This window comes from Lepus europaeus, chromosome 2, assembly GCF_033115175.1.
Source record: "Lepus europaeus isolate LE1 chromosome 2, mLepTim1.pri, whole genome shotgun sequence".
NCBI classification, from domain to species: Eukaryota; Metazoa; Chordata; class Mammalia; order Lagomorpha; family Leporidae; genus Lepus; species Lepus europaeus.
The window spans coordinates 174839923-175123321 of record NC_084828.1 but is presented as its reverse complement, the minus strand read 5'-3'; the positions used below and the strand labels follow the sequence as shown (position 1 = coordinate 175123321).

The 283399-nt window shown below is 50.0% G+C and overlaps 1 protein-coding gene across 1 annotated transcript; it reads left to right on the top strand.

Annotated features, from left to right (window-relative positions):
• Positions 1–118054: 118054 nt before the first annotated feature.
• SCN11A (sodium voltage-gated channel alpha subunit 11) lies at positions 118055–234660 on the top strand. The gene is made up of 26 exons (XM_062182747.1): positions 118055–118330; positions 121616–121734; positions 122844–122945; positions 148426–148554; positions 149785–149879; positions 154443–154619; positions 155346–155412; positions 162512–162653; positions 163181–163378; positions 164179–164352; positions 169670–169799; positions 171402–171640; positions 175244–175414; positions 184195–184566; positions 186134–186547; positions 205017–205118; positions 205695–205809; positions 208308–208462; positions 211301–211474; positions 216186–216287; positions 216781–217050; positions 217621–217674; positions 221083–221224; positions 226045–226145; positions 230656–230926; positions 233642–234660. The coding sequence occupies exons 1-26, from the start codon at positions 118055–118057 to the stop codon at positions 234658–234660; spliced, it is 5310 nt and encodes a 1769-aa protein (XP_062038731.1).
• Positions 234661–283399: the final 48739 nt, after the last annotated feature.

Genomic DNA, 283399 nt, shown 5'->3' with positions numbered 1-283399 from the left:
TGTGGGAGCTGGGGCCTGGCAGTCGTCTAAACTTTGACGAAACCGAAAGGCGCTGTGTTTAAAGAGGGTTCCGACCCTTTGCCCACCTCTAGTGCTGTCAGCGGAGGTGGGTGGAATAGAGCGAGGGTTCGTCTTGTAGAAAGAATTCAAGCGCGAGACAGGAGTGGTCAGCAAGGTGTGATGACGCAGGGCATCCGGATGGAAGTGAGAGAATGCCCAGCCGCTCAGCCTGGAGCGAGCAAGTGCACGTAGCCTAGTGGACAGAGCGCACCCGCAGGCCGGGCGGGGTCTCAGCGGAGACAGGGACTGAGGGGCACCCGCAGGCCGGGCGGGGGTCTCAGCTGGGGACTGAGGGGCCCCTGCAGGCCGGGCGGGGTCTCTCGGAGGGCTGGGGGCTGAGGGGCCCCCGCAGGCCGGGCGGGGTCTCTCGGAGGGCTGGGGGCAGAGGGGCCCCCGCAGGCCGGGCGGGGTCTCTCGGAGGGCTGGGGGCTGAGGGGCCCCCGCAGGCCGGGCGGGGTCTCTCGGAGGGCTGGGGGCAGAGGGGCCCCCGCAGGCCGGCGGGGTCTCAGCGGAGGGCTGGGGGCTGAGGGGCCCCCGCAGGCCGGGCGGGGTCTCAGCGGAGACAGGGGGGCCGAGGGGCACTCGCAGGCCGGGCCGGGTCTCCGCGGAGACAGGGGGGCTGAGGGGCACCCGCAGGCCGGCGGGGTCTCAGCGGAGACAGGGGCTGAGGGGCCCCCGCAGGCCGGGCGGCCAGACTGAGACCTGTGAGGGAACAGGCCCAGCTCTTCAGCTGCCTTTCCCTCCCCCCCTCCTCCTGGACAGTGCTTACCCGCGGTGCCATAGGTAAAACTCCAGGGGCTCTATTGCCCCGTTGTTGGACTGGGCAATCCACTGTCTATGAGCAGAGATTCTCCTAGGATGCCTGCCTTGGGCAAGGCTGTGAAAGTCTTATCACCCAATGTTACCAGACAGGGTAGCCCCTTGGCACTGGGCAGAGAGGAATCTCCTGGGGGGCTTTTCGGGGGGGGGCGGATGGCTGGGGCCACCTATCAAGTTATTGGAGGCGCCGGGGCTGTGACGCAGCGGGTTAATGCCCTGGCCTAAAGTGCGGGCATCCCAGCTGCTCCACTTCTGATCCAGCTCTCTGCTGTGGCCTGGGAAAGCAGTAGAAGATGGCCCAAGTCCTTGGGCCCCTGCACCCACATGGGAGACCCGGAAGAAGCTCCTGGCTCCTGGCTTCGAATCAGCGCAGCTCCGGCCATTGCGGCCAGTTGGGGAGTGAACCATCAGGTGGAAGACCTCTCTCTCTCTCTCTGCCTCTCCTCTTTCTGTAACTCTTTCAAATAGAAAAATAAATCTTAAAAAAAAAAGTTATCGGAGGCCGGCGCCATGGCTCAACAGGCTAATCCTCTGCCTAGCGGTGCCGGCACACCACGTTCTAGTCCCGATCGGGGCGCCAGATTCTGTCCCGGTTGCCCCTCTTCCAGGCCAGCTCTCTGCTATGGCCCGGGAGTGCAGTGGAGGATGGCCCAAGTGCTTGGGCCCTGCACCAGCATGGGAGACCAGGAGAAGCACCTGACTCCTGGCTTCGGATCAGCGCGGTGCGCCGGGGCTGCAGTACACCAGCCACAGTGGCCATTGGAGGGTGAACCAATGGCAAAAGGAAGACCTTTCTCTCTGTCTCTCTCTGTCTACTCTGCCTGTCAAAAATTAAAAAAAAAAAAAAAAAGAAGTTATCGGGGTATGGGTAGGACTTTGTAAAGTAAAATATTGGGCAGCTGTATTCCTCGCTACAGGTACTTTGTTTTCCTTAGGCCCCGTGTATACAAATCTGGGCTGATTTCTAACTTCCCACCCAACTCCCTCTGGTTTGGCCACCATTCTTTTTCATCTTTACAGATGCTTACTGTGGAAGAGGTGCAGTGGGCTCGAAGTGTAGAACATTTCTAATTAGCCAGTAGGTAGATAGAAGGGAATTGTCCCCACTCCTGTTTTAAGGGCTGATGAGAGAACTGTCACAAACACTAAGGAAATTATTGGTAGCCCTGTGGGGTAGATAGAGCTCCAATAAATGGAGCTCTGTGGTCTTTACGTTTGCAATTTCCCTGTTAAAGGTTGTCTTTTTTTTTTTTTTTTTTTTTTTTTTTTTTTTTTTACAGGCAGAGTTAGAGAGAGACAGAGAGAAAGGTCTTCCTTTTCCATTGGTTCACCCCCCAAGTGGCTGCTATGGCCGGCGCGCTGCACCAATCCGAAGCTGGGAGCCAGGTGCTTCCTCTTGGTCTCCCTTGCGGGTGCAGGGACCAAGGACCTGGGCCATCCTCCACTGCACTCCCGGGCCACAGCAGAGAGCTGGACTGGAAGAGGAGCAACCGGGACAGAATCCGGCGCCCCAACCAGGACTAGAACCCAGGGTGCCGGCACCGCAAGTGGAGGATTAGCCTAGTGAGCCATGGCGCTGGCCGGGTTGTCTTTTCTTACCCTGCGCCTCCACTGCTGTCAAACAACCAAGTTTTGCATATGTCACAGAAGGAAAACGGGCATAGCCTTGGCCAACGACAAGCTTACATATTATTCCCCAGGTGTGAACTGTCCCCAGCACTAGGTAACTTCCTTCTGTGACACCACATATCTGGTGATGCAGGCCAAGTTCAGTAGCGCCTCCCACCACCACCCTCTCTTGCTTTCAAGCCAAATTAATCCTCCTCCTCACTCCTCCTTTGCTCCCTCCCTCTCCTCCTTTCTTTCCTCACTCTTTTTATGTTTAAATGTTTCTTTTTTAAGTATTTAAAGGGCAGAGACACAGAGCTCTCCCACCCATTGCCCAGGTGCCTGGAACAGCTAGAGCTATGTCAGGCCAAAGCCAGGACTGGAACTCAGTGCAAGTCTCCCATGTGGGTGGCAGGGCCCCGAGCACTTGAGCCACCTTTGCTGCTTCCCAGGCTGCACATCAGCAGGAAGCTGGGTATGGAGTGGAGCTGGGACTGACACCCAGGCACCTCGATATGGAATGAGGGTGTCCCAAGGGCATCTTGCCTGCTGTGCCCAATGCCTGCTGCTCTCCCCTCCCTCCCTCTTCCCCTTTCTCTCTCTCTCATCTAGGAAGCACTTATCTAGCTACATTTAAGGCAATGCACTTTATTCAACGTTGAGGAGCTTGTGACTCCTGCTCTCAAGCCTTGATACGCTAGAAGAGACGCCTACACCTACATCACTGGGATGCAGCCTCGTGTAGGACCCGTCTGTACGTCGTGCACCTGACGGGATCAGGGCCATGAGCAAATGCACAGGAGGGACAGCAGTGGAGGGCCGACAGACGTCCCACTGCCTTTTTCAGTGTGGTTGACGGATGCTCCCAGAACTTGACTGTGGGTGAGAAATTCAGAAGAGGCTGGTAGAGACACCAGTGTCTGGGGATGTGTCTCTGTGGTTGTTTTCTCCTCTGTGAGGCTGGTCTCTTCCTCTTTGATTCCCTGGCTCTGAAACCAACAGCTTCCCCTCTTAACTCTGCCCTGCAGTCCTTGTCCTGGAACCTGCTATCACCACCCCTCACCAACACCCAGCCCGCCCTCTGCAGCACCGAAGGCGTCTCCCCCCCACCTTCCCATGTGTTTGGACCATTCCCATCCGTAAAGCAAAAACAGACCTTCATTTGCCCTTGCTAGCTGTAAAAGTGGAATGAGGACAAGGACTCGGACCGTGCCCAGGCCTTCCAGCGTGTCTTTAAAGGCTCTTAATGCTGTCTGACCATGAGCAGTCCCGTCTGGATCCCCTCAAGTGGTGCAGTGTGAAGGTAGCATCTGTCCCCCCAGTAAGACCCGCTGCGCTCCAGCGTTCTGTGAGCTCCAGAGCTGGGCCCAGGCCCATTGTCCTTGGGTTCTTTTCTGCTGAGCTCTTTGTTCCAAGTTCCATTCTGCTACCTAGGCTGGAAATTCCGCTCGTGCTCAGCTCAGAGGAATGCAGCTCAGAGGCCACAGAGCTCCCAGGAGATGGGTGGCTCGAATCCTCCTCATTTGTGGTTTCCTCGCTAACATCTCAGAGGCAGACTCTGCCCGCCCTTCTCCAACTGGGGAGCAGCCACCCACTCCCCTCTGGGAGGACTCTCCTGACTTGGTCTCTGAGCTTCAGCAGCCCAATCCCTTGTTTGATCCGCTGTGATACTTGATGCCTTCCTGGTATTATGACCCACCATTGTCCAGGAAGGAGAGACTTGAACTTGTGCTCACACAGATGTGCCCTGCTGTGAGACAGAGATGATTCAGTGGGCCCCACCCTGCCCTGGCTGCAGGCAGCTGTTAGCGCCCAGCATACACTCACAAATCAACCCACGGATGACTAATCTGGCTCCCTGGAATTGCTTATATTGGGAAAATTGTGCCCTCACTGGGGAGGAAGGAGCATTCCAGCTACCAGACTGACACCAGCTATTAATGACTACGCTGGTATGTAGATGCATGCCTCGGCCTCCCACGCGTTGCTGCTGGATTTTATTTCTCCAGACGGAAAAGCCCCCTCTGACACAGACTGCACTGTGAACCAGTTTACCAGTTTAGCTCTGTGGCAAATTCACCAAGGAAAAGCTTATCCGGGTGGCCTTTTGGGGAACCAAACAAATGACTGGCATGAAGCAAGACGTTCTGAGTCAATCATTTTGACCACAGAGTGCAAGAGGTATAATTATGTTGGTAGGGTGTCCTGTCCCTAGCCCAGCTCTGCTCCTGACCCTACTCCGTGGCCCAATAAGTAGACGTGAACTGGTCCGGCATTTTCTGCGTCTGACTCAGAGCCCTCCCAGGCCTTGCTACCGGGTCAGTAGGTCAATGGGACTGTCGTCCTCCTGGGCTGAGGAAAACAGGGAGCTCTTCCCCGTGCCTGTCAAAGGCAAGCGCTTCTCTGTGTGTCCGGCATCCCCCTGCTTGCTCCACATCAAGTGCTGCTTTCTGAGTCAGACGTGGGTGGCGGTCAAGTTCTGATTCCCCGTGGAGGCCAGTTAACTTAGCTGTATCTCAGGGCTTTCTTCTAGGAAGTGTGGATGAGAAGAGGCCTACCTCTAGAGCTATGAGGATAAAATGAGGGAAGGAATTTTTTTTTTTTTTTTTTTTTTTTGGACAGGCAGAGTTAGAGAGAGACAGAGAGAAAGGTCTTCTTCCATTGGTTCACCCCCCAAAATGGCTGCTACGGCCGGCGCTGCACCCATCCGAAGGCAGGAGCCAGGTGCTTCTCCTGGTCTCCCATGCGGGTGCAGGGCCCAAGGACCTGGGCCATCCTCCACTGCCCTCCTGGGCCACAGCAGAGAGCTGGCCTGGGAGAGGAGCAACTGGGACAGAATCCGGCGCCCCGACCAGGACTAGAACCCAGGGTGCCGGCACCACAGGCGGAGGATTAGCCAAGTGAGCCGCAGCATCAGCTGAGGGAAGGAATTTAACATCAATGCCTGACAGACTGGAAACCCAATTCCTGTTCAGTGAATGTTGGCAATGGTGATGATAGAGATGTGTCTCCTGACCTGTAACGCTAAGGCTGTTTCGGTGATTCTCCTTTATCCTGTCATTCATTCACTACTGAATCAATACCTTCTACAGAAATACTGCACAGTGGAGCATCAGTAAATGTTGGTGGGGCCAGTGCTGCGGCACAGTGAGCTAGGCTGCTGTCTGTGATGCCAGAATTCCATATGGACACCAGCTGAATCCGAGAAATGCTCCATACCTGATCCAGCTCCCTGCTGATGAGCCTGGGAAAGCAGCAGATACGCCACCCATATGGGAAACCTATATGGAGCGGTGGGCTTCAGCCTGGACCTGCCCTGGCTGTTGTGGCCATTTAGGGAGTGAACTAGCAGACGGAAGATCTGTCTGTCTGTCTCTTTCTGTCACTCTCCCCTTCAAATAAATATTTTAAAAAATTTGTTGACCATTAAAAAAAAAAGCAAGGCCGGTGCCGTGGCTTAACAGGCTAATCCTCCACCTTGCGGCGCCTGCACACCGGGTTCTAGTCCCGGTTGGGGCGCCGGATTCTATCCCGGTTGCCCCTCTTCCAGGCCAGCTCTCTGCTATGGCCTGGGAGTGCAGTGGAGGATGGCCCAAGTGCTTGGGCCCTGCACCCGCATGGGAGACCAGGAGAAGCACCTGGCTCCTGCCTTCGCATCAGCATGGTGCGCCGGCCGGAGCAGCCATTGGAGGGTGAACCAACGGCAAAAAGGAAGACCTTTCTCTCTGTCTCTCTCATTATCCACTCTGCCTGTCAAAAAAATAATAATAATAATAAATAAATAAATAAATAAATAAAAAGCAAATGGGCAAGCATACGCTGTAGTTAGGATGCTGCTCGTTCCTCCTTGCATTTCACTAGGGTCATGGACTGGGGCCGGCCTGTCCTGCACCATCTAAATTCATTCTTGAAACTCACAGGGTGCTTTCAACCTCTCTGAAGACTTGGTGGACTATAGATTTGTTTTAAAATATATTTACTGTTTTGAGCATTGTTTTTATTTTTTTTAAAGATTTATTTATTTATTTGAAAGTCAGAGTTACACAGAGCATTGTGTTTTAAATAATCTACCTCCTCTTTTAAAGCCTTAAAAGAAGCCAAATGGGAAAACAGGTGAGATTGGGATAAGGAGAGAGGAGGCTGGTACTAAAAATGTGCATCTTAGGGCTATGGAGGGTTGCTTTGGGGAGTGGGGAACTGAGTTTCTTTGGGTTTTCCCTGAATGATGTCACCAGAAAATTCCTGTTTCAAACATTGACGATGACGATAATGTCTTCAGGGCCAAGGCCAGATTGTTGTCCCAGGTCCTCACAACCTGGTGAACTTGAGCAGCATAAATAATCCTATCTCCTTGTATCTAGAAAGTGCCATGCTCCTGCAGAGCACCCTCACTTTCCCAACTTTGGATCTTTGTACAAAGTATTCCCTCTTCCAAGAATGTCTTACCAAAATGTATCCATCTGTAGAAAACCTGTCACCTTCTACCCCTTCCCAGGTGCCCACCATTGGGATTAAACTCTGTATCTTGCACGTGCACCTAGGTCTTTGCACCTCTCAAATATGCATGCTAGCTACATATGTCACCTTGGCCCCTGTCTTCTGGCTGTAAATCTTTGGGAGGGGGGAGCCTGGGTCAGTATTAATAAATCCCCAATAAGCCTATGTGGGTTCTTGAATTCTGAAAACCGGCATAAATGAACAAGGCAGCATGATACGTTTTAAGCTTTTTATTCAGCAAGAGAAATGCATAGGAGAGTGAGGGCGTTAGTCTAAGGAGAGGGAAAGTCTGGAATTAGGTTGGAGTTCATTGCAAGCAGAAAGCAGGCCAAACGCCACGTGCAGCGGGCGTTTTGAGCAGCTGTCCACAGCTTATTATGGGCAGCGAAGCAGAGGCGGGGAGCAATTTTGGGGTGCTCCTTGCCTTTTAAAAGGGGGGGTGTTTAATTAACCTGATTGGCCAGTGGACACACAGGTGTGGTCAGGTCACATGAGGTCACACAGGGGCATGGTGAAGGCATGGTCTTCCAGCTCACAAACCTGATCAATTATATCCTGTATGCCTGCCTACATCATAGGGACTTGATCAGCTCCTTCTCACACAGACCCTGAAAGTGGGGCCCTCCAGAACTCCCCAGGAGGAAGGAGGATCAGTGGCTTAGCAGTCATCATGGCCGGAGTCTTCCCCAGTGTCCTCACTTGTCCTCCTGAGCCAGCTGTGGCCTCCTAGAACTACAGTTCCTTAGTTGTCCTGGACTGTGGGACCTTCCCCAAGTGGGGCCCAGCAAAAGCCCTGGGGTGAGCATGCAGAAGTCAGCCTGCTGGCCTGCCCCAAATCACAGGCTGACCCATACCCCACCCTCAGGCACCTCCTGGTCCCAAAGGGAACTGCTCTTTTATCATTCCCTCCCCTTCGTGCCCTGGTGAGAATCCATTTCCCCACCCTCTATCCCATTAATCACTAGGTCTGACAACTGCCCTCTGAATGAGTGTCTTTCCCATATCAAAAAATCTGATTGGTGTTTAAATCCATTCAGTGACTGTCCTCAGGACACAGGCTAAAATTCTTAACAGGATTTACAAAGCCCAGACCTCTTAGATAAGAGGATTTACAATCTTTTCAAAATGGACAAGAATCCTGAGACGATCTTGATTTTCCTGGCTATCCAAGCTATTTCAGGTTGATGAGGTCGTCACTAAATTGTTAAAAAGTGACTTGCATGGCCCCTCAGTTCCCAGGGAAATGTGTTTCTCTACCGTGGCTCTACCCTGCCCTGGGACAGCAGGCCAGGACCTGCTTAGGTGAGTTGATACCAAGGTTCATCACAGCGTGAGGGCTGGAGGGCCATCAGTGAGTGGGGGAAGGGATGGTGTGGATGAGATTGCTGGTCTTACCAAAAAACCTCAAGAACAGCTCATGCCCTCCCTGGAAGCTCTGCTTTATCTTGACATGACTCAGCTGGTTCATTTCTGAATTCCTTTTAATGGGCAAAAAGATTTGGAAGGAATGTAAGTATAAAAATAAATAAATAAGGGTATGATATGTAAACTTTATTTGGAAGAAGTATGTGGCCATTTAAAAGGAAGGTTTTGGTGGCCAGTATTGTGGCACAGGGGGTTACACTGCAGCTTGCAACACCAGAATTCCAGTTCAAGTCCCAGCTGCTTTGCTTCTGATATAGCTCCTTGCTTAATGTGCCTGGGAAAGCGGCAGAAAGGTGCTTGGGTCCCTGCCACCCATGTGGGAAACACAAATGGAGTTCTAGGCACCAGGTTTCAGCCTGGATCAGCTCCAGCCATTTGAGGAGTGAATCAGTGGATGGAAGATTTCTCCCTCTCTCCCTCTCTCTTCCCCCCACCCCTTTCTTTCTTCCTGTCCCTCCCTCTCTCTCTGGCCCTCTGACATTCAAACAGATGAATCTTCCAGAGAAAGGCTTTAGATGTTTGGTGGCAATACGAAACACCACACGCAATGTCCTGTTTGGAGGCACGCAGATACCAGTGGAACCAAGAAAAGTGGTACAAGGTGATGACAAGAACACAGATTTTCTACCCGCGTGCAGAAGACTAGAGGTCCAGTTTCCATTTCCCCAACCCAGGTGCCACGTGATCACCTGCAACTTCTTGGCCTTCTCTGAACTTCGGATAATAGAGGTGGATGTTTGGTCTGGCTATGAAGACACCCACATCCCATGTTCAGGTGCCTGGGTTCAAATCCCAACTCTGCTTCTGGTTCTAGCTTCCTAAACATGCAGACCTTGGGATGCAGTGATGGTGGCTTGGGGAATGGGGGCCTTGCCACCCACATGGAAGTTCTAGACTAAACTCCTAGTTCCTGTCTCTTGACTTCGGCCCTAGACAGGTGACACTGTATTAGATAAGAGAATGAATATAGGGGTGGGCATTGTGGTGCAGTGTGCACAACTTACAGATACTCTACTTCCAATCCAGCTTCTGGCTAATGGATCCTAGGAGACAACAGAGGATGGTTCAATCAGTTGGGCCCCTGTGGCTGGATGAAGTTCCAGGATCCTGGCTTTGGCTTAGCTCAGCTGTGGCTATTGTGGGCATTTGGGGAGTGAACCAGCAGATGGAAGACCTCTCTCTCTCTCTCTCTCTCTCTCTCTCTCCAGCTCTACCTTTCAAGTAAATTAAAATTTAAAAATTTTTAGGCTGGCGCCGTGGCTTAACAGGCTAATCCTCCGCCTAGTGGCGCCGGCACACCAGGTTCTAGTCCCGGTCGGGGTGCCGGATTCTGTCCCGGTTGCCCCTCTTCCAGGCCAGCTCTCTGCTATGGCCCAGGAGGGCAGTGGAGGATGGCCCAAGTGCTTGGGCCCTGCACCCACATGGGAGACCAGGAGAAGCACCTGGCTCCTGCCTTCGGATCAGCGAAATGCGCCAGCCGCAGCGGCCATTGGAGGGTGAAGCAACAGCAAAAAGGAAGACCTTTCTCTCTGTCTCTCTCATTATCCACTCTGCCTGTCAAAAAAAAAAAAAAATTAAAAATTTTTAGAGACAATGCTTTATAAAAGTGCCAGGCAGAAATCAGATTGGAAATTTAATAAATATTTCATTTCTACTTCTCTAAGTTGTGTGTGTATGTGCATGGACCTGTGTGTAGTCGTTTTATTATTTTGTAACAAAGCTTGAAGGAAACACTTGATGAGATTAAAGACTTAAGTTTCAAAATGGTTTCAATTATGGCTATATAACTGACCTGAAACTTAGGGGCATAGGACAGTACCCATTTCATTATATCCAATAAAATGGCAAGTCAGGAACCCGGGCAAATCTCAGTCATGAGGTTCTCCTCCATGTGGCTTTGACTGAGCCACCAGCAGTACTTCCCTGGTGACCGGGCTGGGGTGGACCATCAAGGTAAAGATGTCTGAAGACTTGGCTTGGCTGCGTCCATAGGTGTGAGAGCCTGCCTGTGGCTTCCGCAGTGCGGCAGCCTCAAGGTAGTAGGACTCTGACATGTCGGTTCCACACTTCTGGGCCCATGTCCACTGCTCTAGATGAGAGCACACACAGGTGGAGAGATGTCTTTTTTTTTTTTTTTTTTTTTTGTAAAACTCTGAAGAATTTAAAAATGAAAGAATATATTTTATTTTCTTTTTAAAATATTTATTTATTACTTTTAAAGGTTGAGTTATAGGGGAAGAGGTAGAGCCACAGAGAGAAATTCTCCATCCTTTGGTTCATTCCCAAATGGCTACCACAGCCAGAGTATGTCAGGCTGAAGTCGGGACCCTGGAACTCCATCTGGGTCCCCCACATGGGTGGCAGAGACCCAAGCAACCAGACCATAATCTACTAACTTTCCATGTGTGTTAGCAGGAAGCTGCATGTGAAGTATAGCAGCCGGGATTCAAATTGGCACTCGGCTATGGGATGCCAGTGTTGTAAGAGGTGACCCAACTCTGCTCCACAATGCTAGCCCCAGTATTTTAATTTGATAAATGGTATAATCTAAAAATATGATACATGTGCCATATTTTATGGTAAAAACATTAAAAGCTTTCCCACTGAAATAAACAGTGATAGTAGGAAGTCCATGGTCAGCTGTACAAACATCTTATTAGCTATGTAAACTGAAAAATAAATAAGGAGATAAAAAATGGAAAAGAAAGCATAAAGCTACCATTATAATATCATGTGACTTAAAAGTTTAAGAGAATTGATTGATATAAACATAGGAACAAACAAGTTAGGTCAAGTTTTATAGATGAAATAATACCTTCTTCAGACAATATAGTCTGAAAATGTGACAGAAAAAGCAATTTGTCTTTATCATAGCAACAAGGCCTATTAAAAGCCCAGGGATCACTAAGAACTATTGGCCTGGGGATGTTAGGAAAATGGCACAGTTTTATCTATGGCACGATCTACACCCTAACACCATCCTAGGCTCTAGCCCTCACCACCATTGCTGGAAGCCAGGTGGCCACAAGGCTGAACCTAATGGGATTCGCTGCTCCTGCTTCCCTGCCTGCCCTCCGGCAAAGTTCTCAAAGGCCCTGCTCCTGAACACGTGGCTCTCTTCTCTCCTGCTCTCTGCTCTCTCCGCTCTCTCTTCTTTCCTCTCCTCTCTAGCCTCTCTCTCGTCTCACTCTCTCCTCGCTAGCTCCTCTCCTCTCTGTCTCTCTCTCTCTCTCACACACACTCTCCTTCTCTCTTTTTCCTTCTTCGTCCCTTCCCTCTGGCCTGCTGGGCTTTCTCCAGTAAACCCTCTCCCTTACTGCAGTGTCTGGTGTGTTTTGTGACTATCTTAGAGGGGCTGTCACTGTGGCGTAGAAGGTTAAGTCTCTGCCTGCAGTGCTGGCATCTCATATAGGCACTGGTTTGAGTCTCAGCTGCTCCACTTCCCACTCAGCTCCCTGCTAATGCCCCTGGGAAAGCAGCAAAAGATGACCCAAGTACTTGTGTCGCTCCACCCATGTGGGAGACCCAGAGGAAACTCCTGGCTCCTGGCTTCAAGTTGGCCCAGCTCTGGCCATTGAGGCCATTTGGGGAGTGAACCAGTGGATGGAAGAGTCTCTCTCTGTCTCTGTCTCCTCTCTCTGTAGAGAAACGCCACCCTATTAAGTGGATGTTGACTGAAAACGTGGCTAAGAAGGGGAGCATGAGGTAGAGAACCATGACTCTAAAATCTCCCACATTTACTTAACTTTTCCAAGTCTCTAATCCCTCATCTGTGAAACTGTAACAATCCAACAGACTGAGGGCCATAACTCCATAGGAGCTGATTTGTGTACACAGCAGTCACTCAACAGATTCCTGTTCCTCCTTGGTCTTTTTTTAAAGGTAGACAATCTGCATCTTTTTAAAAAATGCACATATTTATTTATTTGAGAGGGAGGAGAAAGAGAGAACAAACTGCGAGGACTGCATACTCCCACTCCCTAAATGTTTGCAAAGGCCAGAGCTGGGCAAGGCTGGAGCTGGGGGCCATGGGTACAACTACCTGAGCCATCGTCACCTGCTGCCTCCCAGGGTCCACATTTACAGGAAATTGGAGTTGGGAGCAGAGCCAACTCGAACCCAGGCACTTTGGTATGGGGCATGACTCCCAGTTAGCATCTTAAGTACTAGGTCAAACTCCCACCTCTTCTTTGGTCTCTCTCTTTCTCTCTCTCTTTTAAGATATATTTATTTTCAAAATCAGAATTGCAGAGAGAGAGAAAGATCTTCCATTCACTGGTTCACTCCCCATATAGCTGTAATGGCCAGCACTGGACCAGGCCCAAACTCAAAGCCAGGAGCTTCATTCAGGTCTCCTCCATGGGTGCAGGGGCCCAAACACTTGGGTCATCTTCCGTTGCTTTTCCCAGGCCATTAGCAGGGAGCTGAATCAGAAATGGAGCAGCCGGGGCACAAACCACCATTGATATGAGATGCAGCTTTCCCTGCTCTGTACAACACCAGCCCCTCCTCTTTGATCTTTGAAAGCTGGACCCCAGGAATCCATTCAGGCAGAGTCTTTATAGGGCCTGCTCAAGTTACTGTGATAGGCCTTGGAGGAACAGAGATCATAAGAGGAAAGACCCAGTTACAACCTCAAGTAGAGGTCACGAAACCCATATACACAGCAAATGACAAAAGTTTGATACAGTTTAATGATTTTTTTTCAGGCTTATTTATTTGAAAGGCAGGGCAATAATGAGGAGAGGGGGAGAGAGAGAGAGAGATTTTTCATCTGCTAGTTCACTCCCCCAAATGGCTGCAAAGGCCAGATCTGTACCAGGTTGAAGCCCGGAGCCAGGAACCCCCTCCACATGGATGGCAGGGACCCAATACTTGGGCCATCTTCCACTTCTTTCCTAGGTGCATTAGCAGGAAGTTGGACCAGAAGCAGAGCAGAACTCAAACCAGTGCTCTGATATGGGATGCAGCTGTCACACGTGACAGGTTCACCCACTGTGCCACAATGCCAGCCTTGGTCTTAATTGGTTTTATTTTGATTCTAGGATGGGATAACATTTGCTCCCATAAAGTAGGATAAGATGGATGAGCTCAGAAAAGAATGTTAGTTTTGTTTTGTTTTTTTTTTTTAAAAAAAAGCTCCCTAAGTCTGTTATCAACAGTTGGGATTTGTTTTTATTTATTTATTTATTTTATTTTTTGACAGGCAGAGTTAGACAGTGAGAGAGAGAGACAGAGAGAAAGGTTTTCCTTTTTGCCATTGGTTCACCCCCCAAATGGCTGCTATGGCCAGCGCTGCGCTGATCCAAAGCCAGGAGCCAGGTGCTTCTCCCGGTTTCCCATGCGGGTGCAGGGCCCAAGGACTTGGGCCATCCTCCACTGCCTTCCTGGGCCATAGCAGAGAGCTGGCCTGGAAGAGGGGCAACTGGGATAGAATCCGGCGCCCTAACCGGTGTACGGTGCTGCAAGGATTAGAGAATGTTAGTTTTATAGACAAAGGAGAAGAATGTAGAAACAAAGGAACAAAAAGCGGGTTGGTCATTTCAAAGTTATTCTCTTTGTAAGGCAAATACAGGAGACAATAGAAACAAACTAATTTGTTAGTGTTGGGTTCCTTTAGGTTAGCTTTTGGCCTAAGGAGTAAAGTAATGGGAATTTCACTATCTGGCCCACTGGAACTTGGCTGCTGCCTCACTAGTCCTGAAGGTCAGGTCCATGGCTCACTTCAAGCTTGGTGACCAGGAACTCTAGTGTGACTGACTCCATTTTGATTTTTAGCTTGGTCTGTTGGGGCCTAGTACAGGAGCTTAGTCCAAAGCAATGTTCCCCTGCAATTTATATTTCCACACACATAATTGTGAGTTGACTTGTTCTTTCAATAAGCACTTGTCGAGCACTAGAAAAGTAAGACATGGCGCCCACTCTGAAGCCCAGGAGCTGGCTCCGGAGACAGGTCCACAAATAACTGTTAGGTAGGGAGTCAGAAACGAGCTTATGTGTGTGTGTCAGGGCCTAAGGAACTGACATCTACAGCGGTCCAGCATCCACATCTCAAAGTCATCCTGATAACCTTCCAGGTGCAGCCCCGTATCTGCACTGCAAAGTCCTGCCCAGATCCTGATGACCTTCCAGGGGCCCTGCCCCTTCTACCTGGCCTGATAAACATCCTTCCTCTAAGGCGGGGTGACGCCAGCCAGGCTTCCCCAGTCTGATAACTTCAGGGGGAAGAACTCAGAAAGGAATTTTTCGTATTTACACCCAACAAGTCCTTTGTTTGGGAGAAGGAGAGGGGGAGAGAAAAGGAGGGAAGGCAAGACCCACCCCCTTAAAAGCCCCAGCCTAAATGTGAACTGTGCCCTCTCTCCCAGGTTCTGTCTGGAGAGGTGCCCGTCCCTTACTACGGATGTCCCTACCCTAATAAACCTTGCTATGCTGCTTCCCACTGCTCTGTCTCTCACCTGAATTCTTTCTTGCATGAAGACAAGGACCCTTTGCTTCTCCGGTAACATAACCACGCAAACACTCCAGGGCCAGTGCAGAGGTTAACAGTGCCAGGCAGCCTCTATCGACGGTTTAGCCGTGTCACAGCCAGTCTTCAACTCTGCTCAAGGTTTTTGTCATTATCCTGGCCATTTTACAGACGAGGCAAAGGAGACTTTGCTAATTTAACTTTTTTTTTTTTTTTTTGGACAGGCAGAGTGGATAGTGAGACAGAGACAGAGAGAAAGGTCCTCCTTTTTGCTGTTGGTTCACCCTCCAATGGCCGCCGCAGCCGGCGCACTGTGCTGATCCGAAGCCAGGAGCCAGGTGCCTCTCCCGGTCTCCCATGTGGGTGCAGGGCCCAAGGACCTGGGCCATCCTCCACTGCCTTCCCGGGCCACAGCAGAGAGCTGGCCTGGAAGAGGAGCAACTGGGACAGAATCCGGTGCCCTGACCGGGACTAGAACCCAGTGTGCCGGCGCCGCAAGGCGGAGGATTAGCCTGTTAAGCCACGGCGCCAGCCAAGACTTTGCTAATTTATTCACTTAAAACAGTTGAGCTGGGATTTGAACCCAGCCCTTCCTGTCTTCAAAAGCCAGGGACTCAAACCAGTGCCCACATGGGATGTCAGTGCCCCAGGCAGAGGTTAGTCCACTCTGCCACAGAGCCATTCTTACACTCAGGAAACACAGCCTGGCCAGACCCTTTGACTTTGTAGAAGGAGCCTCCCCACCCCCATCAGATTATTACGTAAAACCTATCACTTTAGAAACGTTAACGAGATGTGCACAGGCCATTTGGCAACCCCTCTTCCTTAGCTACTGCGGACTGAGGGGTGGTGCAATGAGCAGCTAAAACTGGCGCAGAAGGAAGAGCAGAGAGCCCGGCCGAGGCCTTAGCTGTTTAGCCCCTTCCCTGTTTTTACAAAGAAGCCTGAGAAGCTTCTGAGCTGTGTGCAACTGTTTGTTTTTATTTTGTGTTTTGGTTTCCTGGGGAATTTTGGGTTGGGCCTAGCAGCTGGTTGTTGTGCTTCAGATTGCCTAACTGAAAAAGAAAAATAAAATAAATGATTTTTATTTATGTATTTTCGTTGTATTTGAAAGGCGGAGAAACAGAGACACACAGAGAGAAATAGAGAGACAGGGAGAGGTCTTCCACCTGCTGAGTCACTCCTCAAATGCTGGGGCAGGGCCAGGCCAAAGCCAGGAGCCCAGAGCTCCATGTGTCCCAGGTGGGTGACAGGAACTCGTCCCTGAGCCATCTGCTGCTGCCTTCCGAGATGTGCTTAGCAGGAAAATGGATTGGGAGCAGAGCAAGCACTCTGATACGGGACTGGGCACCCTAGGCAGTGGCTTAAGTCATGGTGCCTCTAATTGAAAACTCTTATACAGGTTGATCAGCCCTAATCCAAAAACCCACCCCTAAATGCTCCAAAGTCTGAAACTTTTTAAGCCCTGACAAGATGCCACAGTGGGAAGTTATTCACTTGACTTCAAAATTCAGATGCACTAAAAATAGTCCGTAACATTTGTTTAGGCTCTGTGTGTTGGGTATCAAGAAGCATGGACAAAGCGTGGACGAATGTCAGGTTTACATTCTGGTCCCACCCCTGAGAAGCATCATTTTGTGTATACATAGTGATATAGGTCTATTTCCAAACACACACACACACACACAATTCCAATTCTGAAACACTTCTGGCTCTGAGCGTCTTGGATAAGAGCTGTTCAACCTATACGACCCAGACCTTTTCAATGGTTAGATGCTTGTTCCAGGGGGGCAGCCTCTTGTAGGCGTTCTATGTGTGTGTGTGTGTATGAGAAAGTTCTTCCTTTGGACTTCCTCAAGAATTAACAGCATATCTTCTGGCCTGTCATTGCCTCTGTGTGGGCCACTGACTCAACTCAGAAACTTGGCTAGGGGGATGGAGTTGAGGCACAACAGGTCAAGCTGCACTTGGGACACTGACATCCCATGTGGGTGCCTGGTTTGAATCCAGTCCAATTCTGAATCAGCTCCCTGCCAATGCACCTGGGAAAGCAGAAAAAAATGACCCAAATGCATGGGGCCCTGCCATCCATGTGGGAGACCCAGATGGTGTCCCTGGCTCTTAGCTTCAGCTTGGCCCAACCCTGACTAATGTAGCCATCTGGGGAATGAACCGAGATGTAGATCTCTTTCTCTCTCCTTAACTCTTTTTTTTAGATTCATTTGTTTATTTGAAAGTCAGCACCCATATGGATGTCAGTGTTGCAGCTAGTGGCTTTACCCACCATGCCACAACACAGGCCCCATCTCTGCCTTTCAAATAAATAAAACAAATCTTAAAAAAATTGACTGAATACCTCAAATATTGTGTTTATTAGCAGACCATGTTAGAAGACAACATTAGCCTATGTTGTGTCTGAATCTCCATGCATTGTGAAGATAGGTGACACTGTGGAAGAAATACTGCCATCAGTGGAGTGAGGTAAGAATGCTTTATTTGCAGGGTGATCTTGGTCAAGTTACCTCTCTGTGTCTCAGTTCCCACATCCAGAAAGTGTAGCTAGAAATATTTGCCTTGCAGGGGATTTGTGAAGATTCAAGGAGAAGGTGGCTGTAGAAGGCCCTGACACCTGCTTGTGCTTGAACAAAGAGGGAGAATGAAGGCATAAAAGCCAAGGAGATACAGACTTGAATCCTGACCCTACCACTTCCAACATCGCCGAGAGTGCAGCTAAGACTGTAGGTCAGGCTCTGCATAGGATCTGTTAAAACCCTTGCAGCAATTCAGCATGGATGCAGGTTTGATTGTTACTGTCCTCACTTGAAACATCAGGAAACCAAGGCACAGAGCTACACACCTTCTCCAAAGCTTCACCTGTAAGTGGTAAAACCAGGACAGCTGAATCCAGAGCCTGTACCTCCTACGTACGTGTTTAGGATAAGCCCTGTAATGCTACTGGTCCTCAGTTTCTACAGCTATAAAATGGGGACATTTCTGTGAGGGTCAGGAATAACATTTGAGGGTGCTTCAAAACATTTCTGGAGTCCGGCGCCGCGGCTCAATAGGCTAATCCTCCACCTTGCGGCACCTGCACACCGGGTTCTAGTCCCAGTCGGGGCGCCGGATTCTATCCCGGTTGCCCCTCTTCCAGGCCAGCTCTCTGCTATGGCCCAGGAGGGCAGTGGAGGATGGCCCAAGTCCTTGGGCCCTGCACCCGCATGGGAGACCAGGAGAAGCACCTGGCTCCTGCCATCGGATCAGCGAGATGCGCCGGCCGCAGCAGGCCATTGGAGGGTGAACCAACGGCAAAAGAAGGCCTTTCTCTCTGTCTTTCTCTCTCTCACTGTCCACTCTGCCTGTCAAAAAAAAAAATTCTGGAAAAAATGGAATTCAAAGTCAAGTTTTTTTTGGTACAAAAAAGTTTTGAAATCCATGCACAGTTTTCTTGCAATATACATTTTCCATGAACTGTTTGAAGCACGTGTCTGCAAATGACCGTCATGGCAGTGCCCGGTATTTCAGGGATATTAACTATTTTTATTAAATGCTCTATTATGGGTTGAATTGTGTCTCCCCCAAAGGTGCTAAAGTCCCAACCCCAGTACTTGTGAACATGACCTTATTTGGAAATGGGATCTTCACGGATGATCAGGTTAAGATGAGGACATCAGGGTGGGAAATTTGGATACAGAAACGGACATGTACACAAGAATGCCTGTGATGACGTGGGAAGGGATTCTGGGGTGATGCATCATCAGGCCCAGGTCCACAGAGATGGTCTTCAACACTTTAGCAGCCAGGAGAGAGGCCTGGATTCTACCCCGAAGCCCTCAGAAGGAACCAATCCTGCTGACTTCAGACCTCCACAGTGTAGATTACTTTGGTTATTTTCAGCCACGCATTTGTGGTACTTGTCATGGCAGCCCTCAGTACGTGCTAACTCTATCCTAATCTACTTGGCGGGTGTCTCTGGGTGTGCACGGTGGCCTGGGCATGCGGAATGCCCTGCACACAGCCTGACTCTCCATAGATGGTGTGAGGTTAGCAAGGCAGTATGAGGTGGGGCCGTGCTCAGCTTGTCAGGGCCCAGCCTACCTCCTGCGCTCCCCCATGGATTGCGTTCCTAGCTCTCAAGCTCCCCAGTGCAGGGAAGAAGGTTTTCAGAAAAAGGGGCCCTCCCAGGTCAATGACTCGTACTCAGGGGTGAAATCCCAGACACCTTGGGCCTCGTGTGCCTCCCAGACTCTGGCAGGAGTGGTGCCTGCAGCCTGTGCACTGTCTCTGCCAGCAGGGAGCCCTCCCTGAAGAGAAGGCGGCTTCTGCAGCCCAGGTGAGCACCTGGGGCCTCCTGGGAAATCAGGGAGGCCTCGGAGGGCAGCTGCAACCTGAGAGCTGCCAGGACTCAGGAGCCCAAGGGATTTGTGGTTACCGCTTGGAAAACAATTAGAGTGGGACTGACTCACCCCAGCAGCCAGGGTGGCCCAACAGAGCTCCCCAGGGACCCCAGCAGCAAAGCTCCCTCAGGGTGATTTCCAGGAAAGGAAAAGCAAGCCCCAAACAGATCAGCACAGCTGTTGGAGACAGGGTGGACAATGCGCTCTGTTGTTTCTGTTGCCTGTCGGGGTCTAACAAACCCATCCAGGGTATCTGATGTTCTCTAACAAATCACCCCACCCAGTGTAATGCATGGCTGTTCTCTCGTGTGGTTTCTGTGGGTCAGGACTCCAGGGTCAGCTTAGGTGAGCCGTTCTGGCTCAGGTCCTCTCCAGTGGCAGCTGGGCTTCCGCGGGCGCTGCAGGGAACACACGTGTGGAGGGGTTGCTTCCACAGTGGCCTCCTCACCCTGCTGCTGGGAGGAGGCCTCAGTTCATTGCTTGCTGCTGTCCAGATGCTTCCGTCTTCAGTCCATGGGCCAGAGTGACGCCCAGGACTGAGGGGGGTCTTCAGATGTGAGATTTCGGTGCTAAAACCAGGAAAGTGCCGGGCAGCCCCGGGGCAAGTTGGTCAGCCTGTGTGTGCCTCTCCACGGGGCTTCTCCCAGGGTGGAGCCTGATCTCAGAGAGTGGCCAAGACAGAAACCTCAGGTCTTGTACAGACTAATCTTGGCAGTAACACACCATGCACCCAGCACTCTCGCTGTTTTCTGCTGGTCTCGGGCTAGACTGGTACAAAGTGTGGGCGGATGACGCTGGGCTGTATTAAGAGATGAGGATGCCTGGGCTGTTGCGGAGGCTCCCACGTTGCCACAGAACTTGGGCTTCACACAACCACCAGGTTAGCATCTCTCATACCTGTGGGTGAGCAGTCTCAGCAGGGTGATTCTTCTGCTCCTCCCGATGCTGGCTAGAGCCGTACTCTCTGTGCTCAGAGGGGCTGGCACCCCTGGCTCAGAGCTGCTGTTGGTGCAGCTGTGGGCTGGAAGCTCAGCTGAGGCTGTCAGCAGGAGAGGCGTGGTTCTCATCCATGTGGCCTTTCTATGTGGAAAGGGATGGCTTCTGAGAGCTGGTGCTGCAAGAGGAAGAAAACAGAGGCCTGGCATCAAAAGTCCTTGAACATCGCATTCTCTTACCAAAGCACAGTCACAGACCAGCCCAGATGTAAGGAGGAGCCATATATTTATGTGTGTGAGTGTGTGTGTGTGTCTATATACCAGTACACAGGAGGTACTGGTATAAAACCCCTACAGGCAAAGGTATATGCCAGGCACTCTCAAATTCCTGGACCCATAACCCCAGCTTTATTTTTTCATTTTAATACAAAAATAAAAATTACACAAGAAACTGATGCTCATTATAGAAAAATTAGAAAATACAGTGAAGCTCAAGAAAAAGCTGTCATGCCCATATTCGGAGATAATCACCATATAGTTTCAGTACACACACCCCAGAATTTTTTCTATGCAAAAATAATCATTTTGATTTTCTGAAACAGAATGATTCTGCCCACACTGTATAGTGTGAGCCGTGAGGAGTGGAGAGGATAAAAATGTCCTCTCAATGGAGATCTCAGTGTGTCCACGATCATAGCCATTCCTGGTTTGTTTGTTTGTTTGTTTGTTTTAAGATTTATTTATTTATTTATTTGAGAGGCAGAGTTACAGACAGAGAGAGGGAAAGACAGAGAGAAAGGTCTTCCATATACTGGTTCACTCCCCAGATAGCCACAGCAGCCAGAACTGGGTCAATTTGAAGCCAGGAGCTTCTTCTGGCTCTCCCAGATGGGTGCAGGGGCCCAAGCCTGCACCATCTTCCACTGCTTTCCACCTGGGCCATCTTCCACTGCTTTCCAGACCACTAGCAGGGAGCTGGATCAGAAGTGGAGCAGCAGGGACTTAATTCAGTGCCCATATGGGCTGCTGGTGCTCCAGGTATAGGCTTAGCCTACTATGCCACAGCGCCAGCCCCAGCCATTCCTGTTTCTGGAGCACTGTGTGAAGGGCCATATGTGTCTCACTTAAACCTCCTATCAAGCTGACAAGGAAGGCATTATCTTCATTTGGTGGGCAGGGAAGCTGAGATGACAGGAGGTTGAGCTGTCCAAAGACTTAGAGCTAGCATTGAGTCCCACATCAGTGCTGGGAGCCACTTGCTCCCTATGGGAACACTTGCTCTTAGGACACGCCCTCCCCAAGCCCAGCTGCCGAGATGGGGAAAGCCCAGGCCCAAGAGGCCAGGTGCAGACATTTCAGCCAACAGCCCCGTGGAGCTGACAGCTGAGCACCAGTATCAATTACCGGCCCCGGGAATGCGTCAGGTTGGAACCTTCAGCCCCTTGATGACTGCAGCCACAGCTGACATCTGACGGAGCTCAGCAGAGTGAAGTCGGTCCTGAGTGGTGAGCACTGGTGAGACCGTGGCTATTTTAAGTCGCTGAGTTTTGGCAGATTTGTGACACAGCAGTGGGCAACCAAAACAGGAGGGAGCTGCTTAACCTGGGACCAGTTCCTCCTGGGGCAGTGGCTGAGTCAGGGACCCCCCAGATCCTTGCTGGGCTCCGCGCACGAGGGTGGGTCGCATGTGAGTTTTCTTGTGCCCTTCTCCAGCTGGGGAAAAATTCCCTGAGTCACAAGACTGGGAGGACAAACTCTGTGTGAATGAGCTAGCAGGAATCTGGGCAAGAGTCCCAGAGTAAATCATGTTGATTCGCAGCCCAGAGGAGGCCTTGCCCGGTGCTGTTCAAACTCACGTAAACAGTGCTTTCCAGCCGATTTGCTACTTTCAAATTTTTCCAATTTCAAAAAAGTAACTCTAATAACATCACTTTAAAGCAAACAACGGGCATTTAGCTTCCTGCTGATGTAGACCCTGGGGGGAGTGGTGATGGCTCAAGTAAGTGCCACCCTCGAGGGAGACCTGGACTATGACCCCTGCTTCTGGCTCTGGTCCAGCCCCCTCCCTCTTGTGGGTGTTTGGGGAGTGAACTAGTGGATGAGAACTTTGTCTCTCTGTCTCTCCAATAAATAAAAGCAAGAGCCACACTTGGAAATAAGCTAGACACTGCACAGTTCCTGAGGGCATAAGTAGGCTCTTGTCCTTGGGGAATGGTGACACAGTCCCGGGACACAGAGTGGTGACAAGATGACCTCGAGGGAATCCCCTGTGGCACCTGGGCCCCAAACTATATTTCATTTTGGTTTCTCTTTAAAGTCTCAATTTCATGGGAAAAGTTTTCATTTGTGTCATGTATGGATTTCTTTAGTTCGTGGATTTGCTTCTGATGACTTCTAAGTAATCCTACGATCAACCTTTTTTGAATTCTGTTTCTTCAATCTCTTCCTCTTCACATTCTAGTACTGAAGTGGGGGCGTCATGTTGTCTTCCTTCTTGTTTCTTGGATTGCTGTGTTTAATTAGGCATTTGTGGAGACACTTGTTGGTTTATTTATTTATCTTTCCCTGTGATGGCTTTTATGTTTGGACTGTGCCTGTGTGGCTGAGCAGGGTGTCTGCTCTCTCAGTGAACACTCAGAGGAGAGATTTGTCCAGCTCTGGTGGCGTCGTCTCATGCTCACCTCCTCTCCTCCAAGGAGACCGGTGCACAGGCGCTAGCCCCGGTGGGTACAATCTTCACCTGCACTGCCACAAGAGCCACACAATGGATCCGTGCCGTCCTCAGTGTGAGCATGGATCCTGCAGCAGTGACCGTCACCAGGGAACCAGGGAGCCCTGAGCGTGTGGAGACACCCATAGTGACTGCTCAAAGTCCCAGCCACACCCTGCACCCTCCCACACAACCACAGTGTTTTCACAGTCCCGGCACACAAGCCTCCCACCATCACAAGCACCCAGCCCCCTGTCAATGCTCCCAGCCAGAATCGGCTTCTCCTCTCTGCTGGGTGCTGGGTGCAAGGACACGAGCAGACACAGCTGTTATGTATGTCCAAAATGGTGCTGCCCTCTCGGCTAGTTACAGGATGCTGGTGCTGGGCGGTTGGGGAGAGAGAAACATGCCCCCTTTTTCTTCTCTGGGTTGGCGTGGGCACTGCCTCCCACGGCTGCAAGCCAGACTCCCCAGAGGCTCTCCCTGCAGCTCTATCGCCAGTGGCTTGGGCTGCTGCAGTCTGGTCTCCCCTCACTGCAAAGCTGGTGCAGAGTCTCAGCTGCTGGGCCCTGAGTTGTACGCGTCTACACCTTCCACGTAGGTCCACAGTGTCCCTCTAATGTGCATACAGTTTCCTCTGCCGTTTTCTCCCTGACTCTTTTTTTTTTTTTTTTTGACAGGCAGAGTGGATAGTGAGAGAGACAGAGAGAAAGGTCTTCCTTTTTGCCGTTGGTTCACCCTCCAATGGCCGATGCGGCCGGCTCCTCGCGCCGATCCGAAGCCAGGAGCCAGGTGCCTCTCCTGGTCTCCCATGCGGGTGCAGGGCCCAAAGACTTGGGCCATCCTCCACTGCCTTCCCGGGCCATAGCAGAGAGCTGGCCTGGAAGAGGGGCAACCGGGATAGAATCCAGCGCCCCAACCGGGACTAGAACCCGGTGTGCCAGTGCCGCAAGGTGGAGGATTAGCCTGTTAAGCCACGGCGCCGGCCTCTCCCTGACTCTTGCCTGAGACTGCAGTCTCTGTCCGCCAACCTCATGGACCCCGAACTAAAATCCAGCTCCTCCCTCCCCAAGGCAGAGAAGGAAGCTGGAGAGCTCAGGACCTCCTCCAGCCTCACTCTCAGTCCTCTCTGGCCCAGTAGCTCTAATGTCAGAGCACTGAAAGAATCCGGGAGGATACAGAAACTGCGGATTCCAGAGTCCCTCCCGAGACGATTCCACGTCTAGGGCGGGGCATCTTCACTTCAGCAGGAGCTGTGAATGGGCCCCTGCAACCTCAGCCTCCCTAAAAGTGTGAAGAGAGGACCGGCAGGAATCTTCTCCAAGCCATACCCCTGGGACCAGATGGGCCTGGAACTGGACAGAGTCCAGGGAAGGATCTTACAACCCATCTAGAGCGAGTAGATTTGTTTTTAAAGGTTTGTTTGTTTGTTTGAAAGGCAGAGTGACAGAGAGGAGAGTGAAAGAGATCTTCCTACAGCAAGTGGGTTTTAAACTGAGCTCCCTACAGGGCTGCGGTAAAGTTCTGTCACCTCCACCCCACCAGTTTCTTCTTTTTAATGCTAATTTATTTTCATCTACTGGAAAGGCAGAGCAACAGAAGAGAAACAGAGAGATCCTCCATCCACTGGTTCACTAAGTGGATGGGCCGGGCCGAAGCCAGGAGGCAGGAACTCCATCCTGATCTCTCAGATGGGTGGCAGGAGCCCAGGCTCTTGAACCGTCATCCCCAGCAGTTACTGTGGTGGATTTCCAAGAAAGCATTAGAAGAAAAGACTCGATTACTAAATGCTCCCCTGTACGGTTTTTTAAACTCATACTGGCAAGGATGAGAGAAATTGGACTCCCTTACATCACGGGTGGGGATGTAACACAGGGCAACCACTGGCTTACAGTGCGGCCGCTCCTCCTGGGTGGAACATAGAACGTTACCATCCGACCAGCATGTACTCAAGAGAACAGATGGCAGAAGTTCCAACAAGAACTTGTAGGCAAAAACTTACAATGTTCGCAGCAGCAGCACCACTCGCAGTAGCCAAGAGACAGAAATCCCTCCTACACCCATCAACTGATGACTTAGTAAACAAATGTGCTATCTTCCAAGAGCAGAGTATATTTAGCCAGGTCTTCAACATGGACAAGCCTGGAAAACATGGTAGTGAGCGAAGGACATCAGACAGAGAGGTCGCGTTTCTGTCAATCCATTTGTATGACATGTCCAGAACAGGCAGACCCAGAGAGACAGACTGCCACGAGGGGTTGCCGCGGCCGGGGCGGGAGTGATGGGGGAGTGGCTGCATAATGGATATGGGGCTTCTTTTTGGAACGATGCCATGCCCTGGAACTGGAGGAGATGGTTGTACTCGTTGAGAATATATTAAACTTCAGTTATGGCAAATTTTAAAATTTAAACTTAAAAAAACAACTAAATTGTATTTGAGAGGCAGATGGACATGGAGAGTGCTCGCACCTGCCGATTTACTCAAATGCTCCCAACAGCCAGCAGGGGCTGAGCCAAGGCTGAACCTGGGAGCTGGGGATGCAACCCGGGAATCCCATCTGGGTGGCGGGAGCCCAATGACTTGAGCCGTTGCTGCTGCTTTCCTTCTATAGCAGGAAGCTGGAGTCGGGAGGTAGAGCTGGGTATTGAACCCACGTACTCTGATGTGGGGTTTGGGCAACTCCTTTTAAATTATTTGTTTATTTGAGAGGAAGACAGACAGGGAGAGGACCTGCATGCACTGGTTCACCCCCCAAATGCCTAAAATGGCTAGGGCAGGGGCTGGGGGACTGAAGCTGGGAGCCAGAAACTCAATCCGGGTCTCCCACGTGGGTGGAGGGACCCAACCACTTGAGCCCTCACCGCTGCCTCCTACAGCCTGCCTTAGCAGGAGCCACCGCAGAGCTGAAACCCGGAGCTCCAGTGTGGGACACAGGGGCCTAACTGGCAACTTAACCACTCAGGCCGAACACCCACCTCGGTCATGGTAAATTGTAATTGTATTTTTACCACAAGAAAAATCCCAACACACAGATTTAGAACAACCACTTCATTTTTTACTAAGAAGGAAGTTGAAGTCAGAAAGAGGAAACAACCTGGACAGATCACTCAGTGGCGGCCAGGGCCACTGACCCCGCACCCCCCAGAGCGGGCTGCCTCCCGTCCTCAAACGAGGCCTGAGCCACATGCCCCCCACCCCCAGCCCACAGTGCACCTCCCCTCTCTTCTGCATGGCCAGTGATTGCTCCCTTCAAGGATGATGAACGAAAGGCAAACCCCCATCTAGTGTCTTCCCACAGCTGCAGCCGCCTGGCGGGGGGGTAAGGGTGGGACGATGGGCTCCTCGCGTGGTGGCCATTGCTCAGGTTCCCAGACCGAAACAGAACTCAGCGGCGGAGAGGTGAGAAAGCAGCCAGCTCTGCCTATGTGCGTGCAGGGCTGCCTCGCGATGGGGACGGGAAGGCAACCGCCCCGAGTCCTGACGGTGACCTGCTCCTCTCAGCCTGGGAAGGCCACCGACGCCGGACTTGGAGGTAGCGGGATGAATCCAGACACTGAGGAACACCGTGTGGTGTGTGGTGCAGCCGTTACAGGACCCTCACCTCCCAGAGCAGCTCCCAGTTCCAGCCTCCTGCTGAAGCACCCCCTGAGGGGCAGCAGGAGACGGCTCAAGTGCTTGAGCCCGTGTCACCCACGTAGGAGCCCAGGATGGAGCTCCTGACTCCTGGCTTCAGCCTGGCCCAGCCCCAGCTGCTGTGGGTTTCTGGGGAGTGAACCAGCAAGTAGGAGCTTGCTGTCTGTCTCTGTTTCTCGGCCTTTCAAATAAGTGAGAATTAAAAATCAGCCAGCGGTGGTGCAGTTTCTAAGTTGGGAAGGAAAGAGCTTCCACGGGCAGCAGTGGTGAGCGTTTCCACGGGCAGCAGTGGTGAGGGCCCACGCTGCTTTCACTGGAGCAGCCTGGCCCAGCCGGGAAGGGCATCCTAGGGCGATGCGTGTAGGAAATGCTGCAGACGGTCCCGCACGGCACAGTGCTCTGAGAAGCGCTGCAGAAGGCCGCCTGCTCTGGTGCTGTTTAAGCCAGTGCTCCCGAAGTCTTTTGACCCCAGAAGTCCTTTCTCCCCTCCTACCCCATTCACACCCCGGGAAAGCCACCTTTCTGAGAATACTCTTGGGAAATGCCGCCCTGATGCCCTGGGGAGGTTGGTTCCGGCCGCCGGGCCCTGCAGCGAGCAGTGCCGGGTTAGTCTGTTAGGGCGCACGAGATGGAATCTGCTGCGATCACCCAGCGAACACAACCCTTGATTGTGCTTGGGCTCCTTCCCACACTGTCAGCCTGTGAGTCTCCCCAGGGCAACAAAGGCGACGCTGACCTTTCCCGAGCACGCTCCGCTGGGAGCGCTTCTCTGCCACCTGTGCGAGCCTTCCTCCACTCGTCCCACAAACCACGGCACCGCCACCCGAGCGCAGAGGTAAAGGGGCCCCTCTGGCGAGCTCAGACCCAGGCTGCTCGCTGCAGGGCTCCACACCTGCGCGCTCTGTGCTGCTCCACCGCCCTGATTCCACTTCTGTTCTTGGGAAATGGCTTGAGGAGCTGTTCCGGGTCTGAATGCAGAGGCTGTCCGCGCCCCCACACCACCGGTCTGAGTCTCCTCTCTGCTCTGCGGGGCGTGGAGGCCAAGGGCAGCACTGCCCCGTCTTGCTGGCCGCTCCTGGAGAGCCAGAAACTGTCCCAGGAGCCCTCCCCACCCCCACCTCCAGCGGGTTAGGACGGTCCGGGCTTGGGCTGTCCGCTACTGCTGGGCCCAGGGCAGCCTTCCCCCAGCAAGGGAGAAAAGCAGCAGCTTTGTGCAGGCCGCCAGGTGCTTCCTGGCACATATGCCTGCGCACGTGCGTCTGCTGCGGCGGGTGAGGCCGGGCTTCAGAGCCACTCTGAGTCGCGGGGCCCAGGGCTGCCTGGGGCCTGTGCCCGGATCCGGTCTGCCTTCCTGCGCAGGCGGTGTGGTTGGCCCCTGTTTGTCACCTCCAGGTCTCAGCGTCCTAACAGGCTCGCCTCTTAGGAAGATGTGTGCGCCTGAGCTTGGCCCTCCAGGGCCCTCGGGTGACTGTGCTCATCTTTTTACTCCTCTGCCACCACCAGCCCCCAGCCCTTGGCCCAGGAAGACAGTGGCAGACACCGGGAGCAGGGCCGCCCCAGGCAGGCCGCCCCTAGACCTGCAGGCCCCGCGCCCACAGGTGCCGGGTGGGTTGAAGGCTGGCCTCTGCATCAGCTGAGGACTGCTGGGCACGGAGTGCTGGGCTGGGTGGTGGTTGGGTGGCAGTCACTGCTGGGCAGCTCCTCACACACGCTCTCTCTCCCCATGTTTTCCTGGCCATGCCCGTGTTGTAACTCTGACGTGTTCTATTTCTTTTCATGTGTGTGCATTTTTTTTCTTTTTTTCCTTTTCTAATTGACAGGCAGAGTGGATAGTGAGAGAGAGAGAGACAGAGAGAAAGGTCTTCCTTTGCCGTTGGTTCACCCTCCAATGGCCACGGTGGCCGGCGCGTTGTGCTGATCCGAAGCCAGGAGCCAGGTGCTTCTCCTGGTCTCCCACGTGGGTGCAGGGCCCAAGCAGAGAGCTGGCCTAAAGAGGGGCAACCGGGATAGAATCCGGCGCCCCAACCGGGACTAGAACCCGGTGTGCCGGTGCCGCAGGCGAAGGATTAGCCTATTGAGCTGCGGCGCCGGCCGCCATGCCCATTTTGTGACTCTGACGTGTTCTATTTATCAGACAGAGGTCTCCCACATGGGTGGCAGAGACCCAAGCACGTGGGCCATCACCTGCTGCCTCCCGGGATTCGCATTAGCAGGAAACTGGAATTTGGAGCTGAACTGGGTCTCTGATATGGGGTTCAAGTGTCCCAAGTGCTGTCTTAACTGCTGTGCCAAATGCCCACTCCTCTCTGACAGTGTTATATAATTTTTTAAAAAGATATTTATTTATTTATTTGAAAGAGTTACACACAGAGAGAGGGAGAGGTCTTCTATCTGCTGGTTCACTTGTCAAATGGCCACAACAGTTGGAGCTGGGCCGATCTGAAGCCAGGAGCCAGGAGCTTCTTCTGTGTCTCCAATGTGGGTACAGGGGCCCAAGGACTTGGGCCATCTTCTACTGCTTTCCCAGGCCGTAGCAGAGAGCTGGATCGGAAGTGGAGCAGCCAGGACTTGAACCAGTGCCCACATGGGATGGCAGCACTGCAGGTGGCAGCTTTACCCGCGACACTACAGTGCCGGCCCCGATGTGTAGAGAAGTAAACAGCGGTAAGTCTGGAACAAAGAAAGGAGGAGAAGGTCCCCTCCATGCATTTCACGCAACAGAATTTCTTAAGTCCCTGTGAAGCCCTGGATTTTCTCTTAGGAGAATAAGGTGGTGTCTGTCTGTCTCTCCTGGAGCTCAGGTAGTGTCTGTCTGTCTCTCCTGGAGCTCACCGCCAGTGGTCAAAATGGGGGAGGGGGGACAGACATTGGGCACAGCAGTTAAGATGCTGCTTGAGGGGTCAGCGCTGTGGCGCAGTGGGTAAAGCCACCACCTGTGGCACTGGCATTCCACATGGGCACCAGTTCAAGTCCCAGCTACTCCATTTCGGATCCAGCTCTCTGCTATGGCCTGGGAAAGCAGTAGAAGATGGCCCAAGTGCTTGGGCCCCTGCATCTATGTGGGAGTTCTGGAAGAAGCTCCTGGTTTCTGGCTTCAGATCGACACAGCTCCGGTTGTTGCAGCCACTGGGGAGTGAACCAGCGGATGGAAGACCTCTCTTTCTCCCTCTCTGGTCTACCTCTCTGTAACTGTGACTTTCAAATAAATACATAAATCTTTTAAAAAAGAAAATGATATGAGAACACTTGGAGCTCAGTATGATAGAGGCGTCAGAATATTGACTAGGCACAGTGTAATCTAATTAGCCACATGTCTGTGTTAGATATTTAGGTTGTTTATATATTTTTTCAATTCATATCCTGGCTGCTCCTCTTCTGATCCAGCTCTCTGCTTATGGTCTGGAAAGCAGTAGAAGATGGCCCAAGTCCTTGTGCCCCTGCACCCACATGGGAGACCCAGAGGAAGCTCCTGGCTCCTGGCTTCCAATCAGCCCAGCTCCAGCTGCTGTGGCCATTTGGGGAGTGAATAAGCAGATGGAAGACCTCTCTCTCTGTCTCTGTCTTTCCCTCTCTCTGACCATAATTCTGCCTCTCAAATAAATAAATAAATAATTTTTGAAAAAATACATTTATTTATTTGAAATTCAGAGTGACAGAGAGAAGGGTGAGACAGAGAGAGAGAGAGAGAGAGAGAGAGAGAGAGAGAATCTTCCATCCACTACTTAACTTCCCAAATAGCAACTTCCAGGGTCTCCCACATGGGTGACAGGGACTCAAGCACTTGGCCCATCTTCTACTGTTTCCCAGGCACGTTAGCAGGGAGCTGGGTCAGAAATGGAGTAGTGGGAACTCAAACTGGCACTCGTATGGGATGCTTCGCCTGCTGCACCGCAGTGCCGGCCCCTGTTTATATTTTTCTTTATTACAGATAAGATCACAATGAACCTTTGCATGCATGTGCCTTTCTCTCTGCCTTGGATTGTTTTCTATCTCTCCCTGAAGATTTGACTTTGGATTTCTAGAGTCCAGTAATGCCGCACGTTGTATTGTCCAGGGACTGCCACAGCTGTAGCTCCCACCCTGTACGACCTTGCCACCGTTCATGAAAAGGGACACACGTTCCTCCTCTTGATTCTGACTGATTCCTCTGGTAGAATACAGTGCATCTGTTGCCTGGCTGTCTTGGGATGCCTGTTCAGCAGGTAAAGTGTTCAACTACCTTGAGACCACCGTGCTGGAGAGGCCACGGACACCTGCTCCCGATCGCAGCACAGTGGAGCTGCCAGCAGGAGCCAGCAGCGCCCGGCAGCCGGGTGAGTGAGCCGTCTGGGACTCACGCACATCCAGTGAAGCCCTCGGATTGCTCCCACCGCAGCCACTGGGCCCCCAGGAGGCCTTCCAGCTGAAGCCCTGCTCGGGAGGAGCAGAAACAAGGTTCCCTCTATGTCCTTCATTCACAGACTCCAGGGCGTCCTAAAATGACCGCTACACAGCAGTAACAACTGAAATACAAAGATTTTCATGATTCTTGGTACATTTTTAGAAATTGCTTTCCATTGTCACCGGCCATGTCTGAACGTACCCCTTTCCATCACACACTTGACTGGCTTTGAGCAGTCTCACTTCAGAAGGGATCCTCTGGGGTTGCACCTTTGGCTTAGCAGCTAAGCCACCACTCAGGACCCAAGTCGGAGTGCCTGGGTGTGAGTCCTGGTTCTACGCCTGATTCCAGCTTCCTGTTGAGAATCGGCAGGTGAGACTCAAGAACCTGGGTTCCTACCACCCACGTGGGAGACGCCTCCTGGCTTCAGCTGGCCGAGTTCCAGCTCTTACGGGCTTTGGGGAGTGAATCAGCAGATGGGACATGTCTTCATGTCTGTATGTTTCTCTGCTTCCCAAAACAAGTAAATATTTTAACAAATGCCCACTGGATGGCATGTCTTCATATCTTTCCATGGACTTCACCCTCTGAAGGAGGCACAAAAGCCGAATGATGCCTTTGTATCTTTGGGCGCCTGGAAAATCCAGTCTTCTTGGGAGATATTTTTCTCCTGGAGGGATCTGATTTCTCTTAGATTTGAAACATAGCTGGTACTGATGGGTTATGTGACCTTGGACCTCTGGGTCTCAGTCTTCCCATCTGTAGAATAGGAAGCCAGTCTTCTAGTTTTCTTTCTTCTTCCTTCTCCTCTTTCCTCTTTCTTTCTCCCTCAGCTTATTTTCCAATTTTCTCATAAACCTCAGCCCTTGTCTATTAATCTTCCCTTGCAAGATTCTTAGAATTTGGCCACACATCCTCCCTACAGTGGCTCAAGACGCAGTGGTGTTTTTCTCAGTAGCAGAGACCAGGAGAGAAGGCAGCCGTTGATTGACTGTCAGCCGGGCGTTCCGTGCTCCGAGTGAGGAAAAGGGCAGTTTCCACGGTGACTGAGACTGGGGTGTGTGGATAAGATGAGGCCTGCAGTTAGGAGCTGCCAAGCTGGCAAACCTCACAGGCTTCCCGCGCCCCATGCGGTGCACACACCTCGCCAAGCTCTCCAACCACCGACTTGTGGCCCAGCGCTCCGACGATGCTTAGTGACCAGTGCAGCTATAAATCGGACATGAACAAGGTGGAGGGAAGTTAACCTGTGGGTTCAGTTCTGTTTCGACCGCACAGGGCTGTGGTTCTGCAGGGGACCTGCGGTGGGCGTTTTGTTCTTGCCTGACACGCCCTCGTGTGTGTACCTCACCAGCAGGGTAATGCTGGCTGTTTGGTAGGTAGCATTCACACACATCCTCATTTGAGTCCGGTGAGGCAGGCATCACTGTGAGGCTCAGGGGAACAAGTGACACCCAGACTGTGGGGGTGGGGGTGGAGCAAGGGGGATGAGATGACAGCGGTGGGGGCAGACTGCATATCTGAGACAATGCTATGTGATCTCCCCTCTTACAAAATCTTACTTTTCTGGTATAAAGGGTTAGAAATAATCAGTTCGTTGGGCCCGGTGCTGTTACACAGGGGGTTAAAGCCCTGGCCTGAAGCGCCAGCATCCCATATGGGTGCCGGTTCTAGTCCCAGCTCCTCTTCCGATTCAGCTCTCTGCTATGGCCTGGGAAAGCAGCAGAAGATGGCCCAAGTCCTTGGGCCCCTGTACCCATGTGGGAGACCTGGAAGAAGGTCCTGGCTCCTGGCTTCGGATCAGCTCAGCTCCAGCCATTGCAGCCATCTGGGACGTGAACCAGCAGATGGAAGACCTCTCCCTCTGTCTCTGCCTCTCTCTGTAGCTCTTTCAAATAAGTAAAATAAATCTAAAAAAAAAAAGAAAAAGAAAAAAGAAAAGAAAAGAAATAATCAGTTCTTCTCCTGTCCTAGCATCCCGATCTTTCCTGTATTACTTTGCATCATAAGTGGGCAGGGCCAGATCTAGCAAATAAAAATATAGGACACCCAGTTAAATTCAAGCTTAAGGTAAACGTTGAGTACTCTTTTTGGTATAAGTATGGCCCAAGGTATATTTTACCTGGTAATTCTAATTAAAAGTGCTTGGTATTAAATTTTTTCCCTAAAAAATATGGGGTTCCTTATAGAAATTATTTTTTAACTTTTTAAAAGAATATTTATTTATTTGAAAGGCAGAGTTAGAAGGAGAGATGTCTTCCATCCTCTGGCTCACTCTCCAAGTGCCCACAGTGACTGGCAGTGGGCCAGGCTGAAGCCAGGAGCCAGGTGCTCCACCCAGGTCTCCCACGTGGGTGGCAGGGGCAGTCATCTGCTGCCTTCCCAAATGCTTTGGCAGGGAGTTGGATGGGAAACGGAGCTGCCAGGACTCGAACCTGTGCGCATGTGGGATGCCAGCATCACAGGTACGTGCATGTGAGATGCCAGCGTCACAGGTACATGCATGTGGGATGCCAGCGTCACAGGTACATGCATGTGGGATGCCAGGGTCGCAGGTGGTGGCTTAGCCCATGGTGATTAGCAAACAGAAGAAAATACAACTTCTTGATTTTACTAGCAGATAACGATCTTGTGACTATTTTGGGTACCTGTGACGGCTTTTTCTCCCATGCATGTATTTATGTGCATAAATTCCCTTTTAAAAGAGAAGATGCGTTTCCTGCTACTTCTGGGTCTTCGCGCGCTCTGGCTGTGGCACCCTGAGAGGTTACACACGAGGGAGCGCACAGTGTCTTGCCGATCCCTGAGTCACACCCAGAGACTGTTTCCATGCCTTTCCCCTCCCAGGACCCTTTTATTTAAGGCATACAAACTTCATGGATTTCATCAATACGACTTTAGAACATAGTGGTTCTGCGCACCCACACGCCACCTTTCTTCCTCCCCCTCTCCTCTTCCCACTGCAGCCTTCTCATCACACAGCCTGCAGTGACTCCCTGAGTCTCTGCACATTCCTGAATAACTCTCTGGCCGTGGAATTTCTAGGTCAAAGAGCAAAATTTTAAAGTTTTTTTTCTTTTCAACTTTTATTTAATAAATATAAATTTACAAAGTACAACTTTTCAATTATAGCAGCTTTTTCCCCCATAACCTCCCTCCCACCCGCAGCCATCCCCTCTCCCACACCCTCTCCCATCCCATTCTTAATCATGATTCATTTTCAATTATCTTTATGTACAAAAGATCAACTTAGTATATACTAAGTAAAGATTTCAACAGACTGCACCCACAAAGACACACAAAGTATAGAGTACTGTTTGGGTAGTAGTTTTATCGTTAATTCCCATAGTACAACACATTAAGGGCAGAGGTGCTACATGGGGAGCAGGTGCACAGTGACTCCTGTTGTTGATTTAACAATTGACACACTTATTTATAACGTCAGTAATCACCCGAGGCTCTTGTCATGACTGCCAAGGCTATGGCAGCCTCTCGAGTTCACCAACTCCGATCTTGTTTAGACAAGGCCATACTCAAAGTGGAAGTTTTCTCCCCCCTTCAGAGAAAGGTTCCTCCTTCTTTGATGGCCCGTTCCTTCCGCTAGGATCTCACTCACAGAGATCTTTCATTAAGGTCATTTTTTTTTTTTTTTTTTTTTTTTTTTTGCCACAGTGTCTTGGCTTTCCGTGCCTCAGAAACTCTCATGGGCTTTTTAGCCAGATCCGAATGCCTTAAGAGCTGATTCTGAGGCCAGAGTGCTGTTTAGGACATCTGCCATTCTATGAGTCTGCTGTGTATCCTGCTTCCCATGTTGGATCATTCTCTCCTTTTTAATGCTATCAATTATTTGCAGACACTGGTCTTATTATTATTATTATTATTATTATTTTTTTGGACAGGCAGAGTGGATAGTGAGAGAGAGAGAGACAGAGAGAAAGGTCTTCCTTTCTGCTGCTGGTTCACCTTCCAATGGCCGCTGCAGCCAGCGCATCGCGCTGATCCAAAGCCAGGAGCCAGGTGCTTCTCCTGGTCTCCCATGGGGTGCAGGGCCCAAGGACTTGGGCCATCCTCCATTGCCTTCCCGGGCCACAGCAGAGAGCTGGCCTGGAAGAGGGGCAACCGGGATAGAATCCGGTGCCTCAACCGGGACTAGAACCCGGTGTGCCAGCGCCGCAAGGCAGAGGATTAGCCTGTTAAGCCACGGCGCCGGCCTTTATTTTTTTTTTTCCAAAACAAGCATCTGTTTGTAAGAGGTGCACACTTTTTTTTTTTTTTAAAGATTTATTTATTTATTTATTCGAAAGTCAGAGTTACACAGAGAGAGGAGAGGCAGAGAGAGAGAGAGAGAGAGAGAGAGAAAGGTCTTCCATCTGGCCGGCGCCGCGGCTCAATAGGCTAATCCTCCGCCTGCGGCACCGGCACACCGGGTTCTAGTCCCAGTCGGGGCGCCAGATTCTGTCCCGGTTACCCCTTTTCCAGGCCAGCTCTCTGCTGTGGCCGGGGAGTGTGGTGGAGGATGCCCAAGTGCTTAGGCCCTGCACCTGCATGGGAGACCTGGAGAGGCACCTGGCTCCTGGCTTCAGATCAGCGTGGTGCACCAGCCACAGCACGCCGGCTGCGGCAGACATTGGAGGGTGAACCAACGACAAAGGAAGACCTTTCTCTCTGTCTCTCTCTCTCTCACTGTCCACTCTGCCTGTCAAAAAAAAAAAAAAAAAAGGTCTTCCATCTGATGGTTCACTCCCCAATTGGCCCCAATGGCCGGAACTGCGCCGATCCAAAGCCAGGAGCTTCCTCCGGGCCTCCCACGCAGGTGCAGGGACCCAAGATCAGAAGTGGAGCAGCTGGGACTTGAACCGGCACCCATGTGGGATGCCGGCACTTCAGGCCAGGCTGTTAACCTGGTGTGCCACAGCACCGCCCCCAAGTTTTTCTTATATATTGTCAAATTATCTTGCAGAAAAGTTGTGTCAATTTATAATCTCATCAACATATGAAATTGCCCGTTTCCTTTTTTTGTACCTTGTTAATGCTGGGAATTATTTAAAAAAAAGAAAAAAAGTCTGGGAGCTGGCAAGCATTGTGGCACAGAAGGTTAAGCTGTCTCTTAGAATACTGGCATCCCATTTCTGAGTGCTGCTTTGAATCCCAGCTGTTCTGCTTCCAATCCAGCGCCTTGCTAATGAGCCTGGGAAATCAGCGGATTATGGTCCAAGTACTTGGGTCCCCTGACACCCATGTGGGAGATATGGAAGAAGCTACTGGCTCCTGACTTTGGCTTCTTCCCGTTCCAGCTTTTGTGGCCATTTGGGAAGTGAACCAGAGGAGGGAAGATCTCTCTGTGTTTTTCCCTCCTCCTCTCTGTTGCATTGCCTTTCAAATAAATAAATGCATCATTTTTTTTAAAGGCGGAGTTACAGAAAGGTGGGGGGTGAGGTGGGGAGAGAGAGAGAGAGGTCTTCCATATGCTGGTTCACTCCCCAAATGGCTGCCAATAGCTGAGACTGGGCCAGGCCAAAGCCAGGAACTAGGAGCTTCTCTTGGTCTCCCACATGGGGGCAGCGGCCCAAGCTCTTGGGCCATCTCCCACTGCTTTCCAAGGCCATAGCAGGGAGCTGGATTGGAAGTGGAGCAGCCAGAACTCTACACAGTGCCCATATCGGATGCTGGAGCTGTAGGGGGCAGGTTAACCCATTCATTATACCACAGAGCCAGCCCCAAATCTTTTTTTTTTTTTTTAAGAAGAATTTGGCTAATAAATGAAGACAATGAAAGATGGAATTAGAAGGAGAACATAATGCCTACCTGTTGTGCTCTGGCGCAAACTTTGACTTTGGATTAAATCAAGCTTTCAGCTCCAAACACCAATGGACGGAGAGAGAGAGAGAGAGTGTTAAACTCCACCGGGAGATGAGTCAGCAAAATACAGACTATGAGAACTCCACAGAGCAAATGACTGTTTTCATAAACAACAACAAAACAGGAAAAAAATGGAGGGGAAACCTATAGGTTGAAAGATACCTAAAAGACATAGTGACCAGTCACAGTGTGTGGAATGTATTTGGATACTTATTTTTTTTTAAAGCTATTGAGAGAATATGAAACAATTCTAAATTTGAATATTGACTTGATATACAATTATATTACTAAATAATCACATTTTAGGTATGATAATAGTTATAGTTTATTTTATTTCTTTAAAATATTTATTTAATTTATTTGAAAGGCAGAGTTACAGAGAGAGAGGGAGAGAGACACAGAGAGAGGGCTCTCCCATCCTCTGGAACATTCCCTAGATGGCTGCAATGGCCAGGGCTGGGCCAAGCCAAAGCAGGAGCTTCTTCTGGATCTCCCACTTGGGTGCAGGGGCCCAAGCCCTTGGGTCATCTGCAGTTGAATTAGCTGGGAGCTGGATCAGAAGCAGAGTGGCGGGAGTCTAATTGGTGTTCCCATGTGGGATGTGGGCGGCCCAAGCGGCAGTTTACCCCACTGCATCACAGTGCCCACCTCGCAGTTTTGGGGGCATTTGGCAGTGTCAGGAGATGTTTGTCACTGTCAAAACTGGGGGAAAAGGTGTTATGACGTCTGGTGGGTAGCAGCCAGGGATGTCTCGCGTGAAACAGAATGATTTGATCCATGTCAGCAGTGTGGAGGTGCAGACAGTGTTTGAATGGGTGTTAATGGGTGAAATGGTGCAGTCGGTGGGGCTTGCTCAGACTCGCGTGTGACGGGGACACAGATGGCGGCGTGGATGGACCGGCCTTGTTGCTGGTCGCTGATTGGGCTGGGGAAGGATCTGGGCCTTTGCTATGTCTATTTCCTCCCAGACATGTTTGGAATTCTCTCTAACAGCAATTTGGAAACGGCCCGTGAGATGAATTGCCATCTCTGGAGCCTTCTTGAGGGGCCTTCCTTGAGAGTCTCCGGGGACTCTGACCCTTGTCTGGTTCCATTCGTAGGGAGATTGTGAAGTCGGCAAAGCTGACTCTGAGCGTCCTCCGGTCTCTTCCCACCCTGCCCCCAGGGAGGGAAGAGTGTGCAGGTTGAGCTTCCCAGTCAATTCCCTCACCTGCAAGCAGCAACAAAAAGTGAATTTTGCTTACCAGGAGCTCCTAGGAGACTCAAAATTACATCTCGTCCAGAGCATTACCAAAATTGTGACCTGAGTCTCAGTTTGAACTGGAGTCTTTAATTTCAGTTTAACGTGAGCCTCATGGAATTAGCTGGGAAGTAATCCCTTCTCTTCGGTAGAAGAACTTGTTACGGTCCGTATCGTTTCTTCCTTATACATCTGGTAGACTTCACATGTGAAGTCACCGGGATCTAGGTTTTTCTTTGTGGAAAAGTTTTAAACTATGGATTCAATTTCTTTAATATATGGGGATATTCAGAGTCTTATTTCTTCTCGAGTAACATTTCATAGTTTGTGTCTTAGAAGAACTTTTTCCATTTCAGCTAAGTTGTCAAATTTAGTAGCATAAAGTTGCTCATACCTGAATTCAAGATTCAAGTCTTTTTTTTCTTAAATAAGAGCTAGCATTTATTTTCTTTCCCCTTCCTTTCTTCTTTCTTCCTTCCACCTTTCCTTCCTTCCTTCCTTCCTTCCTTCCTTCCTTCCTTCCTTCCTTCCTTCCTTTGAACGACTTCAGCCATCTTCTGCTGCTTTCCCAGGTGCATAAGCAGGGTGCTGGATTGGAAGTGCAGCAGCTGGGACTAGAACCAGCACCCATATGAGATGCTGGCACAGCAGACAGCGGCTTTACCTGCTGTACCACAATGCTGGTTTGAAATTCGCGTCTTTTTAGATGATAAAAATTCAATGGGAGGATATAATTCCTTGTTCACATGGGAAAAAATTTGAAGTCTTTGCGTTTATACATCCTTGTAGAATTATTTGTTATAGCGAATGGGAGTGGCAGGAGACTCAGGGGAGGTGACGGGAGAGAGTCAGATGGGAATTGCTTGGTCACTATGAAAAGAACAGGCAGAAGAGATGGTTACATTGAGGTTCTTGTGTATTTTGGGTTAGCTTCAGAGAATAAAAAAATTTGGGGGGTCCTGCACTGTGGTATAGTAAGCTAAGGCTTGGCCTGTGATGCCAACATCCCATATAGGCACCAAGTTGAGTCTCAGCTGCTCCTCTTCTGATCCAACACTCTGCTTATGGCCTGGGAAAGCGGTGGAAGTGCTTGGGCCCCTCTACCCACGTGGGAGACTCGGACGAAGCTTCTGGCTCCTGGCTTCGGATTGGCCCAGCTTTGGCTTTGTGGCCATCTGGCGAAGAAACCAGCAGATGGAAGACCATTCTCTCTGTCTCTCCCTCTCACTGTAACTCTACCTCTCAAAGAAATAAAAATGAAATCTTTAAAACAAAGTTTTGATCAGGTTGTTGATCTCTAATTCTGGATTCTTTCCAGACTATTCGTTACTCTTCCTGCCACTCCACTGGCATGCAGCCCCCGTGATGTCACCACGCCTGTTCACCCCCAGGTGCTGGGATTTTCACAACCTTGATTGCCTCAGGTAATTGTCTGCTTTCTAGGAGGGGTCTGGGGCCAGTCTGAAACAGAGGGAAAACCATAGCTTTTGGAGCAAGGCAGGCTAAATTCAGTGTTTGGCTTTGTCACTCACTGGCTGTGAACTTAGGGCAAGTTCTGAAAATTCTCTGGTCTCTACTTTCCTCATAAAAAAAACTGGGAGTGTGAGATCTGCTTCAAAATGCTCTTGGGGTGTTTGAACAAGATATGTATTGAAAGGCAAAGTTACAGACAGCGAGAGATTGATCGATCTTCCATCCACTAGTTCACTCCCCAGTTGGCCACCACAGCTAGGGCTGGGCCAGGCCAGGCCTACGCCAGGAGCTTGGAGCTTCTTCTGGGTCTCCCTCATGGATGCAGGGGCCCAGGGACTTGGGCCATCTCTTGCTGCTTTCCCAGAGGCATTAACAGGGAAATGGATCAGAAGTGGAGTAGCCAGGGCTCGAACCGATGCCCATATGGGATGCTGGTGCTGCAGGCTGTGGCTTAACCTGCTGTACCACAGTGCTGGTCCCACAATTTAGGTTTTAACCAGCCCTGTAGGTGATTCTGAGGCCTGGCCAGGTCTGAAAGCATATTCTTTAGCACATGGTAGAAGCTCAGAAATGACCCTATTTATATTTTCTATCTGTTCTTCTAGGTTATTCTAGGTTCTCTCCCTAATCAAACTCTTCAAGAGTCAGGACAGGCTTACCCACCCTCTCTTCTCCCCCTCACCCCCCTCCTTTCTTTTTCCAAAGTTCCTGGTGAGTGTTGACATTCAGAATACAAACCCAGAGAAAGTTAACTACATTTCCATGTGCCAAATAAGGACAGGACTGCCTGTGGCATTCCAGGACTTTATTTATTCATTTGACTCATAAAGTGCTCAGGCTCAGTGGGGTGTCAGAGTTCTGAGTGTGCCTGGAGGGAAAACTGGAGTGAGTGCTGGCCCTGGGGTGGTGTCTCCCTCCCACTGCCTGCTGGGTGCCTTCTCTGCCCCAATAAACATAAAAGCCCGAGCAACTTCACAGGCCATTTAGTCCTGATTGAGGACGAGAGGCAATAAAACCTCATCGGTTCTCAGCACCTGGAGTAAGAGGGCATGCGGGTCACTCAGTACATGAGAATGTAAGTTGTGTCAGAACCGTTTTATTCTAAAAATATGATCTTATTTGCATAGTGCTGCATCATTTAAGAAGCGTCTAAAGCCAGGTATTTTAAAGCAACCTTACAGAACTGTTGCGAGAAGTGAATACAATTCCTAGGAACTGTGCAACCTTTATTAAGCACCCTACAAATAATATTACCCAGTTATTACTAACAGTAGTAGTAGACGTTAGGTAAATATTTATTGGATGAATGGCTAATTGGATGAGCGATTGGTTGAATGAATGAGCAAACTATCAATCTTTTCATCACAGAGGTTTTTCTCTCAGTGCGAAAGCAAACTTCATGGAAAATTGTTCATTCAGTAGTAAGGGGATCCCATGATACCTGTCAACACAGTTGAATAACAACAACAACAACAACGACGACAACAAGATTTATGCATAACAGCCCCAAACTGAACACCACCCATGTCACTATCGGGAGCCTGTAGCATGTTCATCCTATGGGATACCATTAAGCAGTACAAAAGAGTGAACTATTGATATGTGAAATGGCTCGGATGAATCTCAAATTCATTATGCTCAAATTCATTATGCCAGACACGTGGGGGTGCATGCGATATGACTTCATTCACGTAACATTCCAGAAAAGGCAAACCTCCCCCATAGCTAGGAAGCACAGTGGAGGTTACCTGAGCAGGAATGGGGGTTAGGATGAGCTACAACGGCCCTGTGAGAACCTTCCAAGGGGTGGAAAAGTGCCCCGTCTTGATGGTGGTTCCAACAAGAGCGTACGCGTTTGTTCAAACTCACAACAAGATACACGTTGTGAATGGTGGATTTTATTGTCTGTTGATGATGCCTCAGTAAAGTTGACTTAAAAAAAAAACCGAAAAACCAAGAGAGCAACCGTGTGTCCTACCAAGGCCAGGAGGCTTGTGGTGTCACCGTGGACAGCAGGTGCAGAGGGAGGTGGCGTGAAGGCTGCAGGACCTGCATAGCTGGGCTGCGCTGGCAGGAGGCCCCTGGCTGCACATCCAGCCTCCTTCACCAGGGCTCATCACCTGAGAAGGGACAGCAGTGGGAGGGACAGTGTGGCCTGAGATGAACTCGTTGCTATAAGCAGAGCAGATATGGTTGTTCCCAGGCCCTCTCCTGTTTTGTTCTTAAATAAATGTTAACCTCTTACTTCAGCACTAAACCTGGCATGTTTCCAAAATGCGTTTGAAGTCAGTGCTCCAAGCCCCACAGGGGATCCCACTGATTCTTCACAAGTTGTGCCACGTTGGAAGCTATCGTTCAAATCATTTTCCGACACAGACAATCACAGGTGGTCTGTGTGGCCATCATCCCCCTGTGGAGATTCCCTCCCGAGAGGATCTGGGCCAGCATCACACCTGGGGATGTGAGAACAGGCCTGTAGAAGGGCTGCTTCTGTCCCCTGGGCTGCCTCCCGGGCAGCCCCCTGAACTCCCTCCCCCTGCTGAAACAGTGGCTTCCCCACTGCTAACATCCTAACAGCCCACAATAGTCATTTGCTAGCTTGCTGCATAGTAATGTGCCAGCCCATAATAGTTGTCTGCTAAAAATCTGCTGAGCTGTCTTTACAAGGTTCCTGATGACACCAGGCAGAACTGGCCACGGCCAAATTTGTGACTGGAGCCTGTGCAGAGAACTGAGGTGCCTCCTGGTTCATGACGATGCTAAATGACACACAGTGACAGTTCCACAGCCAGCTTTGAACACGCGAGGTGTTGTGTTGAGGTGCACTTTCCCTACCCCTTTTGATGAGAGCAGGCCAGTGGCTAGTAAGTAAAGAGGAGCTGAGAATGCCAGCACTTTTGTGCTACAGCCCTGCACCAACCAAATCCCACCCACCCAAGCAGGCTCGGCACACCCATGCCCCTTCAGGCACCTGAGTCCCACTTCCCATCATGCACGAGTCACTGTGATGATCACGTGTGTGCTGCCGCCCCATGTGGAGAAGCCATGACACTTTCAAGGCCTCCACCCCCCAAAAAAAGGGACTAAAACTCTGCCCAAACTCCACTTCATTGGAATATTTAATTAGCGCAGCCTTGGTGGGGGCAGCAGCTCTTCCTTCCTCTGGAGGGAGGTTGCCTGCACTCACGGCTGAGTGTGCACTGTCCCTTTAAGTAAATCCCGCTTCCCTCTGCACCTTTGTGCCTCCTGCCAGAGGACAGAAGAGTCTGGATGGAGCCCTGGGGACACTGCCCACCGCACTTTTCTCTGCAGCTGTCCTGTTCTGTCACCCCGTTTACCCCAGCGCTGTGAATTCTCCAACCCCTTCCTGAAGGGGCGGACAGGCTTGGGTTTTCATCGATTTTGCTCCATCTCCTAGCAGACCTGCAGTAACAAATAATCTCTTTCTCAGGAGATGAATTCACTGTCTTTATAACACAGCAGTGTGTGCACAAGTGCACAGGCCTGTTGTGTGACAATATATCCATCCAGGCATCTTCTCAGCACCTCACCCACTCAGCTGCAGACTCAAAGCATAGTCATGTAACGCATTCAGAATGTAGGAAAACACTCAAAACATAAAAATTACCACCAGTACTGATAACCATTGATTAGCAGTTTGGTCTGTGTTGTTTTCAGGGAGTTACTTCCCCCATTCATTTAAAATAAAAATGTGATCTTACTGGACAAATTGTTTTGTTATCTGCTCTTTGACCATTTAATCATTTATTTGGAACATTTCCTGGTAATACTGCATAATCTCAACCACCCTTCTATTAGTCAACTACTAACAGAAGTAACTGCCTAACAAGTAACCTCAAAACCTAGGATTAAACAGTAAACACGCAGCTGGTTGTGGCTCAGTCCAGTTGTCTTCATTGTACTCCCAGGATCAGCAAGCAAGTTCTAGAATGATCTTTTGGTGATGAGACAAGCAAATGGGGACACCTGACTGGCACACTTCAAACCCCTACTGCCTTTACATCCGCTGACACCTGCTGGCCAGAACAATCACCACAGTGAGCCCGAGGTCAAGGGACAAAGAAGCAGACTCCACTACTGTGCAAGTGTCGCAGTCGGACAGCAAGGCTGTGCACATAGCAGAGGGTTAAAACTCGGGCCAGTGGCGCTGTGGCGAAGTGGGCAAAGCCACCACCTGCAGGGCAGGCATCCCATGTGGGCGCCAGTTCAAGTCCCAGCCGCTCCACTTCCAATCCAGCTCTCTGCTATGGCCTGGGAAAGCAGAAGAAGATGGACCAAGTCCTGGCTTTGGATTGGCTCAGCTCCAGCCATTGTGGCCATGCCATTTGGGGAGTGAACCCGTGGATGGAAGACCTTTCTCTCTCTCTCTCTGCCTCTCTGTAACTTTGTCTTTCAAATTAATTAATTAAAAAGAAAACTTGGTCCAAGAACAAAACCTATAACACAGCTCATTTGAATGCTAGACCCACACGGATGTTTATAAATTTATTTACTTAGCACTCACACGATGCTATGTTGCAGCTACTGTTGTAAGTGCTTTATGAATACTAAATTCTCAGTACAGTCCCAAGAAGTAAGTATTATTATTTAAACATTTTTATTTATTTATTAGAGAAGCAGAGAGGTAGACACATACATACAAGGGGGCGGAGAGAGAGCGAGAGCGAGAGAGAGAAACAGCCAGGGCCCCAAGGCCTTGCTAGTCAGGGTTTTGCAGGAGGACAGAAGCACTTGCAGGAGGGTATGTGCGGTCAAGCATCTCTTCACGGCAGGGCTGTGTACTGGGAACTGTGTCACCAGGGGATTTTGCAGTTGTGGGATTGCCACAGAGGGTACTCACACAAACCAAGACCTGCAGCCTACACACTTGGGTTTTGGGTTTTGGGTTCAGCGTGTTGCCCCTAGGCTACAACCCTGCGCAACGTGTGCCTGAGTAGACACTGCGGGCAACCAGGACACACTGGAAGCACTTGTGCATGGACATGCCGAAAGGGCACCACACAAATATGGTCAGAAGATAGAAGACGGCGCCCCTGCGCAGGGAACCTGCCGTGCGTGGAGCTTGCAGGGCTGGGGTTGCTCCGTGTGAGCCAGTGAGTGCGTGAGTGAGTGGTAAGGGCATGAGGCCAGGACACTGGTATGCCCTGCTGTGCACTTTGTAGGCACTGTACACTGAGGCGACCCCAAATTCATAAAATGTTTTTCTTTTATACATAATAAATGAAGCTTAGCTCACTGTCACTTTTTTACTTCATAAACTTTTTTAGAAGATTTATTTATTTATTTGAGAGGCAGAGTAACAGAGAGGCAGAAGCAGGGAGAGAGAGACAGAGCAGGGAGAGAGAGACAGAGAGAGAGGTCTTCCATCTGCTGGTTTGCTCCCCAAATGGTTGCAATGGCCAGAGCTGAGCTGATCGGAAGCCAGGAGCTTCTTCTAGGTCTCCCACATGGGTGCAGGGGCCCAAGGGCATGGGCCATCCTCTACTGCTTTCCCTGGCCACAGCAGAGAGCTGGATTGGAAATGGAGCAGCTGGGACTCGAACCGGCTCCCATATGGGATGCCAGCACTGCAGGCGGTGGCTTTACCAGCTACGCCACAGTGCTGGCCCCTACTTAATAAACGTTTACTTTTTCTTTTTCACCTTGGGACTCTTTGTAGTGTCACACTGAGCTCAAAACATGAGCACATTATTGTATAACTGTACAAAAATATTTCAGTCTTTACTTGTTCTGTAAGGTTTTCCCTAATGTTTAATTTTTTTACACTTTAAACTTTTTGCTAAAAATGAAGACAGAAACACACACATTAGCCTGGGCCTCACAGAGTTGGTGTCATCAATGTCAGTGGCTTCTCCCCCCTGGAGCAGCGACAGGCATGGGGCTGTCGTCTCCTGTGACGCCAAGGCCTCCTGCTGACCACCCCTGAAGCACCTGCTGAGGGGTCTGCACTCTCTGGGATAATGATGGGAAGTACAGTGTAGTAAATGCCATGGTTGATTGTCACCTATCGTGCACCGAACAAAATTGTCTGTGTTACACTTTCTGTGCCTGGCTGCCCACGGGTTTCTCAGCACCAGCATCACCACAAACATGTGAGTGATGTGTTGCAGTCTGATGACATTGCCTGTGTCACTGGGTGGTAGGAGTTTTTCAGCTCCAATACAGTCTTAAGGGAGCACCATGGTGAGTATAGTCTGTTGCTCAACACAGCGTTGCTAGGCAGAGTGGGATTGGTAGGGAGAGAGCCGAGAAGAGGTTTGTCAGGAAGGCTGGCTTACACGGCCATGGAGTCTACAGAGCCCCTCGGTGGGCCGTCTGCAGGCTGGAGAACGGAGGGAGCTGGTCCAAGGCTGTGGCTGTGGCCTGACAACCTGGAGCCAGGGCCTCGGTGCAACTCCTGGAGTCCACAAGCGAGGGAACCTGAGTTCTAGTGTCCGGAGGCAGGAGGAGAAAGGCATCCGGCTCCAGAACAGGCCGGCTAGCTCCTCTGCTCCTCTTTCACCTGATTAGGTGGTGCCTGCCCACAACGGAGAGGGCAGGTCTCCACACACCACTGGCTCAAGTGCTGATCTCCCCTGGAAACGCCCTCACAGGCACACATGCTTCCCCAGCTGTCCCCGGATCCCCTAATCTCATTGACAGCTGAAACTGCCCCTCACACCACTGTTGGCCCAGCTGGCTATGGTCCGGGTGAGGTGCTTCACTGGGGACCAAAATGGTTGCCAGGTCCTATCCCTGCAGGAGGGGAGGCAGTCCTCAGGGAAAGGGGGAGGGGGCCGTGCTAACTCGTTCACAGGGTGCACAATGAGGAACCAATGGAGGCTTTCAGTTTTAAACTCGTTCAAGCAATCTGGCAACGTGTGAGATGAAGCCAAGCAAATGCCACAGGTCCGAATCGAAACCCTAAACCCTCGAGAACCACACAGGAAAGCACTGGGAACAAGTGGGGAGGATGAAGTTACAGATCCTTGTGGGATTTCTATAATCAGTTTAAGCAAGAGGATGGAGGGAGGATCCGTTCATGGGTCAGGCAGAGCCCCCAAAGCAGTGGGGAAGCTGGGAGTGGGACAAGGACGGGAGACGGGTCTGTACTCTCTGATGTGGGACAAGGACAGGAGAGGGGTCTGCACTCTCTGATGTGGCCCCTGGCAGGAGACGGGTCTGCACTCTCTGATGTGGGACAAGGACAGGAGAGGGGTCTGCACTCTCTGATGTGGGACGCTGTGGCCCCTGGCAGGACAGGGGTCTGCACTCTCTGATGTGGGACGCTGTGGCCCTGGCAGGAGAGGGGTCTGTACTCTCTGATGTGGGACGCTGTGGCCCCTGGCAGGAGAGGGGTCTGCACTCTCTGATGTGGGACGCTGTGGCCCCTGGCAGGAGAGGGGTCTGTACTCTCTGATGTGGGACGCTGTGGCCCTGGCAGGAGAGGGGTCTGCACTCTCTGATGTGAGACAAGGACAGGAGGGGGGTCTGCACTCTCTGATGTGGGACGCTGTGGCCCTGGCAGGAGAGGGGTCTGCACTCTCTGATGTGGGACAAGGACAGGAGAGGGGTCTGCACTCTCTGATGTGGGACAAGGACAGGAGACGGGTCTGTACTCTCTGATGTGGGACAAGGACAGGAGAGGGGTCTGTACTCTCTGATGTGGGACAAGGACAGGAGAGGGGTCTGCACTCTCTGATGTGGGACAAGGACAGGAGAGGGGTCTGTACTCTCTGATGTGGGACAAGGACAGGAGAGGGGTCTGCACTCTCTGATGTGGGACAAGGACAGGAGGGGGGTCTGCACTCTCTGATGTGGGACGCTGTGGCCCCTGGCAGGAGAGGGGTCTGCACTCTCTGATGTGGGACGCTGTGGCCCTGGCAGGAGAGGGGTCTGCACTCTCTGATGTGGGACAAGGACAGGAGGGGGGTCTGCACTCTCTGATGTGGGACAAGGACAAGAGAGGGGTCTGCACTCTCTGATGTGGGACAAGGACAGGAGGGGGGTCTGCACTCTCTGATGTGGGACAAGGACAGGAGAGGGGTCTGTACTCTCTGATGTGGGACAAGGACAGGAGGGGGGTCTGCACTCTCTGATGTGGGACGCTGTGGCCCCTGGCAGGAGAGGGGTCTGCACTCTCTGATGTGGGACAAGGACAGGAGAGGGGTCTGCACTCTCTGATGTGGGACAAGGACAGGAGGGGGGTCTGCACTCTCTGATGTGAGACAAGGACAGGAGGGGGGTCTGCACTCTCTGATGTGGGACGCTGTGGCCCCTGGCAGGACAGGGGTCTGCACTCTCTGATGTGGGACGCTGTGGCCCTGGCAGGAGAGGGGTCTGCACTCTCTGATGTGGGACAAGGACAGGAGAGGGGTCTGCACTCTCTGATGTGGCCCCTGGCAGGACAGGGGTCTGCAGTGCCAGTGTCTGGGGGCCTCTGTGGTCACTGCTCACCCCCTGGCCTCATACTGGTGCCTATTGTAATCAGGTGGAAATAACTGGGCGGCTTTCCCTAAGGAGGAGAATTCCATTCCTCTTGGAGCCAAAATTTCCCAGAGGCCTTTAGGACTGCTGGAATTTCTGCTATGAAAATCAAGGATCCTGGTGATTTGAGGGCAGCATGACTGTTACTAACACAAGACTTTTTAAAAAAATAATTATTTATTTAAAAGACAGAGTTACAGAGAGAGGTAGAGCCAGAGAGAGAGAGGTCTTCCATTCCGCTGGTTCACTCCCCAGATGACTGCAATGGCCAGAGATGAGCTGATCTGAAGCCAGGAGCCAGGAGCCAGGAGCTTCTTCCGGGTCTCCCACGCAGGTGCAGGGCCCTAAGGACTTGGGCCATCTTCTACTGCTTTCCCAGGCCATAGCAGAGAGCTGGAAGGGAAGAGGGGCAGCCAGAACTCAAACCGGTGCCTGTATGGGATGCTGGCACTGCAGGCTGGGGCTTTAATCCACTGCGCCACAGCGCTGGCCCCCACAAGACATTTTTTGAACAAAAACTTAGAAAGCCTCATAAAATATGATTAAAGTGCACCAAAGTATATCAGTTAAAGACTAGATCACCATCAAGAGGGAAGCTGTGGTGATGAGCCCAGCCTTGTTTTCGGTGTTTCTTCTGCAGGTGACCTCACACCCGGCTCCTGGAGGGATTGCCGACGGCTAAGCTGGGACAGCTGGTAAGAAGAATGGTCCCTCCTGAGTGGGTCTCCAGGTGTGCTCGGGGGAGCTGGGGGGGGGCACTTCCCCAAGGCTGCTTAAATCAAAACTCTGCTCACGCAGCACCAGGGTGCTGTCTGCCCTTCTCACTGTGTGTGTGTCTGCGCTGATGGTACCAAGGCAGTGGTCAGCGCTGCCTGAATGAAGACAGCGGCCCCAACCATCCTGTGCTTCCGCTGGTCGCTGCAGTCTCCCATCATGCACTTGCAGTAGAAGAAATGTCAGTTTCACTAAGAATATCCTCCATGAGCAGAAAATATTATTGATGTACTCAAACTACTACCCTTGAGTACCTATGTTTAGATTTTCTATTTTTAAAGAGAGATTTATTTATTCGAAGGGCAGAGTGACAATGAGAAGGAGAGAGAGAGAGAGAAAGAGAGAGAGACTCCATTTGCTCATTCACTCCCCAAATGTCTGCAACACCCAGGGCCGAGCTATGCTAAAACCAGGAGACAGGCACCTCCTCTGGGCCTCCCCTGTGGGTGCTAGGACTCAATCAATCACTTGGATTGTCATCCCTGCCTTCCTGGGCACATTAGCAGGAAGGTGGACTGGAAGCAAAGGAGCTGAGGCTCCCAAGTGGAGGCTTAGCTTGCTGCTCCCCAATGCCTGCCCTCTACGTTTGTAGAAGATGGAGCACACCCAGAGCGCTGCAGTGGCACCCTGAAGACCCTGATGGCTGCCTTGGGGGCAAGAACAGATGCGATTGAGTTGTGAACTGAACAGAGTGGACACTTTTCCAAGGAACACCAGTCCTGCCTGGAAGAATGACTGACAGACCGTCACTATTCAGGCTTGGGTGTTGGACACTTTCCTGGACAGTGAGCTGTCATCTTAACAAAACAAAAAGGCAGTGTTGTCACCAGTGATGATGCTGAAGCTTTCAAGTAAAAGGATTTTTGCAAACTTGTATCTCCCGTGATGGACTCTCTGCCTCCCCAACACTTGAAGGAGTTGCAAGTAGTAACCCTAACAAATGTGATTTTTGAAAATATTGTGTAACAAAATGTGTCGACAATGGAAAGATCTGCATGACTCAGCTGTGATTTTCCAAATGACCAATGGATGAGGCTGCAAAAGCACGTATGAGTCAAAGATCCATAACATAATGGGAGGTGGAAGATACGGTTTCAGATTTCACACTGTAAAACTAACCTGTGTGAAACTATCACTTCTGGATATAGACGCACTATCAAAGGATATCCCCAATTATCTGGAAAAGACTGGTAAAATGTTCTTTTAGCAACGACGTGTCTGTGTGACGCTGGGGTTTTTTTTTTCATGTAGGTAAACCAAAACCATTTACGTCACATCTTGAGTGCAGAAGCAAATGTGAGAACCTAGGCTGACTTCCATTTTAAGCCAGGCATTAAGATTTGCAAAAATGCAGATTTTTTTGTTTTGGAAAATACATTTTTCATAAAAAATTTGTTACAGGTTAACATATAATCACTTAGTATCCTTATTCTCAAATAATAAATATCCTAATTTTTTTCAGTTTTAATTTCTAATGCAGTAAATGTTAGTGGATATAGATATATACTACATAAATATAACTTTTGGGTCCTCTGTACTTTGCTTTTTTAAATATTTATTTATTTATTTATTTGAAAGCGTTACAGCGGGAAAGGGAGAGACAGAGAAATCTTCCATCTGCTCATTCATTCCTCAGGCCTGGGCCAAGCCGAAGCCAGGAACCAGGAGCTTCGTCCAGGTCTTTCACGGGAGTGCAGGGGCCCAAGCACTTGGGCCATCTTCTACTGCTTTCTCAGGCCACAGCAGAGAGCTGGCTCGGAAGTGGAGCAACTAGGACACAAACTGGTGGCCATTTGGGATCGCAGGAAGTGGCTTTACCCACTGTGCCACAATGCCGGCCCTTCCCCTGTACTTGCTAAGAGTATAAAAGGGGGTGGGTGTTGTGGCACAGCAGCTTGGTCTGCCACTCGGGGTGCCTGCAACCCATATGTGAGTGCCAGTTCCAGTTGCTCCATTTCTTTTCTTTTCTTTTCTTTTTTTCTTTTCTTTTCTTTCTTTTTTTTTTTTTTTTTTTTTTTGACAGGCAGAGTGGATAGTGAGAGAGAGAGACAGAGAGAAAGGTCTTCCTTTTGCCATTGGTTCACCCTCCAATGGCCGCTGCGGCCGGCGCATCATGCTGATCCAAAGCCAGGAGTCAGGTGCTTCTCCTGGTCTCCCATGCAGGTGTATGGCCCAAGGACTTGGACCATGCTCCACTGCCTTCCTGGGCCATAGCAGAGAGCTGGCCTGGAAGAGGGGCAACCGGGATAGAATCTGGTGCCCCAACCGGGACTAGAACCCGGTGTGCCGGCGCCGCAAGGCAGAGGATTAGCCTGTTAAGCCACAGCGCAGGCCAGTTGCCCCATTTCTGACCCACCTTCCACTAATGTACCTGGGAAAGCAGCAGAACGTGGCTCAAGTACTTGGTCTCCTGTCCCCCATGTGGGAGACTCAAATGGAGTTCTAGGCTTCAGCTTGGCCTTTGTGGTCATTTGGGGAGTGAAACAGCAGATGGAAGAACTCTCTCTTGTTATGTAACTCTGCATTTCAAGTGAATAAAATAAATTTTACATTTTTTTAAAAAAAGAGCATAAATGGCCAGTGTGGGTGAGTGTATGGCTGACACTAAGAGAAGTTTATTTCCCGTTCGTGTAACAGTGGGAGGTGGAAAGGCCGCTGGGAATCTGCCCCCACCCCTCTGGCACTCGGCTTCTCCCGTGATGTAGTTCCGCAAACTCCCTGGATCTGGTGGTCTGTGCTTCAGTCCCTGGGAAGGAAAGGTCGTGGAGGAGGGCCTTTAGGAGGGTTTTCCAGAGCAGGCCTGGAAGTGGGGCCTGAAGCTCTGTTGCTGGACCTCAGCCATGTGGCCGTTCTTAATTCCAAAGGAGATAGGAAGGAAAATAGAGTGTGGATGTGTGCCCAGGGAGAGGAGGAGCAGATTTGGGGTGAAGGCTAGTGGAGCTGTCCCTTCTTGTCCTCGGGGGCTGTATTCCAAGGCCCCTGTGGATGCCTGAAACCTGTGCCTGTGGATGGTACTGAACCTTCTCGAAACTCTGTTTTGGCTGGCGCCGCGGCTCACTAGGCTAATCCTCCACCTTGCGGCGCCGGCACCCCGGGTTCTAGTCCCGGTCGGGGCACCGATCCTGTCCCGGTTGCCCCTCTTCCAGGCCAGCTCTCTGCTGTGGCCTGGGAGTGCAGTGGAGGATGGCCCAAGTGCTTGGGCCCTGCACCCCATGGGAGACCAGGAGAAGCACCTGGCTCCTGCCATCGGATCAGCGCGGTGCGCCGGCCGCAGCGGCCATTGGAGGGTGAACCAATGGCAAAAGGAAGACCTTTCTCTCTGTCTCTCTCTCACTGTCCACTCTGCCTGTCAAAAAAAAAAAAAAAAAAAAAAGAAACTCTGTTTTTTCCTATACCCACATAGATAAGTTTAACATATAAATTAGGCATGACAAGAGATTGTCAACAATAACCAACAATGAAGTAGAACAGTTATAACAAGATGCTGCAGTAAAAGGTCACGAACTCAACATACTGAGTTACCAGCAGCTTTAAAACATAATTCAAATACAATGTAATAGAAACTATCACTGCAAGGTGTGTGTAGTACTGGCAGATATTGTACAGGTGTACAGGTGTGGTCGGTGTGAGTGCACGTGTGTGAATGTGAGCACTGCACTGTGCTACAGAATTTATTTTTTTATTTTTTAAAGCAATACCTTTTTTAAAAAAAAAGATTTATTTTTTTATTTATTTGAAAGTCAGAATTACACAGAGAGAGAGAGGCAGAGAGAGAGAGAGAGAGAGAGAGAAGTCTTCCATCCACTGGTTCACTCCCCAGATGACTGCAACAGCTGGAACTGCACCAATCCGAAGCCAGGAGCTCCTTCTGGGTCTCCCACATGGGTGCAGCGGCCCAAGCACTTGGGCCATCTTCTACTGCTATCCCAGGCCACAGCAGAGAGCTGGGCAGGAAGTGGAGCAGCCGGATCTTGAACTGGCACCCATGTGGAATGCCGGCACTTCAGGCCAGGGTGTTAACCCACTGCGCCACAGCGCCAGCCCCTACAAAATTTATTTTTACTATGGATCACCACTGAGAATGTCTGACAGATATTGAGGGAGCAGTTAAGAGGACCCTGGACTTGGTGAGTGTTCAGGTCCTGGCTGACTCACTTTCCAGGGGTAGAGTTAGTGGTCAGGCTACTCAGCTCTCTGGGAAAGGGAGACTGTGATGAAACTGACCCAGGGCCGATCTGCCATTAGTCCCAGGACTCACCTAGGCACAGTAACTAGAGCCCTTGATATTTTTAGGGAGGCTAAAAAACCGTTTGGATTCCTTTTAAAATCATAAGGGGAAAAAAGGAATCTTTAACATGGAAGAAAATGTATTGACTTTTTCTCACATCATTAAAAAAAATAAATTTTATAAGACCCACGAAAACCTGTGTTGGTGGGAGGGGCCCACGGAGGCAAAATTGTCGAAAGGAAAGGCACAATGGAGCCACCCTAGGGAGTACACAGTTCATTTCTGACACTTGACACCTTTCCTGTCCACTGCACCAAGAGGAAGCTAAGTGAGAGGTGGAGGCCATGTTTTCAGGTTCAATTGAATTCAATTAAATTGCACATTTACTTAAAAATGCATGGTCAGTTTTGCTATGAAATACGGCTAAGACATGGAATATTTCTGGATTGCTTGTTTGTGTGTAATTGTTAAAAAAAAAAGCTTAGCAGTTTGCTTCTCAACCATCAGCAAGGAGTTCTCAGAGTCGCAGGGTGAATCTGCTTCCTGGTTACCATAGAGACTGCGGGTCGTTTGGTTGGGTTCCTCAGCTTTCTCGTGTTTAGTAATGACCCACTACTCAAAAGGAAGAAGAAATCCTGACCGTCGTTTCCCAGTAGAGTCAAGTGTGGCTGATTTTATTCTATTCCAATTTCTTAAAAATGTAAGTACATTACTTATAGTTAAAATTACATTTATAAAGAAAAATTGTTGTGACAACAAACTGAATTCCCATTTGTAAGGCTGAAGTCCATCAATTTCATCACAACAGTTCTATCCTTCAGCCACAGAAAAGTGGCTGGAAATTAACATGCAGAATTTAATCTGGAGCTCAGAATGGAATTCGGGCTGGTTCCAGATAATGTGAAAATCATGTCAAAATTTGCTTTAATTTGATTAGAGAAATGAAAGATGTGGTTAGCAGGGTTGGTTAATTGTCAGTAAAATGGTGAGAAATGATGTAGGGGCTATGTAAAGCCTAGCACAGCAAACCCCCAAATGCACACACAGCGTGAGCACTGTGAGAGCAGTGCCTTCTGTTGCTGGCATCACCTGGGTCCACACACTTGCAGGGTAGTAGCTAAAATAGATGTCAAATAAATGATTAGAATGAGGAGACATTCACATGTGTTATTATAAAGACTACCATTCTCAAACAAGGGCATACTCTTCGCAAGTGCTTTGCGTTATGAGAACCCAGAGACTCCTAAGTTAACATACTAAGACCTATGAGATTATAAGCTCAAACAACAGAATGAACTGAAGAAGACTGCAGAGCTAAAGAAAAATTAGTGCTGGGGCCGGTGTCCTGGCACAGCAGGTGAAGCTGCCTCCTGTGATCCCGGCAACCCATTTAAATACTGGTTCGAGTTCTTGCTCCTCTGCGTCCAATCCAGCTCCCTTCTAATGTGCCTGGGAAGGCAGTAGAAGATGGCCCAAGTGCTTGGGCCACTGCACCCGTGTGGGAGGCCTGGGAGAAGCTGCTGGCTCCTGGCTTCAGTCTGGCCCAGCCTTGGCTGTTGCGGCCATTCGGGAAGTGAACCAGTGGATGGAAGACCTTTCTGTCTGTAACTCTGACTTTCCATCTGGAGTGGCGTTACTTACAGTGGCAGACTCAGCAGTGGCGCACCTTACAATCCACGACGTCTTAGGTTTCATGAACATAGTATACGCCAGGGCTCAGATGCTCCTCAACCCGTGATGTGGTCACGTCCCGATGTATCCAACATCACTTGAAAATACGGCTAAGCGAAAAACGCACCTGACCTATGGAGCATCCGGCTCAGCAGCACCGGGCACTGGGCGTATCTGCTGCTTCTCTTGGGACCATGTGGCTGACTGGGGGTGGGGGTTCACGGCAGCTTCTTGGTGTCCCAGTGGTGTTGGGCCAGATGCTGCCAGCCTAGGGAAAGATCCAAATTTGAAGTGCATTGCTTTTGCACCATCCTGGAGTGGGCATCCTCTGTGCTTGGGCTGGGCTCAGCTGAGAGCAGCAGGCAGGCCTGTGGAGTTTGGACAACACTGCCACCTGCAGGTCCCTCTTGGGATCTGGAATTAGCCCCCTCGTGACTTCTGATGATTGGAGGTCTCAGTGCACAAGGGCAGTGTAGGGATATTGACATCAATGCACAGCTCACTTTGTGGGGATGAACTGTCCTGTCAGGGCTGGTGTCTGAGGGACTCAAGTGGAATGTGCCCAAAGCACCAGGACACCGAGATGACAAAGGCCAAGGGCTGTGCTGTAATTCTTACACCAACACTTGGGTTCTGTGTCATGGGCAGTGACAGTCCAGTTTGATAAAGAGTAAAGCAAATGAAGCCAAGAAGAATTGCATATACATGCAAATATGGGGAAATAAGGAACATAATTATATAAATAAACAAACACATATACACTTAAATATAAAATTTGAAATTTATTATTACAAACACATAGCAAAATCTGCCATGCTGGTGTGCTCCATAGGAAAAAAGCATTGCATTTATAGAAACTCCCATGTAAATACGAAAGTGTGTATTTATATATACAGAAATAGGGATAACAGTTAACAGTAGGCAGAACTATTTAGCAGGCTGTAAGCACATGCGTGTGTAAATACCGAAATATGTACACACAAATGAAGAATTCTGAAGAAAGCATGTTATGTTGCCCACACAAATCTGCCTTTTATCCGGGTCTCGCACATGGGCATCAGGGGCCCAAACACTTGGGCCATTTTCCCAGGCCAATAGCAGGGAGCTGGATCGGAAGTGGAGCAGCTGGGATGTGAACCGGTGCCATGTGGGATGCCGGCGTCACAGGTGGTGCCTTTACCTGCTGCACCACAGTGCTGGCCCCACAAATAAATTCCTAAAGGGAGTTCTGCATTCATGCCATCTACTGGATTGAGAGATCAGAGAGTCCCAAGGTGATATGGGAGTAGCAGCCAGGGAGTTAGATGGTGGTGAGCTGAGCTTTCTATCAGCCCTGCATTGTAACTCTATCCCCTTACCTGTCAATTTTTTTTTAAAAATTACTTTATTTATGTGAAAGACAGAGTTATAGAGAGAGGTAGAGCCAGAGAGAGAGAGAGAGAGAGAATGAGAGAGGTCTTCTGTCTGCTGGTTCACTCCCCAAATGACCGAAATGGCCAGAGCTGAGCTGACCTGAAGCCAGGAGCCAGGAGCTTCTTCTGGGTCTCCACGCAGGTGCAGGGGCCCAAGAACTTGGACCATCTTCTGCTGCTTTCCCAGGCCAGAGCAGAGAGCTGGATTGGAAGTGGAGCAGCCGGGACTTGAACCAGCACCCCTGTGGGATGCCGGTGCTACAGGCTGGGCTTTAACTTGGCCCCACCTGTCAACCTAATACCCTCTTTCCTGTGATACACCTGTGTCTTATCTGGGGCCAGGAAAGAGGAGACACCAAGATGGCCACATGGAAGGTAAATCCACATGGAGGCAGCCTGGAGCTCCCAGAAAACTTCCCACACACTAAACCCAACCCAGCGACCCCCCCAGTTTGTACATTCAACTGGGGCACCACCCTGTAGCTCCTAAGAGACTGATAATGTGGGGAGGGCCCTTCTTCTCTCTCGACCACGTTTGGGGTCCTCTGGCCTCCTCCCACTCTCTCTCCAGAGGCACCTCTGTGGCCCACTCGTGAGGGGTGGCCCACACACTCTGGGTGGCACAGTGTTCATGCCTCTGCTTTGAATTCTTATCTCTGTGGGGACAAGGGCCTGGAATGGAGATGGGGCTACAAGGACTGTCACAAAGAGGGTACCTCAGTGGCAGCCTCTGGAGCTGCCCTAACACTGTAGTATCCTTTTAGGGAAACCCCAGAGAACACGAGCTTCCTGAGGGCGCTTTCTCTCTCTGTGAGAGCATGTTCTTGGTCCCAAGAGCAACCGAACACTCTTAGATATCGGAGAGAATGTGTGCGTAAATGTGTACCCACCAACATGCAACCCTGTGAATTTGCATACATTTACATAAAAGAAATATTGCTGCATATTCAGATATATGCATTCAGATGTATGTGTTGGTGTGCCTATATATATAGAAATATCACTCACAAACTCCATCTGTACGTATAGAAACAGGGAGAGGAATGGAGGGAAGGGAAAACTCGCCTTTTGTTTTCTCCATGAAGCTCAACGGATTGTCCAAACCCCTTAGACTGTTCCTGTGAAGTGTGGAAATGGCCACGGACCCTGCAGTGCCTTGGGCGCCCTAGAAGAATTGGACCTGCAGACCCCACACACAAGTCTCAGCCTGATGGCCATTCTTTCCTTAGGAGAGCCCCTGAGATGGGAAGCAGACCAGAGAGTGTGCACATTGCCCATGTCTGAGGGTGCCTCAGTGGCCCAGGCTGCCAGGGGTATGGGATTGCAGCAACGCAGCGCCCTTAGGTGGAGCGGTTTTACTGGTATCTCTAGGCATGGCACGCCTGGCTGAGGGGACCTGTCTGCTCCTGCGGGTCGTATGGGGGTGGGGCCCCCTGTGGGCCCAGGTGGGTCTGTCGTGCTGTGCCCATTAGCAGGGTGGGCGCCTGTCCGTGTGGGAGCTTCTGCAGGAGGGTCAGCCCGAATCAGTGTAACAGGGAGGGCGCCTGTCAGCATCTGTGAGCTGCCTGAGTGACATCACAGGGCCTCGGGGGGTTAATGACTCAGTTGCTTCCTGAGGCTGAGAGTGGGCAGGTAGGCTGAGCCTCTGAAACGGGGCCGGTCAGCTGCTTCTTGGGGTCACCATGTTGCTTTCCAAGGGCCTTCGTGGTCAAGGCACTCAGGAAAGGCTGCTCAGCTACTTCCCTGGATCAGAAGGAGTGAGCAGGGCCACGCATGCCTTCGCTGGGCCTCCACGGGCCGAGCTGCTCTGTGCTGGCTGTCTGGTTTCTTCCTGGACCAGCGGTGGGTGAGCACAGGTGCTTGGCTGCCTCTGGGCCTTTTGGGTGGTTCACAGGGCTGGGCCAGCAAAGCTTCTGGGAGAACCCGCCTTATAGGCCCCGGCTGGACAGGGCCTAAAGGCTGCTCTGTACGGGGAGTGCTTGTGTGGGGGAGAGCACAACGCAGGCCGGGTTCCTTCCTGGGAGCGTGCAGCGAATGGCCATCTGCCAGCTCTCCAGACGGCTCAGGGCCTGTGAAGGCCGCAGGGTTCTCCCACAGTAAACACCTCAGACGTCTGGCACTGAGGGAGGAATGCTGGGGCCTCCTGCGTACCCCTCCCCCACGGAGGGAACACCCTCTTGGTTGGGGTGTTGATCTTGAGACGTAGGACCACGGCTGTGCGCTCAGTTCCCATGAGGCCATCACGAATCTCCTTGCGGGGCAACGTCTCCTCCTGCGCTCACTTTCGCGCTCTCTCCCGCAGTGGGGCAGTCCTTCTCCATCCTGTGATGCCCGAGGTTGGAGGACGGGTGGCGGAGCCAGTCTCTCGGCCGCCTGGTTAGTTACGGTTCCAGAGGCTCGGTCCATGGGCAGGGGCTGTGGGGCTCTGCTCTCACTGGGTGTCAGGGTGGGGGGCCTAGTGCTGGGCCTGGGCCCCATTCCCTCTCCATGCCCCCACGGGAGCTGCCGCTCTACCACTGGGCATCACCTCCTTCCTCCCTTCCTGCCTGATTCAGCGCATCTCCGTGTTCCTGGTCTAAAACCAGGTACTGCGTCCGTTCCTCTGCCTCCCCAGGTCTTGTTAAAGCTCTAACTGCTCAGATCGGTGTCTCTGGAGGAGGCGGGTGGTGGACGAGCTCACTCAGTCACCGTCTTCCTCTGCCTCCTTTGTCTTTCTTTTCCTGATGTGTCATGTGTGCTTTCCACGTGCCTTAACTTTTGTACAATCTTTAGTCTCTGCGCAGGCTGTGCACCTGTGGATGGACTTCTCAGTCCACGAGTTGCAGAATGTGGATCCAGACAGAGCTAGAGGAGGCGTGAGCGTCTCACCTGAAGTGGATGACAGAGGCGGTACCTGCTGGAGCCCTGGGTTGGCTTCTTCGGAGAGCGGCAGACTGGGGGAGTGCGTCTTTGAGTGTACGAAGGCTGGTTTTGAAGTGTGAGCCTGGGAGCAATGGTTGCATTGGTTTCAGGAAGTTAAAGGCATAGCTTTGCATTTGACTTTTTTTTTTTTGACAGGCAGAGTGGATAGTGAGAGAGAGAGAGAGACAGAGAGACAGAGAGAAAGGTCTTCCTTTTTGCCGTTGGTTCACCCTCCAATGGCCGCTGTGGCCAGCACATCTCGCTGATCCGAAGCCAGGTGCTTCTCCTGGTCTCCCATGCGGGTGCAGGGCCCAAGGACCTGGGCCATCCTCCACTGCCTTCCCGGGCCATAACAGAGAGCTGGCCTGGAAGAGGGGCAACCGGGATAGAATCCGGCGCCCCAATCGGGACTAGAACCCGGTGTGCCGGCGCCGCAAGGTGGAGGATTAGCCTGTTGAGCCACAGCGCCGGCTGCGTTTGACATTTCTGTGGTTTCATTCCTCCGTCTATCATCCGGAAGTTCTTCCTGTTTGGAGCAATCCGCCATGTGCGTCTTGGTTGTACGAGCACTGCTTCCATGACAGAGAGTGAGGTCAGCTGCTCGCTCTGGCTGGCTTCCTGAGAGAGAGAGAGAGAGAGAGAGAGAGAGAGAGAGAGAGAGAGGCTTCCTTAGAGAGCCTGTGTGTGTGTGTGGCCTCAGCTTGATCAGTCGCATAACATCGCGACTTCACCCTCGCGAGAGACGCTGAGCTGGAATCATTGAGCTATTGCTTCCCAATTCCTGATCTGTAAAACCTGCTGAGATAATTCATGTTTGTTATTGTCTTCGGTCTCTGCGTTGTTGGGTAGTTTGCTATTCAGCCACAGAGTATAACACACATTCCCTTCCTCGTGGGGACGAGAACCATCCCAGCACCTTCACGACTCTCCCAAAGATGTCCTCTTCCGTGATTCTCTGCCATCTCTCCTGAAACGTCTTGGAGTCTCTCGCTCATGGAATCCCTGTAACGTGTCTCGGCACTTCCTGTTCCCAGTCCTTAAGATCTCTGCTGAGGCGCCTAGACGACATGAAGAGGGGTTTGTTTCTAACCCTTTGGCTTTTAGCTAACACATAAAAGTTGTACTGATTTCTAGGGTTCCATGTAATTTTTTTTTTAACATTTATTTATTTTACTTGAAAGTCAGAGTTACAGAGAGAGGAGAGGCAGAGAGAGAGAGAGAGAGAGAGAGAGAGAGAGGTCTTCCATCCGCTGGTTCGCTCCCCAAATGGCCACAATGGCCGGAGCTGTGCTGATCTGAAGCCAGGAGCCAGGAGCTTCTTCCGGGTCTCCCACGAGGGTGCAGGGGCCCAAGGACTTGGGCCATCTTCTACTGCTATCCCAGGCCAAAGCAGAGAGCTGGATGGGAAGTGGAGCAGTCGGGTCTCGAACCAGCGCCCATATGGGATGCTGGCGCTTCAGGCCAGGGTGTTAACCCGCTACGCAACAGTGCCGGCCCCTCCCTGTAATGTTCTGATACATGTGCACCTGTGCAAGGTCCCACCTGAGAAGTCTAACACCTTCTCTCTCCTGACTCCCAATCCCATCTCTACCTCCATTGTCGGCACTGTCAGGTTCCCCATCAGCACCCGCGACATGTGCCGTGAGGAGCATGAGGGGACTTCGGAAAGTCTGGGGGGGAAAATGGAATTAAAAGAAAAGTTTGGGAGCCAGCTCTGTGGCATAACAAATAAAGCTGCCACTTGCAGCTCCAGAATCCCATCTGGGTGCCAGTTCAAGTCCTGGCTGCTCCTCTTCTGACCCAGCTCTCTGCTGTTGCCTGGGGAAGCAGTGGAAGATGGCCTGGAAGAAGCTCCTGGCTCCTGGCTTCAATCTGGCCCAGCCCCAGCCATTGCACCCATTTAGGGAGTGAATCAGCAGATGGAAGATCTCTCTCTCTCTCTCTTTCAAATAAATGAAATTAACCTATGAAAAACAGTAAAAGGTAAGTTGGGGGCAGGCACTGTGGCAGCAGGTTAGGCCACCACTTGGGACACCTGCATCCCTTCTTGGAGTGACAGTGTGAATGCCAGCTCCCTCCTAATGACCTGGGAAGCAGCAGGCAATGGCCCAAGAATGTGGGTCCCTGCCACCAGTGTGGGAAATCAGGATGGAGTTCCTGGCTCCTGGCTTTGGCTTGGCCCAGCTCCAGGTGGTAGCCATTTGGGGAGTAAACAGCAAACAGAAGACCTCTCTTCTCTCTCATTCTATTTTTCAAATCAATGTTTAAAAACATGTTTATTTTGGTGCAGAAAAATTTGAAATCAGGCACAGTTTTTCATAGTATACATTTCCTCGAACTTTTTGAAGATCCCTTGTATTCTCAAGTCAGCCTTAAACACCTGGAGTCATCCACGTGCGTCGTCCAAATCCCAGGCCGGCCGTCTGTCCACGGTTGTCCTCTTCCCGCAGTACTTCCGGGGCCGTCTGTCCACGGTTGTCCTCTTCCCGCAGTACTTCCGGGGCCGTCTGTCCACGGTTGTCCTTCTCCCGCAGTACTTCCGGGGCCGTCTGTCCACGGTTGTCCTTTTCCCGCAGTACTTCCGGGGCCGTCTGTCCACGGTTGTCCTTCTCCCGCAGTACTTCCGGGGCCGTCTGTCCACGGTTGTCCTTCTCCCGCAGTACTTCCGGGGCACGTGGAGTCCTGTTCTCTCGGGGGCTCCAGACTTCATTTCAGCGTTTCTGTGCAGTACCGTGCAGACACAGGAAAGGCGGAAGCTCCAGAAGGCTTTTGCTTCCCAAAGCACCACATTCGTTCCTGTCAAATCCTGCCCTGGGGGCGGTCCTCCCCTCTGCCAGTCACTGGAGTAAGTTAATTAACTTCTCTTGTCTTCAGTTCCTACATCTCTGAAAGGAGGATAAAAATGATCCCCACCTACTGTGTAGCTTCAGGCATGAGAGAATCCTGGCACAGTGCCTGCTGTGTAGACATAGTCAATATATCCGAGGTGTTATTTTAAGTAATACCTTGCCCAAGAATCATTGCCAACGTTCTGATTTCCTAGGGTGGATTGTCATAGGTTTTATGCAACATAATTTCTTTCTTTCTTTTTTAAAAGATTTATTTATTTATTTGAAATAGTTACAGAGAGAGGGGGAGAGACAGAGAGAGAGATATCTTCCATCTGCTGGTTCACTCTGCAGGCAATGGAGTTTCTACCAGCTTGAAACGTCCTGTCTGTGGTTCTTGCCTCCTCTCTCACCCTCACAGCCTGGAAAATGGCTTTTGAGGCCGCAAGGCCATTTTGTAGGTTTTCCTGATGCTTCGGTACATAAGTTTGGCCCAGTGTTCCATCCACGAGTTGAACAAAGGAAGGTGTTCAGGAGCCGTACCTAGGTCTTCCGTGTGGCTCACTGGAGGGGGAGATGCAGGTGTGTTCATGTTCTCGTTTGCTTGCATTTTATTTTAAATGAGCATTTACTATATTTTGGAAACTTGTTTTAAAACGTGAAACCGTGTAGAGAATTGGTTTGTAGCCATCATTGTGTGCTAGTAATTAACACACGGCTTTGGTATTTAAGCGATGAATTTTAGAGAGAATAGCAGTTTCAGACTCATTTGGGTAATGCAGAAATGCGGAATAAATCTAATGCAAATCATGTACATCCGTCAGATCCATGGGGAAGCTGAGAGACTGCGTGATTTCTTTATAACCTTTTGATGGTCTGCAGCTTGGAAACAACGTGTTACAATACACAACAGACTACCAGATCACGACTCAGAAATTAAGCTTGTATAAATGAAAACAGCGGCACAGAATGTCTAAGTTGTGTGTATTTTTTGTCTTGTCGGATCTCAGTTTAAAGTACAGTCTTTAAGATTTCCTTGCCAACGCGTAAAAATCCACGGTACTGAGTGACTCATGGGACAATTCATGGATTTCTGAACACTCGGCAGAAAGTAGCCTTTATCACTGTGTCCTTTTCTGTCTATATTTTTACATGCCAATATTGAAAACATAAACCGGTCCATTCCCTGGTCCCCAAATGCTTGGACCGCCTCTCACTTTCCCACTAGAGGGCAGTAGAGAGCCATGCAGGCTTCCCAAGTTTGTAACTCCGGGACCAGCCAGCCCTTTCAATGCCCAACATTCTTCACTGATAAGAAACCAACAGTGCAGCTCCCTCCCTAAAAATATCATAATTTATGATGAAGATGAGGCAAGCATTTCTGCTTTTCTGAGTATTTGCTAAGAGGGTAAAATACAAAGGTATCAAAGCCGCATCACAGATGTGCTGTTGGTACAGCAGCTGAGCTGAGCTGGCCGAGGCTTCCTGGGTCGCAGTCCAGAGCGCCGTGGGTGTGCGTTTTACTCCACAGAGTCTGATGTCGCACATTAGATGGCGTATTCGGTTCTTGACATTAAACACAGATTTGAGCTCCCAGCCAGCCAACACGATGGAAAAATTCAGCCTCCCCCGGGCCACGCTGATCCAACACAAGTTCATTCAGACGCCAGGGGCTGTAAGCCAGGAGACACAGGGAATCCTCGGGCTCCGGGCTGCCGTGCCCAGTGACTCAAGAATGTGGTCCCTCGCAAGTGGCCAGGCCACTGGTCTTTTCTTTCTGTGGGATGGAGGGTTTTTTTTCTTTTTTGGTAATGGCTGGGAACCTCAGTGCTAAGGTCCCGCCTCCCTGAGTGCTCTGGCCCTCAGCTGCCAGATTCTGTGACCCAGCTGGTCTTCCCCGCCCGCAGAGCCGCTGCTGGTTTCCGCCATCCCTCCCTCTGACCTCCAGAGAGAATCGATTTGTCCCCGGCTTGTCTCTGCGGTGAGCGTGGGCTTTCACTGATGGCTGGGCCGGAGGTGGTCTCCAAGCGGCTTGGCCTCACAACGGTGACACAAACCACTCCGCACGCCAGCAAGCGCTGCACTGGTGGCCGCGGGCAGAAAGGAAGGAGAGGACGGGGACCTCACAGCAAAGACAAAATGCGCCCTCGGTCTCAACAGATTGCTCTGCCCGGAGCTGGCACTGAGGCAGTCCTTCTTCTTAGCACCTTGAAATCACGTTTGAACTCAGAGCTGTGAGTCCGGAAATCTTCCCTGCTAATTTGGTGTACCGAATGCCTGCAGAAACCTGGGATTATCAACGCTGTGGGAGGGGCCGTTTCCATGGTGACTGCCCAGCGCACCCTTTTGCTTGCACTTCAGCTAGCTCGCACCGTGGCTGAGCTGCCGTGAATGAGAAGGTAGCCAGGTCCAGTCACATCCGGAAGACGGGAGGAGACATGAGGGGCGCAGGGCGGGAGCCCCACTGAATTGTCCTAGCTGCGTCTTGGGCCACCTCTTTGTGACTGCCCCTGCCACACACATTTCCTTCAAAATACAGAGTGCTTCCAAGTTCATTCTGAAAAGATCAAATGTGCAGTACAAAAAAAAGTCTATGGAAATGACCAGGCGTTTCTTTTTTTAAATAGTTTTTTAAAAGATTTTTTTAAATTTCAAAGTCAGAGTTGGGGGGGGGGAGAGAGACAGAGAGACACACACACACACACACACACAGAGAGAGAGAGAGAGAGAAAGAGAGATATCTTCCATCTGCTGGTTCACTCTCCAAGTGGCCACAGCAGCTGGGATGGGCCCGGCTGTAGCCAGGAGCCAGGAGCTTCTTCCAGGTCTCCCACATGGGTGGCAAGGACTCAAGCACTTGGGCCATCCTCAGCAGCTTTTCCCAAGCCATCAGCAGGGAGCTGGATCTGAAGTGGAACAGCCAGGACAAGCAGTAGCACCCATGTGGGATGCCGGCGCTGCTGGCGGTTTTACCGGCTATGCCACAGCACCAGCATGGACGGGCATTTCACACAAAGATAAAATAAATGACTTAGATGGCATAAAATATGCTTAACCTCATCCACAATAAAGAAGATGCATATTTGTGGAAATAGGAGTTTTCACCTGCAGATTAGAAAAGACCCACAGTTTGACAAGGTGCTGTGTTCAGATGAAGTGGCTGTGAGTGGGAGAGGAAATTGCTGTCATCTCTGGAGTGACTGAGCGGTTCCTTTTCTGGAAACTCATCCTACAGGTGTACTTGCCGTTGGCTGGAAAAGACAGAGGAAAGCAGGTTTTAGTGCAGCGCTGTTGGAGCCAGTGACTGGGGCAGATTGAACGGGGTTTTGAAACAGCCCCAGGAGTGCCTGCAGGCAAGCATTGACCTGCCAAACACAGGCGGCTATACAACCCTACAGAGTGTAGGGCAAAGGAAATGTGCACTTCACAGCTGATTCCGGGTCGTTTGCAAGGCCCCAGGACCCTAACAGCCCCAGAGCATGCAAGGGAGATGAAAAGACTTCTTTGGGGAGAGGGGGCAATCTGTGGTGTGAACTTCTCTCCCGAGGGACGTGCCCACTGGTTCCCAAAGCAATGAGGTGGATCTCCAGTGAGACCAGCCAAGAGCTGGGCTGTAGCCTTCCCAAGTCTGGAGAGGGAGAGGTGGACTCAGGAGTGCTGGGGCAGACTGTACTCCCAGAAGCTTTTGCTGTAGGGGTTTGGGGAGGCTTTTCTCCAGACTCGATGGAGGGAGATCCAGGTTGGAGCTGCATCGAATGCCCTTATGAGGAGAGGGGTCCTCAACTCCCGGAGGCTGTGGGGGGACGTCACGGTGAGGCAGCTGGAGGCATGCCGCTAGATCAGGGAGTGGGGACACCCAGTGGGGTCCTAGGAGATGGACTGCTACGTGGAATCACCTGGCAGCCCAGAGTTCAAAGCCTCTGTGCTGCCCCTCCTCACTCCCCCCGCCCTGCCTCCACTGCTGCTGGGGTCCACAGCCCAGAGGCAGACAGCAGCGGTTTCGGGCATCCCGAGGCAGTGGGAGTTTTCAGGGACTGAACGTGCCAAGACCGAATGTCTGCCTGACCTAAATTTGCCCAAGAAACTGACCTGTGGCACGGTGACAACGTGGTCCCTTCTCTCCCACCCACGGCTTAGCCGAAGCTTTCTTCCCATTTGAGAGAGAAAGCGTGGTTCCGCATCTCACCGAAGTCCACGAACAGTCCGTCCTCTGGCGAGTCGGGTGGATTGATAGCAGTGAAGGGAAATCTATGTGAGTGGGGGCGCTCTTTATGGCTGGCACTGGTTTTGCGAGAGGAGGTGAAGGGACAGACTTTACTGAGGCGAGGAGTCCACGAGCCGGGGCAAGCAGGAGAGAGGCTCGGGCGCCCCTTGTCCCCACCCTCCCGTGGAGGGGTGCACAGGGCCAGGGCTGCTATGCGCAGCTCTGCTCTCTGTTCTGGCACAGTGCCCACGGCCAGGCCGGACTTTCAGGAAAGCCAGCTGTCCTCCCCTGGCAGGCACCACAGAGGCGTCTGGGTGACCAAGACCCTCTCTAGGACCTAACACTGGTCAGGATCTTCTGAGCCCTAGAGGCCCTGACTTTGGACTGTGTCCTTGGCCAGCCTATTCCGTTTTCTGGCAAGAATCCTGCCGAGTCAGTGTAGCCCAAATCTCCCACTGCCAGAACATGACCACCCCCAATATCTGCTTGGACACCCAACCCCCACCTCGGAGATCTGCTCAGCCAGCCCAGAAGCGCTCTGATCGCTGATGCTTCCGTTTAGTAATTTTCCATCTCAAATCCCCACCCAGCTCCATGGCCCTAAGTCCCCAAGTGTCCTTTCCATACTCAGCAGGGAGTTCAAGCCCACCTTTACCAGCTGTGTGGTCAGAGGGGTCTCCCCGTTACATTAGCCCTCTCTCCCGATCACTGGGGTCCTTCCCTGCTCCTCCCCAGCAACCATCCTTTAGAAATCAGCCTTTTGGGCCAGCACCGTGGCTCAACAGGCTAATCCTCTGCCTAGCGGCGCCGGCACACCGGGTTCTAGTCCCGGTCGGGGCGCCGGATTCTGTCCCGGTAGCTCCTCTTCCAGCCCAGCTCTCTGCTGTGGCCCAGGAGTGCAGTGGAGGATGGCCCAAGTCCTTGGGCCCTGCACCCCATGGGAGACCAGGAGAAGCACCTGGCTCCTGGCTTCGGATCGGCGCGAGGAGCCGGCCGCAGCGGCCATTGGAGGGTGAACCAACGGCAAAAAGGAAGACCTTTCTCTCTGTCTCTCTCTCTCTCACTATCCACTCTGCCTGTCAAAAATAAAAAAAAAAAAAAAAAAAAAAAAAAGAAATCAGCCTTTTGTTGCTAACCCTGGGTTTGTTTCCACGATCCCAGGATGGTGCCATGTCCTTCCTGGGTTGATTACAATATGAAACGAGAGTGGAGACTGCCGCTTCCTGGACGTGAACCGCACAGGCACGCACATGTCTGGATTAGGCTGTGTGTCTCCAGAGGCAGACCCTGGGGCGAGGTCTTGGTGGACGTGACAGAGGGAGAGCAGGGCCAGTGACACTGGAGAGGAACAGACCCCTGGACGACGCACGCTGGGGGCTCCTCCCGTGGGTGACTCAAGCCCAGCTGGGGGGCTCCGAGGAGCAGGGAGGGTGCACCTTGGAGTCCACCTTGGTTTTCTCCTGGCCCTTGGTGTTGGGACACACAGGGTCTGGAGGGGAGCTGTTGGGGTATTTTTCCTGCAGCTGCAGGCAAACCTGGGGCAGAGGCACAGGGATGTGGAGTTGCAGACGAATAGTGTCTGCTTCAGAATGGAATCTTTTTTTTTTGAAATTCAATTTTGTGTGCACAAATAAAGTTTTATTGGAACACAGCACACTCATTTATTTACACGTTGATTATGGCTGCTTTGGCACAAAACAACAGAGCTGAGTAATTGTAAGAGAGACCGTGTGTCCTGCAACCTGAAAGTATTTGCCAGCTGATGCTTTTTTTCCTTTTTTTTTTTTTTTTTTAAAGATTTACTGATTTATTTGAAAGAGTTACACAGAGAGGAGAGGCAGAGAGACAGAGAGAGAGAGAGAGAGAGGCCTTCCATCCGATGCTTCACTCCCCAGTTGGCCTCAATGGCCGGAGCTGCGCTGATCCGAAGCCGGAAGCCAGGAGCTTCTTCTGAGTCTCCCACACAGGTGCAGGGGCCCAAGGACTTGGGCCATCTTCTACTGCTTTCCCAGGTCATGGCAGAGAGCTGGAGTGGAAGTGGAGGAGCTGGGTCTCAAACCGGAGCCCATATGGGATGCCAGCGCTTCAGGCCAGGGTGTTAACCTGCTGTGTCACAGTGCTGGCCTCAACCAGCTGATCCTTTTTAGAAGATGTTATTTAAGGAATACAAATTTCATGTATGCAGATTTAGGGGCAGAGTGATAATCCCACCTTCCTCTTCCTCCCTCTCCTATTCCCACTCCTGATTTCTACAAAGATCTATTTCCAATACCGAATCTTACACCCACTGAAAACACTCTTTTCTAATCCTTCAAGCACTGATTGAACATACAAGTTGCCACAGAGGCATCTGTAAGTTCTTCCCAAACAGAAATTGGAACTCACATGTGTGCAATGTTTATTAACTAGGTCCCAAATGCTCTGGGTATATTGTCTCTCAGAGAGGCCATCGGTGGTAGGTCTTATTGCCTCCGTTCTACAAATGGAGAGAATGAGCCTTAGGTTACATAGTCCACCCAAGGCCACACAGCCTCCCTCAGGACCCCCAGACAAAGGTAGAAGAGGGTTTATTTATTTATGTGAAAGCCAGAGTTACACACAGAGAGAAGGAGAGGCAGAGAGAGAGAGAGAGGTCTTCCATCCCCCTGGTTCACCCCTGTTGGCTGAAATGGGCAGAGCTGTGCCCATCTGAAGCCAGGAGCCAGGTGCTTCCTCCCGGCCTCCCATGTGGATGCATTGGCCCCAGGACTTGGATCATCCTCCGCTGCTTTCCCAGGCCACAGCAGAGAGCTGGATTGGAAGAGGAGCAGCCGGGACTCGAACCGGCGCCCATATAGGATGCCAGCACTGCAGGCGGTGGCTGTAGTCGCTACGCCACAGTGCCAGCCCCACCCAGTGCAGGGGTTTAAATCCCAGGTTCTGAGCAGTCAAGCTGTCAGCCAGCATGGGGTGTATTCCCCCAGTGTTTAATCCCGAGGTGGGAAATCTAGAACTTACTTAATAATAATAGTGTAAATGACCTAGTGTTTGGGGATTAAAACTATTTCCTCTAGAAGACAATGAAAGCAATGATAAGAAGCACCCTATGCAGCAAAATCTGTGGGTTATGGTTAAAGCTGTGGTGAAAAACATCATTATAAATAAGAAATAATGCCATTGTGTGAATCAAGACTTTCACTCAAAGGTTAAGAAAAGAACAACAAAATTGAGATTAATGATTCATAAAAATGACAGCAGAGAGGTCTTCCGCTGGAGGCCGAGGCAGAATAATGGAAACCGGATTGACCCTTCTGCCTAGAACAATTAAAAATCAGACACAAGGCCTGAAACCGCAGGGTTCAAGATCCTCGAGGCAGCAACAAAAGCGTGATCACCAACAGGAGACACAGCAGGTGAGCCTTGCCTTGAGTGAGTTTCCAGGCCTCAGTGCGGGAAGGGGACCCGGCAGACTCCTGGAGTTGAGGAGAATGAGCCGAGAGTCTGAAGGAGGAGCCAATAGCTGGGGGTCTCAGGATAGACTGCCCAACAGGCAAGGACCTCCTCACTGAGAAACCCAGAGATCTGCCCGGGGGCTCCTAGAGCATCTGGTTGGTCGCAGGTGTGTGCAGACGCAACTCGAAACCAGGGCCAGAGGCTTCCTAAGCGTTAGAAGTGACAGTGCCCAGTGCTCACCTGGGGCCAGCAGTGGTGCCTGTTCCACCGCCGCTCTGGGAAACCTCAAGATACCAGGAAATGCTGTCCCCAGGATGAGCACCAGGGAGGCTTCACCTAACAAATCCTCAAAGCAAGTCCTAGAGGGAACACAACGATGTTCCAGGAAAAAAGCTCAAAGAACATATAAAAATATAAAATTAAAAAAATTATATTATACAAATATAAAAGTATCCACACCTGGCACTGGCACTGTAGTGAAGTAGGTTAAAGCCCTGGCCTGCTGTGCTGGCATCCCATATGGGCACTGGTTCAAGTCCCGGCTGCTCCACTTCTGATCCAGCTCCCTGCTCATGTGCCTGGGAAAGCAGCGCATAAATAAAGAGGATGGCCCACACCCTTGGGCCCCTGCACTCACATGGGAGACCCGGAAGAAGCTCCTGGCTTCTGAATTCAGAGCAATTCAGCTCTGGCCATTATGGCCATTTGGAGTGAACTAGCGGATGGAAGACCTCTCTCTCTGCCTCTCTATCTCTATCTCTGTCTGTAACTCTGTCTTTCAAATAAATAAAATAAATCTTAAAAAGAAAATCCACACCTAACAAAATTAGTTTCATTATGTCTGCCACCCAATAAACAGTTGCCAGGTGTGCAAGGCAAAACAAAAACACAAACACAAAAATAAAAACAAAAAAGAAAAACAACTGCTTCTGTGGGGAGACAGATCATTCACCTGAGACCACTCAGAACCAGCAGATACTAGAGTTAATAGACAAAAACATTAAAACAGTTATTGTAACTATATGTACATGTTCAAATAGTTAAGGACCAGGGGGTTAACCAGCAAGGTTAAACAACAGCCTCCCGTATTGGAAGACTGGTTCAAGTCCCGACTGCTCCACTTCAGATCCAGCTCCCTGCCAATGTGCCTGGGAAGGCAGCAGAGGATGGCCCAAGTGCTTGGGCCCCTGCATCCACATGGGAGATCTGGATGGAGTTCCAGGCTCCTGGCTTCACCCTGGACCAGACCTGGATGTTGGGGCCATTTGGGGAATGGACCAGAGGATGGAAGCTCTCTTTCTCTATGTCTCTCTGCCTTCCAAATAAATAAATAAATCTTAAGCCAACCAGACTCAAGTAGAATTTTCAGAGATGAAAACTGTAACATGATGAATGGTGGGACAACTTCAGTTGGTACAGTTGGAGTTAACACAGAAGAAGAAACAGAGGGGGAGACGGAGGAGATGTTTGAAAATGCAATGGTTGAAAATTTCCTAAATTTCATGGAAATTACAAATACACAGAACCAAGAAATCCCACAAATACCCAAGCACACGAAATGTTGAAGAACATTTAATGAGTAAATTTTGCCTTAATGTTGAAGAAAATAACATTAACCCACATCTTAATTGCTGAAAGTCCATGATAAAGAGAAAATTGCAAGAGAAAACAGCCTGCTACACACTGAGGAGTGAAGACAACAGTGCCGTCAGCCGTATGGCAGGGGCTCCATTAAACTGGGGGCATGTCCGTTCCACAGGGCAGAGGGAACTACGTCTGGAATCGCAGATTCACTGGGGCACCTCTTCTATAAAGAGTTTACTTATTTATTTTCATTGTATTTGAAAGGCAGGGAGAGAGAGAGAAAGATCTTCCATGTGCTGGTCACTCCTCAAACACCCACAACAACTAGGGCTGGCCCACAACTCAGCCCAGATGCCCTTGGGTGGCGGGGACCCATGTGCTTGGGCTTCCATTTGCTGCCCCCCGGGGTGTGCATTAGCAGGAAATGGGAATTAGAGTGCTCAAAGCAATAGGAGATGCAGGTGTCCCAGGTGCCGAGTTCCTAATGCCCACTCCACTGGAGCTCCCTTGCTGTGCTCAGCAGGAAAGATCGGTGTATTGGGGCAGTAACGGCAGCCTCACAGGGCGATTAGGGCCTGAAACCCATTCAGGATGAAGGCTTGGGTGACCCCGCTGGGTAAAGGGCCCTGCTAGTCAAGTTTCTGGTTGGAGGCGTATGTATCTTAATCTTAATCTTTACTCCAGTGCACAAGTGAGAGGAGGACTTATTTAAAGGGAGAGAGTGTGTGCATTTACATTCACACTTGAGTGTAGGCCACCCCACAGGGCAAGATACCAGTCATATGTGGGCCCAAGCGCTGCCTATGAGGAGAGAGGGGGAGGAGGCCAGAGAAGGATCCCTAAGGCACTGTCACAAAGCCAAGAGCAAAAGGAGTGCTACCCCCATGTGACCAGTCTTTTATGAGATCGGGCATGGTGCCCTAACAGAATACACAAACAAGCTGTGGTGCTTAGTGTGTGCAAGGCTTTCTGGGAGTTTCATGGAATTGAACTTTGACACGGCCATCATGTGTCTCCTTGGTCCCAGATGAGAAGCAGTGCATCATGGGAAAGTGAGCTTACTGGACTGACAGGCAAGGGGTGGAGCTATGCAGCTTCCAGCCTTGTCTGTTCCTATCTAACTCCCTGCCTCATTCCCCCATATCATGGGAAGGATGTGATAAGTGGCAGCGACAGTCCTGCCATCAGACGCAAAGTTAAGAACTGAGGCTGCTGGTGATGTATTTAACGCATTGGCCCCAGGGCTCCCCTGCCTTGGTTTTTCCATGGTTTTGTATCAAGGGTTGTGGGGGTGCTCAACTTCAATTCCATGACAAGCAGGTATGAGGAAACACAACCAGATCTGATGGTGTTGACTACTCTTGGCGAATCCGGACTTGACGTGGGTGACATGGCAGGCGGTGTGGGGTGCCAGCTGCACAGAGTTTAGGGTGAGAGCATCTTCATTGATGGAGTGCATCTCCCACCTGACGTTTGTGTTTGGTAGAGGAGTGGCGCTGTCTTGTGGATGGAAGGATGAGAATGAGCACCGAGTACCCAAAAGAGCAAGCTTTGTGATCCCGGGCTTGCGTGTGCTTCCCTACCCTGCTCTGATCGCCTGGAGTTTGCCTACTGCAGGCCACGTCTTGCGTGTGCCTTTCCCTACCCTGCTCTGATCGCCTGGAGTTTGCCTACTGCAGGCCACGTCTTGCGTGTGCCTTTCCCTACCCTGCTCTGATCGCCTGGAGTTTGCCTACTGCAGGCCACGTCCTGTGTGTGCCTTTCCCTACCCTGCTCTGATCGCCTGGAGTTTGCCTACTGCAGGCCACGTCTTGTGTGTGCCTTTCCCTACCCTGCTCTGATCGCCTGGAGTTTGCCTACTGCAGGCCACGTCTTGCGTGTGCTTCCCTACCCTGCTCTGATCGCCTGGAGTTTGCCTACTGCAGGCCACGTCCTGTGTGTGCCTTTCCCTACCCTGCTCTGATCGCCTGGAGTTTGCCTACTGCAGGCCACGTCTTCCAAGCTCTGACGTCAGCTGGCTTCTGGCTGGGTTTAGCCAAAGGGAGGCCCCACTGTGAGACTGAAGAAGGAGAGGAAGAAACCATGAGATTGCTTCCTTCTCCACTCTGCCCCAGCATCCTTGCTGGCAGGGGCCGGGTCACCTCCCAAGCTTCAGCTGCGGCACACACACATTTTATTTCTGTGAAAGTTGTGCGCACTGAGCCTTTGAAATGTGTCTTTGGACCTCTTCATTTATTATACCCGCCAAGGAAAAGGGCAGAAAGACGCTCACAATGGCGCAATCTGCCAAGGTGGCCATCTCTAATGGTGGCTTTACTTCATTTTTCTGTGTTTTTAAAAAAGCAGAACAGTACGCCTCCCCCACCCTGTTAATACTCTCTGATGAATGTGCAAACTGTCACCTAGTATTTATTTTCAGGAACCCCTAATTGCAGCTAATCAAGCAGTTCTCTTGCATCTGTAGGCACTCGTTGCAGGTACATTTTTAGCTGTCCTCACTGAAGGAACATAATTGCAGGAGAAACCACAGAAATGAACACAAGAAAAAGCAAAAGACGAGCGTTGTCACATATTGCTCAAGCATCAAGAGTTTTTTCTGCCCACAAAGGAGCAAGAGAAGAAAACAGCTTTAGAATTTGTGAAGCAGGAAAACCCCCCACAAAGAGCTCAAATAAAAACACCATGGCGTTGGCATGCTAAAGAACCAGCCCAGTGCGGAATTCTGTATTATTTAATCTGTGAATATCAAAGGCCAAATGAAATACTGTTTTCTCTCCCAGGATGTTTCCATTTCTATTTTAAGGACTAAATAGTTTCCTTGTCTTGCTTAGTCTGACCTGCCTCTGCCACTCAGAATACGCTGAACATACGCTGGTCTTTCAACTTAATTATAATCTCTGTGACCACCGAGCGCGCGTCTCCTTGAACAAAACTGAGACCGAGTGTCTCGGTGGGGGGCGTTAAATGGCAGAGCTGGAACCACAAGGCACTGTCTTGGCCGCTGTCACTGCTTCCTCTGAGTGCCAGTGGTTTCAGACAAACCACGGTTTCTCCCCGGACCCCACGCACCCCTATCCAAGGAGCCTGCTTTCTTCCCTGTCCCCTGCCCGCTGCTGCACAGTACATGACAGTCTTCCATGGCTCACGTGAAGATTTAAAACCCAAATTTACTATGGTGCTGGCCTCTAAGTCAAAACACGAGGCTGATATCTCTATGAACAAATCCGTTCTGTTTTCCAGATCCTATTCTTTTTCCACAGTGGGTGGAGGGGGGAGAAATGTGCAAGATATGAAAATGTCTTGGCCATCTACACGTTGATCCTAAACAAATTAGGTCGGGGCTGGCGCCGTGGTACAGCAGGTTAAGCTGCTTTGTGCATTGCTGATGTCCCATAGCAGAGGGCAGTTCCAGTCTGGGCAGCTCCACTCCGATCCATCTCCCTGCTAATGCCCCTGGGAAGGCCGCAGAGGTGCTCCGGAGTGCCTGGGCCCCTGCCACCCACCTGGGAGACCGGATGAAGCTCCAGGTTCCCGGCTTCAGCCTGGCCCAGCCCTGGCTGTTACGGCTGTTTAGGGTGTGAACCAGTGGATGCAAGATTCATTCTCTCTCTTTTTCTCTCTGTGTCACTCTGCTTTTCAAATATAAATAAATAATCTTAAAAACTCCAAATTGGGTCATATATATATGTATACGTATACACACATATACATATGATCGGGGAAAGATAACTTGGAAAATCTGTGTTTTAGAAACTCCTTGTTCGGCCAGTGCTGTGGCTTAACAGGCTAATCCTTCACCTTGCGGCGCCGGCACCCCAGGTTCTAGTCCCGGTTGGGGCGCCGGATTTCTGTCCCGGTTGCCCCTTTTCCAGGCCAGCTCTCTGCTGTGGCCCGGGAGTGCAGTGGAGGATGGCCCAAGTGCTTGGGCCCTGCACCCGCATGGGAGACCAGGAGAAGCACCTGGCTCCTGGCTTCGGATCAGCGAGATGCGCCGGCCGCAGCAGCCATTGGAGGGTGAACCAACGGCAAAAAGGAAGACCTTTCTCTCTGTCTCTCTCTCTCACTGTCCACTCTACCTGTCAAAAAAAAAAAAAAAAAGAAACTCCTTGTTCGTTTTCACTGATTCACTCTTTCCTTTGAGTAGGATGTTCTTATCATGCCCCAGGCACGGTGACAGCCTCCAGGGGGCGCTGGTTCTCACCCTCCAGGAGTTTTTGTGGTAAAGAGGTCTTCCAGGCGGACGACAAGGAAAAAAATGCCGAGGCTTCTATTTGTATTATTTTTTTCAGCAAGATAATTAGAATCTAATCGTTCTGCAGGGCTTATTAAGGAAATGCCAGCCCCTTTGTCTCTATTTCCCCTCTTAAACAAAAACTCTTTCTTTAAAAAAGATTTATTTGTTTGAAAGGCAGACTTACGGGGTGGGAGTGTGAAGGAGGAAGACAGAGAGAGATCTTCCATCACTCCCCAAATGGCTGCAATGGCCAAGGCTAGCCCGGGCTGCAGCCAGGAGCTTCTTCCCGGTCTCCCACGTGGGTGCAGGGCCCAGGCACTCAAGCCGTCCTCCACTGCCTTTCCAGGCCACAGCAGGGAGCTGCACTGGAACTGGAACAGAGATTCTAGCGTCATGGAAGTCCTGGCGGCTTAACTTGCTATGCCGCAATGCCCGCCCAAACAATTGTCTTGAGACAAGAGATGTCTGAAATAGTAGGAATGGATTGAGCCATCCCAGGTGCTAGCCAGAAGCAAAGGACAAACCTTGGGACACGTTCCCATAGGCCCCAGCAGCAAGGTTAGGACATAGTTAGGAAAATGAATCTAAGAAGGCGGCTGCTTTACCATGAAAATTTGCGGGAGGACAAAGCACAAATGACAAGCACTGAAGCTGCACTGGCTACAGATAAGAGAGGTGGGCTAACAGGGAGCAGGGCCCGTTTCCAGATAGGAGGGTCCCGGGAGAAGCCTTTATTGCTTCTAGATTGGCTGGGGCTGTAAGCAGACCCTGTGGCGCCTGGCGCTCAACCTTCTGGGAGCGCTGGCACACGGGCTTCCGCGTCACATCGCAGAGCATGGAGCAAGTGTTCTTGTTTGTTCGCCACCGTTTGGTTGGCTTGGCCTGAAGCTGTTAGAGGAATAGGTTCTTGTCCTCATGTATCGCTTCTCAGCCTTTTGGCTAAGATCAAGTGTGGTTCTTGTCCTCATCGCCCCTCCCCCTCCCATCAGCAGTTTTGGAACTGAATTTACGGCATCTCAAAGTTTCTCCTTCATCACCCCCATTCCAGAGCCAGCACTTCCACCTTGCTTAGCTGGCTTTTGAAATTTCCGTTCCTACCTCTAAATGATGTGCTTCTACGTCTTCTTTTGTGGAACTAGTTAAATTATCTATTGACATTCCACCATTGGGATGCAGATTTTGCTCACTCTCTGTTTTTAAAGATTTATTTTAGGGGCTGGTGCTGTGGCATCGTGGGTAAAGCCACTGCCTGCAATGCCAGCATCCCATATGGGCACCAGTTAGAATCCCAGGTGCTCCACTCTGATCCAGCTCTCTGCTATGGTCTGGGAAGGCAGTGGAGGATGGCCCAAGTGCTTGGGGCCCTGCACCCACGTGGGAGACCCAGAAGAAGCTCCTGGCTTCAGATCAGTGTAGTTCTGGCCGTTGCGGCTGTTTGGGGAGTGAACCAGTGGATGGAAGACCTCTCTCTCTCTCTCTCTCTCTGCCTCTTTGCCTCTTTGTAACTTTATCTTTCAAATAAATATGAATGGTAGAGGGACAGAGAGAGGGGGAGAGAGGGACAGGGAGGGGGGGAGGGGAGGGGAAGGGGAGGGGGAAGGGAGAGGGAGAGAGGTCTTCTGTCCACTGGTTCACTCCCAAATGGTCACAGCAGCCAGGGTTGGGCTAGGCTGAAGCCAGGAGCCAAGAACTTCATCCTGATCTCCCGCATGGCAGCAGGGACCCAGCTGATTGGTCCATCATCTGCTGCTTTCCCAGGCCCGTTATCAGGAAGCTGGATTGGAAGTGGGGCAGCCAGGACTCAAACTGGGACTTTGCACGTGATCCGGTGTGGTACACGTTGGCCCGGTGTGGTACACATTGGCCGTAAGAGCTTTGCTTTCTTTTGTCAACATTCCTTTAACCCTGGCCCTGCCCAGTCTCTAATATAGTTATGCCACCGTTTTGATTAGACAAATTTAGTTTACACTAATTTGACTATGCAAATGCTCTCCTCCACTGAGCCATGTAGAATGACTTTTCCTAGTCCACTCGGTAGCTGCTCTGGAGGTCGTCAGGGTTGTCTGTCTGCTACGGTGTGCTAACACCAGTTGAAGACCAGGTCTCCATCAGGGGCCTCGGTTAGTGACTGTCAAACTGGAAGCTTCCTTCCGGCTCTTTTTTTGGCGTTGCCTCAGTGCACATAGAAACAAGCCGAAGCTGGTGCATCTGAAGTCCGTTCCACATGCAGTCAGTATAAAAATGACGCTTCTTCGTAACGCTCTGGAAATCACTTACGGCCGGCACTGACCTCTGTCCACACCACCTGGGCTCAGCAGTCAGCGTAGCTGGGCTGTCTTCCACGGTGCAAGCCTGGGCATTCCTGGGCGAGTGAACGGCATGATTTCTGAGGACAGAAAGATTTATTAGTGAGCCTTAAAGATACTAAACCTATTCCATGCTAATATTTTTGTGAAACATCATTTTCTACAAGAACACATGCAATAAAAATAGTATTGTTTTACACATTTTCAAATCTCTTTAATGCTCGGCTTATTTAGAACCCAGTTGCTTCTCATATCTGCCTCTGTGGTCAGTCCGTTGTAGTACCACATCATAACCTCTAGAAAACTCCACGGTAAATAAAATAGTATCTGCTGTGACTATGTAAATAGTTTTGATGTTGTAAATGCCTGACAGGGTCATAGAGAATTTCTGGTCTAATACACCTAAATGCATCAAGTGTTCTACTCATTTATCATTTAAACGGGAAGTGCTCCAGTCTGGACAGTTTCCCTCTGCATCTGGTGTGCAGCAGTTATCCGGGGATCTCCCTTCCCCAGTGTCCAAAGAGTTCTCTTCAGTTCTCCACTGTGTTATGTACTCTGCCTCCTGCTTGTAGCCCAAGGCTTCCTTCTCCTTTTTTTTTTTCCTCAAGATTTATTTTATTTATTTGAAACTCAAGAGTTACAGAAAGAGAGAAAGAGAGCTCTTTCATTCACTCCCCTAAAATGGTTCAGCAATGTCTAGGGCTGGGCCAGGCAGAAGTCAGGAGCCAGGAGCTTCATCCAGGTCTCCCACATGGGTGCAAGGGCCCGAGAACTTGGGCCATCTTCTACTGCTTTCCCAGGCTATAGCACTGAGCTGGATTGGAAATGGAGCAGCTGGGACTTGAAACGGCGCCCATATGGGAAGCAGGCACTGCAGGTGGTGGCTTTACCCGCTGTGCCACAGCGCCGGCCCCTGTATTGTGTATCTTGAAGTACCTTTCAAGGTATACAATTTTATATATATATATATATTTATATATATATTATATATAATTTAAATTTATTGAATTTATGTGTGGAAATATGTTTTCCATGTACTTGCATATCTGAATTTATTCTACTTCCACACATGATTGAAAGTTTGGCTGGATTTATGATAATAAATCATAGATTACTTTTATCATTATTTTTCATGTATTTCTCCATTGTCTTTTAGTTTTCTATGTTGCTGTTAAGAAGTCAGAAGCTGGGGCCGGCGCTGTGGCATAGCGGGTAAAGCTGCCTACAGTGCTGGCATCCCATATGGGTGCTGGTTCTAGTCCAGGCTGCTCCACTTCCAATCCAGCTCTCTGCTCTGGTCTGGCAAAAAGGAGAAGATGGCCCAAGTGCTTGGGCCCCTGCACCTGTGTGGGAGACCTGGAAGAAACTCCTGGCTTCCTTATGGGCCCATCTCTGGCCCTTGCAGCCATTTGGGGAGTGAACTAGCTAATGGAAGATTGCTCTCTCTCTGGCTCTGCCTCTCTGTAACTCTGCCTTTGAAATAAATAAATAAATCTTTTAAAAAATTATATATAAAAAAGAATCGGAAGCCATAGTGGTTCCCGATCCTGTGATTTTCCTCTCAATGAAATTTTATTTTTAATTTTTAAAAAAGATTTATTTATTTTATTTGAAAGGTAGAGCAAGAGCAAGACAGCAAGGGAATGAGAATGAGAGAGAGAGAGAGAGAGATCAACTGGTTCATTCCCCAAATGTCTGCAGTAGCCACGGCTGGGCCAGGTCAAAGCCTGGAGCCAGGAGCTCCATCTGAGTATTGCACATGGGTGGCAGGAGCCAAAGCACTCGGGCATCTTCCACTGCCTTCCCAGGTACATTAGCAGGAAGCTGGATCAGAGCAGAGCAGCTGGCATTGAAAGGGATGCAGCTTTAGTTCTCTGTGGCCATCAACTGAATTCTGACCTCAGCTCCCGGGCTAATGCAGACTGCCGGCTGAAGTGCTGTCACACACGAATGCCCTCCACTTTTGATGCCAGCTGTAAATATGGAGTACCCACATTTCTGTGCAGTTGGGCTGCAGCTCTAGGTCCCTCACAACTCAGCTTCAGGAATCTGCCATGGTGGCTCATGGAGCTTGGGGAAACACGTTCCTTACATTTTCTAGTTTATCATTGTACTGGTTAGCTTTTGTAATGGCAATGAAATCCCGAGACAAGCCACTTACAAAGAAAAAGGGGCTTCCTTGGCTCCTAGTTTTGGAGGTTCAAGGACCTGATGCCTGTGAAGGCTTTGTTTGGTGAGGTCCTTGTGGCAGATGGTGGGTGTGGGGTGGCGGAGTGTGTGTTGGAGCGAGTGGCCACGTCCAGCACCAGCAGGTGGAGAGAGGGAAAGAGAGAGCTGACCCCTTTTATAACGAATCTCCAGTGAGAACTCAGGGTCCTTTTAGGGGGTCACGGCCTTTCATGACCCAGGGACTTCCCACCAGGCCCCACTTAAATGAAGCACGGCGTGGGGACCAAGGCTCCAGTGTGTGAACTCTTGGGAACATCGGAGCCATACCCAAACCACAGCAACTACAATGAACACCAAGGGGCAGACGCGTGAAGAGTGCCTGGGACAAGATCTGGGGGAGTCCAGAGCAGCAGCTGCCATCCTCAGAGTTGGGGTGCAGCCCTCCTGGCACACGGCCATGTTCACCAGCCTCAGGGTTCTCTGGAGCCCCGTAATTCAGGGGTTTGTAGAGGTTCCAGCCTGTAGCTGTGGCTTCACCTCCAGCCTCTGTCTCCTCCCTTGACGTCCTAACTGGGTCTTTTTGGTAACCAGACCCCATCCCATGGCCTTCGTCATCTCAGTAATGAACAGAGACTCTGTTATGTGGTGATTCCAGGGATGGACACCCAGTACATAGTTCTCACTGTGTCACCATGTCACAAGCACGTTCTCTTTGCTGTCTGTGTTCTGAAATTTCTCAGAGAGACACCTTGCTCTGACTTGAGGGCAGGCACCATGCCTTTCTCTCCTTTGTGTCCCTAGGGAGAGACTGCATGCTCAGAGCTCCGGCAGGAGGGCAGCCCTGAGGCCTCTGCCTTAGCTCACTCCGTCCCTTGTCCCGGAGCTCAGTGGGCTGCTGCAGGAAGCCTGGGCCCGCAGCTGCTCCTCTCCAGTGCCTAGGATCGGGACTGGACGAATGTCCCTAACGTGGAGGCAGGCTCTGGTCTGTCTCTCTCAGCCCAAGGTGTCCTTCCCCATCCTTCAGGGTTAGCCACTCATCGAAAGGAGTTCCCTGGATCGAGGGCTTGGCACAACCGGCCCTAGAGGTTGTCATCATCAGACTCAACAAGTCGTTTGCTTCTCCAACAGGTAAAACCCCGTTGGTTGGTCTTGTCTGTCTGGAGGGTCTTCTTTAGGGGGTTCCAGGCTTGGGCACGGAAATTCTGGGTCTAGGACAGAAGGTCACCTGTGTGCGACCCCCGAGACTTGCTCATGGTGGCTCATTTGGCCACCATGGATAGTCCCTAAAGGGCACAGCATCCCTGACCAATCACAGGAAGCTCATGAGCACCACTGACGCACCAGGAACTTGAACACAAGCTGATCGTGCACCTCTCAGCCCCAGTGTCAATCTCTAAGAGCCTTCACCCCTGACTCCTCGGGGAGCCCGAGAATCCAGCAACAGCTGCCCGGTTCCTGGCTCTGTGCAATGAATGCCTGCCTTCCTCCACCGCCCGAGTGTCAGCGCTTGGCTTTCTCTGCGTGGGGTGAGCAGACACAGGCTGAGGGTTCTAGGGCAGGGCCTCCAGCCACAGGGTGAGAGCAAGACTGAGCCCTGCCATTGCTCTGAGCTGCTCTCTCTGTGTTCCCCAGAAGACGCTGTGCCCCAACTCAAAGCCAGCAGCTGGAGAAAATCTCCAAGCACCAGAGCCCTGAAGGCAGCAGCGCTCGCCCTCCCCTGCTCCCCGGGGAGTGTCTGAGCTCATCCAGTAAAACTTTAATGCCTAGAAGTCAATTAGAGGGGAGAACTCTCCTGTAAACAAGAGGCAATGCTTTCACTGGAAAGGTGCACGCTGGGGAGGCAGAGGCTGCCGGGTGAGGTCTGGAGAGCGGGTGGCTTGGGCTGGGAAAGCAGTCGCACACAGGCTGTACCCACCAGGGCCAAGGCGAGGGGAGGGCGGGACAAGGACAGTGACTGGGGGTTAGGGCACAGGCTGTGGGTGGCCTTCGTGAGTGGCCTTAGACTGGATGCACTGGGGTGTCCCCAGAGCGTAAGATGGACATTGCTCCCTGGCTCCGATTCCGTAGAGGAACTGAAGTTCAGAGAAGTCAAACGTGGAGTGGAGTGGAAGCCCTGGGCTGCCCGGCCCTTTCAGGAAGAGACCTGGTTGCAGGAGGAGTGTGGATGAGGAGGGGGAGCCTCGCTTTCTCCGAGCATCGCCCCCAGGGTCTCCCCTGGCGCAGGAAGCTGCTACAGGAGGTCCTGTGGAGTTTTACACTGAACACCGGTGGACAGAAGCACACTGGTGTGCGTCTGCTGCAGCTACCAATGCTGCAACGCGGACGTTCTGTCCTGGAGGAATCCTCTTCCAGTGCTCGCAGTCAGAGGGTCAGGAGCTCGGGCGAGGCAGCAGTGGGCAGTGGCTGGCCTCTGCCCATCAAAAAGCAGTGTCGGGACCAGCACCGTGGCGCAGTGGGTAAAGCCGCGCCTGCAGTGCCAGCATCCCATACAGGCACCGGTTTGAGGCCCAGCTGCTCCACTTCCCATCCAGCTCTCTGCTACGGCCTGGGAAAGCAGTAAAAGGTGGCCAAGCCCTTGGGCCCCTGAACCCACATGGGAGACCCAGAAGAAGCTCCTGGCTCCTGGCTTCAGATTGGCCCAGCTCTGACCATTGGAGCCATTTGGGGAGTGAATCACCGGATGGAAGACCTCTCTCTCTCTCTCTCTCTCTGCCTCTGTGTCTCTGTAACTCTGTTTTTCAAATAATAAGTTAATAAATCTAAAGTAAAAGCAATGACTGGGGCTTCAGTTGGGGAAACTGATGGGCAGGGCCTGGAATCCTCTGAAGTCCCCACTGGCTGGATGCCCAAGGTTGCCCATCACATGGCAGCAGTGATGTCAGCTGTGGGCTCGATGCTCGGCTGGGGCGGTTGAGCAGGGCACCCAGTGTGGCTTCTCCCACACGGCAGTGTCAGGTGTTTGGGGTGCTCGTGTGCCTTCTCCAGAGTAAGCATCCAGGAGAACTAGTGTCACTCCACTCTATTTTTAAAACATTTTGTTTACTGGAGAAACAGAAAGAGAGGGGCAGAGAGAGAGAGAGAGAGAGAGAGAGAGAGAGAGTTCTCCCCGACTTGCTCACTCCCAATTGCCTGCAGTTGCTGGGTTGGTGCCAAGCTGGGACCAAACCTGGGAGATGAGCACGCAGTCCAAGCCTCCCATGTGGGTGGCAGGAACCCAGTGATCCGAGCCATCACTGCTGCACCCCAGGGTCTGCACTAGCAGGAAGCTGGAGCCAGAGTCTGGCGCCAGGCACTCTCACGTGGGATGCGTGCGTCCTAGCTAGTATCTTAACCACTAGGCCAAGTGTCCACTCGCCCTACTCTATTGGTCCAAGTAGGCACAAGCCTGCCCAGACTTATGGGAGGGACCCAGACACCTAGCTCTCGGTGGTGCCAAAGAACACGTGGCCGTTGCTTTGAAAGCCCGTCGCATGCCCTTGCTCCCCTCTGAAGTCATTATCTTCCAGCTACCTTAGGAAGTGTGGGAGTCAGATGGTTCTGGAATTCTGTCTTGGCTTTGCCAATGGCTAGCTGAGTGACCTTGGACAACTCATCCAAATTTCTTCTTTTTTTTTTAAGATTTATTTTGATTATTTGAAAGACAGAGTTACAGAGAGAGGTAGAGACAGAGAGAGAAAGAGAGATCTTCTATGTGCTGGTTTACTTCCAAATGGCTGCAACGGCCAGAGCTGCACCGATCTGAAGCCAGGAGCCAGGAGCTTCTTCTGGGTCTCCCACACGGGTGCAGGGGCCCAAGGACTTGGGCCATCTTCTACTGCTTTCTTAGGCCACAGCAGAGAGCTGGATCAGAAGTGGAGCAGCTGGGACTTGAACTAGCTCCCGTATGGGATGCTGGCACTGCAGGGTGGCAGCTTTACCCTACTGTGCCACAGTGTCAGCCCCTACTCATCCAAATTTCTATTTTATCATTTATGGAATCAGAGTAGTAATAAAAGTAAATTTTCAGATCTCTCTTATCACTTATAAGATATAGTAAGATGTAGCTTTTATAAACCTTCAAACAGGGGCTGGTGCTGTGGCATAGTGGGTAAAGCTGCCACCCTGCAGTGCCAGCATCCCGTACAGGAGCTAGTTCAAGTCCCAGCTGCTCCACTTCTGATCCAGCTCTCTGCTGTGGCCTGGGAAAGTAATGCAAGATGGCCCAAGTCCTTGGGCCCCTGCCCCCACATGGGAGACCTTCCATCCATTGGTTCACTCCCCAAATGGCTACAGCAGCCAGAGCAGGGCCAATCCAAAGCCAAGAGCTTCTTCTAGGTCTCCCATGTGGCTTTGGTGCCAGGAGCTGTTTCTCTCTCTCTCCCCATCCCTCTCTTTGCCTCTGTAACTATGCCTTTCAAATAGATAAATAAATCTTAGAAAAGAAAGAACCTCAAGGTGCTGCTGCATCCATACAGGCTCATCCTGAAAACAAAACAAAACACAACAGCAAAAACAAACAAACAAACGGAGGCACTGGAACATTCCAAAACCCAGGCAGAACTCTGGTGGGGCAGAAGCCTGGTGATGACTGGGAGGACGGGGAGCAGGCTTTCTGAAACAATGGTGCGGACTGAGGAGGTGTGGAGAGACTGGGGTGTGTGAGGACTGTCTGGGAAGGTGACCCAGGAGGGCAGGTACGAGTCGTGGGCTGCCATGGGTGCCGCAGCCAAGGAAGAGAACTGTAGCAAGAGGATGGAGTGGCATTTAGGACACCATGGAGACTTGGAGGGGACCACAGGCCAGGGCAATGGGAAGATGGAGAGTAAGGCACAGACAACGTGTAGAGGAAGAAGAGCGTCTCTCCTTCAGGGCGCTGGGCTGGAAGGTATCAGTGGGTGTCAAGGCTATGGCTCGGGGGAAGTAATGTGTAGACAGGGCCAGCTTTGTGCATGTGTGTGACCTGTGCCTTCACACGGCACCCTGCCCTTAGAAGGGCCCAGTGCTTGCGCACTGCTCTGTTGTCACCATTCTGAAATCGTGATTTATTTATGAACAGGGGCCTGGAATTCCCATGTGCACTCGCGCCACCGATTATATGGCCAAGTCCTACAGGCGAGACAGTGTGACGGCTGCCTCCAGGCTGGAGTCCGCGGCTCGGAGGCAGGGTCTGTGCCCGGCCCCCTCTCAGAACGGCGGAGTTGAGGGATGTGTCAGCTGTGAGGATGTGGCTGGAGGCAGGGACTGGGTGGCTGAAGCTGGCCCGGCGTGGGCTCCGCCCTTTGTGAAGGGAACAAGAGCACAGCCCAGCTGCCTGAGAGCAAAGCTGGGCTCTGCAGCTCCGCGGAGCCTGGTCCCCGCCTGTCGCGGGGGAGACAGAGCTGACGCGGGATCCTTCTCGGAAGGGCCAGTGCTCAGAGCAGGCGTGAGGTGCCTCCCAGGTGTGGCATTAGTGCTCTCTAGGTCACATGTGTAGACAGCCGCCTGCTCTGTGGCAAGCCTGCCCTTGGGGACAACTCTCAGGCCTCAGAGCATCACAGGGAGGTCACCCTTCTCTCCTGGCTCCACCCACACTCCCTGGGTGTCTCTGAGAGGGTCAGATGCTGGGAGAGCCCTGTTGCCGGAGAAGCTGTCGGCTAGGACTATGGGCGCTGGGCGCACCTGTGGCTCTGCCCAGCCCTGCAGGGCAGCAGTGACTCCTGTAGAGACAGGACAGGAGGGGGGGGGTGGACAGGATAGGAGCCAGGAGGCTGAACCAATGCCTGTGTTGGGAATCGCCTCCTTCCCTCCCAGAGGTACCCAGCCTCCGTCCTCTACCATCTACTTGTCGCCATGTGTGTGTGTGGTGGGCAGAGCCCTGTGTTTCCTCGTGGGCTGTGTCTCCTGCCCACTGGCCCTGCTGTGTGGGCAGGAAGGTGAGGGACACAGATGCACAGGGGACCACCTCCCACCACATAAAGAGAGCTGTGCTCTCAGGGCTGCAAAGCCTCCTGTGGCTCCGTTGATCCCTGCTCAGGGCTCCGTGAAAACCTCAGGTGAGCGGCTCAGCTCCGCAGGAGAGGCCACAAATCTCTCAGGGAGGTAAGACTTCCAGGCGGGCTTCCTGGAAATTGAGTGGATGTGCCCCTCTCTCAGTGCTCCTTGCCCCGTGTCTATTCCATCTTCAGCACGCTTGACCCCGGCTCAGAGTCGTTGAGTCCTCTTGCTCCTTCTTCCCACAGTTCCCCAGCTGTCCAATCCCACTCATCTCATGTCTGACACATGTGCACACACACACGCACACAGAGCGAGGGAATTCTACGTCTTAACCCTGGTTCGAAGCCTCGATGAATTTCTCTTTACACTTCAGTTTGGGGTTCCCTCTGCTTTCCGCTGGCCACCTCACCACAGCACCATTCATAAACCTGCTGGGCCCCTCAGCATGTGCTGGACCCCAGCTAGGGAGCTGCAGGGATTTCTCAGACAAAAACCAGGTCTGCCCAGCCCAGCTCCACTTGTGTCTCCATTCTGTGTGCAGTCGTCCCCACAGAAGAGTGATTGCAGGACACCCCCACACCCACGGACACCAAACCTACAGGTGCTCAAGACCCTCCTGGAACATGGTGTCGTATTTACATAGAGCCTATATACGTCCTCCTGTATACTTTAAATCAGCTCTGGGTAGCTTACAACACCCAGTACAATGGAAAGACTATAAAGAGCTCAAGAAATTCAACAGCAACAAAACAAACAATCCAGTGAAGAAATGGGCAAAGGACTTGAACAGGCATTTTTCAAGAAAGGAAATTCAAATGGCTAACAGACACTTAGAAAATGCTCAGGATCACTAGCCATCAGGGAAATGCAAATCAAAACCATGATGAGGTTTCACCTCACCCCAGTTAGAATGGCTCTCATACAGAAAGCAACAAATGACAAATGCTGGTGGAGAAAAAGGTACCCTGGTCCACTGTTGGTGGGAATGTAAACTAGTGCAGCCACTATGGATGACAGTATGGAGATACCTCAGAAATCTGGATATAGACCCACCATATGACCCAGCCATCCCACTCCCGGGAATTTACCCAAACCCAAAGAAATCAACATATGAAAGAGTTATCTGTACCTCCATGTTCACTACAATTCACAATAGCTAAGATATGGAGTCAACCCAGATATCCACCAACTGTTGACTGGATAAAGAAATTATGGTATGTATACACTATGGAGTTCTACTCAGCTGTAAAAGATAAATGAAATCCTGTCTTTTGCAACAAGATGGACGCAACCGGAAACCAATATATCTAGTGAAACAAGCCAGTCCCGAAAAGACAGACATGTTTACCTGATCTGAGGTAGCCAATCGAGTACCTGAAATGTAATGTATTGGACATTTTGAGATTTGATGATTGTTTACAGCCCTTGTCTCTTCTGTTGTGGAACAATGTCTTTTTTTCCTTCTTCTATTTGTTGAACTCTTTTACTTAGTGTAGGGCTAACTATACGATCCTTAAGTAAACTGAAAATACATCTTTGTACAAAGTAAGAGTGGGAATGTGAGGGGGGAGGAGGAAGGGATGGGGGTGGGGGAGTGTCACTATGTTCCTAAATCTGTACATAGGAAAGTTGTATAACTTAAATAAAATTAAAAAGAGGACTATGTGGATAGTTGTGCTGTGCTGTTTAGGGATGATGGCAAGAAAGCCAAGTCTGTGCCGTGAAGTACACGAGCGACCGCCTCCCTCACTCGTCCCCTGCGGCCGGCCGAGTCGTGGACGTGGAGTGGAGGGTACGGAGGGGTCACCGTCTTTGGCCGCCTGGCCACTCCTCTCCCAATCCTGCCTGTGCCCCCTGTTCGCCTGTCCCTCAGGCTCACCTCCTGGCTCCGTCCATGCTTCCTTCGGGCGCCCGGCGGTCCCGTGTGACCCTCGCCTCCTGGTACCCCTGCCCCGTGGAGTCCCCTCCCACACCACCCCGGGCGGCCCGCGTGGCCGTCAGCGCTGTGGACACGAGGCTCGACCACGCTCTCACGACACTGGCCCTGGAGTTCGCGGGCGCACGCCGCAGTTCCCGCCAGAGGCAGCCCACGCTGGCCCCGCACATGGGTGTTAGGGCCGGGCTCCCCCCTCAGCCCTCACCCCACAGCTAAGGGCCGATCCAGGCACCTGTCGGCCCCAAATCCAGGCGCCCGGCCCTCTCTGCCCCGCACACCCCGCGTGGGCAGAGCCTCAGGGCAACTTGGCGACCTGTCAGCCCTACTCCGCCTTCACCTGCACGACCCACGCCCAGGCCGCCTCCCGCGGGGCTCTGCCTGCACCACAGTCCGTGCTCCAGCGGCCGGAGAGGGGCTCGCTGAGAGCCAGCACAGACGGCTGCTCGCCCCAGCCCACACCGCATCCCAACACCCAGGCGGCCGGGGTCTCTGCCCTCCCCCCCTCCCCTCTCCACGCCGGCGGTCAGGGTCTCTGAGTCCCCCGGTACTGAATTCCCCGGTACTGAGTCCCCCAGTACTGAGTCCCCCGGTACTGAGTCTCCCAGTACTGAGTCCCCCGGTACTGAGTCCCCTGGTACTGAGTCCCCAGGACTCAGGGGCCACAGCAGGGGCTGGTGGCTATTCCCGCGGCACCGTCCAGAGCCGCAGCCGGGTACCCCTTCCTGGTCCCCTCTCCTGATGGCGCCTCGTCCTTGGGCTGCCACGGTCACCAGCACCTCACCCTGTGTCCCTCGTGTGCTGCGTACGCTGATTCCCTTCAGAGCCACGTTCTTTCTCAGTGAGTACAACTGCGCCAGGCTGCTTCCCTCAGAACGGCCACGGGGCTCTTCCAGCCCCCTTTGCGCCCGCACAGAGTGGCGGCTTCCCGGCAGCCGGGGGTTCTAGGGCACAAACGCCAAGTTTTCCTGTTGAAGTCGGGGCTCACCTGCCGTCCGCCCAGGCCCATTAACCCATTAAGGAGGACCAGGAAGCTGCGTGCACTTTGCTGGGAGCCGAGCTGATTTCCTCTTGCTGGGTGGAAGCGAACGCCCTGTGCACCATTAAAAGGTTCCAGGAATTCTGCCGGCCTGAGCACAGCACACAAAGGAGCCCAGTGCTTCCTCCCAGCTCCAAGCAGGGCCCAGGGACGGCGCGCGTTGGAGTGGGTCTTACACCTGTCCCCGTGGTCCAAAGCTGCCGCCGCCTCACTCTGCAGGCCTCCGTACTCCCTGGACAGTCTGAGGTGGGAGGGCCCCTCCCCAGGACCTTGTGTTGTCTGATCTGGAATGTTCTTTGCGGCTTGCCCTATGGCTAGCTTGCTGCTTTGCCCTGGGATGGCCACGGTGGCACTTCACCTTCCAAGTGTGCCAGAGGGGCCGGCGCTGGGCTTAGAGGGTAAAGCTGCCTCCTGCAGTGCCGGCATCCCATGTGGGCGCTGGTTGGAGACCCGGCTGCTCCACTTCCCATCCAGCTCTCTGCTATGGCCTGGGAAAGCAGTGGAAGATGTCCCAAGTCCTTGGGCTCCTGCACCCACATGAGAGACCCGGAAGAAGCTCCTGGCTCCTGGCTTCAGTCTGGGCTAGCCTTGGCCATTGAGGCTATTTGGGGAGTGAACCAGCAGATGGAAGACCTCTCTCTCTCTCTCTCTCTCTCTCTCTCTCTCTGCCTCTGCCTCCACCTCTCTGTAACTCTGACTTTCAAGTAAATAAATAAATCTTTTTTTTAAAAAAAGCACGCCAGAAACCTGAGGCCTGCTGCCCTCTCCTAAGATCATGGATGAGGGTACAAAAAATATCCAGAAAACTGGCCTGGAGATGAAGCCCAAGTCCGCCACGAGAGGGTGGGCCCCTGGGGCACACTGCCACCTTTCCAGTGCCTGTCAGCCGACAGGGCTCTGCGCATACGAGAGGCAGCTCTTGGTCTCTTCCCAGCCTTCTGCATATCTTCCTGGAAAGGCAATTAAGGTACAGACACAGCCACACTCTTGGAACTTGTCCATCAGGTCAGGAAGCAATGTCCGTGAATAACAAGAATTTCCATAACAGACAAGAAGTCCAGCTCAAGAAAGCCTGGTAAACAGGCAGCTGATTGAATTAGGGTTTTCCTGGATTGGGGAGACAAGGACGAAGGTCAGGAGCACGGAAAACTGACGGCAGCCTTGGAGACCGCGGTATGCCCGTGACAACAGCAGGTCCTGTGTGGGGCGGCAAAGGTGGGCTGTGGTTTGCTCATCGGCTGCCCATGGTGGGAAGCTGCATCCCAAGCTTTGGCTTTGGCCGGATCATTTCCCCAGGATGTCCGCAATTCCAGGTTCCGTGTACAAGCGTGCCTGTGACTATCAGTGTCCATGCTAGCGAGCAAAGCCCTGGTTACTCCTCTGGCCTCCCTGGGATCCTAGCCCCAGGAAGCAGGGCCACTGGGTTGAATAAGTGAGATGTTTCTGGGCCCTCAAAGCTGCGAACACGATTCGGGGATTCGGGATCTGACCTGGCCCATCCGTGAGCTCCTCTGCCATCCCTGCCAAGAAGAAACACGTGCAGGGCCCGGCGCCACGGCTCACTTGGTTAATCCTCTGCCTGCGGCACCGGCATCCCATATGGGCACCGGTTCTAGTCCTGGTTGTTCCTCTTCCAGTACAGCTCTCTGCTGTGGCCCGGGAGTGCAGTGGAGGATGGCCCAAGTCCTTGGGCCCCGCACCTGCATGGGAGGCCAGGAAGAAGCCGCTGGCTCCTGGCTTCAGATCAGCGCAGCGCGCTGGCCGTAGTGGCCATTTGGGGGGTGAACCAAGGGAAGGAAGACCTTTCTCTCTGTCTCTCTCTCACTGTCTAACTCTGCCTGTCTAATAAAACAAACAAACAGGTGCAGTGAACCAGGAGAGCCCGCGGTCCCTCTCCTGGGCGCAGGTACACTCGAAGGCTGCTTATCCTCACTCTTCACCTCACAGGCCCTGTCCTCCGTCTTTCCAGGGCCTTGGCTTTGCAGGCTCCCAGAGGGTAAGTGACCCGCCCGGGCTCCTGCAGTGCGGGTGCAAGGCTCAGCTTCCCAGCTCGCCTGGCAGCTGTCACACCAGCTGCTGTGGCCTGGAGCTCTTGTTGGACTGCTCACCTCCAGCTCTCTCCTCTGAGAGGTGTTTGCCAAACATTATTGCCCTGGGAACTAATCCCCCTTATTTCCTCCACCCTTCTCTACCCGTGCTTGTCCCGTAATACCTTTCTTTTTAAAGACTTATTTTTTTAATTTTTTTTTTATTTGACAGGTAGAGTTATAGACAGTGAGAGAGACAGAGAGAAAGATCTTCCTTCCATTGGTTCACTCCCCAAATGGCCGCTACAGCTGGCGCTACGCCTATCCGAAGCCAGGAGCCAGGTGCTTCTCCTGGTCTCCCATGCAGGTGCAGGGCCCAAGGACTTGGGCCATCCTCCACTGCCTTCCCAGGCAACAGCAGAGAGCTGTGCCCATATGGGATGCTGGCGCCGCAAGCGGAGGATTAACCAAGTGAGCTATAGCACTGGCCCCAGATTTATTTATTTATTTTAGAGGCAGAGGCAGAGAGAAAGAGAGAGAGAGAGAGAGAGAGAGAGAGAGAGAGAAAGTCTTCCATTGGGTGGTTCATTCCCCAGATGGTTGCAATGGCCAGAGCTGTACTGATCTGAAGCCAGGAGCCTAGAGCCTCTTCCAGGTCTCCCACGTGGGTGCAGGGACCCAAGGACTTGGGCCATCCTCCACTGCTTTCCCAGGCTACAGCAGAGAGCTGGATCAGAAGTGGAGCAGCTGGGACTCGAACCAGCGCCTGTATGGATGCCGGCACTGCAGGCAGTGGCTTTACCTGCTATGCCACAGCGCTGGGCCCGTCCCACGATCCTTTCAAGCTAGTTTGGTCATTCTCTTTTTCTCCAGGCTTTCCGCAAGAGAGCCATTCATTCACATCCGGGGAACGGAGCCTAAGGGATGGCTGTGCTCCGTGTCGGTGTGCGCTGAGCAGGACGGCTGCCTCCTGCGCTGAGGGCTTCTGAGGCACTGGGCTTGGCTGTCCCTGGCCAGCGTAATGCTGCCCTAGGGGGAGCTGCAGGCCTGGCCGGGGTCCTGGGGTGACCCCGAGCTCGGCCCCGCTCTCAACGCGGAGCTGATAGACAAAGAGGAAGAGGAGAATGAGTCATGCGTGTGCCGTGTGTGCCTTTTCCTGGGTTTGACTTGCTACACAGCTGATGACAGGTTTTCGGACCTGCGCTGTCAGGAGTATAGTTCTGTAACCTGTTTTTCTTGGCTCCGTAGTTTCGGTGTCGGGTTTATGTTAGTCTCTTTAAGTGACCGGAAGGCAGCCGCCCTGCTCTGTTCTGGAAGAGGATGTTGCTGCGTTATTATACGCTCTTGAAATGGTCAGGAGAACCCACCAGTGACACTACTTGGGCCTTTAGTTATCTCTGGGAGGAAAATTCTAAAATGAATTTAATTTCCTAAATACACTCAGGGCTACTGAAAAAGTATTCTTTCCATGTCAGTTTTCTGAATTCATGTTTTCGAGGTCATAACTGCAGTTCCTGTAAGTTGCCAAAATTGATGACGTGAAATTGTCATTATTTATTTATTTACTGGAAACGCAGAGCGACAAGAATAGAGAGGGAGAGGGCAAGAGAGACAGAGGCAGAAATTTTCCATTTGCTGGTTCTTTCTCCAAATGGTTGCAACAATGAGGGCTGGGCCAGGCTGATGCCAGGAATCCATCCTGGTCTCTCCCGCATGGGTGCAGGGGCTCAAATACTTGGTCCATCTTCTGCTGCCGTCCCAGGCACATTAGCAGGGAGCTGGATCTGAAAAGAAGCAGCCAGGACATCGGCCAGCACACTGATAGGGGATGCCAGCCTTGCAGGTGGCAGCTTAACCCACTATGCCACAATGGTGGCCCCATAAAATTGTTTAATATACTTAAACTAAAAATGGGGCCCAGTACTGTGATACAGGCAGTTAAGGCACCGCCTGCCACGCCAGCATCCGATATGAGCACTGGTTTGAGTCCTGGCTCTTCCACTTCTGATCCAGCTCTCTGCTAATGTGCCTGGGAATGCAGCAAAGGGATGGCCTACGTACTTGGGCCCCTGCCACCCTCCTGGGAGACCTGAGACCTGGATGGAGTTCTAAGTGCCTGGCTTCAACCTGAGCCATCCCTGGCCGTTGCAAATATTTGGGGAGTGGACCAGCAAATAGAAAATCTCTCTTTCTCTTCTTCTGTCTGTAACTCTGCCTTTCAAGTAAGTAAATAAATAAATAAATATATTTTAAAAGTAGAGCCACCCTCTGATGTCGCAGTGCTATTACTGGCTATGTATCTGAAGGAAACGACATCAATCTATTAAGGAGACTTCTGCATGCTCATGTTTATTTTGGCACTGTTCACGGTAGCCAAGATGTGGAGCCAAGCTAAGTGTCCATCACAGATGAGTGAACAAGAGAACACACACACACATATATACAGTGGAGTACTATTCAGCTATAAAAAAGGATGGTAAAAAACTCGGTCACTTAGGACAATATGGATAGACCTGAAAGACACTGTGTTAGTTGAAATAAGCCAGCACAGAGGGACAAATACCACGTGAGCTCACTCCCTCATTTGTGGAAGATAAAAAAGTGGAGCTCATAGATCTGCTGCTCTGCCTTTCAAATAATAAATAAATAAATGCTGAATCCAGTCTGTGAGAGTTCTGTCTGTTCACCTGCTAGTGATGACTGCTGTGTTAAGTTACATGGTCATTTCTCTTACGCGATTCTGTATTTTCTCGTTTTCATTATACAGTCTCCATTTAAAAAATTGTAGTAAAACTTATGTAACATAAAATTGACCACCTGAAGCATCTGTAAGTGTGTAGTTCAAGAATGTTGTGGTGTAGTGGGTTCAGCCACCACCTGTGATGCCGGCATCCCATTTGGGTATCAGTTCAAGTGCCAGTTGCTTCACTTCTGATCCAGCTCCCTGCTAATGAGCCTGGGAAATCAGCAGAGGACGGCCCAGGTGCTTGGGCCCCTGCACCCACGTGGGAGAGCTGGATGAAGCTCCTGGCTCCTGACTGTGGCCTGGCCCAGCCCCAGCTGTTGTAGCCATCTGGGGAGTGAACCAGAAGACGGAGGATCTCTCTCTAACTCTGACTTTCAAATAAATAAATACCTTTTTTTTTTTAAAAGGAAATGTAAGTGCATTCTTGTGTTCATGTGACCAATCTCCAGATCTTCTTCCTCTTGCAAATCAGGAGCTCAGAACCCATGAAACAACAATTCTCCTTTCCCCTGCTCCCTGGCCCTGCAGCCGCCACTCCACTTCCTGTCTCTGCGGTTTTGACTAATCTCCGTGGCTCGTAGACGCAGAATCATTCCGTATTGGCCTTTTTGTGGCTGGCTTATTTCACTTTGCATAATGTCTCACAATTAGCTTTTATTTTTTTAATCACAGTTTTCTCCAGCTTGTTTAAAGAAAGTCATGATTCTATGCACGTTTCTTTAGGAAGTGTTTGAACTTGCATACACCACCCATCAAGGGGCAGGTTAAGCAGCAAGTGAAGTAGCAGCTGTGACTCTGCTTCCCATAGCAGAGTGCTGGATTGGATCCAGGCTTCTCCACTTCCAATCCCTTTCCTGCTAATGCATTCTGGGAGGCAGCAGGTGGCGGCTCTAGTGCTGGAGCCCCTGCTACTCCCATGGAGACCTAGATGGACTTCTGGGCTCCTGGCTTCAGCCTGGCCCAGGGTTGGGGGAGTGTGGAAACACAGTTTTTCCATCCACTGATTTACTCCCCAAATGCCCTCAACAACTTTAGCCAGGCCACAGGTAGGAGCCAGGAGCTTCAATTAAGTCTCCTGTGTGGATGGAAGGGATCATAAGTACATGGACCATTGTCATCCACTGCCTTCTCGGGCACATTAGCAGGAGCTGGGTCAGAAGCAGAGGAACAGGGACAAGAACTCCTATCTGGGATGTTGGTCCCAGGTGGCGGGTAGCCAGCTGTGCCATGGTGCCCTCCCCCCCCAGTTCTTTATGCAGACTGTCACATAATTATGAGCCACAGTCGCCCAACTGTGCTGCCGTCGCCAGAACGTAAGTTCACCCTGCTGTGTTCTAGTGCCCACTATCCAGTCTGCCCTCGCCCTTCTCAGCTTCTAGTACAGTGTTTCCAATCAGAATCTAACTATTCTAAGTCACAGTCAGGTGTATATTATTACTGTTTCTCGCGTCCACATACGAGAGAGAGAACAGAGGGTATTTGTGTTTCTGCGTCTGGATTACTTAGTACGGTGCGCTCCAGCTCTCACTTTTGCTGCAGGTGTCAGGATTCCCTTCTGCGTGGTGGCGGAGTGATACTCTCTCATTTCCTTTACTCGTTCATCCACTGGGGGACACTTAGGTTGCTTCCATGGCTTGGCTGTTGTGCACGTGCTGAGATGAGCATGGGAGTGCAGGTAGCTCTTTCTTATGCTGATTTCGTGTTCTTTGACTGTGTCCCAGGACTGGGACTGCTGAGTCATATGCTAGATCTATTTTTAGTTTTCTGAGAAACCTCCATACTCTTCTCCAGAACAACTATGCTCATTTATATTTCCAACCTTTTCTCTGCCTCCAAGGTTTTTTTTTTTTTTTTTTTTTCCTGTTCTCTTCTTTTTTTGGTCTTTTTGACACGTGTCATTCTAAGTGGAGCGTGACGGTCCTTCATGGTGGTTTTGACTTGTGTTTCCCTGATGGCTAGTGATATTGAGGGGGTGGTGCCGTGGCACAGCAGGTTAGACCATGGTCTGCTGCGCTGGCATGCTATCCAGGCGCTGGCTCAAATTCCAGCTGCTCCACTTCTGATCCAGCTCCCTGTTAATGCACGTGGGAAAGCAGCAGAAGATGGCTCAAGTCCCTGGGCCCCTGCTCCCATGTGGAAGACCTGGAAGAAGCTCCCGGCTCCTGGCTTTGGCCTGGCCCAGCACTAGTTGTTTTGGTCATTTGGGGAGTGAACTAGTAGATGGAAGATCTCTCTCTATTTCTTCTACTATTTCTCTAACTCTGCCTTTCAAATAAATAAATAAATGAATATTAAAGAAAAAATGATATTGTTTTCATATATTTGTTAGCAATTTGTATTTCTTTTTTTTTTTTTTAAATTTTTGACAGGCAGAGTGGACAGTGAGAGAGAGACAGAGAGAAAGGTCTTCCTTTGCCGTTGGTTCACCCTCCAATGGCTGCTGCGGCAGGCGCACCGCGCTGATCCGAAGCCAGGAGCCAGGTGCTTCTCCTGGTCTCCCATGGGTTGCAGGGCCCAAGCACTTGGGCCATCCTCCACTGCCTTCCCCGGGCCACAGCAGAGAGCTTGCCTGGAAGAGGGGCAACCGGGACTAGAACCCGGTGTGCCGGCGCCTCAAGGCAGAGGATTAGCCTATTGAGCCGCGGCGCCGGCCAGCAATTTGTATTTCTTCTACTGAGAAAAGTCCATTGAGATCTTTTCCTGTTTTTAACTGTATTGTTTGTTGTTTTGTTGTTGACTGTTCTGAGTTCTTTGTGTATTCCAGCTATCAATCCTTTGTCAGAGGCATAGTTTGCAAACGTTTTCTGTTATTTTATTGGTTGTCTTTTCACTCTGTTGGTTATTTCCTTTGCTGGGCAGAAGCATCTTTGCTTGATGTAATGCTGTTTGTCTATTTTTGCTTTTGTCATCTCTGTTTTTGGGGTCTTATCCAAAAACTCATCATCTGTGCCAGTCTATGGATGTGTTTTCCCTATGTTTTCTTCCAGTAGCTTCATATTTCAGGCTCTAAATTTAGGTCTCTGGTTTATTTTGAGTTGATTTTTGCATAGGGTGAGAGGTAGGAGGGCTTGTTTCTTTTTTTAATCTTTTTATTTATTTATTTGACAGACAGAGTTAGATAGTGAGAGAGACAGCAAGAAAGGTCTTCCTTCTGTTGGTTCACTCCCCAAATGGCCGCTACGGCCAGTGCTGCGCTGATCTGAAGCCAGGAGCCAGGAGCGTCTTCCTGGTCTCCCATGTGGGTGCAAGGGCCCAAGCACTTGGGCCATCCTCCACTGCCTTCCTAGGCCACAGCAGAGAGCTGGCCTGGAAGAGGAACAACTGGGACTAGAAAACGGCACCCATATGGGATGGCCGGTGCCACAGGTGGAGGATTAACCAAGTGAGCCATGGTGCCGGCCCTGGAGGCCTTGTTTCAATCTTTTATTTATTTCTTTTAAGATTTATTATTTATTTGAAAGGCAGAGTTACAGAGAGGCAGAGACAGAGACAGAGACAGAGACAGGGACAGGGACAGGGACAGGCACAGGGAGAGGGGTCTTCCATCTGCTGGTTCACTCCCCAAATGGCCTCAAGGGCTAGAGCTCTGCTGAATCCAAGCTGGAGCTTCTTCCAGGTCTCCCATGTGGGTGCAGGGGCCCAAGGACTTGGGCCATCTTCTACTGCTTTCCCAGGCCATAGTAGAGAGCTGGATTGGAAGTAGAGCTGCTGGGACTTGAACCGGTGACCATATGGGATGCCAGCACTGCAGGTGGAGGCTTTACCTGCTACACCACAGCACTGGTCCCTTGTTTCAGTCTTTTGCATATGGATATCCAGTTTTCCCAGCACTATTTATTGAAGAGCTTGTTTCTTCTCCAGAGTATGTTTTTAGCTCCTTTGTCAATTATAAGTCTATTTTTATGCCAGTACTATACTGTTTTGCTTATAAAAGTTCTGCAGTATGACTTGAAATCTGGTATTGTGATAACTTCACTTTGCTCTTGTTGTTTAAGATTTCTTTGGCTATTTGAGGCCTTTTGTGTTTCCACATAAATTCTAATATTTTTTTCTCTGTGAAGAATGTTATTATTATTTTGTTGGGAATTGCATTAAATCTGAAAATCACTTTGGATAATATAGACATTTAAACAACATTAATTCTTCCAATCCTTGAACATGGATGGTCTTTCCGCTTTTATTGGGGGTGCGTGGTCCTATTCAATTTCTTTTAAAAATGTTTTGTAATTTTCAGTGTAAAGAGTTTTCATGTCTTTGGTTACATTTATTCCAGGGTGTTCTGTTTTGTCTGCAGCTGCTGTGACTGGGATTGCTCCTGTAATTTTTTTCTTACTGCATTTGTTTTTGCTGCATACAAATGCTACTAACTTTTTAGTGCTTTTTTTAAAAAAAAAATATTTTATTTATTTATTTAAAAGGCAGAGTTACAGAGAACGAAGGGAGGGGGGTAAGATATCTTCCATCTGCTGGTACTCCCCAAATGGCTGTAACAGTTGGGGCTGGGTCAGGCTGAAGCCAGGTGCCAGGAGCTTCTTCCGGATCTCCCACCCGGGTGGAGAGTGGGGAGTGCTGTCCACTCCTCTAAAGCCCACAGGTGGGCTGGGGCTGGGAACTTCTCTGGGGCTGCTGTGTGGTTGGCAGGGACTCAGTCACTTGAGCCAGTGGCTGAGTCACTCAATGCACGCCGAGGTCTCCATCAGCAGGAAGCTAGATCAGGGGCTGCAGCCAGGAATAGAACCCAGGTGCTTGGACGTGGGACTCCTGCTTCGTAACCTGTGTCTTAACCTCTGGGCTGAATGCCCGTCCCACACTTAGCTTTTAGTTCTTTTTGTCCACAAACATTTGTATTTTCCACAAAGTTTCTGACGTCCCCTCATTTACATGTGTGGCGTCGGTGCTGACTTCTGCCTGCAAGGAGTGGCTGTGAGCCGTTAATTAGCAGGTTTGTGAGAAAGCTTTTTCTTCTGCAATAACGTTTATGTACTCAAAAGCTGCAAAGGAGTGGAACAATTATAAACTTTCTCCTGTGAGAAAACTGAAGGTTGAAATGTCTTTTTTTAAAAATAGATTTATTATTTTTTTAAAGATTTATTTATTTATTTGAAAGTCAGTTACACAGAGAGAAAGAGAAGCAGAGAGAGAGAGAGAGAGCAAGAGAGAGAGAGAGGTCTTCCACCCATTGGCTGCAATGGTCAGAGCTGCACCGATCTGAAGCCAGGAGCTTCTTCTGGGTCTCCTACGTGGGTACAGGGGCCCAAGGACTTGGGCCATCTTCCACTGCTCTCCCAGGCCATAGCAGAGAGCTGGATCGGAAGTGGTGCAGCTGGGACTTGAACTGGCGCCCATATGGTAATCACGCACTCAGGTGGAGGCTTTACCTGCTATTCCACAGCACTGGCTCCAAAATAGATTTTTTTAAAATTTATTTGAAAGGCAGAGAGAGAGAGAGAGAGAGAGAGAATCTTTCATCTGCTGGTTCACTCCCCACATGGCTTTAACAGTCAGGGTTGGGTAGGCAGAAGCCAGGAGCCAGGAGCTTCATTCAGGTCTTCCACGTAGGTGCAGGGGCCCAAGGACTTGGGCCATCTTTTGCTGCTTTCCCATGTGCATTAACAGGGAGCTGGATCGGAAGTGGAGCAGCCAGGACTCGAACCAGCGTCCATATGGGATGCTGGCATCGTAGGCAGTTTAACCTGCTATGCCACAGCGCTGGTCCCTGAAAATGTCTTTAAACATATGATTAAATACAAATTTACATGTGCTTTTAGGAAAAGTGGTACAGTCTTCAAACTCACACCTGTGCTCTATTTTATAATCTTTATTTTCTACTTCTGAATCATAAAAACGTCTTTTGAGAATATTTGTCAAAACTCCACTGCAGCCATGTGGACCTCGACATTTTCATGTGTCTGCTACATGGTGTAGTTACAGCTTGCTCGGACTCGTTCATGAATCATCAGGTGAACTCTAGGCGCAGGAGCCCAGTCTGGAACAGAGCTCTTCATGTTCCTAGGCTTCTGCCTTTGCTGATGGTGTCATTAGGCTCAGTGCACCTGCCTCTCCTCCTCTCCGCTGTCAGTGTTGCCAAGAGCATTTCCCCGTGTAGCCCACTGTGAGTTCAGTGTGCTTGTTTCTGTCTTCCCGAGTGAGTGAAGGCAGAACTTGTGTCTTAGCATTTCTGTCTGCTTCACTGTCTCCCGACTGAGGGCCTTACAATAGCAGGAACTGGATATGCGAAATCTGCTACTGAGGCCCCTGGAGGTCCTTTGCTTTCTAAAGGTTTTTTTTTTTTTTTAATTTTATTATTATTATTTTTTTATTTGAAAGGCAAAGTGACAAAGAGGGAGAGAGATATATCTTTCTGATATTAGAATTTGCCCCCTAAAATATGATAATGGAATATGACCCCCTGAAAGTTCCCCAAATGTCCCACCAGGGATGCCATATGAAATTGGAATACGGGGTGCCATACCATATCACCATATGCTTATTAATGAATTCCCGATATTGATAAGCCCATGTGGGTTCTTGCCTAATATTCAGAGAAAAATTCTGAATACTGGCACAGATAACCGAGGCAGCATGGTACATTTTTAAGTTTTTATTCAGTGAGAAAGATGCATAGGAGAGTGAGAGCTTTATCTAAGAGAGAGAGGTAAATCTGGGTCCATACCGAGCACCAGGAACCAGCCACATGGAGGAGCATCTAGGCCAGGAAGCCTGGGGTGGGTGGCCCAAAGGCAGCCGGCCCTGTACTGGCAAAAGGCCAAAAAAGGAGCGGGGGGGGGGGGGGGGGTGTGCACTGTGTCCCAGGCTTTTAATCCACTTCCGAAGGGAAGCGGAACCTGATTGGCCAGTGGGTGCTCAGGTGTGGTCAGGTCACAGGAGGTCACACAGGGGCGTGGTGCAGGCGTGGTCTTCCAGCTCACAAACCTGATCAATTTTAACCTGTATGCCTGCCTACATCATTTCCACTGGTTTACTCCCAAAATGGCCACAACAACCAGACCTGGGCTACCAACTCCATCTGAGTCCCCCACATGGGTGGCAGGGACACAGCTTTGGGGCTACTTCTGCTGCCTTCCCAGGCGCATTAGAGTGGAGCAGCCAGGACTGGAACGGGCGCTCCTGTGGGATGTTGGCGTCAGTGCAGGCAGCGGGTGAACCTGCTGGGCCACGACGCCAGCCCCTTCGTGGATTTCTTCAGCCTGGGAGACAACTGAGCAGGCTCAGCTGGGGTGTGGCTGATGTTCGGAGCCCAGGGCCTCATTCCAGGGTCTCCAGTCCCTCCGCTTTGCTTCTCTTTGGGCTGCCAAGGCCTTATGCCTGCTGGGGAGGCACAGGGTAGGGCAAGGGGGCCTGGTTAGTGCAGGGGGCTGGAGAGCAAGTGGTCCAGCGCTCTTCAGCCCTTCGTGCTGGCCCTGTGGTCCCGGGGAGGCCTCAAGCCCGAGCCCTTGCTCCTGAGGCTCCCACCCGCCTCACGGGCACAGCTCTGAGGCTGTTCTCCACAGCCTTTTCTCCCTTCCAATTAACTGTGCATAACAACAGAGAGAGAAGCCGAGTGGTTTAAGTAATAATTTATCATATCAGTTCCCCATTAACAGCCTTCTCGTGTTTCTTTGCTCTTTCAAACAAGTCTCTGCTCTGCAGCTCAGCCCTTCTGTGTGCTGTGGGCTCGCAGTGACCACCTCCTCTCCCGGCCCTCTCTCCTGCTGACCCCCCGCTCTGGAAGCAGCTCAGCCCTTCTGTGTGCGCCGTGGGCTTGTAGTGACCACCCCCTCTCCCGGCCCTCTCTCCTGCTGACCCCCCGCTCTGGAAGCAGCTCAGCCCTTGTGTGCGCCGTGGGCTTGTAGTGACCACCTCCCCTCCTGGCCCTCTCTCCTGCTGACCCCCCGCTCTGGAAGCAGCTCAGCCCTTGTGTGCGCCATGGGCGTGCAGTGACCACCTCCCCTCCTGGCCCTCTCTCCTGCTGACCCCCCGCTCTGGAAGCAGCTCAGCCTTTGTGTGCGCCGTGGGCGTGCAGTGACCACCCCCTCTCCCGGCCCTCTCTCCTGCTGACCCCCCGCTCTGGAAGCAGCTCAGCCCTTCTGTGTGCCGTGGGCTTGCAGTGACTACCTCCTCTCCTGGCCCTCTCTCCTGCTGACCCCCTGCTCTGGAAGCAGCTCAGCCCTCTGTGTGCGCCGTGGGCTTGTAGTGACCACCTCCCCTCCCGGCCCTCTCTCCTGCTGACCCCCCGCTCTGGAAGCAGCTCAGCCCTTCTGTGTGCTGTGGGCGTGCAGTGACCACCTCCTCTCCCCGCCCTCTCTCCTGCTGACCCCCCACTCTGGAAGCAGCTCAGCCCTTCTGTGTGCTGTGGGCTCGCAGTGACCACCCCCTCTCCCCGCCCTCTCTCCTGCCCTGACCCCCCGCTCTGGAAGCAGCTCAGCCCTTCTGTCGGCTTTAGTAGGGAGCTGAACGCTAACTGCTGCACGTGGGCTCCACAGGACACAGTCTCTGCCCTGGGGCCACTCCCAGCCTCACGGGAGTCCGGCACACCCACAGGAGCGGCAGAGGAAAAAGGAGGGCGTGGAAGCCGTGGGGGACATGAGGTAGGCAGAGGCCAGACCTTACTTGGAGAAGAGGATCAGTTCTGAAGTGTGGGTGTGGATCTGAGGGGGGAGTGAAAGGAGAGGACAGACAGCCCCTGGGGGAGCACAGGTGTGGGTCGGGGAAGGAGCCTCTGGCGGAAGGGCTCAGGGCTGGGAGGCTGAGCCAGGCCAGCGTCCAGTTGGGGAGCCCCTTGCCTGCCTGCTTGCTCTTCTGTGTCTGCTTTGGGATCGGTTGGCCTGAGAACCATCGTCTTCACTAAGCCCCTGGGTCCTGTGTATAGGGAGTACGGCCGCCAAGCCTCACAGAGGTTACACCCGGTGAAGGGCTAGGTGTTCTGGGTCTGCCGCTCCATGTCGCTATTCTGCGTTCTCTCTCCCTCTCCCTCTCCCTCTCCCTCTCCCTCTCCCTCTCCCTCTCCCTCTCCCTCTCCCTCTCCCTCTCCTCCCTCCTTCTCCCTCCCTCTCAGCATGCGTGCACACCTGGACCCCCAGCAACCCTCACTGGGTCCCTGGCCGAGTTGGTAGTAGGAGCGAGGGCTGGATTTGTTGTCAGGCCCCTGGTAGCCGCTCTGCCCCCACCTCAAGGCCTGTTGGTCCCTCAGTGGGGGATGGGCCCCGGGATTGGGAGGCAGGAAGCCTGAGCGTCTGAGGGAGCATCCAGGTAGGCCCCTGCCCCTGAGCAAGGTCCCACAGGACTCCAGGCTCGGGGTCACCCCCAGCCCACTTTCTCCGAAGGCGACATGGGCCATGGGTTGCGAGTACGGGGCTCAGCAGCTACCTGCCGAGGAGCCAGGATGGCCACACGTGGCTTCCCAGAGAATGCCAGAGAGTGAGCGGAGAAGGGGTCCCATGCTGCCGTGAGCTCCCGCCAGGACTCAGCTGAGAAATTCACCTCGATTCCCAGCACCCATTTGTTTATTCCTGAAATTCAACATAAAGTTGGCAGCAAAGTAAATAAAACGGTGTGACCTCCAATTGCAAGTTGTGGCAACCTGATGAGCTGGAGATAAGTTTCCCTGCTGGCGCTTACTGCACAGAGCACTCGACTTATTTAAAGGAGGAGTCTGGTGAGTTTTGCCAGGTGGAGGGTAGGGCTCCAAGGGGCAAAAGTATAGAAAGAGGCAATTTTCCCCCAAAACCCTTTCATTTAAGGAACACAAACGTCATGCTTTTCATAATTACAGCTTTGGTAGTAAAGTGATTATTCTCACCGACCCTGTCCTCCCACACACACTCCCACCCCTCTTCTTCCTCCCTTTCCTGTTCCCATTCTTATTTTTCAGAAGGGTTTTCAGCCAGCAAAATCTTTTTTTTTTTTTTAAGATTTACTTATTTACTTGAAAGTCAGAGTTACACACAGAGGGAGAAGGAGAGGCGGAGAGAGAGAGAGAGAGAGAGGTCTTCCATCTGCTGGTTCACTCCCCAGTTGGCTGCAACAGCTGGAGCTGCACCAATCTGAAGTCAGGAGCCAGGAGTTGCTTCTGGGTCTCACACGTGGGTGCAGGGGCCCAAGCACTTGAGCCATCCTCCACTGCTTTCCCAGGCCATAGCAGAGAGCTGGATTGGAAGTTGTGTAGCCAGATCTTGAACCGGCGCCCATATGGGATGCCAGCACTGCAAGTGGTGGCTTTACCAGCTACACCACTACACTGGCCCCCATTCTTATTTTTTACTAAGATCTATTTTTAATTAACTTTATACACATGTGATTAACTCTATGCTAAGTAAAGAGTTCAAAAAATAGTATGAAAAAAGAAGACCTGTTCCTCAACAGTAGAGACAAGGGCTGTTCATAGTCATTGCTTCTCAGAGTGTCCATTTCACTTCTACATATCGCCTTGTAGGTGCTCTATTGGTTACAACAGACCAGGGAGAACATATGGTATTTGTCCCTTTGGGACTGGCTTATTTCACTAAGTATGATGTTTTCCAGTTTCATCCATTTTGTTGCAAACGACCGGATTTCATTTTTATTTTTTACCACTGTGTAGTATTCCATGGTGTATATATCTCATCATTTCTTTATCCAGTCTACAGTTGACAGGCATTTGAGCAGATTCCATGTCTTAGCTATTGTGAATTAAGCTGCAATAAACATGGGGGTGCAGATAACTCTTTTACAAGCTGATTTCTTTTGGTTTGGGTAAATTCCCAGGAGTGGGATGGCTGGGTCATACAGCAAGTCTGTATTCCGATTTGTGAGGCATCGCCAAACTGATTTCCATAGTGGTTTTACCAGTTTGCATTCCCACCAGCAGTGTGTTAGGGAACTGTTCTCCCCACATCCTCACCAGCATTTGTTGTTTATTGCTTTCTGTATGAGAGCCATTCTAACCGGGGTGAGGTGAACCCTCACTGTGGTTTTGACTTGATTTCCCTGACGGCTAGTGATCCTGAGCATGTTTTTCATGTGTCTGTTGGCCATTTGCATTCCCTCTTTTGAAAAAAATGCCTATTTAAGTCCTTTGCCCATTTCTTACTGAGTTGTTTGTTTTGTTGTTGTTGGGTTTCTTGAGCTCTTTATAGATTCTGATTATTAATCCTTTGTCAGTTGCATAGTTTGCAAATATTTTCTCCCATTCTGTCGGTTGCCTCTTCACTTTGCTCAGTTTTACTTTGCAGTGCAGAATCTTCTCATTTTGATGTAATCTCATTTGTTAATTTTGGCTTTGATTGCCTGTGCCTCTGGGGTCTTTTCCAAAACCTCTGCCTATGCCAATGTCTTGCAGGGTTCCCCTAATATTCTCTAATAATTTGATGGTATTGGGTCATACATTTAGGTCTTTTATCCATTTTGAGTGGATGTTGTGTAAGGTGTGAGGTAGGGGTCTTGCTTCATACTTCTGCATGTGGAGATCCAGTTTTCCCAGCACCGTTTGTTGTAGAGACTGTCCTTGCTCCAGGGATTGCTTTTAGCTCCTTTGTCAATGATAAGTTAGTTGGTTGTAGATGCCTGGATTGATTTTTTTGCGTTTCTATTCTATTCCATTGGTCAATCCATCTGTTTTTGTGCCAGTACCAGACTGTTTTGATCACAACTGCCCTGTAGTATGTCTTGAAATCTGGTATTGTGATGCCTCCGGCTTTGTTTTTGTTGTACAAGATTGCTTTGGCTATTTGGGGTCTCCTGTGTCTCCATATGAATTTCAGCATCGTTTTTTCTATACCTGAAAAGAATGTCTTTGGTATTTTGATTGGTATTGCATTGTATCTATAAATTGCTTTTGGGAGAATGGACATTTTGATGATAATGATTCTTCCAATCCATGAACATGGAAGATTTTTCCATTTTTTGTCTTCTTATATTTCTTTCTTTAATGTTTTGTAATTCTCATCGTAGAGATAATTGATGTCCTTGGTTAAATTTATTCCAGGGTATTGGATTTTTTTGGTAGTTATTGTGAATGAGATTGATCTTAGAAGTTCTTTCTCAGCTGTGGCGTTGTCTGTGTATACAAAGGCTGTTGATTTTTGTGTGTTGATTTTGTATCCTGCTACTTTGCCAACCTCTTCTGTGAGTTCCAGTGGTCTCTTGGTGGAGTCTTGGATCCTCTGTGTATAGGCGGCATCATCTGTAAGTAGGGAGAGTTTGACTTCTGAAGGAGGCATCTTTACAACAGGCATCTTCATCTCTGAACAGAAAGATGGCAGGAAACTGAGGTGAGCAGGAAGAATCGCGGTTCCAGAAGGGGTAGGGAGGGCCAAGGGAGACCCCCTTTCTGCCTTGGGTGGTGCGGTAGCCACCCCATTGCTCTCCCAGTCACAAACCAGCAAAATCCACAGTGCTCCCGATGCATTTGTGAGAGCAGCTTTCAGAAGGACCAGAAGTGTGGGCCAGCAGAGGGCTGGGCAGCTGACCTCACGCTCCAGATAAAGGGAAACCTCTCCTGTGGGTGGCAGACGGCCGCAGGGTCAAGCACTGGAGGTTTAGGTTGGGCCATGGGAGGCAGCTGGGAAGGGTTTGCAGTCTCAGATCTGGAGGACAGAGAGCTGAGCCTCATGACGACGAGGCTTTGGCATTAAGCGATAAGGCCAAAGCTGAGAGAGGAACAGAGAGGAAGTGCTGCTGGTCCTCCTGGGACACCAGGCCTCTGCCTCTGAATCGGAATCTCAGTTTTCAGACCCTGTCGCTGCCCACGCACACGAATTCACTTCCAGATGCCTTTCAGCTCGCTTCGGAAAGACCAGCATCCACCAGTCAGGAACTACAGAGGAAGGAAGTGGAGGCGCACAAACAAGGCAAGCACCAGAGGCAAACCTGCCCCACCTCTGCACGGCCACGGACCTGCAGCCCCCGGACAGCAGGCAGACGTGGCATGCCCCTGCCTGCCACTGCCCCAGGCTCCCCAGCTCTGGGAACTCCCCCAGGGGCGCCACGTCCCGCCTGGCCACTGGGGTTTTGTTTAGAGCATGCACCTGTTCCCCCCTTTCGCAGACACCTCGTGGTGCTGCCCTTTGAGACTTGTCCCTGACTTTTCCCCTTGCACCCTCCCCGTAAGGGCACGCCAAGAAGAATGAAGCCAGGGTCAACAAAGAAAATGCTTGAAGCCCATTAAGTGTGGCAACAAGTTTATTGTGATTCTTAAGTTAATTATATCCGCCTTGACTTCCAGCCAGGCCCTTCGCTGGGCTTCCACGTAGACTTGGCCACCTCTCCCTGCCTGAGACTGGCGGCACGCCTGTCTGCCCGCCTTGCTCCTTTCCCTCTCCCCTCCCTCCAGCCGTCTCTCTCCCACTCCCTCCTGCATCGGTGAGGCGGCATCGCCGTGACTGCTACTCCCCGGAGCTTCAGTGTGGCGGAAGCTCTTGTATGTTCGGATCTGTCTGTGGAGTGGGTGTGGTAGCCGCTGGGAGACCACACAGGTAAACAGCAATTCTCACCACAACCACGTCAGGACTGATTTTGACTTGCATGGTATCATTCACAAGGTGTTATCCGCCGGCCATTTCACACTCATGGATACTTTAGTAGATCTAGCAGTGCCATTTTCTGGGTGAAGAAAACGAGACTTAACTCATTAGGTGACCAAACACAGTGTGATTTAAGGCCAGGGGCTGGATTCTAAGTTGTGTGTGTGTGTGTGTGTGCGCACGTGCGCGTGTGTCCATCTCTCCACGTACCGTTCCCCAGATAACAATCAACTTGCACTCTTGTTCCCCTTTTTAGGGTACACAGGGCAAAGTTCGTACTTACTGCCTCATGGAATCCTCACAACGCTGTGATGTTGTTGCTATCGCCTCTTTTCAGATTTCTTTAGGAATTCTTCTCCCTGTCCAGCTGCAGGTTGGCAGTGGCGGCTGCCTGAGCCTGGTGACCCTGCTGACTGAGCCCGCGGGGACCAGTCTGCCCCTTGCCCAGCAACTATGAACGTGGAAGCGAGCGAAGCCAGCGCTCCAGCCTGGAGGTGCAGCGCCATCCTTTCAGACCTGCTAGGATCAGAGAACGCTGAGCAGCCGGGAGGGAGCGCAGAGGACACAGAAGAGCAACAGAAGCGGAACTCGGAGCTGCTGCCAGGCTGCCCTCTGTGGATCAGCTCCATGGCAGTCAGCAGCTTCTCCCCCTGGACTCTGTTTGACACCCTTGCACCCTGGCAATAACTTCTTTTTTATGCCAGTACAAGGGAGAGGACCTCAAAAAGTTTGTGAGAAAAGGGAATTAAAAGATTAGTTTGGGGGGCCAGCGCTGTGGCGCAGTGGGTTAACACCCTGGCCTGAAGCGCTGGCATCCCATAAGGGCACCAGTTCCAGACCTGGCTGCCCCTCTTCCGACCCAGCTCTCTGCTGTGGCCTGGGGAAACTGGAAGATGGCCCAAGTCTTTGGGCCCCTGCACCCGTGTGGGAGACCCAGAAGAAGCTCCTGGCTCCTGGCTTCGGATTGGTGCAGCTCCGGCCGTTGCGGCCAGTTGGGGAGTGAACCATCAGGTGGAAGACCTCCCTCTGTAACTCTTTCAAATAAATAAAATAAATCTTAAAAAAAAGATTAGTTTGGGACAAAAAATATTTGAAGTCCATGCATAGCTTTTTCATAGCCCACATTTTCCCTGCATGAACTTTTTTTTTTTTTAAGATTTATTTATTTATTTGAAAGGCAGAATTAAAGAGAGGCAGAGGCATAGAAAGAGAGAGAGAGAGATCTTCCATCCGCTGGTTCACTCCCCAGATGGCAGCAATGGCTGGAACAGGGACACTCTGAAGCCAGGAGCTAGAATTTTTTCTGGGTGTCCCAGGGGTACAGGAGCCCAAGGACTTGGGCCATCTTCTACTGCTTTCCTAGGCCATAGCAGAGAGCTGGACAGGAAGTGGAACAGCCGGGACTTGAACCGGTGCCCACATGGGATGCCAGCACTGCAAGCAGAGGCTTTACCTACTACACCACAGTGCTGGCCCCCTGTATGAACTTTTGTTTAATTTTAATTTTTTATTTATTTGACAGGTAGAGTTATAGACAGTGAGAGAGAGAGAGAGAGAGAGAGAGAGAGAAAGGTCTTCCTTCCGTTGGGTCACTCCCCAAATGGCCGCTATGGCCAGCGCTGCGCCTATCCAAAGCCAGGAGCCAGGAGCTTCTTCCCGGTCTCCCATGGGATGCAGGGCCCAAGCACTTGGGCCATCCTCCATTGCCCTCCCGGGCCACAACAGAGAGCGGGACTGGAAGAGGAGCAACTGGGACTAGAACCGGAGCCCATATGGGATGCTGGCGCCGCAGGCGGAGGATTAACCAAGTGAGCCACAGCGCCAGCCCCTGCATGAACTTTTTGAAGTAGCGTAGTAGTAGTGAGGGTTAGTGTGCTCTTACTTGCCACCAAAAGGGGTCTGCACCATATCTATCAGCAGCTGAAACAGAGGGAACTAGATGCTCCACGAGGGTCTTCGCAGTGAAACGCAGCCGGCGGGAGATGGAGCGGAATTCACTGCTGTGCTGGAGAGAGCTGAGCCGGGCACAGATCCTCTCTAGGGAGCTGCGTGAGGAGGCAGCCTCTTAGCTGCCCTGGGAGGGGAGGAAGAAAGCACGGGTCCTCTTTCAGGGAGGCTCAGCTGCGGCCGCGTCTGGTTGCAGTGAAATCTGTGGACGTCTCCTTGCCCGTCTCACGGGCCTGCCTTGTTTCTCCGGCCCAGCTTTCTCCAAGGCAGTGGGAGCTCCCGCAGCCCACGCATAGCTCAGGCCTGTGGTGGGGGAGGGCGGCTGGCCCTCACTGAGGTCAGAGGCCCTGCCGCCACAGTGACTGCCACGTGGCTGCTGGGTGGGCGCCCTTTGGGCGAGCCCCCGGTCCTCCTCGCGTGGTGTCTCCAAGAGCTGACTGAGTGGCGGCTGCTTCCCCCGGAGAGGGCCCTCCGATAGAGCGAGGCCGACGCGGCCGCGCCTTTCCTAACCCAGCCTCGCAAGGCCCACGTGGCCACTTCGGCACCATTCCATCATACAGGCTGGGTCTGAGCATGGCGGGCGGGCTACACAGAACATGACTTTTAGGAGACAGGCATCAGCGAGGTTACCTTGGAGACAGCCATGCCAACGGAGGATTCATCCAGAGGACGAAGTTCCCAGCCTCCAAGTTCATGAGTACACCCTCCCCGGTCTGCAGAGGATCCCAGAGAGACCGAGCCACAGTCAGCCTCGTGGAGACTGAATCCCTGTAGTGTAGAGGCAGGACCCAGCCTCCCATCTGTCTCCTGGAGCCGAAGCTGTTTCGCTTGTCCTTTAACCAGTTATGGAGAGGAATTCCCTGGATTAGGGAGGTGGCTCCAGGCGATTCTAGTCTCCAGACTCAGGGGGTCATTTGCTTCTCTAATAGATAAGACCCTCCTGACCAGTGTGGTCCAGAGGGGCGTGTTCAGGAGAAGTCCAGGTCTGGGCAGGGACGGTCCAGGTCTCCACGAGGTCAGCAGGGGTGCACATTAGATCGGAAGACCTGGTGAGCAGTCAGCAAGCAATCCAGCACTTTGGCAGGTGCTGTGGTGTAGCAGGTGAGGCCGCCGCCTGCAACACCTACCTGCCATGTGGGTGTCAGTTTGTGTCCCAGCTTTTCCATTCCCTATCCAGCTATCCATATCCCTATTCCCTCTGCTGTGACCTGGGAAAGCAGAGGAAGATGGCCCAAGTGCTTGGGCCCCTGCACCCACGTGGGAGACCCAGAAGAAGCTCCTGGCTCTCGGCTTCAGCCTGGCCCAGCCCCGGCCGTTGTGCCATTTGGGGAATGAACCAGTGGATGGAAGACCTCTCTATCTGTCTGTAACTCTGCCTTCAAATAAATTAAAAACATTTTTTTTTTTATTTTTTAAAGAAGATGACAGGGACCTACTTGAATGACTTGAGCCAAGTTCAAGTTCAAACTGCTTTGCTATTCCAGGCCAAGACTCTGCTCCCTCTATCTGGCAAGTGCATGTCTGTGTTTCTCACAGGAGCGCCACGTCTGGATGCAAACAGCGCACTGCCCCATGGCCCTCGTTCTGGTAGCTGGGAAGCTCTTGCACTTACCTTGCAGAGGGAGCTGAAAGTGCAGGAAGCCCGAATGTGACTTTGCAGCCAGAAAAATAACATTTGCAAGGAGATTATATTTTGAAAGGGCAGGGCCTTTTAAGATAATGGGTTTGGAGGCCGCCCACCTCTGCAAATGCACACATGTTCTTAATCATAAAAAAGAGGTTCATTAACTCCAAGTTGTTCTCGCGCTCTTTGGTCTTCTCTTGCTCTGAGAATCACCCTGAAGGTAGGCAGGGTTTGGAAATTCTGATCGCCGCTTCAGAAAGCCAACTCACATACAACACGCCAGCCCTAGGGGCTAATTCCACGTGCTCACCTTCAGGTCCTCCTGAAATTGGATTAGGAGAGACAGGAAAGTAGTCTACCCAGTGTTTTCCGTCTGGAAAATCAGAAGATACTCACCTCTGGAGGCTACCAAGTGTTTCTACAGTTGCTGTCACCTTTGCTCCTTGGTGGGAAGAAGGTGTGAGAAAATTATCCCATTTTACAGGGAGGGGCTGAGGCTGGGAGAAAATAAACAATCCACCAGCACCACACAGCTGGTCAGTGGGCAGCTGTGACCACACAGCTGGTCAGTGGGCTGAGACCACACAGCTGGTCAGTGGGGCAGCTGAGGCCACACAGCTGGTCAGTGGGCTGAGACCACACAGCTGGTCAGTGGGGCAGCTGAGACCACACAGCTGGTCAGTGGGGCAGCTGAGGCCACACAGCTGGTCAGTGGGCAGCTGTGACCACACAGCTGGTCAGTGGGCTGAGACCACACAGCTGGTCAGTGAGCTGTGACCACACAGCTCGTCAGTGGGCTGAGACCACACAGCTGGTCAGTGGGCTGAGGCCACACAGCTGGTCAGTGGGCTGAGGCCACACAGCTGGTCAGTGGGCTGAGACCACACAGCTGGTCAGTGGGCAGCTGAGGCCACACAGCTGGTCAGTGAGCTGTGACCACACAGCTCGTCAGTGGGCTGAGACCACACAGCTGGTCAGTGGGCTGAGACCACACAGCTGGTCAGTGGGCTGAGGCCACACAGCTGGTCAGTGGGCTGAGACCACACAGCTGGTCAGTGGGCAGCTGAGACCACACAGCTGGTCAGTGGGCAGCTGAGACCACACAGCTGGTCAGTGAGCTGTGACCACACAGCTGGTCAGTGGGGCAGCTGTGACCACACAGCTGGTCAGTGGGGCAGCTGTGACCACACAGCTGGTCAGTGGGGCAGCTGAGACCAGCACTCCGTGCTCCACGTGGCAGTCGGACCCTGGACTCTGGGAGGACCTGCTGGCCAGCTCCCGCCTCCCGCCTGCCCCACACCCTTCACCTTGGTGGGGGAACCGCGCACCTGCTGATGTCCATGGCAGCAGACAGCTGCCACTGCCCAGACTTGACTTCTCCTGGGGAATCAGAAGGGCAGCAACCCCCAGGAGGGGACTCTGGGTCTGGGAGCAGGCTGTTGGGGGGCTGCTTTGGCGGCCAAGGGGTCTTCTTGGTGCCCCTGTGGCTAGTACAAAAGTAGGCATGTTACATCCTAGATCTGAACCCCAGTGAGATGGCACAAGAGGAAAGAAGGAAGGTGAGGCTGGCTGGGGGCCTTTGAGGACGTGGACGTTGGGTGGGCCTCCAGAGTCCCTGGATGGCGAGACCCCAGGACACCCCGTCCCCTCCCCGCCGTTAGGCGCCCACAGTTTGAGCTGAGTGCGCCGGCACAGTGTGCTGCTCTGTATTCCCTCCGCCGCGCAGATGAGGCCAAAGGAAAAAACAACCTGTTTCTTTATTGATGATGCTTTCTGCAGAGTTAGATTAAGCACTGATTAAAGCAGATGCTTCCAAAGTATAAATGTAACTACCCTCTCAGTCACTTCTCCGGTTACAGGGTTTCCTGGGCGAGTCTCTCAGATCACTTTGGCTGTCTTCCCGTTTGCCTTCCTCCACGCTCTCCACCCAGCTTCCGAGCCGCCCCTCCCAGAAGGACTCCGGGCGCAGGAGCTCGGATGCTGGCGAGAGCCTTGCTCAGGGCTGGGCTGTGAGGGGATCGCCGGGGTGCTGGCCGGAGCCACCGGACCAACAGGACAGGTAATTCCCCCGCCGGGGCAGCTCTGTTGAGCCTGGGACCCACCACAAAGGAACGTGGGCTTTTGGCTTCTTTTCTTGTCAGGGTGGGGCCCAGACCTTTTGCAACCCTCTCCTGCTCAGAGAGACGTGGGGACCAGGTACAAGCCACGTGGCTCAGGTGAAGGGGCCGTTGGCTGATTCTGCCTGCTTCCACATACTCTGAGCAGGCATGTCTTCAGGACAGGGCCCGGCTGGCCTCACTCCTGCAACCTTGGCTTCTGTGCCAATAGCTGGACCCTTCTAGAAGAGTCCTCACATCTCGTTTCTGTCTGAGGCTGTGATAAAATTCTTCTCAATATCTTCTGAACTCCTTGTGGCTAATTAATCAAAAATTAATGTCCACTTTCTGTGCTGAAGAGCCAGCAGACTCTTCTTGGGATTGGCTTTGGATTGAGACCGATTGTGTGGAAGTCGTTTTCTGATTTGGCGACGGGATGTGTGGAAGGAGAGACAGCTTTTCTTGGTAACCCATGTTAAGGGACAGGGCTGTGTGGCATCAAGAGGACACACTCGTGTGGGCCGCAACCCAGAGGAGGCATTCTGAAGAGTGCATTTCCCATCAGGCCGTCTCACTTGGGTGGATGGGCAGGGGCTTGTTTGCGGGGCCAAGGGAGTGTGTGTGTGTGTGTGTGTTGCGGGGAGGGAGGTAGCAGGAAGGCTGATGTCCTGGGAGGCTTGTCACACACGGAGGGGTGCTGTCGTCCCAGCCCAGCCCAGGCGCTTTCCTCCTACTCCCTCTCCCATCTCCTTGGGGATGCTTGAATATAAAGATGGAGGCAAGGAGGTGAGGGTGATGGTGGTAGAGAGCATAGCTCTGGAAAGCGATTGCATGGGCGTGAGATCCTGTGGCACTTACTTCTCTGATCATAGGAAAGTTTCTCTATTTGTCTAAGCCCGAATGTCTTCTTTTTGTAAAATGAGGATGATTCAATAGCACCTGCTTTAGAGAGTTCTTGGGAGATGATGAGAGATGATCTGTTGAAAGCACCTGGCAGCACCTGCTAATCGGCGCGTGGCCACCTGGCTCAGTGAAGGTGTCTGCTCACAGCCCTAGGCTGTGTGGACTGAGTCCACGCTGTGGGTACTGGGTGAGCAGCTGCAAGCCTTTGTGGCTTCCCCAGCAACTTCCCCTACCAGTTAAGTTGCAGGATGGGAGGCAGGACACCCAGTTTAGTTCCTCACCTAGGGTGGAGGTATAAGGTCTTTGTCTCTTCAACGAAGGCTACAGATAATTCACCCTAACTCCAGACACACATGTCCTTCAGAGAGCCCCAAAGATAATACTCATCTCGTGAGGTTGTTTCAAGGATTAAATGAGAACTGTGTGTCGCACACCCAGAGGTTTACCTGGAAGCAGATGGACACTATCGAATAGCAGCTATCACTGTGGGAATGTTCGTGCCGTAGGGCTCGGTGAGAAAAGGTCACCATGTGGAACTGCGTACCAGTGACAGTGCCAGCAACATAAAACATGTGCACAAAAGACTTCTCAAAGGAAACGCGCCAGGAAGTTACGCTGCAGTAGATGAAGATGACTGTGGCTGTGGTGGCCATGGCTCTGTCAGCCGGGACCTATGGCTATTCAAGCTGGACACTTGGAGGCTGTTTTGTTAAAGGGACTTCCTGTAAAGCTGTGGGCTGAGGTCGGTCGGAGAAGCAGGCAGGGGAGCTGGTTCTCCAGTCTGGAGGGAGTGAGGAGCACTGCACTACATCAGAAGAGACAGGGGAGGTGGGTGCCCTGTGTGGGAGGAAGACATGCCAGACCTGGCTCTCCCGCCTTCCTCTGGTCTCCACCCCACTGGCCAAACCCAGTCAGAAGCCCTAGTGTGAGAATCCAGAAGGCAGGCTCCGTGCGGGTCAGCTTTGTGGGCACTGAGCAGGGTGGAGGAGGTCAGTGAGCGAGCCGGGCCCAAACTGAAGGTGCTCAACGCAGTGAGCTTGCAGGGCTTCCACAGTGAGGGCCAGTGCAGATACAGGGACCCCAGATCCTCGTGCCTGGCCTCTGTGCTTTCACACGAGCGCCCCAATATCGGGCCACCATCCTCTCAGCCATGTGATGTGTGACCCTTGTCTGAGCTCCCATAGCACCTAGTGTGAAGCCCTGGGGTCCTGGTTCCTCATGTGACTGTGAGATCCTTGCGCACTGGGGCCGTGTCTGGGTCCCCTTGCATTCCCAGCACCCGGGCCCCAGCAGTCCAGGCCTCCATGTTTCTGTGCAGCTTACCACTTGCAGCAAGGCCCAGGGACCTGCTCTTCACAGCCAGGGCCTCTTCCCCAGGCAAATGTCTGTTTTCTGTCTCTTGGGCTGGGAGTAGGCTGTGACCGTAGGAGCAGGATGGAGCCCTGTTGACCTCCCTTGCAAGTCCAGCTGGCGGCCACCTCCTTGTGGTTCTCCCGTCCTCTGTAAGTTCCCCATGGCAGATCGAAAGTCCCCTTGCCGGCCTCCTGGTGCAGGACTGCGGGCTGACTCTGCCGATTTCCTCTGTGACTCCGGGAGACTAAGAGCCTCTCACTGGGCCTGCACTGTGACTCATTCTGCATCAGAGAGGTTTCCACACTCTGAAGGGTTTTGACAGTCTTTTCCCAATATTCTACAAAAATCACGCTTGCACGTATTTGGGATAGCTCAGGACGGGGGAATTCTGGGAGAGACACCGCGTGAAAATGGCGTGTCTGCCCCTTCGTCTCTACGCCCAGGGTCACTTCTAAACGTTTCGGTTTTGAATTGCTGTGGTCAGTGTCTCTCTAAGTTTGTTTGTACTGTTTCCTGATTGATCCGTTTAGGTAGAAGTTACTGAATCGTTTCTGTGTGAGGGGAGACTTTGGTGAGCTGATGGCAATCCCTCTGCCCTCCCAAGGCTCTTCCAGTCTTTGTGAATTCTATGTTGGATGTGGTTTAGCACTTGATTCCCTGTGTGATGTAAGGGGGCAGACACATTTTATTGCTTCATCTCGTGACTTTGCACAGCAGATCTTGGCTCTGAGTGTTTAAGAGGAAGAAACTCGTGCCCGTGAGCTTATCTCGGCCTTTTCTCATCAACCTCAGGTGGCAGTAAAATTAGGTTTGTAAACAGTCACATTCAGTGTTGTAATTATAAACAAATTCCGCTTTGTAGGATTGCTATTAACTTTAAAAATTAATAGGCAAAATTTTCAACACCAAAATTTACAACTACTGGTCTCCAAGACCAAGTGTTGTGTTTGGATCCCAGGAAAGGGGAGGATCTCTGTGTCCCTGACCTGCTGCTGCAGGAAGGAGAAGGGGCAAGTGAGGGTCCAGCGCTCTCTCTTCTCTGTTCTGCCAGCGCTCAGAGCAGTTAGTTGGCTTCATATGCAAACCATGACTTTTAAGGAGTCTTTTTTGATGGAGTTTCTAGATATTTTCCTTACTGAAAATCCAGTTTCTTAATCATATTCTCTGCTACACAGCATTTTCTTCAAATGTAAAGCTTTTTTCTCAGAGTTCTCTGCCTTCTAACTCCAGTTGGATCAATAGTTTTTCCAGTCTGTTAGGGAGCAGCCACCTGGAATACTGTTATTATGCTCTCGGACTAATACACTGTGTCTTAGACCCCATTAGTCCTGCTTTTTAAACTCCTCATGCGTTACTTGAGAGCATAAACTTGAATCATTTTTTTGTAAAGAGTCACTTTAATGTTTGAAAATTTTGCTTTCACACTTAATTGGATGACTTAGGAAATAATTGCACTTAGCCAATTTAATTCTTGGAATAAATTTTAGCAATCAAATCTATTTTCTGTACGGAAATTTTTCAGAATTAAATATTTTAAAGATTTGGGTCATTCCAAATTTTACCAATTATAGTATATGCCAATTGATTTTCTGCTAATTTATCAGCTCTATTAACTTTGTGTGTGCAGTCTTTATTTCCTGCCGCTACTTTCATTTAAGAATGGTTGTTTCTCCCATCAAGTTTTTTCAGTTAATAAGAAAATTTTGCTGCCTGGTTTTATTTTGCCAGATTTGTTTGACAATTTTCATAAGGTCTTCTTTTCCCTAGGTCAATTTTTGCAGTTTTCATTGTGACCTGTAAGATGTGCTGTTTTATCTTCTGCAACAAACGTTGATGTGTGCAGTTTCAGGACTGTCAATTTTATTCTGTGTTGTTTATCTTTGCCAAGAATGCGGGAAGAATATCCCTAAGGGTCAAAGGGTGAAGTCAGGATGTCTGCTTTCTTCCAGATAGTGCCATCTCTGGGGCAGCAGCCCTCTGCTGGGGCCCAGACTTTGCCATCCAGGGTCCTTCTCAGCACATCCATTCTATAGCACTGACTAGCGCCCATGGGCAGTGGACTGACTGTAAGTGAGCTAATCCCTGTCTTCAATGTCTTTCTGGAGCTCTAGCCAAATGCAATAGAGTCTCATCATTTGCTCACTTCATTTCACAAATTCAGTTAGGTATGTTTATGAGGGTGATGTGTGTGTGTGTGTGTGTGTGTGAGAGAGAGAGAGAGAGAGAGGGAGGGAGGGAGGGGGAGAGAGAGAGAGAGAGACAAATACTCTCGACAATCCCATAGTTCCATCTTCCAGGCTCATTAATAATGAGCTTGACCTTGAGTGATTATTAGGAAAGAACAGTGCAATCTCCTGACAAGGTCGTGTTAGAAGTCATTGTAACGCCCTGCAGTGCTGTGATAGACAGTCCCAGGTCAGTACTCAGTATGTGAGAAAGGGGGCGACACGAGCACGGGGGCGGGTGCCCCCACCCGAATCCTCCTTTTTCTCGGGGTCTGTTTTTCATCCTGGTCTGTGCAGACAGTGCTTGCGGAAGCCGTTGTCCTGTGGTAGCACGACCGGGTCAGCTTCAGCAAATCCTTTCTGCTTTCTGCACATCTCACTGTGCCAGGTCGGGGTTCCAGGGCCGAGAGCCGGCATGGATCGTAGGTGCTGCCGCCCGCCTTGATGGCTCTCTTGCTCCTAGCCTCTCCCCTTTTCAGAGCCTCGCTGATGCTATGTGAGAAGTGACCCACACACTTACAGTTTTGCTTTTGCGACCCATGGCACTCAATTCCTGACTGCTTTCCCTGCGTTCACACGGTGTGGCCCCCTGTCTGCCCCCTGCAGGCTCCACGTTAGCAGTACAGCGAGTTCGGCCTGTCCTGCTCAATGGCTCAAGGCTTAGGTCTCAGTCTTGGACGCTGGGCTTCTTCTGGTCACTTGTTCCCAACTGCAGCTTCCCTCCCGCCCCAGAGCTCTGCAGGATGGCGCCTGCCTGGGGACCCTCTCTGCCTGCAGGGGAGCTGTCCCCACAGTGGTGATCACCTCTTCCGCTCTGCCTCACAGCCCGTGAGCTCCTGGATCCCCACCTCGGCCTCAGCTCTTGCAGACCCCATGACGCCCTCCTGTGAGTAGCACCCAGGGAAGTCTGCGTTGTCCCCACCTGCTGGGAGTGTCCCGGGATCTGCAGTTTATCTGTGTCCCAGGGATGAAGATGGACGACAGGTGCTACCCCGTGATCTTCCCAGACGCGCAGAACTTCCGCCCCTTCACGTCTGATTCTCTGGCTGCCATTGAGAAGCGGCTCACCATCCAAAAGGAGGAAAGTAAATCCAGAGACAAGACAGGGGGTCCAGGGGGTGACCCCCCGCCCCGGCCTCAGCTTGACCTAAAGGCCTCCCGGAAGCTGCCTAAGCTCTATGGCAACATTCCCCAGGAACTGGTAGGGAAGCCACTGGAAGACTTGGACCCCTTCTACAGAAACCATAAGGTACTTCCACGAGGACGCTGGGGTGGGGAGGATGGGGTGGATGTTGCTGGTCACTTTAAAACTGGGGGTCACAGCGTCTCCCAACTCCGCCTCGGGGCTGTGAAGGACAGGCTGTACCTCTGCTTTGTCATCACCCCGCCATCGTCCTGAGAACCCCGCTCCGTCTCTGTCTTCTCTGTAATGCACCTGTTGGGGGAGAAGATGAGAGCAAGGGGCAGCAGAAAGGTTAAAAGGAGAGTGAAGAAGATACAAGATGGCATCTGGAAGGGGCTGGACTAGCCGTCGGACAAGTTAGCTAGAGGCCGTTCGCAGATCCTCATTTCCTAACTGTAAAATGGGACGATGCCTGGTTTTCCTGCCCTACAGCAAGGACAGACTAGGGGAACACTTTTAAACTATAAAGCATTTGATTGACAGAATTCATATCGCTGTCCAGGAACGCCCATTTCAGCAACTAAATTTTATGTTGAAAAATTCTTGGACAATAAGCTTTCTAGAATTTTAAATAAGATTAATTAAGGTCAAACCAATGCTTGACACATGGTAGGAATTCAACAAAGGAAATGAGAATCAAGTATGCATGTGCAGCCCCAGTGAAAACCTCATGCGAACATGTAAAAACCTTGGCATTCCATCTGACCAATGTGGTCCTCATAGAATGTTCCAGTAAAGTTCCTTCAAAGGGCTTCTGAGTGAGAGAATGGGAACTCCGGGTTCCTTGGGTAGCTTCTTGGCAGCCTGGGGCTGTGGGGGCAGCCCCTGGGGACTGCTCCCTTAGGAAGGGCTCAGAAAACCTGGCCATCATCATTGCTTCACTGTGCCACCTAGCAAAAGATGGAAACCCCCCTTGCCAGACTAAGGCTGCAGAGGGAGGAGGCTGGGAGCTTGGGGCAAGTCCCAGAAGTTAGGAGACGCTGAGAATCTCCGTGAGAGACTGAGCTCCCAAAGAAAGGTTGCCTGGTTCGCATGCCCTTTACTTGGGATATACTCAAGATTGCCTGGCCAAATAGGACTGGGTTTACAGAGCACAATGAGTGTAGGTGGAAAGGACAAGCAAGGGGAAGAGAGAGGAATGGCTGTGAACTCTGCAGTGCCCCCCCTTCTCCTTGTGCCCCAGAATTCTGGGGGCTTCTTGGAGGCGCAGTTGCTAGAAGTGAGTTACCCAGAAGAGACCGTCTGCCTCGATGCTGATAGGAGACTCAGGAGCCAGGCAGCAGCTCAGTCCTGGGAGGTCCAGCTTCCTTCCAGCCTGGTGGATACCCTAGGAACGTCTCCCCTGCCTGGGTCCTCTCTTTAATTCGCTTTGATCCTCTAGCAGCCACGCGAGGTGCGTGGTGTTGTCACCAGGGGGCGCCACATCACAGAGGCGGAAACTCAAGCCTGGACGGGGAAGCCCTTATGCCAAGTCAAACAGCCAATGCGAGGTGGATCTGGGCTCAGACTGCAGTCACAGGCCATTTCCTGTCTTCTGCAGCTCCCAGAAGAGTCCGGGGGGGGGGGGGGGGGGGATTGGAGCTGTACTGGAAAGCGCTCCAGCAGGAGCAGTCAGGGAGCCCTGGCAAGTGTAGTTAAAGACACCATCACTTAGAATACTTAAAGCAACAGAAAAAGACATCAATACGATATCAAAAGCAAAGGACCGACAAGCAGAGAGATATCACGCCACCCGTTCCTCTGGGGTGATGCCCCTCCCAAAATGCTCATTTACTCACAGGAAAGGCATAGAAGCTCCAGCGAAGGTTGTGGCCTCCTGGGCTCATGGCTTAAAAGACCCGCTGTTTCGTGGGGCTGTGGAGCTTCAGGAAAACATTGGGACCCACAGCTATCTCTGTAGCCAGACAGCCCAGGCCAGTAAGTTGCAGCGACTCCTGGAAGGAAGGCAGGTGGCCGGCAGTGGCTTGAGCTGGGCGGAGTCGAGGCGGCACCTGCCCTGCTGTCCTCCTTGCTGTCTGGGAACTAGCTGGGCTGCGTGGTCACACAGTGCTTTCCACAGATCTGAAAGGAGCAGAGGTGGGGAGACAGGACCGACGCCCGCTCTGTGAAGGCCTCTGAGCAACAGGGGAGGTGGCCAGGTCGCAGAGGCACGGAGAGAGAGGGGTCTGATGTTAGAAGGCTGTAGGTGATAGGCTATGGCCTGCGGACCGCTTCCTTCACGGAGCCAGGGTGAAGTGCTAGGGGAACGGACTCAGGGTCTTCAGTGAGGCCCCTGGGCACTGTGGGCAGATCTCTCCTCTGTCATCTGTTTGGCATCTCTGGCCCCGCCCACTAACGAGCACTGGGGAGTCTTTGCGGCAGACAACCCAAAACACTCCCACCTATTCCCACGTGTCCTCAGTAGGCATAGTTACCCCTGTGTGCATGGGAGGAATGGAGAGTAGGACTGGAATCTTAGTGTTTGAAGGTCCTCAAGGTTAGAGCTGATTGGTCATTTCCTGTAGAACTGGTCCAACCTGTGGCATGCCCAGATGGACTCTCTAGCTCCTTGACTATTCCAAGACTCATTACAAAGTTTTCATCCACATTTTTTGTAAGGATTTATTTTATTTATTTGAGAGGCAGAGTTACAGAGAGAGAGAGAGAGAGATAGGTCGATCTTCCACCTGCTGGGTCACTCCCCAAATGGCCACAACGGCTGGAGCTGTGCTGATCTGAAGCCAGGAGCTTCTTCTGGGTCTCCCACATGGGTGCAGGGCCCCAAGGACTTGGGCCATCTTCTATTGCTTTCCCAAGCCACCGCGGAGAGCTGGATGGGAAGTGGAGCAGCCAGGACTCGAACCGACGCCCATGTGGTATGCCAGTACTGCAGGTGGAGGCTTAGCCTACTACGCCGCAGTGCTGACCCCTTCATCCTCAATAAAACTAACTTAAAATAATCTACTGAATGTGGATGTCCAGGCTCCATTTCCATCTCTTCCAGTTTTCTTCTGGTGCTTGTCCCTACAGATACATCTCCTGAAGTTCAGAATGAAGAGTTTTGTTTGCCCTAGTTATTGCGGTACACCCCCACTGTCTGCATTTTCGGAGCACATGTTCTGCATCTCTGGTCCCTCCAGGGTACCCCAAAGCGTGGGTGAGAGTTTGTTAGCCGTCAGAGTCCCAGGAGGTGGTCAGAAGGTCAGGTGCACCTTGGGCTGCAGAATGATAGCCCTCTGATCAGTGGCGGCATTTCTCATAGGGCCAAGCCACACCTCAAGCCCTGGTTCCACTCAGTTTTCTCTAGATGAACTCATGATAAATGTTGTTTTGTCACTGAATTTAATTCTTGTTGTTGTTGTTGTTTTTCAGACATTTATGGTGTTGAACAAAAAGAGAACCATCTACCGCTTTAGTGCCAAGCGGGCACTGTTCATCTTCGGGCCTTTCAATTCCATCAGGAGCTTAGCCATTAGAATCTCAGTGCATTCATATCCTTTTCCTGAGTCCAGCTTGGTGAGGAGTGCACAGACCCTGGGGAGTTTACTGAGTTTATGTTGAGCGAGTGGGAGCAAATAGTTCATTCTTTCAGCAAATACTGGCCAAGTGCTACTGCTGTGTGGCAGGCCTCGTGCTGGTGCTGGCTGTGAGCAAGGCATGGCTGCTACTCTGGGCTTCTCACCTTCAGCATCACACCAACGGCGAGCGGTTTCTGCAGAGAGGTCAGTGGTATCAGCGGTGTGGAAGTGACAGCACAGAGGGTATTACTGCTGTGCATTGCAGGCACCAGGATGGCATGTTGGGGGCAGCGGTTGGACACTGGCAGCCTGTACACCACATTGTGTTAGGCCTACTCAGTGTTTAAAACTTTTGGCAACAATTTCTATCATAGCCAGTCTAGATTTCCAGGTTCTAAAAAAAAAAGGGGGGGGGGGGCTATGACAAGCCAGGCCTCATTCCTACCTGGCAAAGAGAGAGACAGCTGCCTCTCTTAGAAGGAAGCCTGCAAGTTCTGTTGAGCCACACTGCACCCTTCCTGTGGCTCAGCAACAGCCCATGTCACACGCTTAGATGACTTGCCCACTCCTAAAGCTCAGCGTTTGAAGCTTCAGTTTTCAAATGCAAATACAGGTAGGCGTTATTAAGCTTGTCTGGTGTGTGCAGTGGGTGGGGGAGACGCTGCACCATTTTTGACAAGGGAAGGTGAAACAGATGGATTTGTAGACAAATATTGAGGGCGACAGCAGCAGTTTAGGTTTTGCAGACACAAGTCTGAGCTGGGATTCCTGTGTAAGTGATCTAACAGAGGTGTGGTCCCGCAGAAGGAGGGGGAAGCAGACAGGGCCAAGCCAGAGCTGAGAAGGCGGGCCCAGAGTCAGCCTCAGCCGGAGCCCACGGCGAGCTCCAGGTACGACTGCCTCACCGTTGTCATCACTCCCAAGCTGGAGGCCAGCGTTCCGCAGGCCTGAGCCAGCCAGACGTGTGGAAGGAGGTGCGTGGCTTCCCGAGGGAAAGGCTGTCATTCAGAGGACCACGGCCCTGCAAGTCTGCGTGCCGGGCGCCTTCCTGCGGGGCTTCTGCCTTAACCGACGTGGCTCACGTTGTTCAGCATGTTCATCATCAGCACCGTGGTCATCAACTGCGTGTTCATGGCGAGAGGTCGCGTGAAGGACAGCAACAGCACAGAGCCCGACACTGCCGAGTAAGTAATGTCACTCCCCTGGGGTCACCTTGTGGACGAGTAAGCCGGAAAGGGTTGTGATTACAGAGAGATAGAGAGAGAGAGAGAGAGACAGAGACAGTGAGAGCCGTGAGCCCAGCCTCCTGACACAAAGGCTGGCGGAGCCGCTCCTGGTTTGTGCGTATTTCTCCTAACCGTCTTAAAGAACCTTTGCACTTGCACTTGCAGCGCGCAGCACACGTGCCATTCTGTGTCCAGGTCGTAAGTGATTTTCTTTGTGCTTAGACATCCATTTTGATGGCTATGTAATATGCTACCAGGTGGCCAAACCGTAACTTACTTAACCACTCTGGTATTTGACTGTTGTAGACAGCATTGTCATTCTTTTCTTTGTTTGCTTTTATGAAATTTTAGCTCCCACATATAAGGTAGAAGTTTGAAAAAAGAAAGAAATGTCTGTGTATCACCACTGATGTAAATACAGTTCTGTAAAACTTTGATTTACACCTTGTGAAACCAGTGGTTAGCATGTTATGCTACTACAGCTTTAGTGACCTGTGATTTTTAAAAAATTTACCATACATGGGTTAAATGGTCACTTTTTCCCATTCAATGCTTGTTTATAGCCTTGCCCATATTCCCACTAAATTAAGGTTGTTTTGCTTTTTACTTGTTCCAATTCTTATTCAGTGATGTATTAAGCCTTTTTACTATAATGTAAATTTAAAATATGTTATTTCAAAAACTAAAAGAAGACAGAAAGGGAGAAGGAAGAGGGTGTGAGGGAGAGAACAGGAGGGCAGGCGAGAGGGAGGAAGGGAATACCATTATGTTCTTAGAACTGTGTCCACAAAACACACTGAATCTGTTAAAAACCAATTAATTAAAATAAAAAATTTTAACATAAATATAAAAACAGAAAAAATAGTATTGTCACAGGCATTTTTTGCATAAATTTATTTTTAAATCATTACATCCTCAGATTCTTAGAAATAGGTTTCCTAGTCGGCGCCGTGGCTCACTAGGCTAATCCTAGTTTTAGTCCCAGTCAGGGCACTGGATTCTGTCCCGGTTGCCCCTCTTCCAGGCCAGCTCTCTGCTGTGGCGCAGGAGTGCAGTGGAGGATGGCCCAAGTCTTTGGGCCCTGCACCCCATGGGAGACCAGGAGAAGCACCTGGCTCCTGCCATCGGATCAGCGCGGTGTGCCGGCCGCAGCGGCCATTGGAGGGTGAACCAATGGCAAAAGGAAGACCTTTCTCTCTGTCTCTCTCTCACTGTCCACTCTGCCTATCAAAAAAAAAAAAAAAAAAAAAAAGAAAGAAATAGGTTTCCTAGATCAAGGGTATTCTATGCTTATATATATGTGTGCACACACGGATATGATAAAGTATATAAATATTCATTTTTTAAAAAGATTTATTTATTTATTTGTAAGTCAGAGTTATACAGAGAAAGAAGGAGAGCGCGAGAGAGACAGACAGACAGACAGAGTCTTCCATCCACTGGTTCACTCCCCAATTTGCCACAATGGCCGGAGCTGTGCCAATCTGAAGCCAGGAGCCAGGAGCTTCTTCTAGGTCTCCCACACGGGTGCAGGGGCCCAAGGACTTGGGCCTTTTTCTACTGCTTTCCCAAGCCACAGCAGAGAGCTGGATTGGAAGTGGAGCAGCCAGGACTTGAACTTGCACCCATATGGGATGCCGGCACTGCAGGCGGCGGTTTTACCCACTATGCCATAGCACCTGCCCCAATATTCTTATTTTCTAATAAGTTTGTATGAATTCACTTTGACATCAGCAGTGTATTCTTTAAAAAAAAAAAAAATCCCAGAAGTTTATCTCATGTTTGTGTGAACACATTTTATAAAGACTGGGATTGTTATGGTTGCTCAGTGCCCCCCGTGGGTCTCATGGCTTAGGAGGGGTGCCGGTCCCGGGGACATCAGAAAGGCAAACCACAAGCCCCGTGTTGGGACTGGTCTGGGTGAAGCTCTGTCTATGCTGAATTAGGCCGCTCTGTTGGAGGTGCTGTGTGAAAACAGCAGGATATGGGGGCACTTCATGTTCTGCTCTGTTGGGAAATTTAAATTTTAGAAATAAAAAACTCAGCTTTGACGTTGTCAGTACTGGAAAACTTAGAGAAGAGATTGACTTGATTTCCACTAAGAACCAGGAGAAATTTTTGGTAGTGTTGTTGGGGCTAAAGAAAAAGAAAAGGGGGGGAAAAAGCGTGCTCCGGGCTGCTGCGCCCCAGCGAGCCTCCCTCTGGGGCTGCACCAGCCTCTGCTCGCGGGCGCCCTGGAGGCAGAGGAGCCGGCCGCCATGGGGCCTCCCCTGTGGGCGGACTTGCCCCAGAGTGGGTTCCTGCAGAACCCGGCTCTGCGGGCTGGGACCTGAGCCCTCTCCAGTGCAGAGCTCAGACTTCGCAGTGTTTTCCAAGAAGAAACCGTGTCCCGTGCCTGCGGCCCTGGCTTTCAGAGCTCAACATCTCAGTATTTCTTTAATTTCTAATTTGTGAATTCTGGGATCCTATCTTCGCCTGTGTACCGTTTTTACTTCTTTCCTGTACGAATGAGTTCTTCGCATAATTAAAATATTAACTTTTAGCCATTTTAGTTGACTTTTCAGATGTACAAATTAATTCTTAACCTATGAAGTTTTCTATTTTGATAAATATATATATATTTTTTAAGATTTATTTTATTTATTTGAAAGAGTTACAGAGAGAGGTAGAGACAGAGAGAGAGGTCTTCCATGCACTGGTTCACTTCCCAGATGGCCGCAACAGCCAGAGCTGCACCGATCCGAAGCCAGGAGCCAGGAGCTTCCCCCTGGTCTCCCACGTGGGTGCAGGGGCCTAAGGACTTGGGCCGTCCTCCACTGCCTTCCAGCAGAGAGCTGGATGGGAAGTGAAGCAGCCGGGACTAGAACCAGTGCCCACATGGGATGCCAGCAACACAGGCCAGGGCGTTACCCCACTGAGCCACAATGCCGGCCCCTATTTTGATAAATGTTTTTGTTTTAAAACTAAACTTGTTGTTTCTGGATAGTTTTAAACTGATTAACCAAAATTGTGAAGTAGTACAAAGAGTTCCCTGTGCCCCACTCCCAGCTTGCCTTATTATTAGCACCTTAGGTTGGTATGAAATATTTGTCACTATAAACGAACCATGCCCAGCTTCCCCTGTTGTAATCCAAATTCTGTCTGTCCCTCCCATGCCCCCAGCCTCCAGCAATCATAATTTTGTGTTTATCCTGAGTTTTGTTTAAAGCTCCTACCCATAGGAGGGCATGTGGTCTGTCTGGGTTTGACTTGTTTCACCTAAGCGATGTCCTGCAGCTCTGTCCATGTTGCTGCACATGGCAGGATTCCATCGCTTTTTATAGACGTGGATGCACGTGCTTGTGTATTTATCACTTTTCTTCGCCCATTCGTGTGATGATGGATGCCATAGTCGATTCGATGTCTTGGCTATTGTGAGCAGTGCTGTAACAAACATGGTGGAGCAGTGTCTCTCTCTGATAGCAATCCCACTGCTAGGTCCATTCATTCTGTGTATGGCAGTTCCAGATCTCCCCGCTGTTTTCCACAGTGGCTGTAGTGATTTGTAGCCCCACCGATGGTGTCTGAGTGTTCCCTCTTCTTCATGTCCTTGCCAGCCTCTATCTTTACTATCTTTCTGATGGAAGCCATTCAGACAAGGGTGAAGCGTTATCTCATTGTGGTTTTGATTTGCATTTCCCCAATGGCTAGTGATATTGAGAATTTTTTCATATATTGTTGCAATTTTATTTCTTTTTTTATGAGAATTGTCTATTCAGTTCCTTTGCCCATTTCTTAACTGGATTGGTTGCTTTTCATTTGTTGAGTTTTTTGAAATCCTGGGGTCTTCTCTGAAAAATACCATTGTCTACACCAGTATCTTGATGTGTTTCCTCTGTTTTCTTTTAGCAATTTCGTAGTTTCCAGTCTTCCATTTAGGTCTTTGATCCATCCTGAGTTGACCTTTCTTTTTTTCTTTTTTTTTTTGTTTTTGACAGGCAGAGTGGACAGTGAGAGAGAGACAGAGACAAAGGTCTTCCTTTTTGCCGTTGGTTCACCCTCCAATGGCCGCCGCGGTTGGCGCGCTGCGGCCGGCGCACCGGGCTGATCCGATGGCAGGAGCCAGGTGCTTCTCCTGGTCTCCCATGGGGTGCAGGGCCCAAGCACTTGGGCCATCCTCCACTGCACTCCCGGGCCATAGCAGAGAGCTGGCCTGGAAGAGGGGCAACCGGGACAGAATCCGGTGCCCGGACCGGGGCTAGAACCCGGTGTGCCTGCGCTGCAAGGCGGAGGATTAGCCTAGTGAGCCGCGGCGCCAGCCTGAGTTGACCTTTCTATATGATGACCAACAGGGGTCTAAGTTCACTCTTCTACACAGGTATATCCAGTTTTGCCAGCACCATTTATTGAAAAGACTCTCCTTTCTCCAGGGTGTGTTCTTGGTATTTTTGTCAAAAACCAGTAGGCTGTGTATGCTCATGGACTAATTTCTGGGTTCTCTCTTCTGTTCCATTGGACTGTGTGTTGGATTTTATGCCAGTATGTCACTTTTCAGTGACTACAGCTTTGTAGTATGCTTTGAACATGCATCCCGTTTGATATTTTTGCTCAGGATCACTGGCTATTCTGGATCTTTGTAATTCCGTACAAATTTTAGAATAGTTTTTTTCTTATTTAATAAAGAAAGCCATCAGTATTTTAATGGGAGATTGTATTGAATCTATAGATTGCTGCAGATTTTAACAATGCTGATTCTTTTAGCACAAAAGCAAGGAATATCTTTCCATTTTCCGACTCTTTGATAGTTTCTGTCATTGGTGTCTTATAATTTTCTTTTTAGAAATTTTTCACTTCTTTGGTTAAATTTATTCCTAAATATTTACATTTTTGTAGCTAGTGTGAATGGGATTTCTTTACTGATTTCTCTTTCAAAAAGATTATTACTGGGTATAAAATTACTACTACTTTTTGTATGGTGATTTTTCTCTTGACTTTATTGAATTGGTTTATCAATTTGAATGCATTTGTGGTGGAATGTTTAGGTTTTTTTCCATGTGTACAATCATATCATCTGTAAACATTGCAATTTTGACGATACCTTTTCTTTCTTTCTATTCCCTAATTACTCTTTCTAATACTTCCGATACTATATTGAATAAAAGTGGACAAAGTGGACATTTTTGTATTATTCCAGATATAAGGGTAAACGCTTTCAGCTTTTCCCTGGTCAGTATAACATTGGTTGTGAGGTTGTTATACACAACCTTTCATTTTGAGAGTTTTTCCTTTATATAATTTGTCAAGAGTTTTCATCCTGAAAGATACTGGCTCTTATCAAATGTTTTCATTTTCTACACTTGTTGAGACGATATGGCTTTTGTTCTTCATTCTGTTGGCATGATTTATGTTTATCTGTTCGTGAATGTTGAACCATTCTTGCTTCTCCAGAACAAATCCCACTTGATCGTGATGTGTGATCTAGTTGATGTAGTGTTAAATTTGGTTTGCTAATATTTTGTTGAGAATTGTTGCATCTGTGTTCATCAGGGATTTTCTTTTGGTGTTGTGTCTTTGACTTTGGTATCAGAGTAATGCTGGTCTCATAAAAAGAGTTTGCAGAGTTTTATCCCTTTCTTTTCTTTTTTTTGAAATTATCTTTTTTTTTTTTTCCTTTTGACAGGCAGAGTTAGACAGTGAGAGAGAGAAACAGAGAGAAAGGTCTTCCTTCTGTTGGTTCACCCTCCAAATGGCTGCTATGGCTGGCGCGCTGCACTGATCCGAAGCCAGGAGCCAGGTGCTTCCTCCTGGTCTCCCATGTGGGAGCAGGGCCCAAGGACTTGGGCCATCCTCCACTGCCTTCCCCGGCCACAGCAGAGAGCGGGACTGGAAGAGGAGCAACCAGGACAGAATCTGGCGCCCCAAGCAGGACTAGAACCTGGGGAGCCAGTGCCGCAGGCAGAGGATTAGCCAAGTGAGCCAGAGCATCGGCCAAAGTTTTATCCTTTTCAGTATTTTAGAATAGTTTGAGAAGTATGAGTTAGTTCATCTTTAAATGTTATGTAGAATTCAGTTGTAAAGACATCAGGTCCTGAAGACCTCTTTCATTACCACTTCAAACCTGTTACTTCTGTGGTCTGCTTAGATTTTCAATATTTTCAATTAATTTTGGTAGGTTTTATGTGACCAAGAATTTATCCATTTTTCAACATTTTCCATTTTGTTAACATATAGGTGCTTATAGTAGTTTCTTATGATCCTTTGTATATCTGTAATATTGGCTATAATTTCTTTTTTCATTTCTAATTTTATTTATTTGAGCTTTTCCTGGAGTTTCTTTGTTGGTCTGGCTATTGATTTGTCTATTTTGTTTATATTTTCAAAAAAAGTCTTTTATTTTCATACTGTTTTGTATTTTTATTTTAGTTTCAATTTCATTTATTTTTGTTCTGATCCTTATTATTTCTTGACTCCTGCTAATTTGGGGTTTGGTGTGTTTCTGTTTTTTTAAACCTTTGGATGCATTGTTGGATTGTTTGACTTATTTCTGTTTCAAGGTATTTATGCATTGCTAAAACTTCCCTTTAAATACTGCTTTTTCTATATCCTACAGATTTTGATTTGTTTTGTTTTCATTTTCATTTGTTTCGCTTTTTAAAATTTTCATTTTTAGTTTCTGCAGTGATCCATTGGTCATTCAGGAACATGTTGTTCAATTTCCATGAATTTATAAATATATTGTTCTGCTTGTTTTTGATTTCTATTTTTATTCTTTTGTGGTCAGAGAACACACATGGGGTTTCCATTTTTAAAAATTTACTGAGCCTTGGTTTCTGGCCTAAAATATGTTCTATTCTAGAAAACATCTCATGTGCTTGTGAGCATGCATATTTCATAGCTGCTGATGAAACGTTCTGTAAATGTCTGTTAGGTCAACTTTGTGTGCATCTTTACACAAGAAGTGAGTTTCTTGTAGGCAACTTATAGTTTGGTCCTTCTTTATAAAAATATTTATGTATTTATTTGAGAGATAGAGTTACAGAGAGAGGGAGAGTCACAGAGGTCTTCTACCTGCTGGTTCACTCCCCAAATGGCCGCAATGGCTGATGTTGGGCTGATCCAAAGCCAGGAGCCAGGAGCTTATTCCGGATCTCCCACATGCTTGCAGGGGCTCAAGCAGTTGGGCCATCTTCCACTGCTTCCCCATAAGCAGAGAGCTGGATAGGAAGTGGAGCAGCCGGGACTTCAAACAATGTCTGTACAGGATACTGGCACTGCAGGCAGAGGCTTAACCACCATGCCACAGTGCCAGCCCTGGTCCTGTTTTTTTAAATCCATTGGTTAACCTATATTTTTTCACTAAGAATTTTTTTAAAATTATAATTTGGGGGGTGGGCAGCACTGTGGCATGGCAGATAAAGCCACCGCCTGCAGCACTGGCATCCCATATGAGCACGGGTTCAAATCCTGGTTTCTCCACTTCCCATCGAGCTCTCTGCTAACATGCATGGGAAAGCAGCAGGAGATGGCCCAAGTCCTTGGGCCCCTGCACCCATGTGGGAGACCTGGAAGAACTCCTGGCTCCTGGCTTCGGATCAGCCCAGCACTGGCTGTTGTGATCATTTAGGAGTAAATCAGCGGATGGAAGATAATCTCTCTGTCTCTCTCTCTCTAGCTCTACCTTTCAAATAAATAAATAAATCTTAAAAAATTTAAATTTCTTAGTTTTTAACAGGTTCAATATAGTTTATAGATACGGCTCTGAGAATATAATGATATTCCTCCCCCCCACTTCTGTGTCCCTCCCTTACGCCCCTCTCCCTTTCCGCCTTCTCCCCTTCACTTTTGAGATGACATAACTTTAATTACATTGCTGTCAAGGGCTTGAGTTCAACAGGCAAAAAGTAAAAAGACCCTAGTTTAGCAGAAATATAAGCAAGGGCTATAAATAGTAGTCAAATGGAAAAATGACTACTTCACCCATGTACAGTAAATTTCAAAGTAATCACATATCATTAGAACTATAGTAGTATAGAAGTTTTAACCGTTAGTTTGACAATGGTGTAAAACAAAGTTTGACAAAATTATATTTGCTACAATATTGATACACAGGCATTTTTTTCTTTGGTTTTTACTTTCAATTTCCTTTTTTTTTTTTTAATTTTAGTTCCCACATATAAGGGAGAACATGCAGTATTTTTCTTTCTGTGTCTAGCTTATTTCACTCAACCTGATTTCCTCCAGTTTTATATGTTGATGCAAATGGTAGAATTTCATTCTTTTTAGCAGCTGAATATTATTCCATTGTGTGTATATATCACATTCTCGTTATCCATTCATCTGTTGGTGGATACCCTGGTTGATTCCGAATTTTGGCTATTGCGAACAGGGTTGCTATGAACATGGTAGTGCATGTTCATACACATTTGATATAATGTGTTTGTTCTTTTGGGTATATACCCAGCAGTGGGATTGCTGGTTTATGGCAAGTCTTTCTGTTTTCTTTCTTTTTTTTTTTTTTAAAGAAATCTCCATACTGTTTCACAGTGATTGCAGTAATTTACATTCCCTCCAGAAGTTTATAAATGTTCCCCTTTTTCCACATCCTTGCCAGCATTTGTCACTCTTTGTGTTTGGATTTCAGCCATTTTGGCAGAGATGAGGTGGTATCTCACTGTGGCTTTGTCTTGCATTTCCCTGATAACTTGTGGTGTTGAGCATTTTTTCATATATTTGTTGACCATTGTGTTTCTTTTGAGAATTGTCTGTTGAGGTCCTTTGCCCATTTCTTAACTTGATTGGTTTTATTTTTGTTGTTGAGTTTTTGAAGTTGCTGATGTATTCTGGGATATCAATCCTTTGTTGGATAGGTAGCTTGCAGATATTTTTTCCCATTCTGTTGGATGTCTCTTCTCTCTGTTGGTCTTTCCTTTGCTGTGCAGAAGCTTCTGAGTTCAGTAGAATCCGTTGGTTTAGTTTTGCTTTTGCTGCCTGTGCTCTAGGATTCTTATCCAAGAAATCACCTGTACCAACATGTTGGAGTGTTTCTCTACGTTTTCTTCCAGCAATTTCATAGTCTCAGGTCTTAAATTTAGGTCTTTAATCCATCTTGAGTTGATTTTTGTACATGATGAGAGGTATGGATCTAGTTTCATTCTTCTGCGTGTATACATTTAATTTTGCCAGCGTAATTTGTTGAGGAGATTATCTTCAATGTATGGTTTGACACTTTTTTTGTCAAAAATCAGTTGGCTGATTTTTGGATTAATTTCTGGGTTCTCTTTCTTAAGATTTATTTATTTATATGAAAGGCAGAGTTACAGAAAGGCAGAGAGAGAGAAAGAAGTCCTCCATCCACTGGTTCACTCCCCAGATGGCGGGAACGGCTGGAGCTGGGCCCATCTGAAGCCAGGAGACAGGAGATTCTTTTGGGTCTCCCTCATGGGTGCAGGGGCTCAAGCATGTGGGTTGTCTTCTATTGCTTTCCCAGGCCTTAGCAGAGAGCTGGATCGAAAGTGGAGCAGCTGGGCCTTGAACTGGTACCCATATGGGATGCGGCACTAGCAGGCAGTGGCTTTACCCAGTACACCACAGCACTGGCCCCTCTGGGCTCTCTATTCTGTTCCTTTGATCTATGTGTCAGTTTTTATGCCAGTACAATGCTGTTTTAATTTCTGTAGCTTTGTAGTCCCCTTTGAAGTCTGGCATTGTGATGCCTCCAGCTTGATTTATTTTTTGAGGATCACTGTGGCAATTCTAGGTCTTTTGTGATTCCATGTGAATTTTAGGATTGCTTTTTCTGAGTCTGAAAAGAATGTCATTGATATTTTGATAGGGATTAAATTGAATCTATAGGTTGCTTTAGATAGTATAGACATTTTAATGATATTGATTCTTCCATTCCATGAGCGAGGAAGATCTTTCCATTTTTTTGTGTGTGTGTGTTCTTGATGGTTTCTTTCATCCAAGTTTGGTAATTTTCCTTGTAGAGATTTTTTGTGGCTATTGCAATTAGGATTTCTTTCTTGATTTCTCTTTCAGTGAGTTCATCATTAGCATATAAAAATGCTACTGACTATGGATGTTTGTTTTGTACACTGCAACTTTACTGAATTGGTTTATCAGTTCTAACACCTTTTTGGTAGAATGTTTAGATTTTTTGATGTATAACATTGTGTCATCTGCAAACATGGATATTTTGATTTCCTCTTTTTCTTTTTTGATGCTTTTTATTTCTTCTTCTCCCTAATTGCTCTTGCTACTACTTCTAGTACTATATTGCATAAGAGGGGTGAAAGTGACCATCCTTGTCTTGTTCCTGATCTTAGCGGAAATAATTTCAGTTTTTCTCCATTTAGTATGATACTGGCTGTTGGTTTGAATTTTGAGATATTTTCCTTCTGTGCCTAATTTGTCGAGTGTTTGGTTTTTTTTTTTATCACGAAAGAATGTTTTATCAAATGCTTCCTCTGCATCTGTTGAGATAAATGTATGTTTTCATTCTGCATTCTGTTGATGTGATTTATGATGTTGATTTGTGGATGTTGAAATACCTTTTATTTCTGGGATAAATCCCACTTGATCATGATGTATTATCTTTGTGATATGGTTCTAGATTCTGTTTGCTAGTATTTTGTTGAGAATCTTTACATCTTTGTTCATTAAGGATATAGCTCTATAGTTTTCATATTTTGTCTTTGGTTTGGTATCAAAATGATACTGGCTTCATAAAAAGCCTTTGGTAAGATTCCATCCTGTTCAATATTTTGGAATAGTTTGGAAATTATTAGAGTTAGTTCTTCTTTAAATGTTTTGTCAAATTCAGTAGCAAAACCATCAGGTTGGACTTTTCCTTGAAGGAAGATAATTTTTCTTTTTAAAGATTTCATTTATTTATTTGACAGGTAGAATTTCAGACAGTGAGAGAGAGAGAGAGAGAGAGAGAGAGAGAGAAAGGTCTTTCTTCCGTTGGTTCACTCCCCAAATGATCGCAACAGCTAGAGCTGCGCCGATCCGAAGCCAGGAGACAGGTGCTTCTTCCTGGTCTCCCACATGGGGTGCAGGGGCCCAAGCACTTGGGCCATCCTCTACTGCTTTCCCAGGCCACAGCAGAGAGCTGGCCTGGAAGAGGGGCAGCCGGGACTAGAACCTGGCGCCCATATGAGATGCTGGCACTGCAGGTGGAGGATTAACCTAGTGTGCCACGGTGCCGACCCCAAGACTTTTTTTTTTTTTTTTAAGATTTATTTATTTATTTGAAAGTCAGAGTTACACAGAGAGAGAAGGAGAGCACGAGAGAGAGAGGTCTTCCATCTGGTGGTTTGCTCCCTATTGACCACAACGGCTGGAGCTGCGCCAATCCAAAGCCAGGAGCCAGGAGCTTCCTCCAGGTCTCACATGCGGGTGCAGGGGCCCAAGGACTTGGGCCATCTTCTACTGCTTTCCCAGGCCATAGCAGAGAGCTGGATTGGAAGTGGAGCAGCCAGGTCTTGAACTGGCACCCATATGGGATGCTGGCGCTTCAAGCCAGGATGTTAGCCCTCTGAGCCACAGTGCCAGCCCCTACAGAGAGACTTTTGGTTACTACTTCAATGTCATTGCCTATTGTGGGTATGTTTTGACTGTTTGCATCTTCTTGATCTAATCTTGGTAGGTTATATGTATCCGGGAATTTATCCACTTTTTGAAGTTGTCCAGTTAATTAGCATATAGTTTTTCATAATAGTTTTTTTAATGACCTTTGAATTTCAGTGATGTCAGTTGTAATGTGTCCTTTTTCACCTCCAATTTTATTTATTTGAGTTCTTTCTTTCTTTTTTGCTTTGCTAGTCTGGCTAACCATGTATCTATTTGTTTATCTTTTCAAAAACAGCCTTTTGTTTTGTTGATCTTTTGTATTTTTTTAGTTTCAATTTCATATATTTCTGCTCTGATCCTTATTATTTCTTGCTGCCTACAAATTTTGGGTTTGGTTTGCTCTTGTTTTTCTAAGTCTTTGGGATGCATCATTTGATTTTTTACTTGAGACATTTCTCTTTTTTTAACATAAGCACTTAATGCTATAAATATCCCCCTTAATAGAATTTTTGCTGTATTCCACAGGATTTGATTTGTGTTTTCACTTTCATTCTTGTTTGTTTCAATAAATTTTTTGAAATAACTTTTATTTATTCAGTGACCCATTGACCACTCAGTAACATATTGCTGAATTTCCACGTGTTTGTGAGTGTTATTGTTCTTCTTGTTGATTTCTAGTTTATTCCTTTGTGGTCTGAGAAGAAACGTGGTATGATTTCAGTTTCTTTTTAATTTACTGAGACTTGGTTTGTGGCACGATATATGATATGTCCTAGAAAATGTCCCATGTGCCGAGGAGAAGAACGTGTGTCCTGGAGCTGGTGTTGACATCCTATAAACGTCTGTCTGGTCCTTTTGTTTGATAGTACACTTCAACTCCGATTTTCTGTCTCGATGATCTGTCCATCAGTGAGAGTGAGGTGTCAAAGTCAACCACTATTCTACTGGAGTCTCTCTCTTTTATCTAATAGAATTTGCTTTATGTATCTGGGTGGTCTTGTGTTGGCTGTGTGTATAGCTATGGTTGTTACGTGTTCTAGCTGAATCGAACATTTTATCAAAATGTAGCATCCTTCTTTGTCTCTTTTTGCAGATTTTGATTTAAAATCCTCATTAGCTGATATGAGGATGACTATTCCTGCTTGGTTTTGGTTTCCGCTTGCCTGGTATATCTTTTTCCAGCCCTTCACTTTCAGTCTATGTGTATCTTTGCTTATGAAGTGAGCTTCTTATACTCAGTGTATAGTTTGGTCTTATTTTAGAAAATTCATTCACTCATTCATTCATTCATTCATTTTTCCCCCCAAAGAAACCTTTTATTTAAGGAATACAAACTTCATGCATTTCATAAGTACAACTTTAGGAATATAGTGATTCTTCCCAACATACAGCCCTCACACCCACCCTCCCAGTCCTTCTCCTCCTCCCTCTCCTATTCCCAGTCCCATTCTCCACTAAGATCTGTTTTCTTTTCTTTTTTTAAAAGATTATTTATTTTATTTGAAAAGCAGAGTTAGAGAGAGGCAGAGGTAGAGAGAGGAGGAGAAATTAAATTTCTCATTCATGTCATGCATTTTCCCCCTAATTTCTTGGAATTGCCACCTGTATTCTCTTGCGTCTCATTGAATTTGGCAATATTATTTTGAAAAATTTTCAGGCATTTCACAGATTTCCTTCTAATCAACATCATTTCTGGAGAACAGTTGTGTTCTTTTGGAGGTACAGTGCTTCCGTGCTTCTTCATTTTCACGTGTCTCAATGCTGACACCTGCACATCTGGTTTAATAGGTCCTTCTTTATGGAGTGGCTTCCACTGGAAAATACTTTTTTGTTCAGATGGAATTTGGGGTGTGCTGGGTAGTTGTTTGGGCTGTCTTTCTAGGTGAACCCTGAAGTGTGACCTCTGTTGGATTTTTTCAACTGCAGCCAGTATCACCCGTGTCTGAATTCCACCATTATGTATCTGCAGCGGTTCATGGAGGTACTAGTGTCTTTAAGTGGTATGGCCTCCTGAAAGTGTGTATCTTTGGTTCCCAGAGAATTGAGCATTATTCAAAGCAGGATTTGTGGTGACCCTAGCCATATTTCTGGTGCCGTGGGACACAGGGAATTGTCTCCTTGTCCCAGTAGACAAGCCTGAGTGATTCTAGGGCTTGTGGCACCAGTAACTGTGACTACAGAACTGTGCGACACAGATAAGGATGGGTGATTCTGGGGCTTCTAGGACCAAAAACCCTACTCCTAGCACTGGAGGACAAGACATGAGAGAGACTTTCCGAGGTCCCACAGGGTGAATCCTGGGTTATACTGGGATTGGGCCCGGCAGGTGTGGCCTCAGAGCAGTGGGATGCAGGTAGGTTCTTCCTTAGATCCCGAAAGGTAGGTTTGAATGATTCTTAGAAATACAGTGCTAGTAGTCCCAGTCCCAGTGCTGCAGTGTAGGAAGGTGTCATGTCCTGTTTCCCGTGGGAAATGATGAGTGACGCTGGAGACTGTGCACTGGTGACTGTGGGCCTGCAGCAGTGTAATGAGAGAGCCTTCCTCAGGTCCCACAAGGCAAGCACAGGTGTTCCCAGGGCACACATGGACCAACCCACAGAATCAGCCTGCATGTTACAGTACGGACTTCACCTTGTCTCCTGGTTTCAGCCGGTGAATGCTGGGACCTGTGCCCTGGCTGGCATGGTTCTATAGCATGGAATGCAGACATGAACCCAGGTGGCTCTGGGTTATCGTTCCCGCGCTCCAGCGTTCAGAGGGCCTTGCTTTGTGCCCTGCGCGGTGCCCTGGCTCTGGTTCTGGGGGCTTCTGGTAGCAGCAGGGCTGCTTGCTGTCCCCTAAGGCAGCGTGATGTTTTGTAGAGGCTGCACCACAGCAGCTCGGCTCTGGGGCTTTGGGGTGGAAGGAGGCATTACAGGGCTCTTTGCTGGGGCAGTGTAGTTGCTTAGACCCAGGTAGACTTGTTTTATGATCTTTTTTGGGTTCTCCTTCATGTACCCTTGAAAAGAATGTGGATTCTTTTCAGGTTCTCCGGGATATTTCATAAATAATTCATTCTATTAAGGTGGCTGAATGAAACTTATGTCTTTTATACCTTTACTTATTTTTTTAACCTAGAGCTTTTATGAATTACTGAAAGACTTGGAATTGTCATCTGTGCTTGTGGATTTATCTGTTTGTCCTCTCTTTGTCAAATTTTGCTTTTGTGCATTTTGAAATACTTATTAGGCACACATGCATTTATGATGATTATTTATTTCTCATTTGTTCATATATCATTGTCTTCTTTTTCTCTAGCAATACTCATTTTAATATTTGTTTTGTTTGGAGGGAAAACATTTTTCCATCCTTTTATTTTAAACCCTTTTGTGTCTTTGAATTTATAGCATATCTCTTACAGAGCATACTGTTTCTCTTTGCTATTTTTTGAAAAGATTAATTTATTTGAAAGATAGAGTTGCAGAGAGAGAGAGAGAGAGAGAGACGGAGACTTCTTCCATACAGTGGTTCACTCCCAAAATGGCAGCAACAGCCAGGACTGGTCCAGGCCAAAGCCAGGATCCTGGAATTCCATCAATGCCTCCCATGTGGTTGACAGGGGCCCAAGTACTCAGGCCATCTCAGCTGCTTTCCCAGGTGCATTAGCAGGGTGCTTGATCGGAAGTGGAGCAGCCAGGACTTACATTCATAGCTCTGAGTATACTTGGATTTAAGTCTTTCACTTTTCTGCTGGTTTTGGAGTGCCTGGTTTGTCCCCTTCTGATTGCAGCATCCTTCTAAGGTGCACCCTGGGAGGCAGCAGCTGGTGGCTTAAGTAATTAGGTCCTTGCCACCCAAGTGAGAGACCTCCGTTGAGCTCCAGGATCCTGGCTTTGGCCTGTCCCAGCCTCCACTGGTTTGGACATCTGGGGTAGTGAACAGCAAGTGGAAGATCTCTCTTTCTGCCTTTCAAATAAGTGAAAGTAAATGTAAAAATCCAGTCAGGAAAAATGAATCAGTTTTAGTAACAAATACATTATAGGAAAACTGGAGACAAACCTGTAAATCAGAGATATATGTGACACATGCCACATATGTGCCTCACTGAGATCCTGTGCTAAAAAATTAAGTTCTGACAATTGGGAAAATTTGAATGCTGACTGTACATTAGATTCTATTAAAGAATAAACATTAATTTAGAATTTCATTTATGACAATATTATTGTCATTTCATCTTTGGGGTCCTTATTCTCTATAGATCTAGATTGAAATATCTGCAAATAAAAAGATATGTTGCTGGTGTGAGGGTTAGGTATAAACAACATTGCTCATGAGTGTTCACCATACTGCTCTTCTACTTTTTTATGCTTGAGTTTTCCATAATGAAAAAAATGTATATTTTTTGATAAAAAAGAATGCTATCAGTTTTTGTTAGTTAAGTTTATATCTTGCACCTTTAGAGTTTTCTTATGGAATCATGCCATCTGCATACAAGGATTTTATTTATTCCTTTCCTACTTGTATGCTTTTATTTCTTTCTGCTGCCGAATTGCTCAGGTAAGACTTCTAATACAATATCGAGTAAGAGTGGCGAGAGTGGACATCTTGTCTACTTCCATATCTTAGAGGAAATGTTTCAGATTTTTCCCATTCAGTATGATGTTGGCTGTGGATTTCATCTGTAGCCTTTGTGGTTTTGAGATGTGAACCTTTCGAGGGGCTGACTCATGGCTGAACGTTTCATTGAACGCTGTTCAGCATCTGTTGATAATCACGTTATGTTCGCCATTCGTTCTCTTGATGTGACTTGTTATGGACATTGATTTGTGAATGCGGAGCTACCCTCGCATCTTTGGAAAAAGTACCAAAGATCAGGATATTGCCAGGATCGAGATGGGTAATTTTTAAAGATTTATTTATTTATTTGAAAGGTGGAGTGACAGAGAAGGAGACAGAGACACAAATACAGACACACACACACACACACAGAGTGACAGAGAAATAGAGAGAGAAAGATCGAGATCCTGTACCCTCTGGTTCAGTCTCCAAATAACTGCAATGGCCAGGACTGGGCCAGGCCAAAGCCAGGAGCCTGGAACTCCATCCCAGTCTCCTACATGGGCAGCAGGGGCCCGAGTACTTGGGCCTTCATCCACTGCTTCTCAAGCACATTAGCAGAGAGTTGGAATCAGAGTGCTGAAGCCAGGTCTTGAACCACTGCTCCTATACAGGACACCAGCATTGCGAGTGGTGGCTTAGCCTGCTGCACCACAGTGCTACTCCCTGGATGGTCGTTTTAATGTGCGGTGGATTTGATGTGCTGGTCTTTTGTTGAGAATTTCCACAACTTTGTTAATCAGGAGGATTGCCCCACAGTTTTTGTTACTGTTCTTGTGTTTTTGTCTACTGTTGGTATCAGGGTGATGCTGCTTCATAGAATGAATATGATAGGGTTCCCTCCCTTTCAACTTTTGGAATAGTTTGAGAAGATTAGAGTTAATTCTTTCCTAAATATTTGATAGAATTCATTAATAAGACCATCTGGTCCTAGGCTTTTCTTTGTTGGGACATTTTAAATTATTGGCTCAACCTCGTTGCTTGTTAGTTGTATGTTCATGTTTTATATATCTTCTTCATTAGATTTTGGTAGGTGTTATGTTTTCAGAAATTTCTCCATTTGCTCTGTGTTTTTTCTGTTTGTTGGCATATAGTCATTCAGAATCGTCCCTAATGGCTCTTGGTTTCCGTGGTATCACTTGCAACATCTCGTTTTTCACTCGTGACTTCATTTTGAGTCTTTTCTCTTTTTTCTTAGTAGTAAATGTTTGCAGGTTTCCGAAGAGCAGCTCTTTATCTTTGTGGTGTTTGCTCAGTCCCTGACTGCTTGTGTCTGCTTGATCTTTGTCACTTTTCCCTTCTGCTAATTTTGGGTTTGGCTTGTTCTTGTTTTCCCAGCTCTGCAGGTCCTTCATTAGCTGTGCGCTCGTCAGCTTTCTGATTCTGCATGCAAGCACTCATTGCTGTCAGCTTTCCTCTTAGCACGGCTTTTGCTGGATCCCATAAGGTTTTTTTTGTTGTTGTTTTGTTTTTTGACAGGCAGAGTGGACAGAGAGAGAGAGACAGAGAGAAAGGTCTTCCTTTGCCGTTGGTTCACCCTCCAATGGCCACCGCGGCCGGCGCACCGCGCTGATCCGAAGCCAGGAGCCAGGTGCTTCTCTTGGTCTCCCATGGGGTGCAGGGCCCAAGGACTTGGGCCATCCTCCTCTGCACTCCCCGGGCCATAGCAGAGAGCTGGCCTGGAAGAGGGGCAACCGGGACAGAATCCGGCGCCCCGACCGGGACTAGAACCCGGTGTGCCGGCGCCACAAGGTGGAGGATTAGCCTAGTGAGCCACGGCGCCGGCCGATCCCATAAGTTTTGATTTGCTGCATTTCCCTTCTCATTAGACTCGAGTAATTTAATTTCCCTTCTGATTTCATGTTGCTCACTTTCTGTATGTTTATATAATTCCTAAATTTTCTTATTGTTCATTTCTAATTTTATTCCATATGGCCAGAAAAAATACATTGTTTGATTTTTATTTTTTGAATATTTTGAGACTTGTTTTGTGGCCTAGTATAGAACCTGTTCCATAGAATCTTCCATGTGCTGATGCAGAGTGTGTTTTCTGAAGCTGTTGGGGGAAATGCTCTGTAAATGTCTGTTTTGTGCACCTGATCTATGGTGTAGTTTAACTCTGATGTTTCCTTTCTTGAGTTTTTTTTTGCTACATGATCCATTTCATTGATGCAAATGTGATGTTGAAGTCCACCATTATTGTATTAGAGCCTGTCTCTCCCCGTTTTAATTGATTAATTAATTTATCCCTATTTTTCTTGCAATTTACTTGTTGACAAAACTTATTCATCTTTCCTGAGTGGAATTTTGAAGAATTCATTTATTTTTATTTGTTTGAGCATCAGAGGGAGAGAGAGAGAGAGAGAGAGAGAGAGCGAGCGCACACAAGGGAGCTGCTGCTTTACTCTCCAGATCCTCTAGACAGCTGGGGTTGGACCAGGTGAAAGCCAGGAGCCTGAAACTCTATCCGGGTCTCCCATGGGTGGCAGGAACTCCAGTACTTCAGCCGTCACCTGCTGCCCTCCAGGGTGCACATTAGAAGGACGCTGGAATCAGAAGTGGAGCCCAAGCTCAAGCTCCGGCACTGCTACGTGGCATGTGAGCATCCCCGCTGGGGGCTACACTGCTGCCCCAAATGCCGTCTGCATTCTCCCCTTTAGACCTAGAAGTGTTTGTTTTACAAAACAGATTGCTCCCGCGTTAGGTGCATATGCATTTACAGTCATTATGTCACCCTGCTGAACTGATTGCTTGATCCTTAGATAGCAACCTGTGTCTCTTCCTGTGGTTTGTGTCTTAAAGTCCGTTTTGTCTGAGATGAGCACAGCTACTCCTCCTGGGTTTTGGTTTCCATTGCGTGGAAGATCTTGTTCCGTGACTTCACTTTGAATCTTCATGTGTTTTACTGGGATGTGAATTTCTTGTAAGCAGCATATTATTGGGTCTTGCTTTTTTTTTTTTTTTTTTTTAATCTATTCAGCCAGTCTGTATCTTTTGATTGGGGAACTTAGTCCATGTATGTCCATTATGAATAAATAATGGCAGTCTTGTCATTTAAAAACTTCTTCTATTTGTTGAATATTCTCTGTTTTCTTTTTAGCGGGTTTATGCTGTCCCATGTGTTTGTGCTGCTGGTTGTCTTCTTTTGCTTCTGCCTGTAGGACTCCCTCAAGCATCCTCTCTAAGGCTGATCCGAGGTGGAAGAATTCTCGCTCTAGTTATCCTGGGAGGTTTTCCCTCCTCCATTTATGAAGGACTCCTTCACTGAGCGTGGTATTCTTGGCTGGTGGTTTCAGAACTTGGCAGGCACCATTCTATTCCTCCCTGACCTGCAAGGCTTCTGTTGAACTGTCTAATTTTAGGGTAAAAGGGATCCCCTTAAAAGCGATTTGTACTTTTCTCTTGCAGATTTTAGAATTCTCTCTTTGTGCTGTACTTCTGAGAATTTTACTGTAATACGTCACAGTGGGGATCTCTCCTGGCTATGCCTAGTGAGGGCCCTATGGGTCTCCTCTGTTTTGGTGTTCATATCTTTCTCCAGTAGAATGTTTTCTGCACCACAGAAATGAGAAATTCTGAGAGGAGAGAGGGAGGAATCGGCCAAATAATTTTATAAGATGCAGTTACTCATTTATTTGAAAATAAGAGAGAGAGACAGAGATACACAGAGACAGAAAGAAAATATCTTATGTTTGCTGGTTCACTACCCAAATGGCTGCAATGTCCAGAGCCGGGCTAGGGCAGAGCCAGGAGCCAAGAACTCCATTTGGGGCTCCCATTTAGGGGCAGGGGCCAAGTTCTTAGGCCATCTTCCACTGCTTTCTGAAGGGCATTAGCAGAGAACTGGATATGAAGTGGAGCAGCTGGGTCTCAAACAGGCTCTCCAGTATGTGATAAGCAGCAGCTTAATCTGTGCCCTGGTGCCAACCCCACCCCATAAAACAGTTTATACCTGCGAGTCTTTTTCTGAGGGTGGGGTGAGGTGCAAGGAATTAGGGTGTGGAGTGAGGAAGGATTCATTTAATAGAGCTTGCATTTTTTTTCCTTGATAATTTATCTTTTTCTAGTTTTAAAATTCCTCTGAATACTTTGCTTTATTCCTTTTCTCATTTATCATTTTGTTCATATTTTCCCTCTTCTGTGATTAGATTTGCCAGGGACTTTTTGTTTTTTGAATTTTTTAAAATTCTATTTTTAAATGTAATTTATTTTCCCTTCTACCTTCTTTTATTTTCCTCATTCATTAGCATGGATGTTTTCTAAAATATGAATATGAATGTTTAATTCATGCATTTTCTTTCTCTTTTCAAACAATGACAATGTCAGGGGGATAGCACTTATGGGGACGATTTTGTCTGTCGTAGGTTTCATTTTCATTGTCGTAGGTGACATTTTCATTTCTAACATTTTCTAAATGTCTTGTCTACTTGCCCTCCCTCCCTGTTTGATTCAGTTCCTGTAGATTCCCTGTAGGGCGCTGATGACGGTCTTGGTGTTGCACGTGGCAGTCTCACGTATTGTACTGCCCCGTCCATTAGTTGGCCTCGCAGCCATGCCTTTCCTGTCAGATCCTCTAGGAATTCAGAGACCCACGCGGGTTCAGGCAGACGTGAGAAGCATCTTGGAAATGGAGCGACTCGCCTGGTGCTCACAGAACGACTGGGCAAGGACCCATTTGCTGTGTCAGGGTTGAGGGGGCACTGGCGTGGGAGTGTGACTGGATACGCTGCTGCCTCTGGGTTGCCAGACCTTGGAGGCCTCGCTCAGGAAAGGGGCTCTGCGAGCGAGGCTGGTGGTTCTGGGGAATGAGTGGGTGGCCCTGGCAGACTTTGCTGGTGGGGCCTGGCTGACGCCCCTTCTTCCTGTAGTGTTTTATTTCATGCAGTTCCAGCCACTTTCACAGGAATCCGGGAACTCGGTCTGAGGCAAGGCCACGCTACCAGACCCTGGGAGCAGCGTCCAGCCACAGCTCCATCTCGTCTCGCTCGGTTCCGGGGGTCATGGGACGCGAGTTAGAGGTCAGGTTCTGGAGGTTGCCCCTTCTTTCACTGCACAGTCTGAGCCTGCCCATGTGTCTCCAGAATTCCTCTCCCTCCGGGTGGGTCTCTGTAGGGACGATACCTCTCTGTTTCTGGGCGGCATCCAGAATCTGGGAGCCACGTCTTGGGGAGTACTCAGACACCCCAGGAGGAGAAATCACCCTGGGAGCACCAGCAAAATGGGTCACAGCCACCCCTTTGGAGATCCGGCCGCTGTGCGAGGCGCTCACTGACAGCCAGGGGCTGGCCGCTGCTGCTGACTGCAGCTTCCATGGAGGCCTCTGGGGTGGGCAGAGCAGGACCTGTGGAGAGACGGGTCAGCAGGAGGCCTTTCTCCCACAGCAGCCCTCGGCCCTGCCCAGCACTGTGGTGAGATGAAGCAGGTGCACTCTCTCCTTGGCGGGAAGCAGCGGCCCAGGGCTAAGCTCATTTCCCCTAGGGCCAACCTGACTGTTGAAAGATCCCTAGGCAGACATGTCTGGAAGAACCCGTCTAGGCTGCGAGCAGCAGAGGCGAGAGGTAGGGACGAGGGGAAGTGCTGCTCTCCCAGCAGCACCTGGGCGGCAGGGCTGGGAGGAGTGTTGAGAACGCACTCCCGGAAGGAGGCCTGCAGCACCTGCCTGGTGGGAGAGCTCCAGTTCATGCCACTCGGCCCACCACTGCTCAGCCTTCATAGAGAAAGGAGACTGTGGGGCTGGGACGTGGCCAGGCCACAATGGCAGCCTGTGGCTGCTGTCCCATCAGGTTGGGATTAGAGGAAAAACATCCCATACATCTGCAACTATAACTTTTTAAAAGTACTTATAACTTCATAAATTACACCGGAGTTTAGAAGATGACACTTCAGGGCCTGTTGTATTTAACCTGGTGTGTTCGTCTGTCAGCTAAGAGATGGGCAGCTCAGAAGATACGGAAGCAGAGCGGGACTTTGCCCATGGCAACCTGGTGACAATTTCTGATTTTGTACTTGGTTGCATGGGGGTTTCCCAAATTTCCGAAATGCTATTTCTTTAGCACTGGGGTAATACTGGCTGGAGATTCTACCAGAAAACGTCCAGTCCTTTTATTTTGAACTGACAGGGTGTTTGATTGAATTCATGATTTTGGTCTTCAAAGTGGGACTTGTGTGTGTGAGTGTGTGTGAGCGTGTGTGTGTGTTTGTGTGTGTGTACCTACACGTAAACTCAACATTTTTGACAGTAGGGGACTATAAAAAAAGAGACTACATTTTGGAGGAGAGAAGAGAAAAAGAAATAAATTAGAGGATAGAACGTGATGTAAGTTTCAGGGAAGAAAATATTAAACTGTGGTAAAACACATATAATATAAGAATAATGTCTTAACCATTGTAAGTTCAGTCCCATGAAATTAAGCACATTCACAATTGCACAGCATTGTCAAAAATCTTTTCACCCTGTGACACTGTAGCTGTTACAGGAAAACTCAACTCATTCATGTTGTACCTTCCCTAAGGCCCTGACAACCATTCCAGATACTGCACGTGAGTGAAACACCATGTGATTTGTGTGTTTGTGTGACTGGCTTGCTTAACTGAGGTTAAGTTTCATTCCTATTGTCATGTGTGACAATTTCCTTCCTTTTGAAAGTGGATTCATAGTCCGTCATGTGTGTGTGCCACATCTTGTTTATCCACTCAGCTGTCAGAGGACATTGGGGTTACTTCTGCCTCTAGAAATATGGTGATCAGTGCTGCTGTGAACGTGGGTGGGCAAATATCTCTGTGAGACCCTCGAGTCTGCTTTCTTTTTTTCCCCCAAAAGAAACGTTTTATTTAATGAACACAAATTTCGTAAGTACAGCTTCAGGAATATAGTGATTCTTCCTACCATACCCGCCCTCCCACCCAGACTCCCACCCCACCTCCTCCTCCCTCTCCCATTCCTAGTCCCATTTCTCCATTAAGATTCATTTCCAGTTAACTTTGTACACAGAAGACCAACTTTATACCAAGTAAAATTTCAACAATTTGCACACACACACATACACACAACTATTTGAGAACATGTTTTATAGTTAATTCTCATAACTCATTGAGAGCAGAAGTCCTGCACGGGAAGTAAGTACACAGTGACTCCTGTTGTTAATTTAACAATTAACACTCTTATATATGATGTCAGTGATCACCTGAGGCTCTTGACTTGAACTGCCAAGGCTATAGAAGCCTTTTGAGTGCATAAACTCTGTCAGTATTTGGACAAGGCCATAAGCAAAGTGGAAGTTATCTCCTCCCTTCAGAGAAAAGTACATCCTTCTTTGATGGCCCCTTATTTCCACTGGGGTCTCCCTCACAGAGATCCTTCATGTAGATAATTTTTTTGCCACAGTGTCTTGTCTTTCCATGCCTGAAATGCTTTCATAGGCTTTTCAGCCAGACCAGGGCTGATTCTGAGGTCAGAGTGCTACTTAAAGCAATTGTCCTTCTATGAATCTGCTGTGTGGACTGCTTCCCATGTTGGAACATTCTCTTCTTTTTAATTCTATTTATTATTATTACCAGATATTTGATCTTACTTATATGATCACTTTAATACTTAATCCTATTATGTATGTTCACTTTAACACATAATGTGATAACTTTAACATTAAAGATGGCATTTTTACCACCCAGCTTAATGGGATTTGGAGTCCCATGGTGAATTTTTAAACTGTACCCTCAGAAATAGTCTGTAGGAAAGTATGCGGAATTATACAGATTTACAGTTACAAACTTCCTCCTCCCTCTCTTATTCCAACTCTTATTTTTTACTGAGAATTATTTTCAGTTGACTTTATACACATATGATTAACTCTATCGAAGAGTTCAGCAAATAGTATGAAGAAGAGAAAGAAAAGAGAAATTGTTCCCCGGCAGTCAAGACAAGGGCTGTTCAAGTTATTGCTTCTCAAAGTGTCAATTTCACGTCTACAGATTTCCTGTTAGGCGCTCTATTAGTTAACACAGATCAGGGAGAACATATGGTATTTGTCCCTTTGAGACTGGTTTATTTCACTAAATATGATGTTTTCCAGATTCATTCATTTTGCTGCAAATGACTGGATTTCATTTTTTAGTGCTGTGTAGTATTCCATAGAGAATATATCCCATAAGTAATGACTTTCCTCTGCCATTTTTCCAAAAAATATTTATATTTTTGACTTTGGATTTCCTTTGGACTTTTACTGGGAGATTTTATTCCTTTACTTTCTTTCACAGTAATGACTATGTTTCTGTGTTTCTTTGTGCAACATTCTTAAGCATCTTTTGCAGGGCTGTATTGGTGGTTTAAAATTCTTTCGATTTCTGTTTGTTGTGGAAGGCCTTTCTTTCACCTTCATTCATAAGAGAAAGCTTTGCAGGGTAGAGTATTCTGGGTTGACAGTTTTTTTTCTCTTAAGTCTTGAAATATACCTCACCCTTCTCTCCTAGCCTGTAGGGTTTCTGATGAGAAGTCCACTGAGTCTAATTGGAGATCCTCTGAGAGTAATCTGGTGTTTCTCTTGTGCACAGTTTAGAATCTTTTCTTTATGTTTTACTGTGGTGAGTTTGATTACAGTGTGTTGTGGTGAAGATCTTTTCTGGTCCTGTCTGTACCTCTTTATGTCACTACCACACTATTCTAATTTCTGTTGCTTTGTAGTAAGTTTTAGTTTCAGAAAATATGAGTATCCAACTTTATTCTTTTTCAAGATTTTTTTTGACTATTTGGAGTCTTGAAATTCCATATGATGTTTATGATTGATGTATCTCTCACCCCCAGCAGCCTGCAGTGTTTTGGTAGGGGTTGCCTTGAATTTGCAGACCACCTTAGGCGTTACCATCTTAGCAGAGTTAAGCCTTCCATCTGTGAACACAGTATAGAAAGACTCAGGAGTTTGCCCTGTCATTTGGGGTCTTCAGTGACCCCTCACCACCACCCGCTCTATACACCAGAGTGACAGCTCTAGAATGATAGCGACAAACTACAACCTGCAGTCTTCACGTCCCATTCTGCCTGAAGCTACTCTTGAGTAGAAGGCCACAAAGCTGGTGTCTGACAAGCAGCTTGACAACTCTGCGATGGCCCTGTTTCTCGGAAGTGCCGAGTGCCAGAACATGCTGGAAGTGCTTGTTTTCTGAACTCTGGCTTGTAGGACGCCAGACTTACATCTCACACAGAAATAAAATCAAATTCAAGGCCAGACGAGACAGAGGGCTCTGCTTTCCACATCGCTGACCATTTCCTTCCTGTTCTGAACGACTTGCTTTGTAGATACGTCTTCACCGGGATTTATATTTTTGAAGCTTTGATAAAAATACTGGCAAGAGGTTTTATTCTGGATGAATTTTCTTTCCTTCGAGATCCATGGAACTGGTTGGACTCCATCGTCATTGGAACAGCGTAAGGATATTAAACATTTCTCCCGAGGAGACTTGGGGTGGGGAAGAAGTGCTTTGGTGCCCCCGGGCTTCTGTGCGGGTCCGCATGAGTCGCAGGGTGTGGCTGATAACACCTGCAGCTCTGAGTGCACTGTTGGTCAGCTCCGAGCAGCACCGGAGAGTCAGTTGGCCAGAACTCTGTCTAGGCCAGTAAGCATGCTCATGTTTCCTAGCTGTTCACCGACATTGGCCTGTAATAGGTCGAGCTCTGTGTATGACACAGGAGTTGTGACGATGGAACAAAATAAAAGGACATGGCTCTTAGGAAGCTCACAGTCCAGAGGGGAAGAGAAACAGTGAATGACAATGTGGCATGCTATGTGCCAGGATATCAGGCTTCCGGCAAATAGAAGGAATCGGAAGTCTAAGGCTTTGCAACTGCAGGGTCGCAGACGGCTCCACTCATGTCTGTGTCCAATGGTTTTATGGTTTGGCATTTTTGGTAAAGCCTGCGGTCCATTGTGAATGGATTATTGTGCTGAAGTGAGGGGAGGGGAGGGTTAATGTTCCTCCTGAGGAGGGGACACTGCTTTGGCACCTGAATTAACATTGGGAAAACAAGTGGCCCACTGCCTATTCAGCAATAAACCTAACTCTACTTGTTTGTGCAAGGCATAGTGTTAAGCACTTCACATATATTTTCCCATTTAATGTCCACAAAAGTTGCTGGAGGTAAATGCAATGAATATCCGAGTTTTACATTTCTTCACTGGGTATGTGCTCTTAATTATTGACAGGTGGTGTCGAGCTTGGTTAACAGGTGAGCTCTGATGCCAGAGGCCTGGGTGCACATGCAGCCTTGGCTGGGCAGTGACTGGGAGACCTGACACAAATGTATTGAGCTTGTAACTTGGTATCCAGTCAAACTGGGGGGGGGGAGTTTCAGTTGTCACTGGACATGACCACAACCAATGAACTATTTCAATAAAGCCTTAGCTGTGTCTGCTGAAGACAGCCTCCTGTGCAGGCCACAGTTCAAACCCGTGGGTGTTCATACTGTGCAGTCCCTGGTCCGTACCCGGGGCATTGATGCTGTCAGACCCTGAGATGAAAGTGGGACTGGGAAGGAGGGCTGCGGAGTTCCCCAGGGCGGGTGTGCACCCCAGGCCACGCTAACGGCGGCCTCTGTGGAGACCCATGGCGCAGCCGCGGGACAGAGGAAGCCCAGGCTCTCCCTTGCTTTATCTTGCAGGGTTGTTTCCTATTTCCCAAACATCAACATCAATCTGCTGTCCCTGCGGACCTTCCGAGTGTTCAGAGCCTTGAAAGCGATTTCCGTGGTTTCAGGTAAGTCACTCCAACTCTAAGCACTGGCTCTTCACTGGAGACAATGTCCTTTCATGAAATTTCTCAAAATGTCATCAAGTAAGCCCAAACAAACCAGTCAACCTTGCTCTATGCAGCTGTTTGATCGTTCAACCAGTAGTTATTTGACACTTAATATGTCTGGGCACTGTGCTAGCTGCTCAGAATCTGTAAGACAAAGGCCCCTGCTAACCATGGAGTTTGTGTTTTTGTTTTTTTGTTTTTTTTTTTTTTTAATTTTTGACAGGCAGAGTGGACAGTAGGGAGACAGAGAGAAAGGTCTTCCTTTTTGCCGTTGGTTCACCCTCCAATGGCCGCCGTGGCTGGCACACTGCGGCCGGCGCACCGCGCTGTTCCAATGGCAGGAGCCAGGTGCTTCTCCTGGTCTCCCATGGGGTGCAGGGCCCAAGCACTTGGGCCATCCTCCACTGCACTCCCTGGCCAAAGCAGAGAGCTGGCCTGGAAGAGGGGCAACTGGGACAGGATCGGTGCCCCGACCGGGATTAGAACCCGGTGTGCTGGCGCCGCAAGGCGCAGGATTAGCTTGTTAAGCCACGGCGCCGGCGGAGTTCGTGTTTTAAGGTGAGGGTTGGGGAGACAGAAATGAAACAATAACTAGTTTAAATTAATAAACTATATAGTGTGCTAGAGAATTCTGCGCACTATGGAAAATGAAAAAGTAAACAGCGTGAAGCTATGGGAAGCTGCAGGGGTTAGGGGCAGAGGCGGCCGAGCAACAGGAAGGGGTTGTGGGGGAGGTGAGAGGGGAAAGGAGTTGACGGTGGTGGAGGAGCGGCATGGGACTTGTATAGGAAAGAGTGTTCTGAGCCTGGGGGACCACCGGGGCAAAGTCAAGGTCAGCAGGATGCTGGTCGGGCTGGGCAGGAGTGGGTGAGGGGCTGGGGGACCACAGAAATGGAGGGGAGACCTGTTGCCAAGGAAGGACTCAGGTTCTACTGGGAAGACACAGGAGCTGTGTGTGGAGAGCAGAATGTAGGGGAGCAGTGGTGGAAGCAAGACAGCCATGTGGTTGCCATGGAAACGCACCATGTTGACTAACCGTCCCAGCAGTCACCTCTCTGGATTCACTGTTGCATTCATGCCAGTTCCAAGACCACGCTGGCCGTGCATGGTGGGGGTGCTAGTGCTGGCCCCTTCCTGACGGCCCTGGGACTCCTCTTAACTCTGAGTGCTCGCCAGCTGGCTGGGTGACAGCGTCTCACACTGGCTCCTCCCCTCCGGCCCTGCTTCCTTCCCCTGTCTTTGCTGCCTTGACGTCTGAAGCCTCTCCCTGCTGACTCCTGCTCCTCCCCCTCATCTCCCCACCCGCCCCCAAGAAATCCCTGACCCCAACGTGTTTGCCTCTCGGAGCCCACACTGACCTGAGAGGCCGCAATCCAAGCAGGGAGCTGGTGGCCAGCGGTCAGACTGTGTGTGAATTGCAATATGGAAATGGTAGGATTCCCTGCCAGGTTGGTTGTGCGGTGTGCATGGTGTGAGCAGTGAGAGGAGTCCAGCAAGGCTCGAGAGATGGAGTGGCCACTGCCTGAGCCAGGGACGGCTGTGAAAGAGGCAGGCCCGGGGCTCAGATGAGGGGCTGGCAGTGGACATGTGCCCGACGTGGCTGGCAGGCTCTCAGGTAAAAGCATGAGGTAGGCAGTTTGGCATATGAGGCTCTTCCAAAAGTTGTGGGAAAATAGAATTAAAAAGATGAATTTATTTGGGGGTAAATTTTTTTTTTGTAATATGTAGGAAATGCATTATTAGGAAAAAGCTGTGCATGGATTTTAAAAAGCCTTTTCAGAGATTTATTTATTTATTTTTATTTGAAAGGGAGAATGAGAGAGAGAGAGAGAGAGAGAGAGATCTTCCAGCTGCTGGTTCACTTTCCAAATGGCCACAATGATTAGGCTGGGCCAGGTGGAGGCAAGGAGCCCGGAACTGCACCCTGGTCTCCTACATGGGTAGCAGGGGCCCAAGCATTTGGGTCACCATCAGCTGCCTTCCCAGGCACATCAGAGAGCTGGATCAGAACAGAAGCAACCAGGACACGAGCCAGCACCCTGACACAGGGTGCCATTGTCTCAGGAAGCAGCTTACTTCGCTCACTGTGCCACAACGCTGGCCCCTAAACTGTGGCTTTTTTTTTCTTTTTGCACCTATAAGAAACTAGTGTTTTAAATTTTACATTCCCATGAACTTTTTTAAGTACCCTGGCTTGTGTTTAGGGTTCAGAGATGGTTTGTGTGCCACAAAATCTGATGATATGACCAAAGAAATAAGCGTAGATGCAGGCCAGCGGCTGAGCACCAGGACACTGCCTTTTTCATTTTTTTTTTCCCAAAGATTTATTTATTTATTTGAAAGGCAGAGTTACAGAGAGATGGGGGAGAGACAGATCTTCCACTCACTGGTTACTCCCCAAATGGCCACAATGATCAGTGCTGAGCCTGGCCAAAGCCAGGGGCCAGGAGCTTCTTCCAGGTCTCCAACATAGGTTCAGGAGCCGAAGTACTTGGGCCATCTTCTACTGTTTTCCCATGTGCATTAGCAGGGAGCTGGATGGGAAGATGAGCAGCTGGGACTTGAACCAGCGCCCATATGGGATGCTGGTGTTGCAGGCAGCAGCTTAACCTGCTACACCACAGTGCCGGCCCGGGGCACTGCAACCTTAAAGAGGAGAGGAAAGGGAGAGATCAGCAGAGGAGACAACAGCGAAATAGTGTGAAGTAGGAGGAACCTGACGATCTGGAAGCTGCAGTAAATTAGGATGAAGCCATGGCTGCCTTGTGGATAGGAATTCCAGTTTATTAGAAAATGAGGTTGATTCCAGCATACTCTTGTCTTCTCCGTCCCTCTCCTCTCCTCTCCTCTCCTCTCCTCTCCTCTCCTCTCCTCTCCTCTCCTCTTCTCTCTCTCTCTCTCTCCAAAACAAAAAAACCCACTAAAAAAATCTTTCCACCCTCCTCTTACATTCACCTGTGAGTGGCTTTGGCAAACCGTGAAAAGCCATGGGAACAATTTGATTGCGCCTGTTGTATAGACTTAAACAATAACCCCCCCCCCCCATACTTAAACTCCAGGCGATTTAAATCCTTTTAAATAGAGGCAGTGGGTGAGAAACGCAACCACCTAGTGAAAAAAGCTTGCAGTCAAAGGGAAACTTGCATAGAATTTGCCTTCCTCCACCGCTCTTGTGCAAGGATACCAGTTGTCCCGGTATATTTAGGACCATGCAACCTTCTTCAATGGGTAAGGCTCACATTCAGGCGATCATGTAGAGCTTTAGTGTCTTCTTCATCTCTAAGCAGGAGAAGACAGTCTCCATGTTGACCCACAAAACACCCTGAAATGCCTGGCTGCGGTTTGGAAGTGGGCATGCGGGGTGCAATCGTTTTGAGGGCTAGCTCAGAGTTATTTGGGAATCACAAGCCTCTTCTACCTGAATTTCTCTTTGGAGAAGACTGAAGCCTCTCGTTGTGTGACTTGGTTGAGGCTGTAGCAACCCCTGAGCTGACTGCCAGTGAAGATGGAGTGTCCAGCGTGGCCTTGGGCTCCTCCCCATCTGCCGTCCTCACAGCCCCACGGATGGGTTGAGCTTGTGTAACTTAGCGCCACTCCTCACATCACAACGCACACCCGGGAGTTTCTCTCTCGAGACCAAAGACTACAGCTCAGTGGATTGCTGGAGCTGCAGCTGCTTCTCTGACTCCGTGTCCATCGTATTGGAGGTTTAAATCACCCTTGGAGGGGGAGGGGAACCAGCAGCTACTCCATGGATTTCAGTGAGTGGGGAAAACCGTTAACGGTCAAGGCAGAGTTCTCCCCATTCTCCACCGGGGAAAACAAGTTTCAGCATTTACGAGCCCGTGTGGCATCGCAGGATTATGTCCTTGATTGTAGCTCGGGAAGCCTCACGGCGTGCCCTGGAAATAGCAGGCGTTTGGCTGACTTTCTAGAGTGAATGAGTGAAAAGGAAAACTCCCTGTCCTAATGATAACCCCAGTTTTAGGACATGCTCATTATTTGTGTCCAAAGCTACATCTTCTGCCTCTCCCTCTAACCCCAGCGCCAGTTTAGCAGTTCACGTACCTTGATCCACATCCTCTGGTCCCTCCCAGGATGCCTTGTGTACCTGGATAGTAACTACCGAGTGTTAGGTACAGGTTGATCTCACTCTTTTGCCTTAACGCTGTCTGTGACCTCCAGTGTGAAGTTGCCCTCACAGCGGTCATCCAGTTCTGCCTGCGTCCCTGTGGCTTCTCCAGGTCTCCTTGCTCGCTCAGCGTCCCTCAGGCATGGCCAGGGCAGGACAAGGTAGGCCGTCCCCGAGCAGGTGACTGCACTGAAACACACAGCTCCGGAGGCGTTAGTTCAAACAAGACCTCAAGGCAGGAGGCTGCTCAGCAGGCCAGCGGTCCATTCCAGCCTCTCCACACCCTTCCACACATATCTCATTCCTCACGGGTCCCCGCAGCGAGCCTGCTGCCTCGGGGCCCCTGGACTGTCTCTGGCCGGGCTCCCCACACCTGTCCTCCCCCGCAGGCCTCAAGGTCATTGTGGGGGCCTTGCTGCGCTCCGTGAAGAAGCTGGTGGACGTGATGATCCTCACCCTGTTCTGCCTCAGCATCTTTGCCCTGGTGGGTCAGCAGCTCTTCATGGGAAGCCTGGGCCTCAAGTGTGTCGACAACGAGTGCGTGAACCACACTCATCACCTGGAAGGTGAGGGGAGACGCGCAGCTTTCACCCCTGGCGTTGTGCATGGGCACTGGTCCTGACCCCTGCTCACAAGACCTACACGCTACGGCGTCTCCTGGGAGCCAGGGAGGGCTGTGTCCGCGTTCTCATGCAGGCAGGTGAGTTCCAGAGACTTGCTTCATCCGTGGATCTCCGGGAGAAGGAAAAACCCAAAGTCACATCCACAAAAGCAGGCCTGCTCCAGTCTGTGCCGTTTCTGAGTCTGGGCTGTCTCTGTCACGTTTCACAGACGTGTTCAGAATGCCTGGACCTGGCCGTGGGGGGGACAGCAACCTCCCAGCCCCATCCTTGGGTATTTTCCCCACCACACTGCTTTCTGTGCCCACCCTCTCTACAACCTGCACCTTTCACACATCCTGCTGCACTCTCTTCATGTCTGTCGCGGGCTGAGGCAGCTCCCAGCTTCCTGGGGTGGCAGTGTGGTGCATAGCACATACCAGGGGCAGAGCGTGGCTGGTGACGTCGCTGCCTCCTCCTCCTGCGTCTCCCGCCTGCTTCCCTTCCTTCCGCTCCTCTGGCCCCCCTTCTGCAGGCTTAGGCTGCAGTTTCTCCTTGGACTCCCACCTTAGTCATTTTAAAAGACTAAGAATGAAAAGAATCATCTGTTCTCAAGCGAATCTGATGTATTTGCTACTCTTTCCCCTTTAAGTTTTTTTTTTTATCTGAATTTGTGACTCTTTCCTTTATCAGACAAATGCTTTGAGAAAAAAGAAAATTCTAAAGAATTCAGAATGTGTGGCACCTGGATGCAGGATGGGTAAGAGACTTGTGCTCTCCTCACTTTCTGGGATGCCATGGCAAAGGGTCTTCAGCTGCAAGTGACCAGTGGAAGCAGGGCTGGCAGCTCTGAAATGGTCCTATTTCTTATGTGTAAGAAAGGTTAGACTTGTGTTATTATTAAACTAAAGAAGTACTTCCAAGTGTTTAGAGGAACTTTCCCCCTCAGTTTTGTTGAAGAGGTAGCTTGTAAAACCCGACTGCAGAAGGGGTCCCACGATGGTGGTATAGCAACAGGACAATCCAAGTCACGCAGGGCAAATCGTTAAAAAGGAGAGAGGATACACACGGAGAAAGAGCCACGGGGAATCCACGACGGGAAGTCCAGGAGACAACAGAGACTGGGCAGCTCCATGCTGAAAGGGCAAAACAGGAAGTGGCGGAGGCGTGGACCTGGGAGGCTGGCGCCAGCCCCCAGCAGACCAGGTGAGATGGAAAACCACGGGTCCACGGGGACACCAGCGGGAGGGGGAGCTTGATGAACTGCATTTGAAGTTCGACACGGGAATAAAGAGAAGGTATAGACAAACAGAGAGGTTGGGTACCCCCTGCCCAGCTACGTCCTCCCCTCCCCGCAACCGGACCTGCAGCCGGCTGGGAGAAGCCACTTTGCTCATTTACATTTCCGAACCTAAGCAGGGGACCAAGCCTTCACCTCCCACGCACGTGCCCATCCATTGCAGGGCCACCTCACCACACCCCCCATCCAGGAACTAGAGCCACAACTAGAGTAGTGTCTTCCCCACCACACAAGCTGTACAACAAGGAGAAGTCCTGAATATCAAAAACTCAGGATCATTCCATCCACCAGTGAGCAGCGAGCCGGGCCCCAGTGGGTGGGGCTCCGTGCACCAGAGCTCTTACCCGCTCCCACCACAATTGAGAAGTGAGCCGGGCCCCAGTGGGTGGGACTGTGTGCTTCCACTTGCAATGCACAGACACATAGCAGCTCATATCAGAGGGAAACCTCACCACAAGCACAAAGACACAAATTAAGGGACAAGCAACCAGACACAAAAAGAAAAAATACAAAAATGCCAAAAACAAAACAAAAAACCCTAAATAAGAATAAGGAAGACAACATGAGCCCCCCAAAGGAACACTACAGCTCTTCAATAATAGACGGTGAAGGTGATGAGACTGAGCATATGCCAGAAATGGAATTCAGAAAATTAATCATCAGATTACTTAGAAGCAAATTAACAATCTAAATGAAAAGCACTCCCAAGAAATTGAGATAATGAAGAGAAGTCAGAATGAAATACTAGAAATGAAGAATTCCATAGATCAAATAAAAAATGAAGTGGAAAGCATTAACAACAGAATTGGTGAGACCGAAGAAATATCAGAACTAGAAGACAAATTCCTGGAAATATTACAGTCAGACCAAATAAAAGAAGAAATTAGAAAACTAAGAAACACGGTTGAAGATCTGCAATAGTCTATCAAATGACTCAACATACGGATCCTAGGAATTCTGGAAGGTGTGGAAAGAGAAAGGATTAGAAGGCCTTCTTAATGAAACAATAACAAAAAACTTCCCCAATCTGGAGAAAGAAAGAGGCATCCAAGTATAGGAAGTACACAGTACTCCCAGTACACACGACCAGAAAAGATCTTCACCACGACACATTGTAGTAAAAATCCCCACAGTAAAATAAAAAGAACAGATCTTAAAATGTGTGTGAGAGAAAGACCAATCACATTCAGAGGAAATCCAATTAAACTCACTGTAGACTTCTTACCAGAAACTCTATATATTGGGGCCGGTGTTGTGGCACAGTGGGTTAATGCCCTGGCCTGAAGCATCGGCATCCCATATGGGTGCAGGTTTGAGACCCGGCTGCTCCACTTCTGATCCAGCTCTCTGCTATGGCCTGGGAAAGCAATAGAAGATGGCCCAAGTCCTTGGGCCTCTGAACTCACGTGGGAGACCTGGAAGAAGCTCCTTGCTCCTGGCTTTGGATTGGCGCAGCTCTGGCTGTTTTGGTCAAGTGGCCAATTGGGGAGTGAACCATTGGATAGAAGACCTCTCTCTCTCTCTCTCTCTCTCTCTCTCTCTCTCTCTCTCTCTCTCTTTTAGCCTCTCTTCTCTCTGTGTAACTCTGACTTTCAAATAAATAAATAAATCTTTAAAAAAAAAAAGAAACTCTATAGTTAAGAAGAGAATGGTCAGATATATTTCAAGTCCTAAGAGGAAAAAACTGTCAACCCAGAATACTGTACCCTGCAAAGCTCTCATTTACGAATGAAGGAGAAATGAAGATCTTCCACAACAAACAGAAATGGAAAGAATTTAGAACTACTCGCCAGCCCTACAAAGATGCTCAAGGAGGTGCTACACACAGAAACAGGAACATCACTACGAAAGACGATGAACACAGAAAATGACCCAGCAAAGGCACAAAGGAAACAAAAAATACAAAATTAGAACTATTGGTACCGTTAAGTTGGTACTTAACGGTAGTCACCCTGAATGTAAATGGTCTCAACTCCCCAGTTAAGGCACAGACTGGCTGAATGGATTAAAAAAGAACACCCATCTATCTACCGCCTACAAGAAACACATCTTACCAACGAAGATGCCTGCAGACTGAAAGTGAAAGGATGGAAAAGGATAATCCATGCTAACAGAAACCAAAAATGAGCTGGTGTGGCCATCCTAATGTCAGACAAAATAGACTTTAACACAAAAACTATTAAAAGAGACAAAGAAGGACACTACAATGATTAAAGGATCAATTCAACAGGAAGATGTGACTATTATAAATGTACATGCACCTAATCACAGGACACCTGGTTATTTAAAAGAAATGTTAAGGGATTTAAAGGGAGAAGCAGACTCAAATACAATAGTGATGAGGGATTTCAGTACCCCACTTTAAGCAATGGACAGATCAATCAGACAGAACATCAACAAGGAAACAACAGAGTTAATCGACACCATAGACCAAATGGACCTAACAGATATCTACAGAGCCTTCTACCCTACAGCCACAGAGTACACATTCTTCTCTCCAGTGCATGGAACTTTCACTAGGATTGACCACATGCTAGTACATAAAACAAGTCTCAGCAAATTAAAAAAAAATCAAAATCATACCATGCATCTTCTCAGACCACAATGGAATGAAGCTGGAAATCAGCAACCTGGGAATCTCCAGAACATACGCAAACACATGAAGACTGAACAACACACTCCTGAATGAACAGTGAGGTCGTAGGAGAAATCAAAAGAGAAATCAAAAAATTTCTGGAAACAAATGAAGGCAACAACACAACATATCAAAAACTTATGGGATACAGCAAAAGTGGTGATAGAGGAAAGTTAATAGAAATTGGTGCCTACATCAAGAAATTGGAAAGGCACCAAATAAATGAACTATCAATGCACCTCAAGGATCTAGAAAAACAACAGCAAACCAAACCCAAAACTAGTAGGAGAAAAGAAATAATTAAAATTAGAGAAGAAATAAACTAAATTGAAAACAAAAATCAACACAAAAGATTAGCAAAATGAAGAGCTGGTTTTTTGAAAAAATAACAGCTGACTCCTAGTGCATGGCATTCTACACCTGTGATAACACAGAAGCTTCTGAGGCGACAGCTCTGAGAAGGCCAGTCCCAGGTCCTCACTCAGGCTTACCTCCTCTGTCTAGAACCCAGGGCTAGCGTCCCCTGTGTGCTCTCTGCTTCCTTCCGTGAGGACTAATCCTGTAGGAGCTAAAGCTCCAAACTGAGGGATGAGTTGGAGTTTCCAGCAGGTGCAGAGAGAGAGACAACTCTACACTGCAGGAGCAGCAGGTGGGAGGGCGTGGGCCATCAGAGCTTGTTGGAGGCAAGAAACCCACGGCTGGTTGGGCAGACAGGAAGTGAGAGGCGAGGCAGGACCCACTGTACCAACACAGCAGTGTGTTAGTGCTGCGAATTGTGATCTCAGTCACAAAAGAAAAAGGAGGCCTGGGAAAGTTTTCATCAGTGGAAGTCTCTGGAAAGATTAGAATTTTTTTCCAAGTTTCTGTGGCTGCTTGAGGAGTGGATGTGTGGAGTAGGTGAGGAAGACATTTAGGAAAGCTGTGTTGGTCCAGGTATGACAGAGAGCTGGGAGGATGAATCTCACAGGAGACAGGAAGAACAGGGCTTGTGGGTCAGAGATGGCAGTTGGTGTGGATACGTGTGGGGAACGGCGGGTCTGGTTCTCTCTTCTGGTGCGAGCGCCTGACGATGCGTTTCTGGGGTGGGAATGCTGGAGGAGAGGTAATCAGGGAAGCTGACAGGCAGGTGCATGCAGAGAGGGAGACACTGAACAAGCCAGGCCTTCGTTGTAAATGGTGACCAGGAAATGAGGTAAACCGAGTCTCGCAGGTTCACCCTCGACAGGCTCCCAGCAGTCAGAGGGCACTGGCATCTCACGACTTCCCTCGAGGTCCGTTGGAGGCTCCTCCTCAGTCCCCTAAGGCTGCTGAGTCCCGCTCTGCCCTCCAGGCCAACTCCAGGAGCCGTGGCAGCACCTCTATTGGTGCAGCTAGGCAGCCCCGCTCACCTGGCTGTAGAGGACGCTGAGAGAGAAACAGAAAAAGTGGCCATGGACACAGGGAGCCCAAAAGGACTCTACAAACTTTAAATAGGGTCTTTGGAGAAATCAAAAGATTTCTGCATACATTTGAAAAATGGCTAGCTATGAAAAAGGAAGTCATAAAGCAAGAAGTATATTAGAAATTAAGCATAAGTACCAAAAGATTCAATACCAGAATTAAAAGATAAAGTTGAGGAAATAAGCCAGAAATGAGAAATCAAAGGCAGAAATGGAAAATAGGAGAACAAGCATCAGTCCAGAGGTTCCAAATTCTAAGTAGAAATTCTGTAAAGAGAGCACAGAAAACATGGAAGAGAGGAAATTAGCAAAGAAATGATTCAGAGAATTTCCCTGGGATTAAGAATGCAGGTACATATGGACACCTGTTTGTATCCCAGCTGCTCCACTTCCAATCCGGCTCCCTGTTAGTGGCCTGGGAAAGCAGAGGAAGATGGCCCAAGTGCTGGGGCACCTGCCACCTATGTGAGAGACCCAGAAGAATCTCCCAGCTCCTGGCTTTAGCCTGGCTCAGCCCTGGCAGTTGTAGGAGTTGCAGCAGGAGTGAACAGGTGGATGAAAGATCCAGCTCTCGCTCTCGCTCTCTCTTTCTCCCTCCCTCCCTCTCCCTCCCTCTCTCTCCCCCTCACTGCCTGTCTCTCCCTCTCTTTCTGAAACTCTGACTTTCAAATAAGTAAGAAGAGAGAGACAGAATGCAGGTCCTAGGGTGGTGAGGCAGGCGGTGTTGTAGAGCGAATTAAGCCTCCGCCTGCATCCCATGTCAGAGTGCCTGGTCCGAGTTCCAGCTGCTCTGCTCCAAGTTCAGCTTCCTGCTGGTGCACCTTGGAGGCAGCAGATGATGCCCCAAGTATTTGGGTCCCTGCCACCCACGTGGAGACCTTGCCTGACTGCAGCTGTTGTGGCTGTTTGGGAAGGAAACCAGTGGATGGAAAATCTCATTCTCTCTGTGCCACTCTGCTCTTCAAATAAATAAATAGATTGAAGGGAAAAAAGAGGAATGCAGGTCTCTCAGTGCCTAAAAAATGAATGAAAAAGAACTATAGCAACTGCATTTTGTGGCATTTCAGGAAATTTGAGGGAAAAGACCTCAGAACCAAAGGGGAAAAGGTCTCCCACAAAGGAACAAAAATCACAATAGCATCAGAGGTCTCAACAGTGACATGGGATAATGGCTGAGCAAGGCTTTCATGTTGCTAATGGAAAAGGATGTTCAGCCCCGAATTGTGTTTCTGGACAAACTCATCAGTTGATCATGATGGTGGAATAAAGCTATATTCAGGTCTGCAAATATCACTCATCCTTCTTATGCAGTTACTTGAGGGGTGCTCTGGACAAATGAGGAAATAAAACTATTTGGGGCGACATGGAAAAGCCAAGGGAAAAAGTATCGGCCCTGGAGAGTCACTGGCACACAGCACAGTGTTACCGGGAGGAGTGGTAGACGTGGTGAGGACATAGCATGAAATGTTAGTGAGCTAACCTTCCTCTACTCTAGAGGGAATTGCCCAACAAGAACTAAGGTGGATAAGTCGGATGTCAGTGCAACCACTCTGCCCAGAGATGTAGGTGTGAAAGAACTGCAGGTGCTGGATTAGGGATGTGGAAGCGACAGAGAATGTTACCATGGGTTTGATTACAAGCTTTTTGGTGTGTGTGATTTTTAAACCGTATGCATGTGTTACTTTGATTAAATACCATTTTTATTAAAAATTAAGGAAGTAGCCTGTAGATATACTCAATTTTGTGTGCTTTAGTAAGCAGCAAAGACCCATGTGCACGCCCAAACGCTTGTAGGAGCCAAGGATTATTAACCTCTGAAATCGAAACAGTCACCGTTTAGCAGCTCAGTTAAATAAATCCTCGGTCTGTGAGACATGGGGAGAAACATATCCCTGAAGCTGAGGTACAAATCTTCCCAGCTACACTGTTGCACGACACAAGCAAGGTGCCGGCATGTGTTCAAGGCGTGCTCCCATTGTTGTGTTATAAACGGTGGCGTGTGTTCAAGGCGTGCTCCCATTTTTGTGTTATAAACGGTGGTGTGTGTTCAAGGCGTGCTCCCATTTTTGTGTTATAAACAGTGTGTATGGACACCTCTGTGCTCCTGGATTCACAGGAAGCTTCTGGAAATTGACAAAAGTACCTGTTAATCGTGGCCTCAGGAGAGTGGGACTGAGTGACTGGGGAGAGGGAGGCCCAGTATTCACGCCGCGCGCTCTCACTGTCACTGTCAGGGGAGCAGTGCGCCGACTGCTCGGTGAACTTGCTGGTATGAATTTGTGCAGCAGCCCACTGGGAGGAGTCAGCAGTAGCTGTGTATGGAAGGGCAGATGCCCACTGAACAGGACCCTGTACTCCAGGGGGCTCTCTGCTGTGAGTCGGGGGCTTCTGAGGGTCCGTGTTGCTGGTGGGGGATGCCACGTGGGGGAGCGAGCTAGGCCGTGGGGATTGCGACTCTTTGTGTCCCCTTGTTTCTCTCATCTAGAGCCTGTTCCAAAAATTACACATGCCTCCTCACCAGATTTAATCCTGACTACAATTACACGAATTTTGACAACTTTGGCTGGTCTTTTCTTGCCATGTTTCGGCTTATGACTCAGGATTCCTGGGAGAAACTTTATCAGCAGGTGAGCTATTTATAGTCCCTGTCTTCTCCCTCCCTCTCCCTCCTCCACCTATCACTTGTTATGTAGTTAAAACCTGCCATACATCCTCCTACTTTAGTCATAGATTCCTCATTCACAGATGTGCCATTAAATTTTGCTTTAGAAATTCCATGACACATGTCAAGAAAATTATAGAGAGGATATTTGGAAGAAGAATGCAAAAAAAAAAAAAAAAAAAAAAACACACCAGCCTCTTCTTCCTACAAATGTTACCCCCTCTCCAGACTTGCTACTGCTCAGAGTTCCACCACTGGCACTCTCTCACCTTGGTTTACTTGAAAACCCAAGTACCTCTGGGAAAGTCATAGACGGTTACGTCACCACGACCCCTGTGCGAATGTCCAGGTGGTGTCGCCTCACTGGGAGGTGGCGCATCGGGCTCCCTGGGTGACTGAATCCAGCCAGGGCTGGAGGAGGCAGCTGTGTGTGACTGTGTCATCATTGCTCAAGGTGACAGGCTCTGCTGGCCTGTGCTGTGTCCCTTGCAGACACTGCGCACCACTGGGCTCTACTCAGTCTTCTTCTTCGTGGTGGTCATCTTCCTGGGCTCCTTCTACCTGATTAACCTGACCCTCGCTGTTGTCACCATGGCCTATGAGGAGCAGAACAGGAATGTCGCCGCAGAGACTGAGGCCAAGGAGAAGATGTTTCAGGAAGCGCAGAGGCTGTTGAAGGAGGAGAAGGAGGTAGGGGCACGTGAGGTCAGACGGCGGGATGTGCTGGGGTGGGGGTGCCCAGGACGACCCTAGAGACGATGTGGCTGAAGATCAAAAGTTGTCTCCCAGGGTGTGATCTCAACACATTCTGTACTGGGGCTCTCCTTGCAGAGCAACCCTGCAGTCTCTGTACGTTTCCCAGACACGGAGCTCTTGAGAGAACGGTCTTGATGCTCTTTGACCTTCTAAAGCCTGGGTCTTTGAGGGCAGCTCCAAGACTGCTGCTCGGAGAACTCACATACCTGTGAATCCCGGCTCTGCTTGCTTTTCCCGTATGAACCTGGTTGGCTGTGGAACAGCAAGCATTGGCGTCTCTCCCTTCCCGAAATCCGTGCGGTCTGTAGAGGCCATGCGGAGTGTTGCCTCGGTGTGTTCAGATTTTCCAGTTTAATTCTAAGATTTTTGGGGCAGGGACGGTGCTTCATGGTTGTCAGAGGGACGCTCATCTTACATCTGTAATAATACATCTGCCTCATCTGGCTTATGCACTTATTGAGTGCCTAGTGCATACTGACAACCCAGGAGTGAAGGTTAGTGATACAGAGATGGCACAGTCAGCCCACCTCTGATGGCTGCAATCAGCGTGCAACAGGACACATCTCCCTGACAAACGATGGCGAAGCTGGTGCGTTCCTTCAGGGGGTGAGCAGTCTGAGTGGTTCGGTGCCAGCAGAAGAGGGAGAGCGAGCTCACGGGGGCCGGGGTCAGTGAGAGCATGCGATGTTTTATGGACAGGTATAATTTTTCATTAATTACTTTTGTTCACTAAGAATCTGGTTGCCATGGGAATTGACAGAAGTTCACTGAATTCCCTTGAAGCCTCATCTTTCTCCTCAAAGAAGAGAAAGCTTTTTGGTAATAAGACAAGGAAGTCTTTCTTCATGAGAGATCGACAGAAAGACCAGGCTCTGGGATCAGACTCTGATGACGACTCCTCCCAGAAGGTGAGTCTTGTCCCAGGCATCGGTGATCCGTGGCACTGTCTGTGGGGACAGGGACAGCTGCCAATCTAATTGAAGGCGTTCACTCACTCATCCACTCACTCATGCATTCACTATCCAGTCACCGATTTTCACATCATTTCATGCATTCCCGTGTCTTTTCAATTGTCCACTTATTTTTTTTTATTTTTTTTAACTTTTATTTAATGAATATAAATTTCCAGTGTACAGCTTATGGATTACAATGGCTTCCCCCTCCCATAACTTCCCTCCCACCCGCAACCCTCCCCTCTCCCGCTCCCTCTCCCCTTCCATTTGCATCAAGATTCATTTTCAATTCTCTTTATATACAGAAGATCAATTTAGTATAAAGATTTCAACAGTTTGCACCCACACAGAAACACAAAGTGAAACATACTGTTTGAGTACTAGTTATAGCATTAAATCACAATGTACAGCACATTAAGGACAGAGATCCCACATGAGGAGCAAGTGCACAGTGGCTCCTGTTGTTGACCCAACAAATTGATACTCTAGTTTATGGCGCCAGTAACCATCCTAGGCTGTCGTCATGAGTTGCCAAGGCTATGGAAGCCTTCCAAGTTTGCCGACTCTGCTCATATTTAGACGAGGTCATAAAAGACAGAGTGAGGATAGTAACCAATGATCCTAAGAGTGGCATTTACCAGGTTTGAACAATTATACAGCATTAAGTGGGGAAGAGGACCATCAGTACACACAGGTTGGGAGTAGAGCCATTGGTGGTAGAGTAGAGGTTATGATTACAAAGGAATGAGGCCCAAGTGCACTAGACAGGGCCTAGAACAAAGGACAGAGTCATTATTAGAGGAGCTAAGAAAGGTGCTGTCTAAGCTACAAGTAATTTTTCTGATTGAGAGGCAAATAGAACCTGATAGAAGGGGCTTGATAATAATCTGGTGGGCTTTAGGCCTTGTTAATTAAGAGGTCCAGACCTATCTATCTCTTCACATGGGGTATATCCTAAGGGAGGTGTGAACCTCCTAGGGGAAGGCACTCTGTTGACTCTCATTACTTGGCTGGCCTGGGAGGAGAGCTGGCCAGGTAAAGGCAGGTGGCATCTCTAACAAGAAATTTACAGTTCTGCCTTCAATGTTGCTGACCCTACTTGACCATCCCCTCAGCTGCAGTGGTCACTTTGGAAGTTGGGCTGAGTGAAGGGCTTTTCAGCTTAGAGCCAATAAGATCTGTGGCTCTGACCTGGGCATCCTTCGACTCCAGGGCAGGTCCATTTCCAGTGATCCAACTCTTGGCAGAGCTGCCAGGGCTCTTCACAAGCTGACTTCTGCTGAAGCCCAGGCTTACCACATTGAAAGCCACTGCAGTGGACTGGCCTGTTGGGTCTGCTTGAGGGCAGATCACTGTACAGATCAGCCATTAATAGGCCTGCCACCCATTGCTTCTGATGCCGAGTTTTCTTTTCCTCCTGGTTTGTGTTAAAGCAGACCAGAGGATGCAAGTCAAGGGAGTGCCCGTTTCCCATCTCTAATCTTCGGTGGCCTGAACTACAAGTCTATAGTCACAGGCATGTTCTGTAGTAGTTTTTCTAAGGTAGACAATGCCCATGAGGAAAATTATATTCTCACTTTAAAACTTTCTTTCCCTTTGGTCTGAAAGGGAGGTTTTTTCTACTTACTGTATACTTGGCTGATGGCGAAGTGAATCTAGCTATGAGATTATTATTTAAGTTCTTATTTTGGCTATGCTATTATAGAAAAATGTTAGCCATCTCTTTTATAAGGTCTAAAGATTAAATTGTGCATCCTACAGATTCCTTCATAATAGAATTAGTTTCCTACCTTGAAGAGAATAGAGAAATGAAAGAACAAGTTGGGCTTAGAATTGTCCACTTATTTATAAATGTCTATTTAAACTGTTTACAAATGTCAGCTACCTGCTTTGCAGGGGAGTATGTTCTGGGAATGCACAGTTCCTACTCCACAGAGCTAGAATCCATGACTAGGACACACTCACGCACAGGCAGTCTCTATCCAGTGGTGACCGAGGTGATGAGCACTGTGGGAGAGCACAGGAGGAGCAGTGTCGGTGTGGGTTCCCTAGAGTTCAGGACGGTGATAAGCCAGCTGCCACTGAAGGTGGCTGGAGTCTAATCCCCCTGAAGTAAGGGTATCAGAGTGTGTGTGCCAGCGGTGGGACGGTGGCTCATCATTGGATAAAGATTGCTGGAGACTGGAGACAACGCTATGAGTAGAGTGGAGGAAGTTTGGGTCAACAGAGGAAACGCTCAAGTAAGGACCAAAGACATAAGGATGGGGCAGCCAATACCTGCTTCGAACAGCCAGCTCAGACTTAACCAGGGACTGGAGTAGGGCTGTGGGTAGGAAGAAGTAGTACCTAGAGTGAAAGGAGGAATCTGCCAGAAGAAATGGACACTGAGGCGTATCTGGTAGAACAGCAGCACGTGCAAAGTCCTGGAAACAGGCCAGCAGGAGAACACGACCCCATTAGCAAATGTGTGTGTGTGTGTGTGTGTGTGTCTAGGTTCAGTGAGGGTAGGTGGGAAGACGGTAAAGGCCTGGAGAACCAAGCTAAGGCGTTCACTCTTTACTGGGGCAAGGCATAAGCAGCATTGAAATGTCTAAATAAGAGAGTGATATGACCAGATCTACATTTTTACAACCCTGGCTGCATTGAAGAGAGAGCACGGGAAGACGGGAAGACTGGAGGCAACAAACTTCAGAGGTTGTTTCAGTGAACCAAGGGGAGCTGGCAGTGGTTAAAACCAGAGTTAGAATAGCAAGGATGAAGACAGGTGAACATATTACCGTGATCTGCAGGGGATGAAATTGGTCAGTTGTATGGAGTAGAGGTGTGGATGACGCCTGATCCGTGACTGGGGTAGCTGACACGGTGGAGGTTAGTGGACCAAGACAGGAGAAGCGTGAGAAGATGGCAAATTTGGTTGTGGATTTGGCAATTTTGAGGTGCCTACAGAACAGGGACGCTGGGTAGATGGTGTGATGTGCAGACATGAAGCCACAGAGGAACAGGCATTGGAAAAAGTTGTTCTTATCACTGAAGAGGGAGGTGTTCAACTACATTTCAATCACTAAGAGAAATGCCCAGAGAGGAAAATGTTGGAGGCCCAAGGAAGCAAGGATGGTAAGAGCTACTTTGCTGAGCTAGAAAGAGCGAGCTGATATAGGCAGCAGGTGAGTGTGCATGTCAGATTGTATGTGGTAAGTAGTGGGCTGCAGGTGTGCTCATGTCAGATTGTAGGTGAAAGTAGCAGGCAGTGGGTGTGTGCATATGTCAGATTGTAGGTGGGATGTAGTGGGCGTTGGGTGTGTGTGCACGTCAGCTTGTAGGTGGGCCACAGGTGTGTGTGCATGTCAGATTGTAGGTGGGCCACAGGCGTGTGTGCATGTAGATTGTAGGTGGGCCACAGGTGTGTGTGCATGTCAGATTTTAGGTGGGATGTAGTGGGCGTTGGATGTGTGTGCATGTCAGATTGTAGGTGGGCCACAGGTGTGTGTGCATGTCAGATTGTAGGTGGGCCACAGGTGTGTGTGCATGTAGATTGTAGGTGGGACGAAGCAGACAGCAGGTTAGTGCCTCTGACTGATAACAGGGTGGGAAGTAGAGGAATTCCATGTACTGCCGTGGTCAGCTCTCTCATATAGTGACAGAGCAGAGCTCATGTTTGGAAAGTTCTTGGCTGCTGGACCATAGCACAAGCAAGAGACAGAAAATATTTACTTGAAGATTTCAAGTTTTCCTCATCTCACAACACAATAGGAAAAGACCCAGATACCTGATACAAAGCACATTTCCCTGGTAACTAGGACAGGGAATAACTGTGGGAAGACTACACAGATTAGCACACAGGGCCCTGACTGGTCAGAGCCTTTGGGAAACAGGCCATTGTGGATACGCAGGGTCACATGCTTTCATCTCCAGGGACTTCAGGTGTGGCTAGGGTGAGTCAACAAGCCCTTGGGCACAGCCTGAGAGAGAGGGCCTAGGGTTTGGAATATACATTCTGTGACATTTAGGTTGTCCTCTTTAGTTACTATCTTCTTTACAATCTACTCAGGCAGCTGTTCAAGACACTTTGCCATCTGGCCCCACCCCACTTTTACAAATGTGTCCCCTACTTCTGCCCCTTGCAAATGTTGTTTCCAATTAGACTTCCCGCAGTGTGCACACTGAGAGGCAGCAGGTGATGGCTCAAGCAGCTGGGTCCCTGACACCCAAGAAGGAGACTTAGGACGGAGTTCACAGCTCCTGGCTTCAGACTGGCCCAGCCCCTGCTGTTACAGGCGTTTGAAGAGTGACCCAGTAAATGGGCCTGTCTGTCTCTCTCTCTCTCTCTCTCTAAAAATCAAGAAATACAATTATTTAAAAATAAAACGTTGGAGGGCATTGTGGAGCAGTGGATTAAGTTGGTGCCTGTGACCCCGGCCTCCTGTATGAGCACCCGCAGTTCAGGTCCCAGCTGCTCCACTTCCGACCCAGCTTCCTGCTAATGCCTCCGGGAAGGCAGCAGAACACAGCCCAAGTGCTTGGACCCCTGTCGCCCACGGGGGAGACCTGGATGGAGCTCCAAGCTCCTGGTTCCGTCCTGACCCAGCCCCAGCAGTGGTGGCCATTTGGAGAATCAGTCAGTGGATAGAAGATACTCTCCCTCTGTCTCTCACTCACTCACTTTCTGTCTGTCTCTTTCCCTCTCCCTTTCTGTCTCTCTATAACTCTACCTTTCAAATAAATAAACGAATTGTATTAAAAATGACCTTACCGGCTGGTGCCGTGGCTCAATAGGATAATCCTCCACCTGCAGCGCCGGCACACCGGGTTCTAGTCCTAGTCGGGACGCTGGATTCTGTCCTGGTTGCTCCTCTTCCAGTCCAGCTCTCTGCTGTGGCCCGGGAGTGCAGTGGAGGATGGCCCAAGTTGCTTGGGCCCTGCACCCCATGGGAGACCAGGAGAAACACCTGGCTCCTGGCTTCGGATCGGTGGGGTATGCCGGCCGCAGCGCGCCGGCCGCAGCAGCCACTGGGGAGTGAACCAACGGAAAAGGAAGACCTTTCTTTCTGTCTCTCTCACTGTCCACTCTGCCTGTCCAAAAAAAAACAAAAAACTTATCTAACAATCTCTACGTAATAAAATGGGGCGTCTGGCATGCTGTGAAGATGAAGTTAGCCAAGCTTTATAAAATGCTGAGCGCCTCCATGTGTGTGGCCCTGATACAAAGCAGCTCATAAAGTTTAATGAGAGGCCACCACTGCCTTTATCTGGCTCACCACACCTTCTCTTACAGCCACATCTCCTAGAGCAAACCAAGCGCCTGTCCCAGAACCTGTCAGTGGACCACTTCGATGAGCATGGAGACCCTCTCCAAAGGCAGAGGGCCCTGAGCGCTGTCAGCATCCTCACCATCACCATGCACGGTAAGCTCTACCGCCCACCCACTGGCAGCCCCCCTTCAGTGACGGCCTTCCATTGCTCTTCTCCTTGGTCCCCAAGAAGCATTCAGCAAGGGAGCCTTTTGTTTTTTGGAACCAGCTCATTGCATCGCCTTTCAATGTGGGGATTTGCCTCACTGCAGCCTGAAACAAGATGGCTTTAGAAAGTGGGCCTCCCGGCCGGCGCCGTAACTCAACAGGCTAATCCTCCACCTTGCGGCGCCGGCACACCGGGTTCTAGTCCCGGTCGAGGCACCGATCCTGTCCCGGTTGCCCCTCTTCCAGGCCAGCTCTCTGCTGTGGTCAGGGAGTGCAGTGGAGGATGGCCCAAGTCCTTGGGCCCTGCACCCCATGGGAGACCAGGAGAAGCACCTGGCTCCTGCCATCGGAACAGCGCGGTGCGCCGGCCGCAGCGCGCCTACCGCGGCGGCCATTGGAGGGTGAACCAACGGCAAAAGGAAGACCTTTCTCTCTGTCTCTCTCTCACTGTCCACTCTGCCTGTCAAAAAAAAAAAAAAAAAAGAAAGTGGGCCTCCCGTGTGGACCACTTCGAGCCAGCATTTGATTGGTGGTGGGAACTGGCTAGACTTGGGGTGGAACTTCAGCCCCAAGGCACAGACGGCCTCCCCAGCAGCCAGGCAGTAATGGGAGGTCTGGGTGACAGTGACATCGGAAGAAGTTCAGGTGATGGCAGTTGTTACTGAAGTTAGATTCAGGAGTCCAGCGTGGACAGTAGAAGACCTGTGTAGATGGGTTGGAACCGCCTGATGGACCTGATTAATGGCAGGAACAGGGCCCCAGCTAACAGGGGCAGGATCGAGTCCCAGCAGGAGTGGGGTCAGTGGGGCCCTTGTCACTCTTGCACCTAGCCTGTCCCCTCGTTCGGCCTGCCATGGTGCCAGTGAAGTCAGAGGTACAGCTGCTCTTTGGCCTGAACTCAACTAGCTGGTGAAGTGTCTTCTCTTACAGGTGCCGCTGCCCGATTCTCTCTCCCCTAAACCAGGGCTGGAGCACATTGGGCCAGCCGCCTGTCAAAGCCGTGAAATCAATGGGTCGGCCCTGGCCAGGCAACCCCACACGGGACTCAAAATTCAATGAACCTGTAGCAGGCTAATCTTTAAGCTGATGATTTTGTGTGGTCCATGAATGATGTTATAAATACCCAAGTGGCCCATGGTAGAGAAAAGTTCCCCCAGACCCCTGTGCCGCTGTGCCTGTTACAGCCATCACAGGACCTGTCCTGAGAGGACTTGGCAGGGGCCTGTACCTGTCTCTCTCCCAGACTCACAGCCAGTCAGTACTGACTTGTTCTTCTGCATATCTGACAGCCCAGCTCCTGGGTGCTCAATAGGTTTGACGTACTTGACTATTCCACTTGCTGGTTACATGGGGAAGAGTCTCTGCTGCACTGTGGTTGGTGGATACACCTTTGTGGCTACACAAGGCAGTGCCGGCTTGGCTGGTCGCTGTTCACAAGAGACCCTGGGACAACTGGGGGAGGGAATGCTGCTGGGCAATCAGCAGCCAGACTGGGCCAGAGCCAGCTCAGCTCCTCAACCCAGCCCCTGTTCTCTCTTGCTCTTCCAGAACAGGAAAAAGCCCAGGAGCCTTGCCTCCCCTGCGGGAAAAGCCTGGTGGCCAAGTACCTGGTGTGGAACTGCTGCCCGCTGTGGGTGTGCATCAAGAAGGCCCTGCGTGCCGTGGTGACGGACCCCTTCACTGAGCTGGCCATCACCCTGTGCATCATCATCAATACGGTCTTCTTGGCGCTGGAGCATCACAACATGGACAAGGATTTCAAGGCCATTTTGAGTACAGGGAATTTGGTAATTTTAAGCTTTTAACAACTCTGTGTTTCCAATTTGGGATTGGCATTCCTTTCGAGGTCAAATGCTGTAGGTGGCCTGAACTAGCCTCGTTCTTGGGCCCCTTGCATGGAATAGAGGCGAGAGGTGACTGCTGGGGTTTATTTTCACCCCGTTCCTTTCCATCATTTCCCATGGCCCTGCTTCTGTGCCCAGTGTCTCTTGAGCCTCCCAGAGGCAGTCAGGAAGCAAGTGGATATCTGAAAAGGTCAACTCTGGTGTCATCAGGGAAATGTTGGCCACATGCAGAGGCCCGAGGTAGTGACCGCCATGCCCGCTGCCGCCCCACCCTCCCCACAGCAGTGACGCTGTCCGTCACAAGGAAGCACGGCTTCCACTGGTAGTTTTACCCCCGCTGCAAAGGTGGGTCAGGGCCTGGCAGCCGGTGTGAGAGCGTTCAGGTAGGGTGGCAGTGGGTATCAGACTTGAGCTGGCCTCGGGATATTTTTCATCCACAGCTCCAAGTGCCACTTAAGTTGGGAAAACTATGAAAGGAGAGAAGACTTTTCCAGTACTGTTCACTTTAATTCATGGTTCCTGTGAAAGGCATTCTTCTCAAGGGAGAATTCTTTCCCAAAATATCAGAAACAACAAATAATTACCCATTAAATATTCTACCTTGATTGGATTGAAGGTTAATGAATTGTGTGTGAATGGCATGTCCGGCTTTTCCTTCTTAAATTTTATTTTTCTAACCTTTAAAAGAAAAATATAAATAAGGGAAAGACAAAGAAGAAACTCATTTCCCATGATCCCCTCCACCTGTTTTTTTTTTTTTTTTAATCTTTGCAGAATATTTCCTGGTGGTGTGTGTGTACGTGTGGATGCATAGATTTCTGCATGTTGTTTGTCTTTTGAATTTTTTCTTTCTTGTACCTTCTGCATATAATTTGCAATTTGTATGTTGAAAAGAAGGCACTGTATCTGTTGAATCAGAAGTCGGTTCACAGAGCTGCTCCTGTGCGCCAAGTTGAGGATGGTGTAGAGTGAGAGACTAGTAGCCGCCGTGCCCAGTTCCACAGCCCTCCCGAGAGTAAGAGATACCGTGCAGCTGTCGCATGAAATGGGGCGAGGCCGTCCTTACACACAGTCTGCTTCCGGTTCCTTTTCCCATCGTGCTTCGGGCATAAATGCCTTGTGGGGCTGTGTGGGTCAGAACAGCTTCCATGCTGCGTGCTGGACCTAGCACACTGTCCTGACCTCCAACAGGCCAGGACTTCTGGGCTCCCAGCCATGTGTCCAGCTGTCCCCTGCTGAAGTGTCCCGGAAGTGGCTGATTCGCTGTGTCAGTCGGGGACAGACGCAGTGTCCGCGGGCATGGTTTGTAGCGGAGCCCATCCCTCAGCCCCCCGGAGGGCTGGAGCTCCTGAGGGCTCCTGGGAGCACCCACAGAAGCCTTTTCCATTGCAGAGGTGCTCTCCCCAGCCCTTCATCTGCTCGTCCAACAGCAGGAGGGAAGAGAAGCCGCGTTCTGCAGTGGGCAGCCGCTGACCGTGTGACATCTTCACTCTCCCCGAGAGCAAGGAGTCACCCGGATATCATTGCTTTCGACGTCTGTAGGCAGCTTCCGCACCTCAGCTCCTAACACTCGGCGGGAAATGTCTAGAGCTGACCACACAGCAGGTTTCCATTGCAGTGCCCCACTTCCTAGATGTGCAGTGTGAGGGTGGCAGCCACATCTGTTCTCACGGTGGCCATGCTGAGGGGAGGCCTTGCAGCCTAGAGCTCCAGGGACCACATCCAAATCTCTGATGGATGGACCAGAATGAGGCCAGTCTAGAAAGTTCTGAGGGGTTGGACTGAGAAACAGACACGGCAAGCTTGAGAGGTTGCCCAAATGAGAAGCCGTCCTGGCGATAGAACTGGCTTGGAAAACCCAGTGGTCCCAAGGTATACAGGGACGCTGTGCAGCCAGACACAGGAAGCCTGAGGACAGGAGGAGGAGAGAGCAAGGGGGCTGAGAGGAGTCCACAGGGGTCAGAACAGGCAGCCCGCTACACCTTTAGGCACTGTGCGAGCAGGGGTGAGCGTGATAGAGGGGAGGACGCAGACACGCTGGAGTTTCTTCTGCCCTCCCCCGAGTTTTTAAAAAAATGTGTCCGTCCTGGATTTATCCTAGTTAATGTTCTTTTACTTTTGACTTGTGTCATGCTTTTCGTATATAGTAGGTCGCTGAATTATTTATAAACACAGAATCTCTGGGGATGTTCGCACAGCAGCTAAGATGCTGCCTGGGATGCCCACTGCGCATGTCCGAGAGCCTGGTTTGACTCCCAGCTCCTCCACTCCTGACTGCAGCTTCCTGCTGGTGCGCACCCTGGCAAGCAGCTGATGATGGTTCAGACACTTGAGTCCTGCCTCCCACCTGGGGGCGTGGATGGCGTTCCAGGCTTTGGCTTCAGCCTGGCCCAGCCTCACTGATTTTGGACACTTGAGGCCTAACCTGTCAGATGGAAGATCTAGATATGCCTCTCTCTCTCTCTCTCTCTCTCCTCTCTCCTCTCTCCTCTCTCCTCTCTCCTCTCTCCTCTCTCCTCTCTCTCTCCTCTCTCTCTCTCTCCTCTCTCTCTCTCTTGGTCTTTCAAATAAATAAAAACAGATAATCTGTTACCTTTAATAAGGATATTTAATCATTTACTGATTTTTCCCCCAGAAATGTAGTGGAGGGTCTTATAGCTGATACTTTAAAGGTTTCATCCCCTTTGGTGTTACCTTATTATTTGTGTATGCTTATGTTTCTGTATTTCTGAGTGTGTGTGTGTGTGTGTGTGATAGAGAACGTGTTGTTGGCTGTGACTTTATCTTCTGCAAAGAGATGAAAGATAGGTTTAGTTTTTAATTTTTCTACTGCTTATTCAATATTCTACACATTTTAAGCCTGTATTTATCTAATTATCAAACCCAGTGACAAAACTATTTATTTTTGCCCATGAGAAACACCCGATTTAGTGCTTGTTGTAACTCCTGCCCCTCCCTTTTGTGCAGTGATGAGCCCTGAATTGTGAGTGAGCTTTTTGGGTTCTGGTTCACCAAGTCCTCCTTTCAACCGTAACCAGCCTCCCCCACACAAGGAGTCCCTCGAAGACGTTCTCTACACAAGGCGTGTTTCTGATGATCCACTTCGGGTCCCTTTCTAACTTTTAAGCAGTGTTTACATTTTTTTCTGACCGGTATTGGGATTGCGTGGCTGGGCGAGCTCCTGTGGATCCTGGTCTGGGGGACACTGACTCCAGTGTCCAGAGCTGTGTGCACTCGCCCCCGCCGCACTTTGGTGCTCTAATGGATATTTTAAAGAGAGTTCGGAGGCGGGGAAGTGCCTGGCACTTCCTATCACCCTGCTGTCTGCCAAGAAACCTCCTTAGCCTCATGTCCACAGGATGGGACATAATGCTGGTGGCAGTGGGTGGGATCGCCGGCGGGAGGGGAGCCTCGCACAGGCTCCCACGCACGCGGAGAGGATGCTGTCTTACTTCTCTGCAGCCTGTGTCATTCCTCGCTCCGTTCTTACAGGCGTGTCTCCCAGGAGGAGTGGCTTCCTTTTCTCACTCCTGTTTGTCCCACTAGGTTTTCACTGCCATTTTCATAGCAGAAATGTGCCTCAAAATCATGGCTCTGGATCCCTACTACTACTTCCGTCAACGCTGGAACATTTTCGACTGCGTCGTCGCTCTCCTGAGTGTGGTGGACGTGATCTACGTGAGGCACAACCTGCCCTACCTGCGTCCCCTCAGAGTGGTAAGGCCCGACGGCTGTCTGGGACGAAGCTTTAGCTCACTTTACCTCAATCCCGGAACCGAAGCTGCTCTCCTGCTCCCGTGCAGGCCTTGAATAGCCGGGGGTGTCCTAGGGGAGTCCTGTTTCAGGCGGACCCCTGGACCCTCCCTCACCAACACGACCTTTGGGGTGAGCAGATTGAGAGCCGCGTCTCTTGGAGTCAGGACTCTGCTCCTAGCTCTGTGCACAGCCCCTCCACCTCCCTGGTTCCCCACGGAGCTCTGAGGTGAACACCCCCACATCTGAGCTCACTGATGCTGGCAAAGACCAAAGCCCAGGAGAGGCGTGAGTGGTGCCAGCAGGTGCCGTCTTGCCACAGGCCCCCTCAGCACTGCCGGCATCACACCCCCGCTCTGTAGTCTTTGCCTTCTATCCACCCGTTTGGAGGCATTCTGGAAACCTCTGCACCGAACCCATCCCTGTGACAGCGACACCTTCAGCAGGGCAGACCGTCCCGACAGTCACCTCTGACAGGTGGGCTGTCCACACTGTCACAGTGACAGATTCCAGCATGGTTGCCCAGGGAACTGTCACACTACAGCATTCAGCCCCTGGTCCCCCAAAATTCATGTCGCTGTCACACAAAATGCATTCAAACCTCTCTTTCCCTCCTCTTTTGTTTTTAAAATTACTTCTAATTGACACACAAAGTCACACATATCGATGTCCGTGTCCGTCCTGCTTAGCTGTAACTGAGTACCCAGACGCCGTGCCCCCTCCCCGTCCCCAGGCTCTGGAAACCACAGTTCCCTGAGCTTCACGAGACCATGGTTCAGGTTCCACAGGAGTGAGAACACAGCCTTGCTTTTCTGCGCCTGCCTTGCTTCACCCAACAAGATGACCTCCAGTCCCTTCTGTGCTGTGGCAAATGGGGTCTCACCGCCTTCTACAGGTGGAGAGGATCCCTTTGTGTTCATGGTCTACGTCTTCTTCACCCACTCTTCTGTTGATGGACACTTACGTCGCTTCTGTGTCTTGTGTCGTGAGCAGTGCTGCGGCGAACATGAGATGTGTCGTTGACATTTTGATTTCAGGTCCTTTGCATGTGTACCAGAAGTGAACCGACTTCTGGTTTTCAGAGGAACCTCCCGCTAATTTGCATTCCCAGCCCCAGTGTCTGGGAGTCCGCCTCTCCCCAGTCCTCACCAGCATGTGCCTCTTTTCTTTTGATAACAGCCCTTCTCACTGAGGTGAGGTGATGTCACCTTGTTATTTTGATTTGCATTTCCATGGTTACTGGTGATGTTGAGCTTTTTTTTTCTTTTTTGGGCACATGCCTGTTGGCGTTTTGTATGTCTCCCTTTGAGAACTATCCGTGTAGGTCTAGTGACCAGTTTTAATCAGATTATTTGTGGGGTGTGTGTGAGCTCTTCATATATTCTGGATATTAACCCTTTGTTAGTTATATACTTTGAAGATATTTTCTCCCATCCTATAGGTTGCATCGTAGCTCTTTTAATTCTGCTGTTGTGCAGAGCCTTTTAGCTTAACACAGTCCCAACTGTCGACTTTTGCTTTCACTGCCTGTGTTTTTGAGGTCAGTCTTGAAAATCCTTGCCCATTCCAAAGTCCTGAAGCATTTGCTTTGTGTTTTCTTCTAGCAGTCCCACAGTTTTCGGTCTCACGTTTAAGTGTAATCACGTTGGGTTGATTTTCATGTGTGATGACAGGCAGGGTCTAGTTTATTCTCCGGCTTGAGGATATCCAGTGTCCCAGCACTGAAGAGGCCACGCTTCCCCAGGTGCTGTTCCCATCACCTTTGTTGAAGATTACTTGGTTGTAGATGCATAGGTTTACTTCTAGGCCCTCTTATCTGCTACACTGGTCTATGTTTTATACCATATATTTATACCATATGTATTTATGTTGGTCTGTTTTATACCAACCCCATGCTATTCCTCCCCCACACACTGGGTTCTGTTTTGGGGGTTTTTATTTATTTATTTTTTACCCAGAAACCTTTTATTTAAGGTCTACAAACTTCATCTCATAAATACAACTTTAGGTACATAGTGAGTCTTCCCGCCCTACCTGCCCTCCCACCTGCACTCCCACCCTTCTTCCCCCTCTCTCTCCTATTCCCATTTTTATTTTTTACTAAGATCTATTTTCATTAACTTTACACATATAAGATTAACTCCGTACTAAGTAAAGGGCTCAACAAATAGTATGAAAAAAACCTGTTCCTCAACAGCCGAGACAAGGGCTGTTCAGTCATCACATCTCAAAGTGTCAATTTCACCTCTATAGATTACCTCTGAGGTGCTCTACGAGCTACCACAGATCACGGAGAACATATGGTATTTGTCCTTTTGGAACTGGCTTATTTCACTAAGTACAATGTTTTCAGTTTCATCCTTTTTTTTTTTTTTTCCCAAACTACAGGATTTCCTTCTTTTTTTTTTTTTTACCACTGTGTCATATTTCATGGTGTACATATCCTATAATTTCTTACCCAGTCTTCAGCTGATGGGAACTTAGCTTCATTCCATATCTTAGCTATCGTGAGCTGCACACCATGCTATTTTAATTACTACAGCTTTACAGTATATATGTATATTTTTTATTTGACAGATAGAATTATAGACAGTGAGAGAGAGAGAGACAGAGAGAAAGGTCTTCCTTCCATTGGTTCACCCCAAATGGCCGCCATGGCCAGTGCTGTGCCGATCCGAAGCCAGGAGCCAGGTGCTTCTTCCTGGTCTCCCATGCGGGTGCAGGGCCCAAGCACTTGGGCCATCCTCCACTGCCCTCCCGGGCCACAGCAGAGTTGGACTGGAAGAGGAGCAACCGGGACAGAACCTGGCGCTGCTGGTGGAGGATTAACCAAGTGAGCCATGGCACCAGCCCCACTTTATAGTATATTTTATATTCAGGTAGCATAATGACTCCTGCTTTGTTCTTTTTCCTCAAATTTGCTTTGGCTACTTGGGGATTTTGTGGTTCCATATAAATTTTAGGGTTTTTTTCTGGTTTTCTAAGAATAACATTGATATATTGATAGGAACCACATTTGACTCTGTATATTGCTCTGGGCAGTATGGAAATTTTAATAATATTGATTCTTCCAACCCAAGAACATGGAATGTTTTTCTATTTTTTGTGAGTCCTCTTCAGTTTCTTTCATTGACCTTTTATAATTTTCATTGTAGAATTTAATTCTATTAATTTATCCCTAGATATTTTTATAGCTATTATGTATGGTATTGTTTGCTTGATTTCCTTTTCAGATAATTTGGTATTGATATATAGAAGTGCTACTGATTTTTTTTGTTGATTTTGAGTCCTGCAGCTTTGCTAAATTATTCTATTAGTGCTAACAGGCTATAGGTAGAATCTTTGGCGTTTTCTGCAAACAGTGACAATCTGGCTTCCCTCTTTCCAGTTGTTTGCCCTTGTTTGTTTTGCCTGATTGCTCTGGGAAGGACGTCTAGAACTATGCTGCATGGAAGTGGTCAAAGTGGCTGCCCTTGGATTTTAGACACTTCTGGCTTCCCCCGTTCAGCGTGATGTTGGCTGCTGGCTTGTTGGACGTTTGTTGTGCTGAGGTGTGTTTCTTCGTTGCGTGATTTTTTCAGAGTTTTTATCCTGGAGGAATATTGGATTTCATAAAATGCTTTTCTGCATGTGTTGAGATGCGCACTTGTTCTTGACCTTTGCTCTGTTGAGTAATGGACCACTTTTATTAGTTTGCATATGTTGGACTGTCCTTGCCTCCCTGGGATGAATCCCACCTGATATGGTGAATAATCTTTTTGATGTGCTACTGGACTTGGTTTGCTGATATTTTGTGAAAACTTTTGGATCTGTGTTCACCAGGGATATACACTTGTAGCTTGCTTTCTTTGTTGTTCCTTGTCTGGCTTGTATCAGGATAATGATGGACTCATAGAATTAATCTGGAATAATTCTCTCCTCTTCAATTTGTGGGATAATTTGAGAACAGGTGTTATTTCTGCCAACGGAAGGAAGACCTTTCTCTCTGTTTCTCTCTCTCTGTAATTCTACCTGTCCAAAAAAAAAAAAAAAAAAAAAAAAGAATAGGTATTAGTTCTGTTTGAGACGTGTGGTAGTTCCAAAACTTCACTCATTCTAACATCAACTCTAAAAAATCCAAAGTCCAGAGTCTCTTCTAAGTCAGGTATTAGTGGAATCAAGGCATGATTCATCCTGAGGCAAATTCCTTCCAGCTGTGAGCCTGCACAATCAAACCAGCAGTCTACTTCTGAAACACAGTTGTGGGACAGGTGGGCCGGGGACAACATAGCCACTTCAAAAGGGAGAGATAGGCACAAAGAGGGTAACTTGGGCCCAGTTAGGTTTAAGACCAAATAGGGTAAACAGTACATCTTAAAGCTTGGAACAGTCTCCTTGTTCCTCCACCCTGGACACTCTAGGTAGGGGCAAAGGGAGTAAGGCCCTAGGGGCCTCACTCTCCTGTTTTTGCTGGGCTCACACACACAGTGTCTTTGAATGTTTTTCCTATTGTCTTGATGAATAGCATGTGGCTTCCTTCCGTCCAAAAGATCATTTGACCTTAATATTCTCTCTAACATGCCTTTTCACTCGTGTGGCCTGCTCTCCCAGATCGGCATTACATGTTCATAGCTTTATAGTTCTAGGGTCTCCAGGGTGGCCTACCCTTGTGGCTCCCCTCAGCATTGCCCTTGTAGGGGCTGTCCTTGGCAGCTCCACTTCTGTGACGACTCTGCTGTCCGAGTCATCCTTTGACATCCACGTTGAGAAAGTCACCTTCTTCCTCACTTGCATTGTGTGGCACCCAGGTTACGGTTTGTGCCTCCCAGAGTGCTGGTGCAAGCCACACCTGGAGGCAGGTGCAGTGGCCAGGGCTGCACTGGAATCTGGGGAGCAGGGACCTTTCTGGCCTCAAGCCCCTAGCATGCTAGGCCTGTGATTGGCAGGTCCCTGCAATGCCTTTGAGGTCTTTCTCCTGCTGTCTTGATGAGTGATACCTGGCTTCCTTCTGGTCCTGTGAATCCCTTTAGCAAAAGGTCCTTGACCCTTCATGTTCTCTCCCTAACATGTTTTTTCACTCTTTGTATGGCCAGGCTGTGAGTTTTCCAAATCCTTCTACTCTGCTTCCCTTTTAAATATAAGTTCTGGGCAGGCATAGCGGGTTAAAGCCCTGGCCTGAAGCGCCGGCATCCCATATGGGCACTGGTTCTAGTTCCGGCTGCTTCTCTTCCGATCCAGCTCGCTGCTGTGGCCTGGGAAGGCAGTGGAGGATGGCCCAGGTCCTTGGGCCCCTGCACCCACGTGGGAAACCCGGAGGAAGCTCCTGGCTCCTGGCTTTGGATTGGTGCAGCTCCGGCCATTGCAGCCATCTGGGGAGGAACCAGTGGATGGAAGACCTTTCTCTCTGTCTCTACCTCTCTCTGTAACTCTTTCAAATAAATAAAATAAAGCAAAAATAAATAAAGTTCTGTCTTTAAATCATTTCTTTCTTCTCACATCTCACTGTACACAGTTTAAAGTACTCACACAGCAGCTTAAATGCTTTTCCCCTCAGATGTTTCCTCCCCAGATGTCCTACCTCATGTTTCTGAAGTCCTGCGTTCCACAACGCCCCAGGACATGGACACAGCCTCATCCAGTTCTCTGCAACTGCGTAACACGCACAGCCTTGACTCCCGTTGCTAATTCCTTGTTCCTCATGTGAGACCACGTGTAAATATCCATATTTCTACCAGCATTCTGTCGTAACACTGACATCACTCACACGGTGTAGACTCTCCCACCAGCATTGTCGTAACACTGACATCACTCACACGGTGTAGACTCTCCCACCAGCATCCTGTCGTACACTGACATCACTCACATGATGTAGACTCTCCCACCAGCATTGTCGTAACACTGACATCACTCACACGGTGTAGACTCTCCCACCAGCATCCTGTCGTAACACCGACATCACTCACACGGTGTAGACTCTCCCACCAGCACTCTGTCGTACACTGACATCACTCACACGGTGTAGACTCTCCCACCAGCACTCTGTCGTAACACTGACATCACTCACACGGTGTAGACTCTCCCACCAGCATTGTCGTAACACTGACATCACTCACACGATGTAGACTCTCCCACCAGCACTCTGTCGTAACACTGACATCACTCACACGGTGTAGACTCTCCCACCAGCATCCTGTCGTACACTGACATCACTCACACGGTGTAGACTCTCCCACCAGCACTCTGTCGTAACACTGACATCACTCACACGGTGTAGACTCTCCCACCAGCATTGTCGTAACACTGACATCACTCACACGATGTAGACTCTCCCACCAGCACTCTGTCGTAACACTGACATCACTCACACGGTGTAGACTCTCCCACCAGCACTCTGTCGTAACACTGACATCACTCACACGGTGTAGACTCTCCCACCAGCATTGTCGTAACACTGACATCACTCACACGGTGTAGACTCTCCCACCAGCATCCTGTCGTAACACCGACATCACTCACACGGTGTAGACTCTCCCACCAGCATCCTGTCGTACACTGACATCACTCACACGGTGTAGACTCTCCCACCAGCATTCGTGTCGTACACTGACATCACTCACACGGTGTAGACTCTCCCACCAGCACTCTGTCGTAACACTGACATCACTCACACGGTGTAGACTCTCCCACCAGCATCCTGTCGTACACTGACATCACTCACACGGTGTAGACTCTCCCACCAGCATTCGTGTCGTACACTGACATCACTCACACGGTGTAGACTCTCCCACCAGCACTCTGTCGTAACACTGACATCACTCACACGGTGTAGACTCTCCCACCAGCATTGTCGTACACTGACATCACTCACACGGTGTAGACTCTCCCACCAGCACTCTGTCGTAACACTGACATCACTCACACGGTGTAGACTCTCCCACCAGCATTCTTTTCGTAACACTGACATCACTCACACGGTGTAGACTCTCCCACCAGCATTGTCGTAACACTGACATCACTCACACGGTGTAGACTCTCCCACCAGCATTCTGTTGTACACTGACATCACTCACACGGTGTAGACTCTCCCACCAGCATTGTCGTAACACTGACATCACTCACACGATGTAGACTCTCCCACCAGCACTCTGTCGTAACACTGACATCACTCACACGGTGTAGACTCTCCCACCAGCATTCTGTCGTAACACTGACATCACTCACACGGTGTAGACTCTCCCACCAGCATTCTTTTCGTAACACTGACATCACTCACACGGTGTAGACTCTCCCACCAGCACTCTGTCGTAACACTGACATCACTCACACGGTGTAGACTCTCCCACCAGCATTCTGTCGTACACTGACATCACTCACACGGTGTAGACTCTCCCACCAGCATTGTCGTAACACTGACATCACTCACATGGTGTAGACTCTCCCACCAGCATTCTGTCGTAACACTGACATCACTCACACGGTGTAGACTCTCCCACCAGCATCCTGTCGTACACTGACATCACTCACACGGTGTAGACTCTCCCACCAGCACTCTGTCGTAACACTGACATCACTCACACGGTGTAGACTCTCCCACCAGCATTCTGTTGTAACACTGACATCACTCATACGATGTAGACTCTCCCTGCAGCTTTCCTCACCAGAATCGCTTCCAGTGCTGCGTTTATGGCAACCTAGTCCTTCCCTTGCACATCTCTCCACGTCCTACCAGCCTCTACCCACTACTCAGTTCCAAAGCCACTTGTACATTTCAGGTGTTTGTGTAGCAACAGCTCCACGTCTCTGTGCCAGTTTTCTTAGTCCACTTTTTCTCTGCTGTAATACATTATGACAGACTGGGTAATTTATAAAGAAAGTAGATTTGTTTGGTGGCTCTGGAGGCTGGGACATCCAAGAGCCTGGCACCAGGGTCTGGGGACAGCCTGTGCACTGCTCGAGACAGAGGGTGGCTGAACTTCCCTTTCATCAGGAGCCCACTCCTGCAGCAACAGCTTAACCTTGTCCCTGAGAGCAGAGACCCCCGGCCTAATCTCCTCTCCAAGGCCCCACCTCTCAACACTGTTCTGTAACATTTCATTGAGGACATCCACACCACCGCAGTGGCTTTTGTCATCTTTCAAAGATGTTTACTGCTTTTTTTTTTTTTTTTCAAGGATAGGATTTCTAAGGCTACAGAGTACCACATTTGATTCAGTACCTAAGTACCCAAGTATACATTCCATGCTTTTTAAAAGTTTTTGCTTATCCAGTGTATTTGAGGGGCAGGAAGAGAGAGGTGTTCCTGCTGCTCCACTTCTGATCCAGCTCCCTGTTGATGCACCTGACAAAGCAGTGGAAGATGGCCCACGTGCTTGAGCCCCTGCCATCCATGTAGGAGACCCAGGTGGAGTTCCAGGCTCCCGGCTTTAGCCTGACCCGGCCTTTGTCACTGCTGAACCATTTCAGAGAGTGAACCAGCAGATGGAAGATATTTTTTTTCTCTCTCTCTCTCTGGCTCTGGCTCTCCTTCTCTCCTTCTCTCTCTCTCTCTCTCTCTCTCTCTCTCTCTCTCTCTCTGTAATTATACCTTCCAAATAAATAAGTAAATCTTTTTAAAAAAAATCAAATCAAATATACAAGTATAGGCAGATAAGTACTAGATTGGGACAGAAAGTTGGTAACTATGAGAAGAGTTTGAAAATCATGAATGCCGAAGGGAGGACATCTTTAACTGACTACTTTTGTTTTTATTTATTGTCTGTTTACAGCTCCGGGTCTTCAAGTTAGCCAAGTCCTGGCCAACTTTAAACACACTGATTAAGATAATTGGACACTCTGTAGGAGCCTTCGGAAACCTGACGGTGGTCCTGGCCATTGTGGTCTTCATTTTCTCTGTGGTTGGCATGCAGCTTTTCGGCTCTAAGTTCTGTTCCGTAAAGAGTAGGAAGCTGTGTGACCCTGGCGAGTCCTGCGCACGGCGCTGGCACATGGGGGACTTTTACCACTCCTTCCTGGTGGTGTTCCGCATCCTGTGTGGGGAGTGGATCGAAAACATGTGGGAATGCATGCAGGAGATGGACACGGAGGCGCCGCTGTGTGTGATCGTCTTTGTGCTGATCATGGTCATAGGCAAACTTGTGGTGAGTTCTTCAGTTCTTTTTTTCAAAGAAAAGAAAATGCATGCCTCTCAAATGCATTAGTGAAAATGTGATTCCAGGTCTAACACCCAGTGAATCTTTAAAAATCACCATTGCTTTAGTGTGAGGAAAGTACAAGCATGAAGCCAAGTCTCTCGACACGCTGTGCTCGTGTGACTGACGCCCCAATAGCTAGTCCATCCCGGACGACTCTTCCAAGACAGCTGTTTCTCTGATTGGCTGAGGTAGGCATTTGTGACTTAATTTGGCCAATATGACATAAAGGGATATACACTAGGAGGACATGGGGAACAGTCCTTGTTCTTAAACACATGCAAGGGGAAAAATGGTCTTTTTACTGCCCCAGGTATTTTTAGAACTGTGACCCCTGGATGAGCTGCAAGTATTACGCAGTTGTGAGCTGAAGCCAGTCCTGAGGAAAACAAGGGGAAAGGTGGAATGGAGCCTGCCTTCCTGTCATCGTCGGTCCCCGTTTGGTTTTCAGACTTCCTGTTATGCTACACTTGCTTACGGTGTAAGCTAGCTTGAGCCTAGAGCAGCTGCATCCTAGATAGTTATGGAGAGGCTAGTCAGGGGCACATCCCTGGAGATGTGAAGAGACAGAAGACACAGGATCTCCTTGGTCAAGGATGGCGCTGTGGTGCAAATGTAATTAGCTCTCAACACGTGGCAGTTTGCTCCTAAGGACCTAATAAAGGGTGGACACAGACAGTGAATGATACAGTAGTTCCTAAGAGCAGAACATCACAGTGACCGGGGAAAGATGGAGAAAGGACTGGGGGAGCTGTGGCACTTGAGAAGGCCACCGGGGAGGTGAGAGGGACGCAGCCGAAAGGGGGAGAGACTGAGCAGAGACCTAGCGAGGGGAGCGCGCGTGGGGAAGCTGACGAGCTGTGACTGGCTCCACTCACACCCCAAAGGCTGGCGAGAAGCGCTAACGGGAATGTGCAGAGAGAGGATGGACTGGAGGGTGTCTAAGCGCCAGCAAGAGCCCGAGCAGGAAGCTGTAGGAATGATCTGGATGTGAAGTCAAGTGTGCTGCAGCACGGGAGCTGCGGAGTCGGTCTACACTCCTCTGGCTGAGGCCCCAGACCTCACTGAGGTGGGAGCAGTAGGACCTACAAGTCGCTGCACTAAGTACACCAGCTCTCGTGTGCAAACAGGAGGGGACCCAGGGATTCTCACCCCTGCGGGCAATTCCAGGGAACCTTCACGGTCCTGACGTAGCTGTTCCCCAAGGAATGCACACTGTGGATGTTGTCCGAGGGGACACCATTCCGCACTACCCTGGCCGGGGTCTACACAGTCCTGTGCTTATATTTACATACAGTGCCTTTGTCTGTGCGCTATTCCAAGTTTGGCCGCGTCTCCCGTGACGGTCTCTGTTGCTTCCCCGGTCCTTCAATCTTTATTTTATAGATGCGCCTTCTCCAGCAACAGCAGGACAGAACTCGCACGTGACTCCCATCTAAGTCTTGGGGAGAATCTGTTTTCCAAACCCGCTCTCTCCTTTGCTCAACCTCTCCCTCTCCTTGTCCACGCCTCCCAGGTGCTCAACCTCTTCATTGCCTTGCTGCTCAACTCCTTCAGCAGTGAGGAGAGGGGCGGAAACACAGAAGAAGAGACCAGGAAGACCAAAGTCCAGCTGGCCCTGGATCGGTTCCGCAAGGCCTTCGCGCGCCTTCTTCACCTGGCCGGGCGTTTCTGCCGCAGGCGGTGCCGGAAGCGAAGCTCACTACAGCGAACGGAGGGGGCCGCAGCCCCTGCTACAGAGGGCACGGACGTCATCGCCCTGGCCGCCGGGAGGACAGTGGGCCCGGAGCCCCGGGAGGCCGTCGGTGCCCCAGCCTCCGGACCAAGGCCCTTGAGTACTGGACACAGTTGGGCCTGGCTGGCCCCACTCGCGGAAGAGGACGACGCCACCTCTCTCGGAGAAGATGACCCGGCGGCCGCCACACAGCAGGTGCGAAGGCCCCCTGACCTAGGGGCTGTGCAAAGCTGGAGTTCCGCTGGTCCCCGGGCAGGCCTTGCCCATGTCCTGCGCAGGGCCACAGAGGGGAGGAGTCGGGCGCCCAGCAAACAAGCCTTTGGCTGAACCCTGAAAGCAGTGTGCAGCCGGGATTGGCTGAAAAGTGAGAAGGCGGGGTGCCGAGAATGAGGCGCATCCCATGGGGAGAGTGGTGGGAACTGCCCTGTGTGCAGGGCTCAGTCCCGTGGACGGGGAGGCAGTGTGGGGGCGATGTCCGGACGGCTTCTGCCCACACGAATTCATCTCTGGCTCTTTGGGAGGCTGGGGAGTCAGAGGGCAAAGTGCCTAGGGGTTTTCATCTGGTGGCGGCCATCCCCTCCTTCCTAGGCGGTGCCTTCTGTGTTTTCCCCCAGTGCAGCATCAGGCCAGCTCCGCGGGTCCCTTTGACAAGGCTACCCGGCCCAGCGCACTGATGACCTAACCAACTCTCTCTTAAGACCACCACCTGCGGATTAGAGTTCATTTTCTTTTCCCCAGAAACCATTTATTTAAGGAACACAAATTTCATGATTTTCATAAATACAGCTTTAGGAATATAGCGATTCTTCCCACCCTACCCGATCTCCCACCCACACTCCCACCCCACTTCCTCCTCCCTCTCTTATTCCCATTTTATTTTTTAAATAAGATCTGTTTCCTTCCTTCCTTCCTTCCTTCCTTCCTTCCTCCCTTCCTTCCTTCCTTCCTTCATCCCTTCCTTCCTTCCTTCCCTACTTCCCTTCCCTCCCTCCCTCCCTCCTTCCCTCCTTCCCTCCTTCCCTCCTTCCCTCCTTCCCTCCTTCCTTTTGACAGGCAGAGTTAGTGAGAGAAAGAGACAGAGAAAAAGCTCTTCCTTTTTCCATTGGTTCACCCCCCAAGTGGCCGCTATGGCCGGTGGGCTCCAAAGCCAGGAGCCAGTGCTTCCTCCTGGTCTCCCATGCAGGTGCAGGGCCCAAGCACTTGGGCCATCCTCCACTGCACTCCCGGGCCACAGCAGAGAGCTGGACTGGAAGAGGGGCAACCGGGACAGAATCCGGCACCCCGACCAGGACTAGAACCCGGTGTGCCGGCGCCACAGGCGGAGGATTAGCCTAGTGAGCTGCAGCGCCAGCCAAGATTTATTTTCAATTAACTTTATACACATACAGTTAACTCTATATAAGTAAAGTGTTCAACAAATAGTAAGAAAAAACCTGTTCCTCAATAGTCGAGACAAGGGCTGTTCAAAGTCATCAAATCTCAAAGTGTCTGTTTCATTTCTATAGGTTACCTTTTGGGTGCTCTGTTAGTTACCACAGATCAGGGCGAACATATGGTATTTGTCCTTTTGGGACTGGCTTATTTCACTAAGTATGATGTTTTCCAGTTTCATCCATTTTGTTGCAAATGACCAGATTTTTTAAAAACTGCTATTCAGTATTCCATGGTGTACATATCCCATAATTTCTTTACCCAGTCTTCAGTTGACGGACATTTGGGTGGATTCTATGTCTTAGCTATTGTGAATTAAGCTGCAATAAACATGGGGGTACAGATCACTCTTTCATATGCTGATTTCATTTCCCTTCGGTAAATTCCCAGGAGTGGGATGGCTGGGTCATATGGTAGGTTTATATTCAGATTTCTGAGGTATCTCCATGTGTCTTCCACAGTGGCTGCACCAGTTTACATTCTCAACAACAGTGGATTAAGATACCTTTTTCCCCACATCCTCACCAGCATTTTTTGTTTGTTGATTTCTGTATGAAAGCCATTCTAACAGAGGTGAGGTGAAACCTTATTGTGGTTTTGATTTGCATTTCCCTGATGGCTAGTGATCTTAAACATTTTTCATGTGTCTGTTGGCCATTTGGATTTCCCAAGTCCGTTGCCCATTTCTTAACTGGGTTGTTTGCTTTGTTGTTGTAAAGTTTCTTGACCTCTTTATATATTCTGATTATTAATCCTTTACCAGTTGCATAGTTTGCAAATAATTTCTCCCATTCTGTCAGTTACCTCTTCACTTTGCTGAACATTTCTTTCACAGTGCAGAATCTTCTCAATTTGATCTAATCTCATTTGTCAATTTTGGCTTGGATTGCCTGTACCTCTAGGGCCTTTTCCAGGAACACTTTTCATTTGCCAATGTCTTGCAGGGTTTCCCTAATATTCTCTAATAATTTGATGGTATCGGGTCATAGATTTAGGTCTTTAATCCATTTTGAGTGGATTTTAGTGTAAGGTGTAAAATAGGGGTCTCGCTTCATGCCTTTGAACATGGAGATCCAATTTTCCCAGCACCATTTGTTGAACAGACTGTCCTTGCTCCAGGGATTGATTGTAGCTCCTTTGTCAAAGATAAGTTGGTTGTAGGTGTATGGATTGATTTCTGGCATTTCTATTCTGTTCTATTGGTCTCATTGGTCAATCCATCTGTTTTTGTGCCAATACCAGGCTGTTTTGATTATAACTGCTCTATAGTATGTCTTGAAATCTCATATTGTGATGCCTCTGGCTTGGTTTTTGCTGTATAAGATTATTTTAGCCATCAGGATCTCCTTTGTTTCCATATGAATTTTAGCATCATTTTTGCTATATATGAGAAGAATGTCCATGTTATTTTGATTGGTATCACACTGAATCTGAATTGCTTTGGGTAGTATGGACATTTCAATGATATTGATTCTTCTAATCCAAGAACATGGAAGATTTTTTCCATTTTTTGTGTCTTCTATTTTTTTCTTTAATGTTTGTAATTCTCATCATAGAGATCTTTGACATCATTGGTTAAATTTTTTCCAAGGTATTTGATTGTTTTTGTAGCTATTGTGAATGCAATTTATCTTAGAAGTTCTTTCTCAGCCATGGCATTGTCTGTGTATACAAAGGCTGTTGATTTTTTTGTGTTGATTTTATATCCTACTACTTTACCAAACTCTTCTATGAAGAGTTCCAATAGTCTCTAGTGGGGTTTTTTGTATTCCCTATATAGAGAATCATGTCATCTGGGGGGATTTTGTTTGGGATTGTAGGTATAAATTAGGTCTATTTGGTCCATATTGTGCATTAGCTCTGTTTCTTTGTTTATTTTTTGCCTAGTTGATCTGTCCATTGATGAAAGTGGGGATGTTGAAGTCCCCATTATTATTATATTGGAGTCTGTGTCTCCCTTCACATCCATTGACATTGCTTTTAAATAGCCAGGCACCCTGGTACTGGCTACATGTACATTTACTATAGTCACATCTTCCTGTTGTATTGATCCCTTAGTCATTACACAGGGCCCTTCTTTGTCTCTGTTAACAGTTTCTGTGTGAAAGTCTCTTTTGTCTAATATCAGGATGGCTCCTCCTGCACTTTTTTGTTTTTCATTAGTATGGAATATCTTTTTCCATCCTTTCACTTTTTTTTTTTTTTGGACAGGCAGAGTGGATAGTGAGAGAGAGACAGAGAGAAAGGTCTTCCTTTTCCATTGGTTCACCCTCCAATGGCCACTGCGGCCGGCACACTGCGCTGATCCGAAGGCAGGAGCCAGGTGCTTCTCCTGGTCTCCCATGTGGGTGCAGGGCCCAAGCACTTGGGCCATCCTCCACTGCCTTCCCAGGCCATAGCAGAGAGCTGGACTGAAAGAGGGGCAACCGGGACAGAATCCGGCGCCCCGACCGGGACTAGAACCCGGTGTGCCGGCGCCGCAAGGTGGAGGATTAGCCTGTTAAGCCACGGCACCGGCCTCATTCCATCCTTTCACTTTCAGTCTGTGTATATCTTTATTGCTGAAATGTATTTCTTATAGGCAGCATATGGAAGGGTCTTGTTTTTAAATCCACTCAGCCAGTCTGTATCTTTTAATTGGATAATTTAGTCCACTTACATTCAACGTTATTATTAATAAGTAATGGCGTGGTCCTGCCATTTTTCCATAGGTATTCTGTTGTTTGTTTCGGCTCTCCTTTGTATTATTACTGGGAGTGTTTCTGCCTCTACATTCTTTCATGATGTTTATTTCTCTCTCCATTTCCTTGTGTAGCACATCCTTGGTTATGATTTATAAGGCTGGCCAGATGGTGACAGATTCTTCCAATTTTTGTTTGTTTTGAAAGGTCTTTTTTTTTTTTTAAAGATTTTATTTATTTTATTTGAGAGGTAGAGTTACAGACAGTGAGAGGGAAAGACAGAGAGAGAGGTCTTCCATCCGATGGTTCACTCCCCAAATGACTGCAATGGCGCTGATCTGAAGCCTGGAGCCAGGAGCTTCTCCAGGTCTCCCACGTGGGTACAGGGGCCCAAGGACTTGGGCCATCTTTCACTGCATTCCCAGGCCACAATAGAGAACTGGATTGGAAGTGGAGCAGCCAGGACTAGAACTGGCACCCATATGGGATGCCGGCACCGCAGGTGGAGCATTAACCTATCGCACCATGGCACCAGCCCCGAAAGGTCTCTATTTTATCTTCAATTATAAATGAGAGCTTCGCTGGGTATAGTATTCTGGGTTGACAGTTTTTTTTCTTTAAGGACTTGGATTCTTTCCATTCTCTGCTAGCCTGTAGGGTAGGGTTTCTGATGAGAAATCTGCTGTCAGTCTAATTGCAGATCCTTCAAAGGTAATCTGGCATTTCTCTCTTGCACATTTTAGGATCTTTTCTTTGTGCTTTACTTTTGAAAGTTTAAGTATAATATGTTGTGGTGAAGATCTTTGATCATGTCTATTTGGGGTTCTGTATGCTTCCTATACTTGGATGTTCATATCTTTGTCAAGATTAGGGAAGTTTTCTTTATAAAGTACCCAGTCTTGGGTATTTTGTTATAGGATCTGAAAATGGACTAAAGCTCAAATGTTCATTATTGGTATACAGAAATATCACTGACTTTTATATAGGCCTTATAGCTTGCAATATTGGTAAAATGACGTTAATTCTAAATGCTTTCTTCTGGATTCTTTTTTTTTTTTTTTTTTTTTTTTTTTTTTGACAGGCGGAGTGGATAGTGAGAGAGAGAGAGAGAGACAGAGAGAAAGGTCTTCCTTTTTGCTATTGGTTCACCCTCCAATGGCCACTGCGGCCGGCGCATCGCGCTGATCTGAAGCCAGGAGCCAGGTGCTTCTCCTGGTCTCCCATGTGGGTGCAGGGCCCAAGCACTTGGGCCATCCTCCACTGCCTTCCCAGGCCATAGCAGAGAGCTGGCCTGGAAGAGGGGCAACTGGGATAGAATCTGGCGCCCCAACCGGGACTAGAACCCAGTGTGCCGGTGCCGCAAGGCAGAGGATTAGCCTGTTAAACCACGGCATCGGCTTCTTCTGGATTCTTTAGGACTTTCTATGTATACAATTATTTTACCTGAAAGCATAGTTTTACTTTTTGAAAATCTGTATATATTTTTTCTTGCTTTATTCCTTTGGCCTGAACCTACAGGATAATGTTGAATAGGAGTGGTCAGTGAGGACATTTTGCCTTTGTTGATGTCAGGTAGAAGGACTAATCTTTTACATTAAGTGAGATCTTTGCTGAGAAATTTCCTTTTATTCCTAGTTCATTGAGAAATTTTTTTAAAGATGAAAATATGGGGCTGCTGTTGTGGTGCAGCAAATTAAACTGCTTCCTGCAATGCAGGCATCCCTTCTGGGTGCTGGTTTGTATCCCGGCTGCTCTGCTTCCGATCCAACTCCCCCGAGTAGCTTGGGAACAGCAACAGAAGATGGCCCAAGTGTTTGGGCCCTGCTACCCATGTAAGAACCTGGAAGGGGCTCCTGGCTTCAGCCTAGCCCAGGCGTGACTGTTGTGGCCATCTAGGGAGTGAGCCGGCAGATGGAAGACTTCTCTCTCTGTAACTCTTTCAGTTAAATAAATAAATCCTTTTTAAAAAGGTGGCCATTCTGAAATGTACGTCCTGGCCTATTGAGACCGTCATGGAGTTTTTTCTTATTTGTGTTAAAGGGTTAGCCACATATGCATTCCCTATATCACCCCTACTTAGCTGTGGTGTATTATCCCCTTATATGCACCTGGATTCAATTTGCTAATATTTTGTTACAGATTTTGTTTGCATATTTGTCCTCTTATAGTGTATTTTTTGGGTTTTGATACCAGGGCACCATGAGCCTCATTACATGAGTTGAGCAATACTCCTTTTCCTTTATTTCTGAGGCAGTGTGTGTATAATGGATATTATTTTTGCCATTGGTGCTGGACAGATTCGTCAGTAAAGCTGTTTGGACCTGGACTTGTCTTTTGGGGATATGTCTTTCTTGCAAATTCAAGTTTTTAAGAATAGATATAAGAATTTTTCACCTTTATTATTGTTCCATTTTGGTTAATTTATGTGTTTTAAAATTAGATGATAGCATTTTCATCGACATAAATAGGATGGGTGAAGGTCGATATACATGGCCATCAGGTCACTCAGTCATTAGTGTTGTTCAGACTTTCTGTGTCCTTAGTGAAGCTTCATTTTCTTCAGATATTAAGAGAGCAGAGTTGCAATTTCTAACTGTCATTGTGGATTTCCAATTTCTACTTTTAGTTCCATTTTGTTTTTTACGTCATGTATTTTGCAGCTTAGGTTATCAGTTATGTACATGGGATTATACATTCTTGACAAAGTCATCTCTTTCTCCTTCAGAAATTTTCCCTTTTACCGCTGACATCATTCTTTATTCTGGAGTGTGCTTTGGTATTGGCAGATCCACTACTCTTATGCTTAGTGCTTGCGTGGTATTTTTCTTCTCTTTTTTTTCTAACCAGTGTGTGTGTTCATATTTAAATGCACTCATTGTATAATTTTGTTAAATCTATTTTTTTACTTGTGTATAACATTTCATTTTAAAATAGTTTGGATCCACTGGAATCTACAGAGAGTTATTATGTATTCCACATCCAGTTTGCTTAATGATCAACTTTTCACATTAATAAGACACAATTAATAACCCAGTATCCATACATTATTTTTTTCAATTTTTAAAATTTATTTATTTTATTACATTATATGAAAGGCAAAAACAGAGAGAGGTATCTCCCATCTACTGGTTCACTCCCCAATTGCCTATAACAGCCAGGGCTGGGCCAAGCTAAAGCCAGGAGCACAAACTCAATCTGGGCCTTCCACAGGGCAGCAGGGACCCAAGCACGCGAGCTATCACCTGCAGCGTCCCGACGTGTGCACTAGCAAGTAGCTCCTCCACGCATCATTAACTAATAGATTGCTCAGATGTCTTTATTTGTGTCTAATGTCTAATTCTCCTGTCCCAGGAGTTTATCTAAGACAGCGCATCGCATTCAGCTCCTCTCGGCTGTGACATTATCTCAGTGTTTCGATTCTTTACCTTTTTATTTTAAATACAAATTTTATCTTCCTTTTTATTTATTTATTTATTTGAAAGTCAGTTACAGGAGGAGAGCAAGAGGGTTAGAGAGAGAGAGACAGAGACAGACAGAGACAAAGAGGTCTTCTATCCTCTGCTTCACTCCCCAGATGGCCACAATGGGCAGAGCTGAGCCCATCTGAAGCCAGGAGCTTCCTCTAGGTCTCCCACGCAGGTGCAGGGGTCCAAGGACTTGGGCCATCTTCCCCTGATTTCCCAGGCCATAGCAGAGAGCTGGATCAGAAGTGGAGCAGCCGGGACTCGAACTGGTGCCCATATGGGATGCCGGCTCCACAGGCAGTGGCTCTACCCGCTACGCCCCAGCGCTGGCTGATTCTTGACCTTTCATATAGTTTTCGCTGTGTTTGAGCTTGCTCCAGTTGTTCCTTTGTCACCCTTCTCCCTGTGGATCTTGGATTGAATTTTTTTTAATGTATCGCTTTGTCTCCTTTCTTGGCTTATTCTGGTTCTCTACTTAGATGATACTTCTGACACCAAGTAGGCGGCGCTTTCCTGCTCCAAGCTGCTCTCCAATTTTGTGGGCACTAACTGGGTCCCAGGTTTCAATTCAGTACTTCCTGGTTTGTTCTGGTCTTAGGGGAGAAGTGTTCAGTCTGTCCTCTGAGGCTTTTTGAATAAGCCTTTGCCAAGTTGGGGAAGTAGCATCCCGTTCCTAGTTTGCTGAGTCTATTTGTCATAAGGTGTCAGATTTTATCAAATGCTTTCTCTACATGTATTTAGATGATCCTGTGGGTTTTGGCCTTAAGTCTGTTGATTTTCAGATGTTAAGTCGACCTTTCTTCCTGTGATAAATCCCGCTTGATCATGGTACACAGTCCTTTCTACATGGTTCCGTATTGACTTCTTTTTCCTAGTATTATGTGTTTGAGTTTCCTCCATGTCTTTTCATGACTTCATGGCTCCCTTCCTTCTAGCACCAAATCGTATCTCATTGTCTCGATGTATCACAGTTTGTTTATCTGCGTGCCTACTTGAGAAAACCTGATTGCTCTGTGCACATTCCCGTGTGGGTTCCTCTGTGGCCCAACGTTAGTACCTTTGTCTGAATGTCGGGAAGCATGACGGCCAGACCATGTTGTAAGGATCTTCTTAGTTTTGTTGAGGGACTCTTATCCCCAGACTCCCACTGCTGCCAGCAGTGACTGAGAGTTCCTGCTGCACACCCTTGCCAGGATTTGGTGTTTGCCAATGTCCCAGATTTTGGCCCTTCTAACAGTGGGTGGTGGTGTCTCATTGAAAATCCCTAATCTTCCGGGCTACCAGTGCGAAACATCTCCATTCATTCAGTTCTTTGATTTCTTTAATCAGAATTTTGTATTTTTCTTCATATATAGATATTATATATATTTTGTTAGATTTATACCAAAGTAGTTCATTTTTGAGGGTGTTAATATGAACAGCATTGTATTTTTAATTTCAAATCCACTTATTCATTGCTGATATTTAAGAAACTGCTTGGTCTTTGTACGTTACCCTTGTATCCTGCAATCTTACTATAATCATTTCTAAGAGTCACTACAGAGTTCTTATGTAGACAATCATATCGTCTATGAACAAAGCATTTTTATTTCTTCCTTTCTAATTAGTACCCCATTTTTTCCATTTCCTTATCTGATCGCACTAACTAGGACTTCCAGTATGCTATCAAAAAGAAATTGGGAGCCGGTACCGCGGCTCAATAGGCTAATCCTCCGCCTGTGGCGCCGGCACACAGGGTTCTAGTCCCGGTTGGGGTACTGGATTCTGTCCCGGTTGCTCCTCTTCCAGTCCAGCTCTCTGTTGTGGCCAGGGAGTGCAGTGGAGGATGGCCCAAGTGCTTGGGCCCTGCACCCGCATTGGAGACCAGGAGAAGCACCTGGCTCCTGGCTTCGGATCAGCACGATGCGCTGGCCGCAGCGGCCATTGGAGGGTGAACCAAAGGCAAAAAGGAAGACCTTTCTCTCTGTCTCTCTCTCTCTGTCCACTCTGCCTGTCAAGAAAAAAAAAAAAAAAAAGAAAAGAAAAGAAAAAAGAAAAAAAGAAATTGGGAGAGAAACTATCCACGCCTTATTCCTTGTCTTAGTGGAAATCTTCTAATTTCTCATCATTATTAGGTTAGCTATAGGTGTTTAATAGATATTATTTACCATGTAAAGGAAATTCCTCTATATTTTTAGCATACTGAGAGTATGTTTTATTTTTATTTTTTCTAAACATTTATTTAATCATTTGAAAGGCAGAGAGTTACAAGAGAGGCTGAAAGAAAGAGGTCTTCCATCTGCTGGTTCACTCCCAAATGGCTGCAAATGCTGAGGCTGGGCTGATCCGAAGCCAGGAGCCAGGAGCTTCTTCCAGGTCTCCTTCCAGGCCACAAGGGCCCAACGACTTGGGCCTTCTTCCCCTGCTTTCCCAGGCCATAGCAGAGAGCTGGATCAGAAGTGGAGCAGCCGGGACTCGAACTGGCGCCCATATGGGATGCTGGCACTGCAGACAGTGGCTTTACCTGGTACACTACAGCGCAGACCCTGAGAGTTTTTTTTTTTTTTTAATCATAGATTTTTGTCAAATGCTTATTCCATACATACTGATATTACCACGTCATTTTTCCTGTTTGACCTGTTAATATGAGGAATTACATTAATTGAACTTCTAAGGTTGAATCAGCTTTTACACCTGTTAGGAAAAGAGTTGCAGATTGGTGCCTCCTCACACGGGGCAGCACAGATGCTAGAAGAGGCGCAGGATAGAGAGGAGCCGTGTCTGAATTGACAGCCAGACCGAATTTATTCAGAGAAAACAAATTCGCAGAGGTGGGTGACCGACTGCCGGTGTGGACATGGTGGAACAAGTGGCAGAAGGCCCGGGGGCTGGGCCATTTTATATTTTAGGAGGGCTGGGATGCAGGTGGGGCAGGGGCAGCAGGGAGGGGAATTCCTGGAAGTGGGCGGGGCCTTGGGAACCTGGAAGAGAATACAGGGTGGGGTATGAAGGCAATGGGGTGTGAGACCCAACTGAGCTTCAAGGGCAAGGAATGCGTTCCTGTTTATCTGTCTTTTGGGCCATGAGGGAGAACGGCTGAGGGTATGTCTTTGTTCCATCAGTTTCTGGGACAAATCCCACTTGATTGTGGTATGTAATTGGTGTTATATGCTACTGAATTCTATTTCCTGCTATTTTGTTGGAAAAAATTTTTTTTTTTTTTTTTGACAGGCAGAGTGGACACAGAGAGACAGAGAGAAAGGTCTTCCTTTGCCGTTGGTTCACCCTCCAATGGCTGCCGCAGCCGGCGCACTGCGCTGATCCAAAGGCAGGAGCCAGGTGCTTCTCCTGGTCTCCCGTGGGGTGCAGGGCCCAAGCACTTGGGCCATCCTCCACTGCACTCCCTGGCCACAGCAGAGAGCTGGCCTGGAAGAGGGGCAACCGGGACAGAATCCGGCGCCCCAACCGGGACTAGAACCCGGTGTGCTGGCGCCACAGGCGGAGGATTAGCCTGTTGAGCCACGGCGCCAGCCTTGTTGAATATTTTTATACTTAGGCTCATGGGAGATATTGGTCTTTAGTTTTCTTTTGTTGTAATGTCTTTGGCTTTGGTATTACGGTAATGTTGACTCCACTTATCTTTTCTGAAACAAGGTTTAGAGAGTTGTTATCATTTCTTTAAATGTTTGGTGGAGCTCACCAGTGAACCTATCTGCATGTGGTACTTTCTGCTTTCGTAGGTTATTAATTACTGGTTCAATTTCTTTAATAGATTTAGACGAATTCATATTGTTTATTTCTTCGCTCATGAATTCTTTCAAATTGTGTCTTTCAAGGGACTGGTCCACTTCATCTAAATTATCACATTTGTGGCCAGAGAGCTGTTCACAATAGTCATTTATTATCTTTTCATATCTGTAGGACTTGTGGTGATATCTCCTCTTTTATTTTTTTCAAAATTTCTATTTTTCTTTACTTATTTTCATTCTGTTGAAAGGCAGAGAGAAAGAAACATTCAATTGAATTTTTTAGAATTTGCAATATAAATGTTCAGTTGATCTAAGCCCATTTTCAAATAACGTGACATTTCACAGTCAGGACAGCACCTTTCTCGAATACTCTCTGTGAGAGCCTGGCAGGGTTCCAGGAAATAAAACTCACAAGGTGTGGGGAGCTCCTCCTATGACTGTGTCCCCGGGGTTCTTATTCTTAGACACAGTGGGCTTCAGCCACAGTTCTAGTTCTCTGTTCCCACCAAAGTTCCTGTGGATGGATTCTTGTTCCAGTAAGCTCTGGTTCTCTGAAGTCGCTCTAAGTCTCTCTAAGTGGGGGCAAGTGTTTTGCCCTATGACCTCATCTTTCTCACATACCCAAGAAAAGTTGTTGGTTTCTCAGTTTGTTAGTTGTTGTTAAAATTGTGTGATGAGTTCCAGCTTTTTATTTGTTGGGCCAGGAACCAGAAGTCTCTGTGCACAGTTTTCTTATGACACATTAGTTCTCTCTGTTGCAATGGGGCTGTTCATATTCTCCCCTCATTCATTTTGGTACTGTGTGGACTGTCAAAATGTCCATGTAGTTGAAGTTTTCTAATTTGTTAACATAGTCACTGTATTTCCTTATATTATTATTTATTTCTGTAAAGTTGGCAGTAATGTTTCTGCAAGGTGTCTAGAGCGTAACAAATCTTCCCAGGTAGATGAATCAATTAATTCACAAGCTTTTATTGGGATTCCGCTCCAGGGTGAGGTTCTCCGGTCCCAACAGAGCGGGGGCTGGGAAAGTCACGCTTCAGAGGTTGGGAGGGCTCCTTTTATAGATACAGGGTGTGGGGGTTAAAGGTCTGATCCTCATTGGTTGACCTTTAGGCACCTGCTGGGACCTTGACAAGGACTTTTCTTCCCCAGAAGTACAGGTAGGGACTCTCCATTCCCGGAAGTATAGGCCTTCTCTCCTTGAGGATCCCAAAGCTACCAGTTTCTTCTTTTATTTGTGATTTTAGTAATTTGGATTGTCCATCTTTTTCTTGATCATTCTAGCTAACATTTTGTCAATTTTGTTGATATTGTCAAATACCCAATTTTCAGTTTCATCCTTTTCTCTATTATTTTTGTACTTTTATTTAATCCATTTCTGCTCAAATATTTATTATATTGTCTCTATTTGCTTTGAGTTTAGGTTTCTCTTCCTTTTTCCTGCCTTGCAGAGAAGGTTAGTTGATTGATTTGAAATCTTTCCTGTTTTTTTTTTTCTTTTTTTGTAGATGTTTACTGCTATAAATTTCCCTCATTATACTCATTACTAAGAATGGGAAATTGAGGTATTGACTGTTGTTCTCCCATTATGTTTGCCAGTTTTGGCCTCATGTATTTTGAGGTTTTTCTGTTCGGCATACGTATGTTCATAAATGCTCTGTCTCCCTGATGTGTTGCCTCTTTTATCGTTATAAAATGTCCCTCTTTATCATCACTACATTTTTTAGTCAGAAGTTTATTTTATCTGTTATTAACACAGTTGCTCCAGCTTTCTTAAGGTCACTGTGTGCATGATTTGGTTTTTCCATCTTTTAGCTTCCTATATACTGTGTTTTAAAACCGAAAATGTAAGAACTGTATAGAGTTTATAAGTATACTTTGAGTCTGATGATTTCTGTTTTCTGATTGGATCCTTTAAGCCATCCTTACTTAATGCTATTATTGCTACACTTGACTTACTTCTAATATTTTACTATTTTATATGTTTCATGTGTTTTTTTCTTTATTTCTGCCTTACTGCTTTATTTTCAGTAAGTGAGTATTTTCTAGTATAACATTTTAATATCTTTAATTACTTTTTCAAAATATTTCTTGAGTTTTTTTCCTGTTGGTTGCTCTAGGACTTTCTATAGGCATGTAACTTGTCAGAATCTGTTTCATTTTATACTAAGATAATTCCAGTGAGATATGGAAATGTTACAGCTCTATTTCCTCTCTTTCCTTTTTGCAATATTTTCATTTTACATATTATATCTATGTATGTTAAAACTCAACACACTTTTATCATTACTGCTTTATATAATTATATGTCTATTAAAATTTATATATATATGTATATGTATGTGTGTGTGTGTGTGTATAGTTATAGAGGTTACTGATCGTTGTTGTTTCCATTTTTAGCTTTTGTTCCTATGGATTTAACTCCAGGTGTAATTTTCTTCCTCCAATACAACTTTGCTCCTACCCACTCCTTTGTGCTGCTATTATCAAATGTGTTATATTTAATATTATATTTATATTTTATTGTTTTCATATCACTGACAGTCTCATGGGATTTCTCACATTTGTGACTTGATGTTTTCTCTCGCTGCCTTTAAAATCCTCTCTTTGTCCCTGACTTTTAACAGTTGAAATATAATGTTCCTCAGGGAAGACTCTTTGGAATGAATCTGAATGGGGATCTTTAAGCTTCTTGGGTCTGGAGGTCCATAAATCTTCCAAGACTAGGAATAATTTCAGTAATTATTACGTTTTCTGTCCATGTCTTTGTCTCTTTTCCTTCTGTAGTGCCTATAGTGTGAATATTTTTCCATTTAATGGTGCCTCACAAGTACTGTTGTCTGTCTGCACTCTTTTTCATTCTCTCTATTCTGAGTAATTTCAAAAAGTGTAATCTTGAAATCCAGGGATTATTTTATGCTTGATCTAGTCTGCTGTTGCAATTATCTATTGCACTTTTGTCTCATTCTTTGACTTCTTCAGCTCCAAGACTTCTGTTTGGTTCTTTTTCATATCTGTCTGCTAACTTTCTCATTCAGGTCATGACCTGTTTTTCTGATTTTACTGAATCATCGTGTTCATTCTCCTTTATCTCACTGAATTTGCTTGATAATATTATTTTGAACTCTCCATTTCCTGTGGCCGTGACTGCAGGTTACTGTGATCCTTTGATGGCGCCATGCTTCCTTGCTCCTTCGTGTGTCCTGTGTCCCTGCCTTTGCCTCTGTGAATCTGGTAATCACTTACTTCGATCTTCACAGAGTGGCTTTCACAGGACAGACTTTCCCTGAGAGAGAGCTGTAGCATGCTAGTTGAGAGAGGTATGGTGATCGGTCCCCTGTAGATGTGGTGATACAGGCTCTGGGATTCTTCTTCAGGTTCTGGGAGATGAGGCTCTATGTGGTAGTGGCTCTGGCCCTGGGATGGTGGGACACAGCTTCATCTCAGACTCCAGGAGGCTGGGTGCAGAGGCAGTAAGGACCAAGTGTGGTAGAATACAGCTGTAAATCTTGTTTTAAAAATGCACACAAGTATTGGGGCTGGCGCCATGGCTCACTAGGTTAATACTCCGCCTGCGGTGCCAGCACCTCATTTGGGTGCCGGGTTCTAGTCCTGGTTGCTCCTCTTCCAGTCCAGCTCTCTGCTGTGGCCCGGGAGGGCAGTGGAGGATGGCCCAAGTGCTTGGGCCCCTGCACCCACATGGGAGACCAGGAGAAGCACCTGGCTCCTGCCTTCAGATGGGCGCAGCACCGGCTGTAGCGGCCATTTTGGGGGTGAACCAACGGAAGGAAGACCTGTCTCTCTGTCTCTCTCTCTCACTGTCTATAATTCTACCTGTCAAATAAATCAATAGAAAAAAAATTTTTTAAATGCACATAAGTATCAAAATATAAGAAAGAGAGATAACTGATGGTAAAAGGAGCCCCATATTCTTGACCACATCCACCTCGATTGGAGCTTCCTTTAAACTTCTCTGGGGCTCAAGTGCTGCAGGCTCTGATGTTCTGAGTTGTGGTGACTCTTGAACAAATGTGTCACTTTCCCTGTGTGCTCAGGACAGTCTCCAGAGATGTCAGTGGTGTTTTATAATCTTCACCACTTATGCTTCCATCAGGGAAGTGAATGACCTCTTTAAAAAATTAAGTTCTGTACTTAGTCATTTAAAGACATTTTCAAATTTTTATATTCCTTTCTTAACTTCCCACAGCAAATTCACTGCCCAATTGTTCGTTTCTGGGGGTACTGATTTCAATTTTGTTTTTCTCAGAATATGTGTGTTATGTGTATTTCAGAATATCACCTCTTTTTTTTTTTTTTTTGACAGGCAGAGTGGATAGTGAGAGAGAGAGACAGAGAGAAAGGTCTTCCTTTTGCCGTTGGTTCACCCTCCAATGGCCGCCGCGGTAGGCGCGCTGCGACCTGCGCATCGCGCTGATCCGATGGCAGGAGCCAGGTGCTTCTCCTGGTCTCCCATGGGGTGCAGGGCCCAAGGACTTGGGCCATCCTCCACTGCACTCCCTGGCCACGCAGAGAGCTGGCCTGGAAGAGGGGCAACCGGGACAGGATCGGTGCCCCGACCGGGACTAGAACCCGGTGTGCCGGCGCCGCAAGGCAGAGGATTAGCCTAGTGAGCCGCGGCGCCGGCCAGAATATCACCTCTTGAGTGGGAGGTCCTGACATTCTGTTTGTAGTCCGGGTTCTGTGCTTGTCTTTAGTGCACACTTTATGGGCACCCCTTTTGGAACCACCTCACATGTTGCCAATGTGGGGTTCTTGTCTAACGGTGGCACTGTGCACACCGCAGCTCCTGTCACTGAACATTGTCTAACTGTGGCACCGTGCACACCGCAGCTCCTGTCACTGAACATTGTCTAACTGTGGCACCATGCATACCACAGGTCCTGTCACTGAACATTGTCTAACTGTGGCACCATGCACACCGCAGCTCCTGTCACTGAACATTGTCTAACTATGGCACTGTGCACACCACGGCTCCTGTCACTGAGCATTGTCTAATGGTGGCACTGTGCATACTGCAGGTCCTGTCACTGAACAAGTGGGCAGATCTGCCCAGATTCCATTTTTTTTTTATTATTTGACAGGTAGAGTTATAGACAGTGAGAGAGAGAGACAGAGAGAAAGGTCTTCCTTCCATTGGTTCACTCCCCTAATGGCCGCTACGTCCAGCGCTGCGCTGATCTGAAGCCAGGAGCTGGGTGCTTCCTCCTGGTCTCCCATGTGGGTGCAGGGACCCAAGCACTTGGGCCATCCTCCGCTGCCCTCCTGGACCACAGCAGAGAGCTGGGCTGGAAGAGGAGCAATTGAGACTAGTACCTGGCGCCCCAACCGGGACTAGAACCTGGGGTGCCTGCACCACAGGCGGAGGATTAGCCAAGTGAGCCATGGGACTGGCCCCCAGATTCCATTTCTGAAGGTGTATTTCCTTCTGCTTCCTCAGGTGTGTAGCTCTGCATAATTGTAATTACAGGTGCTTACCACAGTGTTTTTGGCTTTTTTTTTTTTAAGATTTATTTATTTATATGAAAGGCACAGTTACAAAGAGACAGAGGCAGAGAGAGAGAGAGAGAGAGAGAGAGAGAGAGAGATATCTTCCATCTGCTGGTTCATTCCCCAAATGGCCACAATGGCCAGAGCTGGACCAATCCAAGCCAGGAGCCAGGAGCTTCTGAGTCTCCCATGTGGTTGCAGGGACCCAAGGACCTGGGCCATCTTCTGCTGCTTTCCCAGTGGCATTAGTAGGGAGCTGGATAGGAAGTGGAGCAGCCAGGACTCTAACGGGCACCCCTATGGGATGCTGGTGTTGTGAGTGGCGGCTTTACCTGCTGCGCCAGGACACTGGCCCTTGGCTTCCTCTGTTGGATGAGAGAACTCCGCCCTAGCCAACAGCTCTGAGCCTTGGATGCACCTCTACACCCTTCCTCAGATAGGGCACTTTAGGCATGGTCACTACTATCTGCTTCAGATTCTCATGGTTTATCTCTGTTCTGTGTCTGATCCATGTACACGTGTACCTCTCTGAGTGTGCGTGTTTATGTGTGTATCATAAATATACATAGTGTTCAAAGTGGACAGATGTCCTTAAATTATGACCTTATGGGGGCTGGTGCTGTGGCGTAGTAGGCTAAGCCTCCACTGGAGCAGTCATCCTATATGGGTGCTGGTTTGTGTCCAGGCTGCTCCTCTTCCCATCCAGCTCTCTGCTATGGCGTGGGAAAGCAGTAGAAGATGGCCCAAGCGCTCATGTCCCTGTTTCTAGCTTCGGGTCAGCCCAGTTCCAGCCCATGCAGTCATCTGGGGAGTGAACCAGTGGGTGGAAGACCTCTCTCTCTGTCTCTCCCTCTCACTGCCTGTAACTACCTCTCAGGTAAATAAAATCTTCCCAAAAAATTATGATCTTACAATGTTCATATTCACAGGCACTGTGAGGGGTGAGTAAACCTTTTTGTGCCAAGGACTGTTAAGATATTCATAACATCATCCATGGGCCACACAGCCCTATTAGTTTAAACGTCAGTCTGCTGTGGGTTTATTTATGACCTCGAGTGCTGCCTGCAGGTGCCTTGACAGGGCCAGACCACACGATCTCACAGGTCTTACCTGGCCCCAGGAGGACTCCTTCCACTCCTACACAGATGTCTGAAACTCTCACAAAGGTGACTTTGTACATCCTTTGTAGATATCCCTGCAGATCCTCAGACCAAATTTACTTTTAATTTTTATGTAATGATATATTTTCTTGTATTTTTTTCATTTTCTAGTTTGCTAAAGAAAGCCTATGTTTACCAAAGGATAAAAAATTACTTTGTAAAATTTGCTTCCATCATTTCTACTTATTTATTTTTACATCAGAATACCCCATTACTATATTATGGTATTGTCTACCAGTACTGTTTATTTATTTATTTATTTTGGACAGGCAGAGTGGACAGTGAGAGAGAGAGACAGAGAGAAAGGTCTTCCTTTTGCCGTTGGTTCACCCGTACTGTTTATTATTAAATTTTTATTATTTAACCATTAAATTGAAAGTGCACATTTGAAAATGCACTAGATCCCCTTATAAGTTTCACTTCTGAATTGTTTGGTGGTGTCTCAGCAGAAGCAAACTGTGTTGCTTCTGTAACTCTACAGTGAGTTTTCAGCCCTCTTAGAGTTCCTCTACTAGCTTTTCTGGTATGTTTCATGTTGAGTGCCTCCAGGGGCAGTTTTTTTAAAACAAAAAGAACAGTTCCTCAGACTGTTTTCATGATGAATAGAAAAGCAAGTCGAATTCAGACTTACTCGTCACGAGTGCGATGTCGAAAGGCACGCTGATTCTCCCCTCGGCTTTTCGTGTCAGGCCCATCAGGAGACCGAGAAGCCCTCCAGCCCCGGAGTCCAAAGCGTGGAAGTTGATGTGTTCTCTGAGGATATTTGTCCGACTTCACAGAACCCCCAAAAGGTGACTTTCCCTGGATGTCGCTGGAGGGAACATGTCGCCCATCCACAAGACAGCCTGGGCGAAAGCTGCCAGGGGCTGGGCAGTTCTCTGTTGTGGGGGGCTTTTCTGTGACTTTTAGGGTTCTGAGCCGCATGCTTGGCTCTTCCCACTAGATGCCAGTAGCAGTAGAAATGTCTCTAGATATTACCAGAATATCTCTGGAGGAAAAATCAGTGGGCACCACCGGCCTGCGCCTATATTCACGCAGTCCAGGTGGCTGACAATGTCTCAGCGAAGCCGTCTTCGCACCTGGTTTCCCGCACTGGGGCTAGGGGGCTATCAGGGCTTCGCTTCGTGGGAAGGGAAGAGTGAGGTGCTGTGTCTTCACACTCTTGGCCGGTCGTCTGCCGTGGACCGTGGTCAGTCTGTTGTCTCCTGGAGTCAGGCTGGTCAGAGAGCGCAGGGAAGTGCACTCTGGGAGGGCTGTTTCCCTTAGACCTGGAAGACTTGGGCTGGGTGACTTCATCCCAAGCAGCTCAGACAATGAACTGGTTGCTCTACGAGTAAGTGCCCCCTTCCCTTTGCTCTGATGTGCAGAAGTCTGATACCAACAGTGTCCTCTCGGAATGTAGCACCATCGATCTCCAGGAGGCCTTCCGGTGGTTCGCAGAAGCGGCGCCCAAAAAGCAGCCAGACAGGTGCTTGCCCAAAGGTGAGTGCCGGGTTCCTGCTCGCAGCACACAGGGTCTTCGCCTGAGATTTGTGTTCTTTGAAGCTCTGTGGTTTGGGCAGATGCCTTCTTCTGTTTCTATGAGGACCACAGCAAAGAGAGGGCGTCTGGAAATGTGGGGTCCAGGTGGAGGGGATTTCAGGATCTCCTTTTTGGTGGGCTCCACTCACACCACCCAACAGGCAGGTTAGAGACTCTTTAGAGAACCTTCATAGAGAGCCCACTGGGCCAGGGTGTCTGGCACTTGTGAAGTCCCCCATCATCATCAGGAGGCATCTGAAGTCATTGACCGACCAAGACAGAAACGTGGCCATTTTGGTTAGGCTCTTCAGTTCAGCAGAAGGGTGGTCAGGTTCCAGTGCGGCCTCTCCACTTAGCGACTGGGTGCCTCGTTCAGGGGAGCTAACCTCTCTGCGCCTGCCTCGTTTACAAAATTACTGCAAAGTGTTGCTGTGGGCATTGCGTTGGTGGAGCTGCGTTGAGTAACCCCCATGCAGCCTTTCCTGAGCCCCTGAGGCCCTGAGCCCAGGAGGTGCCCCCTTTCAGAGTGCCTTCGTTGGTCCTTGAATCCAACACGGACACGGACGATTTATTTGTGTCTGTCTCCCCGAGGAGGTGCTTCAGAGGCCAGCATTGTGTCTCCAGGGTAGGGAGGCAAGCCAGCAAGTGTTGGTAAACAAGTAAATACAGCGTTTAACGAATGAACGAATAGATTAATCTAAAAATTAAAAAGGCCCCTTTAAGTGTGGGCTTGAACTGGGCCCAGAAGGAACACCAAGAGTGGGCTTTCCTGTTTCCAGCCCCAGTGCAGGACAGATGCCAGGCTGAGGGTTCCCACTGGGCCACAGCTCTCCTAACTGACGTTTGGACACATCCCCCAGGCGTGCACAGGAGGCCACCGTGGAGGTGGGGGAGAAAGGTGGCTTCTACAAGGAGAGAGGTGCAGGATAAAGAAATAGTCTGTTAGTAGTATTTTTTTTAAAAAGATTTATTTATTTATTTGAAAGTCAGAGTTACACAGAGAGAGAAGAGGTTAGAGAAAGAGAGAGAGAGCTATCTCCCATCCACTAGTCCACTTCCCAATTGGCTGCAATGGCTGGAGCTGTGCCAATTCGAAGCCAGGAGCCCGGAGCCAGGAGCTTCCTCCGGGTCATTCACACGGGTGCGGGGGCCCAAGGACTTGGACCATCTTCTACTGCCCTCCCAGGCCATAGCAGAGAGCTGGATCAGAAGTGGAGCAGCTGGGACCTGAACTGGCACCCACATGGGATGCCAGCACTGCAGGTGGTGGCCTCACCCGCTACGCCACAGCGCCGGCCCCTTAGGAACATGGACCTACTGATGTCCTGAGAGATGGAGAGAGAACGTGGGCAGAGTGAGGAGCCCTCGGTTGTGGAGAAGTTGAAGAGAACATGAGCGGAGTGAGCGAGGACCAGCAGGGTCTGCAGACGGGCAGCAGGAGACGAGGTGATGTGACCCACGGTGAAGGCACGCGTGTGTTGAGAACACACACGTGTAACTGGAACATGCATTTGCCGTTACCTGTGAATGTTTCTATAACGTGGCAGATTCTTCCCTGTGTGGCTTGAGAGGCTCACAAAGCCTGTGGCCGTCCCTTTCTCGTTTCCTGCAGCCCAGTGGACACCGTCTGTATACTGTTCCCAAAAAGACTGCCGCACGAGAGCCATGAGCCGGCAGTGGTACGTGATGGTGCCCGTGTGCCGATGTCACTGAGCTGACACTGCCTGTCTCTGCGGAACTCAGCCGGCTTCCTTCCTGCAAGTGCTGGTGCGTGGCAGCCAGCTGGGAAACGAGGCCCTGCCTCACACGTCTGTCACTCTCCTCTCAGAACCGCTGGGCTGGCCTGACCAGGCCTTTCTTAGTTGGCACCAGGCAGCAAGTGGAAACACGAAAGCGTCTTCACGGCCGGGGCTCGGAACTGGCACACTGTGACTTCCGCTGCACTCGACTGGCAAAAGCAACTCGCCTGGAGCAGCCAGACTCCACTTCTTTAATGGGGGAGACTGGGGCTGCCTCTGTGGTACAGCGGCTTAACCCACACCACAGCCTGTGGAGCCGGCATCCCATATGGATGCTGGTTTGAGATGCACTTCTGATCCAGCTCCCTGCTAATGCCCCTGGGAAAGCAGTGGAAGGCGGCCCAAGTTCCTGGGCCCTGAACCCATGTGGGAGACCTGGAAGAAGCACCTGGCTCCTGACTTCGGCCTGGCCCAGCCCTAGCCACTGCAGCCATTTGGGGAGTGAACCAGTGGATGGAAGACCTCTCTCTTTCTCTTTCTCTGTCTCTCCCTCTCTCTCTGCAAGCTTTGCCTTTCAAAGAAAGAAATCTTTTTTAAAAAAATAGGGGAGACTGCAGACTACATGGGTAAGGGTATGACTATAGGAAGGGACGAAGCACTGGGCTGTTAATGCGATGTACTGCAGGATGCTAATGATCGTGCTGCTTCTGATCCCCTCAGGCCTGAGTTCCTGTTGCCCGTGCTGCAGCGTGGACAAGAGAAAGTCCCCCTGGGCCACTTGGTGGAACCTGCGGAAAACCTGCTACCAGATAGTAAAACACAGCTGGTTTGAGAGCTTCATTATCTTTGTGATTCTGCTGAGCAGTGGGACACTGGTAAATGACGGTGGCCTGGTGGGGGCCTTGAGCATCAGGGAAGCCTGGGGGGGGGGGGTGCTGCATGTTGGCCTGGTCTCCTGCGGCTATGAGTGTGGCCTACCAGGTGGAAGTAGGATCTGCACCACGGGTTGGCTCAGGAAGCAGAGTTTTGCACAACTTCTAGGATCCCACTCCGACTAGGAAATCCCCAAGCCAAGGATGGTTTACCTTTGGGGAAAAGTAACTCAAGCCAGGACCGTAAGTTGACTTCTGGAATCTGACTCTTGGGTCCAGGCCTCTCCATCTACCTCTCGTTTCTGGGAGATTTCTAGACATTTGCACTGTATTCTACATGTTTCCTCCTCTAGACAGCAGAGCTCCTACCCTCTCTTTTCTTGAAGGCCATGTGCTGCTTCCCCAAAGGTAAAATACAGGGTCAGAACAGGATGGAATAAGTTGCCTTGAGATTTCTCATCACCCGTGATCCTTGAATGGCAGAACAAGGCGCTGTCGTGTTCTGTGCGTGATCTTTCTGCATCAGGGTGTGGTGCGAGTCCCAGTGAGACTTGAGAATAACTCTGAACCCATTCACCTCACAGCCGTGGAGCCGTGAACTTCGGCTCTCTGTGCGTTGGCCCTTCCAGTCTCCCTGCCCAACCCTAGGGGCGGTATCTTCTCTCTTATCGCTGCCCTGCTTTTCTCCCCCTCTCCCTCTTCCTCCCCTCTGCACCCTCTCTCCCTCCTCTTCCTGCTTGTGAACTAAACTCTCTTATCACCTGTTCTGTGAGCCGTGGGTTCCCCCGCACTTGCAGAGACAGATCATTTCATGGTAAGCCTCCCAAGTGGGAAGAACAAGGAGAGGTCTTGTTCTCCATCTTACTCCTCTGTGTTAGTGCTTCACCCCTATGTGACTCCAGGTGGCAGGAGATGGCCCAGTGGTGACGGGGACCAACATGCATCCCCTGTATCTACTGCCCACCGCGTAGACTACTCAGACAAAAGAGCCAATTTCCCCTGGCCCGTCCCAGGGGATGGACTCCCTTGGTTGGTTTTGATTGCCGATTCTTGCTCTGTGGTTACTGGTACTCTCCTGGTTGTTCACATTTTTACAAGCCACCTACTCTTACCCAGGGGAGGCTGGTCGTGCTGTTGCTGTTGTTGTTTTCATCCCACAAAGGTATCAGTGCTGGTCAGAGAGGAAGCAGTGGTCCTGTCAAAAGGCCAAGGACACGTGCCCTGTGGTGCCATGGAGAGAGAGTTTATAATCAGACATGGCGTGGGGCACACAGTCCTCGCTCTCATCTGCTTTCAGAAAGGCAAGTGCAGGCTAAGCAGGGCAGGACTGAACACACATGCAGAGGGTGCCCGGGCAGTGGTCCAGACCACTTCACTGTGTGTGTTTGTAACAGGAAACATCGAACCCATTGCCAACACATGTGGTCTATGGGCCAACAGCATCAGCATTACTTGAAGACATGTCAGGAACGCAGAGTCTTGGGCCCGCCCCAAACCTGCTGGGTCAGAATCTCATTATAAAAAGTCCCTTGGGTGATTAAGGGCTCATTGGAGTTTGAGAAGCTCTGCTGTGTAGTCACGGGGGCCTGGCTCAGCACACAGGAGTCGCTCAAGTGCACAGTCCGTGAGCGGCCTTCCCATCCCACTGAGCAAACCCATGCTGGCTGGCTCGCTTGTTCCTAGCTTCAAAAATGAGTCCCCAACTCCACTCAGTTTGTCTGTCCTCAAGAGCAAAACAGACAAGCCCCTGGTCTCCAAGAGCTTGGAGCCCACTAGGGAGGGTAGATGGAGCAGCTGCAGGCCAGGTCACAGTGACATGCTCAGAGAAAACGGGGCACGTGGCACAGGCACCCAGCCATCTCGCTGGAACAGGAGTCTCCTCCAGAAAAGGTTGGCAAAGCTCAGATGTTGGCTGAGGAGGAACCAGTGGGACGGAGGAGGTGGCGTCCTTTGTCCCGTCAAACCCCGCTGGTAGTTGAAAGCAAGCTGGTGGTACTCAGACATTCTGGTTTCCTTGGTCCCCACAGCAGGACTGGTTTCCCGCCTGTCTTCAGTGTTTGCCCAAATGTCTTCGTCAGAGCTAGCAGCGGGCCCCTCCTCTGTCCTTTGTTGCATGCCCAGTCACTCTGTAAAGGCCAGACAGATTATACCCGAGTTGTACAGAGCCTGGAGAATCGTACACACAATGCTGTGGGTGAGTGAAATATTTGGATGTAGCATCAAAAAGAGCCTCAGAAGACCAGGGAGTCTCATTTTTATGAGTCCAATGAATAAATGTTTAATGCTCAAAGTAATTTATGTGAGGAGCTCTAGTCCAGAGTTTCCCGAACACCGTACGGCATGGCACGCACACCAAACACCATGGGCAGCACTGTGGTGAATGGCCACGGCTGTCTGTGGTGAGAGCTTGGGCCTGAGGCATTTGATCTTAGTGTTGTAGGCACGGAGAGACACTGAGTAGAGCCCCTGAAGCAGCCAGGGGTGGCCTGTGCCACGGAGTGGTTCTGGAAACATTGCCAAGGCTCACTTGACAAGAGTTGAAAGGCTTGGGATGCCTGGGAAATGGTGTGCGGATCCGCAGGGGAGACGTTTGTGTGTATGGAGGGCCAGGGAGGAGGGCTGGGGGACCTGGAGACCACAGCAGCCTGAGCATGGGGTTTTCCTTCTCTACTCTCACTGGCTCAAGGGACTGATTCTGCTAGAAAAGTTCAGTCCTGATACCTTTCTAGCAAAACTATCACCAGAGAGAGGCTAGTTTTCATCGCGTACACAAGACAATTTTTAAGGCAGGCAGGATCTCTCTATGAATATTCAGCCTGGCCTATGGTTTTATCATTTCAGGTATTTGAAGATGTTTACCTTAAGCAGCAGCCCAACATTCAAAGACTGCTCAATTGTACCGACAATATTTTCACATTTATTTTTATCCTGGAGATGGGTCTGAAATGGGTGGCCTTTGGATTCAGGAAGTATTTCACCAGCGCCTGGTGCTGGCTGGATTTCGTCATTGTGATTGTAAGTTCACCATCTCCATGTCTGCTGCAGGCTGAAGCTGGGGTGGAGGGGGCCAGGGAGAAGGATCATTGTCAGTACTTCCAGAAGCTCATGGAAGTTTATTCTGGTGCAAAAGAAATCTGAAATCTATGCATAAGGGGCCTTCAAACAGTCCCCGGAAATGCATGTTTTGAAACAACTATGCACATATTTCAAAATAAACATTTTTAAATTCCATTTTCTCGCAAACTTTTTGGGTATTCTCGCATGGATGTTGCTTTTCCTGTATGCCTCAAATAGATACCTCTCCAAATATTTCCGTGTTGTCATTGCCTCCTCACAGGACTTGCAAGTGGCTGTCACTTGTCCATCAGGAGCCAGCCTTTCCCCGTCCCCTGCCCCCACACACAAACACTGCACTTCGTGTGCTCACCACTCCAGTCTTTTTCTTGGAGGCATCCATCCACTTCTCTCCACAAGCACTGCTTACATGGAAAGAAGACCTAAAATAACGCCAGTGTCTTCCACGTCCTGGTCTACTTAAAGCTTTTCCTATCTTCTCAAGACTTCTCAAAACAGGGCAGCACCAACAGGCGAGGCTGGTTTCAATCTTGATTGTTAAGCAGTACAAAAGGATCTCTTACATATATTCTCTCGTTTGATCTGCACAACAGTGTTCCAACGTAAGCAGCATTATATAACACCTACCATGTGACAGATGAGGAAACCTGAAACTCAGGACCAGCAGCATGTTTCAGGTCATGGAATGCGAGTGGTGACACTAGGATTCCCACCTCTGTCTGAGTGGTGATAAAGCTGATAACAGTAATTGTGAACCCCATTTGTCAACTGATTTTTCTACAAAGAAGTGCTCTATAATATATCTGTATGTGGACTCTCCTTTAGCTATCATGGTCACTCTTTGGGGTGGGTACTTTATTCTTCCTATATTCAGAGGTACTTGAAGAGAGTTGACAGGATTGGGATGTCCAGGAAATGGTGTGGGGATTCTGTATTCAGAGGAGGGATAATAGTACCCCACATAGTACCACAAAACAATAAAAATAATAACAATACCCCAAAGAGTGAGTCATAGGTGAGGAAACCCATTAGAACTACCCAGCTAGAGGTAGTGGAGGTGAGAGTCAAACCCAGTAAGTCTCACTCCAACGCTCTCGATTGTAACACCCACGTTGTTTCTGCTGTGAGACAATGAGGGACACTTTGTCCCTGCCACATAAGGTAGTGGGTAAGACAAATGGCATGAGCACAAGCCTTGTTGTCAGCAGCCCTCACTGGGAAATCATGTTGTTGTTGGACACAGAGAGGCATTGATTCAGGAATTTTTAGAAAGGCACGGGCAGTGAAGCAGCTCCAATAGGACTCAAGGAAGGGAAGAAAACATCCATGGGTGTCATCCTTACCAATTTCCACAATGCAAATAATTCCGCAGCAGTTATCTTACCTAGCAACCAGGTGAGAAGATGGCTGCTCTCCTCATTGAAGGGACCTGTGCATACTGGATGCCAGCCATCTGAACAGGAGACTGAACCCAAAAGCCAGCCCACCTGCCGTCTGAGTACCCCTGAGCATAGCATTTCCCTTCTCTTGGGGTTAATTTTCTCATGGGTAAAAAAGAAGCCATGGACTATAAATGGCCCAAATTGACTAAATACAGAATAAGAAGCCTAAATCTAGCAATAACCCATACAGACATCAAAACAGTGGTCCAAACCCACACTGCGAAAAAAAGGGTCTGGGCCCTGGTGGTTCTACAGGTAAGTTCGCTAAACTTCAAAGAAGCAGTTAACTCCAATTTTATTAAAATTGTTACAAAGAATAGAAAATGAGAGAAATCTTATAATCCTCATAAATGAGGCAAGTAGAATCCTGATAACAAAATGAATAGATCAAGAAAATAATCTTATAATTATATTTCTTTATAAATCACAGAGGAAACACACAACAGGTATAACCGACTACTAGTACCAGCCTTGGCATCCTTCACAGATGGAGGTGTGAATCTTAGCTTCACCATTTATCAGCTCTATTACCTGAAGCAAATTGCTGATCCTCTGAGCTTGGGTTCACTCACCTGTGATGAGAGGTCTTGCATGACATTGCTTATCTGCACACACTGCTGTGGAGATTAAATGAGAGAATGTGTAAGACTGATCTTATAAAGTTGAATGTCAATCAGGATTATATAAAATCATCTTCATAAATTTGGACTGGAAAAACACAAACATAAACCACAAAAATAAGAGATATAAATTTAACAGTTTCAAAATGAAAGCTTTTATTTTTTCTGTTCAACAGAACTGTAATTAAAATTAAAGACAAGCTAGAGCCTGGGAACCAGCATTTTCCATGTACCGATCAAGATCAGTATTATCCACACTGTATCAGAACTCCTGACGGAGCCTTCAGAAAAAGACAGCTCAGGTCAGAATGGGAGAAGGACATGAACAGGCAGTTGCCAAAAGGAACACAATTTGTTAAGAATTTCATAAAGAAATATACACTACTTAGCACAGACATGCATATTAAAATGAAGAATCTCTTTTTGTTCATCAGATTGGCAAAAATTTTTAAATTAGATCCATCTAATATTAAGAAGGAGATAGGAAAGCAATCTCTAATCACTGCTAACAATTTAATTAGTATAACTATTTTGGGGAAAGTTTTACACTATTGTAAAATTATAAGTAAGTTCAACTTGCAATCCATAAATACTACTTTCTGATATAGTTCCAAGGAAAACATCATGTGTGTACCCAAGAAAAGCACACGTTTGTCTAGTTTATTGTTGTTCACAGTAACAATGAAATGGAAATAACCTAGATATTCAGCAAAGGAGAGTGGATCTGTAAAACATGACTATTCATATTCTTTAATATTGCCAACGTTAAAGGAGCAAACTATAACATATATACATCAATGTGATGGATTTCAAAAGCAGTACAGAGTGATAAATGCAAGTTAGAATAAAAAGAAAAAGGAGGGGCCAGCGCTGTGGCTCAGCAGGTTTAATGCCCTAACCTGAAGCGCCGGCATCCCATATTGGCACCGGTTCAAGATCCGGCTGCTCCACTTCCAATCCAGCTCTCTGCTGTGGCCTGGGAAAGCAGTAGAGGATGGCCCAAGTCCTTGGGTCCCTGAACCCACGTGGGAGACCTGGAAGAGGCTCCTGGCTCCTGGTTCCGGCTCATTCTGGCTGTTGTGGCCAACTGGGGCGTGAACCATTGCATGGAGGATTTCTCTCTCTCTCTCTGCCTCTCCACCTCGCCTCTCTCTGTGTAACTCTGACTTGCAAATAAATAAATAAATCTTAAAAAAAAAAAAGAAGTAGAACATGAATAGTGTCCATAGACTTAAAAAAAAAAAGGAAAAAATAGCACAAGATTTCCCATTTGAAGAATGTTGTAGGGTGGGAAACAAGTGGTATTTTAAAGTGAGTGTCTCAACAGTGCCTCCAAATTTGGTGGTGCATAGCCTGGGGTGAGGTTTCAGATGAAAAGGTACATAATGTCCTCCCCAGAATGCCTTTCCCCACCGGTGAGGTTGGGGATTTGGTAATGCAGAGTCCCCATGCTTTGTCCTGGCAGGAACAGGGCAGGAGTACTTGTGGGAAAGCTGTTAAACTCTCCAGACAAGCAAAGCTACTACAAGCAAAAAGTCTGTGTTCAAAAACCAGTATCAATAGAAACATTGTTGATTGATTACACATGTTTTAATCTTGTCTTACTCATTTATCTTGATTGAGAAGTATGTTTCTACTGCAATGAAGCTGGAAGGATTACTAGGGAATATTTTTAGGTAACAGTGAACTTTGACATCAGCTCAGTCGTGAGTATCTGAACTCACTTCCTGTCCAGACGAGCAGTGTTCAGGAGAGCCTGTGAGGACCCCCATAACTAATAAGAGTGGCTGAGGATCTACAGAGAGGGGTCTCTAATTTAAGTTCATCATCTGTTAGGTCTGGACTTAGAGTACCTAGCAGAGCTTTCCAATCTGCATTCCTGTCCCATCTGGGAGAGGAAAACACAGCTGATTCCCCCCAAAGGAGCTATTTGAGTAAGGGGGGACAATTGTGAACAAATAATGTATTTTGTCTTTGTAGCTTTTCCTTTGGCCACCATTTCCAGAAGTGCAAGGAGCTCCTGTTTCCCCAGCTTCCCAGGGAGGCAGACGCCACCCATCTGCGTCGCCTTTTCTTGTTTGGAGGTTCAGTTGCAAGAGTGAGGCCACTTTACCCTGGCGCACTTCAGAGTGTATTTCCTAACAAGGGCATTGTTTCATTTAGACAATGACGAACGTCAGGAAATTCAGCAGTCATTCAACACTGAAGCCAAGCTTGGTCATTTGTCCTAGTAAGGTTCTTTATGGCTAATTCTACCTGTCTACCTGCCGCCTCCACAATGACACAGGGTGCCATTGGGGATCCCACACTACGTATCATCCATGTGTCTTTGATTGCTTGATGTTAAAATTCTCTCAACTTTTCTCCGACCCCCATTCAGTACACAGTGATGAAAGTGCCCAATTTCTGCTTCGTGACTGCCAGACAGGGAGACACGTGCATTCTCCATCTACCCTCACCCTTCCAGCAGGGCCTGACTTGTTCCTGTGGGCACGACGCCACTGCCTCTTGGGAAAGGGGCTCTTAGCCCCTCACCGGCCCCCCTGGGCACCAAGGCAGGTGCACAACCGGCCCCTTCTCTTCCACCAGGTGTCTGTGATCAGCCTCATCAACCTCAAGTCCTTGAAGTCCTTCCGGACTCTGCGAGCTCTGAGGCCACTCCGGGCGCTGTCGCAGTTTGAAGGAATGAAGGTACGTTCTCCAGCTGGACGGGTGGGAGCTCAGGCAGCGGAGAGAGCAGAGAGGCGGGCTGCCCTTCTGGGCGCGCCGTCCTCAGTCACCAGCCAGGATCTTCCTGGTCTTTCCCCTTCTCGGCCCAGTGCATGGAGTTGGAGAGGGAGAGGCATGTCTAGGATAGAGTTACCGTCTAACAGCTTCTGTGACGGCTGAGATGGGCTCTGGCTTCCCTTCAGAAGCCCAGGGCACGTGTCCCCTAAGACTCTGACACCATCTTCAGCGGGAGCTGAGGGCAGGGCCGGGCACGGGGTGGGGGCAGGAGATACAGGGAGCGGAAGCCCAGGGCACGTGTCCCCTAAGACTTGACACCATCTTCAGCGGGAGCTGAGGGCAGGGCCGGGCATGGGGTGGGGGCAGGAGACACCCAGCCCTGCCTGTCAGGCTCGCCCTGGGAAGATCATGACCTGGTGCGTCCTGCCCATTTTTCTTCCTTTGTTGTTTCCTTAAGGTGGTGGTGAACGCTCTCATAGGTGCCATACCTGCCATTCTGAATGTTTTGCTTGTCTGCCTCATTTTCTGGCTCATATTTTGTATCGTGGGAGTAAACTTCTTTTCTGGAAAGTTTGGAAAATGCATTAATAAAACAGACCCAAATTTGTTTACAAATCATACCATCATTACATATAGAAACCAATGCCAAACTGACAATTTCTCTTGGGTCAACCCGGAAGTCAACTTTGACAATGTGGGGCAAGCTTACCTCGCTCTGCTGCAGGTGGTAAGTATGAGGGGGTATGTTTTTGACTGGGAAAGGGAAACTGTTAAGAATTACAAATCACTTTTAACTAATAAAAATGTGAAGACTCCATTGAGATAACAGAACCAAATCTTAGTTCCTCAAGGGGGAGCCAAGGCCTTCTGGAATTGGCCTGAGCAGCTCCAGCTTTGTTGCTTTCTGACTCTCACTGCCCAGGAAGTGTCCTATAATTACTCAGACATCACACTGTCCTGTGTGGTGCCTTGCTGGCCCTCCAGGTCATCATTTCAAGCAGTTGCCACATCCCAGACAGGCAGTACAAACAGATGTTGGGCCACAGCTTCTCAAACAACTTTGAAGTCAGAAATTTCTTTGGTTTTTAAACTTTTTAACTTGTGAAAATGAAAAAGAGAAGTCCAAGACACTCATGCTCGCATTCCCTTCTACTGCCATTTTGTAGAAGCGTCCCTTCCCAGGCATGTGGGGGCCTCGTCTGCTCTGCGTTTGTATCTGGGCCCGGCGTTCTGCATGACGTGTGTCTGTTGTGGACATGTCAGCCGTCACATCCGTGTGTCTCTGCTTTGGTTGCAGGCGACGTATAAGGGCTGGATGGAGATTATGTATGCTGCTGTGGATTCCCAAGATGTGAGTCTTCCTCTGTGTCCCAGAGTGCTGGGGTTAACTCGGGGACATCATGAGTGTGTGAACAATCCAGAGCTTCCTGCACCACAATTTCAGCAGCCAGGGTTCTCTGCCTCATTTTCCTCGGGCGAGAACTATGAAAAAAGCCGCTACCTGATTAAAGCATTTGTGTGTCTCCAAAGTCTAGTCTTGGTCTCCATGGTGACCAAGGGAGATGTAGGAGGTAGAGCCAGAAGCCAGGGCGCTTTTATTTGTTTCTCACCTCTTCTCCAAATAGGTGGACAGGCAGAAGCCAAATTTCACAGATTATTTGTCTTCGAGAAAACCACAAGACTGGATTAAATTCAAACAAGAGACACTGCTGTGGCTGCAGGCTCCCTGCGGTGAGAAGAGCTTCTGGTGATTTCCAGCTGTTGAATTCTCACCACACAGTTATGGATTCCCAAAACTGGAAGGATATTCAGCAGTTTGCTCTATTTTCTATTTCTCAGATGAGACATTGAGGGGTAGAAAGGAAGGAAATTGCCCAAAGACATAGAGGAAGCAAGTAGTTGAGTCAAAAGTGGAATCACAGGAAAATCTGTTGGGTTTTTCCCATCCCAGCCCATGTGTGTACCTCACTCTGGGAGTCTGCAGAGTTGATGCCTACCATGCTGTCAGTATTCAACACATGTGAGTCGTAGCATCCACAGAGCTGATAAGGGCAGGGCTCTGAGGAATGAGAGCTAGTCTTATGATCATCCTAGTTTCCCATTATAAATTTACAGACAGGCATAATGAGTTACTATGCGGAAGACACATAGAACAACCCTGAGTTTGCTTAAGTCTGAGCTCTTGCTAGCAATATCAAGTTTCTGGAAAGGCAAAGCTAATGGTGTAAACTTAACTTTGTAACACTCATAATTTGTATTATCATATTTATAGAGAATACATTATATGTATAATATAATTCTGTAATTACAATTTGTAGCAAGGGAACTATTTTAAAAGTATCATTGCACCGATTTCTTTTTTTTTTTTTAAGATTTATTTATTTTATTTGAAAAGCAGAGGCAGAGAGAGAGAGAGAGAGGTCTTCCATCCGCTGGTTCACTCTCCAATTGGCTGCAACGGTTGGTGCTGAGCTGATCCGAAGCCAAGGGCCAGGAGCTTCTTCCAGGTCTCCCACATGGGTGCTGGGGCCCAAGAACTTGGGCCATCTTTTACTGCTTTCTCAGGCCATAGCAGAGAGCTGGATCGGAAGTGGAGCAGCCAGGACTCAAACCGGTGCCCATATGGGATGCCGGCTCTGCAGGCGGAGGCTTTACCCGCTACCCACAGCACTGGCCCATCAGTGCACTGATTTCTTCTTTTTGAGTACATGACCTTTACCCAGTTTGCCTTGGGCGCCCATCAGCCTTGAGGTGGAGATGGAGGGGGGGAGAAACTTTCATAGATTTGTGGTAGGTGTGTGAGTTACCTATGCGCCCACAGTGAGCTATAGTTGAGTGGAGGTGAGGGAGGGGTACCTGGGCTGGTGCTGGCGCTGGTCCAAGCTAGCTGATGGATCCTGGTTTCTAGCACAAAAGCCCTTGTGTGCATGATCACAAAGCTTTCTGATGGTCTCAGATACTGAAGTTGTGACCAGTGACACCATGAGCCGTGTCTCCTTCAGCTCCTTCTGCCACATCACCTACGTGGTCCTTGGCCCAAAGTCTATTCCCATCGCTTGCTAGAAGGTTCCCTATGGCAAGGCCATAGCTCTAACTCCATGTCCAAGGCTGAACTGAGAGCTTCGAGAGGCCTCTGACTACACTACTCCAGCCCCTGAAGCAAGGCTGCTTGCCCAGTGTACCCCAAACTGTCACAGCAGCAGCTTCCCCAAGAAATACAGAATTGAAACAAGAGCACGTTCTTTGCCATCCATGTCCCCCTCAGTTTGCTGGACCCCAGATGCCCTCTCTAGACCAAATAGAGAATCAGGATGTACATCTTGTGGTTCTGGTTTTCTCTATCTCCGTTTTCTGCCCCCCCCCCAAACTCTCTAGGGACAAATGAGGTGAGCCTTTGTCATTGCCTCTTCCTTCTGAGCCAATGTATGGTATTTCAAACATCTGGGAGGAGTAGACATTTGCCACTTGGGCTACTGATGCATCCTATCAGAGCACCTCTTAAGTCCTACCTCCTCCCCTTCCAATCTAGCTCTCTGCAAAAATGCACCCTGAGATGGAGCGGGTGATAGCTCAGGTACTTGGGCCCACCCAGGCTGAAGACTTGCACTGAGTTATGGGCTCCTGGATGCAGCCTGGTCCAGCCCTGGTGGTGGCAGGCCATTCGAGGAGTGAACCAGCAGATGGAAAACCTCTCTGTGCCTAGCTCTCTCTATGTGTCTTTGCCTTTCAAATAAAATGAAATCAATACACTTAAAAATTAAAATAAAAACAGAGTTCCTGGAACATGGAATTAAAAGATAAGCTTACTTTGGTGCAAAATATTTTTTGAAACCCTGAAGTTTGCTCATAATACAAATTATCTATGAACTTTTTGAAGAACCCTCATATGGAAATTTTTCATAGGGAAGTAAGCTTTTATTTTAATTCTGTCTTCCACAAAGTTATTGAAGTACATGATGAACATAAAGATATGTAGACATTCTTTTATCTCATGGCAATAACCTAACTTGCGAGACTGTTAGCTTACTGTGTAATCTTATTTTAAATGTCAGATGCTGAATATCAGATCCTTCTTTCCATCACATTATTTCTATGCTAATGTCCATCTTTCATTCAAAGAAATGGACAGCCTCAAGCCAACTGTGACTAGGGTCAGGTATTCTTCCGGTCACAAGGGAAAAGCAATGGTTTTTAATAACTAGCTCTGTTTCACTAGTCTGTGTGGGAGATGTTGGCTAACAAATATCATAAACACCTTCAGCAGATGTTTCTTTGCATGTGACCGGGGGAAGGGGAATCCTCTCACTATACCCTAAAGCACTGAAGCCAATCGCAGTGGAAAGAACTTGGACAAACAGGACCTCAGATGCTCTTGGCTGTACCTCAGCTGGGAAATCCTGGCGGTAGTCAATAGGTACCTGTTCTGGAGCTTGATCATTTACTGATTCATTCACTCACCCATACATTCATTCTGTGCTCACTGAAACTCCATGTATTGGAAGGTACGCTAGCCACTAGGAATTCAGCAGTGAAAGGCCACGATCACCAACTGAACAGAACAGCAGACTCTGTAGGAAGGAGGCAATAGCTCAGTGGTTAGAAGTTTAATCACTTCTGCAGCTCCCCGCAGGGGCTGTGGCTGTGCCAAAGAGATCGTGTGGCCAGTGGTACTGCTGAGACCCTTCGGTGGTAAGCAGGGAGGATGGTCATTCTTCCCTCCGGTAATTCTCTTTTTCTTCCCTTGAAAACTCCCCAACAGAAAGACATGCAGCCGGTGTTTGAGGCGAATTCATGTATGTACATCTACTTCATAATTTTTATCATCTTTGGCTCATTCTTCAGTCTGAACCTCTTTATTGGCGTTATTATTGACAACTTCAACCAACAGCAGAGAAAGATAAGTATGTGGGTTGTCCTGATTTAGTAACTTCACCCCCATTCTCCAAGGACTTTCATGGAACAACGTTCTGGTCTAAACAGTTGTACAAAGCAACCTGATGGTCTGCGTGGAGACAAAGAAGGAGCCGCCACCTCTGCTGGGCGAAGAGCCTCCAGGCTAAGGCTGGGAGGGCACTGCAAGCATCCGAGGTTTATGAAGTCATTGTTTTATTCTCTGCCTACTCTTTTACTCAATGAACATTGCTGTTGTGATTAAGCCTGATACTGATTGAACCTTAATAGAATAACAGCTACCAGGATTAGCATTTATGACATTATGATCAGATTTTAGTAGCAACCCACTTGTCTTTTGCTATCTACAATAAAGATGATGGGCCCCCCTCTTCCAGCAAACTTGTGTCCTGGCACCCAACACCCAGCCTCATGGTCTATTGAACCTGCTTGGAAAGAAGGTGGCTGGGGAGGAGGAAGAACTAGGGAGGGTTTTCCCCACACAGTGTGATGTGAAGATGTTTATTTGCTGATTCTGAAGTCCTCAGGACCTTAGTAGTAAATGTGGAAAACGAAATCACCCTACAGTGACCACCAAATGATAACCACTTTAGACGGCATTGCTGGGCATTTGGGTATGATGCCATCCGGTCACTTTCTAGCCAAATGTGTGTTCCTTCCACCTGGCTGGGATCCCCTCTTATTTTCAATTCTGCACGTTGTGGCTCACTATTTATAACCAAGTCATAAAATCATATCTGTCTGAAGAACAGTTACGGCTGAATTCTATCCCACATGACGGCTGGACCACAACTCATCGTGCGGCTTCCCCTCTGTGTACACATTCAGGTCACTTCCAAATGTCCTACCCTTCTAGGACAGTCCAATTATTTTCAGGATTTTTCTGTTTAGTCAGAAGATGTTCCTAGAATTAGAGCACGTAAGGCACTATAGACATGCTGTGAAATTCGTCATTCTGGCTGTTAGAATATTCGTTATCCTTTATAGTTGATGGGAAAAGGTGTTCTCTGGTGGTTCTCTATTTATTTGTCTGCTTGTTAGTGAGGCTACAATTTTCCCACAGCTTACAGGCCATGAGTATTTCTTTCTCAAGAATTGTTTCTTTATGCCTGTAATTCATTGTTAAGAGTGCGGTTGTCACCATTTTCTTACGCATTTTTTATACTAAGTCCAACTGGTGACTTGCTTCCTATATTTTCTTTGGTATTTATATTATAATGTTTCTTTTAAAAATTTTTTTCCCAGAAACCTTTTATTTAAGGTATACAAACTTCATGCATCTCATAAACACAACTTTAGGAACAGAGTGATTCTTCCCACCCAACCCGCCCTCCCACCTGCACTCCTACCCTTCTTCCTCCTCCCTCTGCTATTCCCATTCTTATTTTTTTTTTTTTTACTGAGATCTGTTTTCAATGAACTTTCAACACAGAAGATTAACTCTATACTAAGTAAAGAGTTCAACAAATAGTAAGAAAAAAAAAAACCAAAAAACCTGTTCCTCAACAGTCAAGATAAGGGCTGTTCAAAGTCATCACATCTCAAAGTGTCTGTTTCACTTCTATAGGTTACCTTTTGGGTGCTCTGTTAGTTACCACAGGTCAGGGAGAACATATGGTATTTGTCCTTTTGGGACTGGCTTATTTCACTAAATAGAATGTTTTCCAGTTGCATCCATTTTGTTGCAAATGGCAGGATTTTAATTTTTTTTTTACCACTGTGTAGTATTCCATGGTGTACATATCCCATGATTCTTTATTCAGTCTTCAGTTGATGGACATTTGGGTTGATCCCATATCTTAGCCATTACAAATTGAGATGCAATAAACAACGGGGTGCAGATAGCTCTTTCATATGCTGATTTCATTTCCCTTCGGTAAATTCCCAGGAGAGAGATGGCTGGGTCATGTAGTAGGTCTATGTTCAGATTTCTGAGGTGTTTCCATACTGACCTCCACAGTGATTAAATTCCCATCAACAGTGGATTAGGGTACCTTTTTCCCCACAGCCTCGCCAGCATTTGTTGTTCTTATATTTTCTTAATGATGTTTGACTTACAGATATTAGTGTTTTTCTTAAGTCAAATTGCACCTTACTCTCTGACTGCTTTTCTCAGTCCCAGAGTCATATAGCTAAATGTGCACCCTTAGTCTTAAGACTTTTCTACTTCTGTGTTGAGCTCCTGTGATTACACAACATGACCTCATTATCAGCCAGCCTTCGTTTGCTGTCATCAGGCGGCTCAGTTCTGCACCAGAAGTGTGAATCACCTCTGTGATACACGTCTGGATTGTAATCCACACTGACAACTTGGATGTCAGCTCTCGTGAGTTTGGAGCCAAGCTTACATCAGATGCTGATCAGCCCACAGCATCCTTATGTTTTACTTTTTATTAACATGCACAAAGGTATATGGGAATGAACCTAAGGTACCCAGCACCTAGCACCACATCTTATTGACTGAAGAATGTCCTGTGTCATCTATTCACTTACTCAACCCTATTTTTTTCTAATGGAGCAAATCAACATGCACAGACTACAGTCTCACATGATTTCCTTCATAAATATGCCAGCATCTGTCTCTTTTTAGACATTACCACAGCGGAGGGCCTCATACACAGGGTTAAGGTGCCTGTGAAGCCAGTATCCCATATCACAGTGCCTGGCTGGAGTCCCGGCCATTCTGCTCTGATCCAACTTCCTGCTAATGTATCTGGGAGACAGCAGATGATGGTGCACCCCGTGTGGGAGACTTGGAGTTTTGGGCTCCAGGGTTCTGCCTGGCCCAGCACCAGCTGATGTGGGCATTTGAAGAATGAACCGGTAGATGGAAGGTGTGTGTGTGTGGGTGTGTGTGTCTGTGTGTCTGTCTGTCTGTCTGTCTCCTTCTCTATCACTATCCTTTGCAAATAAATAAGTAATTTTTAAAAACCATAATTACATTGTCACATCTAAAAATTTAATTCTTTTAATTCATCAAATACTGAAGTCCATGTTCAATTTCCCCTGAGCCTTTAATTTTCTTAGGTTTATTTATTAATTCTCTGTTGTATTTATTTTTATTAAATTTTCATTTGTTTCGATTTCAAGTCAGGATCTAATGAGGTCCTCTGATGTGACAGCTCTGTTACTCACTGGCAGGACCGGATACCCCAGGCGCAGGCGGCCCGCTGCCGGGGTCTGGAATCGGGTCCTTAGAGGCCGCAGTCTGCCATGCTCCTTGCCACTGCTTCCAGGCCTCCCCAGCAGGGGGAGCTGCCTCAAACTCAGGACTACCGGGAAACACGCTGTGAAAACGGGCATTCTGCTGGCTCAGGTTCAGTGCTTCCAAGTTTTCAGTCAACCACTCCTCTGAGCCGTCTCTCTCCTCTTTCCCACATTGAGAAACCCGGTCCTCAAGGGCACAGCAGGTGCTAGTATTAAGTCTTTCTGCAGTCAATCACTGTCTTTGTCCCACACAGACTGTAGTCTCAGAATAGCAGTCTTGGTCTGATTCCTGGAAGACGTGGCTTGCCCAGCATCCCAAAACAAGCTGGTAACTCCCAGGCTGTATACTGTTGGTGCATACTGGTGTAGTAAATTCTCATCAAGACAGGCCTGGAGTCACAGATCGTCAGGCCAGCCTAGTGTTCCACTCTTAATTGAGGTAGAGCAGTTCCCTGGGTGTCTTTCATTGCCTGTGGACACAAGCTGTTTTCTTCCTCATCCTGTCAGTGGGCACCCAAGAGGGACCAGATGTTTGCAGGGCCACCTGTGCCTCCCTCTGCCCAGCCCCTTCCCTTTCCTTCCACGACAGTAACTCTCACAGTCACTAGTGCTCGAGATTCCAGCTTATGGAGATCGGCAGGTGCCTCAGGCCAGCTGTGGCTTTGCAGCTAATTTATCACTCGAGTAGACAGAGCTCTCCCATTCACCGCTCCACTCCCCAAACGCCCACAACGCTGGGCCTAGGCCGGGCGGAGCCTGGAGCCAGGAACTCAATCCAGGTCCGAATGTGGATGGCAGGGACCTGACTGCTTGAGCCATCAGCTGTTGCCAGCCAAGGCCTCCACTGGCAGACAGCAGGAGCAGAGCCGGGACTCGAACCCAGGCCCTCTGAAAAGGAATGTAGACATTGCAGGCAGTGCCCTAACTGCTGTGCAAACACTTGCCCCGGCTCGGTTTTCTTGATCTCGACTTTCAGATCCTGGAGGTTTTTCTTGCTGCTGTTCAGGTTCGGCTGTACTTCTGAAAGAATTCTGTCCTGCTTTACACAGCATCTCTAAACTGTTTGTCCCATTCATTTCCAAAAACTGAAAATCCAAGTCTTTCTTCTATTTCTTTCTTGCTCAATAATGAAAATACTTAAAACTATGAGTTTTCTTTTCTGGAAAGGACTCTGAGTAGATTTTAGGAAACCTCATTTGGTAATGTTAATGTGTGCATCATTTTAGGAGAATTTAATTGCCACATTATGGGATTTTGTCTAAATTTTTGTTACCAATTTCTATTTTTATTGCATTGTAGTTTGATTTATGCAACCTAAAACATATTCAATTTTTATAAAGATTCTGTGAATGTTTACAAAGAATTTGTGATATTTATGTTGTAAAAAGTGGTATACACAACTAGTAAATATAACCTTATTTCTCTCTTATTCTTTAACTTTAAAACTGTTTCCTTTTAGCTCTCCCTAGGGTCCGACTTCTTGTGCTTCCATTGGAACTGTAAGGACTGTTGACAGAAACGTAATGTAAACTTGAAGTTGCTTCTGAATTTCAGAACTTAGCCCCAAAATCATGGCAATCTCTTGTCTTCTCCATATACTTAGGTGGCCAAGACATCTTTATGACTGAAGAACAGAAGAAGTACTATAATGCCATGAAAAAATTAGGAACCAAAAAGCCCCAAAAACCCATCCCAAGGCCTCTGGTGAGAGCAACCGACATTGAATGGATGGTTATGAGTGGCAGATTTCTGTCATGCCTTTGTCTTGTGACTTCTGTTTGCAGGCGTTAAGAACTCACAAAACCCAGATGCACTCACGTGTTCAGGTGTTAAGGCTCAGTAGTACGAGCCTAGGCAGCTACTGAAATGCACCTTGTAGGGCGCTCACGAAGGTGCTGTGTGCTCACTGCAAGAAAGCAAGCTTAGTGGTTGGGACTCAACCAGGTCAGATGTATGCGCAGTGTCTCTCACCTTTTGCTGGTGTGAGTGGCTGAGCTGACACACTCGTTTCCCCGTTACAAGTGTTTGTGATCAACTTGGTAGATCAGGGGCTGGCAGATTTTTCCTGTGAAGGACCAGAGGTAAGTCTCCTAGGCTTAGCCAGCCATGGTCCCTGCCGCTGCCTCAGCTCTGCCACCGTGGCACAGCCACGGAGAGTGAGACACAGACAGTGGTCATGGTTTTACATCATCTCATGTGCCACGACATTGGCTTCATCTCTTGATTTTCCCCCCCCCCAAGCATTTTTTTTTTTTTTTTTTTGGACAGGCAGAGTGGACAGTGAGAGAGAGAGACAGAAAGGTCTTCCTTTGCCGTTGGTTCACCCTCCAATGGCAGCCGGCGCGCTGCGGCCAGCACACTGCGCTGATCTGAAGCCAGGAGCCAGGTGCTTCTCCTGGTCTCCCATGGGGTGCAGGGCCCAAGCACTTGGGCCATCCTCCACTGCACTCCCGGGCCACAGCAGAGAGCTGGCCTGGAAGAGGGGCAACGGGGACAGAATCCGGCGCCCCGACTGGGACTAGAATCCGGTGTGCCGGCGCTGCAGGCGGAGGATTAGCCTATTGAGCCGTGGCGCCGCCCTCCCCCCTGCCTCCCCAAGCATTTAAAAATATAAAACTCACTCTAGGTCATGAGCTATACAGAAACAGGTGGTTGGTTGGATTTGTCCTGTGGGCCATGGTTTGTTGATTTCCGCTCTGAGCCCTGCCTTATCAGGTACTGTAGGGAAAGCTAGGAGCAGCACTTGGCTAGAAGTGTGTAGTCCAAGTGAGAGGCAGAAAGGTTAAATACACATTTGAGAGAATTAAACTATAAAGCACAGATTAAATCTGATGATCTGAAATCCCAAATGCTCCAAAGTCCACACTTTTTTGAGCACCAACGTGACATCACAAGTAGAAAATCCCACGTCTGGCCACATGTGACTCACGTGAGGTCAGTGTGGATAAAGAAGACGTCTGTATGCACGTGGGCTGTCATTCAGCTGTGGAAAATGAAATCTTGTCACGTGCAGCAACGTGGATATAAGTGGAAGACATACTGCCAAGTGAAGTGAGCCAGACAGAGATACTGCATATTCCCCCCCAGAAGTAGATGTTGAAAAAACTCCATCTGAGCGTAGACGAGTACTTACTCTAGTAGGCTCATGTGGGGGGGGGGGTGGATAACAAGCACCAAATTGGAGTTGGGTAGAAGGTTCCGTTCCTAGTGGGGTGACTGTAGAGCACAGTAACCTGTTGCATGTTCTCTGGGCGATGGGAGAAGGGAGCTTCGGGCTCCAGTCAGTGCAGTGATGCAGCGGGGAAATGTTAACTACCGGGCTTGAGCAGTGCACGTCGTGTACTTGCACTGAGGTGTCCCACTGCATCCCATAATATGGCCAATTATTCTTACTCCAAAACTGGTGAGGCTTTAAACAGCAATAAATGGAATAAACTGTGAAAAATAATTTCCTCCATAAAAAAACCAAGGTGCACTAAAAATGTTATCTAAAATTACCTATGTGTATGAGGTGTATAAGATAAATCCCCTGTGTGTATGAGGTATATAAGATAAATCCCCTGTGTGTAGCAGGTGTATCTGAAACTTAGATAAATTTGTGGTTGGACTCCATCCTCAAGATAGCACACGTATGTGCAAAAGTTCTGAACTCCAGAGAGTTCCAGCATCCAAACTCCTGGTCCCTAGTTGGTAGCTGCCAGGGCAGGCCCAGCGGGTGGGGGCTGGGGAGTCGGGCAGCATCCGGGAGAGGGGTTTCCGTCTGCAGCAGGTGGAGGACTGGGGCTGCCCTTCAAGCACCAGGCCCAGGGCAGCGAAGCGTGGTCTACCGCGGCTCTCAGCACTCCGTGGCACCCGGCCCGAGTGTGTTTTTGTTACTCAGCCTCCGACTCAACACCGGTAGGCTCTAGGGCTAGAATCAAAGACTCAAAAGACACAATTCCAAGCAGTGCCGCCCATGGCCGTGCCACAGTCACAGCGTCCCGGCCCTGCGGATCCGCAAGGAGCGACCTTACCCTGGGCAAGGACTCCGTTAGCGCAGGGAAGCCAGGCCCCGCGTCGCCCCACTGTGCGTTACAGCAGGTTTTTCACGGGGCCCCTGGGGCGTGGGAACCGAGTCACAGCCCCTCTGTGTGACTGCAGCTCTCCAGTCAATCATTCTGATAGACAAGCGCAATCGGGCAGCCAGCGCTGCGCCTGTGTCTCGACTTGCCCATTCCGGAGAGCAGTGTCAGCAGACGCCAATCCAACACCTTATCGCCAGACACCGCTAAGTCTGAGCTAAGACGTCCAGTCAACTGGCAGCCCTTTACACACACCACGGACTTATTTTTTAATCTCTCAAATCGAAATACTCTTTTTTGACCTTTGCAACAAATGAATAGCAATTGCTCAGGCAGGAAAATCCAGCTGTTTTAACCCGAACATTCGTCCATTTCATTTCCAGCCACAGAGCAAGGGATTTAGAATCATCCACACGTCCCTGCGGGGTGGCTTCCTTACTGGGTCTGAAGCTAGGGGTAACTGTCCGTCTTAGAGGCACAGAGAATGCTTCGGGCCATCTGCCACTTAGGTCACTTGAGCTTCTAGTCCCCTTTGTCCCGGAGTTACAATGACCTCTAAAGCCACCTCCCGCACTTAGCTCCCCTCACTCTGTCCCTCTTCTCCTCTCCGACCTGACTTCCCAGGGGCATCTTCACTTGGGCAGTGCACCTGACCGTCAGGTGACTTCTCCAGGCTTCTTAACAAAAGCCTTGGAGCGCCCAGCACAGGATTCGGACATCACCGACTTACACGCAGCGTCCCTGCCCGTGTCCGCCCATTGGCCCCGGTCTTCCCGAGTGATGATATTCACTCTCATGGTTTTAACCCATATTAGCACTGATGCCTGACCTCTGAACTCCACGCCTCACTCCAGCCTCTGCCCCTGATGGTTTCTGCTCTTGACCCTTGGACGCCCTCCTGGTAGCGCAGACTGAACATGTTCAGGACAGAGCTCATGACCTCCTCGGAGTTCCCCATCCTCTGGTCTCTGCTGCTTAAACGACGTCAGTGACCAACAATGAGAGGGAGCCTCAGCCCCCACACTCAGCACCCCGACTGCTTTCCTTCTACTGCATATTAGCTCTTCAGCTGTGCTACTACACCTTTATCCCCTGTTGTCACCAGGAGTCAGCTTCATCTGTTGCCTGGGTGACCATGACAGGTCCCTGGTGGCCGAAAGATGTGTCCTACAGGTCTCTACATTCTCTGTACAGATCAGGGTGTGCGCACTTTGACTGGATGATATAAAATAATCCGATATATGCAGGTATTGGGAAACAGCTCATGTACTCGAGAACGCCATGTGACTTAAACGTGGGAGTTTGTGTTTCATTCACTAAGTAATGCTTCACAGCAGTTACATTAGAGAAAACCATGAAATAACGGAGTCATTGCACCGCACATGGTGGATTAGGCACACAGAGTCAAATTAGAACTGTGCCAGAACCGTCAGCCCATACCAATGTAGGGAACAGCATGGCCATCCATATAGAAACCAGCATACAATTTCATCAACAATAATATAATCAGATTTTCGTTTCCATTTTTAAGTCACTTAATAAGAAGCCCATTTATCTATTTATCTTCAAGTGAACAAAAATTAGAAAATTGGCATTCAAGAATTGCTTGACTACAAAAAAAAAACAAAAAGAATTGCTTGAAAATAAGAGTTTTGGCTAAGGATAAGCTCTGAGGATCCGACCTGGCAGATGGGGCTTCAGGGACGTGAATGACATTTTCTCTGGTGTCCCGTGTGAGCAGGTATCCTCTGCACTAGAGTGACTGCAGGACCAAGATGCAGTGCAGCGACCGAGTGTCATCATTTTTATTACGTAATCCAACATGAGCTGTTAATTCAGCCACATAGCATTGTCCATCACATCGGAGTTATTTTGTCACTAAGACTTTGTTAATATTTTTTGTTTTAAAATGGAATTAAAACTGTAAGCCTAAGCGCGTAATGCCAGTTATCTGATTAAGTTTCAACAGAAATCTGGACGGCGGCACAGGGCGTCTACAGCGTTTCTTGCCATTGGAAAGAATGTGCAGTTTCTAAGGAACTGCTTCAATTGGGAGAGAGACCAAACTCGGGTCTTGATGCGCCTCTTCAGTGTGCGTGGCACCCTTCTTACAACTCTGAATGACCTGTCACTTCTTCCCTTGTTTCCCTCAGAACAAGTGTCAAGGTCTCGTGTTCGACTTAGTCACAAGCCAAGTGTTTGACGCCATCATCATCCTTCTCATTGTCCTGAACATGGTTAGCATGATGGTCGAGACGACCGAGCAGTCTCCAGCCATGACGGCCGTCCTTGACTACCTCAACACAGCCTTTGTGGTCATCTTCACGGCAGAGTGTCTCATCAAAGTCTTCGCTTTGAGGCAGTACTACTTCACCAATGGCTGGAACTTATTTGATTGTGTGGTCGTGGTTCTGTCTATTGTTAGTAAGTAAAAATCACAGCCTGGGGGCTTTCAATTGACCTCCAAAAGCAAACTTGGGAATCTCATCATTTGGAAGCAGTTCCAAACCATCCACAAAGCAACAAATCAGGCTTACGGCGATTCCTGGGAAAAAAAAAAAAAAGGCGGGTGTACTAATGCCATCCTCTCTCAGGAAGCTGCTGGGAACTAGAGAATAATTTCCATTCCCCTGACTGTTTACAACGTTGAACTAGTTAAACGATTAGGCGGGCAATTTGTTCAGGGGAGCTAGGCAAAATTAAGATGACTTGGAAGTTTTTTGTGGTGGTATGTGATTTATCGGGGTTTTAGACCCAAGGTTCTACTTTCCTGTGCAGTTATAAGTGCTAAGGAGTAGTTTATAGTTTTAAGGATTTGACAGTTGGCGGCCTTGTTTCTCCTTACTTCAAAATCCTCACGGATGCCCGATTCCTCTGTGTCCCTGTGGTGCTGGTGACAGCCTCATGTGCTGTCACGGCGCCAAGGCCCATCTGAGATTGCGCTTCCAAGAGCGTGTCTGTGGCTGGCAGCGCCTCTGTTCACTCGCGTCCCGTGTGGGCGCAGCCCCTTTACGAGCTGCCCTTGGCTCAGCTACGTTGACCCCATCGCCCACCAACCTCACCCTGTCGTCAGTGTATTTCCCCACCATAGGCAAGATAATCGAGAAAGAAACAAAGATGGTTAGCGCCAGGTGCCTTTTTAGTAAAACACACACATAAATCAACTGTGAAATTAAATTCTTTATGGCTAAGCCATAAGAATTTACTCTGGGTTTTTAAAGTCTGACTTTAATAATGTATTAAACTGACTCTTTGTAATCACATAAAGCTGTCCATGAGCCCTTCTCGCGGTTCAAAAAGCAACGAAGACGAAGAAAGCGGATTTCACAAGTGCACGATTTTGTGCAGGCCAGAGGGCGCCCGACAGATGGGCTGGGTCAAAGCATGTTGGTCCTGTGGCTGCCGCAGCTGCGCGGCTGGCCAGAGAACACATCCGTGCTGCAGGTCTTCTGCTCTTGTTCCTGGGCCGTGGAGGTGACACAGATGCAGTGTAGCAGTGGGTCCTTCTGCATATTCGTAGTTAAGTCCGCCCTTAACCCGCAGGAGTCAGATCCAACCACACATGCTGCCCAAACGGACAGCAGCAGTGACCGTCCGAGGACTGCGGTAGGATGAGCCGGGCAGCCCCTCTGAGCGCCCGTGCGCTCCTTCTCTGATAGACAAGGAGGACTTGCACAGCTCTTTCCAGGAAGTGCCAGAACCCGTGCAGCTCGTAGAAGTGTCTCTGCCTTCTGTCCTCAATAGCATTTTCTCCAATGGGCGAGAAAATCCGCACATGGGGCCCAGTCCCCCTCTCCCGTGTGGGCAGGGTTCTGGATGCCTTTGGGGGGACAACCGCCACCCAGCACTTGGGCTCGGCACTTCTGCCGGCTCCTTCTTAGGTTGTAGAGCACACAACGGTGGCAGTGGGCGTGAACCTTTCGCTAGGAGTTCACTCACTTTAAAGTGTCCGGGAAATTCACTGTGTGCCAGACCACATGGAACACACGAGAATGGAGCTCAGGGAGAGGCTAGGTTACCGTGGCTCGATTAACCGAGGATGCATTTATGAAAGAGGTGGGTCGTAAAGGATGGTAGTGCTGAACTGGCCACCAAGTCACGTCCTGCCAGGGACGACTGCCCGACGGAGGTTTTGGTACCACTGAGCCATCAGCAAGTGTCTTGTCAGCTCGTTCTCTTCAGTCATTAGGGAGGGCAGCGCCGGCCTGCCAGGACTCCTAATGACCTTAGAGGACCTAGGAGCAGGAACCAGGCCATGTTTACACAAGGCAAGCAGGTTCCAGCCATTCTAGAATATTTGGCCCAAAATGTGAGTTGCTTTAAATCCTTGTATCACTTGCCTGCAGAGCAGGCAAAGAGAGAGAAGGGAGACATTTTAGGCCCAATATTCAGTTGTTTGCACAAAGTTCGGCTTGAGATGCCGTTTATGGAGTGCCTGCCACGTCAGCAGAGTCTCCCGGTGTTTGCGAGTCTGGAGCTCAGAGTCCCTGGGTGGAGCATGTGGACGACTGGGGACCCGAGGGCAGGTTTAGCCTAAGGTGAGCAGCCCCACGCTGCCCACCTGGTCCGGCCCGCGCACACTGTGGCTCTTCGAACAGTGCGCTGGCCTCGCCCATCCCAGGCTGCCTCCAGAGTGCCCTGCGCTAACGCAGAGCTTCAGATGGTTCAGTGAACGTTGAAGTCAGAGGCTGACCATTCCCGCGGGCGGCCCAGGCTCGTCCAATTTGTCCAGCAGGAGTTCCTCCTGGCAGGGTAGTCTGGGAGACTCCAACGGCGTTGCATTTGTGTTCCACACCGTATCGTCAGTAAATACGGACATCTGTCCACTTGTCTCCCCGTGAGTGGCTTTACAAACCCAACGTAGCTGGCGTACTGCAAGTACAGGGGATGACTCACAAAACTGGTCTTTAACGCACGTTGCATCCCACCCAACAGTCCACCTATATCGTACGGAATTCTGTTCCAGGCTAAGGCACAGGTGGATGCTTTCCCTGAAGTGGGCACAGAAAGATCTTAGCTTTGTGCGTCCGCGAGCAGGCATTGAGAGAGAGGATCCCCGAGGGCTCTGAGGTGCTGCGGGGCCAGGGCGGCACCGGGGTGGCTGGCGCGCTCTGACCACTGCCTCTCTCCTGTCCCGAGGTACGATGGTGTCCGCCCTGGAGAAGCAGAAGCACATCCCTTTCCCTCCGACGCTCTTCCGCATCGTGCGCCTGGCTCGCATCGGCCGCGTGCTGAGGCTGGTGCGGGCGGCCCGGGGCATCAGGACGCTGCTCTTCGCGCTCATGATGTCGCTGCCGTCCCTGTTCAACATCGGGCTCCTCCTGCTCCTCGTCATGTTCATCTACGCCATCCTCGGCATGAACTGCTTCTCTGACGTGAGTCCGCAGCCCGGGGTCGACGACATCTTCAACTTCAAGACTTTCGTGCGGAGCATGCTCTGCCTCTTCCAGATCACCACTTCCGCGGGCTGGGACGCTCTGCTCAGCCCCATGCTGAAGTCGGAAAACGCCTCCAAGAACCGCTACCTCCCGGCCATAGCCATCGCCTACTTCGTCAGCTACATCATCATCTCCTTCCTCATCGTGGTCAACATGTACATCGCCGTCATCCTGGAGAACTTCAACACGGCCACGGAGGAGAGTGAGGACCCCTTGGGTGAAGACGACTTCGAAATATTCTATGAAGTGTGGGAGAAGTTTGACCCCGAGGCCACGCAGTTCATCGCCTATTCCTCCCTTTCCGACTTCGCCGATGCCCTGCCAGAGCCTTTGCGGGTGGCAAAGCCGAACAAATTTCAGTTTCTAGTGATGGACTTGCCCATGGTGAGCGGGGACCGGCTGCACTGCATGGACATTCTCTTTGCGTTCACCACCAGGGTGCTCGGCGACTCCAGCTGTCTGGACAGCATGAAGGCAATGATGGAGGAGAAGTTCATGGAGGCAAACCCTTTCAGGAAGCTCTACGAGCCCATAGTCACCACCACCAAGAGGAAGGAGGAGGAGCGGGGCGCTGCGGTCATTCAGAAGGCCTTTCGGAAGTACCTGACCAAGATGACCAAGTGCCCCGTGGAAGACAGACCCCCTTCCCCACTCCAGATGCTCTGCAACGGAGACGTGCCCAGCTCCGAGGCCGCCACGGGCAAGGCCCACTACGACTGAGCCCTCACCTGCTTCCCTACCTCACGGCCTCACAGCCTGGCGTGCAGCCCCTGACTTCAGAGGCCCACAGCTCAGTGTAGGAACAAACCTCGGGCTCTGAGAAACTAGCCGCTCCGCTTTCCGGAGTGTCTGCAACACTTCAGATCCTCCCTGCAGACACCTCAGATAAAGCTGCCTGACCCTTGGCCACAGGCACTGCTGTACTGAGGAAGATTCTAGAAGGGGCAAGAGAGGACACACTAACGCTAGCATTGACACACAGTTCAAACTCATCAGAACAAAATAATAGGTAACAACACGTAAAAGTTTTAGATTGTGTTTTACGTATGTTTCTAGACACACTCAGTATCTGCTGTTTTGTCAGTGGTTTATCATGCACAGTTCTTTTGCATGCTAAATGAAAGTTCAAAACATGCCGATAAACAAACAGCCTCTTGCAGATGGATTTACCAACACTGGATATTTTAGGTTTATTTCAAACCTAAGGAAAGATCTTGGCTTGTCAGCTACCACTCTTTCTTTCATAAGCCACAGTCTGTTATGGGGACAACTGAAAACCAGGGGTCAGCATTTGTGGTGCAGCAGGTTAAGCTGCTACCTGCAGTGCCAACATCCCACATGAGCACCAGTTCAAGTCCCGGCTGCTCCAGTTCTGATCCAGCTCCCTGCTAATGCATCTGAGAAAGGCAGCAGAACATGGTCCAAGTGCTCGGGCCTTTGCACCCCTGTGGGAGACCTGGATGGAGTTCTAGGCTTCTGGCTTCAGTCCGGCCCAGTCCTGGTCATTGAGGCCATTTGGGAAGCAAATCAACGAATGGAAGATCTTTCTCACTCTTCTCTCTTTCTCTCTTCATAATTCTGCCTTTCAAATAAATAAATCTTTAAAAAAAAGAATAGAAAAAAATTTGAAAAATAAAGGACATTTTCAATTTTCATTTCTTTCAAGACAGTATAGCAATATTTTCTTCTTGTTTTGTGGCTGTATAAGTAGGGGTTTAATATGGTTCTTTGCTCAGAATTAAATACCAGAGCCACTGGTGTGCCTTACAAGTGCGTGACAATTGACTCTCCTGAACAAAAAGTCACACTTTGTAGTTCTGTGATGTGAACACTCCCATCCTGACTGCTTTCATGCTTTTACTGGACATGGAATTGGGAAGAGACACTCATAATAAGCTCTCAAGAGCCGGCCGGAGCTAGCTCCCCTACACCACTTAAAACTCACCGAGGGGCCAGCGTTGTGGTGTAGTGGGTTACACTGTGCCTGCAATGCCAGCATCTCATTTGGGTGCCAGTTCAAGTCCCAGCAGCTCCACCTACAATCCAGCCCAAGTACTTGAGCCCCTGCCACCCAGGGGGGGAGATCTTGGCTTCAGCCTGGTCCAGCCCTGGCCTTTGTGGCCATTTGGGGAGTGAACCAAATCTGTCTCTGCCTCTCTCTCCATAGTGTTGCTTCTCAAATAAATAAATAAATCTTTTAAAAAAGAAAAGGCAACCTCATGGAGGCCCTGGGATGGAGACAGGACTCTGCCGGCCACACCTGGGAGCCACGGTGCACACTGATTATCCAGTGATCGCAGCCATTTGTTGAGTTCAGCATGCCACGCAACCCAGAGAAAAACCTAAGCCCATCCAAAGGGCTTGGTGCCAAGAGTAGCCCGGGACTCCCCCAGAAACTGGAGATGACCAGGGGCCAAAGCAGGCATTTACTTACCTTTCATCCCTCAGAGGGGCTAGGCTGGGGGCAAACCTACACTGTGGTAACTTCAGTGTGGGGAGACTTCCCAGGCGTCTCCCTGCAATGCTGGGCCTCACGAAGGAGGGAAGAGCTGACGTGCCTGTCAGCAGCCTGGAGTTGAGGTCTGACCCTCTGACCTCCTCCCGCCGTGCAGCAAAGCAAAGGCAGGACGGCGGCCCATGCTGGGGGTGGGCTGAGTGTGCAGGCCTTGTCCGTGTGCGAGGTCTGATCCGGACCTGACGCGTTGGGACCCAGCACCCGAGCTTGGTGGGTTTGTAGGCAGCTCTGTCTGCAGCCCCGGTGAGACGGTTCGTGTCAGCAGCATCTCGTGTTTACTTGGTAGCTTAGGGCTGCAGCGCTGACTACACACTGGTCACGGAGAACCGCATTTGTACCTAAAGCAACCCAATGAGGGAGGGGTGCAGCGTTTCCAAATGACAAAACGGAGGCCCGGCGAGGCTGAGTGACACACAGTGAGGTACCTCGTACAGCGTGAGCCTTTGTGCCCTGCTGGGGAGGGGCAGTGGGTGGGCCCAGGACCAAGAAGTCTCCAGGGTCTTCCGTGCAAGACCGCGAGGGTCCCGAGGAAAGCGTCCGTCTTACAGTCATGGCCAGGTTCCCCTGGGAACGGCCTCTGAGGGCTCCCGGGCTCCCGAGAGTTCTGAAAAGATGGCTGCTCCCTGCTTGGGGAGGATCTGCTGTGTGCACAGACGTCCATCCCCCCCCCCCCCCCCCCCCCCCCCCCCGCCACCTGTGCCCTCCACGCGGAGCCACCACTTTCCCCGGGCCACCTCCCGGGGAAGCACCGGGTCTGCTGGGCTCGCAGAGGTCGAGTCCCGCTTCCTTCACTAGGTGGCAGCAGATGCCCTGTGCTGAGGGCTGTCAGCGCCCGTGGGAGCCTGGCCCGGGAGGGCGGGGGCTCAGGGAGGGCTCCACCACAGGAAGTGCTAGCTCACCCACGCCCTGGAGGGGTGCGAGGAAGCCCGGGCTCAGCAGAGAAGCTTCTCACCGAGTAAGCATCCAGGATGCCCGAGAGGCTGGGCTCTTCGGGGGCCACACCGCGTGTCCACGGTGAAAAGCCCTACAGGCTCACGAAACAGCCCTCGTCTTCTCCCAGGAAACCAGGCCCAGCTCTGGGAGCAGTGTGCTGCAACCCTGCACGAACTGCTTGCAACCCGTGGTCCTTGATCTCTGGAGCACGTACACTCGTTGGAATAGAGTTAGACAAGCGTTCACGGGACGACAGCACAGTACGGTACAACCACGGCCATACGCCAGCGTCGCCTCTCTGTTGAATTTTGACAGGTAGAGCATGGAGGGGCAGTGGGTGACAGCGAGTGGGTGACAGGTAGAGGTTTTTAGGAGAAGATTTGAGGTAGAGGGAGCAGCTCAGGAAGCACCATGGGAGCTGGAAGCCAAACCTGCAAAGAAGACTGAGTTGACCCATTGCACGTCCAGGGCAGACAGAGGAGCAGAAACGGACTGCGGGTGGAGAGCCTCAGATGCCAGAGTGCAGCCTGAGACGTGTGCGGGACCAGGGACGCACGGAAGGCGTCTGAGTCCCCGAGGAAAACAAACGGCCCCGGGCGTGCAGGGTGGAACAGAGCAGAGGACCCTCAGCCCGGGCCGGTGGGGAAGAGGCTCTGACCAGGGAGGAGGGCCACTCTGCCTTCGCATTTGGGGGGAAGAAAGCCCGATGGTTAGAGCGTAGTGTTTGGATTCTAGGCCTGAGGGACCGCGTCCGTGTGGGCCTGGGACTTCAGGACAAGCTGCAGACAGAGTCCCCAGCCGCAGGCGGCAGCCAGACCGTGGGGGAGCGAGCACGCTCAGGCCTGGGAGGAGGCAGGACAGCTCCGAGGGCCAGGCTTAGAGACTGCAGAGGGGGGGTGGGACAGTGCCAAGACTGAGGGGGGCGGTGGGCGACGGCGAGTGCCACGTGGGGCGGTGGGCGACGGCGAGTGCCACGGCAGGCATGGAGGGGCGGTGGGTGACAGCGAGTGCCACGGCAGGCCGTCTGGGCACAGAGCAGGCGTCGTGGGAGAAACTCGCGCTCAGCACGAGGTACAGCCCTCCTCTCACCGCTTCCACCCTAAGCAGGCGTGAGCTCCAGCAAGTCCCAGCAGAGGCCGCCACGCCTGCTCCTGCAGCTTTTACAGGGCCAGGGGAGAGCCTGCCTTATCACAACCCAGGCTCAGAACCCAGCTGTTCCAGGGAGCAGTTTTGGAAATGCCAGCTATGAGCACCCAAGGCCCTTGAGAAAGTTGCAATCCTATACAGCTCCTCCTGCTCCGGGAGGCAGAGCCATTGGGCCCAGATCGCTGGTTGCCTGGCAACCCAGACAGAACCTCCAGGGTCACTCCGTGGGCAATCCTGCCCCTCGGTATGCAAGGAGCAACCAGGGAGGCAGGGAGAGCACAGGGCCGCCGCTCACTGAGCCCTGACTCTGGCCAGGTGACAGCGTCAGCAGCATCACCGCCCCCCTGCAGTGTCACGTAGAAGCTGTTTTGTTTGTAATTTATTTGAAAGGCAGAGCTACAGAGAGAGAGAGACACAGGAAGTCTTCCATCCCACTAGTTCACTCCCCCAAATGGCCGCAACGGCCAGAGCTGCGCAGATCCGAAGCCAGGAGCCAGGAGCTTCCTCCTGGTCTCCATGCGGGTGCAGGGGCCCAAGGACTTGGGCCATCTTCCACTGCTTTCCCAGACCATAGCAGGGAACTAGTTTGGAAGTGGAGCAGCCAGGACTCGAACTGGCGCCCTTATGGGATGCTAGTGCTGCAGGCGGTGCCTTTACCCCCGCACCACAGCACTGGGCCTGTAGAAACGACTTCTAACCACGACATACAGATGAGAAACCGAGGCATGGAGGAGAACTAAGGCTTTCCCAGGCCGCAGGGGCAGTAAGTGGCTCTGATCTCGAGCTGTAACCACGGGGCAACACTGTCCCACAGACAGAGGGACAGGCTGGTTGGCGTCGGAGAGCGGTGGGTACAGGGCTTTCCCGGCAGCGTCTGCAGATCTTCCACGGTCATTTCTGCTCCTCTGGAGATACAGCGTGGCCTCAGAGTTCTTTTTACTGCACTGGGGCGAGGCTTGCTCCCTCAGAGAGAGAGACAGAGAGAAAGGTCTTCCTTTGCCGTTGGTTCACCCTCCAATGGCCACCGCGGCCAGCGCACCGCGCTGATCCGAAGGCAGGAGCCAGGTGCTTCTCCTGGTCTCCCGTGGGCTACAGGGCCCAAGCACTTGGGCCATTCTCTACTGCACTCCCGGGCCACAGCAGAGAGCTGGCCTGGAAGAGGGGCAACTGGGACAGAATCCTGCACCCCGACCAGGACTAGAACCCGGTGTGCCGGCGCCACTAGGCAGAGGATTAGCCTGTTGAGCCATGGCACCGGCCTCCCTCCCCACTTTTAACAGACTCACTTCTGCCCACGCATGTGGCTCCCCGATGTTTGGACGGAGCCTCTATCTTTCGATCATTCTCTTCACTTCTCCAGGAAAACTGACTAGAACCGGGTGCAGGGAGTAGGGGCACTGTCGCTTCCCTTTGGACAAGTACTTGTGTTTAGGTAGCCCAGTGCTAATCAAACAGTGGGGGAGCCGGGGGCTTCCAGGGTACTAATTCATCCTCCCTCCCCAGCCCAGGACACTCCCCGTGTGTGAGCAGGCGAAGGCCGAACTTGAGTCTGCTGTGCCAAGTCACTTCACTCCCTTCCAGTGCTCTGAGCTCTTCCAATACCTGCAACATCACTTCTGGAGCCAGACCACACGCACGGCTCGTTCGCCACCGATTCTGAGCCCGTCAGGCTTCCAGATCGTTCTAAGTGCCACACGTGAAAACCTGCGTCTTGCCTAAAGGGGGTCTCAGCGAGGTTCTGGGTGGCTCGTGTTGGCAGTGAAGGTGGAAACGAGAAGTTCCCGCCACCCCAGGGAGGCTAGCAGAGGCCCGGGAAAAGGCTCACCCCTCTGAGGTCCCTGAGCAAGCAAAGGGACGCCCTGCCCGGCCTGGTCAGACAAGAGGGCAGTGCCAACAGAACTATCGGGCAGCTCGCTCTGATACTCACAGGGCCACCCTCCCCCGGCCCTGGAAGAGCTTGGAGGCACGCCCTCAGTTCACTCAGCCTGCTGAGGCTCTCTCGGAGAAGAGCGGAGCCCCACCTGCTGGCCCTGCCCATGCACCCCACCCCAGGAAGCAACTGACAAGCAGCTCTGAGTGGTTCAGCTCAAGGCGGCCCAGGGAAGCGAGGAGCTTTCCACCAGGCCACCTACAACCCACACAGCCTCCAAGCACCTGTTGTGAGCGGCACGGTTTGCTGAGGTCCTGGGGAGCAGCTGGCTGGCACCTATGCAGACCCCCTAGGACAGTCAGACAGGCATCCCACCTCAGTGCCAGCACACACAGCAATATACCAACCTGCAGAAACTAGTGGGCAGCTCGCACCTGCAGCTGGGCACCCAGGCTCAGAGCTGCCCGCGAACCTGCCCCTCCTAACGGAGCTGCATGCCAGCTGCTGGTGCAAGACCTCAACTCCTGCTCCAGGCACTGAGACATCACCAACGCCGATTACGGCACTGGAAGCCGTGACAACACTGCACTCGGCGGCCACCGAGAACCTGTCACCACGGCATATGGCAGAACACCTGGGACGCAGTGCCAGCAGACAGTCTTCTACGACAAAGCCACTCTACAGCCTTGGCAGCAGCCACGGGGCCGTCCGGTGCGCGAACAAGAACACAGGGGCACAAGAAGCGTGACGAAGCAAAGTAACACGCTGCGCTGGAGGGGCACAGAACCTCGCAAACAAAAGGCGGCGAAGAAAGGAAAAGCAACACGTTGCCTGACAAATCACTCAAAATAATGATTTAAGGGAACTTCGTAAAGGACAAAAGGATACGGCAGGCAATCCAGGGACATTAGAAAGACAATTCGTGACATGAATGTGAAATTTGGCATGGAGTTAATGAAAAGGAACTAATCAGAATTCTTGGTGTCTAAACCTCAACAAATGAAACTAAAAATACAGTTGAGAGCCTCAACAGCAAAACTGAGCGAAAGGAACAATTTCTGAGCACAAAGACAGGACTGTTGAAAGGCGTTAAACATCACAACAACGGTTTTAAAGAGCACAGGAAGCCTCGAGGTGTCTTGACAGCTTTAGCAAGCAGATAGCCACAGGGAGAAGAGGAAACCTAGGCCGTCAGAGTCCTGCTGGAGATTCTCCAAATGGCAACGTAGTGCCATTCCAGGTCCAGGAAAGCCAAAGATCCTGTCTGGGGCGTATCATAGTCAGAGTGGGGAGGACACAGGACAAGGAGGAGCTCTGCAAGCAGCAAGAGCAGCAGGTGCCTGACAGGGGAACTCACAGCCAGGAGAGAGCCCGCCGGACCCCCCAACGCCTTGAAAGAAAAAGTTGCCGGCCAGCTTTCCCACAATGCTCCCCTCCAGAAATGCAGGCAAAACCAAGGCCTTCCCGAGCAGCGGGGCTGGGGGACATCACCACGAGGTCACCTCTACAGGAAATGATCGAGGCAGCCCGACGTCGGGAGTGAGGGAGGGGGCCCCTGCGGGGGCGCTGGCATCCCATGGGAACCCAGGTTTGAGGCCCAGCTGCTCCCCTTCTGATCCAGCTCCCTGCTTATGCCTGGGGAAGCAGTGCGAGATGGTCCAAGGGCTTGGAACCCAGCACCCACATGGGAGACCTGGAAGAAGCTCCTGGCTCCTGGCTCTGTACTGGCCCAGCTCCGGCTGTTGTGGCTCTTTGGGGGATGAACCAGTGGATAGAAGACCTCTCTCTCTCTCTCTAAGATTTTATCTATTTATTTGAGAGGCAGAGGGAAAGGCCAATCCGAAGCCAAGAGCTTCTTCCAGGTCTCCCACGTGGGTGCAGAGGCCCAAGCACTTGAGCCATCTTCTACTGCTTTCCCAGGCCATAGCAGAGAGCTGGATTGGAAGAGGAGCAGCCAGGACTAGAACAGCGCCCATATGGGATGCCAGCGCCACACACAGAGGATTAACCTACTGGGCTACAGTGCTGGCCTCGCTATCTCTTTCTCTCCCCCTCTCTCTGTAACTCTTCCTCTAAAATAAATAAATAAAATCTGGGGCTGGCGCTGTGGCATAGCAGGTAAAGCCTCTGCCTGCAGTGTTGGCATCCCATGTGGGCACCAGTTCGAGTCCCAGCTGCTCCACTTCTGATCCAGCTCTCTCCTATGGCCTGAGAAAGCAGTAGCAGATGGTCCAGGTGTTTGGGCCCCTGCACCTCTTGGGAGACCTGGAAGAAGCTCCTGGCTCCTGGCTCCTGGTTTAGGATTGGCGCAGCTCCGGCCACTTCAGCCATTTGGGGAGTGAACCATCGCAAGGAAAACCTTTCTCTCTGTCTCTCCCTCTCCTTGTCTGTATCTTTGCCTCTTGAATAAATACATAAAATTTTAACAAATAAGTAACTAAATAAACAAAATCTTAAAGAAGAAGTGGAGGAGTGAGGTGGTGGGCTTGTGCTGTATCAGGCTAAGCTGGCACATGGGACACCCACATCGATATCCGAGTGCCTGGATCAAGTCCCACCTCTGCCTTCCGCTCAAGCAGTAGTTAATGCCTGAAGTACTCCAGCCCCTGCATCCACATGGGAGACTCAGATGGATTCCTGGCTCCTGGCTTTGGCCTGATCCAGCCCTGGCTGTGGTAGGCATTGGGGAAGTGAAGATCTCTCCCTGTCTTCTCTGGGTCACTTTCGAATAAACAAATAAACCTATCACCATGAAAGCATGTAAGAGAGAAATCTAACGGTAGAGCAGATAGACAAATGAGAAAGAAAAAAACCTCATGATTCATATTTTATGCTTACTTTTTTCCTGGATCCTATTTGCTACACATTTAGCTAACAACTTAAGTAGGACTAGAGTTCTGTAAGTTTCTTCTTGTATGCATTAGAGTTTGATACTAGGGTTATATTGGTCTAAGATGGGTCGGAAAGCACTTGGTCCTGTTTTCTGACAGAACATGTTATTATGCTATTTTTTAGATTTTAATTCACCAGCGGAATTATTTAGGCCTTTAGTTTTTCTTCTGGGGGGAAAATTTTAAAAATAAATATAATTTCTTAAATATGAAGAGCTATTAAATTTTTTCTTCCTATGTCAGTTTTCTGAGTGTATTTTTAAAGAAATGTGTATATCTTACATAAGTTGCCAAAATTGTTGGCATTTTTTAACATTCTTTTTTTTTAATTAAAAATGGAACTATCCTGAAATTCAGCATTCCACCACTGGATGAACCCAAAGCAGATTAGATCAGCCTGCCAAGGAGACACCAGCACTCACGTGTCCTGCGGCACTGTTTAACTCACTGCGCACAGCGCCGGCCACTGTTCGCCACAGCCAACGTGGAACCCAGCTAAGCGATCATCAGGATGTATAAGGAAGATGTGTAGCACACGCATGGTGGGATCCTGCTCGGTCTTAGAAAGGCTGAAATCTGCTCATTTGCAGCAACACGGAGAACATTGTATTAGCTGAAATAAGCCAGGCACAGAAAGACAAACACCACGTGAGCTCATCCATCCGTGGGGTCTGGAAAAGCTGACCTCGTAGAAGTTGAGAGTGGAACAGTGGGCGGAGGGAATGAGGAGTGGGCAGTGGGCAGTGGCACAACGGTGCAGCTGAACAGGAGGAAAAGGCGTGATGTTCCACTGCACCACAATGCCATGCACTCCACATATATGGAAGAGAGAATGTGCAGGTTCTGCCGAGGGGTCACGGAGCTGATGGTGTGCTCTGCTCTGATTGTATCATTACACAACGTGCGCATGTACCAGAACACCACAGTGTTCCCGTAACCCGTATGATTATGTGTCCTTCTAACTTTTTAATGTTAAAAAGAAAAAATGAAGTTCCCAAATCAATGGCTTCAGCTCCGATCATCACAAACTACACAAAATAAACATAAGCAATAGAATAATAAGAATAAGAGACAAAGTAGCGAAGTACAAAACAGAAAAACAGTGAAGAAAATCAATGACACTAAAAGCTAACTCATTGGGAAAATCAATAAAATTGATAAAGCTCTAGCTAGACTAATCAGTGAAAAAAAAAAAAGAAAAAGCAAATAAGGAAGCAACATCAGGGTTTGTCGGGGCCAGTGGCCCTGGCCCGACATGAGATGCAGCAGGCTGAGGCTGTCCCTTATCTAATCCTGTTTCCAAGACTTTTCGTCCCACATTCCTGCAGGCAGGATGTGACTTCTGATGAAGGTTTATGATGTTCTTTGCTCTATCTGCAGAGCTTGTACCCTGATCATTGCTACTTTGTAAACTTGCTCTATTCCTGTGCTATGCATGATTGCACACAATGAATGTTATCTGTATGGGGTCTGGGGTATATATCCTTGTCTTTCTGTGTACTCGGGGCTGGAGACTGAAGGGTTTCCTTAGGGAGACTGCCTCCAGTCCCTCATTGCCGGGCCCCCTACTTTGGCTTGGAACGCGATGAGGCAATAAATGTGGTGATGAATTGACTGAGTGCTGCGTGTCTCCATGTGGTTTGTCGGGTGGCCTCCGACAAGGGTTGACAGAGGAGAAATCACCCCAGATTCCCAGACAATAATAGGATAAGGAGGGGCTATCACAAATAATTTTACTCTGGCAAACTCAACCACTCAGATGAAGTGGGAAAACTCTTTAGAAAACACAAACTGGCTTCACTCAAGACGAAACAGATAACTTGAGTAGTGTTATATTTTAAATTTAATTTGTGGTTAAAATGCTTTACACAAAGAAAACTCCAGGCTTACATGGCTTTACATGGCAAATTCTATCAGACATCAGACGAAAAAAATTCCAGTTAGTTCTACATAATTTCCAGAAAGCTGAAGAAATGGAAATATTTCCAGGTCACTCCATGAAACCTTGATTTGAAAAACAAAGAATTTCAAAAAAAAAAAAAAAAAAAAAAGAGGGGAGAGAGGTGCCAGCATTGTGACAGCAAGTAAAGCTGTCACCTGTGGTGCCAACATCCTGTGGGTGCCGGTTGGTGTCCTGGCTGCTCCAGTTCTGATCCAGCTCCCTGCTGATGGCCTGGGAAAAGCAGTGGAAGATGGCCCAAGTGGGAGACCTGGAGGAAGCTTCAGCCCCTGGTTTCAGCCTGGCCCAGCACTGGCCGTTGTGGCCATCTGGGGAGTGAACCCGTGGGTGGAAGATCTCGCTCTGTCCAATATCTTTCATGAGCATAGATTCAAAGATCTGAATTCAAATATTTACAAAACTTGGCAAATCAAATCCAGAGACACATTTTTAGAATTGATGAGTCACAATCAAGTGGGCCTTATCCAGAATGATCTAATGTTAAAAATTAATTGGTATTATGAACTAAAAAAAAAAAAATTGGTATTATGAACTAAAACAAACAAAAAAAAAACTGTTCAATCAATTCCAAAGATGCAAAATGAAAAATCAGTAACCAAAGTCTGCAGGTTCTGATTAAGGGGAAAACCCCCAGCAAACGAGGAGCAGGGAACACAAGCTGGTGGGGGCCGAAGCAGCAACAACTGACCGTGTGATGGTGCACCTGCCCCCCAGCCAGGAGCAGGGCAAAGCCGCCGGCTCAGCCTCTCCTTCTCAACACTGCGCAGGAATCCAGCCAGGAAACAGGGCGGGAAACGTGGAACGGCCCACACGGACGGGACAGGGAGCGAGACTGCCTGTGGCTGCACGTGGCAGGACTGTGGAAAGGCCGACGGAGCCTGCAAGAAAGCGAGATTACCAAGGCAGCAGGGGACAAAGTCACTATTGGAGACCGACCGTATGTCTGTGTACTAGCAAAGAGCAAATGTAAGTTAAAAGTCAAAAAATACTGCTTGCTAATTACAGGGAAACAGGTGAAACACTTCAAGATAAATCTGACAACTGCAGTGCAGGTCTTGTGTACCAAAACCTACAAAACACTGCTGGCCGAGAGAAACTGAAACAGACGTGAGTAGGTAAAGAAGACCTTGGTCATGGATCAGCAGATTCAAGATTGATATCAGTTTCCCCACATATTTATGCTCCACTGATGTCTGGTGAAGATGTTAAGGTGATTCAGCGAAGAGATGGGTCTCTTTAAAAAAATGCCCGGTGGCTGTAGGATAGTTGGGCATCCATGTGGAACAATTAATTATGATCCTTGCTTCACATCTTATGCGAAAATTAACTCAAAATGGATCACACACCTAGATGTAACTGAACCAGAACTATACACTGGAAAACACAAGAAAAAAAGTCTTGGTATTGAGTTGGCAAAGATTTCTTAAATACAACACAAAAAGCACTCGTTTTTGAAGGACAAAAATCAACAAATTAGACTTCGTCCAAATAATGAAAAGAAAAGGAAAAAATTACCGCAGCCGAGTTTGGCCGAGGATATGGGTCAGCCGGAGCTGCCATACGTTGCCGATGGGAGTGTAAGATGGCACAGTCACACTGGAACATGGTTTCCTTGGTTATCACAAAGTTAAACACACACCTACCAACCCGGACTCCCGTGTCTCTGTGTGGGCATATGTTTTCATTCCTATTGGGTAGACACTTGGGAGCCGAACTACGCCTGAGTATTTACCCAGCAGAAACGAAAACATATGCCCACACTAACACTTGGGCATGAATGCTAAGAGCAGCTTTGAGTTTAACTGCCAAGAACTGTAAGCAACCAGGTGTACATCTGTAGGTGAACAGGTTGATAAACCACCATACGTCCACTCGCTGCTCGGTACTCGGCAAGCACAGAGGAGGGCACTCCTGATCTCCAAGATTCTCAGAAGAAGTACACTCCGGGAAGGAAACTAGGCAGAGACAAGCATAGCCCTGTGAGCCGATTAGTATAAAGTTCTAGAAAACTGCACTCAGCTGCGCTGATGAGAGGTAAATCTGAGGTAACCAGGGCCTGGGGGTGGGGTGGGGAAGAAGGGGCGGGGCGGCGCTGTGGCACAGTAGGTTAATCCTCCGCCTGCTGCGCTGGCATCCATAGGGGCGCTGGTTCAAGCACTGGCTGCTCCTCTTCCTATCCAGCTCTCTGCTATGGCCTGGGAAAGCAGTAGAAGATGGCCCAAGTCCTTGGGCCCCTGCACCCACATGGGAGACCCGGAAGAAGCTCCTGGCTTCGGATCAGCAAAGCTCCAGCCATTGCAGCAATCTGGGGAGTGAACCAACAGAAGGAAGACCTCTCTCTCTCTCTCTCCCCCTCTCACTGTCTGTAACACTACCTCTCAAATAAATAAATAAATAAATTCTTTTAAAAAAGAAGAAGAAAGGCGGCGGCTTTGGGGGATGGCGGCTGTGTGCACTGTCCTGGTGAGCAGCCTGTCAAAATGACTTCTTTCTTTTTTTTCAAGACTTATTTATTATTTGAAAGGCAGAGTTACAGAGAGGCAGAGACAGAGAGAGAGGGGTATTTTTATTTTTAAAAAGATTTATTTATTTACTTGAAAGTCAGAGTTACACAGAGAGAGAAGGAGAGGCAGAGAGAGAGAGAGAGAGAGAGAGAGAGGTCTTCCATCTGATGGTTCACTCCCCAGTTGGCCGCAATGGCTGGAGCTGTGCTGAGCCAAAGCCAGGAGCCAGGAGCTTCTTCCAGGTCTCCCACACAGGTGCAGGGGCCCAAGGACTTGGGCCATCTTCCACTTCTTTCCCAGGCCATAGCAGAGAGCTGGATTGGAAGGGGAGCAGCCGGGTCTCAAACCAGCGCCCATATGAGATGCCAGCACTTCAGGCCATGGCTTTACCTGCTATGCCACAGCACCGACCTCCAAAGTGCACATTTTCAATATGTATAATTTGTCAGCTGCAACAAGCCTGAAAAAAAAAAAACAAACAGTGCTTGAAAACATGGAATCTAAATGGAAGTCTCCATTTGCCTCTAGACCCCTCATTTTAGCACGACAGCTGAGCAGGGCGCTGTGACACTTGCACACGCACCACCTGTTGGGGAGGCACACCCAGCAGGGGGCTGCCCTGGCAGAGGGTGGGAACCACTACCCAACAGTGCGAAAGGGGCTGGTGGACGAGAGTTACAGCAACGCCCTCACGGGGGAATAGCAAAGCTCCGACACCCCAACCTTGCTGGTCCAGACAGGAAAAGCCACACACAGAGAACGGCAGCGACAAACGAGCCTCCTGACCACAGTGGGGACAGACTCAGGGACAAACCGGTCAGCGAGGGGACAGGTGCACCCTAGCAGCAGGGCCTGGGCTCTCTCTCCTCTCCCCTGCCGCTGTCACTCACTGCCCAGAGCGAGCCCCCTTGAGGGCCCGTGGGCGGGTGGTTTTAGCCTCTCTCCCCTCCCCACGCGGAGCTGGGGAGACCAGTTGGCCCCCAAGCACTCTGCATCCTGGCCTGCACCCTCTCCCGGGCCTCGCCCCTCTTCCCAGTCCCAGGAGGGTGCTCAAGGATCCTGCAGCCCGGAGGACGGCTCTTTGCACCCCAGCCGCCGCCCCGGGAGGCAGGAAATGTCGGGCACTCTCCGTCTCCCTACGGACCGCGTGAGCTCATTCTGGTAAAAGTTTAATGCCTGAAAGACAATTACATTTAAGAACGCTCTGATGAGCGCCACGGCCGCTTTTTCTCAGAGCTCCTGGGGCCTGCAGACACCTTCCCGCTCCCGCCCCAGCGTGCCGAGAAAACCTCCACGTTCGCTCCCAGGGCAGTGGGACCCAACCCCTGGCCCCTGGCCCCTGACCCCTGACCCCTGACGGTGGGGCCTGCAGCCAAGCCCAGCCCCTCTCTGGGCCTAACTGTGACAAGATGAGATGAAGGGGCCGACTCAGATGCCCTGGTGTGTGTGTGTGTGTGTGTCTTGCTGTGCAAGAACAGGAGTTTGGGAAGGGATGGTCCAGGGCAGAAATGCCCGAAGCCAGAGATGTTGGAAGTGACGGAGGGATTCCGGATGGATTTCTGCCCATTTAGAGAACAAACAGACACCAAGGATTTTGCAAAAGTACAGTCTGGGGTGCAGGGGTGACTCCGCCTGCCATCACAGGCCTCTCACCAGCCAGCCCCGATGTGCCAGGGGTCGCCAGGCACGGGCTAGCCGGCTCAGGCAGGCCCCAGGAAGGATCTGCATGCTACCTCTAACCCACTCCTCACTGTCCCCGAACCGGAACCGGCCAGCCCCAGGCTGTCCTTTGCACGATCCTGCTGGCTCCTGCCTCCGCCTCCTCACACCAACTCACTCCATGGGCTGCCCCTCTCCTCTCGTTCCCTTCCCAGCCACACTCAGCCAGGCGCCAGAAGCTTCTCTCCAAGCCCCCTGAGAAGAGCCTTGTCTCCCCCTGGAACTCTGCACAGCCTGACACTGCGAGCGCCAGTCGGACCCTGGTCCGGAGGAAGTCCTGTCCGGGAACACAAGCTTCGCCTGCTGCCACCGACCACTGTCCCACTTCCATACTGGGACCCTGCAGCGCCTGCACAGCCACATTTGTGCCAAATCCCCCTTGGCTGGGGGCACGCTTGGGGCTGCTGGATTCTGGGGCACGCTGGGCCTGGGAGCCCAGGGCTGGAGGTTTTCTCAGGGGTGCTGTCTGGAGCCCATGGATGCACGCAGCAGCCTCAGAGCCGTCCCCCGCTCTGTGTCCAGGGGCATGGACCTCTGCAGGCTGCCTCAGCGGGGCTCCATGGCCACCTGACCTGCAGTTGGCTCTGTCAGCGGGAGGCCCCAGCTGGTGGGAAGGAAGGGGGCACTTCTTCCCGGCTTCCTCCCTGCCCCAGGGCTGTGTCCCCTGCCACCCGCTCCACCCCCACAGCTCCAGCTCTCCCCTTTGCCCCTTCCAGTCCAAGAGCAGGAATGGCTCCCGGCTACTGCTGGTCTCCTCAACTCCCTGGAGCCTGGCCTCGCCGACGGCCCCAGAGCTCCTTGCCTCCTGCTGTCCGTCCCCCGGAACGCTGTGCCTGGGTCGTCTGGCATGACCAACAACACACAGCAGAAGTGACTGCTGAGACCGAGTTCCGGAAGCCTGCGGTGTCAGTGTTGGCCACCTGCTGGCCTGCCCCCCTCTCTCAGGGACTGCTCACTCCCAGGGAAGCTGGCCAGCGGCTTTGTCGCCCCGCACAGAAGCCCGGGTGCCTGCGGCAAGTCCCGGGGACAGGCAGTGACGTGGCCTCTGCGGGCAGCTGGCCTGCAGCCTCAGACCACCCGGCCAAGCCTCTCCTGGGTCTCAGAAATACAAGGGTACTGAAGGCGACTACAAGGGGTCAGGGTTACTTGTCACACACGGGCAGACAACAATGCAACTCAGCCTGCTTCCGTCAAGTTTCCTGAGCCGTCTCCAGTGGGCTTAGCTCCCTGCTCCGTCCCCAGGGGCTCACGGCCACGCTCACGGTGGTGGCACTGGTGTGTTCCCGCAGAACGTCTGGAGCTCTGGGGGTCTGGGGTGGAACTCCATCTCTGGTGAGGACCCTGGACAGGGCAGAGTCCTGGGACTAACAGGGGACCTGGGACAAGGGGATGGAGAGGGAGAAAGGGAAGCAAAGGGGAACAGACCGGGAGTGGCCGGCAGAATCAGTGAGCATGGCTGCAGTCCACGGGGGCGTCGTCCAGCACCCTGCTGCTCTGCACTGAGCACAGCCAACCCATCGCACGGGACCAGGGTGGGCGCTCAGGGACGCTGTGCAGGTGAGACCCTCCGGGCTGGCAGCTCCACGTGGTGGACGCAGCAGTGCCTCTACGCCAGTTTTGCTTAGGGCACCACATCCTGACTCCGCCCTGCGCATCTCTGCCAGTCAGCCAGGGAGCTCGGGCCGGTCCCGGGGTGGAGAGGCCTCACAGAGCAGCCCCTGCCCAGAGAGGATGGGCAAGGTGCCCCTCGTGGGCGGGGCGCGCCTTCCTGCTGTCGGCTGGGGCCAGCGGCCAGGGCTCTCTGCGCAGGGGAGCTTTGTGTGGCTGGGTGGCCCCAGGGTGCCCTCCCTGACTCATTTCCTGTTATTCTGCCCGGAGAAGCCCTGCCATTCGCAGAGCAGAATCTGACATTTTTACAGGACTTGCTTCTGAGGCCTTTGGTCAGGAAGAAAGCGGGGACCCTTTCTTTTATATTTACAAAGCCATTAATTGGCTTCTTTATAAAATTAGACTCCATTATGAGCTCAATTGGAGTGGGAGCGTAGCTTTATTTAGTCCAAAACACGGAGCAGTTTTAAAGCGTTCTTTTTAACAACCGATGTTCAGCGGTAGGAAGACTGGCACGGTGGGCTCTGCTCCTACTGCTGAGAGAGTGGCGGGCGCTGGCTTGGGCTCACAGCGCCCCTCAGGGCCGCCCACCACCTTGAGAAGAGAGGCAGGGGTGGGCGGCACGGCCCAGAGCCCCTGCCCAGCTCCTGCTGCTGCCTCCGGGTGTCCGTCCAGTAGAGAGAAGGGCCAGATGAGGCCCCTTCCCCCCACGCCCCGAACCTGGTCCCCACTCCAGGCCTTGCCTGGGCACCCAACCTCTGCTGTGGATGGGAGTTTACCCCCACCCAACCCAACTCACAGAGCCACAGGGGTCAGTCGTCTGCGTCACCTGCACTCTCGTCTGGGGACCTGGGACGCGTTGCCCAAGTTCCATTGACGTTTCACTCTTCAGGGCACACAGAGGCCCAAGTGCAGGTTCCTCTCGGCTGAACGTTCGCGAGCAGCAGCAGCCCTAGCCTCTCACCACCTTCCGGTCTCGATCGTGGAAGGGGCTGTTTGATGCCTGTGTCTGTAAAGGTTTGCTGATTTTGTTAGAGGCAGCGTTACCTTCCATTCGCTGGTTCGCTCCCCAGATGGCTGCAACGACCCCAAGTCAGGAGAGCTTGCTCTAGGTCTCCCACGGGCATGCAGGGGCCCAAGCCCTCGGGCCATCTGCAGCTTTCCCGCGCACACTAGCAGGGAGCTGGACTGGAAGTAGAGCAGCCAGGACACGAACCCTGAGCTCGCCACAGTGCCCGCAGTTTCATGCCTTTGGTGGTCAGGAGGCTCCTCAGAGGCCGGCAGAGAAACAGCCTGGGGTGCGGCGTGGGCAGGGCCTGGGGGCTCTTAGCTGGGGCTCCGACGATCTCCTCCAGAGGCCTCCGAGGAATTGGCCCCCTCTGCACTTTGCCTGTCTCTTGGAAAACTACACAGTGCTTCAGAGAGCTCACAGAGCTTGGGCCTAAAAGATGCTTGTCTTGGTGTAAAGCATAGTTTGTTGTTGTTGCTGTTTTGGTTTGGTTTTTATCACATGCATTTCCTACAGCCCTCACTAAGATTTCTCAGTGTTCAAGTGGTAGAAAGCCCCGTGTCTCCTGGGCTGCTCGGCCAGGGCTTGTAGGCCACGGGCCCTCGCTGGGTGCCGTCCTCCCTCTGGGAGGTCACCTGCTGCTCCCACCTCCCTGGGACCTCCTCTACACCTCCCTGCAGAAGGGTGCACCTGCAGCCCTACTTGCTGCCACTCCAGGGCCAGCGCTCAGAGACAGCTGAAGTCTCCCTCCTGGGACTGGGCCTGGCGCTCTGGAAGGAGGGGAGGAGGGGAGCCCACGCACAGTAGGGCAGACGCCACTTCCTGAACTCTGCCTGCCACTTGCATATTTCGTCAGAGGAGCCAGGAGCCTCCTCCCAGCCACCTTCCCTGTGCCCCACGTGGATCCATCAGTGAGCGCTGTCCACCACAATGTCCCCACCAAGCCCCTTCTCCCCTCCAGCCCCTCCCCCTCTGTGAGAGGACCCAGGGCAGGCTCCTTGCACACACTCAGACCTTTAAGGACCAGCTGCAGGCGCCGTTTGAATCGCGCTCTCTAGCCCATGCTCTCCGGCCTGAGGAGCCCAGAGTCAGCCCTGGCCCCTGCTTGGCTGGCTTCGCTCTGAGCACAGGGAGCAAACCTGGGGAGAGCCCAGGGGGCTTCCATGTCCTGGTCAGCTCTGATCAGTGAGAAGGGTCTCCTTTGCAACCACAACCATTTCTTTCTTTTTTCTTTTTTTTTTTAATTTATGAACTGTATTTCTAGGATTTCCCATGTAGTATTTTCAGAGCACAGGTTTAACTGAAACCACAAATTCCAAACTGTGAAGGTGGGACGACTAGATTCAGATAACACGAGGACCTTTCTTGGCAGATACAGTGGCCTCTTCCTGCTCCAGCTCCCCACAGCATGCTCTCTGTTCTGGCCACAGGCGCTGACGGGCTTTGGAGCCAAGCCCTGTGGCCAGCAGCTGCCTCCAGCTGTGGCTGCGTGGTGGGTTCACAGGTCAGGAGGGCTCCACCTCGGGCCTGGTGGGGGGAGAGGAGTGGGCAGCCTCTTCCTGACCTCGCCCAGGTTTGAATCTTATTCCAACAATCGAGTGTCTTTCACTGTAGAACTGGGAAGACTGGAGATCCCCTGGATTATTAAAACGTATTCTTGAGACCCTCCGCCGCCGCCTGCTTCAACTTCCTCCAGTCATTCATTCATTCAGCAAGTATTCGCACTAACCCTTCTCTCCCCAAAGAAGCATTAGAGGGAGAAAAAACAGGCCACAGAACCATCCCCTCCCTGCACGGATCTGCTGGCATCGTGGCTGGTTGAAGACGTGGAGTTCATTCCAATTAAATATATATTGTATTGAAATGCTCCGCACTCGGGTTTCGTCTCAGACTGGGGTACTCATTAGCATCCACTCTGTTCCGTGTGTCCATTTAGATGGAGCTGTGGCTCTCCTGGGCACGGCAGGCCTCTTAGCGCACACCCTGCCTCTCTGAGCCCATCTCTCGTTTCTCCTGCAGCCGAGCTAAGAGCTTTGAGATCCCAAATGTTCTCTCCTAAAGCCCTGTGCATGCGGCTTGTGCTCGGTCCTGGTCCAGGAGGCGCTGTCCTCGGAGCAGAGACCTGCCTGAGCTCACGCTGTGAAGGTGCCTTTCCTCTGCCTGTGCCGTTCACTTACAACATGGGCCAATTATCCCTCTGAAACAATTGTCATTAAAATGAGCACGAATCCATTTCGAAGACAATGTGAGCCTAGTGCGTCTCCCCCCAGCACCACCCCCATCCACTCCTACTGTGACTAGGAGCTTGGGGCACAAAACAACACCACGCTCTTCTAGTTTTCAAATGAATAGAACTGCAAGCTCAGGTCTGTTCACGTGTGGGGTCCTGCTCCCCTGGTGCACCTGCTCGTGCCAAGTTCAAAGATCCCAGAGGTTCACGGAACCAGGCTCACCCAGGTCCTGGTCGTTGGAATCCCAGGGAGGACGTGACATCCTCCAAAATGGCCCCGTGACCCCCAGGTGGAGTGTCGCTCCTTCATCCCGCTGACCTGTCTCCGGAGTTTGGGGTTCAAGGACTCTCATGCCTTCAGAACCCCAGGCCCCCCAAATACCCCAATACACCTTCCTGGCACCCTGGGCCATCCCATGTCCCCTGGGCCTCAGCCAACCTTGATGCTTGACCTTGGCCCTAGCCCTCACTCAAGGACAGCCTTTCTGAGCTCCAGGTTCATCACCCGTGACCTCAGCACACGTGGTGGCAGCCGCGCTCAGTCACAGGTCCTGGAGCAAGGGCTCCTTCTCCCCTCTCTTACAGAGAGGGCTGTGCCTGGGAAGTGACCCAGAGACTCAGCAGGCTGGGAGGGGCTCACCAGGGCCCCTGCAGTGTAGTCGTGGGGCCTGCTGTTCCAGCGAGCTTCCAGGGCCCAGGAACCTGCCTTAACTTCTCCGCAGGCCACTCTGACACTCAGAAGCCTGAAATCTACAGATCTGCACATCTAGACGGTCCTGTCTCATCCCCTCCCCTAAAACCAGACGGGCCGGAGTGGGCCTCCTGAGTCCCCAGCCAGTGTCAGTTGGCCTCGGCTTGTAGGAGGTGCCCCAGACCAGCCTGAATTTAAATCCCTCCCAAGGTTCCGGGGCAGGAGGGCCCTTGGCCACAGCGTCCAGAACAACAAGCCCCAACCTTCCCCCAGCTCTGCCTGGCTGCCCCTCCTTCCTGTTGCATCCTTGCTCTGCAAGCCCCACCCTCTGGACATCAGGGCTGTGCAGACAGAGGGCTGCGACGCAGTCCTGCCTCCATGAGCAGTGTCACCAGGCTCTTACGTACAATGGGAGTGACGGGTGCGGGCACTGTGGCGCAGCGCGTTGAGACCTGCATGCTACATCAGAGCGCCAGTTTGAGACCCACCCTCTCCACTTCCCACCCAGCTTCCTGCTACTGCCTCCTGGGAGGCAGCAGGTGGTGGCTCAAGTGCTTGGGCCCCTGCCCCCCATGTGGGAGGCGAGGACGGAATTCTGGGCTCCTGGCTTTAGCCTGGCCCAGCCCCAGCTGTGGTGGTCATTTGGAGAATGAAGCAGCACATGGAAGCATGGAAGACCGAGCTATGTTGCTGTCTCTCCCTTTACTTCTCTGTCTCTATCTCTCTGTGTCTCCATCTCTCTCATCTATCACTTTGCCTTCCAAGTAGAAGAAAATAAATAAACAAGCACCTCCCAAAATGGGGTGACAGCACCTGCCTCCCAGGGTACAGAGGAGGGAGACGAGGCCCTGCTGGCCAGCGAATGGCAGTGGTCACCTTGCCAAGGAGTCAGCTGCCAGAGGATGGAGTGGGGAACAGAGTTCACCTCTCAGCTCGGGGAGGAGAAGCAGACACAGACCCTGGGGAAGAGGCGCCCAGGTGGTTCACAGCTCAGGTGTTCAGAGGCTCAGAGCCCAGTTCTCCACCCTCCCCCACAGTTAGTGACTGGATTTCTGCTTAGAAACCGGACAGGTGGGGACGTCGCCATGGTGTAAAAGGTTAAGCCATAGCCTGAAGTGCGGGTATCCCATATGGGCACCGGTTTAAGTCCTGGCTGCTCCACTTCCGATCCAGCTCTCTGCTGTGGCCTGGGAAAGCAGTAGAAGATGGCCCAAGTCCTTGGACCCCTGCACCCACGTGGGAGATCCAGATAAAGCTCCTGGCTCCTGGCTTCCAGCTGGCCCAGGCCTGGCCATTGCGGCTACTTGGGGGAGTGAACCAGCGGATGAGAGATCTCTCTTTCTCTCCCCCACCTCTGTCTCTGGCTCTCCTTCTCTGTAACTCTCTTGCATAAATAAGTCTTAAAAGCATTTTTTTAAAAAAGAAACCAGACAAGTGCGTCCACCACCCGAGGCCCTGGAGGCCGTCTGGACCCCTGGTCATGGAGTTGTGTGGGCAGCGGCGGCAGGGAAGGTGCTGCGGGCCTCTTCCTGGGTGCTGGGACTTGCCGAATGAGCTCGCGCGACAGCTCACACGCTCAGCCCTGGAGTCCTCCCGGTCTGGGGCCACATCTGGCACCCCGTGGGAGCTACAATGAAGGAGGCAGAGAGGCCGGACTTGGGTTTCAGCTCCCACCCCGACCACTCCGTGCTGTGGGCCTCAGAGCTCACTGTCCCCTCTCCGACCCTCCTCTATAACATGGATTAAGAGGGCTGCTGACCTCGCGGGAAGAAACAAGACGGCGCAGGCAGTGTGCGGAGGGCAGAGCCCCTGCACCTGGGGGAGGCGCTGTGCACGTGGTGCTGCCACCTCCCAGGGTGAGAGCCTCCCAGAGGAGGGAAGGCGGGCAGGACTTTCTGGACCACCACCCCCGTCCAGCTGCGAGAGGCACGTCGGCAGAGGGAGTGGGCGTGGCATGGACAGGGAGTGGATCCGTTCAGTGGTTCAAGTGGTTCAGTGACCGTTCCCGGGGCCCTGGAGGCAGCCTCTCCCTCTGCCGGCTGCAGACAGCTGCCGCTCTGGGGTCACAACCTCCCGGCAGGCAGCTCAGTGGCCTCCCTGCCCCAGGAGCTGGCCCAGGCATCTGTCCGGGCTGCCCTCCATCTCTGAGAGGCTTCCCAAGAACCAGCCCTCCCGGTGGGTCTCCCACTCCTGCTGTTTCCGACACAGGTGCAGGCTTGGTGCCACGGCCGCAGCCTCAGAGAGAGCAGTGCCTGAGCTCGGAGCCCTTGCACCTGCTGCCCTCCTCAGCTCCTGGTGCCTCTCACAGCGGCCACAGGAACATTGCAATCTCACGGAGGGACCCCGTTTCCCTGCGGGATAAACCAAGCTCAGGCCGGCACCGAGGCTCACTAGGCTAATCCTCCGCCTTGCGGCGCCGGCACACCGGGTTCTAGTCCCGGTTGGGGCACCGGATTCTGTCCCGGTTGCCCCTCTTCCAGGCCAGCTCTCTGCTGTGGCCCGGGAGGGTAGTGGAGGATGGCCCAAGTGCTTGGGCCCTGCACCCCATGGGAGACCAGGAGAAGCACCTGGCTCCTGCCTTCGGATCAGCGCAGTGCGCCGGCCACAGCGGCCATTGGAGGGTGAACCAACGGCAAAGGAAGACCTTTCTCTCTGTCTCTCTTTCTCACTGTCCACTCTGCCTGTCAAAAAAAAAAAACAAAAAAAAAAAACAAAAAAAAAAAAACAAGCTCCACAACCTTGCGCAGAGGGGGCTCTCTCTGGCCTCCCAGGCCCCAGGATCCTCTCCATCACCTCGATATCCTCAGGCCTGGCACAGAGGAATCCAGAGCCCCCTATTCCCAAATTCTACCCATGCTGGGGAAGCCCGCCCCAGCTGCCCACAGATGCCTGGATCTGACCAGCGCCGTCCCCATGGGAACCGAGTCCGGCCGGGCTCCAGGGCACAAGAGGAGCTTGCCTCTGGCCTCAACTCCCTCCCGCTTGCTGTGGCCCCGGAACTGGGCGTGGGCACCCACAGCCCCCACCACCGAGGCCCGGGACGGGGGTGGAGTTGGGGGCTGCAGCTGCAGGGACCTGGTGGGCAGGTTGCCATGGAAACCGAGCTGCTCTCCCTTCCCTGCTGTGTGAGTTCTACCGGGGAGGCCAGGCTCCCGGGGTGGTCCTGCTCCCCTGGGGCACATCCTCACCCTTCCCGTCTGTCCCGGGCGCATCAGGAACGCAAGGAGGGATGGGGCGCACCGGAGCAGGGACAGCACGGGGAGCAGGAGACTGGCCGAGACCCCCTCCCTCCCACCTAATCCGGCCTCTGCCACAGCTCCTGAAGCCCTTCCTGCCTCAGAGGAGCTGGCTTGCCATGGGGAGCAGCCACAGAAGGTGCGAGTCCCACGGGGAAATTCGTGGCCAGGAGCCTGGGACTGAGAGGCCTTGAGTGGTCCTCCTTGCTCTGACACTGGTGACGTCCACGCATCCCCATTTGCAGAGCAAGGGCGCCCCTGTCCAGCAGACACTCATCAGGTGTCACCACGCAAAGCTGAGTCAGCTATAGAGCCCTTGGGATTTGCTGGAGTATAATCTGTGTGCGCTAGTTAGACGCACAGATGTGGGACAGGCGCCGACGGATTACAAGAAAGGATGCACCCTGTATTCCCTCCCCCTAGCCAGGCGTGGTGCTAGGGGCTGCAGATCTAGAAACTGCTCGTGCACCTGCTGTGGAGGAGCTCCCAGCCCCCACAGAGGTCTTTGTTGACCTACTGTGCGCCCAGCACCGTTAAACATCCCAGAAGAGACAGGGTCACACTTTTCTCAAGGAGCACAAACAAATCTGAGAGAGAAGTGAGAGACGCACACGTGCAGAACGCAGAGGGAGGGTGTAGCCTATGAGGAAGACGGTTTCAATGAATATCTTCATTGGGGACAGAAGGCTGCTGGGAGGCAGTGCGTGCGGAAGGAGAAGTTTGGGTCAAAGGGAATAAACGCCAGTCTGTGTCATAAAACTCTGGTTGTCAACAACAAAAGGTATCATTGCAAAATATTCTGCTTTCTGGAAAATAATTTTTTTAAAAAAATTATTTTATTGAAAGGCAGAGTTACAGACACAGAGGCAGACACATACCTACACACACACACACAGAAAGAGAGAGAGAGAGAGAGGGAGGGAGAGAGGTCTTCCATCTGCTGGTTCACTCCCCAAATGCCCGCAACAGCCAGGCTTGGGCCAAGCTGAAGCCAGGAGCCTGGAACTCCATCTGGTTCACTCGTGGGTGCAGGCCCCAAGCACTCGGGCCATCTTCCACTGTTTTCCCAGGTGCATTAGCAGGGAGCTGGATCGGAAGTGGAGCAGCTGGGACTCAAACATGTGCTCGTGTGGGAGGTGGCTTAACCCTTTGCACCACAGCACTGGGGATTCTTGTGTCTAATGTGCATTTGTTAACTTCTTAGCTGCTTGTCTTCTATGCTCCCTATGCTCCGGATGAAGCCCATGAGAGCAGAACTCCCTCCTTGCCATCTCTCGTCCTTGGCATGCAGCATGACGCGCAGCAGGTGTCCCACAAGGGACTTGAGGAAGTCTCGTGTCTGTGGTGACAGAAGCGCTTCCTTCCTTCTACTTTCCCTCCCACACCCCACTTGCCAGGGGTGGTACAGCAAGAGCCTGCTGCGATGACGTCAGTCCAAGAGGCTCGGGCCAGGAGAGTGGGTGTTGCATTCCCACCAGGCTCATGGTAGCCAGGGTGACCAGTGTCCACAGAGAGAGCCCACAACTGCCCACTGCCGTCCGCGCCAGGCTGCATCACCCTGGGAAACGTCACAGCACACATCCCCGTGGTCATCATCCCAGCTGGTTGTTCTGTGTCTGCGCCCCCACCAGGCTGAGCACCTGGCACATGGGTGGCGGCACATGGTCAGTGCACACTGAACGAACGCGTGAGTTCATACAGGGTGTAGCCCTGAGTGTCCACCTTGGTTTGGGGGCTCAGGGGTGCATCCTCAAGGGAGTGATGTCTGAGGAGTGAAGGGTGACTAGACATTAGTAAGTGACAGGGAGGGGAACAAATGAAACGTGAGAACACAGGCTCCGCCTCGCAGAGCTTTCTGGGTTCCAGCCATCAAAACAGCGGCTCAGCGAAGCCGGGCGATGGAGGCGGCGGCGGGGCAGGGCATCGCCGAAACACAGCTAAGAGCCGTCAGCCACTTCAGGACTTGGGGATTCGATGGCGCAGCAGTGGGAAGACCATTAGGGGTTCTTGGCAGAAGCGGCTTCTGAGCAGACGCCTGTTTTCATAAAGAACATTCCAGCGGCTGTGTGAGGAACGTTCCGGGGAATTGTTGGAGTGGCAGTGGGGAGACCTGCTGGGAGGTCACTGAAGTCGTTAGGAAAGAAGATGGGCAGCTTGTGCTGGTGGACGTGGCGGCTGACACACGTGAGGGTTAGCAGGAGGGCTCGGGACCCCCGCAGACTGTCTGGCTTGCTGGCTTGAGTGTGCAGAGAGCTGGTGGCCCTCTTGGCTGGGAACACCAGAGGAAGACTATCTGGGGCTGGGGCGTGGGGAAAGTGGTAATTAGCTCATAAATATGATCTAAGACACCTGTGAGATGCCCACAGTAGAGATTTGGGACTGCCCTGTGTCAGGAGATGAGCGTCTGGCACTCGGGGGGAGCTGGTGTCGGGCTAAATGTGTGCACACTTCCTCAAGGAGGGGCATTGAAGTCACAGGAAAGAACGAGGTCAGAAAGAGCCCGGGACACATCGTACGCAAACCCTGACTGGCTAGCCAGCTGGAGGACAGGGAGCCAGGGAGAGCGGAGCAGGGGGAGCGGAGGAGGCGTCTCTGGCCACAGATGCCACGGAAGGGCGCATTTCGGCAGAGAACCTGGTCAACCACGTGAACACCACTGGGGGCACCCGTGACTCCACAGGAGGAAACAGAAACCCTCAGGATTCCGGTCGGCCACCAGTGTCCCTCCTGGCTTGGATGCGCCCATTCCTATGCCTCTTCCGGTTTGCTCCCTCTGGAAGGAAGTCAAGATTCGGCACATTTCTCTCTTTAAGTGGAGTGTGGAGTCTGGTAGATGTCAGGGGATAATCTTCACCATCAGCGATACGGCAGCGCCATCACTCTGCTACAGACCCATCAGGAACGGGCCTGCTTGGGCTGGACGTGTGGCCCCTTGCAGTTAAGATGACAGCTGGAGGGGCCAGCGTTGTGGGGGCAGTGGGCTAGGCTGCCACCTGCAGTTCAGGTTCCAGCTGCTCCGCTTCTGATCCAGCTCCCTGCTAATGTGCCTGGGAAAGCAGCAGAGGACGCCCAGGTGCTTGGACCCCCTGCACCCATGTGGGAGACCTGGAAGAAGCTCCTGGCTCTTGGCTTTGGCTTGGGCCAGCCCTGCTGTGGCCATTTCGGGAGTGAACCAGCAGATGGAAGAGTCTCTCTCTCTCTCACTCTCTCTCTCGGTAACTCTGCCTTTCAAACAAAATGAATAAATCTTTTAAAAAATGGTGCCATAGGGACACTGCTATAATGGGAGTGCCTGACTCCAGCTTCCTGCTGATGAGAACCTGGGGGGCAGCAACAGCTCAAGCAGTTACAGCAGTTGTGGTCGTGCCCCCACATAGCAGTTCAGAACCACACTCCCAGCTCCCAGCTTCAGCCCTGAGTCACCGCAGCCATTGTGGGCATCTAGAGGGGGGACCAGAAGGTGCAAGCACACACACTCTCTCTCTTACTCTCTTTCTTTCCCTCCTCTCAAATAATTTTTTAAAAAAGTAACTGAAAATAAATGGGTTTCCTGCCTCCAACAGGCTCACCAGAGCGAAGGGCCCCAGCACGCACATCCTCAGAATGTTGGTGTCCTCTGCTTGTTTATCCCTTGGACCGATCACTTCTGGGTAATGTGAAGAGATCTGTCACTTAAGGGTGGGCCTCCCAAGCCACAGTGGGTTATGGGGAAGGAAGGCTGGGGAGGGCTGCCCATGGAGTTTTACAAAGCACAGAGCCTTAGAACCTGGACAGCACACTAAGCACCAACGTGAATGCCCAGAACTGGAGGGGATTAGGCTGCCCGTGACCGGGTGACAACCCGAGACTCACGTCCACTGCTTCCCGCCACCGCTCTGCTGCGTGCTGTCACATTGGCTCCAACGACGTTGAAATGTGCAACTTTTTATTTGGAGGTCATTTAAGACTTCCAAAAGACGTAGAAAGTTAGCTGCACTCCATGTACTCCTAACCCGGCTTCCCCCAGTAGTAATAATCATCGTAACTGTAGCACAGCGTCCAAACCAGAAACTGGCATTGGCACGACACCGCTCTGTTCGACATCCTCATTCTGGAGAGCACCGGCTCTTACAGGCACTCCTCCTCCCCCTCCTCCTCCTCCTCCTCCTCTCCCTGCTCCTCCTCCTCCCCCTTCTCCTCCTCTACCTCTTCTTCCTCCTCCTCCTTTTCATCTTCCTCCTCCTCCTCCTTTTCATCTTCCTCCTCCTCTCCCTGCTCCTCCTCTACCTCTTCTTCCTCCTCCTCTACCTCTTCTTCCTCCTCCTCCTTTTCATCTTCCTCCTCCTCCTCCTCTTCCTCCTCCTCCTCTCCCTTCTCTTTCTTTCTTTGACTTCTTTGTGCACAGCTCTATAAAGCTCACACACAGGTCTGGCACCGTGACACAGCAGGTAAAGCAGCCACCTGCAGTGCCAGCATCCCATATAGGCACTGGTTTGAGTCCCAGCTGCTCCACTTCTGTCCCAGCTCCCTGCTATGGCCTGGGAAAGCAGCAGACGCCTTGGGCCCCTGCACCACGTGGAGACCCAGAGGTGCCCAGCTCCAGCCGTTGCAGCCATTTGGGGAGTGAACCAACGGGTCAAAGACCTGTTTCTCTGCGCCCCACCCCCGTGTAACTCTGCCTTTCAAATAAATAAATAAATCTTCAAAAAACAAAACAAACAAAAAAACTAACACCCTAATTTTCTCTGGTTTTTATAAATTAAGACCCAATTCATCTATCATAAAATCCATGCTTGTAGGTTGTGCAGTCCGGGGGTTCTTGATGTATTCACAGAGCTGTGCTGTGGTCACTACCATTCAGTCCCTACAGAGAAACCCCTGCAGACTCGTCCTGGAGGCCCACACCGTGGGATGGGGCAACGCTGTTCTTCGACAAGGGGCACCAGAGACAGCTTCAGGAACATGTCGTTTATTAACTAGCAGGCAGAGGGGGCGTGGCTAGTTCAGGATGACACTAATTCTATAGGATAGAGCCGATATTGGCGCCACTGTGCTTCTCCCATCAGCTTGAAGGTCACAGAGCCCACACAGCCTTCCAGGTGGTCCCTAAGGGCCTGGGCCACACCCGGGAGTTGTTGACCTGATTGGTAATTGCAAGGCCCTTCAACAGGGAGCCAGGGTGGGGGAAATGTGTCTGGGGCTCCTGCTGCCTGCCAGCAGTCAGCTGGTAGGGTCCCTCCCCAGAGGAGTGGGCTAGGCAGGCAGTCTCCCAGCCAGGCAGAGGATCACCCTCACCCCACAACAACCAGCAGTCACCCCCCCACCCTCCCCCACCTCGCTGGCAGCTACTGCTCTACTTCCTGTCTGTCTGCGTATTTACCTATTACGGACTTTTCCTAGCAATAGAATCGTGGAATATGAGGCCTTTTGTGTTTTACTTCTTTCACTTAGAGTAAGTACTATTTTTATTTTTTTTTAAAGATTTTATTTATTTGAGAGGTAGAGTCACAGACAGTAAGAGGGAGAGAGAGAGAGAGGTCCTCCATCTACCCCAAATCTTAAAAGATTTTATTTTATTTTGAGAGGCAGAGTGACAGAGAGAGGTCTTCCATCCATGGGTTCACTCTCCAAATAGCCACAACAGCTGGGGCTGCGCCAGGCAAAAACCAGGAGCCAAGAGCTCCATCAGGTCTCCACAGCCTCTGCTGCCTTCCCAAGTGCTAATGCAGGGGGCTGAATCAGAAGCTGGGCAGGTGGGACTCGAACCAGCACTCCCATGTGGGATGCCAGAATTGCAGGCCACAGCTTAACCCGCTGCGCCACAATGCCAGCTCCACAGCAACACAGTCTTAAATGAGGAGCCGGCGCAGAGCTGGGCCATTCTCCTCCCTTGAGAGGCAAAAATTTCCCTGGAATGACTCTTTTCTCTCACAACTACAGCCTGCAGCTCTACCCCGCATCTGCAGGTGGTCCAAGAATGAGCAAGGGACAAGTGGGGGGCAAGTCGGCGATTCCCCCACATGGCTTCAGTGCCTGCTCTCAGCTTCCTCTCTGCCTCAGATAGCGAGGGCACCCTACCTAGACCTTGCACAGCAAAGAGCAAACGTGTTTCCAACTTGACCAGTCTGCAAAAAACAGCCATCTTTAAAAAATGGCGGCTCCTCTTCAAACAGCCATCTGCAGTGTGGCGAGATGAACCCTGGGTGCAGGATTTAGTTACGGGGTGGGAAGGACCACACCTGGAGCATCTGCAGGAGAGCAGACGGCGAACGCCGTTCGTGACCTTTCTAAGCTCAGAGCCCCAGAGCCAGGAGGCCGCTGAGGGGTCCCCTCCCTGGCCCCTTGCCTGGTACCAAGGTCAGCCTAGCGGTGCTGCCCTGGGAACCCTAACAGTGGTCCAGGGCAGGAGGAAAGAGGGCATGCAGAGTGGGGGTCCTCAAAGCACAGGGCAGATCCATTGGAGCGGTGGCGCCAGGCTTACAGCCAGGGCTGCCCTTCTCCTTCCTTCCCCAGTGGCACTGGCCTCCTGCTCACCTGTGAGCAGGCATCCTAAGAGACAGAGCCCTACCGCTCCTGACTTAGTGTTTTAAACGGTCATGCTCATGGCCAAGATCAATTCATATGGACAGAAGCGAAGGAAGAGAAAACAAGCGTTACAATCACCCATGATTCTCCTCTATGCAGACTTTTGGTGTCTTTACTCCCTGACAATACTCTCACCACATCGCTAAATGTTCTTCATGAAGGTAGGAACACTAGCACGGGATCCTCTCCTGCTCACGTGGTGGCCTAGTACAGGCACACTACACGAGCAGCGGTTTTTAAAGATGTATGTTTGCTTGTTGAAAGAGAGAGAGGGATATCTTCTCTCTGCTGGTTCACTTCCTAAATGGTGGCCAAAGCCAGGCATGGGCTCAGGCCAAAGCCAGGAGCCAGGAGCCAGGAACCCATCCAGGTCTCCAATAAGGGTGGCAGGTGCCCAAGCACATGGGCCGCCCTCCACTGCTTTCCCAGGCACATTAGCAGGGAGCTGGATGTGTAGTGGGGCAGCCAGGACTTGAACCGGACAGAGCTCTGATACGGGATGCAGGCTTTGCAGGCAGTGGCCTCACCCACTGCGCCACAATGTCCACCCCTTTGAGCATCATTTTTTTTAAGATTTATTTTATTTATTTTGAAAGAGTTACAGAGAGAAAGGGACACATGGAAAGAGAGGGAAAGATTTCTATCCACTGGTTCACTCCCCAGATGGCCACAATGGCCAGTGCTGGGCCAGGCTGAAGCCAGGAGCTAGAGCTTCATCCAGGTCTCCCACATGGGTGGCAGGGGCCCAAAGACTTGGGCTGTCATTAACTGCTCTTTCCAGGCCATTCGCAGGGAACTGGATCAGAAGTGAAGCAGCTGGGACACAAACCGGTGCCCATATGGGACCATGGCACTGCAGGCAGTGGCCCTTCCTGCTACACTGCAATGCCAGCCCCAACTGAGCACCATAAAAAAAAAAAGAATTTTGTTCCAGAAAATTATACACCAAAATGGGGAAAATAGTATGACAGAACCTCAACTGCTCCAATCCACAATTATCTACTCAGAGCCAATCCCGCCTCATTTTCACCCCACTCCCTCTCAGATGATCTCACAGCAAACCCTAGGACATGGTCCTTTCCACCTGCACATATTTTGCAAGCAACATCCTTTGAGGAAGTGCAGGTGCCATCTCCCGGGTAGACCACAACAGAGTGTCTTACAGAGGTAGTAGGTGGAGAGAGACGGAAGCACCACCCTCCTCTCCCTCCCTCCCCCCCCCCCCCCCACGGAGCCTTCCTACCCATTCCTCCTACCCCCACCCCTTTCTCTGGAGCAGAATCTCAGAGCCCAGGTGGGGCTGTCCTTGACCTGCCTCCCACTGGCTTCAGTCTCTGCAGGGAGGAGGCCAAGGCTGCATACTGTATTATTTGGGACATTTTCAGCAAATGGAGTTGTAATGCAATAAAGCACCCAGCCAGTTTCCTGCACTGTGCCTGGCGCCGCGGGGCAGCCCCTACAGCAGCCCCAAGTGCACCAGGCAGCTCCGCAGAGCCATCAGCCTGCAGGGGCTCCTCCAACCCCTGCCTCTCTTTGTGCCCCCGGCTCGATGGATGGGGTGTTTCCTCCTGCTCTGTTTACCTCATCGGAGGTTTGAACAGGGTTTCTTTTTTTTTTTTTTATAGAAAGCTTTTATTTAATAAATAGTTTACACTGGTTCTTCCCCCCATACCTGCCCTCCCAACCCCAAACCGTCCCACCTCCTACTCCCTCTCCCATCCCATTCTTCATTAAGATTCATTTTTCATTATCTTTATATACAGAAGATCAACTTAGTATACACTAAGTAAAGATTTCAACAGACTGCACCCACACAGACACACAGAGTACTGTTTGAATGCTAGTTTTACCATTACTCTCATAGTACAACACATTAAGGACAGAGGTCCTACATGGGGAGTAAGTGCACAGTGATTCCTGTTGTTGACTTAACAATTGATACTCTTATTTATGATGTCAGTAAACACCAGAGACTCTAGTCATGAGCTGCTAAGGCCATGGAGTCCTCTTGAGTCCATAAACTCTGATCTTATTTAGACAAGGCTATAATCAAAGTGGAAGTTCTCTCCTCCCTTTAGAGAAAGGTACCTCCTTCTTTGATGGCCAGTTCTTTCCACTGGGATCTCACTCACAGAGATCTTTCATTTAGGTCATTTTTGCCACAGCGTCTTGGCTTCCATTTCTGAAATGCTCTCATGGGCTTTTTAGCCAGATCTGAATGCCTGAAGGGCTGATTCTGAGGCCAGAGTGCTGTTTAGGACATCTGCCATTCTATGAGTCTGCTGGGTATCCTGCTTCCCATGTTGGATGGTTCTCTCCTTTAATTCTACCTGATATTATTAGCAGACACTGGTCTTGTTTATGTGATCCCTTTGACACTTATTCTATCATTATGATCAATTATGAACTAAAACTGATCACTTTAACTAGTACGATGGCATTGGTACCTGCCAACCTAATGGGATTTGGAGTCCCATGGCAAGCTTTTAGCTTTAGCCTTAGGGGTAAGTCCGAGGTTATGTGTGCCGAACTGTACATCTCCTCTCTCTCTTATTCCCCCTCTTATTTTTAACAGGGATCAATTTTCAGTTGGGTTTAAACACCTAAGAATAATTGTGTGTTGAGTAAAGGGTTAAACCAATGGTGTTAAACAGAACAGGAAAATACTAAAAAGAATAAAGTAGTAAGCTGTTCCTCGACAGTCAGGACCAGGGCTGATCAAGTCACTGTTTCTCTTAGTGTCAGTTTCACTTCTACAGGTTTCCTTTTTGGTGCTCAGTCAGTTGTCACCAATCAAGGGGAACATATGATATTTGTCCCTTTGGGACTGGCTTAATTCACTCAGCGTGATGTTTTCCAGATTCCTCCATTTTGTTGCAAATGACCGGATTTCATTTTTTTTAACAGCTGTATAGTATTCTATGGAGTACATGTCCCATAATTTCTTTATCCAGTCTTCTGTTGATGGGCATTTAGGTTGATTCCATGTCTTAGCTATTGTGAATTGAGCTGCAATAAACATTGAGGTGCAGACAGCTCTTTTATTTGCCAATTTAATTTCCCTTGGATAAATTCCAAGGACTGGGATTGCAATTTCATTTCAAACTATTTTAGAAGACCTATTCTTTCACTGAGTCTGCACAAAGATACAAAAATTTTTTCAATGAAACTTTTTCAATGAAATAGTTCCAAGATACAAAAAAATGTTTAGTTTTCAGCTAGGGAAGGGGAGCAAAAACATCTCTGAACGCTGTTTGTTCTAGAAAAGGGTCCTGGAGATGAGGAAGCGACCAGGAATGGCTACAGCTTTCTCTCTGGGTCAGTGGCAGGTAGTGGCCTGCCCCACTGTCCAGGCAGCCTGGTCCGGGTGCGGAGTCGACGGTGGAGGCCGGCGGCATGGTTACCTAAGTGCAGCCTCTCTGCTTTCTTGGGTTTCAGCGTTTCCCATGAGATCATTTAGAATCACATTTGCTACTCTACCATCTAATCACACATAAGCCTCTCCCTACGCTCCCCCGCCCTGCTTCCAGCCCGGAGTGCACTCTCTGGAGCTCCAGCCTCCAGGGTGGGACTTGGGAAGGGAGGGCAGCGGGAATGGCACCCGGGAAAGCATGTTCCTGACCGCGGCCTGAGCGACGGCGAGGTTCCCTCGGACAAGGCAGACTGTGCTGGCGGAGGAGGGGAGACAAGTGAGGGTCTCGGACTTGCTCCCCTGCCAGAACCCAGCCCCTGGGCGTCCGGCAGGCGGAGTTTCTTCTTGCCACGCTCGCACAGTAAGCTGAGTGGCCGTCGTGGTTCCCAGTGGAGACGATCCGAGATTGAAGAGCGCAGCTCTGACCTGGAGGACGAGCAAGACTGAGCAGCAAAGGTTTGGCTTTGGGATTCAGGGGCCAGTCTGTGGCTGATGGTATCAAAAAGACGTGCTTGGGGTCTTGGGGGGAGAACGGATTTTACTCATAGCTAAAAAGCAAGCATGCTTTGTAGAGGGCTTACATGCGTGGGCTTCCTGGGACATCGGCAGTTCATTAAAAAGACCCACCTTTCATCTCCTCACGTAGGATGTTCCCACTGCTTCCCTGCCTCCGAAGCACACGAGTAAGAAGTTGTAGACAAATCCCGAAACTGTCGTTTTCCACACTCCTCCTCTGTGCCACTGTACGCTCTCAGAGTCACGCGGATAGACGAGGTGTTTTATTAGCATCTGTGATTCTGGAAATTTTACCAAAGCTTTGATAACAGGGGCCAAGTAGCCCGGGAGTGTTGGTGAGGCCGTTAAAGCCAAATGGAAACGGACTCAACACGCAGCAAATCCCTGGTCTTAGGGGAGCTGGTGGTGCAGTTTCAGACCTTGATTTGCCTTACAGTTGAGGCCCCGCCACGTCACAGTAGAGAGGTGTGGGGAAGAGCCAAGGCAGCGCTGGCCTCCCGTGGCCATACATCAGGATGCTTTAGCAGCCCAGGCTCCTGGGCCCCACCCGAGGCCTAGCAGCTCTGAACAGCTAGGGAGTGACGGCAGGGAGTCTGTGTTGTGTCCAGTGAGCTCCAGAAAGTGCTGGTGGACAGCCAGGGTAAGCAGCACATTTTTAGATGCTCTGATGGGAAAAAGACAAACTCAGGTGGCTGAGGATGTGTTTAGCTGCTGAGAAGTCTGCTGCTGGAGAGATGGTGACAGGTGGGACCAGGGCTACCCACGTTTAGTTTGACCTGAGGACTGCAATCCAGGCGAGTGACTCACTCAGGGATTTCCGAGGGTTCTTGCCTTTTTGCTGTCCCTAGCTCGAGTGCACTTAGTGTAAATTTGATTTTTGATCAGGATTTTGCTCTTTGAGACTGCCTGATTGGGTCAGTACCAGGAATAGACAGGAAACTCTGCTAAGGTTTTAAAATGTGGTTTGAACCAGTTTTATTGGACTTACAGAGGAGGCAGGGAAAGGAGCCACACTTACCATATTTTGAGTAACAGAAGCCAGAGGTTGGGCTTCCTAGCCACACAGTGTGGGAGGAAGGTTGAAGTGACACGGGGAAATGAATTGCTTTTAGACCGATGAAAAAATCTGCTTGGAAACGGCATCAGGTTGGTTTGAAAAATTAGGAAGGTGTAAGCATGGTCTTCAAAGCGATCTCCGAGCCCCCTGTCCACTAGCGTAGTGGCCGTACAACGGTGAACAGCGTGGTAACGGACACAGCAGCATCTCTGCCCCACACGTGGGAAAGCGCAGATTTCTGTGGACAAGGAGGGTTCTCAGGTGAGAACCATCAGAGGGAAGAGACAGAGGGGCCTGCAGCTGTCGTGCCGTGGTAAACGGTGGTAACCAGTCTTCCACGAGAAACAGTGCCAAGGAGATGCTAACGCAGGGGCAGGAAAGTAGTCGCCACCGACCCTCGGTCCCTGACGGCTCCCATGAGCCTTAGCCCAGCTCCCCACCTACAAACCAAGACTGTGAGCTCGGAGTCCCTAACTCCTGAGGCCGTGCAAGGGACACTCCCGCTCCTCACTGCCACGGCCACGGCGGTGCCATTTCCCACTCACTCTGTACCCACCAGGCCCGCCCTTTCTGCACCACCACTTCCTGCCCCAAACTCACCTGCCTTTCCAACTCTCGGGGCGACCTCACTCCGCCACAGGCACGGGCCCTTCTCCCTCGCTCGGCCCCCGCCTCACCTGGTTGGCACGGCGAGTGTTTCAGCTTACAGTGCTGCCTGTCCCGTTGGCTTCTACTCCAGGGTGTGCGTTAGTGGGGGCAGGTCTCAGTCGCCTTGATTTTTACCCCACCACCAAAACTCTGTACACGTTAGGGGTCCGATAAGTGCTTACGGAATAAGACTCGCGGCGCGGTGCCCTGGACTGCATGGGCGCACAAGTCAAGCGTGGCAGACCCTCTGCCACTCTCTCTCCTCCCACTCACCTGCCAGCATCAATTCTGAGAAGCCTGGAGCTCGCTGTCCTCGGGGAGGCTGCGCGTTAGCTAGCATGGGCACTGCTCATTTGTTGCGCTTCCGTCACATTCTCCATGTTTTTTTAACTAGACTGAAACAACAGGAAGGGGTCAGCGTGACCACGGCCAGGTGCAGTGGCTGCGAACATCGGCCTTGCGGGCTGAGGCAGATTCTGGTGAGGGTCCTCGCTTTGCAACACATTCGCAGGTCAGGCAGATGGCCGCCGCTCCTTCTGCTTGCTCAGTCCCACGACGGCTGTGAGGACAACTGCGCCACAAGACTGCTGCAGGGCTGCCTGCGCAGGGCTTGGCCCAGCCCTGTGTCAGTCCACGTGGCTCCTTCATTTTCTGCAAACACACACACGCATGGGGACTCGCAGCTGAAGTTTCAGACTTGTTCAAGGTCACAGAGCTGGTCGCTCGCCCAAGAACCCCGGGGCCTGGCCATACGTGAGGCATTTCCCCAGCACTGGATCCAGGAAGACAGGAGGGAAGCCCTGTTGGAGACACTGTTCACACTCTGCAGGGAGGAGCCAGGGCATTCACAAAAGCGTCTGCAGGGGGTGAACTTGACCTCAACAGAGACACAGTCCTGGGGAGAGAAGGTAGAGCAAGTCAGGTGATTATTATTATTATTATTATTATTATTATTATTTTGAGATGCTCACAGAACTGACTAGTGACACAAACCAGAGGATGCTTCAGGGAAAACAGGAAATGCATTTCTGGCAGGAGGTGGGGAGGGGGAGGGGGGCAGGACTTGAACAGTGCGTGGGCTTAGTGCACAGGTGGAAAAGCGAGGAGACACAGTGCCCAGGGTGCAGTGACCCAGGCCAAGACTCAGAAACATCTAGAAGGTGCCGACTCTGATGACGGAGGCCAGAACACTGGTTATCCCCGAGGTAACAGGTGAGTCTTCTGGAGTGTGGGAAGTGTTCTAAGTGACAGCGACACACGTGTTTGCATATGTTTAGAAAGTATCAAACCATAAACATGAAATTAGTGTACATATATTATCCCTCAATTTAAAAACAATCACCAAGACAATTACTGCCCAAGAATAATCAGTATCAATATTTTAATTCATTACCTCCTGGGAAAAGAGAGAGTCGACTTCAGTCCGCAGTAGGCTCTGCCCTTGGCTAAGGCAACCCTAAGGCGTCAGTGTCTTCCGTGTAGAACTGTGTTAACAACAGGGTCTGCTTCAGACGAGCGTGCAAGCATGAAACGGCACAGTGTGCACAACACGCTTAGTACGATGGATGACCAGCATTTAGACAGCAAACAAGGCGATGCATTTATTCGGAAGATAGCAATCATCTTTTTTGTTAAATTCAACAAACAAAGCTGCAATGGATTTTTTTTAAAGTTCTAGCTGGTTCGGTAGTGACACTCGGAGGCTACCCCACAGCTGGCGGACACGGATCAGGGAACTCAGAAAGTGCTGCCCAGGCTCTGGGCACGTTGTCCTGCTGTGAGGCAGGCGAGGGGAAGGGCGCCCAGAACATCCCACTGACCCATTGGCTCAGTGGCTGGCCAAGGGCTCATCCGGACCCTGTGCCCTAACTTCCGCTGGAGTCCACCCAAGCCCTACCAGAGTGGACTTCAGTGTGGGGGCAGAAGGAAGTCCTGAGGCAATGAACAGCCTTGGTGCTGCCGTGGAAAAACCACTGGAAAACCTGGGCTGTGTCCCAGCTCTGCCTCTTCCCAGTGGAGCCCTGGGACAAGAGCTGGCATCCCAGTGGGTCTCGGCGTGCCACCTGCAGCCCGGACAGCTGCAGGGGAAGACTGTGGTTGGATGTAAAAGGCAGAGTCACTTGTACTTCTGGGTCAGCTACTTAATAAGGATGTCACTCCACAAAGAATATTAATAGCAAAATTATTTTTAAAAACAGTTTATTTATTTGAAAGGTAAAGTTACAGAGAGAGGGAGAGCAGAGAGCAAGGTCTGCATCTGTTGGTTCACTTCCCAAATGTCCACAATGGCCAGAGCTGGGCCAATCCGAAGCCAGGAGCCAGGAGCTTCTTCCGGGTCTCCCACGTGGGTGCAGGGGCCCAAGCACTTGGCTATCTTCTACTGCTTTCTCAGGCCACAGCAGAGAGCTGGATGGGACGGGGAGCAGCCAGGACTTGAACCAGCGTCATTTGGGATGCTGGCACCGCAGTGGAAGCTTAGCCCACGACGCCACAGTTCTGGACCCAACAACAGATTAATGTCATTCTTCCTATGTCCTAAGCACTCTCTAAATGTTTAATGTAATTGTGGACACTGGTTCAGTCTGTCCTCACAAGTCCTTCCTAGCGCCATTATCACAACTCTGACAGATGGGGAGGCTGAGGTACAGAGGAGCTAACTGCCCAGGGTCCACAGCCAGCAGTGGAGATTTAAACACAGGCAGCCTGGCTCTAGCACCTGTCTACACTGTGCTGCCTCACTAATCGATGGAAAAAATTGTATTGCATCGCTGGAAAGATTTGACAAGCATACATTTTTTAAAAATATTTATTTATTTTACTTGAAAGTCAGAGTTACACGGAGAGGAAGGGGGGAAGGGAGGGAGGGAGGGAGGGGGAGAGAGAGAGAGAGACAGAGAGAGAGAGAGAGAGAGAGAGGTCTTTCATCCAGTGGTTCACTCCCCAGTTGGCTGCAACGGCCAGAGCTGAGCCCATCCAAAGCCAGGAGCCAGGAGCTTCTTCCGGGTCTCCGATGTGAGTGCAGGGGCCCAAGCACTTGGGCCATCTTCTACTGCTTTCCCAGGCGATAGCAGAGAGCTGGATCAGAAGTGGAGCAGCAGGGTCTCGAACCGGTGCCCACATGGGATGCCGGCACTGCAGGCGGCAGCCCCACCTGCTACGCCAGTGCGCCAGTCCAAGCATAAATTTTCTTAGAGGATTCAAATGTTAAATGGATGCATTTGGAGAACTCAGAAACACTAAGTACTAAGTGTTTCTTCAATGTGACTATTTCGCTGGTACCCCATTTTTTTACCCAATGACAGTATTTCATGCAAACATTAGCAAACTCCCATGGAGCCTCTGCTGTGTGCTGCTCAGGGCCCCAGGCACTGCGGACAGAGAGCAGTGCACAGAATACAGTTTGTTTCTGCCCTCAGAGAGCTTACAGTTCAGGGCGGGCGCTTGGCCCAGCACTTAACATGCCACTTGGGATGCCACAACTCCCACTGAAGTACCTGGGTTTGAGCCCAGCCCCACTCCCAATTCCAGCCCCCTGCTGATGCACACCCTGGGAGGCAGCAGGTGATGGCTTAAGTTCTTGGGTCCCTGCCACCCGTGTAGGAGACCTAGACTGAGTTCCACACGGCTCATCCCCAGTCATGGCGGCGCTTGGAGAGTGAACCAGCAGATGGAGGTGCTGTCTATCTATCTGTCTCTACCTCTATCTCTCTCTCTGCCTCTCAGATAAGCACCACAACGTATTTTTAAAAGAACTTCCAGTCCAGTGCAGCACACTTTATAAACCCAATTAGCAGCTGTGAGAAGTGCCAGCGAAGAGAACAGGCTTCTCTGGGAGATCGTGGGGGGGGGGGGGGCACCCAGGTTAGACAGGCGAGTTCACGAAGGGCCCTCCGAGCCCCGGGAGATCATGGGGGGGGGCACCCGGGTTAGACAGGCGAGTTCACGAAGGGCCCTCCGAGCCCCGGGAGATCATGGGGGGGGGGGGGCACCCGGGGTAGACAGGCGAGTTCACGAAGGGCCCTCCGAGGAAGCGGCAAGCAAGCCTCCACCTAAAAGGAGATGCACTATTTTTGTCAGGCTTTGCCATTTGGAAGCACAGCTTGAGGACCCAATCAGAATGTGATTTGTGAACAAAAGACAAATTCCTTCAATGTCAGGAGCTACGCTGCAGCACCGGATTTTCCGAGTCTCCTTGGCTTCCCTGGAATAAGCCAGCGGCTGTGTTACTGGTTGGCATTTACATAACATTCACAGTGCTCTTGCCTTAGAAGTTTGTCTAAAACCCATTTCTACCTGTCACTTTTTATTAGGATTTGCATATTTTTTCTTCAGCAGTTTAACAAAGGAAAAGGGGAATTAGTGTTCATGAGAAACATATTTGGCTCTAAAATAATTGATGTTTAAGAAAAAGATTAACAACCACAGAGATGCCTCATGGACTGGAGCCCCAGGTAGGGGCCCGTGCTTTCAGGAAGTGCTCGACCAAGGGCAGACGGCAGAGCAAATGCTGCCGCAGGCACCTGCCCCCTCGCCAGGGTTCCGCAGCCCAAAGTCACTGGCACCCCTTGCAGGTAGAGAACGTGGCAGTCATGCATACAGTCTTTAAAAAAGATTTACTTATTTATTTGAGAGGTAGAGTTACAGAGAGGGGGAGAGGCAGAGAGAGAGGTCTTCCATCCACTGGTTCACTCCCCAAATGGCTGCAACGGCAGAAGCTGGGTGGAGCCAAAGACAGGAGCCAGAAGCTTCTTCCAGGTCTCCTATATGAGCGCAGAGGCCCAAGCACTTGGGCCATCTTCCACTGCTTTCCCAGGCCATAGCAGAGAGCTGGATGGAAAGTGGAACAGCCAGGACCCAAACTGGCGCCCGTATAGGATTATGGGATGCCGGCGTCACAGGCAGAGGCTTACCCTGCTGCGCCACAGCACCAGCTACATGCAGTCAGGAAAACACTCCAGCAGCAGCTTTGTCCTGGACGTCTTGCCCGGCTTCCCCAAGGTATGTCAGTCTCTGTCTTCTACCCCGTGAAGCGGCTGACTCGGTTACTGCGAACTCCGTGATCATAGCCACTTACTACAGTAGCCCTTATTTATTTTCCTACTTACTTGAGGGTTGAGCAGACTCAAACGCTTCCAAAATAAGAGCCCTGGGTTTTTGTCGAGATAGGAGGCCCAGTCGCCTTCTGTGAAAACTGCGATGCAGAGAGGATGTGCCGAGAGACGGACCCCCTCTGACCTGTGCTGCTCGTCCAGTCTCCTGAATTCAGGGCCCTTTCCACCACGCCCCACGATTCCCGGAGCGCCTGGCGGTGCTCTGTGCACCCAGGCTTTCCCTCAAAATGAAAACATTTCAATATGCAACAGAACGAGGAGGAGCTAACTGCACCTTGCGAACTCACCCACATCTGTCAGAAGGCTGGCAGGCACTTCCGTGCAGAGACGCCTCAGCTTGGACCAGGCTATGGCCCAGCAGGTGAAGCCACTCCCTGTGACACCAGCATTCCATGCAAGCACGGATTCCAGTCCCAGCTGCTCCACGTGGAAGTCCAGGCTCCTGGCTGTGGCCTGGTCCGGCTTCAGCTGTGGAAGCTGTTTGGAGAACGAACCAGCAGATGAACAATCTCTCTCTCTCTCTCTGTCTCTTCCTGTCACTCTTCCTTTCAAAGAAATAAATAAATCTTTAAAAACAAAACTCCTCAAGCCACTCCCGCTTTTGACAGCCAAGAGCACATGATGTGTTGCGCCCCGTCCGTGCACATGTAGGAAGCAGGTGCAACCACTTCCTATCAACAAGCCGTCAGTTAGGGAGAACACTCCAGCCAGGCGCAAGCTAAAACCCAGCCCTGCTGTGTGACGTCAGCGAGTCAGCCCGTCTCACGGAGTCTGCCTTGCCCTCATCAGAGCCTCAGTGCCCTCTCAGAGTCAGAGTCAGAGCCAGCACGTTACCCCAGCTTCCTCGAGATGCTGGCGCTCACAGTCTCCCCAGGGCACTTTCTGCGAGTGTGGTGACGCTGCTCAGAGAGGGAGACACAGGTACAACGGCATCACAAGTGCAGACTGGCCCAGGCCGCCTCCAGGTTCCCTTACTCTCCAAGGATGGTTTTTCCAGTGATTCCCTCAAAGTCTTGAATTTGCCTTCAGTCATCTCCCATTTCCGTTTTCATCGTTTAAATATTTGTTTGTTTGGAAGGCAGAGCATCAGAGAGAGTGAGAGACAGCAAGATCATCCATCCGATGGTTCACTCCCCAAATGGTTGTGACAGCCAGGGCTGGATCAGGCTGAAGCCAGGAGCCAGGAGCTCCATCAGCGCTCCCACATGGGAGGCAGGGACACAAATACTTGAGGCATCTTCTTCTGCTTTCCCAGACACATCCGTGGCGCTGGATCGGAAGCAGAGCAGCCATCACTCCAACACTGGAAGCCAGAGTTGCACGCAGGGCCTTAACCTGTTGCACCACAACGCCGGCCCCCACTTTCAGTTTTCTTGGCTCCCTATTCCAGCTCCAGGATCCTTTCTTCAGAAAGGAATCCAGTCGTGCCTGGTCTCTCAGGGGTGAACAATGTCTTTCAGGGATAAGCCAGGCCCAGTGGCAGCAGAGAGGCTGCTCCGAGCCACCAGCACTCACTGATTTCTTCCGTCCTCAGCCAACGTTTCTCAGATGTTTCCATGGGTCACGTTGTCCTGGGTGCTAAGGAGAGGCGGGAGGGAAAGAGGGGCACAGACCTGGCAACGAGAAGCTTCGTTTGTGCTAGGGGAGCGACGCGGAACAGATAAGTACTGAAACAAACACCCACCGCACAGGCTGCCAGCCCAGTGAGTCACAGGAACCGTCGCTGTCCGGAGGGTCAGCAAAGTGACGCTGAAACCCCACTGAGGGGGAGGAGACGTCAGCCCGTGGGGAGGGGTGGGAAAGGTATGGCTGAGAGGCGGGAAAAGCACGTGTGAAGGGACCAGGCAGAGAGGCACTGGTCTGCAAAAAGACCAGGGTGGCCACGGGGGAGCAAGGAGGCGAGTGATGCAGAAGTTCAGGCAGGGCCAGACCACGCCAGCCCCGTGCAGGTGCAGGTGAAGGGACTCAGCCCTGTCTGAGGCGCTCAGGAGGCCTGGGGAAGGTTCCTCAGATGAGTGCCAGGATCGGATTTGCATTTTAAAAGATCGTGTTGGTTGCTATGAACACAGGCAAAAAGAATACGCAGAGACTGGTTAATAAGCAACCAATGGGGGCAGATGAGAGATAATTATGACTTGGAGGCTGGAGCACCTGCGGGCAGTTGTGGGGAGGGAGGCGGGGAGGAGGGGGAAGACCTGGTTTATGATGAGAGCGCCTGAGAGCTTGATGGTGCCACTCGACAAAACAGGACATAGGGATTGAGAAGAAGGAGCCGATCTGAAGGAGGCAGATATCCAAAGAGGACCGAGGTGGGCAGAGGAACTTGGCCCGGAAGAGGGGTTTGAGTAGAAGTTAAAACTCCAGGAGGGGGCCGGCGCCGCGGCTCAATAGGCTAATCCTCCGCCTAGCGGCGCTGGCACACCGGGTTCTAGTCCCGGTCGGGGCACCGGATTCTGTCCCGGTTGCCCCTCTTCCAGGCCAGCTCTCTGCTGTGGCCCAGGAAGGCAGTGGAGGATGGCCCAAGTGCTTGGGCCCTGCACCCCATGGGAGACCAGGAGAAGCACCTGGCTCCTGCCATTGGATCAGCGCGGTGCGCCGGCCGCAGCGCTCTACCACGGCGGCCATTGGAGGGTGAACCAACGGCAAAGGAAGACCTTTCTCTCTGTCTTTCTCTCTCTCACTGTCCACTCTGCCTGTCAAAAAAAAAAAAAAGAAAAAAAAGAAAAAAAAAACTCCAGGAGGGAAGAGTAGATTTCGCGGCTGGGGAGAGGTGGGACAGGATCTCCAGAAACTCACTATTGAATGGCTCAGCACAAAAGGAGCCTTCGAAGAGCCCCAGAAAAATGAGCGCTCAGTGGTGTCACCCCAGCTGAGAAGGCAGGGAAGCACAGTGTGGCAGTTCACGTGCAGTCGGCTCCTGGCGGTCACCTGCAACTTAGTCAAAGCCTGGCGGCAGAGTCTGGGTTGAGGAGTACCGGCATGGCACGGGTTAATGCGTCTTTTCACGAATGTCCTTTCAGTATGGTGTCACCTACTTAAACCTGTGCCTTTAGCACCCATAGAAAACCTTAATTGACTGCCTGGATCTTGCTGTCCACCAGGACTTTACAAATGACAAAGAGTTGCTTTGGTGATCTAAATGTTCTTGTCCAACCAAGCCTGCACTTCAACCTTACAACAACCTTACTTGTCTTACTTAAATACACCTGGGACTGTCAAACCACAATGTAAAAACTGTAAGAAGCCACATTACTTTCAGGACACCCTGTCCCCAGGAATTCGGAACGGTTTCTAGTGATAGGTTTTGATAGGGTCCCTGTTGAACAGGAGAGGAATGAGGGAGGGATTAGCAAAAGGACAAAGAAAATAGATACCATGTGTTTTAGATGGATTCTCTGACCCACGACATGGATCTCCTTCAACTTACTGGAGCTGCTGTAACTTACATTGCTGTGCATTGCACTGGGCAGTTGAACCATATTCAGTGGTATCCACACACCAAAGATGGGGTATGAAGAAATAAAGTGGAACGTCGTAAGTTCTTTACGTTCCATTTAATTGCAAATAATCTCACATGTTTATTTGGTTTATACACTGACAGCTGGTGGCGTGGAATGGAAACGGGCTAAGTGGCTACTGGCTGTTAATCACGGTGTCACGGGAACATTAAGGTCTGTGCTGCGCATTTGTGTGGCACTTAGCTTAGCTACAAAGTGCTTCTGCCTGCACCACTTGATTCTCCCGACAACCGCTTCAGATGAGCCGTGCAGATAATCACTTCCAGTTTACAAAGAAATGAAGATCAGAGATTTCAGAAAACCTCGTCAGTGTCACAACTTATACTTGCCGTCTTCAAGTTCAGTGACTGTTTCAGATTCCTGAATAATTATAACTCAGTCTCTGAATCTGATTCCACCCATCAGATGGAGCTTTAAGAAACTTAGAGATAAAAATCTCCTCTCCCCCTGGCCCCATTTCCAATAGGTTGGGAGAGATGGCAAGGGACAAAATCCCAGGGAAGCATATTCCCTCTTAACCCGCCACTCGGACCACCGTTGCTGTGGGCAGAGCTGTTCTGACTAAAGCCTTGTGGGCACTCTCTCCCACTTTCTTTCTTCCTTGAATGACTGTCTTCTTCCCTTTTAGCTCCCACAGGGCTGCCATTCTCGGCCCTTCCTCCCGGCACAGCCAGTCAGTGCTGAGAGCAGGCCAGTCCCCAAACCTCTCAGCGCTCACCCATCCCACCTCTCTCATTCCGTACCAGCGACCATGGCGGTCCATACTGGAATGGCCTCACCTTTGACACGGGTAGCACCCGCGCTTTCTTCACCCTATACATTCTTGGCTGGCACTTCCCACGTGAGCATCAACTCTGCCCCCTTCTGAGGAGGGTCACGTGCAACAGGATCCCTACTTCCATGGAGTATCGGGGGCAACTGGAAAGTTCGCAGCCCCAGAGAGGGCTCAGCGCTGAATTTCTGGTGCTCTACATAGCTGAGGCTCAGGCTCTGACAAGCAGGCGGCCGCGCAGAGTGTGGTCTCATTCTCAGGACCACGAATGGCTCACTGCCCTCTCCAAGGGGCACAGCTACTTCGAGTTCTCTGTCTTCTCTGGACAGAGTATCCTGTTGCTCCAATCAGATATCTGAAGATTAAAATTTTCAGGGCAACAGACAGCTTAGCTGGGCACACGTCAGTGCTGCTGACCGTATACCACACTGACGTCTCAGGGACAATGTTCTCTAAGCCTTGACCAGTCTGGCCACATCTCCAAAACCAGTGATATTTAATATCATTCCTCTGTTGCCATGGAGAGCCCAGCACTATCCCCAGTGCTGCAGCAGCCTGTTTATTTGTTCCATGAGCTGCTGACCCTAATCACGCTCCTAGCACCACACATAGCACATGTGCAGGGCTCTGCTACTGCTTCTAGCACAGCCCAGCCACACTGTCAAGCCAGGGCCAGGGAGTGTCCTGCTGCACCCTCGGTCCTCATAACAGCCTTACGGCACGTGCGCGCCTCTGCCAGGCAGCCAAGCCATCCCAGCAGAACCCGGAACAGCTCCTCCACGGCCCTGATGTTTCGGTGCCTCTTGTGATTGGCTTAGTCATTCTGCAGTTGCTCCACCGCTCTCTCCCAGCAACTCGAGCAGTCCAGTCACGTCCTCTCCACTCCACGGTCCTCACGCTCTCCCTGCGTCCCGGTGACGAAAGCCATCCCCACGAGAACAAGGCTCAGCAGCTCTCAGGACGACGTCTCTGCCTGATGTTTCCATGGCACTGACAAACCCCGCGCTTCCTTTTCGGTTGCTGCATCTTTGTGCTGCTCAGTGCCTCTCCGCCCCTACGGTCCTCTCGCTCCCAGCCTCATTGTTCCCCTCCAGGCTTAGAGAACCACTCTCTTCCAAGTCAGAGTGGATTTTCACAAGTTGCTACTGAACGGAAGATACCTGCATTGCAGTAGCGTGAGAAAGGGTCAGCTCCTGCCCACCCGGGCCTGCCGGGGCGGCACATGTCTTTCCCAAACCTCAGTCCTGGCGTCAGATGAGATCTCTGGACCCCAACTATCCAACAGGTGCCCATTCAGATTCCTTGAATATTCAGTCATTTGTGCAACAAAGATTTATTGGCCACTTAGGAAGTACCAAGCACTCTTCTCGGTGTTGTGTTAGGAATTCGCCAGTTGGCAAACTCCACACTTTGGGGAGCAAACATTCTAGATGAATGAGAAAATAAACAAACAAAAATGTGAGATATTAGGTGGCAACCAGGACTATGCAGAACAATGAAGAGAGGCAAAGAGGTAGAGTGGCCAGGGAAGCTAGACTCAAGGGACTCCTCCCTAGCAAGGCGAGACTTGAATGAGCCGTGAGGTTATGAATGACAAGAGAACATCGGGACGATGGCACAGCCATTCAAAAACCCTGTGGCAAAGTCCATGATGTGTTCAAGAGACAGCAAGGCAGGCTGTGGGGCTGGGTTGCTGTGACCCGAGGAAAGCGTGATGTGAGAGGAGTTTGGGAACACCCTGCAGGGCGTGTTTGTAGATTGCTCTGGTTGCTGTGAGAGTCTGGGATTCCAGGGCTGGGAGAATGCTGTCAGTGAGCCAGGAAGGCGAGAGGAGGTGGTGGCCGAGCACCAGCACCATCACGAGAGCTGACTCGGATGGTTTTGAATTTGGCAGTGGCCGTGGCTGTGATGTGAGGCAGACAGCTGTACTTCAGGAACACGGTTTTATGGGGAACAAATGTGAGATGTGAAAGAGAGAAGAAATGGATAATTATGAAATGGCAAGGCTTGGAACCCGAACGCCTGGAAAGGTGGAGTTTCAGTGGGTAGAGATGGGCGCGAGAGCAAAGGCAGAGCGCGTCTGGGGTGAAGACGACGATAGCTTGACTTTTTGCATTTGTCTGACATCGATGTGGGGGTGACGAGTGGGTGGCTGAATACAAGAATTCAGGATGTAGGTGAGAGACCTGGGCCGGAAGTACAAACTTAGAGTCATGTTTCAGATGCAGCTCTGAAATGTATGTTGTCACTGTGGCTCCAGCCTTGTCCTGTCTGGGAGGTTGGATGCATTTGTTGGCTGTGGCCCAGAGCCCTGTGTGAGCGCCTAAAGGCAATGGACTACAGCTTTCCTACTGCTGCACCCCAGAGTCTAAAGCCGTATGTGGCATCGGGGGAGGGCTTGAGGGGGGAAGAGGCATAAGGGAGGATCTGTAAGTTTCTATTTTAGAAAAATGGTTATGTAAGTTATTGAGACAGGAAACATGGGAGAAGGGAACACTGTGTTTGAGTGGAGTGGAGAAAATGAGATCACAGAGCACGATTCTTAGGTGTGTAGGGAGCATTCATGGGGATATGTCCAAAGGCACTGGGTCCACAGGGCTTAAGCTCAGAAGAAAAGTCTAGATGTAGGGATTGCCTCCATGAAGATGCTAACTGTTGGTATACATTGGTAGACCCTACAGGTGATGGGGGCTGGCACTTTTCCTACTAGCCAAGCTCTGGAAAAACTAACTTCCTGTCTTCCACATCTTCTCTGCCACAAAAAGCCAAATGCGAATTCTAAGAGCCTCAGTAAGCTGTAAAAACAAGGAGGCTGCTCCCTTAGGCACCTTGAAACCTCACCAAATGCCAACACGGTCACAGCATTTCTTGCCTCTCTCAAGTCCCAAAACACTCCGGTAATGCCCCTCGGAGCAGGATTCCAGGGCTTCTCCAGCAGCCAGACCCATCCCAGAGATGGGAGAGCACCGAGCTGGAAGGAAAAGACTCAGAGAAAAGCTTGTTTATTCCATGCAGCATCTTTCAACCATACACTAAGCCAGAGCCTCACCGGTCCTTGGCTTTCTCATACGCCTTCCACCTACTCTAAGCGTTTGGCTTTCGGTGGGGAATAATTCTGCGGAGGTAAACCCACTGTTTGTAAGTGATGTTGGAGTTACTGTGGATTGAAAGTGTAAGCAATCCTCCTGAGGCTTGGTCAACCGCATGATCGACTTGGATGTGATTCAGCGCACACTCGGGAGGTGGCAGAGTGCAGATGGCCAGAGGAACATTCTTCCACCTAATACACACAGAGGCTAAGAGAGAGAGCCCTCTGTGCTAACCCTGCTCAGGAACCTTCATTGCGCCCCTACTCACACCCACCGCCACTGAGTCTGCTGGGCCTCCCATGCCATAGATCTTGAGCAGAGACCAACACCAACCAAAGCTGCTCCCATCACCAGTGAAATGACAAACATGGCTCACTTTTGGTTAAATGCTCACTCTCCAGGGATCAGAAATTGACAGGAAGACGCTTCCAAGGCCCTGCAGAGGAGTCCCAGTGGTCTT

Bases quoted from the DNA above. Each gene is read 5' to 3' on its own strand.
- SCN11A (XM_062182747.1), top strand. From the start codon at position 118,055: ATGGACGACAGGTGCTACCCCGTGATCTTCCCAGACGCGCAGAACTTC. The intron at 208,463-211,300 runs GTAAATGACGGT...TTATCATTTCAG, and splicing joins TGCTGAGCAGTGGGACACTG to GTATTTGAAGATGTTTACCT. The intron at 211,475-216,185 runs GTAAGTTCACCA...CTCTTCCACCAG, and splicing joins TGGATTTCGTCATTGTGATT to GTGTCTGTGATCAGCCTCAT.